Source organism: Monodelphis domestica, chromosome 1, assembly GCF_027887165.1.
Source record: "Monodelphis domestica isolate mMonDom1 chromosome 1, mMonDom1.pri, whole genome shotgun sequence".
NCBI classification, from domain to species: Eukaryota; Metazoa; Chordata; class Mammalia; order Didelphimorphia; family Didelphidae; genus Monodelphis; species Monodelphis domestica.
In genome coordinates, this window is record NC_077227.1 from 485936191 (window position 1) to 486224548 (window position 288358).

Consider the following 288358-nt stretch of genomic DNA (forward strand, 5'->3'; position numbering starts at 1 on the left):
TGTCCAAAGAGTATATGTATATGAGCATATGAGTAGAGAATAGTCAAGGAGCACAAATGGCCAGATACACAAATAGGAAACATGTATGGCCAGGGAACATGTACAGTGAAGAGCTACTCATAGCACCAGCATTCTAGAGTTGCTGGTGTACTTTATCATTGTACTAATGCAGTGGCACCTTTACTTAACTGCTATTATTTTACCATCTGTTGATCATCAGTTGTAATGCAGCTTTTTCACTGAGATGCTCCTGTTCTCTGCTTCTACCAGCTGGTCTTATGGAACTTCTTCCCTTAAGGACAAAGTTTTCCAAATTGTGGGGTGTTTGGGGGGAGGGTGAACAGTATGGTATTTAAAGCAGTGGACCAAATGACTGGATATTTTCAATAGCACTATCATGGCTGCTGAGGAGGAGCTGATGGCGGTAGGGCAAGAAGATGGTACGTTCCTCTTATAAAAGATCTTTATTTCACTGCTGAATCTGCTGGGAATTTTCCATCTGTCAGCTTTACAAGATCTCTGTGTTGAACAACGCTTGGCTGACATGGGGAAGGTGATGAGTCTCCTCTGTCACCTAAGCTAAAGTAGTAAAACTTCACCTTAGCCCAACTACTATACTTTTACAATATATCATTTCCTTATTCTCATGACCGGGGTGTATGGGGTCCTCAGGGAGGAGTAATATCTTTGGTATGGAGGGCTTGTCGTGCCCTCCTAGGGCAGCTCTCCAGCCTCTGACCCTCACCTGACACCCAGCTCTCACTTGTGGCTCCTAGTAGCTGCTAGCATGCAGCAGCTGCCACACCTCAGGCAAAGGCTTCCAGAGGGTAGCCATCGGGTCGTCGTCGACCCCTGGTAAACCAGGGCTTTGCTCACCCGGCATGTGAAGACTGCTTCGGCAGAACAGGTGGAAGAAACCAACAAGAAGGTTCAATGGCTGAGAGGGCGACGCAGCAAAGCACTGTGGAGTGCTTAGGGCGTGTTGGAGCACAAAAGACAACACGACCATCCAATGCAGCTGAGGAAGTCTCCAGGTGTAACGACTTTTCATGCCAATGGACCCAGGCTTCCAACGCTGAGAGAGTGGGACTGTCTCTGTGCATCGACTTTTCCACTTAAATCTTCACGCACAAGTATCTTTGTACACACTCATCTATCATAGATGAAAACGCACAAAGACAATCGTCATCCTCGGTTACTGAGAGACTACTACAAAATTCTCATGATCATAAATGGAGAGGCTATCAAGTGTGACCAAAGACTAAAAGTTCTGTGGCCTTGAGACAAGGAATTCCCAGAGACTATGGGGATTGGGATGGACCTACAAACATGGTACATCTGGATATAGTGTGGGTAGACATGTAAATAGGTTGGTGAATTGGTCATAGGGAAATCAAGTTAAAGAAACATTGAAGGAATCCAAAGACAGAAGGGGATGGTCTAGAAGGTAAAGATTCCAAGCAAGCCAAAAAAGAAAGGAACTAGGTAGACTGGAGTTCATCAGGGAGTGAAAATAAAGGGTTGGGTGAGAGGAAGATGTAGGAAGTTATAGGAGGTTAAGAGGGGATCTTGAAGGGAGGGCTAATGGAAAGTATATACTGTATGGGTTTCAAGGGACACTTTTAGGAGGTATCCATGGAGGTAAAGCCTCTGTGTGTGTGTGTGTGTGTGTGTGTGTGTGTGTGTGTAAGTAAAGAAAAAGGAGAAAGAGGAAGAAGAGGAAATTAGGGGCATGGAATAATGTTGATATGAATTGAAAAAAGGTTTAAAAAGGGATGAGGTGGCATAAAACAGTGGAAAGAGGTGGGGCTCTGAAGTTAAGAGGATCTGAGTTTGTATATTGCTTCAGGTATTTATCATGATATAATTATATTCTACAGAAAAAGTCTATGCTATTGACATACACTTTGACTTTCTTATGCCAACATACTTTGATGAGTATTTGAATTAAAAGAAGAAATTGCTATTTTTCTTCATGATTATTGTAAAGATGAAGCTAATTCATCTTATGACAAGAATTTCCTTCTAAATATTCATATTTTGTGGCTATTTTAAAAACAGACTAAACAAAATAAATCAATGTAAATTCTCAAAATTTATACTCTAATCCAGAAGAATAAAGTTATTGCATTTGTGAAGAAGTTAGAGCTATGTATAAAAGTATATTTTTGATATACCTTGCAATTTAAAATTAGGCTGCTCTGCAAATGAAATAGAAGAAACTTAAGAACTGTTTATTAGTCACTTGACTACAGAATCATTTCTCCCTCCATTTTAAGGAAATATATATTTCTGAATATGAATGGGCAAGAAAACTGTTTATTTTGGATAAACATGATGCATTTGTATTTACTTAAGAATGGTTAATGGATATGTGACAGTCTATTGGCAAACACTTGAACACTTATGTTTTGTATGTGGGTAAATAAATATTTCTTTGCTTTATCTTCTCCAACCTTTCTTGACTCCTTTTGTGTGTTATCTACACCCCCCCCCCCCATGAAATTATAAGTCCCTTGTGGCAGGAACTGTCTTTCTTTTTATTAGTTGTATCCCCAGTGTTTAGTACCATGCCTGGCACATAGATGCTTTGCTTTATCAAAGTTTTACAAATTTTACTGACATTCATGATATTTGTATGAAATGGAGGTTTTCTGCTGTAGCTGTTATAAAGACAAAATATTGACTTCAGTGGTTGAAGAATTTTGAAGAGCATAGCATCAATAATAACATATTTTGAGAAATATTAGACCTAAAAATAAATCATTGATAATATTATTATGGTTGTTTTGTAAGTCAAAATGGGAAAATTATAAAGAATGCTATCAATCAAATAACTATATATTGTGATTTTTATTGTATCTTAAGCTGTTATAAAATTGAAATAAACTCCTACTTTCACTTGATTAAAATATGAGCTAAGAAAAATGTTTATATAGATTATTTCATATAAAAAGAGGTGTGAGGCTACATGGTTTGGAAACCATTGTCTTGGAAGCAAGCTCATTAGTTTATAACAAGTGTTATTTTTAATTTTCTGATATAGACCCTGTCCAGCTTCACTTACCCATCCATCCAGCTAATTGGAGAAGCCTTTAGACATTTAAAGGCTTTTGAATTCCTTTCTCCCTACTGGTCCTCAGGGTGTCTTAGTCCAAACTCTTATTTAAGCTAAGATCTAAAATCCTTTTAATTCTTATCATACCTCTGGATAATTAACCTAGGGTCCTTTCAAATAATTTTGTAGACCTTGTAAAGGAGCTAAGGAGAGGAGATTCTTTTTCAACTTTCAGATGCTTCAGTTGCCATTCAAATCAACTCAGGAACAAGGCTGAAAAGGAATGGGTGGAGCTGGTGACCTTTGCCCTGCTTTCCCCTAGCTACCAAAACCATTACATTTCCTATACTCTAAATGTGAGAGCCCTCTTCAGCAGTAACCAGTGGGTGGTCATTACTACTGTAAGAACTGAATCATCTCATCTTGACATTCTTGATATAAATGAATCCAGAAGAAAATAAGTTATAACAAAAGATGAAAGCATATGATTTTTCACTTGTTTACTTAAGTATATATTTTGGGGTTTTGGTTTTATAAGATTATTCACTTATAAAAATGAACAATATGGAAATGTTTTGTGTGAAAATATAGGTATAACCCAGATTGAATTTCCTGCCAGCTCCAGGAGGTGGAAGAGAAGAAAGGAGGTAAACAATTTAGATCATATAACTTTGGAAAACTTATGTGGAAATTTGTTATTACATGTAATTGGTAAAAAAAAAAATTAAATTATTTAAAAAGTTGTAGCAAAATGGGAAGATGGCTCATAGATCTTAGAGCCAAAAAAAAAGTCAATAGAGTTGGTTTCAAAAAATATTTTATTGTACACTGGGCCATCTCATAGTAAGTATAAATAAAAAAGGCTACTGTGAAGATAATTGCTGCTTATACATTAACATTTATTGAAGATAATGAGATAAAAAATTTGATCAACTTCCCTGATAAAAGTTAATATATACTTTAATACTTAATAACTTCAATAATGAGAAATATTTTGAAAAAAGCTTTAGTAACATGAAATGAAAGAAGCCATAGGTTTATTGATTATACAAAAATTGCACATTAACATGTAAACTTTATTTTTTAAATAATCATGTCATTTAAAAATACATTGTCTTTTTCTTACATCATTATAGTTTTCTCTAGTATCCCTTGTTCTCCTTCTCCCCTCCCAGAGAATCATCTCATATAACAAACATTTTTCTTAAAGACAAAAAAAGAGAAAGAAAAATAATCAGTACAATTAATCAATATATTGGAAAAGTCTGAAAACCTGTGCAATGTGTAACACCTGATGACCTTTCACCCCCATGAAGGGATGAATTTTAGGGTGTCCTATTAACTATTCAAGTCAATCTTTATCTTTATAATTTTATTATGTTCACTTTTTATTTTTTTTGCATGTGATTCTTTTCTAGTTATATTGTTATAGTTATTGTGCATATTGTTTTCGTTACTACATCAATTCATATAAATCTTTCCATGCTTCTCTGTATTCACTGAATAATAATTTCTTATTGCACAGCAGTAATCCATTACATGAATGTACCACAATTTGCTTAGCTTTTCCCTAGTTGATGGGCATCATCTTTGTTTCTAATTCTTTTTTATCACAAACACTGCTGTTCTAAATATTTTGGTGTATATGAAGTCTTCCTCATGAAAATCTTTTTCAAGAAGTAAGTCATTTCATAGGAAATCAAAATAGCTTTCAAAGTAATATTGGAGTTATCATATACTTAAAAAATAACTAATAGAGATTCTCATTTTCACATATAATATTTTTTTCTGTTTTCACTTTGTATATAAAAATATAGTCTTGATCCTTTCTGTCCCCTCCCCTCTTTGTGTTCACTAAGCTCAGAATAAAAAAAATTAAATAAAAAAGTTGATCAAGAGGTACTGTGCCCAAGTGGAATCCGCGTTGGCTATGGGAGGGGTGGCAGGAGGGGGAGGAAAAGAAAATGATCTTTGTTTACAATGAATAATGTTTGAAAATGACCAAATAAAATAATGTTTAAAAGTAAAAATTAATTAATTAATTAAAAAAAGAGGTACTGTGCCCAAAATAACACCACAAAAATAAATTTGATTATATTTTAATGTACAGGCAGAAGACGACTAGTTGTTGATTTAGGAATTGTTCTGTCAGTTATCTATATATCATCAATTATCAACTTATTAGAGCAACACTAATTTCAAAATGGGAGAAAGTAAAAAAATGAGATTAACATGGCATATAGCTGAGGCAACTCTTCTTGACATTTTTAAACAATTGACACAAAAAATGGGAGATTGATAAAAGTACAGATATCTATACTGTATATATTCCAAAGAAGTTTAACTGAAATAAATTGCCACAATGAGAAAACCAAAACAACCTTCTATAACAGAAAACAATCTCTGCCAAGAAAGATATATGGTAGATAAAAACATTACTACTTAAAACAGAATAATTTATTTGTAAAATCACATGGAGGACAATGGTAGAAGATTATGATCAATATTACCCCCATACAATGGAATGTACGAAGAAATACAAAGTTGTAGACAACTTCCTGAGAGATTCAATTCAGTACAATTCATCAAGCATTGGTAAAGCATTTTCTAAACATACTAAGTGCTAAAAAACAACAAAATCTCTGACCTCAAGGAATTTACATTAAGTCATCCTGTCCCAGGGACGTTTAAGGATGAAATTGTAAAGTCAAAAAATGAAAAAAAAAAAGAAGAACTATAAAGATCTCTAAAAGTATTTTTCTTCCATTGATAACAATGGAGCTAATACTTTTGGACTAAATATCAATCTCCATTGTGATACTCGAGGAGAAGAAATGGCATTAAAGAAAATAAAAGATATATGAAGTAGCTGAACTAGACCAAGTATACAAAGAAGAGCTTGGAAATGAAGAATATATAATTTGAGTTTGTAAAGGTATTAATTCTCAAGTTAATTTGAAAAAGAAAATGCCATGGACTTTAATATCAGTAATTACTAGTCCTTAGTTTCTCATCTCTACAAAATCATTTTAAGAATAATCATACATTAAGGGCTTTCTTGAGAAAGAAACAGGTAGGCTTTCACAAATTATATTCTGTAGAAGACCATGCCTTTATGGTTACATGTTGGACAAAGAGGTACAGATAATATCAGAACTTGCTGAATTATTTTTACATTTTGAAAAAAAATTTGTTTCGATAGCACAAAATGATGCACTTTGAAGAATCTCCTATAATAAAGCAACTATATATTAGAAATATATAGATTTAAAAGAAATGGCAGCAATAATTCTTCCATTACCCTCTAATTATTAATACCAAGTAAAGCATAAAAAGGTGGTCAAAATTGTTTGCTATTATCAGGGAGTGTGTCCAGTGCGTAATACAGGTACTTTTTATTGACATCTTGCACATTGCATCAAAACCCAGAATATTTTAGAGACTCCTATGTAAGCCATTCAAAAGAATTTAACTGAACTATCTACCCAGAAAAAAATAAGTAAATGAAAGAATATCTGTTATTGGGGTGGAGGTAGGGAAGTTCTGATATGTAGTTTTATTAAACAACAAAAACAAGTGGATGAAAAAATACATACTGTTAAGACTATGCATGCCTTCCAAAATGGCAGAAATTGAAATTTTGGCTCACTCCACTCAGCATTTGCTTCCCGGCTTACTTTTAACTCTAGGAAACAAGACGTTGGGTACTCCCTGATCTTCTCCAGCCTTTCTTGACTCCTTTTGTGTGTTATCCACCCCTCCCACATTAGATTATAAGTCCCTTGTGACAGGAACTATCTTTCTTTTTATTAGTTGTATCCTCAGTATTTAGTACCATGTCTGGCACATAGTAGATGCTTATTAAATGCCTATTGAATTAGATTGGAACTTTAGACAGATTCTGTAGATGGATAATAATCTAGGCCAAGCATTGAATAAGAGGAGAGGTAACTGGATGGCCATAGGGAAGTTGCACAATGCTTTTAATCATCTCCAGCTTCTCTGAAAAAAAAGGGGGCTATCTTTTTAATTTTTAATTTTAAAGTTTTCTGGATGCTTTTGATCTTTTACATTATATTCATTTCCCAATATATTCCTCCCCTTCTTTGAACTCTTCCTTGTGACAAAGGGAAGTAATTAAGCAAAACACCCACAGAATGACCCAAGTCCTCAGGGTAGTTCCATATTCATAGCCTTCCTGAATTTAGAAGAGGAGAATGTTCTCTGGTATCATATTTGGTTTTTACAATTCAAAGTTTGTCTTCCTTTTAATGTTGTTTTTATTTATGTTGCTGCAGGCACTGTAAATATGGTTCTTATTACTATGATTTATATCAGTTTGTACAAATTTTTATGTTTCTCTAAATCATATCTGACCCATGTATTTGAGATTCTTTCAAATAAATCACAATAACTCTTCTATGATCCTCTACTTATTCATATCAATTGAAGAATAAAACAGGTGGTCAAAACGATTTGCCATTATCAGGAAGTATGGCTAGTACAGAGTCCAGGTCCTCCTGCTTTCAGTCAACATCTTCCCAATTGCTTCAGATAAGCTCCATAGGTAATCAAAATAGTTCAGCTGAACTATCCACCCAGGAAAAAACAAGTAGATGAAAGAATATCTATTGCCATGCTGTAATATTCTATCACATTCATGTACTGAAATGTGTTTAGTTATTCCCCAATTGATGGATATATATTTTGTTTCTAGCATTTTGCTACAACAAAGAGAAAGGCCCATCATTTTGACAACATTCTTCATGTCATATGGTATGACTATGAATTATGAAATTCCATAATTCTTTTTTTTTTTTAAACCCTTACCTTCTGTCTTGGAGTCAATACTGTGGGGTAAGGGCTAGGCAATGGGGGTCAAGTGACTTGCCCAGGGTCACACAGCTGGGAAGTGTCTGAGGCCAGATTTGAACCTAGGACCTCCCGTCTCTAGGGCTAGCTCTCAATCCACTGAGCTACCCAGCTGCCCCCCCCCATAATTCTTAAAGAGTGAAAGTTGTAGGTTACCCAGTGGGAAATGGTAAAGCATATGGTGAGCATGAGTAGGATGTAATCTATTCCAAAGAGAAAATTGCTCAAAAAAGGTGGCATGGAAGGCATCAGAAAGATGGAAAAGAAAGTAGATTGGTTATGTATCAAAAATTAGGATAGCTTGTGTTCTTCATTTGCATCCACAAAATTATTGTAAAGGGTTCTAGAGAAAAGCTCTCACTTCAGGGAATCCACTGTGAAGGATTTACAGGAAGGCCCAGGAAAGATTTATACTAGATGAGAAGGCAGAGCCAAGTTGCCAGGATACAATAAGGATTATTAGATGGAATCATCCTGAGGGGGCCCCAAGCAGGGAGCTACTCAGTACAACACATATCACTGTAGAACATCTGACCAACAGACCCCTGTCAGGGAACCTAAATGTGCCGACACCCAAAACGTAGAGTCCAGGAGAAACTTGTGGGCCACGTATGGTGGCTAGTGATATGCTGTCAGGCTTCAGGCATAAAAGACTCTGCACTCACAACTGCAGGCAGAACTCTTGTGCTGAGCTTCCTCTGGTGTATACCAGAATAAAGGACCCTCCTGCTTGATTGCATTGTCTGTGGGTTTTCCTTGGTGGTGGGCGAAGCACTGGACCCTAACATTTGGGGGCTTGTCCGTCTGCCTCGTCCCCACCTTGGAACCCCTGGACAAAAGGGCAAAAGTCACTGCCTTGGACCGGACCTTCAGGTGAGCAGCGTGGGGTGTGAGAGTGTGTGTGAGTGTGGTGACCGGATGTGTATGGGGGAGAAGAGGACCCTCACTGAGCATATGGCTTAGTGAATGACACGTGCCTGCGATTTAAACAGGACATTCTATGCCAAGCTCTGAGGCCCATCCAGTTCTAGAGTGAGGGGGCTTGCCCCCGCGGCATAGGTCCGACCCTCCCACCTGTTTCTGAGTGTGGACTTGGGAGTACCGCAGTTCTGTGTTCTTCGCAAGAAGGCCAGTCGGGAAACTAAGGAAGTGTCTGTGATCAGCAGGGAGGGAAACGATACGGTCCAGGACAGGTGCCGACATTGGAACTTCCAGGTGGTTAGAGGCCCCTGAGGACAGAAGTCTGACTCTGCCATATGGAGTTAAAGTCTCCGTCAGGTTGAGAGAGCCCTGGGTGCGGAGCTCTGTGTCTCCGCTAGGTGGCCACTGCTCTCAACTGGTTTGAAGGGAAAGGGGTTCGAGTCCCCTTTTGGGAAGATACTGCACCCCTAAGGGAGACCGGGGATGCCCCGCAATCTCTAGGTGATTTTTTTACAGCCCCTCATACAGGTCTCATTACAGGAGACCCTCATACACACACTGGGTCTTTTTGGCCGCACGGGAGAGACTGAGCAGCCAGCCTCTGATGAGCGGTCACCGGTATCGGAATTCTTTTCCCTTTCTGGTATCAACCCCTCCTAATCCTAGTCTCCTTAACCTATCTCCTCATCCTCTCCTTAACCGCAGGACCCAATATGGGTCAGAGCCAGTCCACCCCCCTGGACCTGGTCCTCCAACATTATGATGACTTTTGGTCATGAGCCAAAAACCTAAGCCTTATAGTTCATAGGAGAAGGTTGCAGACTCTCTGTAACATAGAGTGGCACATTTTTGGGTGCGGGTAGCCCCAAGGAGGTACTTGGCAGAACAGTATCATCTCTGCCATCTGGGGGCAGATCCTCCTCCCTGGACCAGAAGGGCACCCAGATCAGGTTCCTTATATTTTGACCTGGCAAGACTTAGCCCTAGATCCCCCACCTTGGCTGAAACCTTATACGGAGGCTGTCCACGTCCTAGTGGCTTCACTAGACGATAAGAGCAAGTCCAGGGAACAGCCTGAGAAACCTAATCTTGGAAAGCCCTGTCCACCTCCAATCCTCCCGCCACCCAAGGAATCCCTCCCTGACCCACCTCTACCTCCCCCTCCCTATAACCCCCAGTTATACCCTCCCCTCCTGCTTGAGGGAAACGAGGCAGCAGCAGTACAGGGAGCAGGCTTACCCAGCCCTCCCCCAGCCCATCACACCAGAGGTCGAGTACCTACAATGCAACTGCTGCCTCCCATTCCAGCGGAAGCCCCCTCCTCTACCACCGTCCTACCAGTTCGCACCGTCGGACCTATGGTGGAAGGAGGTCCCCTTGTTTTTCAATATTGGCCTTTCACTTCTTCTGACTTGTATAATTGGAAACATCAAAACCCCCCTTTCTCTGAGCAGCCCCAGAAACTAATAGACCTGGTTGAGTCCATTTTTCTCACCCACAGTCCCACTTGGGACGACTGCCAGCAATTACTCCATACGCTTTTCACTAGCAAAGAGTGAGATAGGATCATTGCGGAAGGGAAAAAGCTGGTCCTGGGGGACGATGGGAGACCCACCACCGATCCTGTGCGCCTCGCCGCGGCGTTCCCCACTGAGAGGCCTGACTGGAACTTCGCCACTGATCAAGGTAGGGAGAGTCTTCAGTCCTACAGCCAGACTCTCCTTGCTGGGCTTCGGGCAGCAGCCCGTAAACCCACCAATTTGGCTAAAATTGATTCTGTTAGGCAGGGCCCCGAGGAGACCCCCACCGCATTTCTTGAACGGCTGCAGGAAGCTTTTCGTATCTATTCCCCAGTGGACCCAACAGCACCCAAAAGCCAGACAGCTGTTTTCCTCGCTTTTGTCAATCAGTCAGCCCCTGATATTCGCAGGAAGCTCCAGAGGGCCGATGCATTTACAGCCCAATCTCTAACCGAATTACTTAAAGTAGCTGAGAAAGTTTTTAACTCCTGCAAAACCCCTGAGGAAGGAGCTGATAGATTAAGACAGGAGGACATTGCTAGACAGGAACGGAGACAGAAAGAGACCGAAGAACGGGAACTCAAGCATTTGCAGGACCTCCAGTCCAGGGAAGAGAGGGCTAGAAAGCAGCTAATGTGGACCCAACAACATACAGCCCGGGTCCTCAAGGCAGCTCTAACCCAATCCCAACCCCCTCCCCTCGGTGAGCAACTGCCTGACCGGTGCCCACGGGGCCCTTGTTTCCTCTGTGGGAAAATTTGGCCATTGGCAGCGTAACTGCCCCCAGAAGATGCAAGGCGGAATGAGGCAAGGCCGGCAGGGACCCCCTCCCTCAAAGAGCTGGGATGGCCCCTCCAACATAGACAGGGGATGGCCCAATAGGAATGTTATCGCCTTTGCTGAGGATGACTGAAGGGGACGGGTCTCAGGTCCCCTCCCTGAGTCCTGGGTAACGGCTTATATTGAGGGGAAACCCCTTCCCATGCTTGTGGATACTGGAGCCGAACATTTGGTCCTCCTGTCACCCTTGGGGAAGACCAGCTCCAAAACCTCCTTGGTCCAAGGGGTGACGGGGTCTAGCCCATACCCCTGGACCACGGCACGGACCTTCAACCTAGGAACCCGCCAAGTTTCCCATTCCTTCCTCGTCATCCCTGAGAGCCCGGCTCCCCTTATCGGGCAGGACCTCCTCCACAAGATCGGAGCCCACATTCACTTTTCTCGCGGGACCGTGTCCCTTACGGATGATTCAGGGGCCCCCCTCACGGTCCTTACCCTAGCCCTCCAAGATGAACACCTTTTATATTCTGACCCAGCCCCCCTGGATATTCCCCCCCCCCCCCCATGTGCGACCGTGGGTGGAATCCATTCCTAAGGTCTGGGCGGAACTTTCCAGAGTTGGGCTGGCCATAAACCAACCACCCATTATCATCCTCCTCAAGAGTGGGGCCACCCCTATACGGGTTAAACAATACCTGATGTCAGCCGAGGCCAGAAACGGCATTCAACCTCACATTAAGCGCCTTCTGGCCTCCCGGATCCTTACACCTTGCAAATCTCCATGGAACACCCCACTCCTCCCCGTCCGTAAACCAGGCACAGGGGATTACAGACCCGTTCAAGACCTACGGGAAGTCAACAAGCGTATTGAGGACGTCCACCCCACCGTCCCAAACCCGTATACTCTCCTTAGCAATCTACACCCTTCCCTGACCTGGTATACTACTTTAGACTTGAAGGATGCCTTCTTCACCCTCCCACTGGCCACTGTTAGTCAGTCCATCTTTGCCTTTGAGTGGTTCTCCCCTGAAACCCACTCGACTATTCAACTCACCCAGACTCGACTTCCCCAAGGGTTAAAACTGAGCCCAACCATCTTTAGCAACTCTTTGGCGGAAGATTTGAAACCTTTTCGCCAGCTACACCCCACTGTGACTCTTTTGTAGTATGTAGACGACTTGCTGATCACCTCTCCTACAGAGGAATCCTGCAAGGAGGCTACAAGGGACCTCTTGCTCTGCCTCGAGGCCGCTGGCTACCGTGTCAGTGCCAAGAAAGCACACATAGCCCGCCAAGAGGTCACCTTCCTTGGCTATTGCCTGCACGATGGCCTCTGCTGGCTCAACCCAGCCATGACCCAGGCCATCTTTTCCATCCCCACCCCCTCTTCGCCTTGGCAGGTACGGGAATTCCTGGGATCTGTGTGATACTGTCGCCTTTGGGTGCCCAACTTTGCAGAAACAGCAAAACCCCTCTATGCTGCCGCCCGAGAAACCTCAAACTGGGTCTGGATGGAGGCCATGGAAATAGCCTTCCAAGACCTCCGAAAGGCTATGCTGCAAGCGCCGGCCCTAGCCCTTCCTGACCCAGAGAAACCCTATCAACTGTTCGTTGACGAACGTCAGGGGATGGTGAAAGGGGTCCTTACTCAGAAACTGGGACCCTGGGACCGGCCGGTGGCCTACCTTTCCAAACGGCTCGACCCAGTCTCGGCGGGATGGCCTTCCTGTCTCTGCATTATCGCAGCAGTGGCCCTCCTGGTCAAGGATGCTGACAAACTCACACATGGCCAGCCGCTTCTCATCGCCACCTCACAAGCCATTGAGAGTGTCCTCCGTCAACCTCCGGTGCGCTGGCTGTCCCACGCTCGGCTGACCCACTACCAGTCACTCCTCCTGAATGAGGCTCGGCTGTCCTTCCGGGTAGTGTCCACCCTGAATCCTGCCACGCTTCTCCCCACCGGGGATGAAGACACCGAGACGCACTCCTGCCAAGAGATCCTTGTGGAATCGATATCTGCATGACCTGACCTCAAGGACGTCCCTCTGGCCAATCCGGACCTCCTCTTCTTCACTGACAGCAGCAGTTTCATGTCCCCGCAAGGTAGGAGAGCCGGAGCCATGGTAGTAGATCTTACTGGCCAGGTCATTTGGGACGCCTCCCTAAAGCTGAACTGGTTGCTTTGGCAGTAGCCTTGCGGGCAGCAAAGGACAAGTGAGTCACTATATACACAGACAGTCGCTACGCCTTCGCGACCCTGCATGTGCATGCACCGATATACCGGGAAAGGGGGTTTGTCATTTCAGCTGGGAAGTCGGTGGCCCACCTCGAGGACATCCAAGATCTCCTCGCAGCTGTCTGGGAGCCCCATGCAGTTGCCGTTGTCCACACTCCTGGACACTAAAGTGGCTCTTCTCTTCCCGCCGTGGGAAACCGCTGGGCAGACGAGGCGGCTAAGGCAGCGGCAACACGGGATCGGGCCCATACCCTAGAGCTGCCCATCCAGACCGACCCAGAGCCACTACGCCCCCCATCCCTCATCCCCAACCCCCCACTGGACCCTCCACAATATTCGGACAGTGACCACCCATGGATAAAAGGGAAGGAAGGACGGCCGGTTGGGTCCTTCTTCCAGGACCCTGCAGGTAACCTGCTTCTACCTAGAATCGCTGGCCAACTTTTGACCACCCACCTCCACCATCTCACGCACCTGGGTGCTAACAAACTCCATGAACTACTCCGGAAAGGATGGATTCGCTTCCAAGGCTCTCGGTCCTTCCTAACAGAATTGGTCGACAAGTGCACCGCCTGCCAGCTGACCCAGCCGGCAAACCCGAATTCACACTTCAGAACCGCCTCCGCGGCACCCGACCCTGTGAACACTGGGAACTCGATTTCACTGAAGTACGGCCTGGCAAATTTGGGTTCCGGTACCTCCTAGTTCTTGTAGACACCTTTACAGGGTGGCCTGAAACCTTTGCAACAAAGACTGAGACCACCCAGGCAGTCGCTAAAATCTTGCTGGAAGAAATAATCCCTCGGTTTGGGGTGCCCTCCTCTCTAGGCTTGGACAATAGCCCTGCATTTGTGGCCAAGACTTTACAGGCACTGGCAGGGGGTCTCGGGGTCAAATGGAAATTACACTGTGAGTATAACCCCCAGAGTTCAGGGCAGGTAGAAAGATTGAATCAGACCCTAAAAGAGACCCTTACTAAACTCTCTTTGGAGACTGGCCGGGACTGGGTGATGCTCCTTCCCCTAGCCCTTTTAAAAGCCTGCAATACCCCTGGGCCCCTCTCCCTCACCCCTTATGAAATCCTTTATGGTTCCATTCCCCCTGTCTTCTCTGCCTTCCCGGATGCGACCCCCAGTAGCCCCCCACTGCGGGACTTTGTCTTCTCTCTCTCCCAGATTCAGTCTGACCTCTGGCCGAGGCTCCAGGCACGGTTCCAACCTCCTCCCCATGACCCTCACCCCTTCAAACCTGGAGACTGGGTCTGGGTTAAGCGATACAGCAAGGCCAACCTTCAGCCGCGGTGGAAGGGGCCCTATGTAACCCTCTTTGTCACCCCTTCAGCCCTTAAGGTCGACGGAATTGGCCCTTGGATCCACCACTCGCACACGAGAGCCGCAGAACCGCCAAAGACCACCGAAGTCTGAACAGCCACATCCCATCCTGACACTCCTCTGAAGCTTAAACTTCACCAAACAGCATAACCCCCCCATCTGCGAGATTTTGTTTTTTCTCTTTCCCAGGTGCATGCCGAATTGTGGCCACGTCTTTGAGCCCGGTTTCAACCACCACCCCACGAACCCCACCCATTCAAGCCAGGTGACTGGGTCTGGGCTAAGAGACCCCGAAAGGAAACCTTGCAACCCAGGTGGAAAGGACCATACGTCGTCCTGCTGACCACCCCATCGGTGGTAAAGGTGGACGGCATTGGGCCCTGGATCCATCATTCCCACGTCAGGCTAGCCACAGCACCAAACCCAGGGTGGGAAGTCAAGGCCCATCCGAACAACCCCCTGAAGTTGACATTAAGCAAACCCTAATGGCTAGCCACTTCCAGCCCCTGTTCCCCATCCTTTTGGCAATAGTGGTACTGAACAGCGGTCCGTGCGCTGGGACTCAGATTCCCGGGTTTCCCGGGTTGTGGTGTGCGAGAGGTAATACTCTTGTACTCATCCGTGACTCTTCAACTTGTCCCCTGCCCACGACGACCCTGAGCACACCAACGACGCCCACTCCAGTAGACCAGGTAACCAGCACCAGCGACAGCGCCATCTCAACCACCACGACTGCTGCCAACGCGGCCTTGACCCCTGAGGTTTCTACCTCAGCCAAAACCCTTTCCCCAGCTAATGCCCCTTCACTGCCCGGATTCCGCGAAGCTTATCCGCGCCACTTGCCGGTAGCCCGCACCGGCCATGGAAGTGGATATTAACCAGTGGACAGTCCACACAACCTGTGGAAGAGATAAGCACCGCAGGGTCTCCCTCCTTTATCGTGTATCCCTGCGACCTGGCCGATACTTCCCCCTGTCGCTGTGACACGGCTCAACGCGCCAGGGCAGACGGCTATACTCGAAAAGGGACTGACCATGACCCCAGGACCCGACAATACTATGCCTGCCCGGCTTCGAACCCCGGGAAGCCGTACTGCCACTCACCAGGCCAGTACTATTGTTCTTGGGGTTGTGAAACCCTGGCCACTAACTGGCAGACACAGGAACCCAACTGATATTTGCAAATGAAAAGACATACTGATGGCCAGAATCTCAACCTCACAGTACTACAGCCCGAGGATGTCGGATGGCTGTCCGGTAGGACTTGGGGGATTAGGCAGTACATGTCAGGAGCAGATGAAGGAGACCTCTTTCGCATCCAAAAGTTACCTATGGTGACCGCCCCCATATTCTTGGGACCTAACCAAGCCCTAAGGCCCCGACCCCAGCTGCCGCCCAGACCCGAGACCATGACAATGCTTGCTCCGGCTGTCAACAACGCAGCTAGTGCCCCAACCCCCATTGCAACCGCTGGAGCTCTGACAGCTGCAGCCCCTGGACCTGCAGCTCCCAGACCAAGCATTCCAACACCTAAATACTTATACCTGCTACAGGCGGCCTTCGCAACACTCAATTCCTCCACCCCTAATCTGACCACCAGCTGCTGGCTGTGCCTCGTGGCATCACCCCCTTACCTTGAAGCTTTTGCCATCAATGGCACCCCCCTTACCACCTACAGCACCCAACAATTGCCTTGCAATTGGACCGAGACAGGCACAGGTTTGACTGTTCCCCTAGTGGGAGGGAAGGGTACTTGCATCCTCGGGAATTCCTCTGCAATCTCGACTGCCGAAGTTGAGGCATGGGCAAAACAAGCCCCAAACTGCCATACCATCGCCACCTTCAATGGCACTACAGGCACTCAGTATATGACCCCTCCTAACCGGACCCAGTTCTTGTGCTCAGTGACAGGGTTACAACCTTGCATATCCTCGGCAGGGCCCAGGAAGATTTGCCACTTGGTAGTGGTCACCCCGCGAGTCACTGTATGGTCACATCAGGCCTTCATGGTCTTGTGGGAAAGACCTCAGATCCTTAGGGAAAAGAGGGCACCTGGAGCCATTGCACTAACCATTGCCACCCTTCTAGGGGCGGCAGGGGTGGGGACTGGAATAGCCGCCCTCACCACTCAAGAGCAGGGCCTGAGACACCTTATGGCTGCAGTGAACGAGGACCTCGCGAAACTTGAAAGCACTCTGAGGTACTTAGAGAAATCCCACGACTCCCTAGTGTAAACCTTAAAATTTCTTAGACTTATAAATGTTGGAAATTTCACCATTGGGAAATTTCATACTTGAAAAATTTCCTATTGATAGTGGGAACTCTATTGGAATGTGAACCCCATTGGCATGGGAGGTTCCTCCTCCTCCCTTCTTAAGATTACTTTAGGACAGAAACCTTTTGCTGAACAATGGAAAGGGCTTTGACCTATGCTTAAGTATAGAACAGGAATTTCTTTGAGTCATGATTGATTTTAGAATTGATACAATAGAGATACTTGGAATGACAGAACCAGGTCTTGGAAAATACAATTTCCACCCCACTCAGTCCTAACAGGATTTAGGAATGGCTGCAGCAAAGGATCAAGATTTAATTATTGAGAATATGACCTTCAACAGACATGTGCAAAGCCACAGACCTCTGGGCGGTCCTGGGTTAAGCTAGAGCCACCATTGGCACAGGGAAGACATGGACAGTGATTGGTAGATGTGAGAACTGAGGGGAGGGAACTTGGATGGTTTCCTTAAAGATAGCGGGGTCTGAGGACTGAGGGTGGTGGGGTTGGAGAGGTTTTTGGTCTGAGAGGTGGGGCTTTGAGAGTTGGCTCTGAAGGAAGCTGGAGGTGGAGGCCCCTGAGACTGTTTCTCCATTTTGGTCACGTGAGTAATAGGGACTGATCTCCTTTCTTTGCCTCAGCTATCTAAGGGCTTGGGCCTTTTGGCCCAGCCTAAACAGAGGGGGTATTTAAGCCCTATTCCCTTCTCTCCCCTTTCTCTCTCCCTCTCTCTCTCTATCTCTAATTCCTTTCTTCCTCCTGTCTGTAATTAAACTCTATAAAAGGTTGACGGCTGACTTGAGTTTTCATTTAGGAATTACATAGCTGAATTCCTTGGCGACCTTAAATTAATATATATCAGTCTTTTAAAGTGATTTCCTTGTCACACTAGCCGAAGTAGTCCTACAGAATAGGAGGGGCTTAGACTTGCTCTTCCTTAAAGAGGGGGGACTCTGTGCAGCCCTAGGAGAAGAATGTTGCTTTTATGCCAACCATTCCGGTATCATTAGGGACACCCTCAACCAGCTCCGAAAGAATCTTGAACAAAGGAAGAGAGCAGCTATTGGCCCCTGGTATGCCAACCTTTTTAACACCTCCCCCTGGCTCACTACCCTGGTCTCGTCCCTCATAGGACCCTTCACTATCCTAATCCTACTCTTAACATTTGGCCCCTGTATTCTCAACTGCCTTGTCCGGTTCGTGAAGGATCTTCTGGATGCGGTCCAGGTACTGGCCCTCCGACAACAGTACCAACCCCTAGCCACTATCGAGCCCCAAGCCGAGGGCTACGAGATGCCCCCACAGACAGGCCTTCCCTCTGACCCTTGAGAGAAAAAGAGTAGGGAATGAGGGGGCCCAAGCAGGGAGCTACTCAGTACAACACATATCACTGTAGAACATCTGATCAACAGACCCCTGTCAGGGAACCTAAATGTGCCGATGCCCAAAACGTAGAGTCTAGGAGAAACTTGTACTGACGCCCAAAACATAGATTCCAGGAGAAACTTGTGGGCCACGTATGGTGGCTAGTGATATGCTGTCAGGCTTCGGGTATAAAAGACTCTGCACTCACAACTGCAGGCGGAACTCTTGTGCTGAGCTTCCTCTGGTGTATACCAGAATAAAGGACCCTCCTGCTTGATTGCATTGTCTGTGGGTTTTCCTTGGTGGTGGGCGATGCACTGGACCCTAACAATCCATCTAGGTGAGATCACACCTGCCCAAGTGTCTCAGTTAACATTTATAAAGTATATTATGAAGGTTATTTCATATGAGCTGTAAAACATCTCTCTGGAACTGCAGAATTTTTTGTCATCATATTACTAAGAACTAAATGAAAATCAGAAAGATTAAATTGGTCAATAAATATTTATTTTGTTTTATTTTAAATCCTTACCTTCTGTCTTAAAATTGATACTGTCAGTCCCAAGACATATGATTGGTAAGGGCTAGGCAACTGGGGTGAAGTGATTTTTCTGAAGTCCCATAGCTAGGATTGGTTGAAGTCAAGATTTAAATCCAGAAAATCCTTTTCCCAGATCTAACTCTCTGTCCACTGAGTCTCCTTAGTGCCCCCTAATGAGCATATATTAAGAACTTCCTATGTGCTAAGTACTGATATGTCCATGGTTATAGACTAGTAAGGATCAGAGGTAGTCCAGGTCTTTATAATTCCAAATCTAGTATTTAGCTTATTCTGCCAAGCTACCTCTTAAAATAGTGTGTCTCAGAAAATAGGCCTGAGAGAGAATAAAATAGTCATGGGCAGAACCAGTCATCTTTTGATGGGGGAAAAAGAGGAGAAGAATGACTTCACTTGGGTGCTATGGTTGATAAGGGACAAAGAGACAAAATTAATTATTGTCTTGTGTAATGCCCCCAGGGCTATTGATGTATATAGTGTACGCTTTTATATTAAATTTTACTATGTAGGTTGCCATGCTTTTGGAGTTATAGATGTTATAGATTCCTGCTGGTGGAAATGTGCCTGATTCTAGGTGTTTCTCTTCCATTTTTTACTTACCTGCTTTAATATTCTTTGGTATAATAAACTAGATAACACAATTTGTTGAAACAAGAGTAATAACTTTTGCATGAAGGTCTAAGGGGAACTCCCATGAGGAAAACACATGAGCTTTAGTATTAGCAATTTGTGACATTTTAGCCACTCAGGACCTTTTGTGCATCTTTCCTATTTCTTAGCAGAATTTTTGTAATTAAGGTTGATGAAATGTGGATATAGTCTAGATATAATATTTTATATTTTTGGCAATCTTAAGTATCCATAATATCTAAGAATTCAAGTTAAGCAAACAGTGCATCTGAGTAACCACAACTTTGCTCTTAATTTTCCAATTAGTCTGTTTTGCAGCCAAGATAAGCAAAATATAGTAATTTCACTCAAATTTATAAAAACGTGTAATTACCTTTGAAAAATGAAAATGGCATCAGACCTACCTAGAATACAATGTTTTGCTATCAAAATGTTTTTTCTCTATAGTGTAGATTTAAAATGGTTGAAGGCCTTAAACTGTAACAGTTAAAAGAGTGATGTTGTAAACTGTAGTGAGTTAAAATGGTGGAAGATATAAATTGTGATAGATATAAGAGAGGGTGAGTAAATTTGACCACAAAAAATATGTTTCACTACAGTGTCTTGGTTTTTAAATCAAATATAAGGTGGTCGCCAGGGAAATATTCCCAATTATTCAAATACCCAAGTCAACTGGGTATTATAGAGATTTTAATTAATACAAATGTGGAATTAAAGAAAAGAGAGAAAGAGAGAAAAAGGAAATAAGTATGAAGGGCCTTAAGCCAACATGGCCTAGACCTGAGTCTTAAGAGAGAGAGATCAGTCAGTCTTTTAACACTCACCACAAGGTCTGTCTAAGCAAGGATTCTAGTGACACCAGGCCAGCTCCATCTCAGCTGACTTCACCAGAGAGAGTTCTAGCCAGAGTCCTCCTTAAAGAGCCTTTCAGCCAGAGACTGTTCCAAAGGGCCTCTCTCCAGAGCCTCCAGAGGGACAGAGTCCCCTCAGAGGAGCTCCAGAGAGACCTCCTTAGAGATTGTCCTCCAAGATCTTCCCTTCTCCAGAGCCTCTCTCAAGAGATTCTTCCCAAGCGATCCTCATCAGAGATCCTCCAAAAGGATCTTTTTTTTCAAGAGATTCTGCTTTTTCTTATATAGGGGTTTTTATCCTATGTCACCTCCCCTAAGTCCTTACATCTACCAATCACTGTAGATGTTTTCCAAAGGACTGCCCATCTGAATTCCTGCTAAGTCGACTAATCTCCTCAGTAAGTCTGAACCAGAAAAGATGCTGCTGTGTCGACTAATGTCCTCAGTAAGTCTGAACCAGTGAAAACACAGCTGAGTCAACTAATCTCATTAAGAGAAAACTTGCCCGACCCTTTTAGATACCTAGCATCTCATTGTATCAATTCTAAAAAACAGGCATGGCTCAAAGAACTCCTTGCCTTATTATAAGCATGGGTCCAAGTACTTTCATTGTTTAGCAAGGAGTTTTCTCCCCTAAAGCAGTCTTAAGTACAGGTGGAGTAGAGGTCCTCCCATAGCAAGGATTTTTCTCCCCTAAAGCAGTCTTAAGTACGGGTGGAGTAGAGGTCCTCCCATTTCTGATCCTGGCGAATTCTCACATCAAAATGGGGAATGTTTCCCAGTAGGGAATTTGTTCCAATGGAGGATTCCTCAGTGTGGAAATGTTTAACATTCACAAGTTTGAGAAATTTCAAGATTTACAATAGTATGTAGGCCTTGGAGTGAGTGATTGTTATCACTCCCAGACTGAGGGGAACATCCCTTTCTTCATCTTCTATGATGTGCTATTTTTCTAGTAAAAAACTCTGACTAACTGAATGAGTGACAAATTCTCCTTAAATCAAGGGAAATTTTGATCACAAAATATACTTTAAAGATTTCTCTAGGTAAAACCAGTTGATTTTTTCCTAGTGCTTTCAGTAAATTGCAAAGAGGATACCATTGGAAAATCTGGATCCTTTTCATATATGAGTAGATTATTCCCACGAGTATGTTGATGAATTTTTAACATTAGGTATAGGTGACTTTGTATTTAACTCCTTTTCATGAATTGTTATAGTCTGCAGAGAAAAGAAGTATAGCTAATGTAGTCAGAAATGTAGATAACATTAATCACCTTGAACCTATTTTCTAAAAGAACAAGCCTGAAAGCAGGGGTAAGGGAAGGAAAGTGAGAAGAAATGGGTGACTGATGAAGGAAAGAGATGGTTACTGGAAGATAAAAGATTGGGGAGCAAAATGAGTTAAATTAAACTAGGGAAAAAGGATAGAGATAAGGGAAAGAATAAATGAGGGAGAATATAATTTATTAGTGTTTCTATTGGTTTCCCCTCCCTAGGCAGAAATAACTGTCTGTTTTTGGACATCTAACCTCTCAGTGACAAAAAGGTTTCCTTTCTGGGGTGGGGAGAGGGGCCAGGAATAGGTGAAGGAACCAGACAGTTGTGAAGATTTATGGTGCAGACCCATTGAAAGAGGGAAGTTGATTACTAACAATTTTACCTTTCTAGTTAGAAATTCTTCTATAAATTTTCTCTCACCATTCCCCTCTACCATGTAAACGTATTTAAATTTTATTTATACACAGTGGCTATATCTGAGATTTTGTTGATGAGGAGCTCCCTCTACCAGTGTATGTCAACACCTTCTGAAGAATGTAAAAGTTAGAGGTATGTTCACACCACTGAGGGGTTAAATGACTTTTCCCAGGATCTTACAACCAATATAGAGTAGAGACAGGACCTTAAGTCTGCTTCCCTGGCCAGTTCTCTAAATATGACATCACACTGCCTCCTAGCTTCTGCTTCTCTGCCATGTAAATCTATTAATGGTATTTTTCTTATGTATTTTGTTAATATTTTATTTTACTAGTTTCTCAGGGCTTGCTTTTTCCTTTGTAAATGTAAGCCATTTGAACTAGATGCTGTCTGAATTCTGTTCTGGCCCTGAAATGCATTTAGTTGAGACTTTGATGGATTAGTTATTTTATTGGTAGGATCATTGGGCAGTGAGAGTCCATCCTTGAAAAGTGCCTTTGATATGAAAAATAGAAGCATTGGAAGGGATTTCCAAGTATTTGTTGAATTGAAAGGAAGCAGGTAGGAGAAAAAAAATACTTTGGCCATATCCCATAAATATTGGTATGTTGTCTCCTCATTGTCATTCTTCTTTAAGGAAATTGGTTTTATAATGTATTCTTTCATTCGCTGATTCTTTAGAATAAATTATTTAGCTTCCAATTAATATTTCTTTCTGTTGCCCTGTGATGAATATAATTTTTATTGCATGATGGTCTGAAAAGGATGCATTTAATATTTCTGCTTTTCTACATTTTTGTACTCTATTAGATGGTCGATTTTTGTGAAGTTTCTGCTGAGAAAAGGTATATTCCTTTCTTTTACCATTCAGTTTTCTCTAGAGGTCTACCATATCAAACTTTTCTAAAGTTTTATTTACCTCTCTAACTTATTTCTTGTTTGGATTTTTCTAGTTCTGAGAGGGGTTATATTAAGTATAGTTTTACCGTTTCTCCCTGTAACTCATATAATTTCTCCTTTAAGAATTTGGGTGCTATTTAGTGTACATATGTTTAGTATTGATAATATTTTGTTTTCTATGATACAATTTATCAAGATGTAATTTCCTTCTGTATCCCTTCTAATGAGATCAGCTTTTAATTATGCTTTGTGATTGTTACTTCTGTTTTTTTTTACTCTAGCTGAAGCACAATAAATTCTTCTCTAACCCCTTACTTTTACTGTTTCTCCCTGCTTTGAATATGTTTCTTGTAGACAGCACATTGTGAGCTTCTGATTTTTTATTCCCTTCTACTGTCCTCTTGCATTTTATGAGTTCATTCCATTTTCATTCACAGTTATGATTACTAATTGCATGTCCTTCTTTTCTCCATTTATCTTCACTTTTCATCATTTTACTGATCACGGATGTTTTGCTTCTGACCACTGACTCCCTCAATTCACTCTCCCTCTTGTCTATCTCTGCCCCCCTTCACTTATTACCCCTCTCCCTCCTAGTTCCCTGTTGGGTAAGACAGGTTTCTGTAGCCAATTGTGTATTTTATTCCCTCTGTGAACATTTAGATGAGAGTAAGCCTACCAATCCCCTCATCATCTTCTACATGATATTAACCCTTACATGCCTCTTTGTGTAAGATCATTTACCCCTTTCTATCTTTCCTTTTCTCCCAGTGTGCTCCTCTTTCTGGTCCATTATTTATTTATTTTTTAATATCATCCCTTCCTTTTCGACTTGGTTCCTTCCTTCTATGTATACTCCTTCCCTCTGTCCTAATAAAGTTCTTGTATCTCTAGTTTCATAGATATATTAAGTACCTTAATTATCACTTTCCTATGCAAGAATGTAACCAGTTTAACCTTACTGAGTCTCTTAAGTTTTTACTTTTCTGTTTACTTTTTTACACTTCTCTAATGTTGAATTTTATCCTCAAATTTTCTTTTTGTCAGGAATGTCTGAAAGTTCTTTCATTAAATATATTTTTTTCCCCTTGGAAGATTATGCTGTTTCACAGAGCATATGATTTTTGGTTATAATCCTAGATTCTTTGCCTTTCAGAATATCATATTCCATGCTTTCTAGTCCTTTAATGTAGAAGCTGCTAGATCCTGTGTAATCATAGCTTTAGTGCCATGACATTTGAAATGTTTCCTTCTGGCTGCTTGCAGTACTTTTCCCTTGGCCTGGGTGTTCCAGAATTTGGCTATAATACTGGTATGTTTTATTAGGGGGTTTCTCTCAAGGTGATTGTGGATTCTTTCAATTTCTATTTTCTCTTCTTACTCAAAGATATCTGGACAGATTTCCTTGACGATTTCTTATATGGTGTGTAGACTTTTTAAAAAAATCATGGCTTTTAGATCTTCTGATTCCTAGATGATCTCTCCTGTATATTTTCCAATGTTGTGAAATTAACATAAATTGTACTCTTTTTTTCCTTTTGGATAGAAAAGTTTTGAAAAGCTTCACTCCTTGATTTGGCTGTACATTTGTATTGTGGGAGGTTGCCAGAGGCCTCATGGCTCCTTGACATAACAGATGATGCTTGCCTTTTGAGCCCTATGACTCCTAGCATCCAGAAGACTGGCCTCTGAGGTCAAGTCTATTCAATGGGGAGATTCAGGAGTGACATTACTGGCCTCATGAGAAGGAATTGAGGAACCAACAGGCTCTCTTTTTGGCTCTCAGGACTTGGTGTGGGGATTTGGCTGGTATGCTTAGGTTTTAGCTAGGAATCAGGATGTGGCCCTTTTGACTTTCCTGGCATGGCTGCTTTTGGCTAGCAAACAGAGACATGAGGGGAGTATGGCAAATTCAGATTATGTTAGGCCAGATGATCATGTGACTATCTCTCCAACTCCAACCTTTACTATCTAATAATTATAAATTAATATACAGTCTTCAGAGAATTTTAATTCTAATGCCAGGTCAGCTTTTTTCCAGTGAGATCATTCAGATTTTCTATTTTTTCATTCTTTTGATTTTGTGGTTTTTTTTTTTGAACCCTTACCTTCCAAGTTGGAATCAATACTATGTATTGGTTCCAAGGCAGAAGAGTGGTAAGGGCTAGGCAATGGGGGTCAAGTGACTTGCCCAGGGTCACAGAGCTGGGAAGTGTCTGAGGCCAGATTTGAACCTAGGACCTTCCATCTCTAGGCCTGGCTCTCAATCCACTGAGCTACCCAGCTGCCCCTCTTTTTTGATTTCTTATGAAGTCATTTGCTTCCATTTGTCTCAATTATCATTTTAAAGAGGTTTTCTTTCTTACGATTTAGTATTCTCTTTTCCATTTGACTAATTCTGCTCTTTAAATTTTCTTCCTTGTGTTTCTGAGCCTTTTCTGATTGATCCAATCTCATCTTTAGGGACTTTTCTTTAGTATTTTTAAGCTTTGGCCAATTCTAGTTTATAGGGAGGTGTTTTCTAAATTAAATTTTTTCCCAACCTATTAAATTATTTGATTTCTTGACTTCTTTTTCAGGTTCTTTCAGGGGTTCTTTAGAGCCCTGACATTCTTTTTTAGCTTTGCCTTTGAGGCTTCACTTGTTTCTGATTTGGCATTTTAAGTTTGCATTCTTATCTTCCCAGTTACTAAAGCAAGTCTCTCATGTCAAGTTTTTCCTTTATCTTTTATTAATTTTGCCAGTTTTCCTTTTTTTCATTACCATGTCTTTATGTTGAAATTCTTTTTTGCTCCTGGAATAAAGGGTACTATTTTGAGGCTGCAGAATAGTCTGCTCTCATTTTTGGGGTAGGTCTGCTTGCCTTTGAGTCCCACAGTGTACACTTGGATGTGGGTGCTCTGGTTGGTTGCTATGGAGATGTTTACAGATGTTATGTCTAGCTGAATTCTGCTTTCCCTGTTGCCAGTTTCCCTGGTGTCTGGAGGTCCTCATTCTGACTGTATTTTCCACTCTAGGCTGCACTACGTAGATTGGTAACACCAGTACCCCTCCTGGCTATCACTTGTAGGCTGGTCCCATCAGTACTCTTCCATTGTTGGGTGAGTTGGCCTGGGCCTGAACCTTTTCCTAGGCCACATGTAGTAGGCTGGTCCCCACTCTGGTGGTTCTTCAATGTTGCAGTGGCTGGTCTACTCTCCTAGCACCCCTAGGAGCTGGTTTTCTCCTGCTTTTCTTCATTTTGAGGTGTGTGTGTGTGTATGTGTGTGTATGTGTGTGTGTGTTTGTAGATGGTTTGTGTGGGTAGGCTGGGAACATTCCATACTCTTCCATCTTAGTTCCTGGAAGTAGAAGTCATTTATTCAGGGAGGGAGACAATTGACTACATATATTTTACATGTTAGATATAGAGGATATATAGTTGAGATATTCAATGCACAGAAAACAAAATTCAAGAAAGAGCCATTACAAGAAAAACCATGGCCACAAATGTCTTTACTCAAATGAACAAAATATAGGCAAAAATAAGATACATATCCTAATATCAATAAGGCTTGGTAGGATAAGACATGTATATATCTAGATGGATACACACATATGCTATTCAAGAAGAAATAGTATCTATTTAAAAGGATCATTCTTATGAACTGGAAGATTTCCATGTGAACTAGAAAGACCTCCAGAAATTGATGCAGAGGGAAATTAGCAGAACCAGGAGAACATTGTACCCAGAAACTGAAACACTGAGGCACAATCAAATGTAATGGACTTCTCTACTAGCAGCACTGCAAAGACCCAGGATAATCCAGAGGGACTTATAAGAAAGAACTGTGGGAGTAGAAATGCAGAAGAAAAACATATGATTGATTTCGTGGTTCAATGGATATATGACTGGGATGTTGGCTTTAGAAGAATACTATTACAAATATGAATAATATGGAAATAGGTTTTGAACAATGACATATGTATAACCCAGTGGAATTGCTTGTCAGCTCAGGGAGGGGGGAGGGAAGAGGAAAGGGAAAGAACATGAATCTTGTAACCATGGAAAAATATTCTAAATAAATTTTTTTTAAAAAAAAGATCATTCTTCATACCTGGAATAAATGCTTTCCTTACCTTTTATGATCTCTAGCTCCCTTTAAGGTTAAATTCAAGTGCCATTTCCTATATATGGCTTTTCTTGCTATCAAGTTGTTAGTGTCTCCTCCCTTGAAATTACTTTGTATTTACACATGCATTCTCCTGTCATTAGAATATAAGATTTTTGAGGGCAAGGCTGTTTTGTTTTTATCTTGTATCTCTAATGCTTTGCCCAGGGCCTGGTACATAGTAGACACTAATAAATCCTGCTGCCTTGTGAGATCACTTAATTCTAGTTGTTGTATTCTGGTTCTTAAAAACTGAATTTCATCCCTGGATTTTTGGTCATCCTTCTCTTTCTGGTCTGATTTTCTATGGAGGTCATCTTTCATCCTCTTTACCTCATCTTTCATCTCCTTTGCCTCATCTTTCATCTTCTTTGCCTCTCTCTCTCTCTAAAACCCTTACCTTCCATCTTGGAGTCAATACCGTGTATTGGCTCCAACGCAAAAGAGTGGTAAGGGCTAGGCAATGGGGGTCAAGTGACTTGCCCAGGGTCACACAGCTGGGAAGTGTCTGATGCCAGATTTGAACCTAGGACCTCCTGTCTCTAGGCCTGGCTCTCAATCCACTAAGCTACCCAGTTGCCCCCTTCAGCCTCTCTTAATTGTGTTTTGAATTGCATTTTGAGTTCTTCTAAAGCCTATATCCAATTTGCTGGGATTTCTGATTTATCATTTGCTGATCCCTCCCCCTCTGTTCTGTTCACTGTATAGAAGCTATCTATTGTAATTGTTTTCTTCTTTTTCTGTTGTTTGCTCATATCCACCCCTTCTTTGCTCTCCGTATTTGTCTGTGATCTTGCTTCTCTCATTTTTTTGGTTTTGGGGGCTTCTGTCAGTCTCCCCTCTTGGAGCAGAAGATCTCTCAGTGTAGTCTCTGGGAGAGGGTTGTTAGGGGTTTGAGCTTCCCTGTCCTCTGGAGGCTTTTGATTGGATTAAAGTCCAGCAGTCAATGAGGGAGGGGTGTGGAGCCTGGACTTCCCTGAGTTCTGAAGACTTTTGATGGGATTAAGTTCAGCTTGGTTGGGCTGGATGTGCTCTGAGGCCAACACCTCCTGTAAGGCTGGAGCAAATATGGAGGATCTCCACAGCTCTAGCCAGGCTGCCAGCTCTATGTTCCCTCTCTAGCTCCTTCCCTGCAATCTGTGTTCAATGCTCTGAGCTTGGTACAGCCCTGCCTTCAAGGTACACTTTCTAGACCAGCACTTTTGCCCGCCCAGAAGTTCCCGCTGCCACTGGAGTCTCAGAGCTCTAGGTGGGCAGGGGGAGGGGCCCTGAGACCTTCCTTCTTCCTTCCTCTGAGTGTCCTCGGATTCTGGCTTTTCAGGGGGCGTACCTTTTGAATTGAGTCCAGCAGGAGGGTTCCTTTGCTCTGTCTTGTTGTTAGGTTTGATTTTTAGTCCCCTAGGAGCATTCAGTTTGTGATTGGTAAGGAAGGGTATTCAGAGATCTGAACTTCTGCTCCTGCTAGGCCACCATCTTGACTCCACCTCCAAAAGGGAGTTGACACTAATAAATACTTAGTGAATCAATCAATCAATTACCTGGACATCCGTTAAGGAAATAAACAATTATGTAGTATGTCTACTACAAGCCAAATACTATAATAAGCAGCTTTTTATGAATATTATCTCATTTGATCTTCACAACAACCCTAGGAAGACTCAGTTGATTAAACTGAGGCAAATAGAAATTAAGTGATTTGTCCATGTTCACATAGCCTGAACCTGAATTTAAATTCAGTTCTTGCTGACTTGAAAGCCCAACATTGCCTTTAAGTCTTTCTGCCAAAAGCACAACTAATAATTCCTTAACTTGCCCTAATAATTTCATCCTTTAAAAGGTAGAGCATTTCACAAAATGTAGTTTAAGAACTCTTGCATGGTCTCTAGAGACCCTTTCAGGGAGTCCACAAGGTCAAAATAGGTCATAATTATACAAAGGCATTTTAATTTCTTATATGGTATCAGTAGAGATACCCTACCTAATATCTTTTGGAGATCCTCAGTAATTTTTAAGTGTGAAAATGAGTCCTATGGTCAAAATGTTTGTGAAGCACTGAGGTTGTATAGCTAACAAGAAAAATTCTATTTAGATTTAGATTTATCAATAGGGACTAGTTGCTGGAGTGGAAATGATAGGAACCTTGTGAGGACGAGATTATCCCATTCAAAGAGTACATGATAGAGGAAAGCCAGAATGAAGATGTTCTGACCTCTACCTTAGATTTCAGAAGAACAGATTTTAAAGCATTCATCAGAAGGATAGTTAAGATCTGTTGGATTAAAATTCTACAGAGAAAGTTAGTCCAAGAGATAACAGAAGATTTCAAGAATGAAATTCTAAAGAAACAAAGACAAACAAGTTGAAAGAAAAGGAAAAATGGACATTGTCTGAAAAAAACAATGTAGATTTATCAGGAGCTTATGAAGCAACTTTTATTTTTAAGAAGACATATAGAAAATGAATACAAGGAGCAGCTAGGTAACAAAGTGGATAAAGGGCCAGGCAAGTAGTCAGGAGCCCTGGATTAAAATTTGACTTCATATATTCCCTCACTGTGTGCCTCTGGGCAAGCCAAATAATGTCAATTGCTTTTGGGTTCATGTCAACTGGCCCAGATGAACTACATATATCCTTAGTTACTAAAAGATGTAACTAATCTAATTGCCAAGTCATTGTTAGTAATATTTGAAAAATCATGGGAAAATCATGTTGCAAGCCAGAAGAAAAGCAAATGTTACCCAGTTTTTATGAAATGAGAGATTGTGATTAATCTTCATTTGTAAAGTATATTAAGGTAAGGGTCTATTTGTTAAGGAGAAAAGTATCCCAAAATATTGACTAGGCCCTTTAATAAGGCACTGATCCCATCAAATTAGGTTGTTTAAGGTTTGGCCTATTATCTCATTATGTAAAGTCATCCTCATGTAATATTTCCTTTATCACAAATTTGGTTTATTAGTTTTGTCTTTACATGGAATTTATTTACTCCAGGAAAATCTCCAAATATATATCATATTTCTCAAAAAAAATTATGTTCTTTTCCACCAAAATGCAAAAAAGAAATCATACTTATAGCTTAAAATACAGTTGGAATAGATAATACAACAATATTGCAGTTCTGAAAGCAGCTGCCCTTGATAGGGTAAATGGGTCATTATCATTATTAGTAATGCCAATATATGCTTCGTGGCCTGCTGAACCCTTATCCTCACATCCTTTATTAAGTGTGTATACCTGCAACTAGGAGATTCTAAATTCTTTAGAATTAGCTAAAGTTTCAAGAAGAGACCAATAGCTTTAGAGACCAAAAGACTCTAGCTTTTTCTTCCCAAAGTCTCACAAATTCTTATTGCATATAGTTGTCCCTTTTATGCCCTAGATGGGGATTCCTATGCATAATGGCACAGTAACCTCTCTAGTTACTTCCACATGTTCCTTCCACTCTCAAATAAGAGGAAGGATGCTCCTATTGTTTATTGAATATAGAACAGACAGGTCATATACTCTCCTCTCTGTCTCTGAACATGGCTAGAACTACAATCTTTTCCATTATTTAAAAAGAGCAGCTTAGCACTAACTATAATTCAAAGTAGAGTTTAAAAGTGTAAGACACATTATACTACAGAGGTTTTAATAGAAGGAACGGATCACTTTTAGCTGGAGCAATTAGGATTACTTGAGGAGGTGAACATGTGTGGAAATCGAAGGGACATATATGTAGGAATTTTTTTTTATGGGGGTGGGAGAGGTAGGGGGAAGGGTGAATGGCCTCCCAATTATAAGCAGCAGTGTGCAAAGTCAAAGAACCAGGAAAGTAAATGACAGTGTGAGATAAGACTGGAAAAGTAGATTGGAGTCCATGTGGAGGGCCTGGAATGTCAAATTAAAGACTTTATACTTTATTCGATAGATAATATTCTATATAGCTATCAGTCAGGAGTGACTTGAACACACATGTGCTTAGGAAAATTAAAATGGTAGCAGTTTGCTTAATCAACTTGAGATGAAGAGACTTGAACTGAGATACCCAGTTAAAAGGTGGTTTGTAAGTTTGGGAGAGAAGCAGAGGGTATGGACTAGACTCAGGACTGTCACTAAGAGTGGTGTCACTTGGAATGGAAAGGAGATGGATTCAAGATAGGTTATAGAAAGCAACAGTCCTTACCAAATACTTTTCTTGGATGATAGCTTCATTAAAATTATCTACAAATCTGAAAAGACCTCTTGGGAGATGGCACAGTGCAGTGACAGTTTTCATATGTTTAGGTCTTTTAATCTTTCTGTGCCTCCATTACCTCATGTTGTAGAATGAGGGAACTGGACTCTTAAGATTCCTTATGGTTCTAAATCTTTGTTTTGATTTGTTCCTAGATTGCCTAATGATGTCAAATGTTTATAGCTGCTCATGAATAATGGCAATGATCCTTTATATTTTCCCCCTGTTGCTTTAGCTAATTTTTTTCCTCATTAAATTTAGGAATATGATTAAAGACACTATGTTGATAAACTATCTCTTTCCTTTGCAAATCAATGTATTTAAAAATTTTTGCATCACATTTTTTAGAAATATTTGGTGTTTGTGTGCATGTACACACATATACATGTGCATATAATTTTAATTCTTTTTGCCTGTTCACCTGAGACTGATTTAGAAAATGTGAACAAATCACAATGTCAAAGAAAAGTAGATTCAGGAAATTTCCAAATAGTAGGAATTGAAGTCTAGAATACTGGTATTTATTGGGGAAAAAAAGTGCTAAGTCCCATTAAGAATATCAATTTATAATAATTCCCTGTCTTCAATTTATTGTGTAGACAACTTTCCTTCCCTCCCCATAAGCATCTCTTTTGAGGTCCAGTTATTAGAATATATTGGAATTAATTCAATTTGCCTTGTGAGTACATACTTATGAGTCCGATGTTCTTTTCCTCACATATGAATGATTTTATTTCTTGCCTGACAAAATATCCAAATGTACAATATTTGCCATTTGGTATAGGTCGACTGGTGATGCCACAATTGGAACATGGTAAAGAAAGCTTGATAACACTATCAATTAGGATCAAATGCTATATAAAGTTCATTATATCAATTTTATTAACTGAACAGCTAAGAAAGGATAAAGATATACTGAAATTCCTATTTTATCAGGCAGATGACAACTATTAGACATAATTAGTATGTATAACAGGCCTGTATCTGGGCAGGATCAGAGTATCAAGCATTCCTGATATTGAATGGTTTAGCCTTTAAATTGAGTCTAGTGCTCAAGAGAAATTCTTCCATAAAAAACAAAAAAAAAGCCAACCAATAAAAACACCTCTGAAACTTCAGAGCTAACTCTCTCTGTCCAGAGAAGGCCTTTAAAAACCCATTTCCATGGGGGCTGCTAGGTAGCTCAGAGGATTAAGAGCCAAGCCTAGAGATAGGAGGTCTTAGGTTCAAATATGACCTCAGACACTTCCTACCTGTGTGACCCTGGGCAAGTCACTTAACCCCCATTGCCTAGTCCTTACCACTCTTCTGCCTTGGAACCAATACATAGTATTGATTCCAAGATGGAAGATAAGGGTTTATAAAAACAAACAAACACACACATTTCCAATTCCCACCAATAATCTTTCAATTAAGTTTGCTCATATTTATTAAAGAACAGTGCTATGCACAAGGAAGGTATTGGAGGAGAAAAAATTTAAATAGGAAATTTCTGCCCAAATGGAGCTTATAGTTCAGAACAAAAACCAAATAAAAATCTCGGTAATATACAATATTACACAAGTGTATTTATGAAATGCAAAATAAAATGTAAGGTAGGTTACAAGGGTTGTTACAAATCCAGAATCTTTAAGGTGGTAGTATTTTAGTTGGATTTTAAAGAACAGATAAGTAATTCAATAAATGAAGGGCCTCTTAGGCAAAATGATAGGAAGGCTAGCAACAAGTCTTCGGGGATTTAGAGAAGTCCATTTTATTCAAGTACATACACGTGTAGATGAGGTAGATAAATCACAATGATGGCAATAGAGGGGGAAATATAATTTCAATCTTCATGAACACATGGATGGAGATATTTGAAAATTTAAGTAGGTGTTTTTGTGAGTGAACATGATGCAGTAATATGTCTACATGCAGAACAGAACTCTGCATACAAGTTAGAAAAGTAATATTCAGTTATTTATCACTGACAATTGTTTATTTCAAATCACAGCTTTTAGTAATGAAAAAAACATTTTTTTTTTTGGCTGGGGTAAGGTGGGAACTGCCACATTTTAAACAAAGGAAATAACATTTTGACCAACTCTTCTCCACCCCCAACAAAGCATTAAAATATTGATTTACAGTTCTAGTTCTGAGAAACTATATTACAGTTAACACCGGGCAAGGAACAACAAATGCACAGGAAACTTTAAAGCTACCAATATTCATTTAAAAACTGAGGTTCTTCAATAAGAAGTGTGTAGCAACAATTTGACCTACCATCTTGAGCTAAAAAGAAACTACCACCCACACAGCTTGCCTCCTCACAACCCCTCTTTAGCCCCAGAAGCAGGACACATTCCTCCTATTGTAGTCTAATAAAACTAGAAGTTACCATGTAATTACCATTGTTTCCCTGTAAGCTACTTTGTCATTCTTCTAAGACATACAACTGAAGATGTGATGCTTTTGGAGTTTGTTATAATCACGACCTTTTAAAATGGAATAATCAAGGTGATTATTTAAGGTTAGATTATCCACTATATATATATGACTTTTCCAGCTCCGGCTTCTCCTCTGCATTTCCGGTTGCTAGTCGCATCTCCACCAAGAGGTAAGGGAATAAAGTACAACTCAGTCTGTTTAGCAGCTTGTTCACAGGTCTGTGGTAGGGGGAGATGGCAAGCCAAGGTTAATAAGGTTTTTTTCACCCCTTTATTAAGTGTCTCTATTAATTCAGATACGTATAAGCTGGTGTGTAAAGTCACATAATATAGGTGGTAGGTTGATTACACTACTCACTAATACATACGTTTTTAAATGGGGAAATTACTCTGAATTACCCCATGGGCATGGGTATGCATGTGGGACAATGCTCATAAACCTGTGTTTAGTCATCAAGTGTACTGAGAGGTTAAAAAAAATGATTTAAAACCAACCTACAGTAACCCCGCTGGGGATCGAGTAGTCAAGCTTTCAGATGTCACTTCCTATTAAGTTAACCCAAAGATAGTTCAAGTTTGGCCTGCTCCGAAGTCAGGAACACTAATTTCCCTTTGCAGCCGTGGGAGCAATCACATTGCCTTCTCTAAGCCTCATTCCGCATCCTTCCCGATCCAAGGATGCGCAACTGTAGTGACAATTATAGAACTGGGATCCCCGGCTGGCCGTGAACCACATCTCTCCTGGGGTGGGGAGGAAGAACCCACCCCATCCCCTTTTCCCAGGAATGGGGGAGGAAAAGCATTCTTGCCGGTCTAGTCTTCTCCCAGTCGTAGCAAAGCCTGCCACAGTCGCCAAGGCTCGGGTCTCCACCCCCCTTCCCAATCTCTCCCTCCCTTTCCTCCTCCCGCCTTCCTTCAACCTGCTCCAGGCAGAGGCTCCTCCTCAGCCCGGCGCGGGGGAGCCCCACACAAACAAGCCGGGAGGCGGTGCAGCCGGGATGACTCTTCCGAAAAGGACTCCCCCCGCCTTCCCCCAAATCTCTCCACCTCTTGAGGGTGTTTCCCCTTCCGAGGAAGGGAAGGGGGTGTGTGTGCTTGGGGGGCGGGCGAGGAGGAGCGGGTTGGGGGGGGGTTGCAGACTCCGTGGGGGTCAGTGACGAGAAGGGGGTGGGGAGTAGTCGGCAGCGCCGAGGGGGGCGAGGACACCCGTGAGTGGAGGGGAGAGAGTAAGAGACACCCCCTTCTCGCCTCCACGCCGGCCGCTCCGAGGCCCCGAGCTAGCGGCGGCGCTTCCCCCCTCCCGCCTTAACCCCCCCCACCAACAACAACCTCCTTTTCCGACACGAGTGACGAGGCCGAGGTGCAGCCCACAGCCTCCCCCGCCCTGCTTTCTTCTCTCCTCCCCCAGACGTTTCTTCCCACAGCGCAGCCTAGTTTGTTCAAGAGGGCGTCCCGTCCGCGACCAGAGCAGGGGCCCTGGGGGTGGCGGCACGGAGAGGCGAGAGAAGCCGCGCCAAGCGCGCGGGGTGAAATGGCGGTTGGCTTCGGGGTGTGCGGCCTCAACCGCCGTTCTCGTCCCCCATCCCCCCCATCTCCGTCTCCGCTCCCCCGCCTTCCTTTCCTCCCTCCTCCTTGAGCTCGGGCTGGGCGGGGGTGTCTCAGTTACACGCAGCTGGCAAGCGGCGGCGACGGCACAGGTGCGGGGCGGTGGCGCCCTTCACCCCTTGCTCGCTCCAGCCACACTCAACCCGCAGCCATTTTGGAGCAAGCAAAGACAAAGAGCTAACCACCGCCTGTCGCCGCCGCCGCCGCCCCACAACAACCTCTCTACCCCGCCCCATCTCTTCTCCCTCCCCTGCCAGGCCCCGCTGCGGCGTTTCCACTCCGACCCCTTCGCAGCCAAGCCCCGGGACCACCTTCCTCGCTCCCCGGTTATCAAGCAACCGCCGCCGCAAGCGGCGAAGGCTCCGCATCCGCCCCTCCCCCCCCCAGCCGCCACCATAGCCTAGGTCGTCGCCGCCTCCCTCCCCACCCACCTTCCACACTCTTTCCCCTCCCCCCGCCCTTCGGTCTCCCGACTGCTTCCCCTCTCCACTCTTCAATAACGCTCGCAGCCATTTGCCGTCGCTTTTAAGCGCGTCGGGCAGCCAATCAGGACGGGCTGGAATCCCGGGGCTGCGGTGACGCGCCGCCGTGGCGCGCTTGCGCGGCGGCCGCGGAGGAACCTCCCCGCCTCCCTCCTCCCCGGCGGCCCTCCTCCCCTCCCCGTCCCCGGCTCCCCTCCCCCTCCCCCCCCCCTCCCTTCCCCACACAGCCCTCCTCCTCACCCAGTCGCTATTAGCCAAAGCGGCGGAGTAAAAAAAGATGGCGGCGGGTTCGGATCTGCTGGATGAGGTTTTCTTCAACAGCGAGGTGGACGAGAAAGTGGTGAGCGACCTGGTGGGCTCTCTGGAGTCCCAGCTGGCGGCCAGCACGGCCCATCACCACCATCACCCTCACAAGACGCCCGAGATCCGGGCCGGAGGCGCTGGGGGGCTGGGGAACCATGTTGTGAGCGGCAGCCCTGGAGGAGCCGGAGTAGTAGGAGCCGCCGCCGCCGCCGCCGCCGCCGGTGCTAATGTCCAGACGGAGAGCAGCAAAATGGGACTGGCCCAGGAGATCACAAAAGCAGGTAGAGCGGCGGCGGCGGGGGGCGGCGGGGGCGGCGGGTCCCGACCGGGAGAGAGCCGAGAGGGAGAGAGAGAGGGGAGCCAGGGCCGATCCCCCTCAGCTCTGCCGACCCCCCTCCCCAGAAGGGGGCCTGACACCCTCTCGGGGGCACCTGGTGTGAGGGGGCTGCCCGGGCCTTGGGGAGCCCCGGACCCTCCGTGGGCGGGTGCACAGGGTAGAGGGAGGCAGAGGGGAAAGGGGTGGGGGTCCAAGACCCCTCCCTGGCTACAGCGAAGGGACTCTGATGGAGTAAAGGGAAGGTAAGGGGGGCCCCCTTTTCCCAGGGTGGTCCAGCCATCCCAGGGGGCGAACAGGGATGGAGTCTGGAGGAGCTGACATCCCGAGTACAAGGGTCTGACACCTCAGGTGTGGGGGGTGTCAAGAACTGACACCCCCTAACGGGGGACAGGGATAGCGCTCAGTTCTGAAGGGGGACCCTTCCAGAACTGATCTTTTGCTTCCTTGATTTTTCCCATTCCCCAATTTTTGTCTCCTGTTAATATCTTAGCACGTCTTGGCTGAAGTAATGCTCCAGACCTCCTCCCCCTTCCCCTCCCCCTCTTTATTTTATTTTATTTTCTTTTATTTTCTTTTATTTTTTATTCTCTCCTCCTTCTTGTTGTTGTTGTTGTTGCAGGGGCCGGAGGAGTGCAAGGGGGTGTTATTAATCACAACACGACCAGGTCCCAGGGTTCAGCTCTGCTGGATGGAACCTCCTCATCCACCTCCACCAGCAGCAGCAGCACCAGCACTAGCAGCACCACAGCAGGATCCGAAGCTGCTGCTGCTGCTGCTGCTGCTCCAGGGGCTGCTGCCATCAGTCAGGGCAAATCGGTGGTCATCAGCAGCACCATGGCAACCGCCTTGTCCTCCAGAAATGGCAAAATCGGTACCACCACCACGGTGCAAACTTTGAATGGGAGTAACGTCGTGATGAACTCTCACCATTCAGGAAGTGCTGTTGCTTTTGCTGGGACTCCGGCTGCTGCTGCTGCTGCTGCTGCACCTGCTGTCACCCTAGTCAACAACGGACCAGGATCTGTGGTGTTGCCGCTGGGAAAGGGAAATGCTGTCAATGCTGTTTTGCCTTCAGCTTCTTCAAACACTGTCATCCAGACTTCTTCTTTCCTCAGCACTGCTGTATCCTCCTCTTCCTCACCCACCGTTATCTCCTCCTCCAGCATTGGAAGTGCCGGACCTACTGTGGCACTAGTGAGGCCACCAATTCACACAGCAGGACCTGCTGCAGCTTCTGTTGCTGCAGCCACCCAGAATGGGAGCAATACTGTGATCAATTCAACTATCAGTGTGGGGAGTTTGCCTGCTACTGCTGCTGCTTCTGTAGCTACTGTGGGTTCTGGAGTTTCCCTTCAGGCATCCCTTGTGAACAGCCAACCTGGCTCTAGCATGCCAGCCACAGCCACCACACAGGTCATCAAATCAGAGTCTCCTAAAACTATAGTACAGGCAGTGCCTCAGCAGCAAACATTGACAACCAGTGGCCAGTCCACCACAGGGGGTAACATGATCATTGGGCAAACTATGCAAGGTGGTATCCCCAATCCTAGTGGGATACCACCTCCTCCTCCAGCTCCTGGGACCCCTACAGGGATGGCTAAAGGCACTGCCAATACAGTGGCACAAAGTCTGCCAAGGACTCCAACAGCTACTACAGGTGGTATCCGAGCAACGTTGACTCCTACAGTTTTAGCACCCCGTCTGCCTCAACCACCTCAGAATCCCACAAATATTCAAAATTTTCAACTACCCCCAGGTAAGAAAAGCATTGCAGTATTTATTGTGATAGAAGGCAAATGATCCACATACCTGATTTTAGTTGTAAGTCATAGGAAGTTCTTGTTCTCATTTAAAATAGTATATGGTCATTTACCTTTTTTACCATACCATAAGTGTTATGCTGGTTCAAGTACCTGGGATGTGCTAGGGTAGATTTGCTTTGCAGACTTTTCTACTGCTTAAATCTTTGTATTTGCATTTTAAGTCTGTGTGCAGATTTTTCTACCCATAACATGATGGTGTTATGCTGATAATATTTCTATTTAATCTTCTTTATGCCTTGAATTTTAAAGTAATTTTGTGGTTGTATGAATAAATCAAACATGCTGCTTAACCTCTGTCCCTGTATGCCCCTGCTGCCATAGAAGGCAGACTGCTAGCTCTGTAGCAGCACAGGTATATGTCACAGGAGACATTGCTTCACTATGCAAATGTACATTAAAATAATCTTAGATTATTTTTTTAAAATTAGAGTTCAAGATATATAGCTTTGTTCATTAATAGTTTCCATAGTCAGATAATGTGTCTTTATCTCACCAAATACCTTTGTATTTGTTGTGACTTCCTGAGATAGAGGACTATCTGGACCTGGTTTCTAAAGGTGACAGAATGACACACCCCCTGATTTCAGGACTGCTTAATTAAGTCTTTGAAAACTTTTATTCTTTTCAGGGTCTACCTTAAAAACTTCTCAGATATCAGTACTGTTTTACAGTTTTTAAGTGAACACAAAAATGAGCCTACAAGGATCACAGCATTCATGGCCAACATTCTAATCTCCAAGTTGTATTTTAGGCATTTTTCCAATATTCTCAGTATTTATGATATTTTTCAGTGTAGTATTGTTACTACACAAAGAACACCTAATTACATTTTACTATTACTACCTAATGAAATCAATGGTGTGCATATGCTATTCACTTCAGTGGGTCTTAGGACAGTAAAAGTAATATATTATGAAACTACTATGCAGGATATTAATAGAAGGATGCTTTTATTTCAGAAATGCTTTAATAGTTCTTTCTGATTGCCGTATTATTTTATGAATCTTAAAGACAAAAATACTGTGAATAGTATATAACATTTTGATATTTTTTCAGAACACTCAGGCATAAAAAAGAGCTTATTCTGAAATACTTATTTTTGATTGTGCTCAGAGGTAGTATTTTAAAATCTAATCTAAGTAGTTTTTTTATGGTTTAAAAATATTTCTCCTTAAAGTCAACCTCTTAGCATGTAGTAAGTAATTGCATGTGTAGCAGTAGTAAAATCAGTCATGAAAATTTGGTGTTTCACATGTCCCATAGTATTTTCTAAAAATAATGAGTGGTTACTTCAAAACCATTTCTTTATCAATGAAATGAAAAGTTTTTCCTTTCTAATCATTTAGAGGTTAAGAACCAATGGTTTGTAAAACTTCATACTTGGGTCTTTTTTTATAGGTGAAATCCTAGGGGGGGGTAAGTTCCAAATCCATAAAACAACTTCCCCCTCTGCCCCTTTCTTTGCACTTAGTTTAGACTTAATTAAAAACCTCAAAGAAAGGGGATTGACATTTTGTGCTTGTGATTAAAATATACATTTGGGGGTATTCCAGAGTGATTAGCTTGAGTTTTTCTACATCCTGGTCTAATAGCAAGCTTGTATTTGTTTAATCTTAATCCATGGCACATAACATAATTTGTAAAATTTGCCATAGCCTTTTCTGTATACCCATTTTCCTAAAAGATTCCCACGTAAAAGTCCTGCTTATTTAAGTATTTTTCCCATATCAGTAGGGTTCTTCCCTATGGTTTGTAGTTTAGTGCTTTAATTAAAATGGGTATTGTTTGACGAAGAAGGTGCTGCATAGGACTGTCAAATATCTTTAGTATCTTGTTGAGGGGCCATACTCTGAAAGCAGTTTAATTGAGTTCCACTTGTTAAGAAACTCCTAGTTACTGTATCAGTTAGGATACAGTTTACCCCTGAATATGTCACATTCCTCAGGTGAGATTTCTTTTAAAGAAAAACTTAGAAATAACACTGATTATAGGCTACCTGATGGTTTTATCTAATCTAGACTTGGGGGTGGGGGGTGGGAAATAGCCCTATCTTCTGACATACATGGTATGCTAGTTTTTATCAGTTTTATTAAGTAGTTGAATCAACACCTTGGAAATATGGAACTAATTGGATCACTTTTAGTGAGAACTTCCCCTTTTATTCCTATGAATATATTGCTATCAGGGAGGGAAATGTGATTAGAGAAGGGCATGCCCTTTTGTTACTTCATTATTAGTGGTTTTGAGAGGGATGTTTATGATTAATTTTCAATCTTATACCAGCTCTTTCTGGTGCAGATTTGACAAGTAGATATCACTATTTGTTACAATCCTAGGGATAAGTGTTAATTTTTTTATTCTTGTAGTCTTGCAATATTCCTAATATGTTGCACCAGAGAATAGCCTCAAGTCTGATATCTGAGTCAACAAACCTTATTTTCTTGATATTTCTCTTAGTTATCTCAGATATATTGTCATATCTATCAAAATGTTCAGATCATTTTACAGCTATTATTCTATTCATTTTTCAGTAAAGTAATAGACTTGCAGAAGCCAGTATGAACTTTATGAAATTAAGCAGTTTTTTTTTGTGTTCAAGGAAGTAAAAGCAAATGAGAATTAGTTAAAACTATTATTCTTTTTCTTTTAACAGAACAATTGTCCTAATTTAAATTAGTACATTTTAGTTTGATAAATCAAAATTACACATTTGTGAGAATACCATTTATACGCTGTGAATAAATTGCCAGAAAATATCCTTAAGAATATTTATGAATTGGTATCATTTTCTCAAATGGAATCTTACATCTTTTATTGTGAATTAATGGTTTATTTTGTAATGTTTTATTTAACTTTATTACTAAGGTGATAGGTAGCCATAGTCTGAAGAAATTGATCATCTGGGTATCTTTAGCAAATAGAAAGTTGACACTTTTTATAGTTTACCGATACAATTGTTATACCTTCAGATTTTAGGGGAGAAGGAGAGGCTTGTAAAACTGTATGCAAGTATACAGTAAACATCCATCTATGCAAAATTTAAGTTTCATATTAAAGATGACATTTACCTTTCAGTCATTTATATAAATAAGAGATAAATGGGAGACTCAAACCACTGAAAGATAATAATATAAATGTTTACTATGTAATTATACAACAAACTCTTGTACAGAATCCTTATCTTACTGGTAGGATTTTGTTAATGAAGTTCTTAAAGAATTAAATTTTAGATTTGAATTTTATATTACTGTAAATGTGTGTTTTTTTTTGAAAGCTGCCTTTTTACTTGGTGATATGGGTGTAACATTGAAAAAAAAAGACACTTAAAAAAAAAGTAGCAGGAAATCTTAATTGTCCCAAGTACACTGAAAAGTATGCTTTGATCCTACAAATCTTATGACTAATTTTTGCAAAGTTGAAGGTGATAGGATATAATCAGCTTGTGTAGTCATTGTTTCTAAAATGACCACTTAAAAAGATTAAAAAATATTCTTCAATCTTACCTACTTGGCTTAGTAAAATAATGTTGTGTCATTCCATATATATATATATATATGTACCACTTTCATTGAATTGGCTGCTCTGTTGCTTTAAAGGGTTTGCCAGATAAAAATTCTCAGGCTAAGGCTGAAACTTCCCTAATTTCTAAGTAATTAATTTGTTTAGTGGTTTTTACCCATCAAGTTTTCTGTGACACTTGATATTTAAAAATGAATGTTTCCAAGATTAGTGTGTTCAAAAGTTCAGGTGCCTTAAATAGAGGCTTCTATCCTTGGTGGGTGGTCTCCCCTCTCCCGCCTTCCTCTCGCTCCATTCACAAAAAAAGGTCTTTGGAATTTGACTGTGTTCTCTGCATACTGTTTGATTTTTGTAAAGCACAGGCAGCCAAAGACATTAAGGTTTCTTCATGTAAGTTTTAAGGGAACTTTGGAATTTTGAGAGTTAACTTTAGGAGCAAGGATCCTAGATTGTTTCCCAATTTGCTATAGGCTTGCTCTGTGATCTTAAAAAAGTTGAAACATTCCTTGGTACCTCAGTTTCTATTACTGTAAAATGGGGTTAACAGCTATTTTGTTTAAGTGCCATGAGATTCTTGGATAAAAGGTATTGTATATGTGAGAAGTATTATTTGTTATTCATACTTTGCATTCAGTCTCATAAAATTTTTACTGCCTTGAAACAAAAATGCATTATAGAACTGCAGGTTCTTAGGATAGTCCAGTACTAACCCAGAGCATGATGTAATTTCTGGAGTACTGTATGATCCATTTTCTCTTAACTTTTGCCTCTTTAGAAGGTAGCCAAAATATTGGGGCACAAGCTTCTAGGTTAGTACTATGCCTATTAATTAGGAAGAGACTATGTGACATGCATATATAAGTCTATCTTCAGATATAATGAGTTGGTGGATCTAATTTTAGGCCTAAGGCTTTAACCAAGTTTTTCCTCTTGATGCTAGGTAACAGTGAAATTTGAAAAGAAAAAAAGATACTTTTGGGGAGAAGGCACATGGACAGCACTGGACAGCTCTACTTAGCATAGAACACAAGTAGCTTCCCCAAGTATTCCTGGTCCAACTTGCCCTTCTCTTTGGGAGGAACTATATTTAAAGGGTGAGCAGGGAGCTCATTCTTTGTTGTAGTATGTTCTCGACTTCTTTTCTGACATTACTGCTGTTGTTATTATTAAAAGTTAATTATCTCCTTGATTGGGATTGAGGAGTGGGGTTCATGAGTACCTAGTCAGGCATTTTCTGGAACTGGGGGATCCATCATGTTTTGGCAACAATCAGCAATCATGACTTCTGCATACTTGTTTCATCTGAGGAGATTATGCAGCAGAACATAATGGAGAGATGGACTTGGGGGCAGGAGGACAACTGGGTCGGGTCTGAATCTTGCCTCTGACACTAGATTTGTGATGATGGGCAAGCCACTTAACCTCTCAGAGCCTCAATTTCCTCATTCATAAAATGGGATTAAATAGTACCTACCTCACAGGGTTGTTGTGAGGGCCAAATGACACTATGTATGTAAAGAGCTTTGGAAACCTTAAAGCACCTTATTAACAATGTCAGTGGTTACAAACAATAAGCTATTGAAATGTCTAAGGTCTCTCTCTTTCTGTGGTTTATAGGAGATTTATCTGAGTTATAAGAGGAAACTTTTAAAAAGTTCTTCATACTTGCTATGTGGTATATAAAAATAAGTATACATTGTTTATTAGCTAAGTCTTCACAACAAATCTTTAAGGAAGCTGAATGAGAAAATGTTACCCCTGTTTACAGAGAAACTGAGGTACCAAGAAGTTAGTTAAACTTCTTGTCCACAAGCAAGTAGTGAGCCTGTGCTTATCTCTAATGATACTTAAGATTGCATTACCACAGCTTTCAGAAACTCAGATAGCAGTTGGGTAGGGAGAGTTGCCCATGTAAAGACTCCCATCAACCATTGAATCAACCTGCTAGCTCTGGTCTTGATTAGTACAATATCAATTCAGTTTACACCTGTGGTCTGGAAGTGAAAAGGCCCAGATTCATCTTGTTCCTTATTCAGTGAAATACTTTTGTTTTTAAAAAACAAACTTGGGTTTCCTTGAAATAATATTAAAAGAAAGGTGGTTGTTGGCATAGTCTATAAAGCCATTTCAGTATTTCAATAAGCCTCTTCCCATATGAAGTAAAAAGTTGAATAAAACAAGTATTTTTATAAGGAGCTACATGAACTTATTGAAATACAGTTAACTGATTTAAAAAATGTTGGACTTTCTGAAGCAGTGTTTTAAAAGGAGCCAGATAGAGTGCATAGAGGTAAGACAGACAGAAAGAGACAGAGACAGTCAAAGAGAGACAGAGAGATTTTGTAACTTTCTTAAAAGAATTACTTTTCTTCATTGTCTTCATTGCAATGATAATGAGGAGTCTTAGGGGTACTTTTTTCCTCAGAACTTAAGACCTGATTTCCCTGGAAGTAGTTCGAGTTTAGGGCCCTTCTCAAACTTGAGTCTTGTGATTATATGTTGGAAACTGGAAGCCTTTCAAATGTATTAAGAGGGATTTATTTAATCAAGCCTCTATTGAAGTAAAGTTGTTAGATTAATAAAAGAAAGGAGACTTATACAATTAGGACCTTATATTGTGATTCTTTAGTTACCTGTCAGGTGTTTTTTTAAAAATAATTTTGTCATATAAGGAACTTCATTTTCTTTTGCAATAATCAACAAATAAGCATGCATATAATGGTTATTTTAAAGACTTTTACTTGATGGTCATTAATCCTTAACACCACTGTAAGGTAGATAAGTTATAGTCAAATTGAATTTTGAAGTTAGGAACGTTGTCTAATATTGTATTTTTTGAATTTGAAATTTTGATTTCTACATTTCCCTGATTCTGACTTTAAAAGGCAAAGAGATGTAAAAGTTGTTATCAAGTGAAGAAGTCCTCAAAGATTACTTACCTTAACTGGCATAGACTTTAGTATCTTTTGTGGTTTAATTAATATCCAATTTCATTAAATCTACAATCTTCCCTGTGTTTGCAGATTTTCCTTGTTATACTTATAACTGTTGTGTAGAATGAAAAGATTATAAATTTATTGAAAGCATTGTACACTTAACATATCGTAAATATTTTGTGTTAAGACTATTGAGAAAAAATAATATTCTGGTCCTCTCCCTTCCCTATCCTTTATTCTCTGTTTTAAAAATTGTGGTTTTGCTTTTTCATTCTGAGCTTTTATTTCTAATGGAAACTTAGATCTTTTATTCTTTTAATTAAAAAAAAACATAGATGATGTGAAAAATAGGTGGTTTCCTCTTTTGAAATCCAAATTGGTGGTATCAGAGCTTTAACTTAAATGAGCCCTTCCTTTTGTTGTTATTTTGCATGTACCAATGATTTCTCTTTCTCATTTAGACTCATTTTATTTTATAGTTATTCAACTAGAGTGACTGGGAAAGTACTGATAAATTAGTCTTCTTTTGATATTTTGTTCTTGTTTAAAAGAAAAATCTGCTTTATAAAATTTTAGAGCTAGAAGAAATTTTACAGATCATCTTTTTCAGCCACTTTGTTTTTATATATGAAGAAATGAGTCTTCAAAACGAGAAAGCCATTTCCTTAAGATCACCTCACTAGTAAATGGCAGAATTATGACTAGATCTTCTAAATCTTGGTTTCAGTGCTCCCCACCCTAACATCCTAAGTAAAAACCCAAACAGAAGAATTAAGTTGAAAGTATTGAAAAGTTAATTTAATTATTAAAGAACTTAAAAAATATATTTTGTAGTAGTAATAGAATATCTTAAAACAAAAATTGGACTAGAAGTTAAGAAATTGTTGTTCTGGCACTACTTTTGCCGTATACATAAACAGCCTTGAATAAATCATTTAACCTATTCAATCTTTTTCCTCATCAGATGGGAATAATATTTGTTCTTCCTACCTCAGAGAGCTGTTGTAAATGAACTATTGTGAAAAAGCTTTGAAGAATATAAAGTGCTATGGAAATATAAATTATCATTATTTTAATGTCATAGATAACATTCTAGCTTAATTAGTTAATTATGAGGTATTTTTATATAATTAAAGTAGGAAATAGTCGTTCTGTAGAAATTTTATACTTCATGCTTTTTTTAAAAAAGTGTTTTATTATTCTTGATTTTTATTAGTTATACAAGAATTCTTTGCAGTTAGATTCCTGAATGTTTGTGAAACACATCTTCACTAATTGTCTTACATTTGTATATTTCTTTGCCATTAACAAATGGCTTTCACATACATTGTCTCATTTGATTCTGTAATAATTCTATGAAGCAGAATGGGCAGGCACTATTGTCACTTTTTTACAGATAAGGAAGTTGAGGCTTTGTAAATCATAGAGCTGAGATTTGAAATCTAGTCTTCTGATAAAAATCTATTACTCTTCTAGGATATCATGCTCTAAGACAATATTCTGAAACATTAAATTTAGATTATGTGAGATCTATGCACTCCTAAAATGCTCTTCATGTGACACTGAACAACTACTTTATAAGGATTAGTCACATTATGTTAAATGCTGTGACTTTATTATTTCAAAGAACCTTCTGAAGTTTAGGAACAAGCCATACTATATTGTTATTCATTTGAAAATGACTTCAATGTGCCCTCCCAATCCACTTCCCTTAACCATTTACTTTTATGATGGACAAAAATGGTTCTATGGAGTTATAATTTTAGGGTGCTGGATTTGAAACCACCACTGACTATGGTTTCAAATCATGGCTCTACCAATTCATGATCAAATTTGGGCAAACCATTTCAGTTCCCTGGACTTCAGTTTCCTTATTTACAAAATAAGGTGTTTGGACTAGATGACTTCTAAGTTACCATTCAGCTCTAAGTCGAAATTCATTAAATCTAGTATTGGTAAAACAGATGCCAAGATGGAAATGTGAATTTTTTAATCCCAGGGCAAAGAAATCATATTATACATATAGCATATCCACTCAGATAGGGACCATGCCCTTTATTGTAAAAGGACACACAACTTAAGTTTTGAATGTGTGAAATGTTAGAATGTTACTAATATTTATTAAAATGTAAATAAGTACATGGTAGAGGCTTGAGTTTAGAACCTAATAGGTAGAATATATCATCTCAGTTTAGTATTTTGATTTTTTTTTAATCCTTACATTCCATCTTAGAATCAATACTGTGTATCTGCTGAGCCACCTTCCTGCCTCCTACTTTTTTTTTTTTTAATTCTTACCTTCTGCTTTAGAATTGATACTGAATATTGGTTCCAAGGCAAAAGAGAAGTAAGAGCTAGGCAATGGGGATTAAGTGACTTGCTCAGGATCACCCACCTAGGAAATATCTGAAGTAATATTTGAACCCAGGATCTCCTCTCTCCCTTGAGCCATTTAGCTTCCCCTGATTTGTTTTCATGACCATTGATTTGTATTTTTTTAAAAATATATTTAGTTTATAGCAATTTGAAAAAAATTCTAAAAAAATTTTTGTGAATCCAAATGTGACTCAGCTATGAAAATCAAAATCAATTACAAGCAGGACTTTTGAATTTGGTTTGAATATGTAGTATGCATGTAGTTTTTTGAGAGGCAGCATGATATAGGAGATAGAATTTTGCTGTCAGGAAAATCCTGTTTCAGACAGTCTGATGTATGACCCTGGGCAAGTTATTTAACCACATAGCCTCAGTTTCTTCATCTGCAAAATAGGAATAATAATATTACCTACCTCATAGGGTCTTTATGAGAACCAAAGGAGATAATAGTGCAGGTAATGTGCTTTGCAAATCTTAAAGCATCATATAAATGTCTGTCATCATTATCATCATCATCATCATCATCATCATCATCATCATCATCATCATCATCAACAACACAATAGCTGTGTAATGGTAGGGTAAGTTATTTAACCACTTGGTTACCTCCAGGCAACTATCTGTGATTTTATATTATAGATGATTTGCCAGTCTTTGTCAGAGCAGCAAATTTCTATCCTAGGAGTTTCCTAACAAATGAAATAAAAGAAATATTGTTTTTAAGGGAATGCCTTTTAGTGATTTTTGTGAGATGGAGTTAAAATGTTACCATAGTCATAGGATCTTAGAGATGGAAAGGACTACAAAGGTCATCTAATCCACTATGTATAGGAATCTCCTCCAAGATCTTCCTGTTTAATAGTCATTCAGGCTCTTCCCGGAGACTTCCAGTGATAGGGTACTCCCAACCTTATGAGGCAGCATATTCTGATTTTGGACAGCTCAGATTGTTAGGAGGAGTTTCCTTATATGGAGTTAAACTTTATTCTCATTGTTCTTAGCTTTGCCTCCTGGGACCAAGTAAAACAAGTCCAGTTCCTCTCCTATATGACAGTCCTTCAAATACTTGAAGATAGCCATCATGCTGCCCTAGTCCCCAAGTATTTTCTTCCCTAAATCCAAACCTCCACTTCATTCAACTGACTCAGAATGTAACACAGTTTTAACCCCTTTATTACCCTGGTCCATTTTTCCTTGTATATACTTAATTAATCAGTCAGTGCTAAATGCCTGTAATGTGCCAGGGTCTAGGTACTGAGAATAAAAGCACAAAGCATTAAACAGTCCCTATTCACCCAATATGAACTCACTATGCCACATAAATTCTGACCAGGGAGTTACCTCCCTGATTCTGGACATAATATGAAAAAGCATCCTAACTGATTTAATTTGTTAATACATTACATTTATGTACTACAGTTTGTTTAATCATGCTTTGGTTGGTACTTCGTTTTCAGCTTTTTTCTGCTATAAAGAATTCAGTAATAAGTGAGTTTGACTTTCTTGGGGGTCATATGTTTAGTAATGATATCTCTGGGTCAAAGGATAATTTTAGTTGCTTTTTAAAAAAAGAGTATAATTTCAAATTGCTTTTTATCAGATTGTTGAACCAATTTACAGCTCCATCAACAACTTCTCTCTTCTCACAATCTCTCTAATATTGACCATTCTAGCTTTTGTCATTTTTGCCAATTTATTCACCCAATTCTTTTTTTTATTCAAACTGATTTTTAGTTACACCTCTCTCATCCTGTACTTGTGTACTTGCTTTTTCTAACCACTCCTTCATTAAATGTGTTTTCATTTTTAAAAAATTACATTTTGACTTTCATTTATTGGTGAAAAGAGAATCACAGAATTTCAGATTTGGAAGGAACGTCAGGGACCATTTAGGTACTACACATTCCTGAAAAAGGATCTCTTTCCCATCCTGGTTGCTTTCTTCTGGGCAATAAGTTAGGGCATTGACTTTAAGTTAAGGGTTTGTGACTTTATCTTGGAGAAGAGAGTGTGTGTGTGTGTGTGTGTGTGTGTGTGTGTGTGTGTGTGTGTGTGTGTGTATAGATGGGTGCTTTCAAATATCCAAAGGATCTTCATGTGTAAGAGGGATTAGGCTTATTTTATTTGATTTAAGAGCAGAACTTGGACAAATGGGTAGAAGTAATAGGAAAGCATATTTTGGCTCAATAAAAGGAAAATCTCCCCAATAATTAGAAATCTCTAAAGGTGAAATGGATTGTATTGGAAGGGGGTGAGCCCTTTACCACTTGAGGTCTTAAAGCACAATATATGACTACTGTTGGAAATATTGAATAGGGAGTTTATTCTTCAGGTAGTGCTTAGACTACATAATAATAGCAACTCACATTTCGTGATATTTTACATTTTACAAAGCTCTTCCCCAGTACCAGTCCTCTGAAGTTACAGATCAAAGGATCATAGATGTAGAGCTATATAGGGGACCTCAGAGGCCTTCTAGACCAGACCTTTCATTTTATAGATGAAGTGACTTGCCCAACCTAAGTCCTCTGAGTATAGCAGAAGTATTAACATTCTCATTTTGTTGTTGCTTAGTTGTTTTCCATTTAAGTCCTACTCTTTGTGACCCCTTATGGGATTTTCTTGGCAAAGATACTGGAGCATTTTGTCATTTCTTTCTCCAGCTTATTTTCCAGATGAGGAAACTGAGGTAAACAAGATAAAGTGACTTGTTCAGTGTCACACAGCTAGTTAGTGTCTGAGGCCAAATTTGAACAGGAAATCACCAGACCTGGTATTCTATCCACTGTACTTACCTAGCCAATCATTTTGTGAAACAGGAAATAGGTTCACTGAAGATAACTGATTTGCCCAGTGGAAAGAGCAAATCCTTTGAAAACAGGTCTCTTGGTTTCTACTCTCTATATTCCAATGTCCTTTGCATACTTTAGTGTATTTATTGATTCTTGGTTCTCAGTAAATTTTTAGTGGTCTGTAAAATATTGCTACCAAAATAATTATTTCTCAAAATCAGTTAACTTAAATTGACTCCTTTCTTTCTTCCTTTAACTCTTCCTCTTCTTATTTCCTACTTTTTCCTTCTCCTATCCCATTTCCTAGTCCTTGTCCTTTGAAGTGCTGAGAACCTCTAGCACTTAGGGTAAAATGGTACACATTAGAGAATTTAACTTCTAGCTGCCTCAGTTTCCTCAACTGTAAAATTAGCATAATAATAGCATCTACATGGCAGGGCTATTGTGAAAATCAAATGAGATAATATTTGTAAAAGTGTTTACTTTGCACAATGTCTAGTACATAGTAGGTGCTATATAAATGTTATCACCTTTGTATTGGTAAATACTGAACTATATGAAATCTTAGGACTCTTTCCATTCTAAAATTCTTATGATGTAGACCAGGGGTGTCAAACTCATTGGCTGCAAGCCCATAAAATTCCCAACTGTGACCAGCACCAGATTAAAATGTAATTGGAAAATGTTTAATTAGAAAACAGTGATACAATATAGATAATGTTATTTTGTGGTTTTCAAAGTCATGTAGCTCAGGGATCATTTCTATTTGAGTTTCACATCACTGGGATAGTGGTAGGGTGTAGGACTTTTATTTAGGAAATCCTAGGTTTGAATACTACCTTAGATACCATCTATGCAATTCTGGGAAATTTACTAAATGTCTCTAAGCCTCAGTTTCCTAATTTGTTAAATTTTTGACATAATAACAGCACCTACCTCATAGAGTTATTGTGAGAATCAAACGAGATAAATGTACGTAGCTCTATAAACCTCTGTGTAAATGTGAGTTATTATTGCTTATAGTGGATCAAATTCTTTTCCTAGAGAACATACATGTAATTTTCATTTAAGTCAGCTTCCAAATAAAGACAGCTTAAGGATCATTGAACAGAAATAAGTCCTTTTGCCCACTGTCATCATTAACAAATTTTTATTGTTTTCAGTGTGTTATTCTAAATGCTAAAAATGCGGAAATAAAAGACAACTCTTGCCCTCAGTGAACTTACATTTTGGTGGGGTAGTTGGGAATGTATATAGAAAAGGTATCTAAATACTAAAAAAAAAACTTTACAAGATAAATGCCAAGTAAGTATAGATAACACAGTATGGTTCAGTGGAAGGAAAGATCACCAGACTGGAAATGGTTCCTGGATGAGGTGAGAGTTGAGTAGTATCTTGAAGAATACTAGAAATATAGTGAGGGTTGGGTGATTTGAAGCAGTGTAAATTGTCATTTTAGAGAAGGGAGAGTAAGTTTAATTGGAGCAGAGGGCTTGTATAACAGATATTTGATATGTAAAGTAATTAATGGCATCATTAAAAACACTATTATTAGTTATTCTCTCCATTAATTTGCATAATGTGTTAACAGCTATCCTTAGTTTTAGTCAGTTTTTCTTTGTGTATTTGATTAAATTAAAAAAGATGTTAAAGATGATAGTGAAGGAGCTTAGTTAAGAATGTTTAATTTAAAAAATAACATGATGTAAAGATGCTAACATATCTATGTCAGTGATCATTAAAGCAGATATTGTGGTATAGGGGAAAGAATACTTACTTAGAGGATGAGGTACCTAGTTTTTAGTCCATTATCCATGTGTATAACTTAGAAACCTCTCTGGGCCTCAGTTTCCTTATCTCTATAAAGAGGGAGTTATAGATTTATTGAAGTGGAACGGAAGTTCTTTTCAGAGGCAATAGCATGAGTTAGTAATACAAGATACCAATTTGCCTGGAGTACAAGGATTTTAGGGGAGTTGAGGAAGATAAAATGGAAGAAGAAGGTAGGGTCAGATTGTGAAGGATTCAAATGCCCTGCTAATGTGTTTGGAAGTGTGGCATAGTGGAGGGAGCTCAGGAGTTGAGTCAGGAAACTTGGATTGGCATCTCAGCTAGAACACTTATTTGACCATGTGACATGGAACAACTCTTCACCTTTCTGAGTTTTAGTTGCCTCATTTGCAAAATGAGGGAGTTGGATTAGATAATCTCTGACATCACTTCTATCTCTTAACATGCATGGGGGCAGCTGGGTATCTCAGTGGATTGAGAGCCAGGCCTAGAGATGGGAGGTCCTGGGTTCAAATGTGGCCTCAGACACTTCCCAGCTGTGGGACTTTGGACAAGTCACTTGACCCCCATTACCTAGCCCTTACCACTCTTCTGCCTTGAAATCAATACACAGTAGTGATTCTAAGATGATAGGTAAGGGTTTTAAAAAAAACCAGTCTGTAGTTCTGTGTGACTTTATCCTATAGACAGTGAAAAAGTAGGGAAGGTTTTGGAGCAGCACAGCATTTGCAAAGTGTTGTCTTTAGCATAGATTAAAGTGGGGTAAGCTTAGAGGGAAGAATACAAGTTAGTTTATTAGTCTAGTTGAGATTAGTGTTATAATAATTGGATCCATTAAAAGAGTAATATGATAATTTAGGTATGATGTGAGACTGGTGACATTTAATTTTATTTAACAAATATTTAAGGTGATATTTATATATGTAAGATATTTTCCTAGGTGTGGAAATAAGATGATCAACCACAACAACAGAAACAACTCCCCCCCTCCCCTAACAAAAATTGCTCACATCTGTTGTCTTCCAGGAGCTTATAATCATAGAATTTTAGAGCTAGAATGGACCAAGGTCTAGAGTGGTTAAGTGATTTGCTCATTATTACAGAGGTAGTAGGTGGCTTGACTGGGTTATATAAACCAGGTTTTCTGCTAAATTGAAAACATCTACTATAATTCAGGCAGCTAGGTGTTACATTAGATAGAGTGCTGGATCTGCAGTCAAAAAGACATATTCAGATTCACTCTCAGATACTTTTTGTGTGACTCTAGTCAAATCACTTAATCTGTCTGCTTCAGTTTCTTCAATTTTAATATGAGGATGACAATAGTACTTTCCTCCCAGGGTAGTTTTGAGGCTTTTTGAACTATTTAATAAATAACTAATTTCTTTCCTTCTTAATGTGTTATTTCCTCTTGAAGATGATAAAATGTGCACAAATAAGTATAAAATGAGGAAGGGCAAGGGAAAGGTTCATACAAAGTATTATAAGAAATTTGAGGATCACAGAGCTGGGAGGATCAAAGAAACTTCATGGGGTGGGGGTGGTTAACACCTGAACTGGGCTTTGAAGGAATAGAAGAATTTCAACAGGTAAAAATGTAAAAGCAGTACATGCCAGTAGGAGGAGGGATTTTGTGCAGATTCATCTAGGCAGGAAAGAATAGGATGAGCTCTGGGAAAAATCAGTAGTGTACTTTGGAGGAAAAGTGAAATAAGGTCAGAAAGGTGAATTGTAACAGATTGTTGGATTGTCTTAAATGCCAAAATAAGGAATTTATGTGTATTTTATCCTGTGTGAATTAGGGAGCCATTGAAGATTTTTGGGCATAGAACATGGTCAGACTTGTGTATTAGAAGAATTATTTTGGCAGCTGTTTGAAGTACAATTTGAAGAATGGTGGGGATTGGTGATGGGAGATCAATTAGAAGGATATTTGGACATTATAGAGGAGATAAATGCAAGTGATACCATCAATGTAGGATCAACAGGATTTGGCAACTAATTAGATGTGAAGAAAAGGAAAAAGTCAAAGATAACTTCAGGAACTCAAACCTGAGTCATTGACTCTGACAGTACCATCAACAACAAAAAAAGGGGAAGTTGAGAGGAAAGAAGGAAAGATAAGAATTCAGTTTTAGACATCTTGTTTTGGCTAAACAGTAAGCAGATGGAAATGTGAGACTAGAGTTCAGGGAAGAGATTGGAAATATGGATATTTGTATACTCTGAAACTTAAATGGATCCGTGATCCCACAAGAGATCATATACATCTTATTGTGCAAATTGAAACCCTTTCATTACCTTTTTATTCTTTGTGATATTTGTGCTTTCCCATATACTTTCAATAGGAAGTTAATATTCTGAAGGCCTTCTTCTGAGCCTTTTGACATAAGAATGATGATAGAGTACTCAGGTTGTCCAGTGGTTATTTTTCTTACTCCATGACCATTCTACCTCCTTTTCTGGTACATATATTGGTTATATCTTTATATCCCTTCCTGGCCTGAATTCTTAATTGGTAATATATTGTAGCCATTTGTGCCCAACATTTGTCTTGACCTTTTCTTTTTTAAGTAATTCACAATTTTGTTTCTTTGGAGACTGGTAATCACAGCTTTGTAGCCATATGGCATCAGTGGAAGAATATTGGTCTTAAAAAGGTGTTTTCATTTCAGGGAGAAGCTTTCAGTCATTAAAAAACCTGCATAACTTTCCAAATGTAATAAAGTCCTCTCTCTATTCATTTCTTGACTCAGGTGAATATAAACTTCTCAAGTACAGGAATTATGATGATCTTTAAATAATGTTGCCTTTGTATCTGTAGCACCTAGCATAGCATATTACACATAGTTTAACAAATTGTGACCTTCCTAGAAACTTATTCTTTAGGTTCATGAAATAGAATCGAAAATAACAGTAGTAGTTTGCATTCATAGAGTACTTTGTTTACTGTAAGAGTTAAAATTAGTTGGTTGCCATAAAGTGTAATAATTAAAATAGTGGAAGATATAAATTGTAGTAGATATAAGAGTGGATGAGTAAGTTGTGACCGCAAAGATATGTTTTCAAGACAGTGTCTTGTTTTTAAATCAATTATAAGGTGGTTGCCTGGGAAAAATTCCCAATTATGAAATATACCCAAGTCAACTGGGTTTTATAGAGATTTTAATTAATACAATGAGGAATTAAAGAAAGAGAAAAAGGGTAAGAAAGGAATAAGTATGAAGGGCCTTAAGCCAACATGGCCTAGACCTGAGTCTTAAGATAGAGATATCAGTCAGTCCTTAAACACTCACCACAAGATCTGTCCAAGCAAGAATATAGACACCAGTTCAGTCAGCCATCCTTCTCCAGAGAGGGATTCTTCTGACTGCCTTCAACAGACTGTCCTTAACAGACTGTCTTTCAACAGACTGTCCTCAAGAACCTCTCCCAAGAGACGTCTTAGAGACTGTTCTTTCTTAGGAGACTGTCATCTCCTTATATAGGGAATTTTCTCCTATGTCACCTCCCCTAAGTTCTTCCATCTACCAATCACAGTAGACGTTTTTCAAAGGACAGACCATTCTTAGTTCACACCTGAGTAGACTTGAGTAATTTACACCAGGAAAGCTCTGAGTAAGTTTCTCACCTCTTTATTCCTTGTAAATTCACAAGTTGCTTGACCTTTATAGTTACTTAGCACCCTTTTGTATTAGTCCTAAAATAGGCATGGCTTAAAGAACTTTTTGTCTTACTATAAGAATGGGTTTAAGTACTTTTCATTGTTCAGCAAAGAGTTTACAACTTTAACTTCCCCTAGGGCAGACTTAAGTAGGGGTGGAGTAGAGGTCTCACATTCCTGATCTAAGTAGAGTTCTCACATTCCTGATCTAAGTAGCTTCACTGCCCAAATGGGGAATGGTCCCAATGGGGAATGGTCTTAACCCAACCTTATGAAGTAGGGTCTGGGAAATTTTTTTAAGGTTCACAATCCTAACCTTATGAAGTAGGGTCTGAGAATTTTTAAGGTTCACAATCCCCCCTGATGATCATTGGGAGACTAGTCTCCCCATTGATCATTTAACAATCATCTTGTAATCCTAAATGCATTTCTAACTATAGATATACACAATATTCAATTTTCTAAGAGAAATTAGAATAGTGAGGGAGGAATAGAAAAGAAAGAAAGCAAAATCAATGTTTTGCTAGGCGCATTGACAGAAAGCCAACTTAGGGGCAGTCCCTTTTGGCATAAATGTGTACATTTACAATAAATATTCAATCAATGTTCAGTTCAATCAACCATATCCAGTAGTGTAGGGTTTCTGGCATCTTTCTGCAACAGTTCATTCTCTGGATTTAGGAGTTTTCAAGCTTCTTCCTTGAAGATCTTTTCTCGAACAAAAATAAAAATCTTGGATTTTTATAAAAATACAATCTTAAACAAAAAAATCAAAATTCTTGGATTTTAAATTAAAATACATTACAAAGCACTTCAAACATTATTTTATTGACCCTCTCAACAACCCTGGAGGTATTTATTCCCCTTTTACAGATGAGACCTAGAAAGTAAATGTTTAATAAATGTTAGTTGGGTTATATTCATGCACATGTACATGGAATTAATATTTGGAATTCATTTTGTATAGAAGTGGTCTCTAGAAGCATAGATGAGAGCCAAACAGAAATTGTAGAGAAGAGAGAGAGAGAGAGAGAGAGAGAGAGAGAGAGAGAGAGAGAGAGAGAGAGAGAGAGAGAGAGAGAGAGAAAGCCTAAGCAAAGTAGGTTGATATGAGAGACATTCCAAAAGAAAAATGAACAGTTTATGGTGATTCTAGATATGGAGAGGAATGAAGAGGGGAAAGGATAGGATAACTTTTGGATCCAATAACTTTCCAGAGGTTTTGTGATTACAAATATGAAAACCCATTGGGGGAATGAATTTTGCAGTAAAAAACAATTCCATTTTGACTATGTAGAATTTGAGGTGACAGGATAGCATTGATTAGAGAATGAGAGTCATCCACATAAAGAAGTCAATTGAACTCATGAGGGTGGATGAGATTTCAAAGGGGTGGTGGAATCAAGTGAGAAGATAAGTAGTTTCAAATAAGTCTTGTTATATGAGAGTGAGAGAGTAGAGGATGTGTAGAAAGAAAGAATAGCCCAGGAGGTAGAAGAGAAACTGTATAATAATAGTTTTGTGAAAGCCAAGAGATGAATGAATATAAGGAGTGGAGTTTAGCAGTGCCGTCTGTCAAGAGAGACAGAGGATAAGGAATATTGAAAAAGGACTTTGGATTTGGAGATCTGGAAGTCTGGTGAATTTTCAGTTACATAGTCAGAATTTAGAACTCAATAGTGGTGAGGAAGAGGAGGCAGTGAGTGCATACTACTTTCTGGAGAAGTTTGTTAGTGAATTCTGTCAGAGCTAAAGTTGAAAAGTCTAGAGTGTATAATGGAACACAGTGCTTTGGGATGGATGCAGGAGAACAAAAAAGTCTAGATGAATATGCAAAGGGACTCAGAGTCAGATGTGAGAAGATACTTTAGTGGTAAAACAAATTTGATGTGCTTTGTGTTATTTAAAGTTTTTTTTTTTCTGTATTGTTAGATTATAAGTCATATGCATACACAAAAACATACTTGATAGGTATGGAAAATATCTTCCAGTGTTGAGGAAATGAAATAGTTTTAAAACTTCTTTATTCTCAAGAAAATGGTTTGTAGCAAAGTAATGTTGCCAGAATGCTGGATACATATGACTTCATGTCAGTGTAACAGTTTTACGTACACTAAAATGTCTGAAGTTATATCATTCTGTGTAGAAACAGCTCTCTACTTTATGAACAAATCATATTTTAGTTAATTTGTAAATTGGTTGCTGGAACTTATATATTCTCAGAGAAATAATATATTAATGATGGCTAGAGTTTTTTTATTTTAATTAAAAAATATTTTTCCATGTTTACATGATATATTTCCCCCCTCGATTCTTCCCTCCACCCTCCCAGAGCTGACAAGCAATTCCACTGGATTATACCAATGTTATCACTTGATATCTATTTCCATATTATTCATTTTTGCAATAAAGCAATCTTTTAAAACCAAAATCCCAAATCATATATCCATATAAACAAATGATAAGTCACATTTTTTTTCCTGCATTTTTACTCCCACAGTTCTTTCTATGTGGATAGCATTTTTTTCTCATAAATCCCTTGGGATTGTTCTGGATCATTGCTACCAGTAGTAAAGTCCATTACATTAAATTATTCCTCAGTGTTTTACTTTCTGTGTACAATGTTCTCTTGGTTCTGCTTATTTCACTTTGTATCAGTTCATGGAGGTTCTTTCAGTTTATGTAGAAATCCTACAATTTGATGGCTAGATTCTTAGACTAGCCCATGAAAATAATGTAGTCTAGTTAATGGCTCTTAGGGTGGGGATTCATCAAGACCTGAGTATGAGGGATCACCGCTTTGAACTAGGTAGCCAACCCCCCCCCCCCCAATAAAAACCAAACCCAACTAGGTAGTGCATTGAAGAAAGATTAAGAGAACAGACTGGGGAATGTGGGAATTCAATTTAGAAATGTAGATTCTAGAGGCAAAGAGAAGATGGAATTTTTGGTGACAGGAGTTTTTATGATGGGAGAAGGAACTTGAGGGTATCAATTCCTAATGTTAATAAGTTTGAAACTGCCAAAATTTCAATGCTTTGGCAATTTAAGTTCTTAATATTTCTAAGTTAAACTTTACTCACATCCTTCAATATGAATTTGTAGTTGATTTTGTTCTCTATGTGACTGAAAGTTGATTTTGTACATTTAGATTTTATAATCTTCTTAAGGCAGAAGCTGCAAATAAAATTTGCTTCTTAAAAAAATGGGTACAAACTGCTCCTTAACATGAAAACTTCTTAGGGACTCATTGACAAAATTTAAATATATTGTACTTCTCTGGAAAGTTGGCTGTTGTGTTTACAAAATCAAAGGTTAAGAAGAAAAAGAACTAGCTAGCTTTTGAAAACCCCTTGATAGTTTAGTAAGATAGGGAAAGAAATCTTTTAGTTCTCTCTCCCATTTTGATTGCCATACGTGATTTGTATTTATTATCTTTACTGGAATATGAATGAGAGGGTATTTATTATTCATATTTTTTTTCTCTTCCTGAGGTAGGGTTCCCATTTACAGATGAAGCAAGGTAGACATATAAAAAATGTTCATCCTATTGTTATGCAGTGAGGCTATAATGTGATAGATTCTTGTGAGAGTTTCTTGTTCTGTCTCTTCTATTAGGACCTGATTTTGTATAACTCAGAAATGCTTATTAACTTTAAAAAGCTCATATCCTTTCAGTGTTTGCTTAAACTGAGCTTTGACTTAGTGGATAGGGTGCTGTGCTAGGAGTCAGGCAGATCTGTGTTTGAGTCCTGCTTGAGATATTCTTAATCTCTGGGCTTCAGTTTCCTCATCTGTAAAATGGGGATAATAATAGCATTTACTTTTACAGTGTGGTTGGGAAAGATGAGATGTTTAAGTGCTTTTTATAAACATTAAAGAATATTATAAATGCAAATCTTTATTATTTTAAATTTTCATGAAGGTAGAGAGGTCACATTTTGTAAAATTTTAGACAAAAGCCTCTAACTTCATTTTAATATTTGATACTGACTGCCTTTCTTTGTATATAGTTAATTCATATCTATGGCAATTAGTAACAGCTATTGGAAGAGAGATTAAAAATGAATTTTCTTCATAAAAGTCAACTCAATCATCATATTAGATAAAAAGATATTTTGTTTACCTTTTATGTAACTGATATAAACAGAGTAAATTATAGAGGAATGAATGTAAAAGTTTGGTGACTATTTTTCTTTCTTCCCTGCATAGTTCTTCAGGAGAAAGAAGTTGGTAATGAAATTATTATTTACGTTTTCATTAACTCAGCATAGAATAATTCATATTTTGATTGGGCATCTGAATAGAGGTCTAGTTTTAGAGTTCTGAAGGCTGGGCTGAAGTCCTTCTGATATTCTTCTTTTTTGGTGAATGTTAGTAAATCATTTAACCTTTGAATTCCCTGGGCAATTCTATATTACTATAAATTAAAGATAGTTTATTGGTCTGTATTGGTGAAAGGACTTTCCACACTTGAAGTTTCCTCCTGACACAAGTAAGGCCAGTTTCAATTCCAAAACTTATTTATTGAAGTAGTGCCAAAACTGAGCTGTTTGTTCTTATGTGTTTCATGGTTGCAAATTTTATATTTAAATATATAAATTTAATTTATATGGTAAATTTATAAATTCAATTTATTATAGTAAATGGAAAGAATGCTGAGTTTGGAGTTAGTGGACCTGAATTCAGATGTTAGCTCTTTGCTAAGCTACCTTTGTATCATAGGACTTTTCTGAGACTTTTCTCATCTGTACAGTGCCTAGCATATAGTAGGTGCTGTACAAATGCTTATTTGCTTCCCTTCTACCAGATGACTTCCAAAGATCCTTCTAGTTAAAAAAAAAAGGTATGCTTTGAAAAGTGTCAACAATATGTTCTCACATAGTTCCTACATACATCATTTCCTCCAGTATTGCCAATCTTGACACAAATATGTTTGCCCATCCATGGGACCTTTGTCTATGTATTTCTATAACTTTGCTACAGTAGCTTTTTCCAACTTGCAAGGCATCTTTTTCCTTTCATCTTCTTTACATTCCAGTTATCATAGGTTTAGAACTGGAAGACACCTTAAACACCATTTAGTTCAGTCTCCTAATTTTTCAGGTTTAGAGAAGTGACTTACCAAGGTATTAATTGGCATAGCTGAGATTTGAGGGTCCTAATGGAGAATGTAGGCTCAGTTATCCCTTGTGTTCTGGGTTGGATCTGACTCAGGTTGAATTCCCTGATAGTTTATCATTGATATTGGTATGAAATGACATTTAGGGCCTTTAGTGGTTAACAAAAGATTTACTTAGCCATATAAGGATATTAAAAAAGTATATGTATTAGGTTACCCTGAGTGGATTCAGCTGAGTGAAACTTCTTTTCATCATTTTCCCACAGCCATGAATCAGAGCCTATTTGGAATTCCTTGTAGCTGTGTGAATTCAGGTGACCAGGAAATGATGGAAAAAAAATTGCCTTTAATTTCCCAAGACAATCAAATCCAAAGGATGGTTTCAATGTCTTTTAGGGAAATGTTAACCTAATTTATATGGGGGGAAGGGTTAGGATATTGTTCCCACTCTCTTGTATTCCTTGGTGATAAGATCTGTTTGTTCCAGTCTTATGGTGGCAGTCCAGTTTTTGCAGAATGGTCAACCACAGCAAGAGAATGCTAGACCTAGTACTTAATTTATCTTCTCTAGCAGTGGTTTCCAACACCACCCTGAGCTAAGTGCTTTAAGTTTGGTAGGAATCTGCTCTTGGTTTCATTGAGAGAGCTCTCCTGAAGGGCTCTTGCCTCAGGGTGCTGTATTGCCATACTGGTACATCTTATTCTCTAAATTACATCCCACTTCCTACTTCAGCCTTGATGCAAGCCATTCTGTCACCATGGTCCACTTACCGACCATGCTTATGTGAGCTAGGCCTGATTCAGGTAAGTCTCCTGGTAGTTTATGTTACATTTTGGAACAAGATAAGTTACCTGTAGGTCATCCATAGTTAACAAAAGATTTACTAAACCATAGCAGGAGAAGGCTATCTAATAAAAAGGTCCTTTGAAGTCACCAAGTGGATTCAGCTGAGTCTATCTTCTTTGCCTTAGTTGCTCATTATTTTCCAATAGCTAATTATCCAAGCCCACCTAGAATTTATTGTGGCTGTTGAATAATTAGGTTATCAAGAAGTGATGTTAACAGTCTAAGCCTTTAGTCTTCTGACCCAGTCAGGTCTCTAGGATGATTTTAATGCCTTTTAAAAAGCCTAATTTTTATTTGGAAGGAGGTTAGGATATTTTTCTCATCACTCCTTGCTTTGTCATATGATGAAACAGTTGTAGATAGAGTACTTATTAAGCCCTTGCTATGTGTTAGGCACACGTCCATCTTCTTTCTGGATTATACATTTTTTTGAGACATCCTTTTATAATTCCAAGGTCTACTTATGCTCACCATGTACCTCTCTGGTGCCTTCTATTGTTGTTATCGTTCAGACAGTTTACAGTAGTGTCTGAACCCCATTTGGGGTTTCATGGCAAAGATATGGGAATGGTCTGCCATTTTTCCAACTAGATTATTTTTCAGATGAGGAAACTGAGGCAAACAGGGTTAAATTTAAATGATTTGCCCTGGATCACACAGTAAATATCTGATGCCATATTTGAACTTAGGAAGATGAATCTTCTTGACTCCAGGCCCTGTATTCTATCCACTGTGCCACCTAGCTGCCCCATTACCTTCTGGATGAGCCTCTTGTTTCAATTCTTTGTTCTTTGATTTTCATATAGCAGCACTGGATGAATATTGATGTTTAAAAAATGGACCTTTTATTTCAGAAAGAAGCTTGGGGCCATTAAAGTAATTTTGCAGTTTCCCAAAGGCAGTCTAGTCTGCTGAAGCAGCAAGGCACCCTGAGAGAAAGACAGGAGGCACCTTATGCCAGGCAAGTCAAACCACTACCACCACTTTGACCACTATCTGCCCTCAGTCCCTAATGACAGCCTAAGATCTTGAACACAAGTGCCTTGGAATAGCAATGCCCTCCCAAACCAATAGACCTACTTATAGCTTAGCCCTCACAATTATTTAGAGGGGATGTCATTTTGGAAACAGGACCTACCTTCCTTAACACCACAAGCAACAACTTCTGATCAATTGTCACTAACAAGTAGAGAGAAAAGGATCCCTAGGAGAGTCAGTATCCCTAGACTACCATTCTTGTTGTTAGCCCATCTCTTATACATATGTCAGCCAGGGAAGCAATTCCCATGAATAAAATGTCTGCCATCTCTACTAGGTGTCAACTAACTGTCACACACAGGGCAGGCAAGCCAATCTAGTTAAAGTAGCAAAGCACTCGGGAAGAGACAGGAGGCATCTTGTACTAGACAAAGTCAAACTATCACCTTGACCACTATCTCCTCCTCTTTGACCATAATGGAGACAGCCCAGGACCCTGAACCCAACACAATGGAGAATAGTGAAATTTAATAATATTAAAGGAGAGGCATTAACAAATGCTATTGTTGCACTCTAAGGATTATGAGACTCTTCCATCTGATTTGCAGCTGAAATCATCCATATATGTTATCTCCTCAATAGAATGTGAGTGACTTAAGAGCAGTGAATGCCTTACTTTTATATTTATATCCCTAACACTTTGCACTGTGCGTTGCACATTTCAGACACTTAAAAATGACTATTCAGGCATCCATTCTATTCAATTCTGTGCCCATCATAGTGACTGTCTGTATTGTCTGTACAAATAAATAATACTAATGATGAATTCCATAGGGTTTTCCATTAATCTGAGTATCAAAGTCAGTGGAATTCTTCTTCCACTTGGTTTTTCCTGTGTGGCTAGTTAGACTAAATTGTTAATGAGTAATTATGTATCTCATTTAGGAGACTCTGCAATGTTCTGGGACTTGGTGCAATCAGTACAATGTCACCCAAAGTTAGGAGCATATTGTGCACTTTAAGCCTTTGGATTTTGATGACTAGATCTACATTCTGGCAGGAGTACACATTTTCTTGTTGATATTAGTAATAATATGTGAATCCTAAAAATTAGCATATTTTAAAAGGCTTTTATAGGTAATACAGTGGGACTGCTAGATGGTACAGTAGGTGTTCACAATCATGGACACATTTGAAATAATTTTATTAGTTGATTATCTAGAGACATTAGTGCAAATCTCATATCTGACTCTTAACCCTCTGGATCTTTGTCTTTATGTCTTGAGTGGGCACAAAAATACCTGTAAAACCAACCACCCAACACACTGTTTTATAAGAGTTAAGTGATATATTTATACCTGGCTTTTCAGTTATTAAAGAGTTATAGAAATACCAGCTATTAATGTTATAAAATAGGGCAATTCTTTAGATAAAAGGAAGTACAAGTAGTATATATGTATGCAAATCAAGTCTTCAAATATCTGTAATTTCTTCAATGAGGGAATATCCTATACTGATTATATATCACCTCTTTGCCTTAAGGAGGTACTCACAAATTGACATGGCTAAAAAAATTCCGAATCTAGTATCCATCCAGCCTTTTGGTATTAATGACCTCTTCTCTAACCTTAACCAGGCCAGTTCTTAGACAAAAAAACTATCTCCATGCATGTAATTAAAGCCTTTATTACTACATAAACCTTTTGGGAGCTTTCTCTTTCGGGTCACTATTGTGTCACTCACAGGAAGCATTTTTATGGTTAAAAATCAAATAAGTTAGCAATATTCTTATAGGTAAGAAAAATAAGCACACCAAATCAGTTAGGGGGCTCATTTGCATTTTTTTTTGGAATGATCAACTTTAATCACTGGTTTGTTTGAATTAAGGTCTCCTTCTTTGATTATGATTAGTGGCTGTTAGTAATAACTTGAATTTCACAAGTACTTGAGAGTTTTATCTTTTTAATTCAGTATTTTCTCCTCATGACAGTTGTAATCAAAGTCTTAGGCTAAGATCAATAATGGAATTATAAGCAGTTTAAATAAGTCTGTTGAATAGGACGGGAGTCAGCATAAAATTTTTTTCAGAAGTAGGATCTCTGCAAGAGATAAAAGCTATTAAAAAGCAAAATTGAGGAGATTTAACTAATGCCTTTTTTTTTGTGGAAAATGAGGGGAAAAGTTAAGAGTTTTAAAAACATGATTATTATAATAAAACCTCAGCTTTCTGAGACCATCAGAGATTGAGTCATTTTGTGTTAATTGTTTTGGATGAAATCTTTCTAAAATATAATATACTTTGTTGCTTTCTTAAATAGACCATAATCCAGATAGTTTAACCTTTTCTTAATGATTCAGCTAATCACTATTAACATGAATTATTACATTGTAACAGTGGTCTTTCTTATTGGCCTGTTCTCATTGGATTATAGGTTTTGATGAATGCTGCTTCATAATATAATTTGAGGTCTACTGCTTTCCATCATTTTCTTTGATGTTTTAGACTTTTTGTTTTCCCAAATGAATTTTGTTATTATTTTATCAAGATCTATAAAGTATGTCATTGAAAATTTGATTAGTATAAAATTTAAAGTATAAATGTAATTTTTCAGTATTGTCATTTTTGTTATATTGGCATGGTCTAACCATGAACATTGAATATTCCTTCAGCTATTTAAGTTGTTTATTTTTGTAAGCAGCACTTTGTAATTGAATGTATAGAAGACTTTCATGTGCTTTAGAAGGTTGATTCCCAGATATGTTATGCATTTTTATAGTTAATTTAGAATGAGATTTCCCTTTCTATTATTGCTTCCTGTGGTTTTTTTCTTATTCTATAAAAATGTTGTTGATAAAATTAAAAAAAATTTTTTTTGTCTTTTTGTCTTTTTTTGGTCTTTGTAACAATTCTTAAGACATAAGGGCAGCTCAGGTTAAGTAACTCGCCCAGGATCACATAGCTAGGAAATATGTGAGGCCAGATTTGGACCCATGTTCTTGACTCCAGGCCTGATACTTTTTAAAATGTATCCCCATTACCCATAAAGCTTGTTTATGCTTTTAGATCATTTTTTATTATGTAAAAAGGATTTCTGTGGCTATACTTTGTAGGGTTTTTAGCATAAGAGTGTTGTACTTGGTCAAAATCTTTTTGTTGGGATGGTCATGTGGCTTTAGATGTTTTGGTTTTTAATGGGATTAATTTTGTTAAATGAATTTTTAGATAAATTATTGTGGTCTGATAGAATTTTGTTTCAGATTTTTGAGTCAGTATATATATATTAATGGTAGCCATGTTTTCTTACTGTATTTTTTCTTTCCCTGGTTTAGGTATCAGGACTATATTTGTCTGCTTTCTTTCTAATTTTTGAGATTAATTTATGAAATTTGCACGCTAACTATTCTTTTAAAGTTACATAATTCTGTAAATCCATTAGGATCAGAACTTTTTTCTTTGATATTTCCTTTACAAATAGTTCTGTTTTCTTTTCCAAGGTTGGGTTATTAAGATTTTCACCTTATATTCCAATTATGTTTTTATTCTTCCTTTTATTCTAGTTTTGTTATGATTTCACCATATTTGTTTGCTATCTTATTGATTTTTTTAATCTTTTAGCCAAAGGTTTTAAATAAATATAGCCGAAGGTTTATCAATTTCATTAGTCTTTACAAAGAACTAGCATTTAGTTTTATTTGTCATTTTTATTTTCTTAATTTCTAATTTATCTATTTCATCTCTATTTTTAGTATCTCATGCTTATTTTAGGTTGTTTTCTAACTTTTAAGTTGCATGTTCAGTTTATTAATACTCTCTTTTTAAAAAAAAATAACAAACCCTTACCTTTCATCTTGGAATCAATATACTGTGTATTGGTTCCAAGGCAGAGGAGTGGTAAGGGCTAGGCAATGGGGGTCAAGTGACTTGTCCAGGGTCACATACCTCGGAAGTGTCTGAGGTCATATTTGAACCCAGGACCTCCTATCTCTGGGCCTGACTCCCAATCCACTGAGCCACCCAGCTGCCCCAATACTCTCTTTTTCTGTTTTGTTAATGTATGTTTGTAAGGATATGATTTTACCTTGAAGACTATTTTAGATGCATCCTAGAAATTTTGGTATGTCATTATAATTTTCTCTTGCACAGTTCTTAATTGTTTCTATGATTTGTTTTTTGACCCACATATTATTTATGATTTCATTGTTAAGTTGAGAAGCAAACAATCTCTTTAGTTCTAGTTATATTTCTTTTTTTCTTTTTTTATTTTAAACATTATTTTATTTGGTCATTTCCAAACATTATTCACTGGAAACAAAGATCATTTTCTTTTCCTCCCCGCCCCCCCTCCCACCACCTTTCCCTCTCCCATAGCTGATGCACGATTCCACTGGTTATCACATGTGTTCTTGACTCGAACCTATTTCCCTGTTGTTGGTATTTGCATTAGAGTGTTCATTTAGAGTCTCTCCTCAGTCATATCCCCTCAACCCATGTAGTCAAGCAGTTGCTTTTCATCAGTGTTTTTACTCCCACAGTTTATATCCTCTGCTTGTGGATAGTATTTTTTATATCCCTGCAGATTGTTCAGGGACATTGCATTGACACTAATGGAGAAGTACATTACCTTCGATTGTACCACAGTGTATCAGTCTCTGTGTACAATGTTTTCCTGGTTCTGCTCCTTTCGCTCTGCATCACTTCCTGGAGGTTGTTCCAGTCTCCATGGAATTCCTCTACTTTATTATTTCTTTTAGCACAATAGTATTCCACCACCAACATATACCACAATTTGTTCAGCCATTCCCCAATTGATGGGCATCCCCTCGTTTTCCAATTTTTGGCCACCACAAAGAGAGCAGCTATGAATATTCTTGTACAAGTCTTTTTCCTTATTATCTCTTTGGGGTACAAACCCAGCAGTGCTATAGCTGGATCAAAGGGCAGACAGTCTTTTATCACCCTTTGAGCATAGTTCCAAATTGCCCTCCAGAATGGCTGGATCAATTCACAACTCCACCAGCAATGAATTAGTGTCCCCACTTTGCCACATCCCCTCCAGCATTCATTACTTTCCTTTGCTGTCATGTTAGCCAATCTGCTAGTTGTGAGGTGATACCTCAGAGTTGTTTTGATTTGCATCTCTCTGATTATAAGAGATGTAGAGCACTTTTTCATGTGCTTATTAATAGTTTTGATTTCTTTGGCTGAGAACTGCCTGTTCATGTCCCTTGCCCATTTATCAATTGGAGAATGGCTTGATTTTTTGTACAATTGATTTAGTTCTTTGTAAATTTGAGTAATTAAACCTTTGTCAGAGGTTTTTATGAAGATTGTTTCCCAATTTGTTGCTACCCTTCTGATTTTGGTTACATCGGTTTTGTTTTCTAGTTATATTTCTAAAAAATGTTTTAAATATTTATTATTGAATGCCTTTCTTTTTTAAGCTCAGATTTGCAGGATATATCATCCGGGGCTGCAATTTGAGCTTCTTTGTTTGTTCTTTGGAACACATTATTTTGTCCATTCTGATATTCTTTACTGTGTACAATATTTAAATTTCTTTTCTTGTATTTAAAGGTCTTTCTCATGAGGGCTTACAGAACTTGTTTCTGAATAGAATTGAACTACTATATGTCTTGGAGTATCAGTCTTGTTCTTTTTTTTTCCCTGGATATAATTTGAATTCTTTCTATTATCCTTTTATTTTCATGGTACTGAAATCCTGGACAATTCTCTTCTGTTATATTTCCTTTGTTATGGAGTTAGCTATAGTGTTCTGGTTGATCTGCGTTTCTTAGGTTGTCTCTATGTATTCTGTCTTCAACATTAATATGTTTTGCTTGCACAGAAAACATTTTCATTTAATATTATTTTTTTCGGGGGCAGTTGGGTGGCTAAGTGGATTGAGAGCTAGGCCTAGAGACGGGAGGTCCTAGGTTCAAATGTGGCCTCAGACACTTCCCAGCTGTGTGACCCTGGGCAAGTCACTTGACCCCCATTGCCTAGCCCTTACCACTCTTCTGCCTTAGAGCCAGTAGCTCCAAGACAGAAGGTAAAGGTTTTTTAAAAAAACAAACAAACAAATAAATAAATACTCCTTGTTCATATTCCAGATCCAGTAGACAAAACTGCCTTCTCCCCCATCTCTTTCCCATGACCTATTTCCTTTTCTTCCTTTACTTCAATGTATTTGCATTCCTAATATATTGTTTTGGTTTGTTCCTTTGATCTGGTTTGCCATTGCAAATTCCAGCTTTTCTATTCTGCTAATTATTTTTTCTATACAAGTTAATTCTGCTTTCATAATTCTTTATTTCTCCTTTTGGACTACTCAGGAACAGTGTGTTGTGGTTCCATGTTCTCAAATTCCACAGAGTCCTCTGTCTCATCAAATGTACCATTTTCCTTTGTTTTGAAATATTTTTGAAGACATTTTTCTAATGACTTTTTGGGGAGCAAAGATGGTTGAAGAGAAGGAAATACTATAGTGTTTCTTCCATTAGTAATACTCAAAAGATTGAGTAAGAACATCAAACTGAGTAATGATTGGGAAATCTAAGGAGAAACCACAGTGGGCCATTTATCCCATCTAAATCAACCTGGGGAGGCAGCCAGAGGCCAGCAAGCCACAAGGGAGGTGGTTCAGATTCTGAGTTGCTATGTATTGGCTAAGGAAGAGGAAGAATAAGAATCTGACAGTGTGTCCTTTTGACTTAAGAAAGGGTTATTATCTTGGGGCATGCTGCTGAGTAGGAGTGATCCTGCAGTTCTGTCAGTTTCACTCTTGAAAAGCAAATTTAATGCACATATGTATGCTAGGGTCTGTAACTGAGGGGTGAGGCTACACCAGTATAGCTTTTAACTTGCAGAACTTTCCAACTAGCTGATAGGGATAGATCAATAACAATCTCCTGGAGCTCTAAGCAGAGACAAATCATAGGCATTTACATTGCCTGTATTCACTAGATTGAGTGCAGATAAAGCTCAGACCATGCCTTAGATCTGTGTTGGTGAACCTATGGTGTGTGTGCCAGAGCACACAGAAGGGGGCAACTCCCTTCCCCCTTTCCACAATTGCCTGAGGACATTTCTCATGTCACCTGCCCCACTGCTCAGCTCCCCAATGGGAGCACTTCCTATCTCCCTAGTCTGGGGTAATGCAGGGGGTTCACATGCAGCGTGAGGGTTGTGGTTTGGGCACTTGGTCTCTAAAAGGTTTGCCATCACTGCCCTAGATCAAACCTCATTGGGCCCACTGAAAATTTGCAGCTTCTTGGTTTGCCATCTCTGAGATCCTTGAACCTCAGACTCAGTACCTAAATAAAGTAGTCAGGACTACAGATAATATAGATCAAGAGCCTACAAGGTCCCAACATTTCTTTCAGAAGATTGTAGAGCTTGGTCTTAACATGGATTTACTGAATGTAAAACTTGAAGAACGAGTAAACAAAAAAGACAATGATAATAAAGTAGCATTATGGAGCCAGGGATGCCAAAGATATACACTCAAAAGAAGAGAATAACTCCCAAATTCCTGCAAGTAAATTATCAGAGAAAGACACAGTTTGGACATAAGGTCAATCAGAATTCCTAGAAGAAACAAAAAAGGAATTGGAAATGATAAATGAAAATTCTGGAGGAAAGATAAGGAAGTAGAATTAATAATTTAATATAGGAAGCACAAATTTTACTCAAATAAAGTCTCAAAATTAGAATGGAGGAAATAGAAGTTAATGACTGAAACAACAAAAGATAATGAAACAAAATCAAAAGACTTAAGAAGTAGGAAATATAAGATATCTGATTTAAAAAAAATATCTGACCTAGAAAACAGGGATTAAAAAATATTTGAATCATTGGATTCATTTGGAAGCTATAATGCAATAGAGTTTGAATATCATATTTCAAAAAATCATGACTGCCCAAATCATTTCAAGTCAGAAGGCAAAATGGAAATAGAAAAAATACTTGTCGCCTCTTAAAAGAAACTCTAAAAAGAAGACTCCTGTGAATTTTACAGCCAAAATATAGCTCTCTTAGGCCAAAGAAAAAATATTTAAAGTAACCAGAAGGAAAGCCTTCAAGTGCCAAGGAACTATCCTCAGAATTACATAGATGGAAGCTACAAACACAAAAGAAAGGAGAGCTTGGAATATATACCAGAAGGCAAAAGACAAAGGTTTAACAGCCAAGTGTAACTGAGAGTTGAGAATTATCTTGTTAAAAAATGGATTTTTAACAAAATAGAACTCTTCCAAGAATTTCTGATGAAAAGATCAGAACTGAGTAGGTACCTCAAAATGCAAACATAGAAATAAATAGAAGCAAAAAATGTTAACTTTGTTTGGACTAATTTTCTTCATCTTGTTCTGGCTGGGAATGCAGGACCTATTTAAAAGCCAATCCCATGACTGATCAACACAGCAACTTTGACCTACTTCATTTCTGATCTGACCTATCCTTTGGCAGCCTATTGACCCCTGGATCCATGATGCTTTATCACATTAATGCTGAACTTATTGCAGTATCTAATTTACATAGATCATTGAAGCTCTTAACTCCCAAGAGTTCCAGCAGCCTTAGCCTCTCTGGTACCTGGAATTAATGACATATGCCACCACACCTGGTTGTATTTACATCCCAAAAGAGGAAGAAAAAAACACATTTCCCATAAACCCATATGCTGTCTATCAGCTTCATAGGAGTTAAATAAGAGAGACATCTTGGAATGATTTTATTATATTTTTATGATCTTAAGTGAAGAAAGGAAAGGAAAAAAGGGACCCATTGGTTTAGTAAGGGGGAAAAAGTATAAGGGAACTTTATTATCACGTAATTGGATTATAAGATGATAAAAACAAAGAACAAGGATTGGGGATAGAGTGCAAGCATCATTTGAACCATTCATGCATTTAGGTGGTCACAGGAGGATAGAACATACATATATGTACACACATCCCTACACCCACACTCATAGAGTTTTTTTAAGAAATACATTCACCTCAGTAAGGAATTGGGAGAGGTGGAAGAAAGGAGAAGGGGAATAAAAGGGAGAAGAGATTTGGGAAAGAATTAGTTGTAAGCAAAACTAATCCTAACTTTTCAGTATAGATTGTGAATAGATTTTTCAAGACAGAAAGAAAGTATAAGAGCTTAAATATATGGTCTGTATGAAAAAAAAATAGAAAAGGAGCAGGATATGGAAAGCAGATTTCATCAAGTATAGAGCCCTGGTGCTGAGCTCTCATTAACTTCTTCTTTGTAAAAGTGGGATCAACCAAAGAGAAAAACACAAAGTGTGTAGGATAGTTAGAAACACAATTAATAATCATAAATGGGTTAAACTCACCCATCAAATGGAAAAGATAGCAGACTGGAATAGTTGCAGAACTCAAAAACTTTATTATAAACATATTTGAAACATAAAGTTGTACACAAAGGATGATATTTTAGGAAAATCATGTTATCAGCAGAACTAAAAAAAGTAATAATAGCAATTATGGTCTTAAGGCAACAGCATTAATGGATTTGATTAAAAGAGATAAACTGGAAACTACACTATACCAAAAGGTACTGTAAACAGCGAATTAATATCAGCATTTGACATGTGGGCAATAAATGATATACTATTGAAATAATTGTAAGAAAATTTTAATGAATTACTTGGAAAAATAGCAATATTATAATAGTTGAAGACTTTAGTGCAACCTTAACAAGATAGACAAAACTAACAAAAATTACCAAGAAAAAATTTAGGATGTGAATATAATTTTAGAAAAGTTAGTGATGTTTGATCTCTGGCAATTGCTAAATAATAATAGAAGAAATTTTTTTATAGTTCTTAGTACTATAGCACTGTTATAGAAATAGATATTATATTAGGATGAAAATGCCTTGGAAACAAATACAGCAATATTACATTTATCTTTTACTAATCAAAATGCAATAAAATAAACTCATCAAATGCCATCGAAGAAAGAATTAAAGTCAATAATAGACTAAATTGCTTAAGCGTAAAGAACTGATAGGTCAAAGAAAAAATCAGAAACGAGATATTTTCATTAAAAGTAATGACAAAAAACGAGACAATATACCAGTGTTCTGGGATACAGTCAAAGCAGTATTTATGGGAACATTTTTTTCTTAAACATTTTTTTTAAAACAGAAATGAGAAACAACAAATTGGGTATTCATTTGGGAAAAAAAATTGAAAAAACTCAAATTAAAAAATAAAATTAAAACTGAAAATCAAAGAAAAGATTAATACATTTTAAAGCAAAACTCATGGAATCTATAAATAAAATTAAAAACTTTTTTTGGGAAAAAGAATAAAATAGACAAACCATTATTAGATAGTTAGATTTAAAATAAGAAAATAAAATTAATATTCTCAGAAATGAAAAAAAAGGTGAATTCAACAAATGAAATAATAGAATTTATTAGCAACTATTTTGCCTGATTCTATGCCAGCAAAACTGACAAATGAAGTGAACGAATATAAAAAAATAAAATGACTAATAGAACAAAAATAGATAATTTAAATATCTCTGTCCCAGAAGAAAAATTGAACAACCACCAATAAACTCCCAAATTACCCCACTGATAAGCTAATTCTATCAGACATTCATGAATAATTATATAAACTATTTGCAAAAGTAGGAAAAGATGGAACTCTACAACTATGATCTTGATACCTAAACCTCTGTTTTGAATCAGAGAAAGGAAATTATTGACAAATATCCCCAATGAATATTGAAACATTTTAGGTAAAATGTTTTAAAAATGGGTACTTTTTATATATAATATTATATAATTTATATACATATATAATGTAAAAATGGAGATTTGAACCCTAGATTTCAATCTCCAGAAGTCCTTGGTATTTCCCAGAATTCCCTATAATCTCACCTGAGTCTCCACCTGGGCGAGATCACAATTAGTATTTAAACTGGCAGTAACGCCTACCTCTCCCTCTTCTATGCTCTCGCTCTCTCTGCTCCGCCATTGCAATAATGTAGTTAAGGTAAGCTTTGAATGGGCTAATCGGCCCTAGGCACTTGGTTTTCTTATTTTGTATTATCTTTAATCCTTGATTTCTAATAATCCTTAATAAACCTCAGAAAATACAATAATTTTATTACTAGAGACTAATTTAATTTTTATAATAATAAGATATAACATATCAGAAAGATTATAATTTATGACAGGATTGGATTTATGTTAGGAATGCAGAGTTGGTTCAATATTGAAAAATTAAAAATGTAATTGACCGTATTAGCAACAATAGTGATGGAATGATGTGCTTATATTAATACAGGGGGAAAAGCTTTTGACATAATATAATACCCATTTTTCCACTAAAGGCACTAAAAAACATAGAAATGAATGAACCTTTCATTAAACATGCTAAGTATTATCTTATCTAAAATCCAAACCAGCATTATACTTACTGGGGAATAAACTAACTGCCTTTCTAGTTATATCATAGGTAAATCCAGGATGTCCTTTATTACCATTATTTTTTTTAATTACACTTTTAGAAATGCTAACTATAATAATATGAGAAAAAAGTAACAGAGAGAAAGAACAATTTCTTTCTTTCTTCAGAGGATTTTGATGGTTGACTTACAGAATCCTAGAGAGTCAACTAAAAATTAGTTGAAACAATATCTTCATCAAAATGTAAAGATATAAAATAAACCTATATAAATCATCAGCATTCTTTAACATTACTAACAAAACTAGCAGGAAGAGATAGTCTTTCCATTAAAAATAACTCCAGAACATGTAATATACTTTGGAATCTACCTACCAATATATAAGAACTATATTATAAGTACAATTACAAAACAACTTTTACACTAATTCAAGAAATATTAACCATGCATAAGTAATCTGAGCCAAAATGATAAAAATCACCATATTACTTAAGTTAACTTATTTATCCAAAACATTAGTTTATAGAACTTGGAAAAATAACAGAATTCATCTGGACAAAGAAAATGAAGGAATCCTAATAAAGAAAAAAGTATGAAGGAAAGTTCCTAGCAATACTAGATGCTAAATTTACTACAAAGCATAAATCATCAAAAATATTTGGTATTGGTAAAAAAAAAATTGATCACTGGAACCAATTAGGTATACAACATATAAAAGTATCTGAATATAGTAACAAGAGTTTGATGAACCCAAAGACCTTATTTAGCCACCGGAAAAAGGACTTACTCTTTGTTAAAAACTGCTGAATAAACTAGAAAGCAAGGCGGTAGATATTATGGAGAGATCAATAGCTCATACCATATCACAAGATAATCTTCAAATGGACACATGACTTAGAGAAAAGAGATCATATAATAAATAAATTAGATGTATAAAGAAGAAATTATCTTTCAGATAGAGGGAGATTTTATAACCAAAAGATAAGAGAGCATCACAGAAGAGAAAGTGGACAATTTTGATTATGTAATAAAAATTAAATTTTTTGCACACACAAAACCAAATGTAGTTAAAGGTAGACGAGAAACCATTAAATAGGGAAAAAATCTTTATAGTTTCTCTGATAAAAGTCTTTTCTCCAAATTATATGAGAAATTATTTTACATTTATAAGACTAAGATCCATTCCCCAGTAGTATATGGTAAAAGTATATGAACAAGCAGATTCAAAGGAAAGGAGTCCAACATGTCAAAAGCCATGTGTTTAGAATGGTGGCTTGCATATAGTAGACTAGATGTTTAATAAATGTTTGTTGATGAATTGATAACTACAGAAATGCAAATTAAGGCAACCTGAATGGCAAAGATGACAGGAAAGGAAAATGACAAATATTGGAAGAGCTCTGGGAAAACAAGCACATTGCTTTACTGTTGATGGAGCTGGGAACTGAACTAGCCAGTTTTGAAAGAAATTTGGAACTATGCCCTAAAAAGTTACTAAATTCTACTCTTTGGTCCTTCAGTACCACCACTATATCTATATACCAAACAGATAAAAGAAAGAGGAAAAAACACATATGTACAAAAATATTTATAGCAGTTCTTTTTGTGGTGGATGGTGGTAAAGAATTGGAAATGGAGGGTATGCCTTTCAATTGGGTTATGGCTGTACAAATTATTATATATAAATGTGAGAGAATATTATGCTGTAAAAACTAATCAATGGGATAGTTTCAGAGAAACCTGGGAAGACTTGTATAAACTCCTGCAGAGTGAAGAAGAACTATGAAAACAATTTGTACAGTAACATTTTAAATACCAATAGATTTGACATCTCTTTTAACATCTATATTGACATCACACAAGGTTGATCAAAGCAATGATCAACCACAGTTCTAGAGGTCTGATCTATTTCCTCACTAAGAAATCACCAACTCAAGAAGCAGAAAGATTCATATATTTCTGGACTGACCATTGTGGGATTTTTTTTTTATTGGACTATATGTATTTGTTTAGGTTTGTTTGATTTTTCCCTGAGGGATCTGGGAAGAAGAGATCAAATGTGGATAGGGTTGTGATCCTTTTCCTCCTCCTCAAAGTAAGGAAGAATAGAAGGAAAGCAAGAAGGAATCACAGATAGGGAGAGTTGGAAATGTTTCATGTTGATTTCATTATACCTTAAAAAAGCTTAGCCTCTCTGTAGTAGACATTTGCAGTTTTATGTATTGTACTCTTCTATTCCCACAGCATTTATGGAAATGCTCATTCTACGTAGTGTTCAATTTCACATTTTTCTGCTTACTATGGTTGTCTAAATGTGTTGACCATTGGCTTTTTCTATTCAAATTTTGGTGATAACACAACATAGATTAGCAGCTTTCCACTTTTGTTTTGAGTCCAAGAGTACCAGGGAAGATCATAAATTAATTAACATTAAATATATGACAAATAAACCATGAATTTGGGATATAGTGAATATTTTCTTCAGCTAGCATTTATCAAATACTTTTAGATATTCAAAACATCGTGGGTAGTAAGATGAAAAATAAAAGTCCTTGACTTCAGACTACATTAGTGTGTGTGTGTGTGTGTGTGTGTGTGTGTGTGTGTGTGTGTGTGTGTGTGTGTGTGTGTGTGTGTTTTAGGGGGAAGGGAGAGAGAATGAAAAGAGTATAAGTTAGGAAATAGTTGTGTATAGGAAATGTTAAAGAGAATGGCCAGAGAGATTTAAGGAAGGGAAGGATCATTTTTACTTGGTTACTTCATTGATCAGGGAAGACATCAGGATAAAGTCTGGGAAGACCTAATAGTTTAAATCTACGGGCTATGCTCAGTGGTAGAGAAGAGTAATTTAAAATGGTTTGGGAAAGATAGTTGGTGCCAGATAATGGAAGACCTTGAATAATAGACTAGATTTCTATATTTTAAATTATAGGCATTGGGGAGCCACTGAAGGTTTTTTTGGCAGGGAGATTACATTTTTAGACCTGTGCATTAGAAAGATTTCTTTGGCAGCTGTATGATAGATGTATTAGAGTGGAGAAAGAAGGCTGGCACAGGAGAGGAGACTAGTGTCTGGCATGTAGTAGGCACTATATAAATGCTTTTTCTTTCCCTTTTCCTAGAGTCAGGGAGACTTGTGAGGAGGCTATTAAAGTAATCAAATCAAGAGGTGAGCTCAGGAGGGCACAATATGAATTAGAAAGATTCAAATGTGAGATATTGCTTGATAGTAGTAATAAAAAAGAATAACTAGCATTTAGCACTTTAAAGTTTTCATAGCATTTTTACATATATGCTAACTAATTTAATCCTCATAATACTCTGTAGGTTAGTTTGTTATTTATATACTTGTTTAGTTAATCAAAGCATACATTAAGTACCAGCTATGTGCCCAGGTTTTGTGCAAAGCAATGAGGATACAAAGAAAGGCAAAAGCAGTTCCCTTCTCCTGAGGAGCTCACAGTCTAGTAAGGAAGGCAGTATTCACACGGATAAGCTGTAAACAGATGAAATGGGAAATAATGAACAGAGGGAAGGCACTAGAATCAAGAGTGATTGAGAAAAGCTTTCTGTAGGATATGAGAATTTAGCTGGAATTTGAAGGAAGCCAAGATGTAGAGGTGAGGAAGGAGAGCATTTTAGACCTGGGGGACAACTTCTACGGTATAAGTATGAGGAGATGAAAACCTATATGTATCAGGTTTGTGGCAGTTTCAGAGGAGAAAAGGGCTCTCTATTCAAGAGCTATTGCAAAGGTGAAATTGACAAACTTTGGCAACAGATTAGATATAAAGTTTGCAAAGAAGTTTATGTACATTGTCAAGTGAGTGCATATTGTGTGATTGAGTGAAAGGCAAAAGTCAAAGATGACTCTGATGTCTGAGCAAGAATAGTGCCAGTTACAGAAATAAGAGAATTTAGAAAGCATGGTGAAATTAGAATTCAATATTTTACTAATCCAATGAATTGGCATTCTCCTCAATTTTGGTGTTTCCTCTAATGTTGCAGATTGCAACCAATCCATGCCTGCTATTCTTATGCTTCTCTTATCTATATTATTCCATAAGTTTTATCATAACACCCAACATCCAAGGAAACTTTCTCTAGTCCCTCTGGCATTTTTGAGGAAACCAATGGAGCACATAGGTGATTTATCCATCTTTTTTTTTTTTTTAGATGTACATTTCTTTACTGACATCTTTTGGACTATTTCTCTTTTATAATTGTTTTTAAAAAAATATTTTTCAGCCCATTTATGACCACAATTTAACCTTTCCAGTGCTCTTTGAGTGTTCCTGAATTTAAATTCTTTAGCAAATAGTGTTCTATGACTTGAAGTCATACCATAATTTGAAGAGTTATTGGTGTTAAAAAGATGGGCCTTTTGTTTCAGGAAGAAGCTTGGTGTCATTTAAAAAAACACTTGAAATTTCCTAAAAGCAATGGGGTGGGGGGTGCAGCTGGGTGGCTCAGTGGATTGAGAGCCAGGCCTAGAGATGGGAGGTCCTAGGTTCCAATATGGCTCAGATACTTCCCAGTTGTGTGACTCTAGGCAAGTCACTTAACCCCCATCACCTAGCCCCTACTGCTCTTCTGCTCTAGAACCAATACACAGTATTGATTCTAAGATGGAAGGTAAAGGCTTAAAAAGACAACTAACTAACTAACTAAATAACTAAATAAATAAATGAATGAATGAATTAAAAAAAAAAGCAATCTGGACAATTTTTTATCTACTGCCCAATTCTGGGCCTAAATCATTATACATTTGCTTGCCTTTTCAATGTAAATCTTGATGAATTATTTCTACAGTTTGTCCATCTGTTGTAGTCTGGACAGCATACATTTTTCATTTACTTGTTTTTTCCTTTGTGGATAGTTTCTTAGACAAAACAGGAACATTTTGAAGACTTTAGGGAATTCTTTTTTGACATGTAATCTGTACTAGATCTTCTTCCATGATCTTTTCCCATGATAACCATCTTTAGTGAACATACATTTCTTTGTTTCCTTCCACTGCTTCATGTTACACAAAACAGCAAAAAGCTAAAAAGGGAAAAACAACAGAAAGCTTAGCAAGAAGTCTCCCAAAAAGTAAAGTCATCTCTCAGTAGTATTTAAGGATGAAACTGTATAAAGGACAGCAAATAGACAAAAGAGGAATCTCTTTAAGATTTTTGTAAAAAATAAGGAACCAATAAGGAACACAAAGATACTGAATTTAGCGTCAAATATCACTGTTTCTGATATTATTATGGAATGAGTAGAAATGGCACTGGAAAAAAAAACAAAATAAGAAGAGCAGTAGCTGAACTAGGAAAAAACAAAATAAGAAAAGCAGCGGAATTGGACAAATTAGGTATAGTGGAGGTCTTTGCTGAAGGAGATACAGTTTTGATCATAGGAGTTATTTAGTACAATACCCTCATTTCACATGAGGAACTGAGGCCTAGAGAGACTAAGTAATAAATACAGGACCATAAAGGGATTATTAGGCAGCAGTATTAGGATTTGAACCTAGGTCCTCTGATTCCAAATCTATTGCTCTTTTCCAGTCTTCCATACTAAGGGAGTTGATGGATTGATAGATATAAGAAGAAGGGAAGGATTCCAAAGGCATGGAAAAATTATTGCACCTTCTTAACCAAAAACAGGTGGCCAAGAAAAATTCATTGACTACTGAGTTCATGTAACTACTTTTCCATTTATGTAAAATTTGAATGAGAATAGCCTATACACACTTTGAGGACATATGTATCGGGTGAGAATTAAATCTATAGCACTTGCTCTGTTCCAGGCACTGTGCTAAGTATTCTCTGAGTCTGAATAATATTTTTTCCCAATTACATGTAAAAACAATTTTTAAAAATACTGAGTTCCAAATTATCTCCTTTCTTTTCTCTCTCCTGTACCCTTCCTTGAGACAGTAAACAATTTGCTATAGGTTATACTTGTGCAGTCATGCAAAACACATTTCCATATTAGTCGTGCTGTGAAAGAAAATACAGACCCCCCAAAATACCCACAAAAAATAAAGTGAGAAATAGTATGCTTCAATTTGCATTCAGACTCCTTTGGTTCTTTCATTGGAGGTTGATAATATTTTTCATCATGAGTCCTTTGGAATTGTCTTGGATCATTATATTGCAAAGAATATTAAACCATTCACAGTTGATTATTGTACAATGTTGCTGCTACTATATATAATGTCCTCCTAGTTCTGCTCACTTCGTTTTGTCTCCATTTGTACAAGTCTTTCCAGGTTTTTCTGAAAGCATCCTGCTTATTATTTCTCATAGGTACTTTAGAAATGTTTTCTCAGTTGATCCTCACTGTAAGGTGCTGTTATTATCTTGTTTTATGATTGAGAAAACAAAGGCAAACATGGGTTAAGTGATTTGCTTAGGGTCACACACCTAGTACATGTCTGAGTTTGGAATTGAAATTGAACTGATACCTTTCTGACTTCAGCACCAGCACAATATCTACCGTACTACTTAGCTGCCTTTGAGAGTATTAGAAGGCAGGAGGCAGGTTTTCATCAGCAATACTCAATCATAGACCATATCTTAATCACCTAATTGATTGAAAAGTATACCGAATATAAGATTCCACTGCCCCCCCCCCCATTTTTAAAATTAATAGAATTTTACAAGTATCTTAGCCCCTTCCTTACCTCCCTGTATCATAGAAGGTACCATTTGGCAAACAGATATGTATAGATTGTGTATTTCCATTTTTCAATTCATTCTTTGGAGGTGACATTCACAAGACATTCTTCAAGTATTAAATCTGTAGCTGTATATAATGTTCTCTTGGTTCAACTAATTTGCTGTTGATTATCCCATGTAAGTTCTTTCCAAGTTTTTAAAAAAAATTAGCCTTTACATTCTTTTTGTGGTGGCAAAGAATTGGAAATTGAGACAATGTCTATCAATTAGAAAATGGCTGAACAAATTGTGGTACATGTTGGTGATAGAATACTATTGTACTATAAGAGATGATAAGCAAGATGATTTCAGAAAAGCTGAAAAGATCTACTTGAACTGATGCAGAGCAAAATAAGCAGAATAAGGAGAACATTGTTCACAGTAGCAGCAGTATTGATGATCAGCTGTGGAAACTTGGCTATCTCAGGAATGCAATATGGGACAATCCTGAAAGACTTAAGATGGGGAATGCTATCTACCTCCAGAGAAAGAACTATTAGAGATGGATTTGAAGCAAAGCATACTATCTTTCACATCAGCATATTTGTGGTTTTGGTTTTTTTGAGTGTGTTCTTAAAATAATGATGAATATGGAGTTGTGTTTTGCATGATAATAAAAAGAAAAGAAAATAAAGGAAAAGCAAAGAAGAGAAAAGAAAAAATGCTCATATACTGACAAAAAAATTTAGCCTGTTCATTGTTTTTTAGGCATAGTTGTATTCCATAATAATCATATACCACAATTCGTTTTTCCATTTCCCAGTTGATGGGCAACCCCTCAATTTCCAGTTCTTTGCCATCACAAAGAACTGCTGTAAATATTTTGTAATATATAGATTCTTTTCCTTCCCCCCTCCCCAAATCTCCTGGGGAAACAAATGGGTCTAAGGATATACACAGTTTTATAACTCTTGGGTTGGATCAATTCATAGTTTCACCAGCAGTATATTAGTTTCCCCATTTTTCCACACCCCCTCCAACTTTTGTCATTTTGCCCATTTCTCATTTTAACCAATATGGTGATATCTCAGAATTATTTGGGTAACATTTCTATAAACAATAGTGATTTAGAGTACTTTTTCATATTGGTTTTGATTTCATTTCCCACTACTCGTATAAACTGTTGAATATTCTTAAAAATATTTAATTTCATTAAGTAAGATGCTATTTTAAGGCTCTTCTTGGAATAATGTTTCCTATGCATTTGTCAAAATTATATAAGATTCTTTAAAAGATATACAGCAGAAAGAACCTTGTTCAACCTTCTGATTGTCAATATCAAACGAGGCATAAAACAAGGAGCATAGAATTCAAAATAGTATGTTCAGTACTAAAGGAAGAAAAAAGTATCAAGTTCTATTCATATCTCTCCTTTGCTAAAAATATCGAATAGCTCCTTATTGCCTACTCATGAAGCAGTCTTCTTAGCTTGACATTCAAGGCCTTCCACAATCTTTTCAGCATTTTATCCAATTATTCTACTTATCATATTTACCTAAATTCAATAACTAGTTTTTTTTTTATCACATTCTATGTTTTCTGCTTCCATGATTTATTCATGGTTTTCCCTCTTCTCTCATTATCTTCTATTCTTCAGATCCTATTTCAGATGCTGGCTCCTTCATGGGGCCTTTCCTATTGTGCTCCTCTTTCAGTAGTGAGATTTCTACCATCACTTGACACCTGTAACACTTTTTTTCCTACCTAGAATACCCTACCTTGTATTCTAGTAATTTTTGTATATGCTTTGTTTCCTCTACTAGACTACAAGCTTTTTAAGGGCAGGGATTATACTTTATTCATCTTTGTAACCTTCACAGCAGTGAGATTAATGGCTTGTATTCAGTATGTGCTCAATTAAAATATTTGAATGTTTAAAATTACATTCTATTTAATTATCTTATTTAAACACATTTCATTGTTATCTTCTTTGTTGTAACAAGCTTTCTTTTCCCAATGTATCCCTTCTCTTGCCTATCCAGAGGAAGAACACCATTCTTTATAGACTGAAATGGAAAGAGGGAAAAAAATCAGTTTCACAAAATGAATCAACATTTGAGGCAGTTTTTGGACAATGTTCTGCATCCACAGTTTTTGATATCTACAAAGGAGGGAGAAAGTTGAATATTTATATCTCTTTTTTGGGGCCAGACTTCATCATTAAAAGCAGTGTTCAGTTTCATTTTTTGTCTTTCTTTTGTTGTTTATATTATTATAGAGGTTGTGTATATTATTTTCTTGGTTTTTGCTTACTTTATTTTTCATCATTTCATATAATTAATACTCAGTCAACAGTGACTAAATACCTACTGTTTGCCAGAGGAGTAGTTAAGTGGTGCAGTGGATAGAGTGCCAGGCCTAGAATTAGGAATACTCATCTTCTAAGTTCAAATCTAGTCTCAGACATGTACTGTGTGATCCTGGGCAAATCACTTAACTTTGTTTGCCTCAGTTTCTTCAGATGTAAAATGAATTGGACAAGAAAATGGTTAGCCATTCCATTATCTTGCAAAAAACAAACAAACCCCAAAACAAACCCAAATGGGTTCATAAAGAATTAAACATGACTGAAAAACAACTGAATAACAAAATTATTTGCCAGACATTGTGCTAAGGACTGGGATGCAGGTATATGGAATGAATTAATAATTCCTGTTTTCAGTCAACTTTTATTATTTTAATGAGGGAGATAATATGCACACATAAAATATATATAGCACAAATAGAAAATCAGTAAATACAAATACATACAAAGTTCTTAAGTACAGGGTAGTTTGGGAGGCAGGGCATTTACATTTGGAGAGATCAGGAAAGGTTTCTTATAGAAGATGGTTCTTTAGATCCATCATACAAAAGGAAAGGAACTCATTAGATGAGGAGGAATTGCATTCCAAGCATGAGGGAAGCTTGCACAGAGTACTAGAAGTGGGAGATGGAGTATTGTGTGGAACAGAGAGAAGACCAATTTGGGAGAAGGCGAGTAATTTCCAGTGATGTTGGAAAGGGAGGATTGGGCAATGTTGTGTAGGAGTTTAAAAAGTGGAGTTTATATTTTTATCCTAAAGGCAAGGGGAAGTTACTAGATTGATTTCGTAGGGGAGTTAACATGGTCAAATCAATTCTTAAGGAAAATGACTGGCAGCTGAGGAGGGAGGGACCTAGGCAGGGAGATATTTGAGGTAGGGAGACTCAATTAAGAGGCTGGTAAAAATGGTCCTCATATGAGATGATGAAGGCCTGAATTAAGGTGGTAGCTTTGAAGTAGAGACAAGGGATTAGATATAAGATATATTATGAGGAGAAAAGTAGTAAGAATTCATCTCCCCCATTCCTGCTATAATTACGAAAGAAATTGTCATTTCTCTTGATATTTTTGTGGTATGATGGTTAATTTTCAGAATATATATTGATTTTGAGTTGTGATATGTTATAAGATATTGGCTTAAACCTAATTTCTGTGAGACTGGTTTTCAGTTTTTCCAGCAATTCTTGTAAAGTATTGAGTTCTTTTTTAGGAAATTTATTTTTTCAAGTTTTTTGAACCTTGGATTTTTTTGAAGTCATTTATTTGTGATTCTTCCTTGTCTAGTCTGTTTCACTCATCTACTCTTTAATAGTAGATTTTTAACCTATACAAGTAGATTTGATGACTACTACCTTATAATATAGTAAGAGATCTAGAAGTGTATTTCTTCATTCCTAGTTTTTCCATTATTATTTTTTTTTAATTTTAAACATTATTTTATTTGGTCATTTCCAAACATTATTCACTGGAAACAAAGATCATTTTTCCTCCCCACCCCCCCTCCCACCACCTTTCCCTCTCCCATAGCTGATGCACGATTCCACTGGTTATCACATGTGTTCTTGACTCGAACCCATTTCCCTGTTGTTGGTATTTGCATTAGAGTGTTCATTTAGAGTCTCTCCTCAGTCATATCCCCTCAACCCATGTAGTCAAGCAGTTGCTTTTCATCGGTGCTTTTACTCCCACAGTTTATCCTCTGCTTGTGGATAGTGTTTTTTAGATCCCTGCAGATTGTTCAGGGACATTGCATTGACCCTAATGGAGAAGTCCATCACCTTCGATTGTACCACAGTGTATCAGTCTCTGTGTACAATGTTTTCCTGGTTCTGCTCCTTTCGCTCTGCATCACTTCCTGGAGGTTGTTCCAGTCTCCATGGAATTCCTCTACTTTATTATTTCTTTTAGCACAATAGTATTCCACCACCAACATATACCACAATTTGTTCAGCCATTCCCCAATTGATGGGCATCCCCTCGTTTTCCAATTTTTGGCCACCACAAAGAGAGCAGCTATGAATATTCTTGTACAAGTCTTTTTCCTTATTATCTCTTTGGGGTACAAACCCAGCAGTGCTATAGCTGGATCAAAGGGCAGACAGTCTTTTATCACCCTTTGAGCATAGTTCCAAATTGCCCTCCAGAATGGCTGGATCAATTCACAACTCCACCAGCAATGAATTAGTGTCCCCACTTTGCCACATCCCCTCCAGCATTCATTACTTTCCTTTGCTGTCATGTTAGCCAATCTGCTAGTTGTGAGGTGATACCTCAGAGTTGTTTTGATTTGCATCTCTCTGATTATAAGAGATGTAGAGCATTTTTTCATGTGCTTATTTATAATAGTTTTGATTTCTTTGGCTGAGAACTGCCTGTTCATGTCCCTTGCCCATTTATCAATTGGAGAATGGCTTGATTTTTTGTACAATTGATTTAGTTCTTTGTAAATTTGAGTAATTAAACCTTTGTCAGAGGTTTTCATTATTTTTTTTTTTATATTCTAGATTTTTTCCCCAATGTATTTTGTTAACATTTTATTTGTCTGTATAATTTCTTCTTGGAAGTTTGATTATCACACCAAATCTGAAAACTAATTTCATTTTTATTGTTATTTTCATTATATTAGGTCAGTCAAGTCATAGGCATTGAATATTTTAAAAATTTCTTAGTTGTTTGTTTTTTTTTAAATTGGAGGTAAGGTAAATCAAAGGCAAGGCACAAATATTAGGATGGACTAGACCTTTTTTTAAATATTATCTATAGATATAGATTTATTTTTAATTTTTTCCATGATTTGTTTTTCTTTCTGAACTCCTTGTTAAATTGTTAACTATCTCAGTTTGTCTGTCTTTTGATTATACTCCCTCTATTGATGAACATTTTTATTGCATTATTGTCTCTAAAGGATGTATTGAATTTTTCTGCTTTTTTTCACGTTTATATACATATCTGTGTTCTCTTTTAGAAGATATACATTTTTTAGCTCTACATTCTTCAATTTAAATTTTTCCTTTTTGTTTATCTTTCTGATAGATTTTTTTTCAGCTCTTAGAATAATAAATCTTTAAGTAACTGCTCTGTGCCAGGCACTATGCTAAATGCTGAGGATTAAAAAAAAAAAAGGAAAATATAGCCTCTGCCCTCAAGGAACTCCTTAGAGGGGTAGTCATCAAATAAATATATGTAAATAAGCTATATGTAAGATAAATTGGAAATAATTACCAGAGGGAAGGCACTAGAATTAAGAATTGTTGGGAAAGACTTCTTGTAGAAGGTGGGATTTGTTTGGAACTTTAAAGAAGCTGGTAGATGGAGATATTCCAGACAGGACACAGAGAAAATGCCCTGCGTGGAGATGGAGTATCTTATTTGTGGGACAGCAAGGAGGCAAATGTTATTGGATGGAAGAGTATGTGGGAGGGAGAAAGATATGAGTACTTGAAAGGTAGGAGAAGGCTGGTTTTTAAGGGCTTTGAATGCCAAGTAGAAATTTTTTATTTGTTTCTGGAATTGACAGGTAGCAGGTAGAATTTATTGAATAGGGAAGTCACTTGGTCAGATCTTTGCTTTAGGAAAATTACTTTGCTTTAGGATAATTTCTGACTGATTGGAGGATGAAATGGAGTAAGGAGAGATTTGAGGCAAGCAAAGTGTAACTTTATCCATGTCTTTTTGCAATTCATTTAACTTTTCCTTTATGAATTTGATACATATAATTTAACATGTATTATTGATTCATTGTGTATGTTTCCTTTAAGCATAAGGTATTTCCCTTATTTCTATAAAATGATAAATTTTTATTTTTGCTTAGGCTGATATGATTGTGATGTCTGCTTTAAAAAAAAATCACCCAATGCATCCTAAATATTTTATTTTAGTTTCTCATTTGATTCTGTGTATGTCTTTTCCTTTTAAATGTTTCTTTTAAACAACAGATTATGGGGTTTGTTTTCTTATTCTGCCACTCCTTCATTTTGTTGGATTATTTAATCAATTCACATTTCAAGTTGTGAGAGTTAGATTTGTTTTTTTCTTCATTAATTTTTAAGGGTTTTAAAAAGATTATTTTTGTCCTCTTTCTTTTTTGAGTCAAGATATTGCCATTGTGATTGTTTTTCTTCAACAGCAGACACTTTTCCATTAATCTGTTTCCCTTCCCTCTCCCCTACTTAGCAAAGAAACAAAAAATTCCCACAAACCACCTTCCTCCCTGCCCCAAAATCCTTCAGGACATATCCACATATAACACACATGGCCAAACAGTCTCCAACTCTAGCCACATCTGAAAATCCATGACTCTACACTCTTAAGTTCATAATTTCTCTTTGAAGGGGTAAGTTGATATACTTCATCTTCATTCTTTTGTACTTGTGGTTTATCATTGTGTTGATACAACTCCTAAAGTGTTTCCAAGGCAGTTTTTCTTAATGAAGTTGTTATAGTATAAATTGTTCTCCTAGTTCTCGTCAATCTTGACCTTCTGAGGCAATTGGTGGCACAGTGGATAGAGTACTGAATCTGGAGTCAGGAACACCAGAATTTAAATCAGATCTCAGATACTTAGTAGTTGTGTGACCCTGACCAAATTTTTTAAATTAATATGATTGATCACCCTCTTCTTAATACTCTTGTTTTTCTATTTTTTTTTGACACTATTTTTTCCTTGTTGTATTCCTTATCTATTTGACCTTTGCTGGATCTTCATCTCTGCTAACCATAGGTTTCTCCTAAATTCTGTTTATTACCTCTTTTAGCCTTTTGTAATATTTCACTTGATGATCTCCTCGACTCTATCATTTCAATGATCATCTCCATGCAGATTACTCTTAGTTCTTCTTGTCCATCCTTAAGTTCTTTTCCAGACTTCAGTCTCACCTCTCCAGCTGTCTATTACCTCAAAATGGATCACAGACATCTTAAATTCAACATGTCCAAAACTGAAATAATTATCTTTCTCTCCAAAACCTCTCCTCTTCCTAACTTTCCAATTGCTGTCAAAGATACTATTATCCTTGAAGTAACCCAGGCTTAAAACCTAGGCGTCATCTGTGACCCCCCACCTCAATATAAATTTCCTTTAGTCTTCTTTAGAGTCTCTACCCTAGTATCAGTCCCCAGTCAGAAGGTAGCACTTTTAGTTTTTACTTTTTCTCTCAATCTACTTTGTATCCTTGCTGGGGAACATGGAAGCTTGATGGGGGACTGATGAGTGAATGCTTTAAAGTTTAGGGTTGGACACTTTTGGAAAATTTTAATATTAAGCAGTAAATCAACTCATACTAGTTAGAGGAATTTAGTAACATATATTTCTTCTAAATTTAAGTGAATTGTTTTCTATTTTAGATGAGATTTAAAAATAATTTGTAGGACCTTAATTTAATTTTATATGGTTATGTACTTAAGATTATTTTACCAAAATGGGGGTTGTAAATAACAGAAATTTAGTAATTATGCTTGGGGACATGCAAAGTACCTAAATGAATATATAAAAGAAGCTTGGTATGATCTTTAGGTTTTATTGTATTATTCATGTTTTTTAATCTTTAGTATTAATTTTGCAGTATTGGTAGAGCAGACAAAACTATTTCTAAGATTTGATTGTTAATTAGCATTAGGCTTACCACCTTTTAAAATTCATCTTGTTTCCCTGCCCTTTACTCATTAATTTTCTCTGACTGTATAGTTTAAAATTAATTTTTTTTCTTTATTCTTTTGAATATCAATCAAAAGAAGGCAATGCATTCATTCATGCCTCTGGAAAAAATCTTGTTATTCCATATGAAGTGATACTGATTTACAGAGTCAATAGCAGAATGTTATATAAACATCTTTCATCAATACAGTGTTCACAGTGTTCTGGATCAATTTCAGTTGAAAGAGAACTTGGGATAACCATTTTGAATTTTGAAAATGTTATTTTTTACTTTTTTGTTGCTGATTAAATTGTATCCAATTTTTTTTAAATTGGAAAAAATTTTGAGTCATTAACATGGCCTCCTTAAAAATTTTTCTAAACTTAAAAAATAATGTTCGATTAAGTCATGTTAAACTTTCCTCATACAACTTTTTTAATTAACAAAAATATTCTTTCATCCTCTCATTAATTAAAAGGAAATCAAAACTGTCAAAACAAATATGCATAGTCAAACAAAAAAATTCTCACATTGACTATTTTCAAAGAGTATGTATTTCATTCTACACCCCGAGATTGAATACATTTCTGTCAGGAAGTGTGTCCCCTATCTTAAAACATAAACAACAAAATACTATCATCAGATCTCATGAATACAGGAATTTTAAAATATCTCAATGTTTTATGTGGTTAATGAAATTTCATTACTTCTAGGATCTGTGATTTTCATTAGTCTGGGTAACTCTTCAAAGACCAGTTGTAATCCTTCAGTACCTTAGTACATGGTCTTTATGAGGTGCTATAATAATAATAATACGTATAGTAACTGTCTGGCAGGGTTCTTTTGGAGATCATGTGAGAAAAATGTATTTAAAGAATTTTGCAAATTTTGCTATGTAAAAGTGTCATCGATTTCTGGTTAGAAAAAAACGATCACTTTATAGCCAGTGCTTTCTGTTGATAAATCTCTTGGGTCTTAGCTATGCTTTTCCTTGAATAAATGACACATACTCACTAAACTTATCCTTGGATTAATCAACAAACATCTATTAAGTGGGTATTATGTACCAGTCATTGTGCTCATTACTGGTAAGCCAAAACAAAGAACCTGAAATAGTTTCTACTCAAGGAGCTTGTAGTTTAACAGGGGAGACAACATGCACATGAAAACAGACACAAAGTAATCTGTGAAACCAGGAAAGACCACATGTAGAAGGTAGCACTTGAACCGAATCTTAAGGGCAATTGAGGATTATTAGAGGGATAAGTAGGGGGAGAACTGAGAGAACAGTCATGAAAACCCAGAGGAGCAGAAATTGGTGGTCGTCTGTTTTTACAAGGCCAAGAAGTTTGAGGATTGAGAAAAGGCCATTAGATTTGGTGGTTACGAAAAAACACTCAATTGAATGACAGTTTCAAACCATTGTAGAGTGTGAAGATAGAATTAATTCTCCCTTTGACTGCTTCCAAGAATCTTCCTCCAGCCCAGTCACTAACACAGAATGAATGAATCCATCCTTGGTCTTGGCCTTTTATCCCCCCTTTTCTAATTCACTTCCTGTCTCTCCCCCTCTTCACAGGAACTAGTTGCAGTCTCCCAATTTGCCTAACTTTGCCCAGGGGAGGGTAGTGGTTGTGGCTTTTTGAGGTGTGAGGTAGTAAGTGATTTGTGAACTCTCCTACCTACTGACCTACCAGTGCTAAGTAAGGGGCACGTTAAGTTCTTGATTTGATTAGCTAAAAATAGACAAAAGGAGAGTTAATTCTGTCTTCACAATAGTTTAGAAGAGAGTTGAGGAAGGGGATCCATAAAATGTAGAGAACTTTTTAGAAGGGAAATTAGGCAGCAGTTTATGAGAAAGTTAGAAGTTAATGAGGATTTTTAAGAATGGAGGGCATTTGAGGGTATTTGTAGATAATAGAGAAGAAATTAATAAAGAGGGACAGATGAAAGCTTAGCAGTAGAGAGGATGATGATCAGGACAAATAAATAATTGTTGATTTATTGATGCCTTTCTAGCATGGAAGAATGAATGTACTTATATTCCATTGGAGTAGCCTTTGAGAACCAGGTTCATCTTCATGCCATGATGAGTCATTGGAGGATAACTTGAGGGGAGGATGGTCTGTGATATATATACACACATCCCTTTCCTTTCTGTTTCAGAATCGATACTAAATATTGGTTTCAAGGCAGAAGAGCAGTATGGGTTAGGTAATGGGGGTTATGTGCCTTGTCCAGAGTCCCACAGCTAGGAAGTGTCTGAGGACAGATTTGAAGCCAAGAACTCCTATCTTCAGGTTTGGCTCTCTATCAATTAAGCTCTATATCTACACTCACACACACACTCTCCCTCTCCCTTTCCCTCCCTCCATTAAGATAACTTAGTGTATGTAAAACCTTTACCTTCCATCTTAGAATCAATACTGTGGATTGGTTCCAAGGCAAAAGAATGGTAAGGGCTAGTCAATGGGGGTTAAGTGACTTGCCCAGGGTCACACAGCTAGGGAGTGTCTGAGGTTAGATTTGAACCCAGGACCTCCCATCTCTGGGCCTGACTCTCAATCCATTGAACTAATCAGCTGCCCCCAGTGACATTATATATATACACACATATATGTATATATATATATATTTTTTTTTTTTAATTTTGAATATTTTCCCATGGTTACATGATTCATGACCTCCCCCCCTTCCTGAAGCCAACAAGCAATTCCACTGCATGTATCTACATGTATCATTGTTCAAAGTCTATTTCCATGTTATTCATATTTTCAATTGAGTAAATCTACTGAGATCAGGGGGTCCCAAAACTACAGCCCTTGGGCCATATGTGGCCCCCTGAGGCCATTTATCCGGCCCCCACCGCACTTCCGGAAGGGGCACTTCTTTCATTGGTGGTCAGTAAGAGGAGCACTGTATGTGGCGGCACTGCAAAGCATGGCATCGCTCACGTAAGGTACTATTTCTAGTGACATAATCCTTTGCATGGTGCCTTGTTCTAAGAGTAACTGAAGGAGAACAAGGTGCCGCACAAAGGATTATGTGGCTGCACAATGGAAGACATCAGCATGGTGAGCAGCGATCTAGGGGAGGGGATTCCGCACTGTGTGTACTGCTGCCCAGTTAGGATTAGGTTTTTATCATCCGGCCCTCTAATGGTCTGAGGGACAGGGAACTTGCCCCCTGTGTAAAAAAGTCACATCCCTATTGCACTATGTGATCGATCATATCTTTTTCTAATGCATTTCTAGTTTCACAGTTTTTTCTCAGGATGTGGATAGCATTCTTTCTCAAACTATGTTTCTCTGGATTGTCCTGAGTCATTGCACTGCTGCTGGTGGAGTCCATTACCTTCGATTGTACCACAGTGTATCAATCTCTATGTACAATGTTCTCCTGGTTCTGCTCCTTTCACTCTGCATCAGTTCCTGGAGGTTGTTCCAGTTCACATGGAATTCCTCCAGTTCATTATTCCTTTGAGCACAATAGTATTCCATCACCAACATATACCACAATTTATTGAGCCTTTCCCCAATTGATAGACACCCCCTCATTTTCCAATTTTTTTGCCATCACAAAGAGCGCAGTTATAAATATTTTTGTACAATTACTTGGAACCAATCCACAGTATTGATTCTAAGATGGAAGGTAAAGGTTTTACATACTCTTAAGTTTTTCCTTATTATCTCTTTGGGGTACAAACCCAGCAGTGGTATTGCTAGCAGTGATATATATATATATATATATTTTTTTTTTAAACCCTTACCTTCCATCTTGGAGTCAATACTGTGTATTGGCTCTAAGGCAGAAGAGTGGTAAGGGCTAGGCAATGGGGGTCACGTGACTTGCCCAGGGTCACACAGCTGGAACGTGTCTGAGGTCAGATTTGAACCTAGGACCTCCCATCTCTAGGCCTGGCTCTCAATCCATTGATCCACCCAGCTCTATGTGTCTATCCATTTGTACCTTCTCGTATTATATTTGACCAAGTCTTCTGTGAAGGTTTCCAGAATGTGCTACAGGCCTTCATTGCTTTCTTCCAGTGTTTTTAGAGTACCCGTAGATCACTTTCATTGATATGCCTATTAATCTCTTATCATGTGAACACCTTATCTTCTTTTTCTGTCATACATTTACTGATGACATCCTTTATTATGATTCTTTACAGTTTCTTATTGGTTATACATTGCAGCCTACTCAAACCCATTTCAAGTCTCAATATGGTCCTCTACATAAATGATATTAATTTAAATTTTTTCATAATAGTAGTATTGCATTTCTTGTTTCCCTGTACACTTAAGTATTGAAAAGATAAATCATTGCTTTCATGAGAAAAAAATTTAAAAAGACTAAAGAGATCTACAACTTTCTAAAAGCATTTTAGATTGTTCTTATTCTAATTTGAGCCCAATTTTTTCCTCTGTATTGACTCTAAGCCTATAGCTCTGTCCACTGTGCTATGTAGATAACTCATAGGGAGACCAACTAGAATGCTGTCAAAATAATCAATGTGAGATGTTATATGGATTTGAACTAGAGTGATGGCTATGAAGAAAAGGGAACAAGCATTTGTTAAATACCTATTATATGTCAGGTTCTAGGCCAAGTGTTTTACAAATATCCCATTTAAGATGTGAGTGAAGGAAAAGAGATTCTAATCTAGGCAATTAGAACAGTAGTGCCCTTGACAGGTCTTCTCATATCTCTTCTGTTGGGCCATACATGAACTTTTGATTTTTTTGGGGTGGTGGAGAATTTTTGTTTACATTGTTGTAGTCATGGCAGATTTGTTTTCTTGACTCTGCTTACTTCACTCTCTGTCATTTCATGTAGCTTTTTCCATGATTCTCCATATTCGTCACATTTGTCATTTCTTACAGGACTGTGATAATCCATTATATTAGTATGCCACCATTTGTTTATCCATTCCCCAAATCTAAGAGCATTTACTTCTTATCCAATTTGTGAGTATTATAAAAAGAATTACTATAAATATTTAGTTTATATGAGGCCAGGTAGGTGGTATGGTGAATAGAATGCTGGATCTGGAGTCAGGAAAACCATGGTTCAGATATGGTTCAGACACTAGTTGTTACCCTAGGTTGTGTGATCCTAACTCGTCTGCTTCAGTTTGCTCATCTGTAAGACAGAGATAATAATAGGGCTACCACTTAGGGTTGATGTGAGGATCAAATGAAATGATATTGGTAAAGCTCTTGTAAATCTTAAAGAGCTCTAACTGTAATGATGATGAGTCTGATCATAACTTCTTATTTGTGGCCTTGGCATATAAATAATTGAATCTTTGAGTGAAAAGGTATAGACAGTTTAGACACTTTATTTGCCTAGTTCCATATGGTTTTCCAAAATGATTATACTCATTTCTAGCTCTACCACCAATGCATTACTGTGTATCTTCCCACAGCCCCTTCAGCATTGAATATTCCCATCCTTTGTCACTTGATATTTTTCAGAGTATGAGGTTAGACCTCAGCATTGTTTTGATTTGCATTTATCTTATTATTATTGTATTATTTGGAGCATTGTTTCAAATTATTGTTTGCAGTTGTTCTTTTAAAAATTGCTTATTCGACATCCTTTGATTACACATAGATTAGGAAATGACTTTTGTCCTAATATGTATCTGTTATTTTTTATATGTCTTAGACACCAAATATTTATCAGAAAAATATGAAATGCCTTCTGCTTCTATTCTTACCCTAGGTACATTAATTTTGTCTGTATAGAAGCTTTTCAGTTTCATTTAAACAAAGTTATCTGTTTAATCTTTTGTAATTGCCTTTACCCTTTGATGAAGAATATATTTCCCATATAATTTTTAATGGTCAGGTCACATCCACTTAGAATGCATTATAGAATATGACATAAAATATTTGATTGAGCCTAATTTCTGCCAGACTATTTTTCAGTTTGTTTTAGCAGTTTTTTAAAAATCAATTATAAAGTTCTTTCTTAAGTAATTTACATTTTCTGATGTATTGAATACTTGGTTGAATAATATTGCTTATAATTCTTGTGTGCCTGGAGTGTTCTGTTGAGTTGCCTCTCACAGTCAATACAGAATTTTTTGATGATTTCTGCTTTAAAATATAGTTTAAGGTCTAGAATTATTATTTTCCCTTCCTCTTTGCCTTTTTTTTTACAATTTCCATTGATATTCTAGTTGTTTTTCATTTTTCTCTCTTTGATCAAACTATAGGACTTATAGGGTTTTATTTTTTATAGCACAAATTTTTCTGTTCTTTTTTCTCTTTAATTCCAAGTTCTCTCCCTCCCTTCATCTCATCCCCTAGTCTATGAGAAGGCAAGAAAAACAAAAGTTATTATAAATAAATATAGTCATGGAAAATAAATTCATGCATTAGCCAATGTTTCATATAATTTCTGTGTTTGTCTTGGCAAGTAGATTCCCAGATATTTTATATTGTCTAAGAGTTATTTTAATTGGAATTCCTCTTTCTATCTCTTGCTGCTAGATTTTGTATCCTGCAATTTTACTAAAGATATAAATTATTTAACTAGTTTTTTAGTGGACTCTTTAGGATTCTCTTAAGTATAGCATTATATCATCTTCATGGAGTGATAGTTTAGTTTCTTCAGTGTCTACTTTAATTTCTTGAATTTCATTTTCTTTTCTTATTGCTAAAGCTAGCATTTCTGGTACAATATTAGATAATAATGGTGATAATGGGCATTATTGCTTCACCCCTGATCTAATTGGGAAAGCTTCTAAGTTATCCCCATTTCAGATACTACTTGCTGATAGTTTTAGGTAGATAGTGCTTATCGTTTAAAGGACTGACTCATTTGTTCCTATGCTTTCTAGTTTTTTTTTTTAAATAAGAGTGGATGTTCTCAAAGGGGTCTTTTTTGCATCTATTGAAATAATCATGTGATTTCTGTTAGTTATTGATATGGTCAATTATCCTGATAAGTTTTCCTAATATTACAGCAGCCCTGTATTCCTGATATAAATCCTACCTGTGATTAGGTACAAATTCTACCTAGGATCATATTGAATTATCCTTGTGATAGATTACTGATCTCTTTGCTAGTATTTTATTTAAAATTTTTGCATCTAGATTCACTAATGAAACTGGCCTGTACTTTTATTTCTTTGTTTTTTCATTTCTTGACTTAGGTATCAACATTAAATTCATATCATAAAAAGAATTTGGCAGACTCCTTTTTTTGCCTGTTACAAGGGAATCACTTTAAAAGACTGATATATATTAATTTAAGGTCGCCAAGGAATCAGCTATGTAATTCCTAAATGAAAACTTAAGTCAGCCGTCAATCTTTTATGGAGTTTGATTACAATAGGAGGAAGTAATTATAGATAGAGAGAGAGAAAAGGGAGAGAAGGAAATAGGGCTTAAATACCCCTTCTGTTTAGGCTGGGCCAAAGGGCCCAAGCCCTTAGATAGCTGGGGCAAAGAAAAGAGACCAGTCCCTATTACTCACGTGACCAAAATGGAGAAACAGTCTCAGAGGCCCCACCTTCAGCTTCCTTCAGAGCAAGCTTCTCAGAGCCCACACGAACCACACCGACCAACTCCTCAACCCCCCCTCCCTGGACTCTTCAGACCCCCTATCTTTAAGGAAACCCTCCAAGTTGCCTCCCCTCAGTCCTCACATCTACCAATCACCTGTCCATCAATTTCCCTGTGCCAATGGAGGCTCTAGCTTAACCCAGGACCGCCCAGAGGCTTTGCACATGTCTGTTGAAGGTCATATTTTCAAATGATTAAATCTTTGCTCCTTTGCTACAGCCCTTTCTAAATCCTGTTAACCTGAGTAGGGTAGAGATTGGAATAATTAAATTTTGATCTAGGCTGCAGCCCTTACTCAATCCTGTTAGGACTGAATAGGTTGGAGATTGATTCCAAGTATCTCCATTGTATCAATTCTAAAATCAATCATGATTCAAAGAAATTCCTGTTCTATGCTTAAGCATAGGTCAAAGTCCTTTCCATTGTTCAGCAAAAGGTTTCTGTCCTAAAGTAATCTTAAGAAGGGAAGAGAAGGAACCTCCCATGCCAATGGGGTTCCCATTCCAATAGACTATCAGTAAGAAATTTTCCAAGTATGAAATATCCCAATGGTGAAATTTCCAACATTTATAAGTCTAAGGAATTTTAAGGTTTACATGCCTATTTTCCCAAAGAGTTTATACTGTATGACATCCCAAGATTAATTGTTCTTTAAATATTTGATAGAATTCACTTGAGAGTCCATCTGGCACTAGGAATTTTTTTTTAAGGAGTTCATTGATGGCTTGCTCAATTTTCTTTTCTGAGATGGGATTATTTAAGTGTTCTATTTTTTCTTTTGTCAATCTGGGCAATTTATATTTTTTAAAATAATCATCCATTCACTTAGATTACTAGATTTATTGGCTCTTAATGATTGCTTTAATTTCCTCTTTGTTGGCAGGGAATTTACCTTTTTCATTTTTGATACTGGTAATTTGATTTTATTCTTTCCTTTTTAAAAAAAATCAAATTAACCAATGCTTGATTCCCCCCCCCCCCATAAAAATAACTCTTACTTTTATTTATTAGTTCAATGGTTCTCTTAGTTTCAATTTTATTAATTTCTCCTTTGATTTTTAGGATTTCTAATTTAGTTTTCAATTGGAGATTTTTAATTGTTCTTTTTCTAGTTTCTGTTTGCTTGTTTGTTTGTTTGTTTGTTTGATGCCTATTCATTGATTGGCTAATTTTCCCCTAAGCACTGCTTTGGCTGTATCCCATAAATTTCGGTACTTTGTCTCCTCATTGTTCTCTTTAATAAAATTACTGTTTCTATAATTTGTACTTGGACCCTCTCCTTTTTTTGAATTATTTAGTTTCCAATTAATTTTTTACTTTTTTCAATGGACCCTTAGTGATTATAATTTTTGTTGCATTATGAGCTGACACATCTGCTTTTTTGCATTTAGATGTGAAGTTTTTAATACATTAATACATGGCTAATTTTTGTGTTGATGTCATATACTGCTGAAAAGAAGGTATATTCCTTTATATTCCCATTTAATTTCCTCCAGAGATCTATTAGTTCTTTCACTTCTTGTTTATTTTTTTATTTGACTTATCTAGATCTGAGAGGAGAAAGTTGAGGCCTCCACTAGTATAGTTTTACTGTCTATTTCCCCCTGATGTTCATTTAATTTCTTCTTTAAAAATATGGAGGCTATACCATTTAGTGCAATATATATTAGTATTGACATGTATAGTGTATATATGTTTATATTGATATTACTTGATTCTGGCTCCTTTTATCAAGGTATAATTTCCCTCCTTATCTCTTTTAATTAGATTTAATTTTGCTTTAGCTTTAGCTTTGTATAAGATCTTGATTGCGACTCCTGTTTTTTTTTTTTAATTTTAGTTGAAGCACAATAAATTCTGTTTTAAAAACTTTAGACTGTGGGTGTCTCCCTGTCTTAAATGTGTTTCTTATAAAACAACATATCATAGAATTTTGGTTTTTAAAATACTCTTGTCTGCTTCCCTTTTATGGGTGAGTTTATCCTGTTCACATTCAGAGTTATGATTATCAACTGTGTATTTTCTTCCAGCTTATCTGCCCCTTTGGTCCTGCTCTTTCTCCTTTTACTCTGTCCCTCCGTAACAGTTGTTTTGCTTTTAATCCTCCCCCTTCCTCTTTCTTCTCCCTTCTAGTATTAGCCTCCTCTTTCCCTCTTGTCTTTTTCTCCTCCTACTTCTCTACAGGGCAAGATAGGATTTTATACCCAAATGAATATGGTTGTTATTTTCTTTCTGAGCCATTTCTGATGAGAGTAAAGTTAAAATCATTGCTCATCACCATCCTTATCTTCCCCTCCTCTGTAATAGTTTTTTTGTATCTTTTTAGATGAAATGATTTACCTCATTCTACCTCTCCATTGCTATTTCTCTCAGTGAAATCCTCTTTTTCACCCTTTAAATGTGTGGGTTTTTTTTTTTGCATATCATGTCATTCTTATCAGCTTACTTCCATACCATATGTCTATATTTACTCCTTCTAATTGCTCTAATACCAATAAAAATTTTAGGAGTTATAAATATTATCTTTTTCATGTAGGAATATAAACAATTTGATCTTATTGAATCCCTTATATTTTTCTTTTTCTTAGTTGCCTTTTTATGCTTCTTTTGAGTTTTGTATTTCAATGTAAAATTTTATGTTTAGATCTGGTGTTTTCCTTAGGGATGCTTGGAAATCTATTTTATTAAATGACCATTTTTCCCCCTGTAAAAATATATTTAGTTTTGCTGGGTTGGTGATTCTGGGTTATAAGCCTAATTCCTTTTTCTTCTGTAATATCATATTCCAAGCCTTTTGATCCTTTAACATGGAGATGGAAAAGTCCTGTGTAATCCTGACTTTGGCTCCATGATATTTGAGTTATTTCTTTCTTGCTGTTTGTAGTATTTTCTCCTTGGTCTGAGATCTCTTGAATTTGCCTGTACTATTCCTGGGAGTTTTCATTTGGGGATTCTTTTCAGAAGATTATCCTTGGATTCTTTCAATTTCCATTTTACTCTCTTGTTCAAGAATATTATGGCACTTTTTTTGCTAATTTCTTATAATATGACTTCTAAGCTCCACCCCTCTCCCCTCTACACCTTGTAGTCCAACAATTCTTAAGTTGTCTCTTCTGGATCTATTTTTCAGGTCAGTTGTTTTTTTAATGAGACATTTCAATGTTTTCTTTTGATTTTGTTTTATTGTTTCTTGATTTCTCATGAAGTTATTAGCTTCTATTTGCCCAAGTCTAATTTTATGGGATTATTTTTTTCCATGAGCTTTTAAGCTTCCTTTTCCATTTGGTCATTTATGCTTTTTATGAAACTTCTATTCATTGGACTTTTGTACCTCTTTTTCCATTTGTTCAGTTCTGCTTTGCATTGCTTTCATTTCTTTTCCCCATTTTTTCCTTTGAGTCTCTTAATTGATTTTTGAAATTCTTTTTGAGCTTTTCCAGAGCCTAAGACCAATTCACATTTTTCTTTGAGATTTTCCATGTAGTTGCTTTGATCTCACTGTTCCTTTCTGAGTCTCTGCTTTTCTTTGTCTCCATAATAATTTTCCATGGTTATGTGTTTTTGGTGTTTGCACATTTTCCCAGACTTTAACTTTTTTATTAAAGGTGGGCTCTTTTCTTGAGGTAGAGAGGGCATATTCTTAAACTTTAGTTTTTCCTTGCTGCTACCCTTAGATCTGGATTTCTGCAAGTTTAAATTCTTCCAAGGTAGAATGGTGGCCTATAGTCTGTGAGCTCTGAAAGCCACTTCCCACTGTTGAGTCAGTCTCTATTGGGGACTGCTGTTGGCTTATAGAGTTCAGAGCACTATGAGCTACTTTGTGCTGGGGCCCAGGGCCTAACCTCAGGCTTGGGCAGGGGTTTTTTACCTCACTTTGGACTTATACCAGAAAGGAACAATGCAGAGTGCCATGTACTGGGGCTAAGGGCCTTGGTTTGGGCTTGGGAAGATGACCTGGACCTCCCCCTAGGTTTACACAGGTCAGGAATGCTGTGGACTGCCTTGTGCTAGGACTTTGGGTCTCACTTCAAGCTTGTCCTAGGCTTTTTACTAAAAGGGGTGTGTGCATGGTGCTCTTCTGTTGTGTTGGCTTAGGCAGGGTCTCGGGATCTCAAAGTTCTTGGACCCATGTTCAGAACCTGGAGCAATAGATGCTGGTTGGCAGGATTTGCTGTTGGCTTGTGCTAAACTTCTTTATGGGGTTTTGCTGTGGCTTTTATTCCCCTTTTATCTCTGGGATCCAGACCCTTTTTGCCCACTTTTCAAGTTGTTTTGTGTTGGATAATTGCTTTACTCCATCCTATGTTGGATCTGTCACTCTGGCATTCATTTTTGAAGCATTTTAAGATTGTTGAATTGGATTCCCAGAGTGGTTTGAGGTTTCCTTGCCTCTACTCCTTCATTTTGGCTCCTCCCCCTTACTGCATTTTTTAGGTGAGATTTTTATTCCCTAATACGTAATAAATGTTTTTTTATAAGATGCCACACGAATTGAAAAATAGGTATACTTTTTTCTATTCCTATTCAGTATTCTCCAGAGGTCTATTATGTCTGACTTTTAAAAATATTATTCATCTCTTTTTCTTGTTTATTTTATGGAAGATTTATCTTTGTCTGAGAGAGACAAATTAAGGTCCTGCACTGGTATAATTTTATTGCATATCTCATCCTGTAACTCATTTAACTCTTCTTATACACATTTCAATGCTGGAAAAAATGATTTACTGGGAACTTTATCTTGGCTTTCCTCATCAGAGTGTGGCATAGTACATTTTTAAGGTTGTTGTGGAGCAGGTGTTTTGGGTTACCTGGATAAAAAATGTTGACTTTCCCTCTACTCATGAATTTTTAAATTAGTTTGACTAACTCAATAAAATTTAAATTTAATTTGGTAGTTATGTCATTTTTGGTATATTGGCATAACCTAGTTAAGAGCACTAAATATTCTTCTAGCTATTTGAGTTGGTCTTTATATTTTATTTTATTTTATTTTTTAAACTCTTGCCTTCCATCTTGGAGTCAATACTGTTTATTGGCTCCAGGGCAGAAGAGTCGTAAGGGGTAGGCAATGGGGGTTAAGTGACTTGCCCAAGGTCACACAGCTAGGAAGTATCTGAGGTCAGATTTGAACCCAGGACCTCTTGTCTCTAGGCTTGTCTCTCTCAATTCACTGAGCTATCCAACTGCCCCCTGGTCTTTATATTTTAAAAAATCACTTTGTAATTGAATCTATATATGTATACACACACACACACACACACACACACACACACACACACAAGTTTTGAATCTATAGAAGTATGTGTGTTTTGGGAAATTGAACACCTGCATTCACTATGCATTTTATAATTATTTGGAAGAGGATTTTCTCTTCTGAGATTGTCTTTTGGTTTTTGTTATGTGAAAGTGCTGTTGTTTTTTGAAGGTTTATTTTATAGCCTACAACTTTGCTGAATCTATTGTGTCAGTTATTTTTATTGATTCTCTAGAATTTTCTAAGTAAATCATATCACCAGCATTTTATAGTTTTATCTTTATGCTTTCATTTGTCTTGTCTTTTTGTTATTGCTATATTTTCCAGAATTACATAAGATAATGAGTAGGCTTCTTTCCTTTATTTTGCATTTATTGGGAAAAGCTTTTATGCATCCCCATTCCTTATGATGCTTGCTTTGGGTTTTAGATAATGACTTTTTTATGACATTAAAAATGGTTCCTCTCTGCATATACTTTGTTGGGTTTTTTTAGGAAAATAAGTTTGTATTTTGCCAAAGATTTTTTCCTACATCTATGCTAATGATCATTTGGTTTTGGATGTGGTTGTTTCTAATATGATCCATTATATTTATTGTTTTCTTAATGTTGAATTTTTTTGTGTGCCTCATAAATCTAACTTGGTCATGATAAATGTTTTCTTGGGTAATTTGCTATAGTAAATTTGGCAGGATTCTCCTGTGAATCCATTAGGATCAGAAATTTTTTCCTTTGTAGCTACTTAGAGAGTCTTTTCTGAAGTTGGATTATTTAAATCTCTATTTGATCTTCAGTCTTTTATATTTTTGAATGTATTCTTTTGGGTTCTCATTTTTGTTAGCATATGTATATGTGTAAATTCTGAAAATTGTTTTTATTTTTTCAGTTTTGTGTGTTTGATTTCACCATATTTGTTTGCTCTTTTGTTGGCTTGATTTTCTGCCTTCTTTTTAAAAAAAAAAACTCTTACCTTCGGTTTTAGAATCAATACTGCATATTGGTTCCAAGGTAGAAGAGTGGCAAAACTGTAATGGTGGTTAAGTACTTGCTCAAGGCCACACAGCTAGGAAGTGTCTGAGTTGAACCCAGAACTTCCTGTCTCCAGGTCTGGCTTTCAATCCACCAGGACACTTAGTTGCCCCTTCCTTCTTCTTTTTAATCAGATTAGTAAAATGTTTAATAATTTTATTAATCTTTTTGAGAAACTAATTTTTTTGTTCAATTTATCTTTCACATAGTGTTTTTTGGTTTCCAACTTATTTCTTTCCTAATTTTTAATGTATCCTCTCATGTGATCATTTTAAGTATGTTTTTGTTGGCTTTCTAATTTCTTAAAATGAATATTCAATTCATTAATCTTTTCTTTTTCTATTTTGTTAATGTATGTTTGTAGGGACATAATTTTTTCCCTGAGGACAGCTTTAGATTCATCCCAGAAATTCTGGTATGTTTTTTAATCATTATCATTTTCTTTCAATAATTATTTGTTATTCCTGTGTTTTGTTCTCTTACTCATTTCAGATTTCATGATTAATTTTCAATTTGGGTCTATATCTATATTTTTTTAATCCTTCTTGAATTACTGTTTTCATTTAATTATGTTTTCTAAAGAATTTGTTATTTCTACCTTTTTTCATTTTTAAGTATCTCTATGCTTAAGTGATTTTTAAATAAGTTCCACGTAGGGCTAAGAAGTATGTATATTTTTTGTAGGCCCACTAAGAATAGACCATAAGTATTTTTGCCCTAATTCCTACAGCAGTTTGTTCAGTTCTTTATTTTCTGTTTTGTCTTTTATATTTATCTAGAACCAAGAGAAGGGCATTAAAATCACCTGCATTTTCCCCTTTAGTCATCTCACTTTAGTCTCCCAGAAAGCCATTCCTTATGACATTCCACACTTCTGGATTCCTATCTTACAAATGAGTATGGTACTGATGAGACACTGTAGAAATAGAGAAGTCTTCTCATATCTCTTCTTTGGGGAGTAGACTTGGTCATTATAATTTTGCAACGTTCCCTTTCAGTTGTTTTTTGCTCCTTGTAATTTCCATATCTACCCATGTAGTCGTGTATATTGTTCTATTTGTTCCCACAGTTTGTTTAGCTATTACTCAATTGGTGGATCTATACTTTGTCTCCATTTCTTTGCTACTATAAAAAGATATGCAGCTCTAATTATTGGGAATAAAAAGCCACTATGACAAACCTTAATGAAATCTCAGTGTAAGATTTCTTCATCTGTAGGCCTAGAGTACTTTTGCTCCTTACCTTCAAAGCCTTATAATCTCTCTTCCACATGATAGCCTTTTAGATACTCAAAGATAACTTATCTTTTTCTCTTTGAGTCTCCTCCAGGATGTATATTCTTAGGTTCTTCAACCACTCAGCCATTCCAGATCTATGACTTGGACTTCATCCAAGTTGTCCTTCTCTGAATGTTTTCTGTCTTATTAATGTTCCTTTTGGGGCAATTAGGTGACTTAATGGATAGAGTGCTATGTCATAGAGTTCAGAGGATCTGACTCTGACACTTCTTGGTTGTGTGACCCTGGGCAAGTCACTTAGCCCCAATTGCTGTAGCACTTACCATTCTTTTGCCTTGGAACCAATATTTATATTAATTACAAAATTTAAGGTAAGAGTTTAAAAAACTGTTCTTCTTAAATAGTGGTGATCTGAATTGAGCATAATACTACAGATGTAGTTTGATAAGAATGGATTATGGAGGGACTATTACTTTTTTATTCTTGGATCCTTTTGATGAAGCATATCATTTCATTAGAGTAATAAGTACATAATATAGGCATAGTGTTATATCAGAATGTCAGGGACTAGGGATGGGCAGATTAGAGAAAGCTTCATAGAGGAGGGATATTTAAGTGAACTTTAAGTGATGAATAAGTTTCAATCTGTCATGATTAGGAGGAAGGTAGTTTAGATGAAAGAGAACAATCTGAGCAAAGTCACTGAGGTAGAAAAACATGAAGTATCCGAGAGAATTGGAAATAGTTCTAGTTGACTGGAGTATAGAGTATTTGGATGGAACTAAGTATAAGGCAAGGCAGGAAAGGTAGGGTTATATCAGACTCTAGCAGACCTTTAAGGTTTGGGCTAAGGTATTTGAATTTCTTTGGGTAATAATAGCTTGCATTTATGCATATTGTTTGCAAAGCACTATACATGTATTATCTCATTTTATATCATTTAGGTATCATGAGATATCATTATATCATTTGGGTAGACTTTGGGAAATCATTGCTATATTAGGTAATCTTTAAGCTCACTTGCAATGTAGTCTTATGATTTTAGAAATAGGAATAAGATTATATCTTTGAATAAGGAAGATTAATCTAGAAGTTTTGTGAAGATGAGGGAAAGAATAAAGGAAGAAAGACCTATCAAGGAGACTGGCAATAATCCAGACAAGTAGTAATGAGAAAATACAGAGTAGTTTTGTGTGGTGAATGCTTTCGTATCTTAATTTCCTATTCATGTTTTTTAGTTGGACAGTTTTATAGAAGTGTATACAAAAGGAAGACCTATTTTGACTGCACAGTAGAGTGAAGAAAGAGAAGTGATGAGGCTTGAAAGGTAGTTTGGGGTGGCCAGGTTGTAAACAGGTAAATGTCAAAGAGAGTAGTTAACATTTAAAAAAACAAACAACCCTTACCTTTCATCTTGGAATCAATACTATGTATTAATTTCAGATAGAAGAGTGATGAGTGCTAGGCAATGGAAGTTAAGTGACTTGCCCAGGGTCACACAGTTAGGAAGTGTCTGAGACTTCTGTCTTTTGACCTGGCTCTCAATCCACTGAGCCACCTGTAATTTCCATTTAGGAGTCCCTGGAGTTTGAGTGGGGAGGTGATATTGTCAGATCAGCAATTTAAGAAAATCACTTTAGAGGTCAGCTGGGTGGTTCAGTGGATTGAGAACCAGGCCCAGAGATGGGAAGTCCTGGGTTCAAATGTGGCCTCAGACACTTCCTAGCTGTGTGACCCTGGGCAAGTCACTTGACCCCCATTGCCTAATTAAAAAAAAAAAAAAGAAAATCACTTTGGCAGATGTGTGTAGGAAGAACTGGGGTTGGTAGAGGCTTTAGGCTGCAAATCCAACTAAGAGACCATTGTAGTAGATTTGGCCAGAGCTGATGAGGGTCTGAAGTAGGTCATTAAATGGAGGAAAAGAAGGGGACAGATGTGAGACATATAGAAATAGAAAGGAAAAGATTCGGCAACTATCTGGATAAAGGAGTGAATTAAAAAGGGGTTATTAAGGGCTTATTATTAGCCAAGTGTGCATATTGGTGGAATTTAGAAAATACAGACAAGAAAAGTGAAACAGTCTCTTGCTATCAAGGGACTTGTACTAATTGGTGAAAGTAATATAAGAGGGTGGAAGGAACTAGGAATACTTCAGCAGGGAAGATGCCAAGGCTCAGGAGGCCAGGAGGATGCTCCAGTATGTTAGGTGGCAAGTGTGTATATGGGGTATCTGAAGGGCATGGAAGCAAGGCAATTGGTGAGAATCTTCAAGTGTAATGGCATGGAAAATATTAAGACATGGAGATCCTCTTATCTTACCAGAAAGATTGTAGATGGTGACTTTCTGTTCAAACATCTGTTTTACTAGCAGGAGAGGAGGCCTTAATAAGCCCTTGCTCTCTACATTGAGATAGGAAGTGTAGGCTTGAGGATCTGAGTATAATAGGGTTGAGGATGGAGAAGAAGGTTCAGTCAAGAGAGAAGAAAGGGAAGTGAGACTTAGGGGGAGGGTGATAGCATTGACAGGAAGATTAGGGGAGAAAGGGATCATGTAGCATTTGCTTTGGTAGGCTTTTCCCCCCACCCCCATAGGTTCTAGGTGATATGTGGTAGGGGTGGGCAATCCCAATTGGTGGCCTGACTGGGACCTGTGGGGAGAGAGAGTGACAACCCTTCTGGTGGTCAGTGGATGACTTGGAGGGAGTGCATGTGGAAGAAGTGCCCTTACTGGCTATATGAGACTGTATGATGAGATGATACTGAGGTTGTGAATATGGGTGATTAAAAGGATGATGGTATGTTCTACAGAAATATTGAAATTTGGAAGAGGGTTTTGTTTTGGAAAAAAGATAACGTAATGAAATTTGTGATTCAGATTGCAACCCATCCATTCCTGTTCATTTTATTCTCACTGTCCTATACAAAATGAAAGTTCTAGGATGCCCATACAGGTCACTGATAGAGAGTGCAGATCCCATCCCTTTAGGCACATCTGTAGCAGCTAGGAGGTAATCTGATGTAGTGATATATCATAATCTGGTGTAGTGATATAGAAATAGGGCCCACTAAACCATACAACCCTATAGGTTTCATATTGTCTTACTTTAAAATTTTAATGTTATCCATGTTTTATTGGATTTTTATTTGTTAAATATTTCCCAATTACATTTTATCTGGTTTGGGTTGTACCTCAGAGTGTTGCACATGGGCTGCATATTTGACATGCCTGATCTGGAGGACAAGGAGTGGATATATTCTGCCTGTAGTATAGTCAGACAGTGGTGACTGTACAACTGCTGTTGTGGATATGTGGGCCATGGTTAGATTGTTAATTTTTAATTTTCATTTTTAAATATTTTTCCTTGTTTCCATGATTCATTTTCTTTCCCTCTCTTCTTCCCTCCCCACTTCCAGAGCCAACAAGGAATTCTACTGGTTGTACAAATATTATCACTTGATACCTATTCATTTTTGCTATAGAGTGATTTTTTAAAAGCTTAAACCCCAAATTACATACTCATATATATATATATATGTGATAAGTGATGTCATATGTTTTGCTTTTATGTTTCTACTCCCATAGTTCTTTCTCTCAGTGTGGTTAGCATTCTTTCCCATAAGTCCTTCGGGAGTGTCCTGGCTTGTTGCATTGCTACTAGTAGCAAAGCCATGGTTAGATTATGAATGTTCTAAAGTTCTATGCCTGGCACAAGGTGGGCAGAAGCTGGAAGCTTGCTCAGTTTGTGTGCGTGCGTGTGTGTGTGTGTGTGTGTGTGTGTGTGTGTGTGTGTGTGTGTGTGTGTGTGTTTCTATCTGTCTGTCTGCCCTGAACTAGGTAGTGTTGGATGATAATGGGTGAATGGAGATGAACTCCCAAATTGGCTTTTGTGGACAAAGTGTGATGTGATCTGTCTTTCCACCAGCTAAACTATTGAGATAATTTAAACTATTGACCATGAATCTCCTTTCCTTTAGTTTTTCGTGTTGCTTCTTTTTTTTTTAACATTATTTTATTTGGTCGTTTTCATACATTATTCATTGGAAACAAAGATCGTTTTCTTTTCCTCCCCCCCCCCCCCTTCCCTCTCCCATAGCTGACGCATGATTCCACTGGTTATCACATGTGTTCTTGACTCGAACCCATTTCCCTGTTGTTGGAATTTGCATTATAGTGTTCATTTAGAGTCTCTCCTCAGTCTTATCTCCTCCAACCCTGTAGTCAAGTAGTTGCTTTTCATCGGTGTTTTTACTTTCGTGTTGCTTCTAACTGCCTATACAGTGCTGTCAAATTAATCTTTCTAAAATATATTTTCTTGATCAAAAACATTTTAATGACTCTCCTTTCTCTTTAGTATTAGATTCTAACTTGGTCTGCCATTAAGAGCTATTCACAACATGACTTTGGACTATTTTTCTAGGTTTTTTTTTTTAACTCATTTCTTCCCTATCAATTTCCTGTGCCTTCATTGGGCAAATTGAACTATGTATACTTCTTTGAAAACAGTATTCACCATTGCTGAACCCAGCTTCCTCCTATAATATCATTCCTTTTCATTTTTACTTTTCACAGTTTTGGGTATCTCTCTAAACTTAGGTCAAATGGTAGCTCCTTCATGAAGCCTTCTTTTGTCTCTCTTATCAGAAGTAAACTTTCCTGTGAGCCCCTGGAACTAGGGGCTTTGCTTATACTGCTATAGTACACTTTTATTTATGTTATTGTCTTATTCTTCCCTATTAACTTTTAATCTCTTTGAGGGAAAGATGGCTTTATTTTGCTCTTGTATCCCCTGCAGTGCCTAGCCCAAAAGTGTCTCCTTACTCAGTGAACACTTGTTGAATTTAAATGAATCTGTCAAAATTTAAATATTTTTATATCATTTACTTAATTCTTTCTCATTGTTCAGTGAAGAGAAACTTTAAATGTATCATAGCAACTCTAGAAAAATTTGATGATGCCCAATTTTCCTTTTGATGACAAGCTTCTCTAATGTGAAAGCATGCTGTATGATGATGACGACATCATTATATCCAGGAAGTTTATTGAAACAAATGTTATATGCTTGTGGGGATTCAAGTTAAAAAGAACTCTTTAGGGCTGTCATAAGCATTGTTGATAATTTAAGATTTATTTGCTTGGTTTTTTGAGATCCAAAAAGATAATTTCTCAGAGCAGTTAACTTATTATAGTACTATCAACTAAGTAGGTTTTATAGTAATGGTCTTATTAACCTACTGACTAAAAATAAAATGAATGAATGAAAAAAATTTATTAAATACTTACTATCTGCCAAGCACTGTTCTGAGTACTGGGGTTACAAATAGAAAAGACAGATAATCTCTGCTCAAATGGTACTTATATAGCACATATGATGTTGTAGTGGGAGTAAGATTAAAAGGATTAATCTTAATGGTGTGTATGATAAGGAAGGCTGTTGAAACATGTGGCCATTTGAAGGCTAGAGGAATGAAGATAATATTATGAAGAAAATACTCCTTTACTTATACAAGACTATAAAGGCTTGACAATACTAGAGTATAAAATGGAGAGGTCATAAGGGCAAACAAATGTACTCTATGCTATTTTCATGGTGTAAGCTCATGTTTCTAAAGGGCTTTTTTTTTTATTGCCTTAAGTTTTAGGATTCTGTGATGGAAAAAAATTTGGAATGTTTATAGTGCCCTCAATAAGATTATTTGAAAAACAAGTCCATTGAACAAGGCGGGGAATAATACCTACATGAAGCATCTATTTTTTCTTTTTAGTCTACTTTAGGGTAAATGCTGCTGAATAAAATGCTTATAAAAGTGAAGCAAATATGTAAAAGTACAAAAGTTTAAAGTATACTTTGTTAGAGAATTATGTTTAACTGTTGTAATTAAGAGCTCAGTTCCCTAGGTAGATTATTCATGTTTGTTTTTGATCATCAACGTCAATAAATATTGAATGTCTGTTGAACTAGGCTTCCTTTTGATTTTCACTTTTGGCAGCTACCTTACTTGGTGTCTTCTTCACTAGAAGACATATGAGGCAAGGAAGTGAAATTTTTAAAAAGCATCATTTCTAATAATTTGGTACTGACATCTATAGCATTTTAACTTCCTATTTATGTATTTGTCATTTTCAGTGTGATTTTAATTGTTTAATAGTGATTAATGTTGAAATGTAGTATAGTTGGAATGTAGCAATTAATTTACTTGTAAACTCTTTTTACAACATATATAGTATTATATTTGAGAACTTTCTATGTATAGTAATTTAAAATGTTCACCTTAGTAATGTCCATAGATGTAATGAGAAACAAATATAATAGAGTAAGAGTATTGAGAAAAATATAAAATTTGAATAGTCTTTCAATTGTCTATGGAACTCTGTAATGTGGGAAAACTCCTGGGTTTAAAAAAAATCAAGTAAGGTTTAGTTCTTCACTCAAGTAAAGAAAGAACAATTAATAATCAATATACTTAAATTTTTTTAGCTAAAGTTGATACTCAATAATCAACAACCATCATTATTATGTTTAACCATCACTATTATGTACTGTGCTGGATTCTAGGGATATAAAGAAAAACCCCTGAAATAGTCCCTGTTCTCAGTGGGCTTATAATGTCTTGCAGGAGATGAGTACATATATAAGTTTATCCAAAATAAATGAAAAGTAATTTTGGGGTGAGGTAACAGGTAAATTTGCTGGGAGGAGGGCATGAACAACAGGGGGATGACATAGCAGATCCTACTTGAGCTAAATACTTAAGGAAATAATCATTTGGTGCTATCATGTATTGGATAGTAAAGTCTCATCTATCACACATTTTCATTGTGATTAAAAGACCATTTCATGAAATTTAATTTTTCATGAATTAGAGTATAATGAAATTCTTAGAAGACTATTGGAGTTATACTTTTAAAGTAAAGGAGTATTTGAAAACAGAGGACAGATCTTTGGTAAGTTCCATGAGGGAATGGGAATTTGAAAAAATCAAGAAACAAAAAAAGGGGAAAATAGGTGAATTCTCATATTTTTGGAGTTGCTACACCTTTTCTTCATTCTCCTTATGGTGATATATAGTTATTTTTTATAATTAGAATTTATAACTCTTATATTTGGAAGGGACTTAGAAGTTTGTCTTTTTTTAGATCTCTGTAATATCTCCAAGTGGTTGTCCAATCTGATCAAATAAATCCAATGACAGGGAATTTACTATCTCATAAGACAGCCCTACCCATTTTCAGACAATTGTGTTCTTAGAAAGTTCTTTCATATAGTAGTGGAATTCTGCCTCTCTAATTTCCACCTATTGGTCTTCATCCATCTATCTTCTCCTCCACCAGCTACATAAGAATAACTCTTCATTTATTCTTTTTTCTTTCATTTGTCAGCCCTTTAGATATTTAAAGATAGAATTGTTTTCTTTACCATAGCAGGTCTTCTTTTCTTCAGGCTAAATATAGTTTTTTAAAGTGAACTTAAGATGACATGGTTTTGAGATCCCTCACCGTTCTATCCTGGTCTCCATCATTTAGTTATACAATGTTTTTCTTAAAACGTATTTAGTTCTAAGAACTAAAATAATATCCTAGTTGTGGCCTTACCAATGCAGAGTATGGAGGGACTAATTTCTTCTCTTGTTCTGTCCATCAGTTTTGTTTTGAAATTAAAACAAATTTCAAAATTTTTCAAAATAACTGTCAGTTTACATGCTGTACTAGGAATCATTGGTCAAAAACTTCATCTAAAATGCTAAAAATTACAACAATGTTCAATGTTTTAGCAGTGTATTTGGAAACAGTATTACTCATTCTTTCAGTTGAGTTTATTAGTATGCCATAGTTGTCGAAAACTTCAAATAACAATCCTTTAATGGCAGAAAAGAAAATATTTCATTTAACAGTAATCTGCCTTAAAAGAAATATGATTAATGCTTTAATTACACATTGGAATCAATTATCTTATAACACCAGCTCTCTAGCTTATTTCCAAGGTTACAAAGACAATAATGGAACAATTCTGATGTGAAATTAGGTCTTCTGACATATTTATAAGTAAAACATGGTTGAGAGTAACTGATAGCCTTAAACCTATTGGTGAATTAGGGAATGTCAATCCCATGTGAAGAATCCACCCTGTTGAATGGGTGAATGAGAACAATTTATTACAAGTCATGAAGTCAGATGAAGCAAGCAGTTGTGGAGTACTTAGAGCCTGGTCAGACATCAAAGATGCCAAGATCACCTTCTGCATCTTGGGCCATCACCAGTTATCCTGACTTTTGTCTTGCTACTGGACTTGGATGACTTTGGAAGAGAGTGAGGCTTTGCCTCACTTAAATCCAATTTACACTCAAGACCTCCCATGATGCCATTTTGGCCTCTATAAATTAATGTTAAATATTCCATAAAACATAAATCATGCTTTTTTGAATTTTGGACCAGAAGTGAGGGTCTTGACAGTAGTGTGATGGACTCTAGAGGTGTATATTCAGGTCAGAATGGGATCTGAAAACTTTTGGAATGAAGAGACAGGCCAGGTGACTTGTGCTAGAACAAAGATGACTCATGTGCTGAAAAAAGCCCTTGATGGGGCATATTGTTAATTGATACTGGGATTCATGCTCTTTCCTCCCTAAGTACAAAAAAAAATAGGCCTTTAAGTACAGATGCCTTTATTCTTAACCCTTGTGAATTGGTGGCATGTGAGGATAGAGAGAAACATGAAATATAGATGAGTACTTTCTTTTTTTCTTTTCCTTTTCCTCACCTCTATTTACTCTAAAGGTAATAAATTGGGTTGATCATCTGAGTGTCTTATGAGTAAACTGTGACTTTAGGAGTCTTCCATCCAATTTAAAATATTTCCTTATCTGCTTGCTGATGTTTGAAATTGTTTTTTAATGAGACATTGCCTTTCATTTCATGATTAGAGATATAAAGCAAATGCTTGGGTGAGCTAACTTAATACATTCTTACTCACATTAATTATAATCAGGCAATTAACTAATCAACATAACTGACTGATACTATTATGTTTTTCTGTTTGGATGAGAACAAATCACAGAATCTCAAAGTTGGAAGAGATCAACCCATACTTGAACAAGAATCCAAGTTTCATCCTGCCTTAGATTGAAATTTGTTCTTACTGGTGAGAGGGAACTCATTACATGAAGGGGGAATTCATTCCACTTTTGTATAGGTCTACATGTTAGGAAGTTTTTCTTTAAATCAAATCTAAACTTGCTTCTTTGTTGTTTCTATGTGTGTCCTTTGTGGCTAAGTAGAATAAGTCTAATCCTTCTGTCAGTATGACAGCCCTTCAAATGCTTATAGCTATCCACTCAACCTGCTAATCTCTTCTCCAGGCTAACCTTCTCCAGTATCTTTGAACATCTTCGAGTGGCTTAATCTTGAGATCCTTTGTCATTCTGATTGCCCTTTTCTGGATGTTATTCAGGTTATCCTTATCTTTCCAAAAACATGATAGCGAGTAGTAGTGAAAGCTATATTCCATATGTGGTATAAATATAGGATATTAGCTTTTAGGTTTCCTATGATATATTGTTGATTCATAATGAGCTTGCATTTCCCTAAAACTCCCTACTCTTTTACAGTCTATTACCTGGTTTCTCAGTCAGGTCACTTATCCTTTGTTTGCCTTAGTTTCCTCAGTTTTAAATTGGGAATAATAATAATATCTGCTTCATAGGGTTGTTGTGAAAGTCAAATGTAATAATATCTATAGTGCAATTGGCATGTTGCTTGGCATATAGTAAGCTCTTCCCTTTGTTCTTCCTTTCCCTTTCTATGAAATGTTAATGCCAAGCACACATTACCTAGTATAGACCAATAGAGGTAGCCTTTCATGTTGAAATTGAACTATTACTGAATATTCTTCAACCATTCCTGAATTTACTTAACCATACTCTTCTACTACTTTGTACCTCTCCATCTTTTCCTCAATATTGGTGAAGGGCTTTGTCAAATATTTTGCCAAAATCTAGGTAAGATGTCTATAGTAGCCTTCTAACCTACCTAATACCATCTAAAAAGGAAGTACAGTTAATCTGGAATGACCTATTCTTAATAAAGTCATCCTGACTCTTTGTGATTACTACTTTCTTTGTTTATATTCTTAACCAATCCTATAATCATTTCATTCTAGAAGTTTGTTAGGAATTAAAGGTGAGCTCATTGATTTATAGCTTGTAAATTTCATTCTCTTTCATCGTCATCATTTTTCTTCTCCAGTTCTGTAGCATATCTTCAATTTTCTATGATTTTTTAAAAAGATTTTTAATATTGGTTCAGCAATCACATCTGGCAGGTTTTTTTTTTCCTTTTTGCTACTTCAGGATATAGTTGATCTGAATCAGTTGAATGTATCTAACTATCTCTTTACTTATTTTTGGAATCAACTTTCTATTAACCATTTTCATTCTCTTTCTAGTAAAAAAGATTAGTCTTATTGGTAGAAAGAACAGAAATACAATAAAAGGCTCTACAGCTCTGCCTTCCCTCTGGCATCTGCTATCATCATCCTTTTTACCCCAAGAAGCTGTCCTACCTCTTATTTGATGATTCTCTTTTCCTTATTACAGTTTTTTAAAAAAAATTCATTTTGTTCTCAGTAGCTTTCTTTGCCAGTGTAAAATCATTTAGGACTTTTAAAAAAATTCCTTATCTTCTATTAGAATCAATATTATGTATTGGTTCTAAGGCAGAAGAACAGTAAGGACTGTGCAGTGGGAGTTAAGTGACTTGCCCAGGGTCACACAGGAAGTGTCTGAGGCCAGACTTGAATGTAAGACTTCCTGTCTCTAGGCCTGGTTCTCAATCCACTGAGGTACCCATTTGCCCCTTTGAACTTTAGTCTTTTTGACAATTTTCTTATAGGCCTGAACCATGTTTTAAAAAAGAGTTATACTATTTCCTTTGTAAGAATACAATAATAATTTCCCAATATACTGCTCTCCATTCATAGAACTCTTCCTTGTAATAAAGAAAAAGTTGTACAAAATTGAATCAAAGAATAGTTCGACACTGTATGCATTATTCTGCTGCTATAGACCCCAACTCATCTCTCTACTAGAGAAGTGTGTTTCATCATATAGGTTCTTTGGAACCATGACTAGTCATGAAATTAATATGATTTTGATTACTTTGGGAAAGTCCCCACTTTTTTCAATTAGCAAAAACACATCTTCTCATCTCCTCTTTTAATTGAGAAGCAAAAGAAAAACAAAACTCATTACAAATATGTATGGTTAATCAAACCAAATGTCTACATTGTCTTTGTCTCATTATGTACTTTGTACATTTCTCTATCAAGTGGTAGATAGCATGTTTCATCCTTAGTTTTCCAGGCTGTGGTTGGTTATATGCTACTAAGAGTTCCTAATTCTTTCAAAGCTGTTTGCCTTTATAACATTGTTGTCTTTGTATAAATTGTTATTCTGGTTCTGTATACTTGTATCAGCATCAGTTCCTAAAAGTCTTTCCAGGTTTCTCTGAGACTTTTCCTTTGATTTTCTTCTTACAGCACGGCTGTATTCCATTACATTTATATAACTTGTTCAACCATTCTCAAGTTAAGAGATACTGCATCAGATTCCTATTCTTTGCCACCTCAAAGAGGGCTATAAATATTTTTGTATACCCTTGGTTTGTTTTGTTTAGGACTAATTCCTTTTTTAATCTACTTTCCTTCTTAATTCTTCCTCCCTCCTTCCCCTTTTGCTATTTCCTTATTGAATAAAATGTATTTCTTTATCCAACTCTGTATGTATATTTTACCTTCATTTCACCCTTTCTGATGAGAATTAGTTTCATTCTACTCTTTGTGTGGATATCTTACTTGCAAACCTGATCATGTGGAGTAATTTTTTCTGCCCTTCCTTTCTATTCTCTCACCTCTCCTATTCTTCTCCCTTTCCTTTCTTCTATTAAGATCATCAAGACATAATGGAATTACTTCCAGGCATAGCCCAAGTAGATTCTTTGGGCTGCTGCTGCTGCTGATAGAGTTCATATAGGAAATGTAGCACATCCCATATTTGAATGCAAACAGTTTATCTTTCTTTAATCCTTTATCATTGGTATATATTTTGAGGTAAAAATGAAGGTATAGTGACTTTAATTTAAGTTCCTGCTATGTACAAGACTTTGTATCTGTGATATAGTGTAATATAAAAAGAATTAAAAAAATAATTGGGAGTAATATTGTAGAAAGATTTAAATGTTGCACTGAGGAATTTACATTGTTTTCCAGGGACAGTAGGGGGCCACTGAAGATTTTCCAGCATGAAAATGGTTATATATTTTTCCTGGGAATATTAATTTAGCAGCAGTATGAACAATGAATTGGAGAAGGGAGAGACTGAAAGACTGGAAAGAAAGACACGAATTAGGAGGCATTAGTCCAGACATGTGGTAATAAGGATCTGAACAAGGATGGAGGCAGTAGGAATTGAAAGACTAGTATAAGAGATGTTAAGGATGGGGAATAGATCTATGATTTCATTAGTATAATGAACTCCCAGATAAGGAGACTTACACTAGTGTAAGTCAGCATCTTCTCTGTAACTTAAAGTCTTAGAGAGTTGCCTAGAGCACTGAAGAGTTGGGATAATGTGCCCAGGATCATATAGCTAGTGTATTTTGAAGGTGGGACTTGAATTCAGGTTTTTATGGCTTCAAATCCATCTTTCTCCTCTATGCCTTTGCCTCTGAAACATGAAGGATGTTATGGAAATATAATTGGTAAGACTTACAGTTGACTAAGTAAGCAATGAGTGAGTTGAGAATGATTCTAATTTGTGAAACTGGATGACTGGAACAATGGCTTGGAGGAAAGGTGAAAGATGATTTGTTTTAGATTGGTAACAACAAAGAGCAATGTAAAAGTGTGTTTCTGGTAATTTCTGGTAGATTCTGGTAGATTTTTATAGAAGCATCTCTGTGTTGCTAGCTTTCGATTACAGCGTTTTGTGAATAGTTTTCTACTTTGTCGTTTCCTTCAGATTCTCTTCTTTTCCCCTGGGTTTTCCTATAGGTTTCCTAAATTTTAATCATTTTCCTGCTTGTCGGGACTAATCTCATGCCTCATGACAAAGGGATACAGAAGAGATGAACTGAGGCAGGCAAATATAGTGTGACTTAACAATGATTAGATTTACGTTTTTAGTATGTCAGATAAGAGAGAAGGTATTGTGTCTATTAAAATTAGATCTTTAAATTTATTGTTTATTTCAGTTATACAGACCAAATTTCCACTGTTTGCCATGCTTAGTGGATTTAATTGTAGTATATAGGCTGAAGTATTCTGAGAGCCTTGAAAGTTGCTAAATATTAAGGTATTTTGGAAAGAAAACAAATCTAGTAATTGACTGCTTGAGGGGAGATTAAATTTGTTTAATGGCCAAAATTTATCTGAATAAAACTAATTTTCATAATAGAAAAGAGTGATAATTAATTTAAAGGGTCTTTAATTGTACTTTGGTAACTATAGTAAATATTAGTATAAAGATTAAATAATTATTAAAAGAAGTGATACATTTTGTTTTTGTTTTATTACATGGTTTCTTTTGGATTTAGATGCTATGTATTAAAGATTATAACAATATGATTTCTCTGATGTCAGCATTTTTGTAACATGGTTTTTCATTAGTGTGTAGAACATTTAGTAGACAATCATTTTAAGGAGTTTCACTTGTTTACACTAATAATTTTTCTATCTTGAGACAGTAGTACCCATGTTATAGTGTTCACTGAGATAGAACATTAGAGTAAGAAAGAGCTCTGGCCTTGGTATAAAAGACCTGGGTTTGCATCTGGTTCTTACCAGTTAAGTAGAGGAGTTGTTTAAGCTTTTGGAGTTTTAGTTCACATGTAAAATGGTGACTAATATATACCCTTAAGAATATAAATGTTGTTTTAGTTTAAATTCAAGGAATATTTATTTTATTTAGTAAATGTAAGGCACTATAAATACAAAGATGAAATAAAGGCCCAGACCTTCTTTTGATCTAATAATAAAATGATAAAACTAAAGTCCTATTCCCATACTATATCATATTGTGGAGGTGATCTTGGCTTTTCAGAGGCTTTGTCAGTAGAGTATATTTATGAACTACCAGGCCCTATTAAGCAGAAATGGCTTTGAGTGTGAACCCAATGATGGACATTATGATTTTTATCCAAGGACCAGCTCAGCTGATTAGACCAGGAGATTAGATGCCATTAGAAAGAATCAGAACAAATTTTTTACAGCACTCATTTTTCTCCTGAATTGTTATTATATTATTAATATATAATATTATATAATTATATAATTATATATTATATAATATAATTATATAATATATAATTATATAATAATATAATATATAATAATAATATATTATTGTGAATAGGGCATATAATTTCTTTTTTTCTGTGAGAAGCTTTTAATGAATTGGGAAATACCTACCTTTACCTTACTTCATTAAATTAAGATGAAACCAAATAAATGACTGAATTTTGAACTACCTGCTCTATTGTCAGATACTTTATTATCAAATGTAGAAATAATATAGGAGAGAGTTGAGAGGCAGCCCAGTATTAGAGGAAAGAATACCAAATCTGGAATGAAAGGATCTGGGGTATGATCCCTCTGTAGGAGTTTAGTTTTTTCAGCTCTCTGGGCTTTGATTCCTTTGTTTTATAGACTCAGTCTATTATCCTGTGAAGGGCCATGATACAAAAAATTATCTTTTAATACTGAGCTAACATCAAATGTGCCAATCAGCATATGATAATATCATTTTTTTGGTCACAGTAGCTTATGAAGAATACATACTAAGGAACACAGGAGTTTTCATCTGAATTGGGGGAAGGAGTAGCTATATTCATGACATCATGGATTCTTGAAATATTGAAGTAATATTATTAGTTTATAATTTACTACTATATTTAACATTATGACTATAGTTATGATGCTAAATTAGTTGAAAACAACAGTTCATAGAATAAGAATAGAAGTGAGAGAATACCCATGATGATTTGGCATATATTTTTTAGCTGGAAGAGATATTGTTCTGGTCTTGGCCACCATGATCCAGAAAATAATTTCCTCAGGTAGACTATTTTTTGCTTTCTCATTCAGAGGGGATTCTCTGTTGGTTTAAGGGTAAAGAACATTTGAGGGGATACAAAGAGTGGTTAATGAGCTATTTAGCATTTTAAAGGACAATGATAAGTGAGGGATAACTCTTAAAAGCCTCCCAATTTACAGAACTGGTCATGTTCCAGAATTCTGTAAATCGATTGTTTGGAATCAGGAATCTGTTTTCCTAGAGAAAAAAAGTTATAAAGGTTGGTTATGTTTTTATTTATTAAAAAAAAAACCCACCTTATCTTCCGTCTTGGAACGTGTATTGGCTCCAAGGCAGAAGAGTGGTAAGGGCTAGGCAATGGGGGTCAAGCGACTTGCCCAGGGTCACACAGCTGCGAAGTGTCTGAGGTCAGATTTGAACCTAGGACCTCCCATCTCTAGGCCTGGCTCTCAATCCACTGAGCTATGGTTATGTTTTTAGATAACCTGTGAAAACCTGTTTCTTTCTAGTGATTGTTTCTCCATAGTAATTTAAATATTTTATTTTAAATAAAAAACTTATTACAGTAATGAAAACAAATACTATAACTGAATAAGAACTTTAATAGTTTGCTTGAATATTGGTGCTAAGGAAAAATAGACATAGTAATAATTATTACTGACATTTATGCAGTGCATTAAAGTTTGTAAAACACTCTGCATAGATTATCTCATTTGAGGTTTCTAGAATTATGAAACAGAAATGATGAAACCAAAGCAGAGATCTTTTAAGTGACTTGCCAATGCCCACACAGTTAGCAAATTCAGAAGGTGAAATTTAAACCCTCTTTTCCTGAGTCTTTGTCCAGCATGCTGCTTCTGTCAAAATCTTGTTTGGATTCACAAATGGTCAGTGTAGTGAAGTAAGGGACTTTTCTGAAGAAAATGAATTAGCTTTAGGAGAATAGGGAGTAGGGTATAATGTATTTACAGTGGGTACTCAAGGTGGTACCATGTATAGAGAGTGCCATGGATGAGCCTGAAGCTCATCTTTCTGAGTTCAAATCTGACCTTAGATACTAGCTGTATAACCCAGGGCAAGTCACTTAACCTAGTGGCTTCAGTTTCCTCATCTGTAAAATGAACTGGAGAAGGAAGTAGAAAACCACTGTAGTATCTTTGCTAAGAAAACTCCAAAAAATATTTTGTTAACTGTATTTTAGAATAATTGCTTTCCTTTGTAATCCTACATATTTTACTTATGCTGTTAAAAACATTCTGAGGAGTTCACAGGCATGACTTAATTGCCACTGGACTCCATGATACAAAAAAGGTTAAGAATTTCTGCTCTAAATTAGAAAGATAACTAATTACATACAATAGAGGTGGCTAGTAGAGACTTAAATGGGAAGAAAGTAAATAGGTAAAAGGCATTTAGTCTATATATATTGTTAAGTGATAGAATATATTTCACCTTAAATGGTTAAGGGAAATTATGTGATCTTAAAATTGTTATAATATTTAGAACAGTTATGTTTCATTTAATAGATTTATGATATAGTTTTAATTGACCGTATCAATATTAATATCTATTACTTGGTAGCTTAGGTGAGTTGCAAGGCACAAGTTGTGAATGGTTTATCCTTTAAGCATGGTTTATTACTGTTGGTCATTATTTTCTTAGCATGACATATGCTTGAATTTACTTTCTTTTCAAAGTTAATGATGGTAATATATTGCAGACACAAACAGGAGGAAAGATGTTGCTTAATATATTATTTAGTGTCATTTGTTTGGAACAGAACTTCTCAATTCTGTTTGAAGATACATGGAAATTAAAGTTCAATAGTGGTAAAAATATCACCACAAAATGAATATGTGGATTATCGTTTCTTGCTCATTTATATATCTGGTTAGAACTACTTTGTATTTGAGAAGTTGTTACCTGTGAAAATGTTCTTGACAGTCCACAATCTTTTCCTTCTAACCCATGGGCACATCTTTTTGTTGAAATTTCCTTGAACTTTGTCATTTTAATAGTGCTCATTACCTATTATGGATTTCCTATAATCTGGGAGATTTTAAATAATTATTTCTTTCAAAATGTAATTATAGTTTTTTCATGAATATACTGCTTACATGTTTTATTGAGTTTCTACGGTCATCACTTAAAGAAATCTTTTACTAAATTCAAGCTAAGGAAAATAGATTTAAGAATGAGAAATTAATGTATCATAAAAATTACCTAAAAAATTTAAAATGTTAAATAAAGCTTTTTTTTTTTTTAAACTCTTACCTTCTGAATGGAATCAATACTGTGTATTGGTTCTAAGGCAGAAGAGTTGTAAGGACTAGGCAATGGGGGTCAAGTGACTTGCCCAGGGTCACACAGCTGCGAAGTGTCTGAGGCCAGATTTGAACGTAAGACTTCTTGTCTCTAGGCCTGGCTCTCAATCCACTGGGCCACCCAGCTTCCCCCTAAATAAAACTTTAATTACAAATAGCAGGTCATTTAATCATAAAGAAGATGAGAATAGTGACTTTGTCCTTTTTGGTGTGCATATGAGGGCAATTAAGAGTAACTTGACTTTACTTTTTTCTTTTATTTTGTGAATCAAGATGCAAAAATATATATAGTGCCTTTGGTTGAATGGCCAACTTTTTTCTTGGTAAAAGATCATGTATAAATTCTAACATAATCACATACAGTGAAAAGGATCATTGGAGGTTATTCAGTGAATTCCTTTAAATTTACATTATTTCTTTTTTTTTATTTGAAAAACTTTTTTTGAGCATATCTTTGTTCATGATGTTTTTAAAAGAGATGAAAATCTCTAATAGAACATAAATTTGGTGGGAAGAGAGGATGCGAGTAATTATCATGCCATTTCAATTTTTGTTTTCTGGATGAATGAGTATATCTTTTATTTTATTAAAAAAAAACAAAACAACCAACAAACCCTTACTTTCTATCTCAGAATCAATACTATGTATTTAGAGTGAGGTTACTTGCCCAGGGTCATATAAGATAAGAAGAATCTGAGACCAAATTTAAACTTTTTTTCTAGGCCTGGCTTTCTAACCATTAAGCCACTTCGCTGCCCCTTTTTATTTTAATACATCTTGTATTCTCATATGTTGGAGAGATATTGTAAGAAGGGAAACAGTTTTAATGAGAGATCATATTAATTTTTGGAATATGACTTTTTAATACTAGAATGATATCTATTATTTGTACTAGAAATGTTTAGGTAGAGAAATAGAATTTTGTTGTGAGACCTTAAAAAACTAGATTTCTTCAACTTTTGACTGAAGATGCAAACTGTATAATCTTTAAAGAAGTTTTCAAGGTTTGTTTTTGCCCTGTGGAGCAGCTTCCATTCTTGGTTAAAATGAGGAGAAAGTTGGAGAGCTTGTCTTAAGGGACTATTTTTTTTTTCTCTTAGTTTGTACAGTTAGTTTGGATTTGAGTGATCTGTTTCACTGAATTGGAGATGCCTCATTTCCCTGCCAATTTTATTTTTCAGTTGGGATGTAGCATAGTACTGAGCCATCTGTTGTAGATTCACTTGAGAAAGATTATGACTTTTATAGTCTTCTTCTTGTGGTTTCATTACTAATTTTGTTATGGGAAATTAAGTTTAAAAGTTAGACAATTTTGTTATTGTTTCTAATGGAACTTATGATTTAAATGTCAAATCTAATGGATGTGATTTTTTCCCCTATATTTTAGCTAAAGAAATGAGAAATGACACATAAGAATTCTTCATTTTTTCCCAAACTCTCTTTTTCATCTAGTCTTTAAGCATCTTCAGTTTTAGATGTCTATACTCAACCACCTTCAACTATAAAGATAAGCATCAAACCACATGGTTTGTTCCTAAGAGAAATCATTGGCCTGGAGAGAGCTAGACAGTAGGCCCTAAAACAAATCTAATACACTGTAACTTTCCCTTCTGTTTTCATTTTGTTTGGATTTCATGGGGCTTTGTCTGTGAGAAAACTCCGAAATAAATTTGCTGCAGAGATTATATATATTTTTAGCTTACTGATAAAGTCAAAGCAGGTATGGATGACTAGAAAAGGAAATTCGAGTAAGTGCAAATTTTGTAGAATCATAAAAGCTTAAAATGGAAAAGAACTTGGAGTTTTTTAGTACAACCCATTTATGATAGAGATGAAAAAAAAACTGAGATTAGGAAAGACTAAGTGACTTGCTTAAGGTCTCTTCACTAGAGAGTATCAGAGTTAGGACTTGAGTCCAAGTGTCTTGATTGCTAATCTGGTATTTTTTCTATTATTGTATTGCTATTTAGTAGGTCAAAAAAGGATGTACTAAGTATAGCAAGCTTTTCACTTAATAAACAACAAGGAGGATATGCTCTTGTTTTACTTCTTGGATTATATAAGGAAGGTTTAATGGTTATTTAAATTCTGTAACTCTGAAAAAATAAAAAATAAAAGTAGAGTACAGAAAGATGAAATTTATATTAAAAACTATTTTAAAGAGTTCAGTGAATTTACTATTTTTAAACTTGTTCCCTCCTCCTTTTTTCCCTTTTCAGATTTGTTAGATTTTTCTTTGGTAGCTTTCTAATAAAGATATATTCATCATATCCTTGTGAGAAGCTGCTTTTCTTGATTACAGCTTGCTTTTTCCGTAGGTATGGTCCTCATTCGAAGTGAGAATGGACAGTTATTAATGCTTCCTCAACAGACCTTGGCACAGATGCAGGCACAGGCTCATGTTCAGACTCAGCCTCAAAATACCATGGCACCACGCCCTGCAACTCCCACAAGTGCCCCTCCTGTTCAGATATCAACTGTACAGGTGAGTGTACAAATTAGTACTTAGATATTTCATTGTATTCTTGATCTCCTCTTTGTGAGAATAATCATCTTGATCTCATGTTTCTAGCACTTCAAATCATGACTCTTTTGTGCCTTTTTATTCTGCATATATAGCTATATTTTTATAGCTTTCATAAAGGATCCATTCCAATAGACTGAAGCTGTTTCAATGCTGATATAGTCATTCTCGATCACCGAGAGACTACCACTATATAGTATTAGCAAGGCACTCAGGTTGTCTAGTTATTTACAAATGAGCTATATTCTTCCAAGAATACTTCTTTTAACAAGTCATTCTATTATTAGTTTAGGATATTAAGACATTTAACTCAAAACTTGTGACTGTTATATGGTGTTCTTGCATACACGTCATAGTACAATTGTTGGAGATAGACTACAAGTCTAGATCCTAGGGTAAGACCCAGAATAATATGTGAATTTTCTTTCCTTCTCTTTCTTTTTTTTTCTTTTCACCTTTTGACTTTGATTCTTAAAGCAATTCTTAAAGATAAAGAAACCATAAGCTTTAGAACTAGAAAGGACCTTAATGGTCCTCATGTCAAACACTTCATTTTACAAATGAGGAAACTGAGGTCTACAGAGTGACTTCTTCATGATCACAGAATTTCAAAGTTAGAAGGACTCAAGGAGGCCATCTAGTCAAATCTATACTTGCTTGGAGGACTTTCTCTATTTTTTTTAATGTCTTAGATATAGCAGTGTAGGTAAGTAGCAGAGTTGAGATTCAAACCCATTCTCTACTCAGAGTCTAGTACTTTTTCTATTACTCACAAACTGATTACTTCCAAAACCAGTGCAACCTACTATTTGTTTATAGGTCACTGCATATGCTTATGGCTCCTTTGCGAATTAAGTTGAGGTGGGACAAGAGGTTATTAGAGAATTTTAAAGTTAAAGTGTAGATTTCATTGCCAATTATACAGCAATCTGAACTAAAGACAAAACATCCCTAAAATTAAGTAAGTAAGTAAAAAAAAAGTAAGTAACAAAATAAGACTAACAATAATTTGATTTTTATGCAACTTTTCATTGGTAAACTTTGCTTTGGATAGATTCAGTGTAGCTTTCCATATGTAATCTGATGGTAATGACTGACATTGATAGAGTGGCAGCCATCACAGAAATTTATACCCAAGAACATCCAAGGAGACTTTTGCAGGTTTATTCAAATACTCTTCCTGGTAAAATGGAGCTGATACTAGTTATTTGTATACTCTAAGCAAGTTTTAAGAACTGCTTGTGTTACTGTCCTCTATAGGCTTTGAACCTTCATTGTGACACATTCAACTTGTATGAGATATGCACTTTTGTATTACAACCTAAAACAGTATTTTAATTGAACATCATTGTACCCTCTGGAATGCCATATCCTGGGCAGCTGCATGCTTTACCTATTTTGTTTCTGACTCAAGATGAGAGTTCTGGTAGAACATTTTAATTGTATTATTGACAATTAAATGGAGTTGTCTAGGTAAAGCAACAAATGTTTAAAGTGTTATAGCACTGTATTATTGCAAATCAGAAACTGGTCTGAATTATCTGGAAAAATGCATCTTTTAACTTTTTAAGTTAGAAATTTTGGTTATTAGGTAGTACTGGTATAGCCACTTATAGTTGCTTTAAATGTTAAAATCTCATGGAGTTAGCTAAGGATTCTCATTTTAATGGAAATTAACTGAGTAGTTCTATTTAATGTGTGCTTTTAAATAAGTATGCAAGATTTGTGTGGATTGATTATCTATTTGATTAACTTCTTGTAGGGTTTGTGTGGAAGAATTAAAAACATGTCTGTTAAACGTTGATAAGTGTAGAAGAATGTCAAAATATTGTAGTGGTCAATTATATATTGGGGGCCAAAGTTTTTTCTAATGGGACACTTTGTCCTAAGGGGAGATTATAATAAGACATTGTCTCCTACTATTATAATCTTAATTATAGTTATCTGCTTCTGTTCTGAGATTAATTGCTGGTGATTAAAATGGGGATTTCAACAGTACCTGAAAACAACTTTTCCTCACTTCTGAGCCATATCATTTCTGACAGTGAAAAGGGCCATATCCTATTTAAGGCAGTAGGGTATATATTAACTAACAAACTTATAAAGTATTTGCAATTTTTTAACCTTAAGTAATTTAAAATATAAATATGAAATATTTGGTAGTTGTATTTTAGCTGTTGGTTTTATAATTTTATAAATTTATCACATATGCTTTAGCTGCCAGCTTTCTTTCAGGAAAGCATGAAAACCGAGTTGATAGGGGGCACCTAGGTATCTTAGTGGATTGAGAACCAGGCCTAGAGATGGGAGATCAAACACTTTCTAGGTGTGTGACCCTGGTCAAGTCAAATTACCACCATTACCTAGCCCTTACCCCTTTTTAGCCTTAGAACCAACACACAGGATTGATTCTAAGACAAAAGGTAAGAGTTTAAAAAAAAAAAAGCTTTTCCCAGACAACCCCCACAACTGAGTTGATAGAGGCTTAAATATCTTCTGTTAATTTTGAGATAAGAAGGTATTTTTTTTTTAAACCCTTACCTTCCATCTTGGAATCAATACTATGTATTGGTTCCAAGGCAAAAGAACAGTAAGGGCTAGGCAATGGGAGTCAAGTGACTTGCCCAAGGTCACACAGCTAGGAAGTATCTGAGGTCAGAATTGAACCCAGGTCCTCCCATCTCTGACAAGCCATTGAGCCACTTAGCTGCCCCTTAAAAAGGTATTTTAAATGACCATTTTCTTTGTTTTACTTTAACCAATATAGAACACAACAAATAGTTTTATTATTTTAATGAAGTTCTGTAGTCTTTTTTTTTTTAAACCCATACCTTTCATCTTATAATCAGTACTGTGTATTGGTTCCAAGGCAGAAGAATGGTTGGTAAGGGCTAGGCAATGGGGGTTAAGTGACTTGCCCAGGGTCACAGCTAGGAAGTGTCTGAATCCAGATTTGAACCCAGGACCTCCTGTTTCTAGGTCTGGCTCTCAGTTCACTGAGCCACCCAGCTCAGTGCTGGGTGCCCCCTGTAGCCTTTACTGACACAGATTTAATCCGTAGTAAAACTCTCATGTGGCAGTTTTTCAGATATTTTACATTTCTAAAAATATTCTCTTCACTTTAGGCAAAATAATTTAAGTTGTACATTTGTTAGAGTTTATGAGATGACATATATCATGTAGACTTCTATGTTTTTAGCAAAACAGGTTTTTGATTGCCCCTAGAATGTTATTGAAATCTTTGAAATAGCTGTGTTAGGTATGTTTAATTTTATAAGGCCATTATTTTAAATGATGGCTTTATAATAAGTCCTTCCCAATATATTTGGTTCTGAATTTGTTATAAGATTGATTTTTTTTCATATGTTGGTCACAGTATCCCTACTTATATACACATATAAATACCACTGCTTGTTGATACAAACTTTATACAATTCTGGTTTCTTTTTCAGGCTCCTGGAACACCAATTATTGCACGGCAAGTGACACCAACTACCATAATTAAGCAAGTGTCTCAGGCGCAGACAACAGTACAGCCAACTACAACATTACAACGTTCTCCTGTAGTACAGGTGAATAGTTACTAAAAATGAAAATGTAATATTGAAATAATTTTAAGAATTCTGTTAAAGTAGTATATTTTGATAATGGGTGGGGATGTAACATAATATTTATAGTTCATAGCAGTGGTTAGATGCTGCTTTTGTTGCACAAGTCTATTATAATAATTGAATACAACTCTGTTGTAAGGACAAACTATTGTCTTCTTTTGACTTTGAAATCCCATATCTTCTATCTTAGCATCAATTCTAAATTTCAGTTCCAAGGCAGAAGAGCAATAAGGGCTAGGCATTTGGGGGCAAGTGACTTGCCCAGAGTCACCCAGCTAGGAAATGTGTGAGGTTAGATTTGAACCCAAGACCTCCTGTCTCCAGACCTTGTGCTATAACCATTGAGCCACCTAGCGGGACAAACTGTTGTTGAATACAATCTTTTTACTGCTAAAGATTAAAAGTAGTCAGTGAAATATTTTGTAAGTTTTAACCAATTCTGTGTGAAAGGAGTGATAGATATATCTAAAATCAGAAACTACAGAAGTTAAGTGAGTAAAGGATGAGAGTAGAATAAAAGTTTTTTGATTATTTAGAAGATCTGTTCTCAGATTACTGGATACACACCTTACTTTTTATTCTACCCTGCTTATCCTTTCTCCAGAAGGCACCCAAGGCTAAAATAAGTGATTTCATGCTGTATAAGGATAATTTTATTCTAATTAATGAGGGAATATATTGCAGATAGTCTTCATATGTTTTAACAATGTGAGAAAGGAATTATAGGTATTGTAATTTATTTGGTATTATTGGTTTCATTTTAATTGAAAATTAAGATACATTAATTAAAACATATAGTAAAAATTATTTAAAAAGTTTAGAGTAGATATTCTTTTAACATGTAGTATTTTTATAGTGAAGGATCTCCATCTAGTTAGGAAGTTGTTTTTCACCAAAATATTTATGTCAGGCAATATATTTATGAAAATTAACATTTATATTCAGAAAGTAAAATTTTAAGTTAAAAAAAAAAACAAACAAACCCCAAACCCCAAACCAAAAAATCCCTTACCTTCCATCTTAGAATCAACACTGTGTGTTGGTTCCAAGGCAGAAGAGTGGTAAGGGGTAGGCAATGGGGGTTAAGTAACTTGCCCAGAGTCACACAGCTAGGAAGTGTCTGAGAACAGATTTGAACTCAGAGCCTCCCATCTCTGGGCCTGACTCTCAGTGAGGCACCCACCTGCCCCCAAGAAAGTAATTTTTTAATAATATATTAGATAATCAAGTTTGATACTTTCCTAATATTTTGAAAAACCTTTTGAAAGACAGTTTGAAATGTGTCACCTAAAATTTTTATATAAAATCCTGGAGTTGGAAGGGAGAGAACATTTAGTTCAACTTACACTTGAGTAGGTACTCTACAATATTCGTGACTAGAATTCATTCAGCTTTACAACTTTTCTAATGAAAAGCCTCCAATGAAGGAGGACTCAGTATCTCTTACAGATTATTCTACTTTTTCAACAGTTCTAATTATTAGGATTGATTTCTTCAGATGAAATGGAAACCTGCCTTTCTGTATCTACCAAGTCTTTGTCTAAGTCTTCCCCCTAGGGCCAAGCAAGTGAGTCTAATCCTTTCATATGATAGCTCATCAAATACTTGAAGACTGCTAGCATATTCCCTCCCTTCCTCCACCAGCTCTTTCCTTTGGTCTTTATATGACATGATTTTAATTTTCTTCATCACCCTTCTTATCTTCTTCTGGAAGTATTCCTGTTTGTCCCTGTCCTTCTTAAAATATGCTCAGAACTTAATAAAATGTCAGATGTGACCTGACTAGAAAAGTACTTTAACTTATCTTGTTCTCTATATCCTATTTTCATTAATGTAGTCCAAAAGTGTATTAGCTTTTTTTTTTTTTTAAATTTAGAACCCTTACCTTCCATCTTAGAATCAGTACTGTGTATTAACTTTAAGGCATAAGAGCAATAAAGGCCAGGCAGTGGGAGTTAAGTGACTTGCCCAGGGTCACATTGCTAGAAGTGTGTGAGGAGCCATTTTGATTATCATATCATGCCATTGGCTTATGTTGAAGTTGAAGTACACTTAAGAGCCCACATTTCCCCTCCTTAATCATAATCATTAGACACACACTTCCCCCATATTATGCTTATGTAGTTGATTTTTAAAATCCCATTAAGATTTGAATTCACCAATATTAAACTTCAGCTTAGTAATTTGACCCATCATTAAAGCCTCATGATTTTTTTTTTATATTGGCTTCTAATTAGTGATTTTTCTCAGTAAGATTTTATATATACGTGTGTGTGTGTATATATATATATATATATATATATATATATATATATATATATATATATATATATACACACACCATCATCTAAATCATTGATAAAAAATGTTGAATGGAATAGAGCAAAAGTCAGATTCTTGGGGCTCTCCTTTAGGTCCTCTAGTTGCCATCACTTCTTTTTGGATTGGGTTGTTCAACCAATTTTTGAATTCACCTAACTGTAGTTCATATCTTTCAGTTGGCTTTATAATGGTGTTTTAAGAGATTTTTGTCATATGCCTACTGGAATCCAGGCATGTTATGTCTATGGTATTCTCATGTTTTAGTCTGCTATCAAAAAATAATTTAGTTTGGATTGATTTGTACATGATAAAGCCTTAGAAACTTCTAGTACTTCACTTTCTAAATGAAAAAAAAAAACAATTCCTTTAAAAAAATTTCTTAGGAATCAAAGTCAAACTCAGTCTATAGATTGAAAAATCACTTTTCCCCCATTTAAAAAATGGTGACAGTCTTGTATCATCTCTCCCATTACCATGCATTTTCAGAGATCAAATATAACTGAGCTGTCACAGCTAGAAGTTCTTTCAGTACCTTATAATCAGGATTGGTGACTTAAAATGATGGGGGGCTGGTAGGTGAGACTTTACAATCTTCTCAGCTTTTCTTGGATTTCATTTCCCTATTAGCCTTTTGACTTAGTCTTAAATCTTTCTACTTTGTAGAGAAAAAAAGAAGCAATATTATTGGTTTTTTAATTTCTTTATAGTTTATTATTTTTATCCCATGTACCTTAAAATAGTAACAGTGTTTCTTCTTTGGTCTTCCTCTTATCTTCTAAGAAGAATCCCTCTTTTTGTTAACCAATAGCATTTATTGGTTAAAAAAACATATATTTGATAAAATCTTTCTAAGAAGGTTGATGGGATATTATAAACAATATCACCTCATAAAACAATGAGAAATAGGGGAAGGAAAAACAAGTTTACATAAAACTTGGTGAGAGACTCAACTAAGCAAAATCATCCCATGGGCATTTAAAAGTGAAACTGAAAGGACAACAAAGACAAAAAATGGAAAAGATCTGTGAAGATTTCTATAACAAACTGTTTTCTCCATCAATGACAGTGGAGCCACCACATTTGGACTCTAACATCACAGTCCCTGATGTGCTATAGGAAGAAATGGAAATGGCACTAAAGAAAACAAAGATGGGAAGAGCATCTGGATTGGACCAAGTATACACAAAGGAGGTCTGTGCTGGAGGTGATTCAATTTTGAGTGCATTCAGGGAATAATTCTCAAGGTATCTGAAAAAGGGAAGGATACTAAATGCCTGGAAAAACTCACAGACCTTATTTTACCCCAAAAAGGCAACTGAGAGAATATCAGCAACCACTGACCCATATGACTACTTTCTCATCTCTACAAAATTTTTATGAGATTTTATATATTGAGGCCATCCTTGATGAAGGTATGAGAAGGGAATAGGCAGACGTTTTTACAAATGATAATCTCCAGTAGACTACGTCCTTGCAGTTATATAATTGACTGAAAGTATAGAGAATGCAATATACCACTCTGCTCATTGTTTGACTATAAAGCACTTGTTTTGGTTGAGCAAAACATCACTTTACAGGGTTTCCTTCAATAAGGTATATCCTTGCCATTTGTCAAAATCATGTAAAAGTTTTTGAAAGATAAAACAGCAGAACTTTTGATCTTATGATAGTGATGCATGTGAGGTGTCTCTTAAAACCAATTGATGTATGTTCATCAGAGGTATTTGCCACCATCACGGAAATAGTCCTGCTCAGTATACAGTTGGAAGAGGGATTCTCTATAAATGGGGAGGTCCTCCAGATGTTCCTGTTTGAGGATGACATTGTGCTGACTACATCAAGACCTGGAACATTGCCTCCTAAATAAGCTCTAAAATCACTCTAAAGAGGTCGGCATAATTATCCACATAGGAAAAACCAAGTGGACAAAGAATTTTGCTTGTTGTCCACACTATGATATGCATTTCAATGGACAACCCATAGAACTGGTTCACCAATACATATATCTCGGACATGCACAATGGATGGACAATAAGCTATGCTCAGAATTAAACAAAAAAAAGGAAAGCAGGTTGGATTGCTGTTAGGAGATATATATATATATGTGTGTGTATGTATATATATATATATATCACTTTTAGTGACCCCAAGTTTCCTCCTGAAACAAAGGGTTATCTTTTTAACAGCAGTATTCTTTTGGTGATGCTGTATTCTAGAAGCCAAGGAATACTACAATATTTGAAGAATTAAAGTTGAGGGCACCCAAAGGGTAATGGAGAGTTGCATTGTTGGTATGTATAGGCTACAATTATATAACCAAGGAAGAATTGCTTAGGAGGAGAGGTATAAAGATGTCAGCAGAGAGATGGATAACTGGAAAAGAAGGTGGGCTGGTCATATAGTAAGTACAAGGGATGAGTAAAGGACAGTGTTCAAATGATGCTAAAGAACTAGAGGAAGGCCCTAACATATTGGGTGGACCACTCTGGCCTGTCCCTGTGGAGGAAAACCATGGACAAAAGTACCATTGGATGAGAAGGCACGGATGGGTTCTGATCTGCACCACTGGAGGGAGAAATCACATCGATGAGCTGAAAGATCTGTCAGAGGAAAAACAAAATCATCACAAACCTCAGCTTTTTTTTTTTTAGCATTTCTCACATTCTTATCTGCTACTCTTGTATTCATTGCCAGTTCTCTACACTTGCTTCCCATCTTCTGTATATTAAAAAAAAGTCTGTTGGTTGATGAATTCCCTGTGCAGCCACATCATTATCTTCATGTAGCTTCTTTTATTCTTTAGCAGAATTGTTTGTGATCACAGTAGGACTTTAGGCTTTCAGGTACTATCTTTTATCAGATATCTTTTATCAGTTTCCCCCTTATTATTATTGAACATTATGTGGCATTGTCATTTACTTCCAGGATTCCTATAGTCTTTCATACAGAAAGTTCATCCCTATTTGTCAGAATTAGGTCCAGAGTAGCAGTTACCTTCACTGCTTCTTCTGCCTTTTGAAGAATGAAATTTATTGTGAAGGCAAGTCAAAATTTTCTTAGGTATTCTATTTGTATGAGAGAGCTCAAGAAAATGCTTATTTAGCTAAGGTCTGTCTGTATATAGTAGTTGAATTTTAGTTTTCTACTCAAGGTTCTACTTAAAGCCAGTGATTGAAGATTAAATAAGACTAGTGGGGATAATATAATAAAATATGGCAGTTGTATAGATGAACTAGATTGTTAACTTGCTTATTAAATGCAGTTCTTGATTTTGAAGCACTCAACTTCAAGAACCTGTACTTAAAAAAGACTGTTCCTATATCACATTTATTTGGGTTAGTTAGCATTCTCTTTTTCAAGTTCAAATATCATGATGAGTTATGCCTCATTGTGAATTAATTTAGTCAGTATTATTTACTTTTATTATCTGAGGCCATTTAGAACAAGGGAATTCAAGAAGGAAAAAGTACATAATTTGGAGTACAGAGCATTTAGGGGGATATTTAGATGGGGAGAAGAGGTACAGAACATAAGCTGGGATGATAACAAAGACAAACTTTGTCAATTAACAAATTTTTCCTGGAATTGGCTCTATACTTGGAAATAGGTAGAAAATGCTTTTATTTCTATACTATATGGCTGCCTGCTTCTAGGATTGGTGGTTTTTTGTTTTTATTTGTTTTAGTATTTTAGTCTACCTACATTAACACCTGAGGTTTTTGTGAGCTGACAGGAATCTACCTCCTATTTATAGTATTGCTTTTTTGGGCAAATGTGTTATGGGTTCCAAAAATTTTACTTATTAATGAACCTTTGTATGTCTGGAGAAAGAAAAAGAAATAGTTGAAGTCCAAGTTTGCAAATCAAAATAAGTGTATATTTAAAAACTTCAGTAAATATTAAGATATGTTCATGAAAATAGAGAAGAAATCTTAGAAATTTGTTTGAGAGCCTGCAGTTTGAGCTATAGGAGTTGTTTGTGTACCAGATTTGCTTGATAGATTTGTTAGCAAAGTAACAGTTCTCTTATTGCAGTGTTTTATTCTTATCTACAACGTATGTACATATTTTCTGTTTATCATATATCTTTTTGAAAATCCTCCTCTTCATGACTCTTGATGAAATTAGTTTTTGAAGTTTTTAAAAAAAAAAAAGAATGGGAGATAGGAAAGATGGATATTGTAGCAAACTGACCTACTATGTCTGAGATTTAGTCACCTTTTCAAGTGGCATATTTCATTGATGTCTTGTCTTTAATGTTAGCATGAATGTCCTTAGAGGAGGCATTTTAATAGTTCCCAAGTACTTTTCTAGTCAAATTAGCGAGTTAGAAAAATTTAAGATTAGGAGAACTGTTTTAGTGGAAAGAGCATCAACTTGGAATCAAAAGACTGTTCAAATCTAGGTGCCACTTACTCTTTGTGACCTTAAGCAAACCATATTCACCACATTAAGCCTCAGTTTTCTCTTCTGTAAAATGGATGGGACAAAGAAGTGGATTACATTTCTCTGGTCCATTTTAATTCTGAAAGTCTTTGAATTAAAAATTGATGAATTCAGATGAATTCAGGGATAAGGGGACAGTGGTTTCTGATTTCCACCTTTCCTGAATATCAGGAGACCCAGTTTAGTGATAAGATAAATATTATTAACCTTCCTAGTCATGACAGATTTTGACATAGATATCTAATTTTGAAAAGATCAAATTCTATCAATATTTACACAAGTAGTACTGAGAGTTTTTGTGTCAGTATAGTGCCATATGAAACTTTAGAGATACAAATGTTTAATATTTTACCATCTTATTCAAATTAGAAATTGTGAGACTTTCAGTTAATAAATTGTATTTTTAACTCACTTTTCATTTTAAACCTGAATAGTTTTGTGCCATCCAGTGGTCAGGTTTCAATATTGCAATGCCAGATGATTGGTTGTATCTCTGTGTTGTAGTACCAGTTTTGATATTTCTAGTAGCTGTAGGAAATTAAATTGACAAGCAATATCTGAAAACCGACTTTGAACTCATGATGTTAAATGAATTACCAACTATTTCATATTTGTTGTAGCCTCAGATTGTTCTGGGTGGTACTACACAGACAGCTGCATTAGGAACAGCCTCTGCTGTACAACCTGGAACTCCTCAGAGGACTGTACAAGGAGCCACAGCAACTTCTGCTGCTGCCACAGTAAGACCATACTTTCACACTCTTTATTCTAAAGTAGGGGTTCTTTATCTTTTTTTTATATCATGGATTCCTTTTTGACTGTCTGGTGAAGCCTTTGGACCTCTTTTCCAAACAGTGTTTTTAATGCATAAAATAAAATACATAAGAATCCCAAGAAAATAATTTTAGTGGAAATAAATATTAATCTTTTTTTCTGTCTAGGTTCATGGACCTCCTGATATCTAGCACTTAAGTATTTAGTGGTCCATGGACCCCAAGTTAGGACCACCTTCCCTAAAAAGATGTCCAAATACAAAATGATATGCTGGCCAAGCACAGTAAGGGTCCATTATGTGTAATTATCCAGTTAATAATGATAGTTTACATTTATATGTTCTGAGGTATGCAAAGTGCTTTCTGTTCATCTTCATGGTAGCCATGCAAAGCAGGGAGCAAACCTTCTCTAAATTACTAGCCTGATTTTGCATTGTGACATCGAATTGACCATGTTCATGAAAGCAATGCCAGCAGAACACATGAAAGGCTCTGTTCAGACTCAGTAATGGACTTTGTGTCTGTTGTCTAAGGACTAGCCTGTTTGAATTGGAGAGACTCGTCACTGTATTGTTGGTGCAGTAGCTCATTAAACAGTTTTCCAAAGGATGGAAGGATTGTCATCAGTATCTGTTCCAGGAATACCCATACCACTGAAATCACAGATATCTTAAGTATTTTTAGGAGAGCAAATCAAAATTTACAGTTTTTCTTGTGATAAAAATTTATGTTTAGTTTCATTCTCTTAATATATATGCACAGTGGAACATGAGTATATACTGTATTTTTACTCCAAGGCAAAGTTAATTTTTGAATAAGCCCCAGTTTTGGAGGGGATAAGTTTTTAAATTTTTATGCAGAAATTCTAGAGGTATGATTTTATTTTTATGAAAATAACATTAGAAATATAAAGTAAAAGAAATGTACATATTTCAGTGGGACTAGAAACCATTAGTGAAAAATTGCATCTTTAATACTTCTAGAGTCACTTACTTGTTTTTACATTTAACACAGGAAACAATGGAAAATGTGAAGAAATGCAAGAATTTTCTATCAACATTAATAAAACTGGCTTCATCTGGGAAACAGTCTACAGAGACAGCAGCAAATGTCAAAGAATTAGTACAGAACTTGCTGGTAAGAACATTTTTGAGCAAAAGTATTTTATCTTAGCATATACTTTTATGCAAAAAAATAACTGCTCTATGATATATAATTAAATAGGGCTGTTGTGAAAAGAAAATACATCTCAAAATCTAGTGAAATTAGATTTTTATGAGTCAAAATTATATTTTCAATTGGTTAATTTAGAAGGAGAAATTTAGATCTTATAAGAACAGCTTCTGGAGGAAATCTAAGTCCAATTTCACCTTCATCTTTGACCATTTCTAAAACTAATCTGTCTTCAGTCTGACCATTATCCTCATCCCCTCCCATCAGAACTCAGATTGTCTCTCTGGGACCTTGAGCTCTGAAGATTGAGCTTTCTCCTTATCGTCTTCAGAACTAGGCCTCTGTGTCATTTCCTGACCATTGTCAAACCTTGCCACATGTACTTTGGCTATGTTCCTCATCTGCATTCTAGACCTTGGGTTCTGATTAAGTGAGCTGTATTTTCCCTGAAACCAGGCCATCATGCCAGCTCATGCTGTCATCATCAGATAAGCTTGGACCCCTGGTCATTCTCTATATCCAGAGCATCCTTAAAGAGCTATACTTGGGCAAGTGGGACTGGTGCCATTATAGGACCAAAGGATCATGTCTGATTCTGTTGGGAGGTTTAGAGATTAAGTAAAATAAAAATAAAGTTCAGGTACCAGAGTTGAAGACATTTTAATGTGTTAACAAGGTGTTAGCACTCCGCTACCCTTTCAAGAAGTGCAAAAAAGTTTCTTAATTGAATTAGGATGGCAATCTGACTTGACTAGGTAAAAGAATGGCCATGGCCTTAATAGAAAGTTGAGTTAATCAGTTTTAGACTTGAGTTCATTCAACAGATAGTAAAGAAAAATTCTAGGGAAATGTAGAGCTCCAGTATTTTAGACATGAAACAGCTTCTAGAAGCAAGATAATTGACAATAGAAAGAGAGATGACTATGGATTGAAGCTGTGACTTTTGAAAATTTAGCTTCAGTGAGATGAACCAATTTGCCTGTTATGGGGAAACTGTCAGAACTAGATTATACTTTAGAAGACTAATTCTGAGAGTGGTGAAGTTGAGTGTAGATATAACTTACCAACAAGCCAGGAAATTCGGCTAAATGTATCTTAATAACAAGGGAACTGTTTTGCAGATAATGGGGAAGGGCTGAATACAGACACAATTCCTACCCAATTCAGTCCTCTGGTTTGTCTGTGTCATGGGCTGGCCCTAAGAGGAATATTGGGTAGCCTTTGAGGACTGTGATAGACTGATCCATCTGTAAACTCTGAAACAGGACTACTAGTCAATGTGAAATAGCTCTAGAGAGAATGTATGATCATAGTTTTAGAGCTGAAAAAGACTTTTTAGTTGGACTATTTGTTGGACTGTATTTAGTCCAACGCCAAATCCCTCTTTTTGTAAATGAGAGAACAGGGGCAATGGGAGGTTAAATGATTTGCTCAAGAATACTTGGGGAGTTAGTTGTAGAGAAAGAATTTGACTCGTTGACTACAAACCCAGAATTTTTTCCACTCTACCATGCTGTCTACATATTGTATTACTAAGCAGCAACCAAATTAACTTCCGAGAAAATCTAGAGAAAGTTTTTGACGTATTTTCCCATATATGCTTGAAAGTTGGGTAGAAAACGCAAATCAAATAAGAAACAGCAGTGCTATAAGTTACACTTAGATAATATCTTAGTAGCCAGATATTGCCACTTGAACCAAGTAGTATTGAGGATAAGAAAGGCAATAATCATTTCTAATAAATTTGAAAACTATGGAAATCAGAAATACCATTATGTTAGTACAGATAGGAGGAAGTTTGACATAACAATAGCTACTTTTAAATTGTTAGAAAAAGGTAATGCCACTGAATAAATAGATTTATGCATTAAACTTTCCATTCTACTCAGGTGGTAAATTTCAATATGAATGTTATTTTTTAGGATGGGAAAATTGAAGCAGAAGATTTTACCAGCAGGTTATATCGGGAACTTAATTCTTCACCTCAACCTTACCTCGTGCCTTTCCTGAAGGTAATTTATACTCCCTTAATCCTTTGATTCTTTTTCAGTATTTATTAGAATATGAGAAGAAGCAGGATTTTTTTTAAGGAATGAAAAGAGTACAGTAGTTACTAAAGTTGTGTGTGTATGCTTACATTAAGTTACCTGCCCATATTTTGAAAGTATTCTTTAAATCTAGCTTTGTAATAAAATTTAAATATGCTTTTTAAGGAAAGCCTCCTTGAAAATTATTAAATTTCCAAATGCCATGAAGGAGTACATATTTTGACCACCTTCTAAGAAAGTAAGGAAACAAAATGTTTCTGGATTTGCCATGTAAATATAACGGTCTGTTTCTTTGTGGACAATTTTGGCATGAATTCAGAGACTGAGTAGAAGAAGGAAAGAGAACTTTTCTTATTTTAAAAGGCAGTCCCTTATTTATGTTGGGGACTATGAACAAACAAAAGATTTTGTTGGCAATATTTTTCTAGAGAGAAATTAGGGAAATATAAGTAGTGCCCAGATTTGTATTTGGGATATTTTTGTTAATAGCAACAAATCAGAATATTTTCATAAATTTAGTGTTCTTTGTGTATTTGGGGAGGCTTGTAAAAATCTTGTGGGAGACATGGTTATTTAGTGGGGGCAACTTTAGCTAGGAAAAATGGTTTTCACATAGAATAATTGATGACCAAACTTTCTCCTTTGACTTGTTCCTTAGTATTTTGGGAGACAAGTATCTTTATATAATGTAAGATTTGATCCTATTATTTTTACACAATTATAATCCTGTTTGAAGTCACCAGGAGTTTTCAGGGGGAACTAAAACTGTGAGGTTGATATTTTGTATCCAGAGTGGGAGAACTTGCTCCCAACTGCCTTTAAAAATTACTTAAAAAAACAACAACCTGATGATTTGTCATGGTAAATTTGAAAATCTTACAAAAATGTTTATTTTTTAAAAGTACTATTAATATGAGATATGAACATCATCCCATTTTCTTGCCAATTTCAGAGGAGTTTACCTGCCTTGAGACAGTTAACCCCAGATTCGGCAGCTTTTATCCAGCAAAGTCAGCAGCAACAGCCCACAACACAGGCAACAACTGCCCTAACAGCAGTGGTACTAAGCAGCTCTGTTCAGCGCACAGCAGGGAAGACTGCTGCTACTGTCACAAGCACTCTTCAGCCTCCAGTAATCAGTCTGACACAGCCAACACCAGTCAGCGTTAGCAAACAAGGACAACCTACACCTCTGGTATGGAAAATGAATGGCATTTTCTATTAATTCACAGTTGGTAGAGTATAATGTTGCCTTTCACTCTTTTAAATTAAGAGTTTAGCTCAGCAGAAACCTTTTTAAGAACATTCAGAGAAAAGTCCTGCTAGGAAGAAAATCAACTATTATTTTAAATAGTTAAAATGTACGTAAGAGATTAAAGCCATATAATTTTTCTTTTTTATATCCTAGTAAAAAGAAATGAGAAAATTGTTCTTTAACTATTGACATATCCATATCATTAGTACATATTATTGGCTTAAATGACTAACAGAACTTTAATAAATCTTTAGTTTACTATCTTCGAAGCATATTGTTAGTTAAATTTTCTATCCTTTGAGAGATTACACTTTGTACTTGTGGGGAAAAATTGCCACTAGCAATAGTTGTATCAGTTCACTATTATTGACCTCATTGCATGTAAGAAAATTTTGAAGTACATATATCTATGTAGATATCTGCATTATATAGTACACATGCATAGCACCTTTAGGTATACCATGTGTTCCCCTTAACAATTATGTAATGTAGGGACATTTTACAAATGTAGAAACTGAGACACTTAGTGCATGAGAGTTGTTTACGGTCTTCTAACTAGTAAATATCAGAGTGAGGATTTAAACCCAGCTCTCCTGACTCTGAGTTCAGTGTTTTCTCCATTATACTGCTTCACACATAAACACTGAAATTTGTAAAGATTTTAAAGGTTACTGAAGTTTGTAGTTGTTCTCTTTCTACTACACTCTTTGCCCCTCATTCCTCCTTGAATTTCTCAGAATTGCTCTTTCTGTTACATCATGTTATCTCTTCATAACGTTAAAAAAATTAATCAGTGCATGGCATTAGATTGTTAGGACCTTATTAAACAAAATATATGATGCAATTCAGACTAAATTGAAGTAGGTAATAAGATTTTAGTAAGCCAGTTTCTTAAAGTAAGCTATTTTGTATGATCTTTTGGCTCAGGGCCACTTAATAATAATACAGTGGCAACTAGGAAAATTTTTAGAAAGTAAACAATAAATATTTCCTAACTATTTGTTACTGGCATGTGCAAAAAAATGAATGGGATACAGTCTTTGCCCTCAGATAGCTTACAATTTAGTAAGGACTATAAGAACACAAAAAGTCATAGTAAAAGACAAAATGTGGTAAACTGCTTATGAGAAGTACCAGCATAGGACTTGTGGACAGGGATTATTTCTTTGTATTTGTGTCCCAGTTTGCCAGCACAGTGCTGGCACATAGTTGGCACTTGTTTATTGATTGATACTTGGGAGTTTCTTAGAAGAGACATTTGAATTGCATTATCTTTAAGGAGGGGTTGAATTTCGGCAGGCAGAGGTGTGGAAGAGGATGATCAAGGCAAAGAGAACAAAATGGAATGGAGATTGTAAAGTTTATGTCATGGTTGTAGAGGATTCAATATCAAGTTTTTCTCGAGGTTAGGATCCTCATGTGCAATACTGTGAGAAGCAGTGTGGTATAGTGGAAGGTGCAAGCAGTAGAATCTAAGTCAGTAGACTTGGATTCAGTTCCTAGCTCTTATACTTATTAACTGTGGGACTCTGGACAAACCCCCTAACCTTGTTGTCTAAATTTCTTTATTGGTAAAGTGGGGATCATACTTTACAAACTCACAGGGTCCTTTTGAGCATTTAGAAAGTGCTATGTTAATGTAAATATATAAAGTGCTATTATTAACAGTTTTATAGGGGTACATTTGGATCAGATTTTATAAGGTGTTGAATGCCAACCTGAATAGTTTGTAGATCTGTAATAAAATAGTGGGCTGACATGTTTGTAATTAATTTTACTATGATCAAGATAGATTAATTTGTATTAATCAGTTCCATTTTGATACAAAGAAAAAAACCTAAATAAGTATGCAAAGTATATTTCCCTAAAACAAGTAAGCAAAATAGGAAGGGAAAAAAAGGCAACTGTTGCATACCACATCATGGTAATTTGGCACTTGTCAAAGTAAAAGAAGGTTTTATATATATATATATATATGCATATATATATTTTCAAATTATAAGGTTTTTTTTAATTTAAAAATATTTTTCCATGTTTACATATTTCATTTTCTTTCCCTCCCCTCCACCCTTCCCCCATCCAATAAATGCTTCTACTGGGTTATACAAATGTTATCACTTATACCTATTTCCATATTATTCATTTTTACAATAGAGCAATCTTTCAAAACCAAAACCCCAATTCATATGTCCATATAAACAAATGATAAGTCATTTGTTTTTCTTCTGTGTTTCTACTCCCATAGTTCTTTTGGTGTGGATAGCATTCTTTCTCTTAAGTCCCTTGGGCTTGTCTTGTAGTAGCAAAGGAAAGCTATATTCTTTCACAGATATACAAACACTTTTCTTTCTATTTGACCTGAGCTTTGTTGCTGTCTAATGCTATTTTCAATTATATAACTGTAGTTACCATGTATTTCTTTGGCTCCGCTTCATACAGCATTGCTTCATACAAATCTTGTGTTTCTATGAATTTTCAATATTCATCATTCTGTAGGAATATAAGTTAGGGATAGATAGGGATTCCTTTCTCCTTCCCAGAATCCTCTCCCAGGGCTTGTATCAAAATTCCCTTTTTTTAGCTAATCCCTGAAACCAGTCTATCCCTCATTTATAGTCCTACAATTCCTTATGGCAAATAATATTCCTTAACATTTTCCCACTAGTTTGTATGGCATCTCCCATTCATTAGGCACATAGTTTCTAGGTTTATTCTATTACTAAATAGAGTTGCTATGAATATTTTTGAACAGCTGGATCTTAAATAGATTTGAACAGCTTCCTAACTTTTCCCTTATACTTCCAAATTGCTTTCCAAATGGTTAGACTAATTCATAGCTCTGCCAACTAATGAATTAGCTTTCCTGTTTTCCCATGCCCCATCATTGTCGAATTTTTCAGTCTTTCATTATCTTTGCTGATGGTGATGGTGGTAAGAAAATTTGTTGAAGTTGTTTTAATTTGCATTTGAATGAGTTTGCATTTCTCTGAAAAGTAACAACTTTGAATATTTTTAAAATGATATTTGTTAGGTTTTTAAAAACTGCTTTTTCATGTTTTTGACCCTTTACTTATTGGGTACTGGCTCTTAATCTTAGTATTTGTGTCAGTTCCTTAAAGATTTTGTCACAGAAACTTAATGCATTTTTTCCTTCTAGAAAAGGAGTCTTTTAAAATAATCTTTGAGAATAGAAGTTCAAATTATTAAAAGATTTGCTCATTATACTTTGCTGTACCTGAATTTTTCTTATTTGATACTTATTTAATACTTTATTATAAAAATTCAGACATACACATATGTATTTATGTGTTTATATATAGATGTATGCATGTATTATATACATGTACAATATGTTATCTTTGTAGGAAATAAAAAATCAAGTGTTTTGGTAATATAAAGAAATAAAATACTATGGATTGGAAAGCATGGTATTGGCATTATGGGAATATATTCAGTGTTCTTTGACCTTTTTTCACTAGGTAATCCAACAACCACAGAAACCAGGGGCATTGATAAGATCTCCACAGGTAACATTGACACAGACGCCTATGGTAGCATTGCGACAGCCACACAATCGTATCATGCTCACTACTCCTCAGCAAATTCAACTAAATCAACTTCAGACAGGTAAGGCTACTTAATTCTGATTAGTTGTTAAAAATATAGTTGTCAGTGTCTATTAGAATCCAAGGAGGGTAAATTTCAGAATTTGCAGCCAGTATGACTCTTCAAGTTACTCTTGTTTAATTTCTAAATATTTCTAAATTCTTTATTCATTATATGCATAGTTATGATAGAAATCAGGGAGATTTGGGGCAGTTCCTTTTTTTTTTTAAACCCTTACCTTCCGTCTTGGAATCAATACTGTGTATCACTTCTAGGACAGAAGAGTGGTAAGGGCTAGGCAATGGGGGTTAAGTGACTTGCCCAGGGTCACCCAGCTGGGAAGTGTCTGAGGCCAGATTTTAACCTAGGACCTCCCATCTCTAGGCCTGGCTCTCAATCCACTGAGCTACTCAGCTGCCCCCTGGGCAGTTCCTTTGACAACAGTTATAAAATAAGCATTCTTTGTAACTTATCTCTTAAACTTGGTAATATTAGCTTCTAGTATTTCAACTGGTTTATGATATAAATGTGACCACTTGCTCCACGAGTACAGATTCTACCCCTTTTACAACTTTTCATATCATATGGTTTTTATCCATAGCTGTGTGAAGCTTCAGGAGAGGATCTAACTAACATGTTGAAGGTCTTCTGTGTTAAAAATTTTATTTTTTTAGTGATAGTAATGTAACACATAGTTTATCTCAAGTCATACTTCTCTTTTGTTCTGTGATCAACCTGATTCCTTTTATGGTCATAGGTGTTTTTGATAACATTACTTATATATAAGTCCTCATTGATAATATTCAGTAGCATGGATCTTTTTTATTGCTCTTTGATTATCAGCAATTTTGATTCTTTTGAGATGGTGGTGGTCCATTATTCACGGCCATATAGCATTACTGGAGTACTATTGCTATTAAAGAAGTAAACTGTAATTTATCTCTTTTTTCTTTATTTTTATATTTTCTCTTCCATTTTATATTTAGCTCACTAAACCTGTACTGTGCCCACCCAGAAAATACATACAAATGTACTGAATGAGCTTTCATTTCATAACCTAAGCAATATGTATTTTTCATCTATTTTCTTTTTTCAGTATAACTGGTTAGACTGATTTCTTTTGAATAATTCTAAATTTTATTCTAATCTTTTGAGGCACAATAACATTGATATTCTGCTTAGAAATAATATGCAAGTTCTTTCTTTTTTTTCTAAACCATTACCTTCCACCTTAGAATCAATACTATGTATTGGTTCTAAGGCAAAAGAGTGGTAAGGATTAGGCAATGGGGGTTAAGTGACTTACCCAGGGTAATACAGCTAGGAAGTGTCTGAGGCCAGATTTGAACCTAGGGCCTCCCATCTCTAGGCCTGAGTTACCCAGCTGTCCTCAATATGCAGTTTCTAAAGAAAAAAAAATATTAGTGCATTGTTGACACATTTCTAAATAATTGTCTGAGAGGAATATTTTCATTTATAGTTGGTTATAATCTAAAGTATATTAAGACAAATGTAAGTAGTTTAGCTTTTTAAGTTACCATTGACTTAAATATATAAGTTCAAAATAGATGATGTGTGATAGCAATTTCAGGTTGTTTTCAGTTATGTCTATTTTTTGTCTGTAGTTCCTGTGGTCAAACCTGCTGTATTACCTGGCGCCAAAGCTCTTTCTACTGTTTCAGCACAAGCGGCTGCTGCACAAAAGAATAAACTTAAAGAACCTGGAGGTGGTTCTTTCAGGTATGGATTATGCTTTGTCACACATGCTTTTTAAGAAACAGACTTTAAAAGCATTACTTATTTGAATTCTTAATCTTTTGGCAGATCTTGTCAGATCAATTGATTAATCAATCAACAAGTGTTCATTAAGTGTTTTTTGCTAAATCCTGGCGATCCAAAGACAAAGAATAAAACATTCCCTGCTCTCTAGAGCTCTGGGCACTATGGCAGATGAATGTAATGTCCTCAGAAGCTCTGAAGCCCTTAAAGTGTGGCTCCTTCTATACTCTTCCCTGTAGCTTCATTTTTTAAAAGGAGTTTAATTTTATAATCCATATTTTCCATGGTCAAGATAGGCCAAATAAGCATCATGGTGAAGAGAGGTGGAACTGTTTTTGGGATACAAGAGCTTACTGGCTTTTTAGAAAAAGTTATATGAAACCAGAGTAATATGTATTCATTTTGAACCTTTTTTAATGGGTTGACTTATAACTAAGTCGACAAGGTATAAATGTGAACTTTCAAAAATCAAACAGAAAAATAAACTCAAAGCCAGGAGTAGAAAATTTACCTAGCCTAGGAGCCACAAGGTCCTGTTCCTGCCTTACGATATCCTAATTCTTTTCTTTAAAAATTTGTTTATTATTTAAAAAATAAGAAAAGTTTGTCTCTTTTGAATTTTAGAATGTAGGGCTCATTTATTATAATGACTAAAGTCTTTCAAGGAGAAGAGGTTTTAGATAGTAGTTTGCCATTTTATTTTTTAAATTAAAGTTTCAATTTAATTTGTATTTTTCAAAAGGACTCTGTTTTTACTTCATCACTCTCTTTCCCCCCAAAAACAAAAACCTATCGGAAGAAATGTGTTTGTGCTTTTCCCCATAAAATATCATGTACAGCTATAGTGATCTTTTTTCTTTTGTCCTCAGGGATGATGATGACATTAATGATGTTGCATCAATGGCAGGAGTCAACTTATCAGAGGAGAGTGCAAGGATATTGGCAACAAATTCTGAATTAGTGGGCACATTAACAAGATCTTGTAAAGATGAAACCTTTCTCCTTTCAGCACCTTTACAAAGAAGGATATTAGAAATAGGTATGTGAATAGTCAAAAGAATTGAATTAGTATTACATATAAAGAGCAGCTACTCTGACCAATAATTAGAATTTTTTATAGGTATTAGTGGGTATAATGATTTTCATATGAATAAATTTGCGTATGTTGCATACATTGCTTAGAACCTGTGTGGTTCACAGAGATCATTATTGATAGTTAGAAAGTTTGCATTATTTTTTTCCTACTGTGAGCTGGAATACTTTTCTTCACATTTAGTATAATAAAACTTGGGTGATTAGGGAAGAAAGTCTGAAAAAGAAATCATGGAGTGAGGGGTTTAAACCATTATAAGAACTCTTATAATATAAACTTTGATCCTAGGTAAAAAGCATGGAATAACAGAACTGCATCCTGATGTAGTAAGTTATGTGTCACATGCAACACAGCAAAGGCTACAGAACCTTGTAGAAAAAGTATCAGAAACTGCCCAACAAAAGAATCTTTCTTATAAGGTAATGATACTTTACTATATTGGCAGTGGGGTTTAAGGTGGGACTGACTGACTCTGTGTTAGAGGTTATGTAAAAACATTTTTGATATTGCCTGTGGGGTTTTAAAAATTAATAATCAATAACTATTATATTTTAAAAGTTTTATTAATAATAACTAAAGTAAAAGAACTATCTGAACTCAGCATGGTCATGAGTAAAAGAGAGAGTAGGAGGAGTCACAGCCAACTTATATACAATCATGCAAATGGGAGGGCACTGGAAAAGGGAAAACCGATTCTAGGTAACACAGAAAGGAATTTTGGGTAATGTAGTTTTAGGGGTTCAAGAATTTCTAACTATACATACCAGAGGCAGCTAAAGTAACTCAGGTGTCATTTATATCTTTTTTGAGAATATTTTAAGTTTTTCAACATTAATAGATTTCAAGGAAATTTTCATTGCTTTCATTCATGGTGTTTGAAGTTGCTGGAAGAGACTTGGAGAACTGAATAACAATTATGTAGTAGTTGGAGGAGGATTATTAACAGACTTATTGTTTTGGAAATAAAAGGGTCATCTGTGCTGTTACTAAATATCTTTTTATTTTTTTGTTTTTAGAACATTTTAACTAAATATCTTTTTAAAGGAGTCATATCAACTTAGTCACCATATAGGATAAAAGGCTGGCTCTTTGTAAAAGGGCTTGACATACTGAGATGACTGGCTAGACACAATGATGCCTATAGACCTGTTAAAATTTCTTTTTCTTTATATATACTATGTCTTATTGTTTTCTTCTGTGTGCCATTCCCCAATTGGTGGAAGGTTGGAAGAGATTACTCATAACATTGCCCAGCGTCATCTACTCACTGAACCAAAGTATAACCTACATAAAATAATGAATTTGATCACCATAAAAACTCTCAAAATATCAAAACATAATTTCACATTCAGAAATAATGAATTTAATACCATTTAAATGCCAGCAATAGAGAACCATTATGAACTCGTTAGTATTCACAGCGTAAACATTCAGATTTTATTTGTTAGTTTAGTTTTGTAAGGAAGAAGAATTCTTAAACAATGATATTCAGTTTTTATTTTCTATTAGGTATTTCTTGATAATTTAATGTTAAAATTAAAAGTTATATCCTAGTGAGATTAGAGAATAGGTCATATTTACTTTGATAACTAAAATTGAACTCTAGAAAAAGGTCATGGAAGGGAATTACTATTAATCATATAGAGTTTTGTTCAGATGTGTTGTGCAAGTTTTACATATTATTTTCTCTTTTATAGGATGATGAAAGGTATGAACAGGCAAGTGATGTCCGGGCACAACTCAAATTCTTTGAACAGCTTGATCAAATTGAAAAACAGAGGAAAGATGAACAAGAGAGAGAAATTTTAATGCGAGCGGCAAAGGCAAGTTCTTGGGTTTCAGACTTAATGAGATTTGTAGAGCCAACAAGATTAAATAGTTCTCCTGGCTACCACTCAAGGGAAACATTCACTTTTCCTTCATAACAACTAGCATGGCAAGGTGGAAAGGTCACTTACCGACTTTGGGAAAAAAGGCTTGGATTCAAATTCTGCCTCTTTTACTTACAAACTGTGTGACCAATTGAATGTTTCATTTGAAAAGTTTAAGAATCTTATCTTCAAATAGAGGGACTTAAATTTAATGTTCTTTTTTTTAGTTTTTTAAGGTTTAATTTTGTGTTATTCAAAACAAAGGTACTATATAAAACTTTATAAGTAAAGTAAAACTTTATAAGCTATGTTGTGAATCACAGTTTTTCCCTTTCTTCACCCCTAGAAGAAACATAAAAAGAAACCTTCAAAATAGTAAGCTTTGGCCAGGACAAAATTCTGAATTTGGATTTCATCTGATGGTTTATTTATTTTTAAAGTGTTGATTTGTACCTCATCATCATCATTATCATCATGATCATCAATATTATTTAATTGCTTATTAAGTCTAAGATGTTTTTCTAGTTCCATAGAAGACGTGATTTAGCTGTTTAGTAATTTTTGCACTGATAGTTGCATTTTGTCCTAGAAAAAAGTGAGAATTCTCCCAAGTTGATTAAAAGTACATTTCATAAAACATTTTAATATTTAGTTAATTTGGATTTTATAAAATTTAAATCATATTCCCAAATTTTATTTATGGTAAAAATTTGTTTTAACATGGTTCTTATCCTTCATCACAATTTTGTGCTTAGTTCAAGGGACTCTGATTGAATTTTGTTTAATGTCTAAAAATGACCAGTAATAGAATTTAATTAAATTTAATTAGGCTAGGGATGATGTCTTCTCTTTTTTATCCCCCACCACCAAATAATGTTCATTTTAGTTGACTGTTTTCAGAGAGACTTCTTTCCCCCTCTCACTTGCAACCTACAATTCTAACTATTGATATATCAGACTTTGAAATTAGTCCAGAAATTAGGGTCATTTGATACTCTTTAAAAATGAACTTTGACTCCATTGGTGATAGTTTCATTATGAGAAATATAGAAAAGAAAATAACGTATTTTACTTAACTTAAAATATGAGCTTTGAAAATGGAAAAGTTTTGATCACAACTTAAATTCTTATTCTTTCTTCCTTCTCCTTTTTATTCTTTCAAAATATAGTCTCGGTCTAGGCAAGAAGATCCAGAACAACTTAGGTTGAAACAGAAGGCAAAGGAGGTATGTTTTGCTATGTTGTCGTATTGTATTTTTATGTAAAATGTATAATAAATAAGTATAGTTAACTTTTTTTTTTCAAAAACAGATGCAGCAACAAGAACTAGCACAGATGAGGCAAAGAGATGCCAACTTAACTGCATTAGCAGCAATTGGTCCTAGGAAGAAAAGGAAAGTGGATTCTCCAGGACCTGGATCAGGGACAGAGGTACAGTGGACTTACAGACTTTTAGAGCTGAAAAGATCATCTATCAAAAAGTTAATTTCTTGTAGATAGGTTATATAAATAGTGTCATTTTGCTAAGATGTTTGGTGACTACAAATTAGGATATAGGGATAATACTAATTTTAAAGCTTATAAGAGTTGAAAAGAAAGTAACATGAAAATATAATACATTAAAAAAATTATTAGAAACCCAATCTCGAGTATCAATCAAAACACCTGAACATAATGACTATGACTTTTTAGGTTCTAATTAATCAGTTTCAATTGAATAAAGTAATACATTTTTATTCTTACTCTTTAAGGTCCCTATTAGGATTAAGATTGCCTATAATTTTTAGGTAGATCACTTTAGCATTTCACAAATTTTCCTAAAGAAATAATTTACATTAATGTCTCAGACATTTGATATGATATTAATTGTTGAACCCTGGTGGCTCCTTTGGTACGCAGACCACTTACACATAGCCCCAAATTCATACATTTAAGATAATAAATATGTTCTATTTTGAAAGTGCTGTCACTTTATTTTTATCATCAATTGATATCTGAACATGCTTTGAGAACATGGGTCTAGGATATGACTTGAGAAGAATATAAAAAAGAACGTTTCTGTTTTATTCTTTAATAGATCTTTAATAGGTTGATGTGGATAATCTTTCAAGTGGTAGAAGTCACAGTCCAGATATATCTTCTCATCTTCTATGACTCCTGTACATATTTTCCATAGGGCTAACCACACTATGCTGGAGGCCTTTCTTTTAGGTCCTTCAACATTACATGGATACTAGTGTAGCACGTGTGCTGTTCATTTTGGTTTCTGTTGCTCACACTACATAGTCTGACTCCTTTTTTAGTTATAGATCATATTTGGTAATTTTCTGTAACCTGTTTATACATACCATATGTTTTTCCATTACTCTTAGGGTGATTACAGTTTTGACTCTGACATTGCAGTATTATAGGTACTATGTGGTAAAGTGGATAGAATGCTGAACTTGGAATCATGAAGACCTGAATTCAAATAATAGCTCTGGTTCTAATTAGCTGTGAGACCTGGGGCAAACCATTTAACTTCTGTTACCTCATTTTTCTCATTGCAAAATCTTGCTTTTCAGGATTGTTGTGAGGATCAGATGAGACCATATTTGTTAAGTGTTTTATCATATAACATTACTTAAAGAATACTTGTATTAAATGGATAGATTTTCACTTTAGGGAAAAACATGGGCTCATTGAGAATGATTTTCAATTTCCCAAATGCATTTCTATTTATTTTTTGCTCCTATTCAATTCTAAACCCAATTCATTGTCCATCTGTAGAATCTGTTCAAGCTATATGTACTGATGGACTAGGCTTTCCATCCAACTTTCTTATCATAGCACAATTGGTGTTCTTCATCCACTTGGCTTTTCCTCTGTGGATTATCAAGTTTAATTTCTCTTTGGGCTTAATAATATCTTCCTGGAGTAAATGTTACTTCATACATGGTTGACTTAAATGATATATTTGAATTCTTTTCTGGAAGGCTGAAATATGTTTCATTTGTCTTTTCAGAGTTTTAACTTGAAAACAAAAATTTTAGGATGCCTTAGCAAAACTGTCAAATCATGGTAGATAATAGCTATATTTCTCTAACAATCAAAAGAGGGGATTTAGCCTAGGTATAGGTTTATGTTCTAATATTAGAAGAAAACAACATTGATGCTGATCTGAAGGACTTGATTTCGTTATTATCATTAAGATTTTGGACCAATTTCCTTTAGATCACTTCATTTCCTTAACTTTCTCCACCATTAAGGCCAACTACAGTGCTTCACCTCATATCCCAGTCACTAGAGATAAGGTTTTCTTTAATAAATGGGCTTTGTTCTTATGCAGCAGGGAGAAAAGACCTTCTGATCTATCTATTCTTAGTAAATCTTTGATTCAGTTTATTCATTAAGCATGTTTTGAGCATGTGGTGGGGGTACAAAGACAAAAATAAATGTAGGTCTCCCAAAGGAGCTGACATTGTACTGGGGGAAAAACATGTTTTCTAATGAAATAGTTTCAAAATCTGAGTCACCATCACACCATGATGAAATATCATCAGATTGGGGTGTAGGCAAATGGTATGAATGAATGGAAGAACAATTATTAAGCACTTATGAGATCAATGTTGAGGATACTCCCAGAGAAAGAAGATAGTCCCTGCTCTCTAGGACCTCACAGACTAATTGAAGGAGATACCATATGCAGGAGGATTCACCTGCATGGAATATGGCAAGGCTTCTGTATGCATTGACAGTTTGGGAAAGGAGGAGGGTTTATAGTAAATGGAAAATACTTAGGTTATACTCTTTAGTGCAGGAAAACGAAAATGTTGCAAATTGTAAATATTAGCTACAAAATAAGATATACTTGTGTATGGGAATTTATTTTGCAAATTTCTGAAGTGGATTTTTTTGTCCCCGTAGTTTAAGGGGAAAAAAATGAAACCTGTAACTCTAAGAATTAAAATCTGAGGAAGTATAAGAATTCCTTGGTTTGATATAAAGTTAGAGTAATATTCCAAATTGACATTAATAATATTAGCAACAATCTTTAGGAACTGTGTGGTATTATGACTTTGATAATGAGAAGGCACTTTTTAAAAATTTTGTTTTTTTAAACCCCTACCTTCCATTTTGGAATCAATACTTTGTATTGGTTCCAAGGCAGAAGAATGGTAAGGGCTAGGCAATGGGGGTCAGGTGACTTGCCCAGGGTCACACAGCTGCGAAGTGTCTGAGGCCAGATTTGACCTAGGACCTCCCATCTCTAGGCCTGGCTCTCAATCCACTGAGTCACCCAGCTGCTCCAGAAGGCACTTAAAAAAAAAACACACACCCCAAAACCCCTTACTTTCTGTCTTAGAATTGAAACTGTGTATTGATTCTAGGGCAGGAGAGTGGTATGGGCTAGGCAATGGGTATTAAGTGACCAGGGTCACATAGCTAGGAAGTGTCTGAGGCCTAATTTGAACTGTTCCTAGGCCTGACTCTAAATCTACTGAGCCCCTGACTTCCCCCCTCCCTTTTTTTTAAACAAAGAATATACTTTTTGGTGACTTAAAAGTTACTTAAGCTCATTATTAAATTTTATTGAAGCTTTTTTTTTTAACTCCATGGTCATTTCCCAATATATAAGCCTTCTCCCTAGGATAAAATTACATGCTTTGTAGCAGAGGAAAAGAATTACATCCAACCAACTTTTTTCACATTCTATCTACTACTCTCCACCCCTTTCTCAAACTTTTTTATTTCTTTTAATGGCTTTATTCCCTATGTCTAGTCTGCTTTGATGTCTTGTTTATTCTATCTAGAAAATATCTTGCATATGTCCCTCTAGGTCAAGCTTTTATTGTCTTTTGTCTGGATTATTGAAGTCTCCTGACTTATGTGCCTCCTTCTACTATATTTCCCTTCTTATTAATTTCATCCTGAAAATGCTACTTTCATTTCATTCATCCATTTATTTATTTGTTTGTTTGTTTATTTTTTTGTCATGCAAAACACACTTCCATATTGGTCATTGTTTTAAGAGCACATTCCTACATAACCAAAACACTAGGCTAAAACCATAAATACACTGATGTGAAAGACAACTCCAACAGTTCCTTCTCTGGAGGTGGATAGCATTCCCAGTCATAAGTCTTTCATTGCATTGCTTAAAGTAGCCAAATTTTTCCTGATAGTCATTGTACAATATTGCTGTTATTGTGTACAATGTTCTCCCAATTCTGCTTATTTCACTCTGCATCAGTCAGTTCCTACAGATTTTTCTGAAATCATCTTGTTTATCATTACTTATATATAGCACAATAATATTCTATCACCAACATGTACCACAATTTGTTCAGCCAGTCCACAGTTGAAAAATGTTACTTTTTTAATGCATAGCTTTGAATGTAAATTCCACTCCTCAAAAGCTTTATGTTATGTTCTCATTGCTTATTGAATAAATTATGAATTTAGTAGCCTGGAATTAAAAGCCTTTTATAGTCTGCCTTCAGCCTACCTTACCATTTTTTTCCCACCACTCCTTTCTATCTCCATGATGCCCCAAACTGGATGACTCAGTTTTCTCTTAACACACGCTGTGTTCATCCCCATGCCTTTGTTTATGACATTCTTTTTTCATTGAATGCCTTTCCCTCATTTCTGCTTGTTTAAATCCATCTCAGCTTAAATGGTAGATCCCAGCAATTAGATGTTACTTTTCTTTGCTCCAACCTTTCCTAGCATGTTGTTGCTATTTCTTAAGCACTTTCTGTTATATTTGAAAGCTCCTCAAGGAGGAGGGAGAGAATAAGCATTTATTAAGATTCTACTAAGTGCTAGTGCTTACAATTTTTTTTATTTGAGAGCAGACATTTTACCATTTATTGTAATCTCTACCCAGTGGCTAGCATAAGGCCTTACACATTATTTTTGTTGAGAATATTTCTTGAATAAGCATATGCTGCCAAATTATTATTTAACTAAGTAATCTTAAAGTTTGCTAAATATAATATTTTAAGAACCACTTGGCTTTTAACTCATTAATCAAGATGTTATAACCAATTATAACTTGATAGTCTTCATTTTGAACTTGTTTTGCCATTATTTGCAGGCAGCTTAAAAAGGTTTAGTATGGAATATATGGTTTTCTGTATGAGATACAGATTTGTAAATGGATCTCCTGGTATTAAAGGGATTTTGAAACCTAATTAGGTAAAAGTCACAACTTTACAGTGCTTTCTTGATTCAGGAGGATGGGTTAGGGGTATTTCATAGGTATTTAATTATTTTAATTAGTTTAAAGGCCTCTTGGTATTACATATGACAATGAACAATAATGGTCATGGTCTTCCTAGGAATTAAAAAAAAAGCTGCTTTGCTTTCAATATCCTCATTTAATCTACTTAGTCATTATGTTTCTATCCATTCTCACTACACAGAAATGGATCCTGGCTATCTAGACACATTGTAGGTAACTAATTTTGGTATGGCTTTCATTTAAGTCAAGAAATTTTTATTAAGCATTTACTGTCTGCCAGGCACAGTACTAAATACTTGTGCTACCAAAAAGAAAAATTAGAAATATTTCCTGTCCTTAAGGAGTTTATATTCTTATGAAGGAGACAATCTATTCATACCTAGACAAAGTATCTGTATTCCTTTGTATGTGCTTGTGGAAAACCAGAAGTACATGGGAAAACCCTTTGCCCTATTTAAACACCAGCAGTATCTTCAATCAAATAAGCAGCCTGGATTTCCACAAGTAACTTAGAATAATTCTACAAGCAATATAATTCCCAGAAAAAAAGAATCTACTCTTCAGAAACTGGTTCCAGAATTTTATCTTTCTCACAAAGTTATTTCCATTCATGCCTTAACAGCTCTGGGTATGATGGATCTCTGAATTTTTCTGACCTTAGTACTCTTGTGTTGCATCTTTCTTAAGATGCAGACTGTGAACCTTCTTCTTATATCATTATAGCTAATTAGCTCTATTTGTGAAACAACTAACAGTTTAGGGATAGAGTACAGTTTCAGTAAAGCAAGATAAAAGCCTATTTTTTTCACACTACTTTTAAAAAATTGATTTCTCACACTACTGATTTAAAGGCTTCTCACTGGGCAGCTTCAGGGAATGTGATCGGGGCAGGATACTTATGGTGTACCTCATTATCCATGAGCATGTGTCCCAGCCCCCTTTGTTGAAGTAATATATTCATTCACTTGAATGAAATTTCAAGACTTAATAAGACAGTAACATAGGAGGGATTACAGTAACAGGAAGAATGTATCATTCTGAACAAATGGCTTTTTTTAAACCCTTACCTTACATTTTAAAATCAATACTAAGTATCTGTTTTAGACAGATTAACGAGTAACTATTAATCCATTGGTATCCAAAATAGGCTTTATTTTAATCTGCTTTATTTGAATCTCATTAATTTTTTAGAATTTCAAGTTTGTAAAGATATTAAATGTGGTAACATTTACATTCGTAACATATGTAACAGACATTCAAGTATTTAATAAAATTCAACGTACTTTCTTCAAATATATTTTTATCAGTGTGGTTCATTCTTTTACCAGTGAAGTTTACAACCTTTCCATTCCTTTTCATAATGAATGATGCTTTCCAAATCTTTTGATAGATCCACCCAATGACCTGGAGACTTTTCTATGGTTCTTTTTTTTTTTTTAATATTTGAGGGTTATTATTATGGTCCTTCAACTTTCCTCCTGTTCCCTCTCATTCTCACTTATATCAACAGACTTCTTGTACATGCCATCATTAGCGATGTGCATTAGTCTATTTGTATCTATGTCTTTCCATTGCCCTTTGAGCTTTGTTTAACTTTAATTCTAAAGTCATGGTATTCTGTGACTTAGATACATATCAGAAGAATATTGTTGTTAAAGAGGTAGACTTTTGGGGGAAGGGAGAAAATGTTCTCTAAATTTCTAATTAAAAGCCATAGTATCTTAATTTAATATTGTGGCTTAGGTAGTTTTTATGAGCTCTGCATGCCATCTGCTGGCCATAAGCTTTTACTGCTTTTATGGACATAGTTTAATAATAAAGCTGTACTTCATACGCCACATTCTTTAGTATATTGTAAATATTCATAATTAATACTGTTATATTGTAAAAATTTAAAAATATTATTAAAATTTTATTTATTCCAAATATTACATTAGTATTTGAGCTTCACTCTAGAATTCTTCATTATGTTCCATCAACATTCCTTTACTCATGGGAATATATTAATTTTCTTTGTAAAAGGAGAGGATTGGACTAAATAACCTCTAAGTTCCTTCTCTACTTATGTTTCTAAATTTCTAAATATGTTCTAGGTTTTATTCTATTCAGTATTATGTGAGGTCAGTCCACTACTATGCTAAATGTTGGGGATACAAACAAAGACAAAAGCGTAGTTTTTGCCCTTAAAAGGTTCATATTCAAATTAATACAACCTTCAAAAAATTATATGTACAATCAGTTGTGCATTCAACACCAATGATCTCTGAAGTACTGAATTAATTCAGGGTATATGTATATCTCATTCTCAGGTTTGAACAGCACCATTAACAATAAATTTTTCTGATCTGCCAAAGAAAAACAAGTGGACAAAATAGATAAAAATAGTAGTAGTAAAATAGCAATAAATTAAAGATCTACTCAAATAGGGAAATCCAGTAACCCAAATGGGGTGGTGATTGAGCCATGGTGTAGAGTACTAGAGCGAAGTTTAGCAGAAAGTAAAAAAGAAGTAATATTATCATTGGAGTATACTAGAGATCACTTACACAAAAATAGGAATTTAACAGTGTTATTGGGAAAAAACATCACAAATCTGTCATGGAAACTTGTTTTTTCTGTCTTTCTATGTATGTCTATTGATCTGTCTGTCTGTCTGTCTGTCTGTCTGTCTGTCTGTCTGTCTATCTATCTATCTGTCTATCTATCTATCTACCTATCTATCTATCTACCTATCTATCTATTCAGCCATCCATAATGGAGAACTTCAACTTTCAAACTGTCTCTTTGCCAAAAGCAGAACAGCTGATAAATTCTTGACTTGCCATAGTAATAATTTCTTTTTTTTTTTTTAAGAGGTGGAGGAAATGACATGGGAAACTTCTGTTTTAGACCCAATTTTGACCAGTTGGTTGTTAAAGCAGAAATGATGTAACAGTTATTTATTCCCAAATTTCCCATCTTAGAATTTATGATAGTGAAATAGAGGAAAACTAGTCATAGTATAACCTGCACTCAAGATTTTGAGAGATTCTATTTCAAAGGATTATAAAAAAGGATAGCTAGGATCCCATAACCTTTTTTGAATATGTTAATGTGGCTGAGAATTCAGAGGAATGTTGAGACATAGTATGTCATGGTATCATTGTTCACAAGATAGGAAGATGTATGTTAGGTGGATTCAGAGATTATTCAATAATAATGTCCTAAGGAAAAGTTTTTGGCCACATGGGGGTGGTCTGTAGTAGAATGTCTCATGAATTTGTCCTTTGTCTTGTTCAGTGATTTTAGTGATGACTTGTCAAATTTGCAGACATACTGACAGGAATATTATATAATAGGATCAAACTCTAAGAAGATCTTTATAGACTAGAATGATAAATAAGCTGAATCTACCAAGATGAAATGTATCAAGTTCTTTACTTGAGTTCATATAAATCGTAAGTATAAGATGAGGGATACATAGTGAGGGACAATAGTTCATGGAAAAAGATTTGGGTTTTTTTATTGGATTGCAAGCTCAGAATGAGACAGTATTGTTACATTGGTTAAAAAAAGATCTTATGCTTTCCTAGGCTGCTAGAATGAATACTATATTCATTTATGAGTATAACATTTTATCAATGACAAGCTAGAACATGTCCAGAAAAGGGTAATGAGAATGGTAAGGATACTGGAAACCATGCCAGAGATGATTTTTGGTGGAATTTGATGGAATAATCACCTTTTCTTAGTCCTTATATTTATTTTTTTTCTCTCTTAAGCATTTGACACTGTTAATCATCCTCTCAGCTCTTGGGGGTTTTGTGACAATTCTTTCTTCTTGTTCTTATCCAAGTCTGGATTATTATCCTTGCCCTACTCTCTATGTGAGAATTTATGTCTTTTATATTTATACCTGGTCCCAGTTATTTCCTTAGCTTCCATGGGCATCACTTTTCACTAATAACATAGGTCAATTTGAAGCTGGTTCATGGGCTATACCCAAAGAAGTCTCAACTCTATATATCTAGCCAGAGCCTTTCTCTTGAATTCTAACCCCAGATCTGTAAACCTTAAAATTTCTTAGACTTATAAATGTTGGAAATTTCACCATTGGGAAATTTCATACTTGAAAAATTTCCTATTGAGAGTGGGAACTCTATTGGAATGTGAACCCCATTGGCATGGGAGTTTCCTCCTCCTCCCTTCTTAAGATTACTTTAGGACAGAAACCTTTTGCTGAACAATGGAAAGGGCTTTGACCTATGCTTAAGCATAGAACAGGAATTTCTTTGAGTCATGATTGATTTTAGAATTAATACAATGGAGATACTTGGAATGACAGAACCAGGTCTTGGAAATTGCAATCTCCACCCTACTCAGTCCTAACAGGATTTAGGAAGGGCTGCAGCATAGATCAAAATTTAATTATTCCAATCTCTACCCTACTCAGGGTAACAGGATTTAGGAAGGGCTGTAGCAAAAGCTCAAGATTTAATTATTCGAGAATATGACCTTCAACAGACATGTGCAAAGCCACAGACCTCTGGGCGGTCCTGGGTTAAGCTAGAGCCACCATTGGCACAGGGAAGACATGGACAGTGATTGGTAGATGTGAGAACTGAGGGGAGGGAACTTGGATGGTTTCCTTAAAGATAGCGGGGTCTGAGGACTGAGGGGTTGGTTGGAGAGTTTTGGCTCTGAGGGGTGGTTGGAGAGTTTTTTGGCTCTGAGAGGTTGTGCTGCTCTGAAGGAAGCTGGAGGTGGAGGCCGCTGAGACTGTTTCTCCATTTTGGTCACGTGAGTAATAGGGACTGATCTCCTTTCTTTGCCTCAGCTATCTAAGGGCTTGGGCCTTTTGGCCCAGCCTAAACAGAAGGGGTATTTAAGCCCTATTCCCTTCTCTCCCCTTTTCTCTCTCCCTCTCTCTCTATATCTCTAATTCCTTTCTTCCTCCTGTTTGTAATTAAACTCTATAAAAGGTTGACGGCTGACTTGAGTTTTCATTTAGGAATTACATAGCTGAATTCCTTGACGACCTTAAATTAATATATATCAGTCTTTTAAAGTGATTTCCTTGTCACAGATCACCACAAGCTTTTTGGAAATCTCATCTGAATGTCCCATAGTTGTTTCAAGCTCAATATATCTAAAACAGAACTCCTTCTCCTTCTCAGCCCAGTTATGTCCTCTTCTTAACTCTCTTCTTTTCTGTTGAGAGTATTGCTATCCTCCTATTTATCTAGGTTTGCCACCTAGGAGTCATCTTTGACAATTTCTTCTCTTCCAGATGATTGCCAAGTCAGTTCTGCCTCCATAGTATATCTTGCATCCATTCCCTTCCTTCTGTTTATATAGCAACCATCCTAGTTCAGGTACTCCTCACCTCTTCCCTTGGACTTTTACAATGTAGGCTCCTAATTGGTCACTTAAGACTCCAATCTATTTCCCACACAGCTGCCAGTTAATCTTAAAGGGGAGGTCACTCCCCAACTCAAGAATATCCACTGACATCTTGGCTTTATAATTAACCAATAATAGAGCTTTTAAAGCCCCTTACAGTCTTATTCCTATATACCTTCCTAGACTTATTGCCACTCTTCCTTTCTTTAACCTTCATGGACCCTGTGTTCCAACCAAACTGGCTTGCTTGCAATTCTCTGACATTCTATTCTGTCTCACAGCTTTGTACCTTTGCACAGACTAGATATCCCTATTATGCATCCTGTTCTTCACAGAATCTCAAAGCTGCCTTCTGCAGGAGTCCTGTCCTGACCTTTCTGTTGCTACCTTACTGTACTTTAAGACTATTTTGCATATATTTCTAATACTATTATGTATAAATGCTGAGGATTTTTCCTTAGATAGAATGCAAGGTGGGAAAGGACTTTTTTCTTTTTTGTCTTTGTGTCTTTAATGCCAAGTGCACAACTGGTACTTGTTTTATGTTGTTGAATGAGTGAGAAGATAAAAATTCCAAGGGGATACAATAATAACTATAATGATAACTCCTACTATTTAAAGGACTGACATGAAGAAGAGAGATTAGATCTATTTTGATTGGTGCTAGAGGGAAGCATTATTACTGTATGTGGGTGTTGCACAGAGTCAGATGTCAGCTTGAGATAAGGGAAAAAATTTCCAAGAATTAGAGTTCTCTAGAAATAGAATGGTTTATCTTGGGAGATCATTTATAGCATTTCTATGGGGACAATGCATTTATATTTTCCAATCGGGAATCCACCTCATCCCTAGCAGTGGGAATGAGGACTATGGTATCATCAATTCCAGTTCTCCAGTAGTGATTATTTGTTGGAGCCTGTCTATTCAACTACTTAGTTCACTAGGAAGAGTCCTTTTTTCATTCTGTGTCTTTAGAAATTGATTTGAATACATGCAAAAGAGAGCAAGGAAATAAACACCCAGGTTATATCCATCTTTTGTCATTTGAAAAACCTCTTACTGCCTTTGTGACCTACCTAACAAGTCTACTTGTAGCTCACATTTATCTAGTATTAAAAGACTTCATCAAAGTCTGGTTCTCACAATGACGCTGTGAGTCATCTTCTTTTCACAGAAAAAGAAACCAAATCTCAAAAGGTTGCATGTTTGCCCAAAGTGGTCACAAAGTTAGTAAGTGACAGAAATGACTAAATTTGAGTCTTGACTCTCAGCCCTATGTTATTTTTAGGCTTTTTTTCCCCAACATATTTAGTGAAAAATATTAACCTGGAACCTCTCTCGTCCACTTTCCTCTTCTCAATAGGGTTCTGGAACAAGTACAGCAGTCCCGGGCAGTTCTGGAGTTGGAACGACTAGACAGTTTACGCGACAAAGGATAACGCGGGTCAACCTCAGGGACCTCATATTTTGTTTAGAAAATGAGCGAGAGACAAGCCATTCACTATTGCTATACAAAGCATTCCTTAAGTAAAATGGAAAAGATCAAGGTATTTTTGATGGAGACGCCTGGGGACGTTTTTATATATTTGCAGATTACGCCTTTTTTGTAACAAGCAAATGGGATATTGTTTAAAAAACAGCAACCTCTTTACATGGAACAGTTTTATATTCCTGTTTATAAATCAACTCTTCAGTATGAGAGAAAGTCCATTTCTGTAACAGTGAGAATACTTATAAAGGCCTGTGGATATTATTAAAGGACAATTAAATCTTAACTCATCTTTGATTGAGTGGCCTTCTTGCCAAACAAAGCCATATATAAAGACTGATGGAATCGTTTAGCAAATAATTAGCTGCCCTTTGTCAGACTTGTAGCAGTTACAATATTATTTGTGCATTTTAGTTCAGTTTGACTTAATTACACTTATTACATAGGTATGTGTGTCTACAGCCGATGACCTCATTTCACTTTTTTATTTTTATTTTTAAAATAGTCAGTTGGCAAAGCAAACTGATTTTTAGACTATTTATCTTCCTCCCTTCCCCCAAACATTCAAAATTCAAGAGGAATATTCAATTAATTTTAAAAACATAACCTCAGTTTTTAATCACAATACTGCTTATTCGAGGCCCTGAGAGTCCGTAAAGGAGGGTTCCTTCTGAATGTGTTATTAGCATCTGTAAAAAGCATTTTATTTGCTATAGTTTGTAAAGCTGTAAAGTTAAAAGAAAAATGAAAACCTTTTCAGCATAAATATATTTTACTTGCACTGTGTTTTTTAGCTAAAAGTGAAAGCTTAGATTAAAAAAAATCAAAGTTGAGAAGAATCATCAAAAGACTGTTTCTCAGTGTGAATCAAGTGTTGAAAAATGGTTGGTGTATTTTGTCGGTAATTGTACATAATTTTTGGCACATAACATAAAAATGGCTATGTAAACTATAATTATTTTGCTAAAAGACTGTATGCAAGCTGTGGGCCAACTTTAAAGATGTCCAGAGCAAAGTCCCTTCTTTGTACCTATTTTTTTATTACAAATATACTAATTGGTTCTTTATATTTTCAGAGGTTATTGTATTAAATTGTCTATTGATAGTACTTTTATGACTGTAAATACTTTGGCTTTCTTTGTGTGAATTTCCATGTTAGGCTCTTTTTCCCTCTCCTACCCTTCGCGTGTAAACTGAATGCTGATCAGTATTTTTATCAACACCTGACAACTGTTACACCTTTTATTTTGTCTTTTAGGAAATCCTGTCTTTCCATTTTTTTCCTGTAAATTTTGCACAGTTACTTGTTCATATGTAAATATTTTACTTTCAAAAATGAAGTTTTTAATGGCTATTGTTTTATATAGGATTGAAAGAAAATTAACTCCTTTATTAAAAACAAATTTATCTGTATTTGTTCCATCTGTTTTTGCTCTCTTTCTCTCTAGCATTTATTTTACTGTTCTCCAGGCACAGAATCTATTGGAGGGTGGGGAAGAGGGTCTCAGCTCTGTTTCTACAAAAGTAATAGGACTTAAGAGAATTGGAGAGAAACCTCAAAATCAATGAGTACAACCTTCACATTTCTAGCACTTTGCACTTTAGTACAAATACTATTTATTAAGCTTGTTTTTCTAATGAGAAAAAACCTCATATAGAGGAAGAAATTTGCCAAAGTCATACAATTATTTTTAAAGGTGATAAGTTGCTATTAACTCACTCCACATCCCATATAAATAAGTGTGGATAAATGAATAGTTTTTTTTATCTATACTGCTAGTTAGATCTTTTTTTTTTTTAATGGCAGTAAGTATAGAGACAGGGCACTCCAGAGATACTAATAAAAATCATTTTACCTCAGAAATCATTTGGGAAGAATAAAATGATAATTACACAATACACTGATTACATATACTTTAAGGTTTGCAAAGAACTTTCCATACCTTCTCTCATTTGATTCTCACAGCCACCCTTTGAACAAAGCAGAACAATTTTTTTTCTTTCCCCGATTTTACAGATGAGGAAACAGGTCGAAAGAATTTAGCTAACTCTTGTAGAGTCACATAGATAGTGAGGGTCCAAGATGTAATTTGAATGTTGGCCTTTGATACCATGTTACCTTTTATTGGTATCTTCATGAGATTCATTTATTCCCAAACTACCTGATATTTACATAAATAAAGAGTGGGAAAAAACATGCTAATCCTGAGAGAGAAAGAAACCCAGAAATTTTATCCAGTCTTATCATCATTTTGGTTCATGGTTTAATTTCTATATTACTTTCTAACTCTTAATGTTAAAACAACTCTAATAAAAGAAGTGTGAATAGTATTGTCATTTTATCGATGAGGAAATAAACTCAGAAATATGTAGTGACTTGCTACTGTTATTAAATGTCAGAGACTCAGGTTTAGTTTTGAGATTTTAGGGGAATTTCTATGTGAAGGACCTATGTTATATCTTTATTTTGTAGCTAGTTAAATTCAACAACCATTTGTTAAGTGGCTACTATGTGCATGGAACTGTGTTAGGTACTGGGAATAGAAACAGTGACATTGCCTTTGCCCTCAAAGAGCTTATATTCTAAACTGAATGGATTGGACCTCCCAATTTCCCTATTTCTGTTGAAGGCACCATAATTCTTTCAGGTCACCTAGGTTTGTAGTCAGTTATCTTTGATACTTCCCTGTCTTTTCTCTCCCAGTCATTTGCCAAATCCTGTCAATTCTGCTACCATATTTACTCTATCTATCCCCATCTTTCCCTTTAACAATACCCTAATCTTCTGAATTAACTTTCTAGGTCTCTTCCTCCAGCTTCATCTCTTCCCAGTCCATCCTTCATAAAGCTTTGAAAATAATTTCCCTAAGAAATTGGTTTGATCATATCACTCCTTAACTCTATTGCCAGGATAAAATACAAATAACATGTCATATAATGCATTCCACAATCCAGCTTCTACCTACTTCTTCAACCTTTTCTCTTATCATTTTCTACATGCTCCAGCTAAGCAAGACAAGTAGCTACTAACTAAACTCCATGTGCTATCTCTTGCCTATTTGCATTTACATAGAGAAATGCCTCAAGCCTAGAATACATGTATTTCTGCCTCTCAGATTCCCTTTCTTTCAAGGTCTAGCCTTGGTACAAACTTCATCATGGGTCATTCTTTCATTTTCCAATTAAAAGTTTTCTCTCCTGCCTTAGGTTTTCTGAGAACACTTCAAAATTCTTCCTTTATCCACCAACAAACTACTTTTTGTAAGGTTTCTCTGTGTATTTGTTATACCTTCTCCAAAATATTCCTTCTATACCTCATAGAATATAAGCTCTCTACGGTCAGAGAATAGATAACATTTACAATTTTTTGCAACCTCAGATTCTAGCATACCTTGCATATAATAAGTGCTTAATATAGTTGTTGAATTAGTAAGAGAATCAGGGAATGTATACTCTTCCAAATAGAAGTAGGAAAGAGAATTTTCTTGTGGTTCTTTTTTCTCTAGCTATCAGCTACACTTTAGGTATAACTTTTATTGTAATAAAAACTGAAGTATGATAAAACCAGATGCCATGTGAAGGAAAGAATGCTTTAAAAAATCTTTTGTGGAAAAAACAAACAAACACTGAAATAGAAACCAGAAGACTACATATTATCTGTAGGACCTTTGGTCTATACCCTTGTATTTGTGACCTTCAATTTCTTTATCTGTAAAATGGGGATAACTGACATGTATATAGTGCTTTTTTTTTTTTAAACCCTTACCTTCCGTCTTGGAGTCAATACTGTGTATTGGCTCCAAGGCAGAAGAGTGGTAAGGGCTAGGCAATGGGGGTCAAGTGACTTGCCCAGGGTCACACAGCTGGGAAGTGGCTGAAGCCAGATTTGAACCTAGGACCTCCGGTCTCTAGGACTGCTTCTCAATCCACTGAGCTACCCAGCTGCCCCCTAAAGTGCTTTTTTAAAGCCTGCAAAGCACCTTACAGACATCTCATTTTTTCCCTTTACAACATTTGAGGTAAGTAATATAATTCTTACTATATTCCTTTTGCAAATGAAAAAACTAAGGCTTATAGTATGTCAACAAGCATTTATTTAGCATATATTATATCTGTATTAATATATGTTTGCATATAAAATACCATATTCAACATATACTATATTCATATAGCTATATCCATATGCATGTATATATTATATATTCATGTATGTATATATTTAGCATATACTACATGCAAGAAACTGTGCTAAGTACTAGGGACACAAAATCAGTAACTGTCTCTCTAAAGAGAGATACAATATGCAAACAATGATGTGAATACAATACACATCTGTTGTAAGTGAAAGGTAATTTTCTAGAGGGCTACAAGGAGATCTTGCAGATGAGAGGATTTGAGCTGAAACTTGTAGGAAGCCTGAGTAGTTTCTGTGGACATAGTGAAAAGGGAGAGCCTTCAAACATGGGCGATAGCCAGTAAAGATGCACAGACTTGGGAAATGGGGTTTCCTGTGCCAGCAATAGCTACAGAGTTTGTGTCGCTGTATCCTAGAGTATGGTGCATACAAAGTATAACAAAATTGGAAAGGTGGGAGGAGATCAGGTTACAAAGAACTTTAAAATCCAAACAATGGCATTTATATTTAATTGTGAAGGAAATAGGGACCTGCTTGAGTGTGAATTAGGGTAGGTGTATGTGACATAGACTTTAGGACAGTCACTTTGTTTTGTTTTTGTTTTGTTTTTTGTTTGTTTTTTGTTTGTTTTGTTTTAACCCTTCTGTGTATTGGATCTAAGGCAGAAGTGTGGTAAGGGTGAGGCAATGGAAGTGTCTGAGGCAGATTTGAACCTAAGACCTCTTATCTGTAGGCTTGACTCTCAGTCCACTAAGCCACCCAGCTGCCCCTGAAAGTCACTTTGAAAGGTTAATAATGGATGGGAGTTAGGAAAGATAAGGCAACCAGAAAAAAATTAAAATAGTCCAGGCATGAAATCATGAGGGAATGTACCAGGGTAACAGCTATGTGAGTGGAGAGAAGAGAATATATACAAGAAATATTGTGAAGAGAGAAGTTACAGGACTCGGCAACAGAGTGTTTAGATGAGTTGATTATAAGTGACAAGTCAAAGATGATAAAGGAATTGTGTACTGGTGACCTTGGTGGTAGCCTTGACATAAATAGGAAAGTTTAAAAGAGTGTTTGGAGGGAAAGATACTGAGTTCTCTTTTGGATGTGTTGAATTTGAGATGCTGAGAGTGTGAAATAGTTGAAGATACAACAAAAGAGTCTGAGTGATCATAGAGGTAGGAAAAGAACCAAGAAAAAGAATTGCCATGAAAAATTAAAGTGTCCAGGAGAAAAGGGTAATCAATAGCATTAAAGGTTGTAGAAAGGTCAAACAGGGAGGATGAAGATTGAGAATAGGCCATTAAATTTGGAGATAAATATAATATTGATAATTTTAAAATAATATTTGAAGATAGCAATTTCATTTGATAAGGTGAAAAATCAGATAATCTTCAATTGAGTGAGGGAAGTAGAGGTACTGAGTGCAAATACCTTTCTCATGGATTTTAGCCATGAAGGAGTGGAAAGAGGTAGGACAGCCTTTAGTCTAATGGAGCATGTGGTGTAGTGGAGCAAGTGAGGGTTTTTAAAAGCATGGTGGTGACATGGGCCTATCTGGAGGCAGTCAGGAAGCAATCAGTATAGAGGGAGAAATTGAAGATCAGTAAGAATGGGGATATATTGGAGAAGATGGGATGGAATAGGATCAAGGACATGTGTAGATGGGTTAACAGCAAGGAGAAGGGCCATCTTTTCACGTGAGATAAAAGTAAAAGGGGAATAGAGGGAAAAAATGTGAATCATGAAGGGGAGAAGAAAGAAGTCTTAATTAATTAATAATTAGAAGAAATGGTCTTAATTAGAGAAGTTAAGTGTCTTATCTAGGGGTTACAATGCTGATTAGTTTTTAATATACTCTTCAAAACTAGGTCTTCCTGAATCCAAGTCTAGCACTTTATTCATTATGTAACTGAATTATACTAGTCTTCCAGGGTTTTATCATGGCATAGAGGTGACCCTAGTTTCCCAGTGGTTATGCTTGTATAGTCTAAGCTTTGACAGGCTCCATCATGCTGGAGTGACTTCAAATATAAGCTATTCATGCATGTCTGCTGTCTGAGGATCCACCTAACTAAGCTCAGAGAGGTTCATCACCACATTGACCACAGGACAATGTATTTTTCAGAGCCAACAACTACAGAATGTGATCCAAATTACATATTACACTAATTTACATATAGCTAACTTAAATTACATTTAAGTTACATTTAGCTTTTAGATTAAAATTATCTCAATATCTAGTCATTAGAATAATGCAGTGGATTCCTACTTTTGGAACTGGTTGAAGGCAGAACTGATAAAAGGTAGATTTTAGAATTGATTGGATATAAATCCAATCTCCAGTGAGAGAGATTGAAGAGTCAAATTGCTAAAGTTGTGAACTTGGGAGACCGGAAAGATGGTGTTGCCTTGGATAAAAATAGGAATTTTGGTTTTTTCAGGGGAAAGATGATGAGTATAGTTTTGATTTTGTTGAATTTGAGATGTCTTGAGACATCCAATTTGAAATGTCTAACAGGCAATTAGTGATGTGAGCCTCAGGGGCAGGATGGGCTAGGTGTGTGTGTGTGTATAGATATATACTGATATCCATATCTATACTTAAATCATCCCTATCTATGTTAATATTGATAATTGCCTAGACTCTTCCTAACTCTTCTTCACATTCAACACTCCAACTTCCATCTCTATGCCTTTCCATTGTTCATCCCATATGTCTAGAATGCACTTTGTCATTTAGATTATGTAGAGAACTTTTCTTTTTTTAAGATACACCTTAAACACTATTTTCTACATAAAGCCTTTACTGACCTCCCCTCCCCCTACTACTAATTCTCAAATGATTTTGCATTTAACTACTTTGTATATATTTGTATTTATATACTTTATATTGTATTTATTTATAGATGTACTCATTGTCTCTCATGTTACAATGTCATTTACTTAAGAGTAGGGATTGTTTCATTCTTTGTACTTGTAACCTCAGCACCTAGCCCAAATGCTTGCAACACAAACACAAAAATCTTTATCTATATCATCCAAATCTTTATCTATATTTCTATACCTATATAAACAGAGAGGTAGCGAGATAGATAGATAAACAAACAGACAGATAGATAGACATAGGGAAGTAATCTGAATAGGTTGGTTAGTTAAACCCATAGGAGCAAATGATATTTTTGAGAGAAAATATAGAGGAAGAATAAAGGGCCTAGGAAAGAACCTTGAGAGAATACCCAGAGTTAGGGAGCATAATATGGATCATCTAGAAAAGGAAACTGAATAGAATCATTCAGACATGTAGGAGGAAAACAAGGAGAAAATTGTCTCATGAAAACCCAAAGAGGGGAGCATATCTAAGAGGAGAGGTTGGACGGTAGTGTCAAAAGCAGCAAAGTCATGAAGGATGAAGATTGAGAAAAGACTTAGATTTGGCTTTTATAAAAATAATAATGGTGAGTTATAAAAATAGATGGGAAAACTATGCCAATAGAGGCTCAAAACTGTTTAGATACTTTTGATAGATGTAATCAAAAGTATTTTCAGTGACAAAGTAAAGTGAAGCTCAAATGTGAACTTCAGAGCCAGGCACAAGGATGCTAAAGACTCTTATAAAAAATAAAATATTTATTGAAATATATAAGGATAACAAGGATTTCTCATTCTAAGGGATTCTAAATCCACCCAAATAAACTCCCTGGTTCTGCAAGGAACTGCTTCTCCTGTGTTTCACAGGCTTCACTAATCCTCCCTGATCTGACTAACCCAAATTTATTACTCTTCTAAGTAAAACTACCACTATTATCCTTATAATTCTTAACTTCGCCTTCAAATTATAAAATAACAAAGGCTAGCTGGTTAAGTCTCAACAAGAATCATGTTAGGACTCTGAGCCTTAACAGACTCAAAGTCCAAACCAAAGACCAGATTTTTCTTTGGTCTTCTCAGATATAAACCAATTTATGAAGACAGAAATAGATAGTCAGTAGTGTTTCTGAAGTTGGAAAAAGATAACACTAAGCTTTTTCAGGTCTTTTCCCTCAGACACAGAGAGAAGCGAAGATGTTACCCCCTCTAGCCCTGAGAGTCTCTTTGTGTGTGATTCTGCCAATTGCCAGAGACCAATTACCACTCCCAGAGAGAGTAACTGACACAGAAAAATGGCTATAATTGTCAACATTTGAAATTGACATGTTCTCTCAGCTCTGCTTCAAACTCCAAAAATCTTTCTCAAGCCAATTTCTCTACCTCCAGAAATACAAATTCATATTCAGAGAAATAGTTAACCACCATGATTTCCCTGTTCTTTCTCTAACTTCACCAGCTCCTTGATATTTGCTTCTTCCTCTGAAACTTTACAATTAAAAAAAAAACCCAATTATAACAATAGAAGTGATGATCATGATTCTGACATTACACTTAATGTTGGTACAGCAAGTTTTGAAACTGGGTCTCAATTTATTTATCTGTAAAATGAGGGGATAGGCCTGGATGCCACCTAAGGTCCCTTTCCCAGGCCTGGATGCCACCTAAGGTCCCTTTCCAGTTTTAAAGCTATTGTTTTCTTCACTTCATATGCCCATGTCCTCTTTCCCTGACAAAAGACTTTGCTTCAGGCCTTGAATCTCCAAAGTAGAGCACCTGCCCTCTCATGCTAGAAAAATGTTTATTAATTATAATAATTCCATTCAACTAAGTATTTACTAAGTGCCTAGAAATGTAAAAAAAATTGCCATATAGGATCTTTAAGGTAAAAATGGATGCTAGGATCATACATTATAAGACCTACCAGTAGTTTCTTCAATACACATTTATTAAAAACACCTCCTATAGACAATTCAACCTGTAAAGTGCTGGATTTGAGCACTTTCCCAAATTTCTTTAACACAGAATTAATAATTTGACCTGAATTGATGTTGATCACTAACTTATAAAGTAAGGCTTGATGATGTGTACTTAAATGTAGATTTACTTTTACAAATGTATTTTGGTTGTTTATGAAAACAAGTCTTGCCAGACCAAATATCTAAGTTGGAATTATAGGTGCATGCATAAGTAATATGCAACAGGTCCAGATGGATTTACAAATGAGTTCTATAAAACATTTGAAGAACAACTTATTTTAGGATTCCACAAACTATTTGAAAAAAGTAAGAGAAGAAGGGATGATACCAAATTTCTTTTATGAAATAAGGATGTTCATGATACCTAAACCAGGGAGATTCAAAGCAGAGAAATAAAACAATAGATCTATATTCCTGGTGAATATCGATGCAAAAATTTTAAATAGAATTATAGGTAGGAGACTATAGCAATGTATCACAAAGATTATACCCTATGATCAGGCAAGATTTATATCAAGAATCCAATATAAGGAAAACTATAAATATAAATAATTTGTTATAGCAATAACAAGTACAACAAAACCATATGAGTGTATCAATAGTTGTACATCTACTTTGTGGCAAAATATGGCACCCATTCTTAATTTTAAAAAATAGCAGAAATCATAGGAACAAATGAGTCTTTGCTTTTTATGATAAGTATTAAAAACAAGAGTCAGATTTTCTGTAATTGAAATAAACTATAGGTCTTTTACATAAGATGAGGGATAAAACAAGGATATCCATTCATCACTGTTATGATTCAATATAGTCCTAGAAATGCTAGTTATAGCAAGTTATAGCAAGAAAAAGGATTTCTTTATAAAGTTAGAAATCTAGAAGAACAAAAAGTTAGGAATCTAAAGGGAATTAAAGTATAAAGGGAGGGGACCTAGCAGTGTCACATCTTAAACTATACTCCTAAGCGATGATTATTATGACAATTGGATACTGGTTAAGAAATAGATTGATCAGTAGGACAGATTAGGTACACTATACAGAAGCAAATCAGTACAGGAGCCTAGAGTTTTATAAACTAAAAAATCCCAGGTATTAGGGCAAGAAGTTACTATTTGACAAAAACTGTTGGGAAAATTGAAAAGCAGTCTGGTAGAACCTAGGCAAAGACCAACATCTCACATCATATATCAAGATAAGCTCCAAATGGGTACATGATTTAGATCTAAAGGGTGCTATCATAAACAAATTAAAGGAGCAAGGAGGAAATTATTTGTCAGATCTATGGTTCATGACAAAACATGAAATACAAACTGTCATAGGATATAAAATAGACCTTTTTTGTTAGGAAAAAATTTTAAAAGTTTTTATAACCAATAAAATCAGCACAGTTAAAACAAGAAGAGAAACAGATAAATGAAATCTTTGTAGCAAATTTCTCTAATAAAGGTCTTATTTCTGAGATATATAGGGAATGAATTAGAATTTATAAGAAAAGTAATTCCTCAATTTAAAAAAATTATCAAGGAATATTAAGAGGTAGTTTTCAGAGGATGAAATCTAAGCTACTAATGACCATATAGAAGAATATTCTAAAACATTAATAGTTAGAGAAATACAGATAAAAGTTACTTTCAGGTTCCTTTTTATGTACCTCAGAGTAGAAAAGCTGACAAAAAAAAAGGAAAATGGTAAATACAGGAGGCAGTAAGAGAAAAAAGTAAATTGATATGCTATTAGTGGAACTGCAAACCAGACATTCTGGAAAGCACTATGATTCCAAAGCTATTAAACATTATTGTATACATACCTATTTAACCTATGATGTCACTACTATGACTATACACCTAAAAAACTCAAAGAGAAGAAGAAAGCTACCTAAATGGACAAAAATAATTATAGCAGCTTGTTTTCGTGGTGGGTGGGAAATAATTGGAAATCAAGGGAGTCCCTATCAACTAGGTAATGACTGAACACATTTTGTATAATTTGATAGAATAGTATTATGCTATAAGATGATGAAGGGAATGGTTTTGGAGAAACTTGGGAAGTTTTTATGAATGGATACAGAGTAAAATGAAGAGATTAAGCCCAAAAGTTTATGTAAATAACTATTATAAAAACAATCCATTTTGAAAAACTTGGGAATTCTGATAAAAACAAGTAAACAAACAGGACTCGTGATGGAATAGGTTATTCAATTCCTGATAGAGAGATGCTGGACTAAATCTCTGATTTGACTAATATAGAGAATTCCTTGGTGAAGAAATTCCATATGCCAGTTCAGATCTTTGTCCTTAGCATGAACCCCAATACCTTCAGCTCTTATATCTCCTACATTGGATATACTCTACAAAATTTCTTATCTTGACCCTTTGGTGAATCACTTTAACCCTATAAAATACTCTACAATTGAGTCTCTTGTACCCTTGCCATATCATCAACAATGCCTTGCCCCATCACAATCTTCATTATTTGTAACATCTGCCACATTTACCCCTTTTCATATGCTACTGAATGGATCTGGAAAAATTCAGGTAAAAGCTAATTGGGTCTACTACAAATTTGTGACATAACCTCAATTGGATCCTCACCACAGCAAAGCAAAAATCCAAAATAATTTTGGATTCCAGTTGTTTCAACTGTTCTTTATATAGCATGACTGAGTCCCCTGACTATCCTAGGTCATCCTAGGCCACAAACTTTGATTTGTCAATGTCCACCTGAAAATGTAGCATTTAGATCAGAACATATCATAGATATCATCTGACTAGGTTAGAGGACAAGATATTACCCTCCTATTCTGGATCATCCACAGATAATGATTAAAATAGCTTCTTTTGGGCTAATACTATATAGGGTCATGCTATTAAAACATACTGAGCTTGTAGACCTTTAAAATTCCTGATGAGGATATAGTGACAGGATGAAAAGGAAAGCACAAACATAAAGGGACTTTTAACAAGGGACAAAATCTTACCAAATTTGATTACTCATAGGAGAGGAATGAGCAAGGAAAACACTAAGGAAAAAACATAAAAGCAGGAAATCTCAGCCATCTAAATTATATAACAATTGAAACATTTAAAAACCTGCTTTTCAATCCCAGTTATTCCAGAAAAGTTACTATTTTTATAGTTCATTCAGGATTAAATAAAAAATGCTCAGAAAGCATCAGAAGGCCCCTCTTAAATTACTAACAATAAACCATTGGCTTTTTCAGGCAATTGCTAACTTTTACCCAGGAAAGGGGGAAGAACAAGACTGGAGACACAAATGTGATTTGTTCTGGGATGGAGAGGATGAATTTCTGCAAAAGGTCAGTAGATGGCAGACAAGTTATGACAACAAGAACCTCCCCAAAGGACATGAAAAATGGAGAGAATTGGAGGTTAGAGGGAAATAACCAGTGAGGAAACTATTGTCATGAACTCCATGAATCTTGATAAGTCATTTAAGCTGTATGAATCTTAAGGAACTACCTAAGACTCGGTTATAGAATGGTTATCTGATCTGAATTGGTAGAAAGATGCCCTTATGTTAAAGAAATCAGATATTTCCCATGTTCATGTTTAGTAAAATAGATTTGTTCTTAGCATACATCCTCTACATACACTGCTAAATGAAATAAAATTCACAGTAAAGTGCATTTTTTTGGTAGGATATAGTAAACAGGGCAGCTTAGTAGTCCAGTGGATAGAGTGCATAGTCTAAAGTCAGTAAGACTTATCTTTCAGCCTCAGATACTTACTAGCTATGTGACCATGGGCAAGTCATTTAACCCTGTTTGCCTCAATTCCTCATGTCTCAAATGATCTGGAGAAGAAAATGGCAAACCATTACAATATCTTTGCCAAGAAAACCCTAAATGGGTTCAGGAAGATTCAGACAACTGAAATGACTTAACAACATAATAAACAGGAGTGATTTCCTTTACAAGAAGCACCAAATTGCTGCCATTTCTTAAACTTAACATGTCCAAAACAATTCATTATATTTTTTCCCCAAACCCTCCCTTCTTCCTAACTTCCTTATTACCAACATCCTCCCAGTCATCCAGGCTCAAAATAGAGGTGCTGTACTAATGAAAACAAATTAATATGTAGAAATTGGTTTGGAAATATTATATTAGTTAAAAAAGATATTGTTGTGGTTGCCATTTATAAAATAATTAACCCTTAAGTCATTAGAATGATAGTAGCTTTTAACAATTTGTTTTAAATACAAATATAGTCTAAGAAAGAAATAAGGAGGAAAGGAAATAGAAAAATATTTCCTAGCCTACCACCCTAATCTTACCAGCCCAGGAGAGTGTCTTCTGCCCAAACCACCAATGCCGAATTGCAGAAAGACCTTCAGCCCAAAGACCTCCAGAGAAGAAAGCTGATCTCCTCTAGCTTCTTATTTTTTATAGTTCTCTTTCTCCACATCACTTTCTTCCCCTGTGCACTGATCTATCACATCTCAGGAACCAATCAAAGTCTCTCTGACCTGTACCCATAACCCTTAGTTCTGGGTCATGTTCCTAGTGTTCTTAACTTGTGACCTCTTTTTGGAGTGTTCCAGCCATGCTAATGGGCTAGTTCAGATGAGCAGAAAGTTCATGATCCTGGGAGGAAGGGGTTCCCTTTACCCATTTCCTCCCCCTACCCCCCGTGATTCTTCTGGGAGATGAGCATGTTGAAATCTCCCAGATTTACATGCCTTCTCTCCCCCAATGAATCATTTCACATAATCAGCTTATATCTCTAAAGATCTCTTACTCAAAGTGCATACAATATTGCACCTTTTAAGAAGAAATTATAATAATTTGGAAATAAGAGAGAAATAAAAGAGAAAGAGAGCAAAACCAATGATTGGTAGATACATTGACAAAAAGCCAATTAGAGGGCAATCTCCTTTGACATAAGGGTTTACATTCAGAGTAAATGTATTCAAACCCCTTCAGTTCAATTCACCACATCCCAAAGTTCATTCTGGATCTTCTAATGCAGTGTGTGGTTTCTGTAGGCTTCTTTATGGCACCTTCTCCAAATAGTTCACTGTCTTGATTTGAGGAGTTAGAGAGTTTCTTTTCCTGAAATTTCTCTCAAAAAATTTTTTTTCTAAATATAGAATTTTATGAAAATTATACAATCCCCCCCACCCCCGAGGAGGGTGTTAACCAACACCCAGATCAACTCAGGATACATGGTCGAGTTATGGGGGTATATGAATCAATTCTCAAAAGAAAAATAAAAAACATTAAAAGTTCTAAGTAAGTAAGAATAAGTCCATAACAGGTCCTTGAATCAGGGACCAATTAAAGTGATTTGTGTCCCACAGGCCTATAGGACAATTGTAACAATAAAGCACTTACTCATTGTTAGCCAGGACTACAGAAAATTGCCATACTATAAAGAGAAAAAAGGAACTATATTTTGAAGTAAAGGGAAGTATGGTTCCCTGGTCTGATTTACCTTCACTACCAAATTCCATGTACTATATCATCCCCAGAGTTCAGACCAAGTTGAGAGAATTAATAGAGATCTTAAGACTGATTGGAAAATTGTGTACTGAGACTCACTTAAAATGGTCTTAATTTCTCCCTCTAGCTCTCTTTTATCTTTGAAGCAGACCCAGCGGAGATCTACACATTTCACCATTTGAGACGCTTTTTGGACATTCCCCTAAACAGGCTAAGTCTTTTTCTTCTTTTTCTCCTGCATACACATCATTACTGGGGGGGAGTGGGGAGGGAGGAGACACTTCTATTCCTTAATATATACAGGACTTACAGACCAAATTGTGAGAACTCCATGAATCCAGACCTGTTGTACAAGCAAGACCTATAGATATCTTCTTGCTCCATGACCTACATCCAGAAGACAAGGTATATATAAAGAACTTCCAGTGCCCTGGAGGAACGCAGCCTTCCTGGGAAGGTCTATTGCAAGTCCTGCTAACCACTCCAACAGCTATCAAACTTTGAGAAAAGGACTCTTGGATTCATTGCTCACATGTAAAATGGGCATTTTCTATCAACACTGATTAATTGTATCCTGTAATGCAATTAAAAAATGTTTTACTCCTCCTATTGTATAATTAGAATCTGTTACTCTAAAAACTATGTTTCCCAGCAAAACTACAATCTCTCGCAAAACTATGATTCCCAGAACCCTAACCCAACTCACTTCCTGTTGTTACGTGCTGATGTAGACAGGATATACATTGAGTGGAGGTTCTTCTCTCTCTCTTTCCTTCCTGTCACAGCTTTGGTGGAGTGGGGACTTTTTGAGTAGGTAGAAAAACTTAGTCATGTGGTTCTATTTTGTTAGCTAATAAATTTTATAAAATACAATATTTGAAGTATTACATATTAATTTAAAGCTTACACTATGATTCAATCAGAGAGAATACCATCATAAAAGTCTATAGACAAGTTGGACACAATTTTGTCATGGAATGTGAACTATGAATTTTTGATTTTTTAAAAAATTGTATTAATAATTTCCCTTTTATTTGCAATAGGATATTTGAATTTTCTTAATGGAGGAGGTACTCAATTTCTGAATCTCTTCAATACACTTAGGGGAAATGGAGCAGGTACCAGCAGTTAAAATAAATCCTAAATATTCTATTATGGGGAGATACTACTAAACCTTTGCCTTTGAGACCTTGTGGCCTCTCTTATGTAGTTTAAAAAGAAGATGTTTTCTGTCTTCCTGGCATACTGTGGCATTTGGTGAGGCCAAGAGCAAATCATCTACAAATGATATCAAACAGCTCTCCTGAAAACGAATGTTTTCTAAATCCTGTTTTAAAATTTGTGAGAACAACATAGGACTGTCCACTAACCTTTGTGGTAGCTAGGACCATGTCTATTAGAGCATTTCCAGGTGAAGGCAAATATATTCCTGGAATTTTCATGAATAGAGATTGAAAAAAGTGCTGAGCACAGATCTACCACAGGAAACTATGTGGTTGTTCCAGGAATAGAGGAGATAATTGTGACTGAGTTGGGAACCACAGGGTGTCTTTTTATGACATTATTTACAGCCCTGTACAAATCGGTATACTGGTTTTCCATCTGTGCCTAATTTTGGCATTTTTTTTAAAAGGGAGAATAGGTGTATTATACTCTGATTTGCATGGGATTATTGTGCCTTGCTCAATTAATGAATCTATCACTGGGGTAATCCCCTCAATTTCCTCTTTTGATAGGAGATACTGAGGGATGGAAGGAAGTGGATTATTTTTTGTCTGAATTTGAACAAGAGCAGCTGATTTGAGTAGGCCCCCATTGGAAGAAGATATGGCCCAGAGAGACTCAGATATATCAGCTGGGATTTCAAATGTGGGAGGTTCCTTCATCTCCTGACTGTCTAAAAGAAATACAGGAATCGGATTTACGGATTCCTCAGGGAATTCAAGCATTATAGAGCCATCTTGAGAGCATGTTATTGTGGCTCTAAGTGTTCATAAAAGATCTCTCCCTAACAAATTTATAGGGGAACCCAGAATTAAAAGGAAAGAATGTTCCACTGAGAGGGGTCCCACAGACATCATTCAAGGGGAAAGCTTTGGGACCTTTAGAGGTGCCCCTAATACACCTACTGCATTTAAAGAGCCAATAGAATTGCATTGAGAATAAGGTTTATTCACCAATACTGATCTGAATGCTCCAGGGTCTAAAAGAGGCAATCATAATACTTATTCCCAACCTTCAGGGTTAAATGATGTTCATTATTATGGAGGGGAGAATGGACCGGTATAACTGGTGTTAAAACATCAGGGTCTGGGAAATAAAAAGTTTTGCTCTCTTATTCCAGAGCCCTTTACACACTACCCTCACACCTTCATAAAGATCCCTGGCTATTTTTTCTGGGGTCCCCCACACCGAGGAGGATTTTCACCCTGATTATAGTGTGGATGAGCCCCATTTTGGGTATTTTGGTTTGAGTTATCATTTGCCTCATTATTATTTCTAAATGCATTTCTATTATTAGTATTATTTCTATAATTGTTATTATTTCTATTTGTCGGATTCCACTTTCTACAGTTCATCATTATATGACCCCTTTTCCCTCAGAAGTAAAACATTAATGGTTGATTTGTGGATTTTTGCAAAGGAGCTATGGCCACTCCTTGATATGCATTTCCTTTTTCAAAATTTTTTCCATTAGTACTTTTATTTTCTTCCTTAACGCCTTCACTAAGTCACTGTTCTCTTCATCTTTCTTTTCATTGCCATTAAAGACATAAACTGCTATTCTTCTTAATTCCTTGAGATCCATATTAGCTCAGTTTGGGCAGTTAGTCTTAAAATAGTCTTTGACTACTTTACAACAGTTTTTTACAAACTGTCTTCTTAATTGTCTGACATCCCTTTCTCTGGAAAGTTTCAGATTTATGTATCTACCTCTCAGCTCAGTAAGTCTATCCATAAACTGGAAGGAATTTTCACCATTTTTCTGCTGGAAATTTTCAAAATTTGTCCATGTACCAGACCTATCAGAATAAGCTCTCATTGCTTTTAGTAATTCCTCTCTAGCTTGGCATAATTTCAAGTAATCTTCCTCCATTCAAATTCCATTTTGGGTCTTCCTGTGGCCAATGACTCACCCTTCTTCCCTGGGCCTGACTAATAAGAGAAACAATTTTTTTCCTCTTTCTGTTAAAAAGACTTGGAGCAAATTTTCCACATCAATCCATGTAGTATCATAAGTGTGGTAAATACTTTCTAGCTTTTTTATAACCACAGTGGGCTCATCTTCAAGGAAGGGGTATTTTCCTTGAATCTCTCAATATTTTGTAGAGTAAAAGGTGTATGGTACCTAATGGTCACTAAATATCCATTTTTATTGTAAGTGGGTACTTTTCTTAAGGGGAATAGAACTTTAACTGAATTACTCTCAATATCTGCTGCTTGGATTGTTGTTTGAGTTGCAGTGGAATAGATAAGGGGAGGAGGCAGAGTGGGTGAGCTAAGAGGGAGGGATTCATCTGGGAGTGGGAAGTTGGGGCTAGAAGGATGGGAGTTGGGTTAGGGGTGGGGCAGAGATGATTGGTGGTGGGTTTATGCGCAGAGAGGAAGGGCAGGTGGGGAGGTGGATTGAGTAGGGGACGGAGGGGCTGGATCAGGGGAGAAAGAAGAGGCAGAGTGAAGGGAGACTGAGTAGGAGTAGAGGTGGGTAGGAGGATGGGGGGGATGAAGGGGCGGGGACAAGGAGAGAAGTTGAGCAAGGGGGAGGAAAGGTTTGGGCAGTGGGCGGGGAAAAGCTGAACAAGATAAGAGAGAAGGTGGCCACAGCAAGAGCAAGGGTGGTCAGGGTGAGGCAGAGGCTGGGTAGGCTTAGATGGTAAAGGGATATAGGAAGATTAATTTACTTTCTGAATCTTGAGATTACTCAAACTTTTCTCAAAGTTTCCTATCTGAGTTGGAAGATTAATCAAGCTTTCTGTTGTTTTTTTCTTGAGGAGAAATAAATAAACTGTAAGGTATCCTATTAGTATAAGGGTACCTAGGAAGAGTACTAAAAAGCCATTCTGAAACTATGAGCCATTCAAACTCAGTAAAGTTCTCCAGGAACAGGAGCTTTTTCAGATAGGAAGGAAACCTTTCTTTCAGAGTATGGGTCATGCTTTTCAGCACCATACTCAGTCACCTATTTATTTTTAAATTTAATTATTAAATTTCTTGCAATTCTACTTCCTGTAAGTAGGTTTTGGTATCCGAGTATATACTGGCTAGGGGTTAGAGCCTCACAAGACTAGTAGGTGGAATTGTTCTAAAGACTTTAGAGGGAAAAAAATTGGTATAAATACAGACATGCCCTACTTAACTAGCTTTAGAATGGATATCAATTAAAAGGCTTAGCCAGAGGCAAAATTTGGGAGGGAAATCAAGAAAAAGCAAAAGCTTTCTATTTTAGGTAAAATAAAAACACTTTCTTGAAGACAAAAAACAAACAAACAAAAAACCCTTGGGGTATAGCCTGAGTTTAGCTAATAGGTTTGGAAGAGTTTTCTTCCTTCCCCTCCCCCCAGGGGTAAAAATACCAGAAGCCACGTACTTCTACCATCATGTTGGCAGGGAGCCTCTTTGCTGAGTTGGCCTGGGAGGGCAAAGAGGATTTGGGTATAGAGTACAGGCTGTGGACTGTTGTGATTTTTCCTTTAGTAGGCTCTGAAAGCTTTTCAGCGTTAAAGGAGCAGTTGTAGTTTTCTTTACTGCTGCTTTCCCTGACTGCACTCCCTAGTGTTCTGCCTCCTACTTAAATTAATACTAGGGCCATGTGGGGGTTCAGGAAAAGCTTTAAAGAAAGAGTAGTCTTCTAGGAGTAAGAAGGCTAAACTTTCTTAATTTAGCTCCCATACTCCAGGATTCTGGAGTGCAAGATAGTAGTTTGTGGGGACAGGATTGCTTCCCCAAATGCAAGGAGTCATGAGGGTAAAAGCATTCCCCCAGGTGAAAGCCCTGAGGGAGGCTAATTGATGCTAAAAAAAAAAACAAAAAAACAAACAAATACCCGGTTTATCAGGACACAATAAGCAATGGCTATCCTGTTGTTTTCATTTTAAGGGAAAATGGGATTTAGATACCCTTCCACATAGGAAAAACAAAGTGCTTCCAAATGGTTCTTGGACTCAGGCAATCTGCAGTGGTTGGGAGGCAGCAGTCGGAGAAGAGGTGGGAGAGAAGCTTGTAGGTGGGCAGACAGGCAGTATCAGACCAATGACTATTATCATGAGACTAATTTGTCCTTTTGTCTATTTCAAAAACTGTTCTACCAACTTAGTGGAGTAAAGACTCTGAGCTCCAGAATTAGTTACTAACAAACTGACTTAAGGAGAGTAAAAAGTGAAGACAATCAAAGAATATTGAGGGTAACTGTCAAAACCTTTGTGGTCTGCCAAATGTAATAATGAAAATAATATTATGCCAAATGTAATATGCTAAATATAATATTTAGAAATTGGTTTGTAAATACAATATTAGTTAAAAAAAGATTGTTGTGGTTGCCATTTATAAAATAATTAACCCTTAACTCACGAGGATGATAGTAGCTTTTAAATTTTTTTTTTAACCCTTACCTTCCATCTTGGAATCAATACTGTGTATTGGTTCCAAGGCAGAAGAGTGGTAAGGGCTAGTCAATGGGGGTCAAGTGACTTGCCCAGGGTCACAGCTGGGAAGTGCCTGAGGTCAGATTTGAACCTAGGACCTCCCATCTCTAGGCCTGGCTCTCAATCCACTGAGCTACCCAGCTGCCCCCATGATGTGTAGCTTTTAACAATTTAATTTTAATATAAATATAGACTATGAAAGAAATAAGAAGGGAAGGAAATAGAAAAATATTTCCTAGCCTACCATCTTAATCTTACCAGACTAGGGGAGAATCTTTCTCCCAAGCCACTGTCAACATGGAATTTAGGAATCCCAAACTTGTGGCCTAGTGGGATCTGATGAACCCCAATTTTAGATTTAGCTTGTAGATTAGAGACCCCAAAAGCTTGTTCTTGTTCCCTGTTCCCATGAGAAATCTACCCTGAAGGGAAATGATGACCCTGGGTGAGATAAGCATATGCTAAGGACAGTCTTTATTTTAGGTAGCGTCCCCTATTGTATTAGAACCTTTCTCAGGAAGGTCAGACCGGGGCATGAACCATCCTTTAGTAACTATTGTAAGCAGCCCCCTTCTCTTGCACCCTAGCGTCTAGCTATGATTCTCTTCCCTAGCTTGATTGTATCTTGTCAGTGTAGTTTGGACACTCCCATTTTCCTTGTAGCCATAGTAATGTCAATCATCTTTCCCTGCTCCTGGATTTCCCAAAGGGTATATAGGTTCCCCAAGTTCTTTTGTTCCCCGGAGTCCATCCTGAGTTGGTGGCACTCCCAGGGGCTGGTGACCAGGGCGTCTTGACTCTGTGCAGTCTTGGGAAGCAGCTCTGTTGTTGTATTTAGTAGTGCTAACCCCTTTCCCCTTGATTAAAGAGTGATTTTGACTATTTAATAGTTCTGCATTTTTTTCTAGTTGACACCACCAACCCCAAATTTCAGAAAGACCCCCAGCCCAAAGACCTCCAAAGAAGAAGCCTGATCTCCTCTATGGTCTCATTTTTTGATAGTCCTCTTTCTCCACATCACTTCCTTTCCCTGTGCACTGGTTATCACATCTCAGGAACCAATCAAAGTCTCTCTGACCTGGACCTGTAACCCTTAGTTCTGGGTCATGTTCCTAGGGTTCTTAACCTGTGACCTCTGTTTGGAGTGATCCAGTCATGGATTGGCTCAGATGAGTAGAAAGTTCACAACCCTGGGAGGAAGGGGTTCCCTTTACACAGTGTCATCCTTGATTCCTTAGGTCCAATTTGTTGCCAAATCCTATTGATTTAATCTTTGTAATGTCTCTTGCATACATTCCCTTCTTTTCCTTGATGTTGGAGCATTTTGGAGCAGTCTCTTATCATCCTGTGCTTGGACTATTGCAAGTCCAATTGTTAGTCTCATGGAAACAAATCTGATCCCACTCTATCTTCCTCTCCACTCAGCTGTCATGTTGACATTTCTAAAACATAGGTCTAACTATGTTACCCCTACCCCACTCAATTCAATAAACTCTAGTGACTGCCTATTGCCATTAGGATTAGGATTAAACCTAAAAAACTCTCTATTTAATCTTCAAAGCCCTTCATGTGTTGTACCCCTACATTTTCAGTCATATTACACATTACACTCTTTCCCTCTCCCATATACTCTGATTTAGTGATGCGAGGCCTCCTTGCTATTCTTTGAAAAAGAAACTCTTTCTTCAGACTCTGGGCTATCTTCCATGCCTGGAATTCTCTTCTTCCTGATCTTTGACTTCCTTCAATTCTTATCTAAAATTCCACTTGCTTTTAGAAGCCTTTCCTTATCCCCCTTAATTCTAATATCTTTTCTTTGTGGTATATTTTCAATCTATTCTGTATATAGCTTATTTGTATAGAGTTATTTGCATGTTGTTTTCCTCCATTAGATGATGAGTGCCTTGATAACAGGGATTGTCTTTTGCCTTTCTTTGTATTCTAGAGTTTAGCACAATGCCTGCCACTTGGTAGGCACTCAGTAAATTGACTTTCTATGACTGAGGTACAACTGAAAAAGTAGAACTTCAAAAAAATAAATAGCTACAAATAATGACATTGAACCTCTTTAAAAGAGCAATGCCAGAATAATTACCTTAGAAAACTTATATTCCATGTGAAATAAAGGTACTAAAAAAGAACTAAATAAGTATAAAAGGCCATGTACAAATGGGTAAAGGTCAAGAATAAAACAGAAAGGGAAGAGAGAGAATGAGGAAAATAAATTGTTAGAATTAAAATTTAAAAACCTAACAAATCAAGTTGAAGAGGATAGGAAAGGAAATTTTACTTGACTAATTGAGAGGGAGAAAAAGAAAAGAATTAAATATCTTTATAAAAGGGAGAAAGAAAAATAAGCTATATTTAAGGAAATAAACAAAAAGCAGAAGGGCTTGAGAGTGAAGGGAAAAGAGCTCATGGGAATGGTGTTGCTTTAAAATAAATTAAACTAAAATATCTGAAGAGACAAAATATTGTATTTATATTAGAATAGGGAAATGCTAATTAAAAAAAACAAAACATGCCACGGGCAGCTAGGTGGCTCTGTGGATTGGGAGTCAGGCCCAGAGATGGGAGGTCCTAGATTCAAATCTGGCCTCAGACACTTCATAGCTGTGTGACCCTGGGCAAGTCACTTAACCCCTGTTGCCTAGCCCTGACTGCTTTTCTGCCTTAGAACCAAAACCCAGTATTGAATTTAAGACAGCAGGTAAGGGTTGAAAAAAAATGTGCCCCCCCCCCCCAATTTTAGAGCCAAATGGAGGAAAAAGCACAAGAGACTGGATAAAAATGTAAAACTAGATAATTTTTATTTACATGAAACAAATTAAAAAAACAGAAATAACATATAGTATAAAAATGAATGTTTGGAAATTTTTGTTTTAGTATACATCAGGTGACTCTATAAAAGCAGGAGTTTTATTCATGTTATCAAACAGAGCAAACAAAAATTTATAAAAAGAAATTAAGAACCATAGAAAACAAATCAATATTAATGTTCAATTAACATCTTTTAATTGTAAACACCTATATTCACAAAAGAAAAATTAAGTGAACTACAAGAAAACACAAATCTCATGTGCAATTGATTTCAATATCCCTTTCCTGGTTTTAGATATGACTAAGAGAAAAATAAACAAAGGGGAAGATACAAAATTAAAACAAAAATTCTGGAGAAACCCAAGCTAAAAGAGTTATGACATCTCCTGAATATTTATGGAATAAAAGGAGGAAAAATCTTTGCATCAAATTTCTTTCATAAGGATTTGATATTCAAGATATATAATAGTTATCAGATATGCAAAAACCCACATTCTTAACTATTCCCCAATAAACACATTATCAAATTGTCATATAAACATTTCTCAAAAGAAGAATTCTAAACTCTTTTGAGCAGATTTTAAAACTGTGCTAAGGCTTTTGGGTCACCCAACGTAACCATTAACAGGTCCTATCAAACAGAAAAGGCTTTTTGAACTTTATATGAACTACATGCCTAGCATCTAAGGCAAACCGAAGTTAAGTTCTGAGATGTATTACAGGAAGCTGACCCCTAGATAATAAATGCTTTTGGCTTATAGCAAGCAGTTCATTAGACTCAAGTGTCTAAATGGTTTAGAAGTGTCCACACTGATGAAATTCTGAATACTTGTATTCTGTTCAACAAACATTTATTAAATAATTATGTGAAATAATAAAAAAAACTTCCTAGAGGTGAAATGACTTGCCAAGGATCACGATAGCAGAAAAAAAAAGAGGGGGAGATATTGAAATATGAATATACAATATTTATGTGTGTTGGTTATGTAGTTGTAGTATGGAATCAATCAATTAACAAATATTTATTAGGTACCTACTATATGCTAGTCTTTGGGAACATAATAACAAAATAAAACACTTCTTTTTGCTCTCAAGGACCTTGCCTTATTTTGGGGAAGACAACAACATTGTGTCCCATCTCCCCAACTAGAATGTGAGTTACTTGAGGACATGGACCACATCCTATTTGTTTTTTGACTTCTCCATAGGGCCCAGAATATAGAGTGTTGTTCAATACATGTTTGTTAAATGAATAAATGAATGACACTTTACATAGAGTACCATAATAAGAGGTGCATCCCTCTAACTACAGTCAACCAACAACTTTCCAATTGCAAAAGTCTTTTGGTGACGACTTCCTAATTAAGTGCTATCACTATTGGTGAAGATATCTTCTATGACCAAGGTCTCTTACTTCCTCCAAACAAGGAAGTAAATACAAATTCATTTCCCTATTGACACTGTTAACCTGAACACTCCCTCCAGCAGTCCCTACTGCCTGTCCTAGCAAATCTGATGCCTTCTACCTGATCTTTATGTCCCCCAACACCTGAATTTCCTCTTTTGTTACTTGTACAGTTTAGACTCTGTGCTCAGTTAAATCCATTTTACAAACGATTATCAGACATCTGTCCTATGTAAAGCATTATGCTTTGTTCTGGGAGAGGTTCAAATTTTAGATGAGACTTTGTCTCTGGCCTCTTGGAACTTATAGTCTAGTAGCAAAAATCTGCTTTATTCTCCGTTTCTCAAACTTGAATCCCTCTGTGAGCCTTTGCCCAGATGGCACTTCCACATCACTCTTATTAAACCATTCCCAGCATGACTTTTAAAGCCTGGTGTAATAGCAATACCACCTGAAATGTACAGTGGCTTATGCTTTAAAGAATCTATTCATGTCCATTAACTTGTTTAAGGCTTAGAGAGTCCTTCTCTGACTGGCATTTAAAACTACTCTTACACATCACTCTCTCCCCACACACTTTTTGATTTATCCATACTAGGCCATCTGCTGTTCTTCACACATGACATCTCAGAGATTTTGTACTGGTTTTCCTTTGAGCCTGTGATTCTTTCCCTTTATACTTTTGCTTTTAGGAATCCCTGGCTTCCATCGCCTCCCGTTCCTTCCTTAGCTATCTTCTGTGGGATTCTTTTCTTGCTCTCCTCCAGTTGCCAATGCCTTCCCAGCCTAGGTTACTTTGTAGTTCTGTTTTGTGTAGATTGACAGGTATACATGCTATCATTTGCAAGAGAAGGGAAACGGATTTCCTTTTATGTTTGTATTGGAAATTTAGCTCATGTAGGTTGTACAGGAAGTACCTAATAAATGTTTATTGTGAAGGAGCCCATCTCATTGTTCCCTTATCTTTAAAATGGAAATGATGAAGCCTACAGAGATGTATGAAGCTAATCATAGTAGTGTGGTCACATCCAAATAGGAGGATTTCTACCCTCTCCACACTGTCAAGTTGGGAGATCTTGGGAGATCTTGGGAGATCAAGCAGAAACACCCCAGTGATTCTTGTAAGAACCTAATAATTATTATTATAATAAAAACTCTGTTGCTAGGCATTATACTAAGCACTTTATAATTATTATTTCATTTGGTCTTCATAACAACCCTGGGAAAGAGGTGCTATTATTTTATAGAGAAGGATTTTATAGAAAAGGAACCTAAGGCAAACAGAAGTTAAAAGTGACTTGGCAAGGTTACAGATCTGGTAAAGGTTTGAAGCTGGATTTGCAGTTGGGTCTTCCTGATTCCAGGTGCACCATTCTATCTACTGTATTACCTAGCTGTCTGTACCATTCCCCAAAGTGATAGAGTCAAAGGATGGTTGACAGCCAGCTGTTTTATTTTATTTTGGTTTTTAATTTTATTTCATTTTTATTTTCATGCAAGGCATACTTCCATATTGGTCACTGTTGCAAGAGCACAGTCATACATAACCAAAACCCCCAAATAAAAGTGTAAATACACTGATGTGAAAGTATGCTTTGATTTGTATCCATCTGATTCTAACAGTTCTCTCCCTGGAGGTGAATAGTATTCTTTGTCATAAGTCTTTTAGGACTATCCCAGATCATTGTATTGTTGAGAGAAGCCAATTTTCACAGTTGATCATCCATCCTACAGTATTGCTGATACTGTATAAAATGTCCTCCAGGTTCTGCTTATTTCACTCTGCATCAGTTCATGTAGGCCTTTCCAGCTTTTTCTGAAATCATCTTGCTTTTCATTTCTTATAGCACAACGAGTCAGCTGTTTTAAAGCACCTGAGAGGTGCACAATGAGGTTAGTAAATATTCCAGTGTGACCTCTTGTGTTGGATGGTACTTATTACATAATAGTTGTAACATATAACAATTATAGACTGATCACTCATTAATTTATTTATTTTTGTTTTGTATATATATTTGATTATTATAAAGATATTTTAGTTTACTATTATATGCAATAACAAATTTTCACATAAGTTTTCCAAAGCTCTGTGATCCAAATTGTCTTACCTCCTTCCTTCCCTCCCACCTGCCAGAGATGATAAGCAATTTGATCTGTTATTCATGTATTATCATGCAAAAAATATTTTCATATTATTCATTTTTGTAAGAGAATACTCATATAAAACCAAAACCACAAAATAACAGCCCCCCCCCCCAATTAAAGTGGAAAACCACATGTTTTGAGCTACATTCTGACTCCAACAGTGTTTTCTCTAGAGGTGGATAGCATTTTTTGTCATAAGTCTCAGAATTGCCCTGGATCATTACATTCTTGAAAGTAGCTAAGTCTTTTACAGTCTATCATTCCACATTAGTATATTTCTGTGTACAATATTCTCCTGGTTCTGCTTATTTCATTCTACATCAACACATTTAGGTCTTTCCAACTCTTTTTTTTTTTTAAACCCTTACCTTCTGTCTTGAAGTCAATACTGTGTATTGGCTCCAAGGCAGAAGGGTGGTAAGGGCTACGCAATGGGGGTCAAGTGACTTGCCCAGGGTCACACAGCTGAGAAGTGTCTGAGGCCAGATTTGAACCTAGGACCTCCCATCTCTAGGCCTGACTCTCAATCTACTGAGCTACCCAGCTGCCCCCTTTCCAACTCTTTCTGAACTCATGCTTTTAATCATTTCTTACAGCACAATAGAATTCCATCACCATCATATATCACAATTTATTCATCCATTCTCCAATTGATGGTCAACCCTTCAATTTCCAATGAATTTATCTCTTCTTAAGTCATTTCTATGTAACCCAGGGGTCAAGGCCATTAATGCCTTTCAACTAATCAATCCATAAGCTTTCACTGAATACTTACTATGCACCAGGCAACAAGGATACAAAGGGAAAACAACCCAAATAGTTCTTGTCCACAAAAAGTTTACATTTTATTGAGGGAAAAGAACACATACACATATAAGTAGATAAAAATCTATCTAAAACAAAAGCAAGGAAATTTTGAGAGCAAGGCAGTGGATATTGGGGATTTTTAAGGCCAGCCTTATGTAGAAGATCTAGACTTGTGCACAGAGGGAATACATTCCAAACATGGGGGATTGTCTAAGAAGCAAAGGCATGGAGGTAGAAGATAGAATGTCACTTATAAGGGACAGCTGGTAGGCTCCTTTCACTGGATTATAGAGTGTGTGAAAGGGGAGTAAAATGTAGTAAGTCTGGAAAGGCAGGCTGTATCCAGAGAGCGGGATGATTTTTAAGTACCACACAGAGAAACAAATGGTGTAAACACCCTAGAGAAGTCAATCAATCAATCAATGTTTATTAAGTACCTAGTATGTGCCAAGCATTGCATTTAGTGATGGAAGGTCACCATCCCTCTCTGGGGTTCAGTTCTTATGAATGCAAAATGAGGGGTGGGGTTTCATATTGATCCTCTTTTCAGTTCCTAAGGTTTCTATTGGTATGGAAAATGAATTTGCATTAGTAATTTTGTTATTGGAAAGCTTCTTTATTTTCTTTTCAAATGTGTCTCCCCAGCTTGGTGGTAAGCAGGGGCTATATCTGGCTTCTTTTATAGCTGCTTCTCCTCTCCTCAGGGACTCCTCAAACCTTGGGAGTTCAATAAATATCATGGAGAGACTTACCAAAGCCTCGATTTCTTTCCTTCCCATTCCTGAGGAGGTTTCCTAACACATTTATTCTGCAGTCAATCCCACTAGAAGTCAAAAAGTCTCCCTGCCATCCCCCTCTCCTGATTTCTTTCTTGGGGGCTGTACTTTTTGGAGAAAAGCTACCTTAATGAAACACATAAGGAAAAAGCCTTCCTAAGGCTCACCCCATTGACATATTTATTGTATTTGTAGGTTTTGTGTTTCCCACCAGGCTGTAGCCATTTAATGCTGATCATACCTTAGAAGGGAAAATTGAAGACCTAATAAGGGCCAGAGGCAGGTGAAGCAAGGAAGTAGGGGATGCTTTGCTTTCAGTAATGACAGACACATTGCTGGGTAGATTGCTATTCTAACATAACTGGCTTGTGGGTCTCGACAATAAACCCAGAACACAATCAATCCTGGAGCACACTGGCCTGATGCTTCCCTGGGGCCCAGGCTAGAATAAATACCTTCAATATTTTAAAAATAGTCCAGGATCTCCTGGCTTAAGAATACGTGCACTTCTAGGCTCATGCTTAACTAAAAAAGGGGATGGAGGATTTGGGACAGTGTAGTTGGGTAAGACATAGAATCCTCTGCAAAAATCTGAATGAGGCTTCAGAAATTACGGGGCTCATGACAAGGTAAATGAAGATCCAGCTTTTTACAATGGAAAACAACAACAACAACAACAACAACATTAGATTTGGAGTCAGAGGACCTCAGTTAAATTCTGGCTCTGCTACTTCCCACATATATGATCTTGGCAGTCTCTTAATCTTTATGGACTTTGATTGCTTTATCACAAAATGAGAGTATTCTCTAGTGCCCCTTCTACTCTGTATCTATGATCCTTAGTATACATCCATGATAATGACAGCCATAATAATAGTATTTATGTAGCACTTTAAGGTTTGCAAAAGACTTCAAATATATTATTTCATTTGATCCTCCTGGTAAGCCCAAGAGTTAGGTAGTATTCTTTTACAAATGTGGAAACTGAAGCACAGAGAAAGTAACTTCTGTGTGAGTCAAATAGTTAGTAAATATCTGAGGCAGGATTTAAACTCAGATCTTCCTGACTCCATGTCTGTTACTTTATACCCTATACTATTCAGAGTGTTTAGAAGTGGGGTAAAAAGACTCCAAAATGGAGTGGAGTTCCCATGCTAAGCACCTACAGATGGCAGAGCCTGCCATCTGTGGGGGTGAGTTGAGAAGGCACTAAACCTCATCACACAGCACTCAATCACAGATTGATTTAGACAAACAGGAAAACAGAAGTTGGGAAGTAGGAAGGGCAGAGTCCTAGAGTTTTAAGGTAGAAGGGACCTTAAAGATTAATTAGCCAACTCCATTTTAGAGAGGAGGAAAGTGAGATTCAGAGGTAATCTCTAGATAACTTGTCCAAGTTCACACAGCTAGCATGTGACAAACCTATGATATGAAGCTAGATCTTCTGACTTTTAAACTCAGTGATCTTTCCTTTCCATCCCACTTGGAACCAGCATGTAGAAGGTCTTAATTGCTAGGTTAAGGTGTTTGAACTTTATGCTTTAGGAAATGGGAGGCATGGAAGATTTTTGAGCAGATGAGTGACATCTAACTAAGAGCAGTGTATTAGGAAATTTGTCTAAAAACAATTTCACTCTGGTGGATTGGTAGAAGAGCTGTAGGATTCCCATTTTTGAGTCTTTAAGACCTCCCCTTCTGCTCTCCTCCCAAAATCCCTATGGCCTCCCATTGTCCAGGATAGTCTTTGTGTCTAGGATAAGGTTCAGATCCATTTCTGATAGAATGATGAGCTCATAGGATTAGAAACTAAAAAGTCACCATTACCTGTTCCCTTATATTTATATCCATGTCAACTCTGTCTTTCCTATATCCTTATTTCTCTCTTCCCTTTCTATTATGCCATGGGATACCGTGTGTGTGTGTGTGTGTGTGTGTGTGTGTGTGCAATTTTCCTTAGATCTGGAATGCTCTCCCTCTTCATTTCTATCTCTGAAAATCCATGAATCCCTTCAAGATTCAGATCATGTCACCTCTTTCAAGAAGCCTTTCCCAGGGGGCAGCTGGGTAGCTTAGTGGATTGAGAGCCAGGCCTAGAGACAGGAAGTCCTAGGGTCAAATCTGACCGCAGACACTTCCCAGTTGGGTGACCCTGGACAAGTCACTTAACCCCCATTGCCTTTAAAAAAAAAAAAGAAGCTTCTCCTGATTCCTCCAGGTGTTGGTGGCCCTTTTTTTCATAATCACTACATATTGTATGTATGTGTGCATGCATATGTGTGTGTATATTGTGTTCACTTTTTGATGGATGTTCTTTTTCCTTTTTATTTTTTTCTAATTACATGTAAAAAACAAATTTTAAACATCTATTTTTTAAAATTTAAAGTTCCAAATTCTCTCTTTCCCTTTCTTCCTTCCTCCTTGAGAAAGCAAGCAATTTGATATAGATTATACAAGTGCAGTCATGGAAAACACATTTCCATATTAGTTGTATTGAAAGAGAAAACACAGACCAAACCAAAAAACTGAAAGAAAAAACATAATCCCAAGAAAAAATTTTAACAGTTAGGGGCAGCTGGGTGGTTCAATGTATTGAGAGCCAGGTCTAGAGATGGGAAGGCCTGAGTTCAAATCTGACCTCAAATACTTCCTAGCTCTGTGACCCTGGGCAAGACCCTAACTCCCATTGCCAAGCCCTTATTGCTCTTCAGTCTTAGAATCAATTGATTCTAGGATGGAAGGTAAGAGTTTAAAAAAAGAAAAAAGAAAAATTTAAAAAATTGAAAAAGTTTGCTTTGATCTGCATTCAGATTCCATCAGTTCTTCCTCTGGTGGTAGATAGCATTTTTTATCATATGTCCTGTGGAATTAGCTTGAGTCATTGCCCTGCTGAGATATTTTTGTCTTTTTAATAGCTTTCTCTAGCACAGAGCCTTGAATACAGGAAACACTTAATAAATGCTCACTGATGAATCAACTAAGATAGACAAAAGCATTGAAAAAATCATCAAGAAGCATCTTGATCAAAGGTTGGGAATTAACAGGATATGTTTCATGGATAGTGTATGTAAAAGGCATCTATGATAGAAACAATATAAAATATGCTGGTATTTGCATGCATGAAATACAAATAGGGCATGCACACATGTATATTCCATACACACATGCCTAGGAGTATCCATCTATGTCTTTAAATGTGGAGGTAGTTCGACTGGTGCAGAGTCATTTTTGTAACAACAACAACAACAAAAAGGGTAGGGGGACAGGGAAGGAGGTACATTTTCTAAGCTCCAATGGAGGCATGAAGAGTTAAAGCTATTGGAAATCTTGTTTTGCCATAGACTCCATTCTCTAGGTTCAGTTTGCTGACAGACACCAGATGGTAGTATCAGCTCATGGAAAGATGCTAGATGCAGCCGAGCATCAGAAAACAGGAGAATCATTGACTTCCCAGCAGAATGCGATTCTTATCTATCAGAACCACAATTACCTCAAGGATGGTGGCTTTGACTCAGGGGTTACCATTGGTGCAGGCTGCCTTTAGCCTTAAAGATCTTTTAAAAAACAATAATTTTGATTGGAAATGGAAAAAAAAAACCACACAGCATTAATTTCTAACCACATCCCTCTCTTCTACTCAGTGTACCTTCTCTTGTTGCAAATGTAACAGGGGCACTGGTCATGGCAATGTCCCAATCCTGAGTGCATATGCCCAATATGCCCTGCCTGGCATCAATTCACATGAAGGCTTGCTTGGTTTGCCTATTTCAGGGGGATGGGAATACGTGTTTAATAACTGGGTTTCCATGAAAAAATGTACACAGAACACATTTTGAAGTTTAACTTGAAATATTAATTTTTTTTATCATTTTGTTAAGTCTAGATAATTGACAAAACAATAAGTTGAACCCTGACTTTTAGCTTTGCTGATTCCCAAGATATAAATTCTCCCACTGAAAATATAACAATTGTCTTTGCTGGTCCACAAGTATGTGATGGAAGAGCCCTTCCCCTCTCTATTTCAAAGTGTGCACAGGTCTCCTGACTATTTCCTGTTGGCTTAATGTAGGGCGATTAAAGACTCTGTCTGTCTGTCTGTCTCTGTCTCTGTCTCTGTCTGTCTCTCTGTCTGTCTGTCTGTCTGTCTGTCTGTCTGTCTGTCTCTCACACACACACACACAGAGCCCAACAACAATGATGATGATGACAACTTCTAATTGAGCCTAAACTGAATGTATACAAAAAACTTGAACATAAAAAAAATCTCTTTCTCTCACTTAGCAGCTTTCAAGGAAGAAGGAAGAAGAAATGGTATAAACCTCTGGGTGGAGAGAGAGCTAGTAGCAATAGTTAAAGTTAAGAACATTATAGACCCTTCCTTCCAGTCCTTTAATCTAGCACATAACTGCTCTGATGTTAAGATGAAGCTTGGCTCTCCCTCTGAATTTACAACATCTCTCACATCTATCTCCTTCTCTTTACTCACTCAGCTACCACCTAATTCAGCCATTCATCACCTCTTGCCTTGGCTACTGTTAAATAGTCTCTTTTTTGGCATCTCTTTCAGTCTCTTTTCTCTCCAGTCCAACTCCTGCACAGCTGCCAAAATAATTTTCCAAAGGCAAAGGTCATTCTAATGCTCAAAAAACATCAGTGGCTTCCTATTGTTTCTAAGATGAGACAAATTTCTCAGCCTAGCATTTAAAATCCTTTACAATCTGGCTCAAGTGTACATTTCCAGCAATATTTCACATTAATCCCTTTTGTGGATTCTATGTTCTAGCCAGTTTGAACAACTAACTGTTTCCTGGAACTTACCATGCCAGCTCCCATCTCTGTACCCTTGTCTCTTAAGAAACGTACTCCCGTCTCACTTTGGCCTCTCAGAAACCTTAGTTTCCTTCAAGACTCAGCTCCAGTGCCATTTCCTTTTTAAAGCCTCTTTTGATTCTCCCATTTGTTGGTGCTCTCTTCTGCCTCAAATGATCTTATATTTGTTCTCCTGTAAACATATTATATACCCCCCAGGAGAAGGTCAACTCTGAAATCAGGGATGCTTTTTCCTTTTGTCTCTGTATTCCTAGAACTTAGTATAAAGATTCCCTGTCAATAGTTGGAAGGGATCACAATGCTCTACATACAGATTACAATACATTAATTGCTGTGAAACAAATTTTGTGCTGGAGCACAAAAGAACATGAAGAATTAGAAAAGTTTGGCCAGTCATGTAGCAAGAGGGAGAGCCAAGTGGTGTAGAGCCCCACTGATGTGTGGTAGCCTAAGAGATTATAAGAACCAGATGAAGGTCTCAGATTTATTGGATTGAGTTTTTACGGAGGGTGGTTATGGAAAGAGGTGGAGAAGAATGGCATAGGATGACAACAGTGATAGTAATCCACATTATAACCAAGGAACTTTCTTTACAACCACCTCGTATGAGAGGTTGGTAATGCAAATAATAAATAAATAAATAAAATTTTTAAAAAGATGCTCATTACTTCCAAGGGAGTAGTGGACAGAGTTTTGTATTTAAATGTGCAGATCTGGATTCAAATCTCAGGCCTAGCTCTTACTAGCTGTGATCCATGGGAAAGTCACAGTCGGTTAGCTTCGATTTCTTCATCCATTAAAAATAGAAAATAAATCAGAAGTTTTGTGACTTGCTTTGTTGGAAGGGGTAATTGCAACAATGAATTGACAAGTTTATCACAGTATCATAACCTCTCTGTCTTTTTCTCTCTAGACTAAATATTCCAAGTTGCTTCAATCTATTCTTGTTCGGCACAGTCTCTAATAACTCTTGCCATTTAGACTCCTTCTCCTCTCCAGGGCATGCCTTAACTTGTTAGTATCCTTCCTAAAATGTGCTATCAGAACTGAACACAAGTCCCCCAAACAAATAAATTATTTTTGCCACCCCATAGAACAGAAGCTCCTTGAGAGCAGACACCTCTAACACAATTCCTGCCAATTCAAGGAAAAAAAAAAAACCCAACATATTCTGTTTGGAGTTAGAGAAACTAGGCTTAAATCTTGCCTCTGTCACCAACCACGTGGCCATTGGCAAGTCTCTCAACCTCTGTGGGTCTTAGTTTCCTCATCTGAAAAATGAGGGGTTGGACCAGATAGTCTCAAAGTTCTCTTCTACCTCTAAAGCTATAATCTAGGAGGATTGAGAATTTAACTGGGGTAGCCTGCACCTTAGTAACAAGCCTCCTTAGTATCCACCTCCTTTCCACAAAGACTGCTGGGTTTGCTCAAGAGAATCTTAGCAAGATCTACTCTGGGAATACAAAGAGTCCCGGATCTTCTCATGGAGGATGTCTGGTTGATGGTGGGCATGCTCTCCCTGTTTAAGTGAGCAGAAGGGGGCTCCTGCTTGGCAGCATTAACTTGCAGGAAAAAACACAGGAGGAAACATATGTCAAGGAGAAAACTCCTTTTGTCATTTTAATTGAATTATGTCATATTGCTTTACTTTGCTAAAAATCATAATGGAGAGTTAATTAGCAGTTCCTGGTGGCTGTGGAACAAGAGTGGTTTGCCAGTGAAACAGAAAGATGTCTTGTAGATTGCATTAATGTAGGAACAGCAGGTACCCTTTGGTTATCTAAAACAGTGACTTCCAAAAAATAAAAGGAGCATAATTTGATGATATTATCAGGAGAAGATGGAGAAATAATGATTGGGCCCCATTGTCACCTATAAGATACGTTTTTCTTTTAAAGTAGTTGGAACTGATAATGTCTATAGTGGAAGAGGTATTTAAACACACACACACACACACACACACACACACACACACACACACACACTGCCAACCAAAGCAACACCAGAGGCACCTGCTGACCTGGGATGCAGAAGCCAGTTGATTAAAACCATGGAGGCATTTTAGAACTCTTTTTGAGTCAGCCACACACATCTTTAGGACTTGATTGTGTGTAAGTATGTCATTCATTCAAACTCTTAATTCTGAGTTGAATAAATAATGTGGACACGGGATAGGCTAATTTCTCATTACTTAGCCAAAAATCTCTAGATTGCACACATTCAAGAATTAAATGTGGAAGCTTAACTTCCACATTTCTAAGCATTTTAAACATCTATTATCATAATAACAAAGCAGGTAGGTGGTATAGTTGAGTCCAGGGCCTAGAGTCAGGAGGACTCATCTTCCTGAATTCAAATCTAGGCTCAGATACTTACTTACTGTGGGACCTTGGGCAAGGCACTTAACCTTGATTACCTCAGTTTCCTCATCTGTAAAATAATCTGGAGAAGAAAATGGCAAACCACTTCAGTGTCTTTGCCAAGAAAACCCCAAATGGAGGCATGAAGAGTTGGATGTGATCGAAATGACTGAAAATCATAAACACAAATGCTATTCTGAATCATTCTTTTCTTTTTCAATCCTGTCTCCCTAGGATCTGTTCTTGGTAAATGCTTGATTAACAATTTCATTTTCTGAATGTAGTTGAAAATAATGCAATTGCTTTTTTTTTTTAACATGCTTCTTCTAATTCAAATCTGTCAGTGGTTCCAACTTGCTAAGACTAGTGAAATTTGCCAATTGAGGCAGCTTCTCATTTTTAGAGTCAGCCTAGAGGAAGGATGGGAGGAGGGGACGAGAAAGTTCTGGCTGGTTGGGAGGAATAGAGTCAAATATTAGCTGTAATACTCAAGGTAGGAATTCAGGTCTGGGCTCTAACATACTCTTTTTTCCATCATGAATAAGGACAGGTAACAGTGAGGTGGAAGGAAAGTTGGAACTTGAGTTAAGAGAACTAAATCAAAACTAACTTTGTGCTTACTAGTTGTAAAACCATGTGTCCATTGCTTAACCTCTGAGCCTTGGTTTCTTCTTTTGTAAAATGGGCTATTAACATTTGTATTACTTACCTCACAGGAGACTGCTGTGAGGAAAGCACTTTACTAAACCATAAATGTTATAAAGTGATGTTTATTAATATTAAAGATAATAAACACAAACATTTATTGAGCATAAGTGATATGAAGCAGACATAATAGTGATCTCCCAGTATTAGAAGAACTGCCTTATGGAGGAAGAATTTAACTTATTCTGCTCAGCTCCAAAAGGCAGAACTAGAAGCTACTGGTGGACACTGTAGAAATTTAAGCACGAAGTAAAGAAAACTTCCTTAACAATTATCGCCCTCCAGAGTGGAATGAGTTGCCTTAGGAGGCAATAGTTTCTTCTTCATTTGATGTCTTTAAGTAAAGGCTGGGAGACCACTTGCTGGCTCTCTTGAAAGAGGGGATTAAAAAAAATTTTTAAAGTAATTTTTTATTGCTATCTTTCTTATGTTACACAGGAAATTTGTATCTCTTATTGCATCCTTTTTCCTTTTCTGGAGAACAATCCTTTGTAATGAAGGGGAGGGGGGGAAGAAAAAAATTTAGTAAAATGAAGCCATCGAGTAAAAAAAAGCCAGAAAAATAATGACATTTCCTTGTTCCAGATCTACTCAAAGAAGCAGGAGAAATGCTTTTGTATAGGTGAGGTTTTTATTCAGGCATTATTACATTGAACTAGATGGCTGCTAGGGTTCCAGCCAGCTCTGAGTGGCCGATTCTCTATATCAAGAGTGGTGCAGCTTGATATCATTACAGGTGGTTGGTAATCTCTAATTCCCAAAATTTTATAAGCCTTTCATAAGTATTCCCTCTCTTGAGCCTCAGAAGAATCTTTGGGTTAGGTCAGAGTATTATTAACCCCATTTGTGGCTTTAATTGGAGGCTGAGAAAATGGCAGACAGGATATGGTGTCAGAGCAGGTCTAGAATACACATCTTATAGCTCAAGATGCCTGTCATTAGAGTATTACTCAGAGAGCCTCTCTAACCTCTTTTTCTTTTTCTTTCTTTTTTTTAAAGCAATGCTTAACTTCTGTCTTAATATCAATTCTAAGAAAGAAGAGCTGCAAGGGATAGGTGATTGGGGTTAAGTGACTTGCTCAGGATCACATAGCTGGGAAGTGTCTGAGACCAGATTTGAATTCATTTCCTCCTGACTTTAAGACTAGAGCTCTATCCACTGTGCTACTTAGCTGTTCCTCCAATAATCCCACAGGGGCAATGGTGCCTATTCCTGTGGTACCCCTTCTTTGTGAACTCTTTGCCCATGGAGGATCCGTCATTATTTGATTCATTGGATACATTACCTTGTGGCCCCGCCATCAGAAGCAGATAATAAAAACTCTGCCCTCTGCGGGTCCAGTGTTAAATTCTTTACATTCAGGAGCCTGAATTCTCACCTCTGGGAAAGCCACCAGATCTCTCTGGGCATCTTTGACTGAGCTCTCTCCAGCAACCTAGTGACTCAGCCCACACTGGGAATTGAACATTTGCAGAAACATCTGTATTTTTATTCTGCCCCATCTAAGAAAGGCAGCATTTTATATAATAGCTCCACAAGCCCTGAACTGCGCCAATCAAAAGATATCCTCCAATTCCATGTGAACTGGAACGACCTCCAAGAATTGATGCAGAGTGAAAGGAGCAGAACCAGGAGAACATTATACACAGAGATGGACACATTGTGGTACAATTGAATGTAATGGACTTCTCTACTAGCAGCAATGCAATGATCTAGGACAATCCAGAGGTACCTATGAGAATGATTGTTATCCACATCCAGAGAAAGAACTGTGGGAATAGAAACACAGAAGAAAAGCAACTGCTTGATCACATGGGTCAATGGGGATATGATTGGGGATGTAGACTCTAAGCGATCACCCTGGTGCAAATATCAATAATATGGAAATAGGTCTTGATCAATGACACATGTTAAACCCAGTGGAATTGCACATCAGATACGGGGGTGGGGAGGTGGGGAGGGAAGAACATGAATCATGTAACTATGAAAAAATATTCTAAATTAATTAATTAAATGAAAAAATTTCAATTAAAAAACAAAATAAAAGATATCCTCCAACCCTTAGGATCTTCGTCTTCCTCCAAGGCTCAGTTCAGGTGCCATCTCCTTGAAGCCTTACCTTGCCTCCCCATCCCCACGAGTTGTCAGTGTCGTCTTCCCCCTCATAATACATGGTGTTGTGACAAGGAAATCACTTTAAAAGACTGATATATATTAATTTAAGGTCACCAAGGAATTCAGCTATGTAATTCCTTAATGAAAACTCAAGTCAGCAGTCAACCTTTTATGGAGTTTAATTACAAACAGGAGGAAGAAAGGTATTAGAGAGAGAGAGAGAGAGAGAGAGAGAGAGAGAGAGAGAGAGAGAGAGAGAGAGAAGGGAATAGGGAATAGGGCTTAAATACCCCTTCTGTTTAGGCTGGGCCAAAAGGCCCAAGCCCTTAGATAGCTGAGGCAAAGAAAAGAGATCAGTCCCTATCACTCACGTGACCAAAATGGAGAAACAGTCTCAGGGGCCTCCACCTCCAGCTTCCTTCAGAGCAAGCTTCTCAGAGCACAACCTCTCAGAGAAAAACTCTCCAACCTCCCTCAGTCCTCAGACCCCGCTATCTTTAAGGAAACCATCCAAGTTCCCTCCCCTCAGTTCTCACATCTACCAATCACTGTCCATGTCTTCCCTGTGCCAATGGTGGCTCTAGCTTAACCCAGGACTGCCCAGAGGTCTGTGGCTTTGCACATGTCTGTTGAAGGTCATATTCTCAAATAATTAAATCTTGATCCTTTGCTGCAGCCCTTCCTAAATCCTGTTACCCTGAGCAGGGTAGAGATTGGAAGTTCCAAGACCTGGTTCTGTCATTCCAAGTATCTCTATTGTATCAATTCTAAAATCAATCATGACTCAAAGAACTTCCTGTTCTATGCTTAAGCATAGGTCAAAGCCCTTTCCATTGTTCAGCAAAAGGTTTCTGTCCTAAAGTAATCTTAAGTAGGGAGGAGAAAGATCCTCCCATGCCAAGGGGGTTCCAATAGACTATCAGTAGGAAATTTTTCAAGTATGAAATTTCCCAATGGTGAAATTTCCAACATTTATAAGTCTAAGAAATTTTAAGGTTTACAGTGTTCAGTTAAATTTGTACAATTTGTATCATCCCGATATCATGTAAACTTCCTTTTTCTATCTGTGGGAAAGAATTCCTCAGTTCAGGGACCATATTTCACTCTGTTTGGAATCCATGGTGCCATCCATATAATAGATGCTTAATAGATATATCTTAAAATGACTTATTTTAACCCACCTCCTGACAAGGAAGTAACGAGCCAAAAGTATTGACTGAGATATAATTTAGGATGTGGTCAATGTGTGAATTTTTTCTTGAAAGAAGGAAAAAAGCATTTATTAAGCAGTTACTTTGTGCCAAGTGCTGTGCTAAGTGCTTTCCAAATATTTTTTCATTTGATTTTCACAGTAACTTGAGAAGCTTTTGTTGTTTAGTTGTGATAGTCATGTCTTACTTATGACTCTGTGGACCATGCTCTCCATGGGATTTTCTTGGCATAGATACTGGAGTAATCTTCCATTTCCTTCTTTAGTGGATTAAGGCAATCAGAGCTTAAGTGGCTTGTACAGGGTTCCACAGCTAGTGCCGAGGGTCAGATTTGAACTCAGGTTTTTCCTGACTCCAGGACCAGTATTCTAGTCACTGAACCATTTACTAGGGTCTATTACTATTCTTATTTTACAGTTGAGGAAACCAAGGCAAACAGAAATTAAGTGACATGCTCTGAGTCACATAGCTAGTGAGTTTTTGAGACTGGATTTGTACTTACATCTTCATGACTTCATTTCCAGAGCTCTATCCATGGTGCCATCTCACTGCCCCTTGACTGTGCATATTTTATATAAAGGTCTTGTTTTTCTTTAATTTTTTTTGAGAGAAGGTGTTAGGGATGGAGGGAGAGAAAGTAACCTCATAACTTAACTGAAATTAATCTCTTCAAAGTTGCTAATCATCTCCCAATCACCAAACACAATGGTCTTTTCTCAGTGTTCATCTATCTTGATTTCTCTGAAGTACTCAACACTTGAGCATCATCTCCTGAATATCCTTTCCTCCCTGGGTTTATTAAATGCTACTTGATTTTCTTTGCTACTTGTCTCATTACTCATTCCCAGTCTCTTTTGCTGGTTCCTTTATCATATTAGACCCTTAATTAGCTTTTTCCAAAGGCTATGTCCTGGACTGCCTTCTACTACTCACACTTGGTGATCTCAGCAACTTCTATGGATCTAATTATTGTCTCTGTGTAGATGATTATCAAATCTTTTTGTTCACTCTTGTTTCCCACTCAAGGGTTAGTTATATAGCTCCAACTGTCTATTAGGCATTTCAAACTGGATGTTCAATAGATATCTCAAACACATGTCTAAAACTGAACTCATTATTTCCCCTTCAAAATCCTTTCCTCTTCTTCATTTCCCTGGTTCTGTTAAAGATACTTCCATTCTGGTTACCCAGATTTGCAAACATAATATTATTCTTGATTGCTTATCCTCACTCACCCCTCATATCCAATCAGTTGCCAAATCTTGTTAACAATAACAAAAAAAAACAAACCCTAGCATTTATATGGTGCTTACTATGTGTCGAGCACCATGCTAAGCATTTTGCAAACATTTCACAACTCTGCAAGGTAGGTGCCATTATTATCCTCATTTTAACTGAAGTAGTCAGAGGCTAAAGTGACTTTGGCCAGTGCCACACAGCTTGTAAGTGTCTGAGGTAAAATTTGAACTCATCTTGCTGATTCTAGGTTTAGCACTCTTATCTATTGTACCATCTAGATGCTCCAAAACATTTCCAAAATATCTCTTTTATTTGCTCCTTTTTCTTATACATTTAACGGCCATTCCAGATCAGACTCTTATCACCTTTTGTCTTGACCATTACAATGACTTCCTAATTAGTATCTCTGGTTCAAGTGTCTCCTCTCTCCAGTCTATCCCTCATATAGCTGACAAAGTGATTTTCTTAGACATTGATCTGACCATGTTCCTTCCCCCTCATCTCCACAATAAACTGCACAGTTTCCTATGGGTTTCAAGACCAAGAGAAATAAGCAAGACATAATTATATCTATCTATAGATATCTTTTTGTCAAATGATGCCTTTTCTTTTTTTTTAAATTAAAACCCTTACCGTCCATCTTGGAGTATTGGCTCCAAGGCAGAAGAGTGGTAAGGGCTAGGCAATGGGGGTTAAGTGACTTGCCCAGGGTCACACAGCTGGGAAATGTCTGAGGCCAGATTTGAACCTAGGACCTCCCATTTCTAGGCCTAGCTCTCAGTCCACTGAGCTACCCAGCTGCCCCCTCAAATGATGCCTTTTCTAATGAGAGGGGAGGGAGGGAGTTATCTGAGAATTTTTACATAAAATTTTTATATAAAAAACAAATAAATAAATATATAAATAAATACATTTAAATAAAAAAAAGGATCAAGTACAAACTCCTCTGTTTAGCATTTAAAGCCCTTGTCCCCACTTACCATTGAAATTTTATTATATATTGTTCTCTTAGTACCTTCCTTGATCTCCCAAATGCTGGGTTTCCCCTTTCAATGTAGTTATTTATTATGATTATTATCATTACTATTATGTACATATTGTCTCTCCTACAAGAATGTAAGCTTCATCAGGGCAGATACTCATTTTTGTTTTTGTATCCTCAGTGCCTAACACAGACAAGACACTTCAGAAATACTTGATTGACTGATTTTTGCTAGCAAGCTTGCTTTTAAGATGGTGGGGCCAGGAATTTGCCTCGTTTCCAGGAATTCAGGCCAGAGAGTTAGGTCCTTGCTTGTTCTGCCCAGGGGAAAGGGGAAAGGACCCATTGAGCAGAGGTCTGCTTCCCTGTGAAGGATCTCATCCAAAAGAATCTAAATAGCTTCTGATGACTTCAGCTCTGACTTATTGAATTGTATAGCTAAATTATACCCTCTAGGCTGATTTGGGCAATATGATCACATGACACCACACTGTATTTCAGGAGGATGCTTCTATTGTTCCTACCCTCTTATTGTGGAAAGGAAAACTGAGACTGAGAAATCATCCTTTAGAATGTGCTGGGAGGGGAAGCAGCTATTGGAGCAGGAGAAGAGGCTTGTGGGAGAAACTGGTGAAAAGAAAGGTCTTTGCCTTCTGAACTTTGGTGAGACCGGGGCTGGAACCAGAGCTCAAGATCTTAACCTGTGGTGACAGAGCCTTGCCTCCATTTCCCTTGCCTTAAAGAGAGAAGAAGCCTGACATCTTTAGATGATCAATACAAGAAAGCAAAAGAACAACTGCTGCTGAAGGGTGTTTAGTCTTTGAACTTCCTGGGGTCACCTCAAAGATCCTTCCCATCCCTTGACCTTCTCAAGAAGGACACTTGATATCTGTTTAGTTTAGGATAGTCACAGTGATTAGAGAAGAAGGAGAAAGAGAAGCTGAGGCTAAGCCATTTTGGCTCAGCTGAAAGAGGACAGACAATCTAGGGTCTCCTAGTCCTGTAAATCTTGAAATTTCTCAGACTTGTGAATGTTAAACATTTCCACATTGAGGAATCCTCCATTGGAACAAATTCCCTACTGAGAAACATTCCCCATTTTGATGTGAGAACTCGCCAGGATCAGAAATGGGAGGACCTCTACTCCACCTGTACTTAAGACTGCTTTAGGGGAGAAAACTCCTTGCTAAACAATGAAAGTACTTGGACCCATGCTTATAATAAGGCAAGGAGTTCTTTGAGCCATGCCTGTTTTTTAGAATTGATACAATGAGATGCTAGGTACCTAAAAGAGTTGGGCAAGTTTTCTCTTAATGAGATTAGTTGACTCATCTGTGTTTTCACTGGTTCAGACTTACTGAGGAGATTAGTTGACACAGCAGCATTTTTTTCTGGTTCAGATTTACTGAGGAGATTTGTTGACTTAGCAGGAATTCAGATGGGCAGTCCTTTGGAAAATGTCTACAGTGATTGGTAGATGTAAGGACTTAGGGGAGGTGACATAGGAGAAAAACCCCTATATAAGAAAAAGCAGAATCTCTTGAGAATCCAATCCTTTTGGAGGATCTCTGATGAGGATCACTTGGGAAGAATCTCTTGAGAGGCTCTGGAGAAGGGAAGCTCTTGGAGGACAATCTCTAAGGAGGTCTCTCTGGAGCTCCTCTGAGGGGACTCTGTCCCTCTGGAGGCTCTGGAGAGAGGCCCTTTGGAACAGTCTCTGGCTGGAAGGCTCTGTAAGGAGGACTCTGGCTGGAACTCTCTCTGGTGAGGTCAGCTGAGATGGAGCTGGCCTGGTGTCACTAGAATCCTTGCTTAGACAGACCTTGTGGTGAGTGTTAAAAGACTGACTGACTGATCTCTCTCTCTTAAGACTCAGGTCTAGGCCATGTTGGCTTAAGGCCCTTCATACTTATTTCCTTTTTCTCTCTTTCTCTCTTTTCTTTAATTCCACATTTGTATTAATTAAAATCTCTATAAAACCCAGTTGACTTGGGTATTTGAATAATTGGGAATATTTCCCTGGTGACCACCTTATATTTGATTTAAAAACCAAGACACTGTAGTGAAACATATTTCTGCGGTCAAATTTACTCACCCTCTCTTATATCTATCACAATTTATATCTTCCACCATTTTAACTCACTACAGTTTACAACATCACTCTTTTAACTGTTACAGTTTAAGGACATCAACCATTTAAATTATTATAGTTCCACAAACCTATCTCCTTCCTTTTATTACCTGAACTATTAAACAACTTTATATTGAAGAAACCTGAGGTCAGATTCAAATCATAGAAGAACAAAGAAAGAGAAGGTGGTGGGCTTGGCTAGTCATTAACCTTGGCTAAAAACAAAAGCCAACAGGACTGTCAGCCTGCCGTTCAAGTGGGACTTCTGGGTTTCAAATACCAGCCAAGCCTTAATAGAAGCAAACTCCGTTACTCCTCAGAAGCCTACTCATTGAGACACTGCCCCTGGTCATCCTTGCTTTAATATCAGCTCAAGGGTACCTCTCTTGTGGGTTGAGTGTGAAGGAAAGGAAGAAAACAAAGATCATCTCTCAGTACCAGAGGTTATCTCTCCCTTTACCTCATCATCCCTCCATGTTCCCTCTGTCTCTTCACCTCCTCCATTCCCTGCTACAACCCTTCCTTATTTCCTTTTCCCAAAATCCTTACATTGTACACCTCCACTAGCAAAGTAAATCAATAATGAAACATATTAAGCAAAAATACTAACATAAACTTAGTTTAAAGCAAAAGAGGTAAGCAATAATCTTGCTTTAGTCTTTGCTGGTCTGCTTTGGAGTTGTGTGTTCAGTTTGGGACACAATATTGCATATTGCAAAAGTGGAACAAATCCAAACCTGGCTAAGTAGAAAGGTACTCCAAACTGTTACACAAGGATCATTGGAGATATGGGCCATGCTATCCATATTGCAACTGACTCAAAGGACCACTGGGTTTTGCCATCTGCCCTGAAGCTACATCCTCCTATACAGTTTGTCTTCTCCTATTACAATGTCAGGCCCCTGAGGGCAAGTACTATCTCACTTTGGCATTTATATCCCCTGTCTAAATATAGTGCTTTGCACATAGTAAATGTTTTTCAAATACTCATCCTTCTTTCCCTCTCTCTTTTCCTTCCTTCCTTCCTTCCTTCCTTCCTTCCTTCCTTCCTTCCTTCCTTCCTTCCTTCCTTCCTTCCTTCCTTCCTTCCTTCCCTCCCTCCTAAGTGCTTGGATATTTAACTTGGAAAAGTGAATTCTCACAAGAGATATGATAACTATGTCCAGAATTTAAAGCATTCTTTAAGTTATGTGCTATAGAAGGTGAAACTAGTTCCAGGAGGCAGGAGTTAAAGGGAAGTAGATTTCAGATCAATAAAAGAAAGTATTTCCTAGCACTTAGCCTCTTCAACAAAGGAATAGGCTATCTCAGAAAATAGTGAGTTCCATGTTGCTGTATTCAGGGAGAGACCAGATGGCACCTCTATCAGAGACTCTGTAGAAAGGATTCTTGCACTGGAAGAGAGCTTGGCTTAGGTCCCATCTCTCCCAGATTCTGTTTCAAACTTTTCAGGAAATACTCTGTGAATGACTCTAAGGATCTACCTCCCACATGCTCATTACAGTCTTAATGGCAATTGTTAATATTATTGGAATGTTCTTGAGATTATCATTACCTTTCCTTACTCAAATTTCAGCTGGGCTGATGACAAATCATTATCACAAAACTATAAACAGGGATAAATAAACTTTGGTCAATGTGTGGCTTTCCTCCCTCATGCTTTAATCATTCAACAGAAGAGGCAATCTGGGGAGAAGGGTTGGATTGAATAAGTAGTAACTGATCCTAATGCAAAGCAGGATTATGCAAGAAGCCTTTGTTTGCCAACAGTTTAATTTTAATGCAAGCACAGCTACCTGTATTATGATGATTCGATTATGGTTTATTAGCAACAAAAATTATAGTAACAAAGACACTTTAGAGTCCTAGAGGTCTACTCTAGAGCTCCATTCACCGCAAACCTCCACACACAAACCTGTAGGTGTGAATTATACACAGATTCCAAACCTGCCAGGAGAGGAGCAACTCATTTAAGTAGAATTTCTGTAATTCTCAGCAGAGAGATAGGAGAATTGGGGGAGGGGGGGATGGACTGGGTGGGGGTTGGGGGAGGGGGCAGGGAGAGACTGCCAAGTGAAATGAATGTGGAATTCCAGGCTACTGGCTTGAAACCCTTCCACTGGATTCTGCTAGTGGAATCCATTCCACATCTGACTAATTCATGATCAAACGCATGGCAGGGTGGAACTAGGAGTACTTCTGGACTAGAGCTACCCCTCTCAATTGTTAACTTTTCATTAGCAATTCCCAGGTTTCTGATCCTCTGAAGATACCTTGTCAGACATGCCCAGTGTGTTGATTTGTTTTGCTTGACTGTTCTTGTTTTCTTAAAAGGGAGAATTACTGTATGAGTGGAGGGTAGGAGTGAATTTATTGAGGAAATGATAGTGATGCAAAAAAGAAGGGAAGGGAAGAAGGAAAAGACAACAAAATGTCCAGAAAAGAATAAAAAAGTTCAGAAGGGGCTACAAATAGCATTAAAAAAAAAACCTCTTTATTACACTTAATATATACTTCAAAGGATCAAAATGAAACAGTAGTTCATGGCATCATACACTATATACTCTTTTTTTTCTTTGAAATTGCCATATTGATAACTAGGTTAATACTTAAAAAAAAAAAACAACAAAAAACCCCCTTACTTTCTGTCCTAGAATCAATTCTACATAGCAGATCCAATTGATACTGAAAAAGAGCAGTAAGGACTAGGCAATTGGGATTAAGTGACTTGCCCAGGGTCATACAGCTAGAAAGTGTCTGAGGGAAGATTTGAATCTAGGACCTTCCATCTCTAGCCTTGGTTCTTTGTCTACTGAGCCACCTACCTGCCCTACTAGGTTGATAATTTAAGAAAAGACCCCCCCCCCCCCCAAGGCAGAACCTCTAAGAATTATTTGTCTCTATCCAGATAAAAAGACAAGAGATGCACAACGGTTAAATAAGTTCAGCAGTTATATAGCAGTGTAAAAATGGATTATGGAAAAGACCTAATATTCCCCATTTCCAAAGACCTTTCCCACCCATCTCTAACAACATAGCATGCAGATGGGAATGTAAGTCCATCAAAACCACTCCAGAGAGGCAGCTGAGTGGCTCAGTGGATTGAGAGCCAGGCCTAGAAATGGGAGATCCTGGGTTCACATTTGACCTCAGACATTTCCTAGCTATGTGACCCTGGGCAAGTCACTTAACCCCCATTGTCTAGCCCTTACCATTCTTCTGCCTTGGAACCAATACACAGTGTTGATTCTAAGATGGAAGGTAAGGGTTTTAAAAAACAAAAAAACAAACCAAAAACAAAATGTACTCCAGACAGAAGATCATCTGACTTCCAAATTATCAGGTGTATAACCCTCTGCTGCCAAGTCTTTGCTTACTCAGAGATATTCAGTATAATGCATTGCTGTTATAAACTGAGACCTAATTAAAATAACTCCAAAAAGGGCTTTTCTGAAATTAGGAGAAATATGGAGAGACAATGCTAGAGAGGGGCTATATATTTTTAAAAGCCATTTCTTTAACCTCCCCAATTGTACTTTACTCATTTTCCCACTTCATTACAAGAACCTTTTAAGGGGACCATAAATATATATAATAATTACACTTGATGTCAGCTGAAATGCACACGCTCGTCTTTTTTGACATTTTTATTCCATATGGCACATGGTAACAGGATGCTGACATTAAAATCTGGTTAAATTAGAACATATATTAAATAATCATGATAAGCATATGCTGTGTTAGGATGGGTTTTGAGCAAGTGCCTGGATACTCACATTTTTGCAGATCTTGTCAATAAGCAACTTTGGGGAAAAAAACAACAACCCAGAAAGAGCCATAACTGACACATAGAGAATATGTTCAAAATTGAGGGGAGAGTTGTTTGCAATAAGTGAAAAACTTAAGCTACATATTGAATAACTTTAAAAAGAAATAAAGTTTCATTTTTTTTCTAAAAGTATGCATGGTGGGGCAGCTAGGTGACTCAGTGGTTAGGGAGCCAGGCCTGAAGATGGGACCTAGGTTCAAATTGGACCTCAGATGCATTCTATCTGAATGACCCTAGGTAAGTCATTTAACCCCAGTTGTCTAGCCTTCACTGCTCTTCTGTCTTGGAACTGATACTTGTTATCAATCCTAAGAAGATCGGGGTTTTAAAAAATAAGAAAATAAAATTCTTATTGATATTTTTTGTTTTTACATCATGTTTTTACATTTCCCTAATGTAGAACTCTCAATCCCAAAGAACTAGCCCTTCTAACAAAAAAGAAAAAAAGAAGGAAAAACAAATAGTTCAGCAATGAGAAGCAATATAGCAAAAAAATCTCACTTTAATAGCAGTGGTTTACACCTGCAGCAATGTACCTTTGCAAAGAGAGAAGGGAGGTGCCTTCTCCTATCTCTTCTTTGTGGCCAAACTTGTCCTTACAATTTTATGGCAGGACCTCCCATCTCTAGGCTTAGCTCTCTTTCCCTGAGCCACTTAGCTGCCTCTGGTGTATATAGTTTTATTCAATTCATAACCTAAAAGTCAATCATTCTTGATTTCTCTTTCTCCCTTAGCAGTGTAAAATGGAGATTTGAACCCTAGACTTCAATCCCCAGTAGTCCTTGGTATTTCCCAGAATTCCCTATAATCTCACCTGAGTCTCCACCTGGGCAAGATCACAATGAGTATTTAACTGGCTCTCTGCCTCACATGTGGGTTCTCCGCCATTGCAATGATGTAGTAAGTAAGCTAAGCGTGGGCACTCTGAATGGGCTAATCAGCCCTAGGCACGTGGTTTTCTTATTTTGTATTTATTCCTTGATTTCTAATAATCTTTAATAAGCCTCATAAAATATAATATTTCTATTACTACAGACTAAAATTTAATTTTTACAGCAGTTAGATGGAAGCGTGGATAGAGCTGGTCTTGGAGCCAGGAAGCCCTGAGCTCAAAACAAGCCACAGCCAGTTAATAGCTGTATGCCCCTGGGCAAGTTGCTTAATTTTAGTTTGTCTCATTTTCCTCATCTGTAAAATGAGGGTAATACAACACCTACCTTCCGGTAGGTGGTTGTGAGGGGAAAAAGATGTAATATTTTTAAAGCACTTTGCACAGAGCGAAGGCAAATAGTAGGCACCAAATAAATACTCGTTTTTCTTCTCTCTCTCTCTCTCTCTCTCTCTCTCTCTCTCTCTCTCTCTCTCTCAATCTCTCCCTTTCTTTCTTCCTCCTTTCCTTCCTTCCTTCTACTATTCACTCAGTTGTTAAATTTTGTTGATTATATGTCCCGAACACCTCTTGCATATATTCCCTTTCCCTCTGTTCACATGGCCGCTACCCTAATTTGGTACCTTATGACTTCTTGCCTAGACTGACTTGTTTGAGTGCCTTTCAGTGTCCTTCAATCTATCCTCCGCATGCTTTAAGATGACATTCTAAAAACACAGGTTTGACTGTTACTCTCATGCTCAGTCCTGTTACCTCTAAGAGGAAACAAATTCCTCTGTTTGCTACTTAAAGCCCTTTAGATTTTGGATCTCCAACATACTTTAAAGGGTCATAATGCATGATTCTCTTTCATGTATTCGCCTGACTATTCAAACTAGCCTTCTTGTTATTTCTTACATGTGATATTCCATCTCCCATATCTCTATGACTTGGCACAGGATGTCCTTATTTCCTCACTATTACCTTTTTTGTTACCATTTATTTTTAAAAATATATAACATAATATAATATGTAACAACAATAATACAATACATATGATTTGTTATAAATATGTAATAAATCATAATATGCTTTTCCAAGAGAAACAAACTCATATTAGTTCTGTTCAAAAATCTGTCATTCTTTTTCCCCTTCTCCCAACTCTCCTCCGGAAGAAGACAGGTAGTATAATAGAGGTGGTATTTATCACATAATACGTATTTCCCTGTTTGTCATATTATGAAAAAAGTCACATTGTCTTTTAAAATCTCTTTCTTTCAAAGGTAAAATATAACACACAAAATCTTCCCTGATCCCATCGTACCCTCAGTTGTCTTCTCCCTGAAATTAAATTCTATTTATTTGTATAGTTTTGTATATATTTATGTGTATATGTCATTTCCCCTGACAGAATGGAGGCTTTCTGAAGACAGGGATTGTTTCATTTTTTCCTTGTATTTCTATCACTTAGACCATATTATAATTAATGTGATTAATCAAATGGTTTATTGATTGAATAGTTGAGAATTATTGATAATTAACACATTTATGGAATATTAACAGATGTTTCTATAATGTTTGAGTTTCCCTAAAATTGTATTCACTTGTTTAGAGATCCCCTTGCCCCAATAAAACCTTGTTCATACTCATAATTTGCATTATCAGTGAAGAAAGAACTTGCTAACTGTAGGGTAAATTTCAGTTCAAATGATTACTTTCTATTTTAGGGGTCTAATCAGCCAGTCAACAAACATTTCTTAAACACTTACTTTGTGCCAAGCACTGTCTTAAGAGTTAGGCTTATCCCCCAGTTGACAAATGGTCAAAGGATATAAATAGGCAGTTTTTAGATGAAGAAATCAAAATTATCAATAATCACATGAAAAAGTGTTCTAAATCTCTCCTGATTGGAGACATGTGAATCAAAACAACTCCGAGGTATCACCTCACATCTAGCAGATTGGCCAATATGACAGTAAAGGAAATAATGAATGCTGGAGGGGATGTGGCAAAATTGGGACATTAATACACTGCTGGTGGAGTTTTGAATTGATCCAGACATTCTGGAAGACAATTTGTAATTATGCCCAAGTGTTTTAAAAGACTGTCTGCCCTTTGATCCAGTCACACCACTGCTGGGTTTGTACCTTAAAGAGATCATAAGGGAAAAGACTTGTACATGAATATTCACAGCTGCACTCTTTGTGGTGGCAAAAAATTGGAAAATGAGGGGATGCCCTTCAATTGGAGAATGGCTGAACAAATTGTGGCATATATTGGTGACGGAATACTATTATGCTCAAAGGAATAATAAAATAAACTGGAGAAATTCCATGTGAACTGGAACGACCTCCAGGAATTGATGCAGAGTGAAAGGAGCAGAACCAGGAGAACATTGTACACAGAGACTGATATAATGTGGTACAATCGAGTGTAATGGACATCTCTGCTAGCAGCAATGCAATGATCCAGGACAATTGTGAGGGACTTATGAGAAAGAACACTGTCCACATTCAGAGGAAGAACTGTGGGAGTAGAAACAGAAGAAAAACAACTGCTTGATCACATGAGTTGATGGGGTTATTAATGGGGATGTAGACTCTAAAGAAACACCCTAGTGCAAATATCAATAATATGGAAATAGGTCTTTTTTTTAATTTAAAAAATGAGTTGGACTTAAAAAACAAGGCAAAAACATTGTCCCTGCCCTCAATGAGCTTATATTCTAATAGTGAAGGCAAGGGTATTAAGTAACAAGATACATACAAAGTAGATATAAGATAACCTTAGAGGCAGAAGGCACTGGCAGCTAAAGGGGCTGGAAGGATTCTTAGAGAAGATGGCCCTTGAATTGAGTCATAAAAGGAGCCATAGAAGTTAATAGGTGGAGGTGTAGAGGAAGAACATTCCAGCCATGTACAAGAGCCAAAGAAAAAGTCCAGAGGTAGAGATGGAATGTTGTTTTTAAGAAACAGATCATTGTAATTAGATCATAGAGTATTTGAATAAAACAAAACATAAGAATAATATTTAAGGAAGGAAAGGTTTTGGTGCCAAGTAGAGGACTTTACACTTCATCTTGGAAATACTAGAAAGCCACTGATATAGTGGCAATTCATAAGATATATCTAGAGGCTCTTCTACACTGAACTCCATGTAATGAGATGAAAGCAATTTCATGGGGATCCTTATCCTCTGTAAAGATGTCTTCTGCCCACACATATAGACATTTTCTTCTATTTAGTGGGCATCCTTATTGGAAAGTTTGGCTATTGAAACCACAAAATTAAAGATGAAAAACCACCATTCATCTGTTGGCAGATGTCCAAATTACAGACAAGAAGTAAAATAAAATAAAACAGTGACAAAATTGATATTCTAGGAGCTGTGGAATTGACATAAGGCTGATGCAGATTCCTCTAACATAGGAAAATTGAGTTCCTCCTTGTTAGATAAAGCCTCTCGGCCAGCGAGAAGCTTTATGGTAGGAAAATAGAAACAGGATAGAAGTTTTTGAATCCCACAAAGGGTGTGAAAGAGCCGACCTTTGAGATATGAGTAATGAGTCAGTAATCAATTATTATTAATATTTGGGAGCCACAGCCATGCTCCGACCACTGGACGTTACTTTTAAGGCTATTCCCATCCAGTGATCCCAATTCAACACTGCACTGGTCAGAGGATAATACTAGCTCAGTAGGGAGAGAGATTAGAGACTGAAAGAGTTAGACAATGCTAGGTATTAGCATAGGAAAAGAGAGAGACAGAGAGAGAGACCTGACCGAAGGGCCAGGCCTCAGGAAAGGAAAAGAGGAGAGAGAAAGGGGAGAAGTTAGTCTGTTGGGCAAACCTGTCAATGTCCTCGACAGGACAAGTGGGCGGAGCTGGCTGTGTTTCTACGTTTTTTATTCTCTTTGATATGCAAATGAACTCAATACATATTGATCAGTTACATGATGCCTCAATACATATAGATGAGTTACAATGTGTGTTGCCATTGGATAATTGCAAATTATGACAAGGTGAAGGTGGGGTTATTATCCTCAGGTGAGTGAGACAAAGGGAAGCAAGGTTTCACGCCCTAACTTCAGCCATGCTAGGAATAGAGTTCATTGCCATGCGCAGAATGGCCATGTGCTCACTCATAATCCTTGCTCTCCACAATACCTTTGGGCTGTACTGCTACATTAGAAAATAAGCCCAACATTATTTGCTGAATGCCATGGGTAAGGATGTGTCCTGGGTACTGAGGAAGGCTACAAAGATAAATGAATCATAATTCTGGCTATCAAATTGCTTGCAATCTAGTAGACCTCAGAAGAATCTGTCTATTCATTCAGCAGCAGCATTTGCTAAATTAGTTGGATGGTAACATTGGGAGTGAACGGGGTCTTATTCAAGGTTTATCACCAGTTACTTTTCATCATGGATTTTTCTTCAAGTGAATAGTTTCCAACTAGCTCCTTGAAGATCAATACCTTTGATTCAACACCGGAGCCTTGTCATCCTTCCTTATTAGTGTTTTCCATTTTCCATTCTAATTAAGGTCACCTGATGAGCAGACTGCTACTCACAGATGGAGTTTTGACCAGCCCAGCAGATAACTTAGCAAGCAGATCATCAATGATCCTTGGATTATAAAGGCCCCTGTGGCTTCATATCATGCATGAGCCAGAAAGCACCATCCAACCATCTCTACCTGATCCAGGAAAGAGGGGGTGTGCTGGGCACATTAACCATGTCAAGCAGCAAGGGTAGAAACCCTCTAGGCATCCACCCCTCCTTTTCCCCTCTCCACTCCACAGATATGATTAAACCTCTGCAAAAGCTGCTTGCTTTCACTTCACAATATGGTTCCCTTCTGCCTGCATTGAGCCTGGAATACAGAAAAAGTACAGAACCAACCTTGAGGTGACATCAGTTTTCAGGGGTCAATGGGAGCTTTTCTGGCTGGGCAACTTCCTGCCCCTCTCCTTCTGTCTGTCTTTTAAGCTAATATCAGTTTAGTTTCAACTCATAATTCAGGCTGTTTCTTTAAAAAAAAACTCTTTCCTTCTGTCTGAGAATTAATACTGTGTATTGGTTCCAAGGTAGAAGAGCAGGCAGTGAGGGTTAAGTGACTTGCCCAGGGTGACCCATCTAGGAATCTGAGGTCAAATTTGAATTCAGGACCTCCTGCCTCCCAGGCAACTTCAGACTATCTTAGTGAACCACATGCTCCAAATCTCTCCTAATTTTGCCAAAGATTTTGTGCTGCAGAGGAATATGTACCATTGCCTCCTTCCTGAGTGTGCACCTTATTTCATGGAACAATAGGCTCTACCAGTCATGTGGATGTTGTCGAGCAAGATCAATGGGTTGCCACATTGCATGGCGGGAGGACCATTTTTTAAGGGGCTGCTGAGGACTGTCAGGATAACTACAAGAAACTGGATGCATATTGTGATTAAATACTTCATTCAATCCATATTGCACCTTCCACTCAGAAGTCTGGCCAATCCAGACATTTCTTTCTTTTTTTTTTTTAACCCTTACCGTCCATCTTAGAATCATACTGTGTATTGGCTCCAAGGCAGAAGAGTGGTAAGGACTAGGCAATGGGGGTTAAGTGACTTGCCCAGGGTCTCACAGCTAGGAAGTGTCTGAGATCAGATTTGAACCCAGGACCTCCTGTCACTAGGCCTGGCTCTCAATCCACCTAGTTGCCTCCTCACATCTAAACATTTCTATGGGCACCAGAAGCACCACAGGTAGATTGGGGAATTGAGTGACCACTGGAGTGACATTAGCTATCTCAGGACTCAGCTGCTTCATGCCTACTTTTCCTTTAGTTTCTATAGCAACCACCAAAGGGGAAAAAATATATGGCCCCAGAAGCACTGAAGCAACAAATAGAAATTTATCTGCTATATTTAGCAAAAAAAACCTCAAAAGGTAATAAAAGCAGAGTTACGTCTCAAAAATGGTTTGTCCTTATCTTCTCATCTTGAGCTACCCCTATGGACCACTTTCTGGGGGCTTAAGTTGAAGGAAACTTTTCATGCAACATCTTCTCCGTATAACCCTCTCTCTGTACCCTCCCCCCACCACATTGGGTTTGTGCATAGGAGAATGTTAAGGAGTAAATAACAAAGATATGGCATGAGGTCAGAGAAGATAGAGGACATCCACATTGCAGGTCACTTTCAAGAACTGGCCAGCCCCATGTAGACAATGGGCTTCAGAATATTTTGTTTGAGTTCTTCCCGTTTTCTTCTCTTTCCCTGAAGAATGTTTACAGTTGCTCTCGAGAAAAAGAGATTTCCTTTTGGAGACACAAAAACAAGGCCAGATTCAAATGGGACACTGGATTCAGGGCTATTTTTGAGAACACTTTGACCAAACACTATCCTGGAAGATCCATCTTGGGTTGTGCCTGGTGGGGATGCTGGTTTCCCAAACAGTCCTGTTCCCCACAAGACAATTCATAGGGTAGCAGATGAGGGGGATCAAGGCCAAGATTACCATTTGGCCTCCCTTCTTACCAGCACTGAACTCCATAATGTTTCAGTCACTTATGAATTAGATTAGAATGCTCAGAACACCTCTGGGATGGTATGTTCACTTCTTGGTGTCACTCTGGAAGAAAAGAGAGAACATTGTTTTCCAAGTACAAATGTGAAAACTCAGTAAGATGAGTTAATTAAAAATTCAGATGCTCCTTCATCTATATTTGCCCCACTTCTCTGGTCCCAGGCAAAACTCTTTGGGCTATTATTGTGGAATTTATTCCTTATTACATACTGTTTTTCTTACTATTTGTGTAACAATTTGCATTGATAGAAACAGAATTTTATAACTGGAAGGCAATTGAGAGATGCTCTAGTTCAGTTTACCCATTTTTCAGATGAAGAAATGGTAATTGAGAAAGTAGAAGTCCCTTGCCCAAGGTCACATAGCAGGAAATGTGGCACAATCTCCCAGTCTATTGCTCTTCTCACTATGCCAGGCTATCTCTGCTGTTTTAATCAGTGTATAATGTTGGTATCTATAATGCCACCTTGCTTACTAATATCTAATTGGCAAGAATCTTGTTTCCTTAAATACACTACACCTCTGAAGGTAAGACCAAGCCATAAAATCCTTTATCTCATGAAGAAAGAATGAATGCTTAAATGTCAAGTTCCACACTTGGGTTCAAAAAATCAACAGTACAAATACAAGATTGAAGGGCATGAAAAACTGCTAGAAAACAGGTGATATGAAGCAGGGATAGGTGCTTTACTAACTCAATAGGAAGTCACAATGAGTCAACAGTAAAACATGGGAGCCAAAAAAAGTTAATTCAGTCTCTCATTACTTCCAACAGTGTCCATCATGAGGGAATTGATAGTTCTGTGCTAGGTAAACCCTCATTTAACCTCCAAGTGCCTTAAGCACTTCTCTGTGACTATAAATTATAGGTAAGGGACACTGGGATTCCCTATACCAATACAAGCATGGGTTCCCTATCTGACCCAAGTTTTATTCTGCTGCCTTGTGGCATAGAAAGGGTTTTAGGTTCTCAATGTTCTGTTAAAAGAACACATGTTTTCAGGATACAATCAACTGAAAAGACTTTATTTAAAGAAAGGCATATCTGTATATAGAATAGTAGCAAGAACGTCAAATGCTAGGTTTGGAAAGCATTCTTTTCAACAAAGAATTTTGCAGAGTGCACAGAGACATAATAAAGTAATGATGGGATTTCAATTATTCAGATAGTTGCTGGAGTTCACTCTCTGCTTCAAGCAGAGAGGCTAATAGTTTATTTTCCTTAACCATAATTTCACTGGGCAACTAGGTGGCACAATGGGTGAGTGCTGGACCTAGAGTTAGGAAGACTCATTTCCCTGAGTTTATACTTGGCCTCAGACAATTATTAGCTGTGTAACCCTGGGCAAGTCCCTTAACCCTATTTGCCTCAGTTTTCTTATCTATAAAATGATCTGGTGAAGGAAATAGCAAACCACTCTGGTATCTTTGTCAAGAAAATCCCAAATAGGGTCATAAATGAGAATAGGACATGACTGAAAACAAATGGACAATAAATAGCTCCATCATTAAGAAGGTAGAGGACTCACTAAAGAAAGTAGCAATGCTGAATCTGATTCTTACCAAATGAGAAAGAACTGGTGGTTAGGATAGCAATGATGTGAACTTTAGGGGGAGGTGATAAATCCACCTTGGAATTTATGGTAGAGGAGAGGAAGAAATCCAAGTATATATAATCTGATATGTACTCTAGGTTCCAATGGATCAGATTTCAGTTCAGAGAAATGGCAGACAGAATCACACAGCCTGAAATCATGAGGGATGGGTGCAAGAGAACTGGGAAATACTCAAGAATAAAATTCTAAAAAGACAAAGGAAAACGATTCTGATGAAGAAGCAAAGGGAGAAATTGTCTAAAGGGACCAATGTGGTTGATCATTGGCTAACTTAGATTTTATATTGGCAGCTGGATGGTGCAGTGGATAAAGCAAGGGGCCTAGACTAAAGAAGACTTAAGTTCAGATATAGCCTCTGACATTTACTACCTATGTGACTTTTGGGCCAGTCACTTAATTTCTGATTGCCTTGATTTCCTCCTCTGTAAATTGGAGATATTAATAGAATCTATCTTGTAGCATTATTGCGATCAACTGAGATAATAATTGTAAAGCACTTAGAACAGTGTCTAGCATATAGTAGATGCTATATAAATGTTAACTATCATTATTTTAAAAATACAAACACAGGAGATAGAAGCAAGGACAGGTAATGGAGTATGAAGACAAAAGCATTTTATAATGTTGAAAAGGAGTGCCAAATCTTCGAATGAGCTGAGGTTGTAAAAGGAAAGCTAAGGACAAAAAATGTTGGGTTTTTTTTTTTAGCTTTACTGTAGAAGAGGAGCATAAAAGAAGGAATAAGTCTGCTGCCTGACCTCATTTCAACACTGTACCTGGAACAGAAAAGGGTATTTACTTCAGGTACAGAGCCGGGGACCACCCTGGGGTTGGGCTTTATAATTGAATTGAATTTTCCTAGTGTTCCCCAATGGACCGCAGACCCCATACCTGGAGCCAGAAAAACTCAGACATCAGGTAAATTCAATTCAATTCACCTGGAAAAGATCTAATGTTGTTCTAACTGGTTCTCCAATCTGTTGTTTATAGCTGGAAAGATTGGGAACTCAGGCAAAAACCTAGTGATTTTCCAGTCAGACCTTAGTGGCTCCCTGAGGTTGGGCTTCCTAACCTATGACTGGAGCTGGTAAAGGTTCAGACTCAAGAAAAGGCCCAGTGCTGCACTTCTGGGAGTCTCAGACACTAGCCTGGATTTTGAAAGGGTGAGATACCAGGCTTGACACAGAAGCAAGCGAAAGCTTTCCATGTGGAAAATTTTATGGGTGTTCCTCATCCGACTCTAGACATACTACTAAAGGAAATGAGCCACATCTCTATTGATGTTCTCCTTATAAAAATGAAGCCAAAGACAAAGAGGTTGCAGTTAAAGGGAAGGATGGTTCACTGGTTCTCTTAGGAAATAAGAATAAAGGAGTTGGGTTATTGTTGCTAAGCTGGTATCCTGTTCCTGGGGCCCCAGACATCTGGTATCAACTCCCTGTTCCCACTATCCCCAGCTCTCCAGTCTTTGGAGAGGGAAGGGATATTGTGTTCATGCTTCTGAGTTACTGAATACCACTGGAGCAAGTCACAACATGGTGCCAACTTGTTCCCCTAGAAATTCATGTTCTAAAAATCTCTACTGGGCCATCACTGCTGCAGAACAAATCTTTTTGTTCTTTTTAAAAATTCTGTCTCACTCCTTTAACCAGCTGGTCCAAACACTTTCTGTCCTCAATCCTCAGTGCCTCTTACTCCCTTCTTCCTCTCAGCACATATCTGTGCTGCTCTCTTTCCTGAAAAAGCAGAAATTAACTACCACAAGATTTTGCTTAATTCCTACTTCATGAGGCAAACCCCTTCTACATCCTCATCCATTCTCTCCTTTCCTTCTGTTGCTGAGGTAGAGATATGCATGCCTATGTCCTTGATCCCTTCTTCTCTACAAGTCCACTCTGCTGGTTATTCAGTCAACAATAACTGATCAACAAAAACTGATTAAGAACCCACTATGTGTGAGGCACTGAGTTGAGTGCTAAAAATTCAAATATAAAAATGAAAATTCATATTCACAATAAGTTTACAATTAAATGGGGAAGATAACAAATATATATTCAATATATGTAGTATAAATACAAAGTGAATAAATGGAAACATATACAAAGCCGTTAAATACAAGGTAGTTTGGGAGAGAGATCACTAGCAGTTGAGGGGAGGCAGCAATGAGAAAAGGCTTCATCCAGAAGACAGTGTCTGAAAGGTGTCTCAAAGGAGGAGAGAGATTGTATGAGAGGTGGAGGTAGGAGCAAGTGCATTCTAGGCATGGGGCATGGCATGGCATGGCCAGTGGGAAAGCACAGGGATAGGAGATGGAGGATCAAGAGGGAGAAACAAAGAGAAGGTTTCCATGGCCCAGTGTGGGGAGGGGAAATAATGATCAGTGAAGCTGGGAAGAGAAATTGGGGGCAAGTGGTATAGGGCTTTATGAATTAAACAGAGGAGTTTCTGTTTTATTCTATAGGCAGTAGGAAGTCATTAGAATTGGTTGAATATAGGAATCACATGGTTAAATCAACACTTAGGGAAATCACTTTGGCAGCTAGGAGTGAGGAGAGACTTTTGGCAGGGAGTCCCATTAGGAGGCCATTGCAGTCTTCTAGATGAGAGGTGATGAAGGCCTGGACTAAGATGTTGGCAGCATGATCAGAGTTAAGGGATCAGATGCAAGAGATATCATAGTGATAGAAATGGCAAAATTTGACAAGTGATTAAATATGTTGGTCAGGGAATGTGAGGAATGGAGCACAATGCTGGGATTATGAACTTGAGACCCTGGAAGAATAGTGTCATCTTGGATAGAAATAGGGAAGTTTGGAAGGTGGGAGAATTTAGAGAGAAAGATAATAAGTTTGGGTTTAGACATGCTGAATTTAGGATGTTTTCAGGACATTGTTTTAAATGTGCAGTAATCAACTGGGGGCTGAAGTTCAAGAGATCTGGAAATCATCCATGTGAAAACTATAGTTAAACACGTGGGAGCAGATTGAGTTACTGAGACTGAAGCTGAGTATAGAGGAAGAAGGGAAGAGGTCCCAGGATAGAATTTAGGGAACACCTATCAGAGCTCAGTGGCTCCCTGAGGTTGGGCCTCCTTGAGAAGCAAGCAGTGATCTTTGGGAGTTATTCTCACTGTCACCAGACAATCACACTGCATCTAGACATGAACTTTTTGGAACATGCTGTAGAGGATCAGAGTTAAGTTTTGAGCCTCAGAGACCAGTACGGTGTAGGAAAGTGTATACCCCTGAGTTACTGAGGGGAAATGTTTGTGCATTGAGTCTTGCTATATCTCAGAAATAAATATTTCTTTGAAAAAGCTACTCATTGTTAGGTCATTAGATGGAACTGAGGTGCTAGTTGCTGGCTTGCTAACAATGGGAAGGATAACACAGTCATCAGAACTTAAGTTGATTGCAGACAGGAGTCACTCTACAAATCCTTTAGGGTATCCTGGAATCTTTGGGTGATGTGGCAGGTCTGGCCCTCACAGAGTAGGGACAGAGCATGTACATTATATAGAGATGTGGTCTAGACAATAGGTATCAAACAGAAAGCCCATGGTATACTCATGGCACTCCTGAGTGTGGCCTGGCCCATATTAAAATACAATGGAGAAATATTTTACAAAATAAATAAAAATGCAATAAAACAGGCATATTGTTAACATATGGCTAAATCAATGTACAGTCTTATGGTTTAATTGTCCTTATTTCTTTTTGATGTTGACAAGATTCGTCTAGGCAATAGTATAGTTGGATGTGGAATTGGTTGATTGGCCGAACTCAAAGAGGAATCTTTAACGGTTTGATTTTAACTTGGAAAGAAAATTCTAGTGGAATGTGGCAGGGAGTTATGAAATCAAAGCTATACAAAAGTGGATGGGCTACCTTAGAAGATGATTCCATTCAGACAAAGGCAGGAGCACCTGATGTTATCATAAAGGGGATTCTTCTTTAGATATAGGATGGATTAGATGGCCTTGGATGTATCTTCTAACACAGATTCTATGATTTGGTGAAATCTTGTCTCTGACATTAGTTGAGTAACCGGGGGCAAATCATTAAAACCTGTGGATCTCATTTTCCTCTTCTGTAAAATGGGAATAAAAATAACAGGAGTTCCTGTCTCAGAGAGTTTGTAATAAGGATCAACTGAGAAAATACATATCAGCTGAACAGATAAATGGGGCAGCTAGGTGGTGCCCTGGATAGAGTACTGGGCTTGGAGTGAGGAAGACTAATTTCTCTGAATTCAAATCTGGCTTCAAACACTTACTAGCTGTGTGACCTTGGGTGAGTCTCTTAACCCTGTTTGCTTCAGTTTCCTCCTCTGTAAAATGAGCCAGAGAAGACAATGGCAAACCACTCCAGTATCTTTGCCTCGAAAAGCCCAAATGGGACTACAAAGAGTAGGGAACAACTGAAACTACTGAACAATAATAACAAAATAGATAATCATTTACTGAGTACCTACTATATGCTAAGTACCATGCTAAACACTGGGGATGCAAATATAAATACAAATTAAAAAGCTTAAAAATTGGCTTGTAATAATAAATAATAATAACAATCGGGTAAAACTGGAGATGGATTTTGTATTGACTGTCCAAGGACTAAGTTCAAATAAGGCTTATCACCAGAAAGTTGGTCACAAGGGGATGAATTACATTGACCTTCAGGAACCACAGCATGGGCAAAACCCAAAACAAACAAACAAAACATCCTCTGAGTTCTATGTAGCTCTCTTTTACTTCTATAGTTCAGTGCTGAGATTCAAGGAAAGAGCTACAAATTCTAAGCAAGATCCTAGATCATTTACCACTATTAATGGTTTATGCTCAGTATAGTATTTGGTCTAGTGGTTGAGTTGACACACTAGTAGAGGAAATCAGCCACATCTCTATTGATATTTTTTTCTGTAAAATGAAACCAAAAGACACAAAGTATTTTCAATTAAAAGGGAGGATAGTTCACAGGTTTTCTTAGAAAAGGAGAATAAAGGAGTTGGTAGAGCAGGTTTCATCAGTTCCCAAGGGTAACAAATGTTATTTCAGAGGTTACTGGCAATCTTCTCCTGTAGTACTTACATTGAATGTATACAAACAGACCACTCAGAAGATAACCACGGCTCAAGTACCACTATTTGTGGCTGAGGATGAAGTCAGAAAGTTGCATGAACATATTGGCAAGACCCTCCAAACAATGTCAACAGATACCTGGATTGATTCTGAGTGATCCATGGAAAAAACTGGTTGAGAAAACAATTTATCATCAAGAAATAAATGATGAGTGAAGAAAGCAGAACAAAAAGACACAATACATACTTACTGCAACCTGTAATTAAAAAAAACAGCATCAACAACGAATCCATGCCACACACACAGAAAAGAAATCAACAGGGGTGACAGAAACAAGCAGGAGGAGTTGGTTACTATGACCTTAAAGTCAATACTTGCATCTTTTATTTTCGGGCTAACAACAAATAAATAATAGGTTTATAAACACATGTGTAATCACTTGCAGCCTTTTGCTTGTTTTTCGTATTTCCCCCTCTTACTGAGTTGGTAGAAAACTGTGTTCAAATCTAGAAATGCCTAGATTCAAGTTTCACCTGGGTCACATACTGTCTGTGTGATCCTGGGCTTTGAACCTCTATAAGCTGCAGAGAAGATGAATATTATATTATAGTGAACTGAGTACTTTATTTGGAGTTGGAAGAACTGGCTTAAATTACACCCCTCCTGCTTATTTCTTGAGGTGTCCTAGACAAATCACCTAACCTTTCTTGGCCACAGATTCCTCATCTGTAGAGTCAGGGAGTGGCACTAGACCAGCAGTTCTTAAAGTGTGGTCTGGGGACCCCTAGGGATCCCCAAGATCCTGCCAGGAGATCCATGAGGTAAAATTATGTTTGTAATAACACCAAGATATTATTTGCTTCTTTTCCCAACTAACTATATATCTGAGTGAGGCTATTGTCCTCATATACTTCAGCCCAAACAACCTGTCCTAATAGATTGAATGCAAAAGCAGATATGAGAAGTCACTCTCTTCTATTTAAGACTTTAAGAAGATTTGGAAAAGTATCTAAAAGAATGCTATTCTTCTCAGTAAGTTTTTTATTGTTTTGAAAATATAGCCCCCCCCCATAAGATGCTATTTGTATTTAGATGTAATGTTTTATTATAGTTATTTTAAAATGAAGTAATAAATATTTTAAATGTTTCTAAATTTTAATTTCTCATATGGTGAATATCAATTGATATAACCCACACAAACAAAAGCTCTTTAGGGGGAATCATTAATGATTTTGAAGAGTATAAAGGGGTCCTGAGACCAAAAGGTTTGAGAACTATCACGCTAGAGCAGAATCAGTAAACCTTTAAATAAGTACAATACACTAGGCACCTTGCTAGGGACTGAGTATACAAAGACAAAAATGAGAAAGTCTTTTGCCTTATGGAGCTTACTTTCTAACATGGGAGACCATATTATATAAATGTATAGAAATTAAATACTTGGTGATTTTGGAAGGAGGCAGTAGCAGATGGGGAGAAGTCAAGAAACTCTATAAGGAGGAGGTAGACTGAAGTAGTTGAGGGATTCTAAGAATCACAGAAGTGGGTAATGAATTGTGTTGTTGGAAGAGCAGAAAGTAAACCAGTTGTATTATACAGTATGTGAAGGGGAGTAATAGATAATTAGACTAGAAAGGTAGGTTAGTTGGGCTTTAAATGACAAACAGAGCAGTTTGAATTTTTTACTAAAGGTACTGGGGAGCCACATTAGTTTATTGAGCAAAGGAGTGACAGTGTCCAGTCTATGTTTTAGGTGTGCCACCTTGCTAGATGTGTGTTGGAGAAACCCAAGGCAGGGAGATCATTTTGGAGATTACTGCAATAATTCAGATAAGAGGCCTTGATGTATCATGGTCTTCATATAAGTGGAGCTGATGTGAGACAGGGCTTGGTAACTGAATACTTGGAGTGAGCTAGAGTGAGTAAGAGAGGGTGGGGTGGAGTCAAGATGGCAGCTTAGTAACAGTGAAAGCCCAAAAGTCTCTGATAATTCTTCCAAACCAATTTCTTAAAAGTGCCTCAAAACAATAGGAGTAAAAAACCAACAGCATGACAGAGTGAGGGGACTCTCCCACTGAATACAACTTGAAAGATAGACAGTGAGAATTGATTTTTGTGGAATAAAGGGAAGCTGGAAGCAAAACTGCACACAGAGGAGTGCTGGCCAACCATTCTCCCCCCCTTCCCACTTCGCCCAGATTCTGAACCTGGATATAGGCCAACTTTGGGATCCTAGAACCCAGGGGTGGGGTAGGGTGGGGAACATCAACAAAGAGCACCTCAGACCCACCTCTTGAAGTCCCAGGCCCTGACAATAGCCCTCAGTGAGGCCCAGAAGAAGTCCATAGCACTGGGTCCTTTCAAGCTTGCACTGCTGTGGCAAAGACCTAGTCCAAGGCAAAATAGCTCACAATTCTAAGCCCTGTAAGCCAGCAGCAGAGGAGACAGAATCAGCAGCTTTTAGAATTCCCAGACCATAGACAAATATAGGTTGGGAAAATGAGCAAAAAAAAAAAAACCTCCTAACTCTCAAAAATTTCCAAGATGACAAAAAGCAAAGCACAGAATCACCAGGGGATGGTGAGACCCAAGGAACTACATGCAAAACTTTGAAGAAAAATGGAAATTAGTTTCAAGCACTGGAAGAACTCAAAAGGAATTTAAAAAATCAAATAATACAGTTTGAAGAAAAATGGGAAAAAATGAAATGAAAATAATACAAAAAGAAAACAATAGCTTAAAAAGCAAAATTGTTCAAATGGGGTAAGAGGCATACAATCCAATGGAAAAAGAAGTTTCTTAAAAAACAGAATTGACCTACTGAGAAAAAGAGGCAAAAAAATCCAGTGAAGAAAAGAATTCCATGAAAAGTACAATGGACCAAAAGGAGGATCAAAAAGTCATGGAAGAAATTCAGTTTTTAAAAATTAAGGCAAATTATTGGGCAAATAAATAGAAGGTAATGACTTCTTAGGACATTAGAAACAATAAAACAAAATCAAAAGAATAAAAAAAGGAGAAAATATGAAATATCTTACTGAAAAAAAAAACTGACCAGAAAATCCAGGAGAGACAATTTGAGATTATTCACCTAGGACCTATCAGGGTGGGGGTGTACTTGACAAAGAAAGTGAGTTCTGGAGAAGGGTTTAGTTTCCAGAGAAAGATATTAAGGTGGGAGAGAGAGAGAGAGAGAGAGAGAGAGAGAGAGAGAGAGAGAGAGAGAGAGAGAGAGAGAGAGCGCGATTTGAACCCCAGACTTCAATTCCCGGAAGTCCTTGGTAGTTCCCAGAATTCCCTATAATATCACCCTGAGTCCTCACCTGCAAGAACACAATTTGTATTTAAACTGACTCTCCACCTACTTAGTCCGTCTCTTGGCTTCCGCTTCCAGCCTCACAGGGCTCTCTACCTAGCAGGCAAGATGTAGGTTGCACATGCTTTCCTTATTTTGTATTTCTTTATTTCTTAATTCTAATAATCTTTAATAAACCTCATAAAATATAATACTTTTAGCAGAGAAACTAAACTTTAACTGCTATAAGAGAGAGAGGAAGAATGAAAAAACTATTTTAGAAAAGTTTTTATTTTTACACAATTGGAATTTAAGACCAGGAAAGAATGCTGAGTACCCGAACAGCAAAAAACAAACAAAAAAAAAGGTTGGTTGTTCGTTAGATCATAAAACTTCAAATTTTTTATTTTCAGCTGTTTATTTGTAGTGGAGAGGCTTTGAAGGGCCAGTGATTTTTTGTTGTTGTTGTTAAAAAGTAACCATTGTTATTCCAAACCGGATATTAGAGTCTAGTTTTAGTTTCTGATACTAGAAGTAATTCTGAAAACTAAGCTAAATGGAAGCTTTTCTATGAATGGTGTTTTTTTTTTTTTAATGTTGCTGAAATAAAGGGATGGGCATATAGATGCAGGAAAATGTAAATGAAGGAAAAGGAGGATGTTTACAACAAATTAATAGGAAATCTGCCCTGAGATGCATTATGACCTTTTAAATTGGGAAGAAAGGTTAATGAACAAGTAAGGTATTACCAATAAAGGTGGTGGTCATGCTATGTATGTTCTTTCTTTCACCTCTACTTAGGGCAGTGAATAGGGTACTCTTAGCCAGCGGCTTTATTTTATTTAACTTGATTTGGGCCTATAGATTGCTAGTATTGCCTCCATAAATCCTACAGAGAAATTTCCTTGTATTGCTAAATAAGAATTGTTCTCTCAGCAATCACTCCCGTGTTTGTTGTGGAAGGATAATTATATTTGTAATATGAATATATAAATATATTGGATAAGTTATAATGTAACAGTTTGCTTTAATAAAGAAAATTAAAATGAGAGAGAGAGAGATAGAGAGAGAGAGAGAGAGAGAGAGAGAGAGAGAGAGAGAGAGAGAGAGAGAGAGAGAGAGGAGGGGACCTTGAGAGGATGGATAACACAGTTTGGGGGAGATATGGGTGAAGATTCAGCAAAAAAAAAAAATAGAAACAGAGGTCAGACACATAAGAGGGAATCAGTATTACAAAAATCCAGAGAGAAGAGATTATCTAGAGGAAGAAGGTGGTCAACAATGACAAATGCTGAGGATATAAAAAGGCCATAGTGATTGGCAATTAAGAGATAACTGGCAATTTTGTAGAGAGCAGTTTTACTTGAGTGATGAGGATGGAAGAAAGGCAGATGATCTCTAAGGTCTTCAGCTCTAAATGTATAATCTGATGAAAACTGTACTAGCTCTGCTGTGATCTAAGTAACTGATAAAAATTCATACTAGCAAAAAAATGCCCCAGGAAAGATCCCTGGGGAACTCCATTAGAGACTGTCCTTTAAGGCTTTGGTGTGCAAAAGTAAATGAATCAACAGTGGGGCTGTTGAAATTGCTGATATGATAATAGGCGTTTTCACTGGTTCTCCCTCATGCTTGGAATTCTTTCCCTCTTGGCTTCCTTTAAAGTCTCAGGTAAAAATACCAACTCCTGGGAGAAGCATTTTCCAGTCCCTTTTCATACTAGTGCCTTCCCTCTGAGACTAACTCCAATTTATCTTGAATGTACTTATTTGTACATAGTTGTTTGCATGTTGTCTCAGGGGCCTGTTTTTCCTTTTATTTGTAGCCCCCGTACTTAATAAACACTTGTAGCCTGACTGACTAACTAGGCATTTACAGTATCCACAATGATTGAGATGTTAGTCCCGCTGTGTCTTGTTTTTGTCCAAACCTGGAATTTAATTCTGCCCATCACACTTCATGAAAGATCTTATAACTAGGGGGAGTGTGTATGCCTTAGAGGAAGAAACCTGGGATAGTGAACGTACTCCAAACTACATTATAACAACAATTATTTGAAGCCTGGAGAGGAAAAGAGATAGTCCTAGGCAAGGTCAGGGGAGGGGACATGATTGATGTCTTCAAGGAAATGAAAAGCAGAATTTTGCTTGTTTGGTTTGAGCTCAAGAGCAGAGAACTAGGAGCAACTGGAGAAAGTTTCAGAGGGGCAGATAAGAGGTTCCACACAAGAAAAAACTTCCTAATAATGAGAGTTGTCCAAGGATGAAATTGACTTCCTTTGAAGGCAGAGAGTTCTCCATCACTGCAGGTCTTCAAGTGGAGGCTGGTTGACCACTTTTAGGGATTTTGTAGGGAGGGTTTCTGCTTGGGTGTAGACTAAAGCCCCTTTTAGTTCCCCTGAAAATCTAAGATTTGAATCCCTCTTTGAAAGTGACCAAGGCCCATCAATTGGGGAATGGCTGAACAAATTGTGGTATATGTTGGTGCTGGAATACTATTGTGCTAAAAGGAATAATAAACTGGAGGAATTCCATGGGAACTGGAACAACCTCCAGGAAGTGATGCAGAGCGAGAGGACAGAACCAGGAGAACATTGTACACACAGACTAATACACTGTGGTATAATCTAACGTAAATGACTTCTCCATTAGTGGCGGTGTAATGTTCCTGAACAATCTGCAGGGATCTAGGAGAAAAAAAACACTATTCATAAGCAGAGGATAAACTGTGGGAGTAGAAACACCGAGGAAAAGCAACTGCTTGACTACAACGGTTGAGGGGATATGACTGAGGAGAGACTCTAAATGAACACTCTAATACAAATACCAACAACAGGGAAATGGGTTTGAATCAAGAACACATGTGATACCCAGTGGAATCACGCGTCGGCTATGGGGGGTGGGGGGAAGGAAAAGAAAATTATCTTTGTCTTTAATGAATAATGCTTGGAAATGATCAAATAAAATATTATAAAATTAAAAAAAAACTAAAAAAAAAAGTGACCAAGGTTGGAATAAACCCGTTGGGTCATAACCTGCCTCCCCCACCTGTTTAAGTAGTTTCAGCAAAGTTAGATGAAAAATATTGGGAAATAGGAAGATTTCAGAACCAGGAAATCATTGTACAGAGTAGCTATGTTATTGTAAGGAGGATCACCTGTGAAAGACTTAGCTACTCTGATCAGCACAATGCTCCAAGACAATTCCAAAGGATCCGTGATGAAAAATACAATCCACCTCTAGAGAGAGAACTGATGCACTCTCAATCCAGACTGAAGCATATTTTTCCCACTTTCTCTATTTTTCTCCTTTTTGGGGGTCTGTGTTTTCTTTTGCAACATGGCTAATATGGAAATAGGTTTTGCATGACTTCACACATATTTTCAATATCAAATTGCCTGCCTTCTCAGGGAGAGGGGAATGGCAGGAGGGATGGAGAGACTTAGAACTCAAATTTTTAAAAATTGAATGATAAGAATTTTTTACAAAAAAATTGGAAAAATATTATTAAAAAAGTCTCTAAGAAACAACATAAAATTCTGTCCACTTAGAGAAAGCTTCCTTTGAACTACCCCCAGATAGTCTCAATTTCAGAGGCAGAGGCCTTGTCTCAGGCCCCCTGCTAGGTTTGTTGATCTGAAAAAGGAAACTTCCATAGAAACCATTAGGCTATAATGCCACAGTGTTCTAGTCAGATGCCTTTTCTCATAAGGGAAACTCATTTTACAAGAGGAACTGAAGCTCTTTAATATTTAAATTCTAATTGGAAGAAGGTGGGGGCTTCAATTCTGTGCAACTCAGCCAAATGAGCTAATAAAGTTGGTGGGACCATCTGCTTCCAATGCTACAATCTCCTGAGGCTGAGGACACCTAAAATAAAACTAAAAAAGAAAAAGGTGTTCTGAATGGAAGGATCCTCAAGACCTCATTCTTTCTTGAAGGAGGGAACCATCAGTGAATCAACAGAAGGTCTATGAACCCAATGGGAAGAGTGAGCAAAGGCCAGCCTCTGTCTTCCAGTTCTTACACTATCCAAAAAATGCCTGAGGAAGAACTGTACCTCACCTGGAGATAGATAGAAGGCTCTTTAGTAATCATCTTGTTCAATTCCCTCATTTTATATATAAGGAAATTGAGGCTCAGAGAGGAGAACTGACTTGTCCAAGGTCACACAAGGGTGTAAGGGGTTCTGGCTATATATACCCCAGGTCTCCTGACTCTTAGATTCCTTTACAATGCTACTCCAATTAGACTCAGAATTCTTCTTGAGTCTTGAAGGAGAGATTGTTTTAGAAGAGCAGATCTCAAAGTACAGTCTCTGAAACCCTTTCAGGCATCCCATGAAATCAAAGCTATTTTCATAATAATACTAAGGTGTTATTTGCATATTAAAATACTTCTCCCTTTTTAACCACTGGATGATCTTCATATACTTCAATCAAAACAACAAATTGAAACATATTGAATGTCAAAGCAGATAGGAGAAGCTACTCTCTTCTATTAAGTCAGACATTAGGAAGATTTGCTCTCTATATATATTTAAAAAAACAATGTTGCTCTTCTCACTAAAATTTTATGTTTTGGAAAATATAGTTATTTTCCACAAAGTATTATTATCTTAAGGGCTTATTTCAAAATGAATAAATATTTTACTATCCGTTTTAATTCTAATGTAGTAAATAGTAATTGACTGATATAACCTATATAAACAAAAGCTCCTTGGAGTTCTCAATAATTTTAAAGAATATATAGGACTCTTGAGACCAAAAGTTTGGGAATTGCTGTTTTAGAACAAACTAAAGCAAGTTCTATTTTATGCAGCAGGGATTAAATTTATGGAACTTGTTACTCTGAAACATGGTAGAGGCTAAAAACATAAACGAATTTCTGCAGGGTTTAGATAAATCCACAGACGACAGATCTATAACAGGTTATTAAAGGAAGTGAGTATTGTTAGGGGACATCTTTAACCTTTCAAGTTCAACATCAAGAAGGACAGCCTTGGCATCCAGAAACTAACCTAGTACCTTCTAACAGAGAAGACTCCTGGTCTGGAGGGAGCCAATGGGACTGGCCCAGGATTGCAATTCTCATGACCTAGATTTTGAAGTTTAGAATCTAGCGGCTACCCTAAGTATTAAAAACAAACCAAGAGAAGTTATTTGATTTCATTTCAAATGTCTTAATGGTTCTGAGGGACAGGCCACACAAAGGTGGTCTGGGGTTCAAAACTGTCCAAAGAGATGAGGAATCAGTTTTTAAGCTCTTCTAAAAAAAAAAAGGCACATGAAAATAAACACACAGAACATTGAGATTATGAATCTTAAAAATTATAGTTAGCATGTTTTTCTAACCTCTTTCCTTGTGAAAATATACAATTAAAGAGAAAAATAAGCAAATTTCATGCAATGTCTCAGACCATTAGGTCTGCCAAAACGTATCACTGGCTCTTGTCTTGTAACTGAATGGGAACAATTCTTTATCTTTAATTTGGGCTTAAAACTCATGAGCCCAATGGTTCTCCAGGCCTTGAACTGATTGGCCCTGAGGTGTCGTGATGTGTACTCTTATTTGGAGGACCTTGAGACCATCTACAATTGTCTGGCTTTGCAGATCATCTGTGCTATTCATTTGATCCAGTTTTCCTTTTGAAACTGTTCTTGCCTAGAGGCAACAGCATAGATTTTTCCAGAAACTGGTGTGTGTGTGGAGAGAGGGGAGGAGAAGACTCAAGCAACCAAAATATAAGCTAACAGGCTTTGGGCTTAATTATTTTTTAATTAGGAGAGCAAAACAGCTTTAGGAATGTCATTCCAGGCAACAGAAAAGACAGAGTAGCTCCCTGCCCCATTGCTCCATTTCTAGGAATCCACATCCACAGATAAAACATTCCTTTCCCTGGTCAGAAGAATCCTTGAAAGCAAGTGAGTGGGAACAAGTAGAGATGGCATTAATTTCCCATGTAGGATTGAGGAAGACAGCCAGGGGATATAAAGGTATATAGGTATACCCCACTTTGAGTAAACCTCATCTAGGAGAATCCAGATTTACTGGCCAGCTTTATTAGTAGCTGTTCATTCTCTTTACACAGGGCTTTGCCTCAGGCTTCCTTTAAATAACAAACTCCCTTAGTACACTTAAAACAGAATTTAGTTTACTTGCAACTTCAGGAATTCATCCAATTCTGTCAAGTGGAGGCTCACCTGAATTTCTAAGACACTTACATTAAGTAGGAGGAGGATCTTACATCTGGAATCAAACAAAAGTCCACCTGCAGCTAAGAAATAATGGGGCCTTGTTGGTTTTTTTTTTCCTTTCTTTCAAAACTGACTATGGAGAGAGGTCAAAGTGCGCTTACATTGGGATAGTGTGTAATGGTTGGGAAAGGTTATTGTTGAGTGAAAAAGGCAGGATTTTAAATTCTTGTTATTATGCTTTTATATGATGGTCCATTAAGGCTCCATTTTTAGACACTGAAAAGAGAAAAACCTGGTGGTAAATATCTGTGTTTAGAGAAGAACCAAAGCAGTTTTTATCTAAATTCACTTTACTGTTAGTTCCTCTACTTTCCTCATTTGCATGTCACTATATCAAAATCTGCCTTTAGTTCCATGCCTGTATCTAGAACTTTGGACTTCTAGACCTCCGGCCAGCAAGAACAACTAACCTAAGATGAGAGGGGAAATATGAATTAGTCTCTCTGGGAGCTCATGCTCCCCGCCACCCCCATCTCCCTCAGGAAGCGCATTTGGAAATGGGGTTTGCGACTCAGAGCTGGGCTCTCTCCAATTTCCAGTCTAATTTCAGTTCTAATCAATTTATTGGATGTCTGCACTATGTGAGGACTTGGGGGAACAGAGGTGAATGTGATATGGCTTCTTTTCTCAAGGAGCTTAGTCTATCAGGAGAGGTAAGAAACACCAGGAAGGATGGGAGTAAGGGTGTTGAGAGAGTAACAGAATGCTATGAGAGTTTAGACAAGGAAGAGTTCTTAGCCTTTTAGAATGAGTGGAAAAGGGTTTGAAAAAGAAAAAGGAGAGAGTTTGTGAATAAGGGAGGAAGCAGAAATAAGGGAGGGATTGCTGAAAAGGGCATTCTACATACAAAGAAACACCAAGTATACCTCTGAAGGTGGGAATCCTGTTACCCCCACCCCAAACGCAGTGCATTATTGGATAGCTTTGAAGGCCTGATGGAGAGGCAGAATGTTGTAGTGAACAGAGCTCACTGGACAGGATACCTGAGCATGAAGTCAGCCTCACTTACCTGCTGGCTGTAGATTTTTTGGACAAGTCTCAATCTCTTATAGTCTCAGTTTCCTCATCTATAGAATAGAAAGAATTCATTACTGGCCCTGCAGGATTTCTGTGAGGAAAGGACTTTACAAACCTTAAAGCCCTGTACACACATGAGTTACTGTTATTATTAGGAAGTTCGTCCTTTTTGAGCTGAATTCTACTTCTGTGTAACTCCCATGACTTATTCTTTGGCCCTTTATGCTACATTGGAAAAATCATGATGTTAGTCTTTGAAATGAATATCCCTAAAATGAAGATATGATTAACTGGACTCTTCTTCTACTGAAAAATCTCCTGTGTCTTCCTCTTGCCTCTAGGATACAATGCCAGCTCCCCAGCCTGGCATTTAAAGCTTTCCACAACACAAGTCCTTTCCTAGACTTATTTCATATGACGTCCCTTCCTGTACTCATGTTCCAACCAAACCAGTCTACTGGATGTTCTCTGAACTCAATTCTGCCTTCACCCATGCTTGGCAGGCACTCCTTCTTCATCTCTCCTTAGAATCTCTGGCTTCCTTCCAGGCTCCTCTCAGGGGCTGGAACAAGAAACCTTTGCTTATCATCTCAGTTGTTAGCAATCTCTTCCCCTTATAATTACTTTGCATTTAGTCATCTGTACCAATGTTACATTCTACCTGGCTCCCCATGCTGGCAAAAACCATTTTGCTTTTTCTTTTTATTGCCAGGACCAAGTATGGCCACTTGCATATTATAAGTGCTCTATCAAATTTTGTTGAATTAAAATATTTTAAGATAGAAATAGTCCTTCCTTTATGTTTTCCTTTCTGAAGACTAAACATTCCCATTTCTCCAAATCATTCAAATAGGCCCTTCATTACAAATTGAGGGCCACAGTGAAAGCTAATGTATATGGAGAAGGGAGGAGAGAAAAGAGCTGTGATGGGTGAGGAAAAACATTCTCCACAAATAGAATGGGTTCGTGTTTACTTGGGTGATGAGAGAAATGGTTCATACAAGTCAGTTTGTCGACATGGAAATCTAGAAGTCCCCCGTTTATTTAGTTTGGAGGTAGAAACCCCAGGTTTTACCTTGTCACAGGAAAGTTTTCTCCCAGAGGGAAGGTCCTACTTCACTGTTCTCAGGCTAACAAAAGATCTTGAGTTATAGCGCAGTAGGTAGTGTGTTAGTCTCATAAACTGAAGTTTGAGGAGGATGTGGTACAATGGGAGAGACTTATAAGGCAAAAGGAGGTGTCTGATGGGATTAGCCAATCCCCACTCAGAACTAACTCAAGGTCTATTTTCTCTCAAGAGAGAGAAAACTCTCTTGTGACCAGGTCTCAAAACCATGTTGACACCCTAAAAAATAAAATAGTTTTGTGTTTTTTTAAAAAATCCTTACTTTCTGTCTTAGAATGAATGCTGGTAAGGGCTAGGCAGTAGGTAGTACATCAGTCTTTTATTTTTATCTTCTTTTTTTTAAAAATATATTTTATTTGATCATTTCCAAGCATTATTCATTAAAGACATAGATCATTTTCTTTTTCTCCCCCCCCCACCCCCCATAGCCAATGCGTAAATCCACTGGGCATTACATGTTTTCTTGATTTGAACCCATTGCTATGTTGATAATATTTGCATTAGAGTGTTCATTTAGAGTCTCTCCTCTGTCATGTCCCCTCAACCTCTGTATTCAGGCAGTTGCTTTTCCTCGGTATTTCCACTCCCATAGTTTATCCTTTGCTTATGTATAGTGTTTTTTTCTCCTAGATCCCTGCAAATTGTTCAGGGACATTACACCGCCACTAATGGAAAAGTCCATTACGTTCGATTATACCACAGTGTATTAGTCTCTGTGTACAATATTCTCCTGGTTCGGTTCCTCTAGCTCTGCATCACTTCCTGGAGGTTGTTCCAGTCTCCATGGAACTCCTCCACTTTATTATTCCTTTTAGCACAATAGTATTCCATCACCAACGTATACCACAATTTGCTCAGCCATTCCCTAATTGATGGGCATCCCCTCGTTTTCCAGTTTTTGGCCACCACAAAGAGCGCAGCTATGAATATTTTTGTATAAGTCTTTTTGTCCATTATCTCTTTGGGGTACAGACCCAGCAGTGCTATGGCTGGATCAAAGGGTAGATATTCTTTTGTCGCCATTTGGGCATAGTTCCAAATTGCCCTCCAGAATGGTTGGATGAGTTCACAACTCCACCAGCAATGAATTAATGTCCCTACTTTGCCACATCCCCTCCAGCATTCATTACTTTCCTTTGCTGTTATGTTAGCCAATCTGCTAGGTGTGAGGTGATACCTCAGAGTTGTTTTTATTTGCATCTCTCTGATTATAAGAGATTTAGAACACTTCTTCATGTGCTTGTTAATAGTTTTGATTTCTTTATCTGAGAACTGCCTATCCATGTCCCTTGCCCATTTATCAATTGGAGAATGGCTTGATTTTTTGTACAATTGATTTAGCTCTTTATAAATTTGAGTAATTAAACCTTTGTCAGAGGTTTCTATGAAGATTTTTTCCCAATTTGTTGTTTCCCTTCTGGTTTTACTTACATTGGTTTTGTTTGTACAAAAGCTTTTTAGTTTGATGTAGTCAAAATTATTTATTTTACATTTTGTGATTCTTTCTATGTCTTGCTTGGTTTTAAAGCCTTTCCCCTCCCAAAGGTCTGACATGTATACTATTCTGTGTTTACCCAATTTACTTATGGTTTCCTTCTTTATGTTTAAGTCACTCACCCATTTTGAATTTATCTTGGTGTAGGGTGTGAGGTGTTGATCTAGTCCTAGTCTCTCCCACACTGTCTTCCAATTTTCCCAGCAGTTTTTATCGAATAGTGGATTTTTGTCCCAAATGCTGGGATCTTTGGGTTTATCGTATACTGTCTTGCTGAGGTCGCTTTCCCCCAGTCTATTCCACTGATCTTCCTTTCTGTTTCTTAGCCAGTACCAAATTGTTTTGATGACTGCTGCTTTGTAATATAGTTTAAGGTCAGGGACTGCAAGGCCCCCATCATATGTGTTTTTTTTTCATTATTTCCCTGGATATCCTTGATCTTTTGTTGTTCCAAATGAATTTTGTTATGTTTTTTTCTAAATCAGTGAAGAAGTATTTTGGTAGTTCATTTGGTAGTTCAATGGGTATGGCACTAAATAGATAAATAAGTTTGGGTAGGATGGTCATTTTTATTATATTGGCTCGTCCTATCCATAAGCAGTTAATGTTTTTCCAATTGCTCAAGTCTAGTTTTAGTTATGTGGAGAGTGTTTTGTAGTTGTGTTCATATAGTTCCTGTGTTTCTCTCGGGAGGTAGATTCCTAGGTATTTTATTTTGTCTAAGGTGATTTTGAATGGGATTTCTCTTTCTAGTTCTTGCTGCTGAGCTGTGTTGGAGATATATAGAAAAGCTGATGATTTATGTGGGTTTATTTTGTATCCTGCAACTTTGCTAAAGTTGTTGATTATTTCAATTAGCTTTTTGGTTGAATCTCTAGGATTCTTTAAGTAGACCATCATGTCATCTGCAAAGAGTGATAACTTGGTCTCCTCCTTGCCTATTTTGATGCCTTCAATTTCTTTTTCTTCTCTAATTGCTACTGCTAGTGTTTCTAGTACAATGTCAAATAGTAGAGGTGATAATGGGCATCCTTGTTTCACTCCTGATCTTATTGGGAATGCATCTAGTTTATCCCCATTGCAGATGATATTAGCTGATGGTTTTAGATATATACTGTTTATTATTTTTAGGAATGACCCTTCTATTCCTATGCTTTCTAGTGTTTTTAATAGGAATGGGTGTTGTATTTTATCAAATGCTTTTTCTGCATCTATTGAGATAATCATGTGGTTCTTGTTGGTTTGCTTGTTGATGTGGTCAATTATGTGGATGGTTTTCCTAATGTTGAACCAGCCCTGCATCCCTGGTATGAATCCTACTTGATCATGGTGAATGATCCTTCTGATCACTTGCTGGAGTCTTTTTGCTAGTATCCTATTTAAGATTTTTGCATCTATATTCATTAGGGAGATTGGTCTATAGTTTTCTTTCTCTGTTTTTGACCTGCCTGGTTTTGGAATCAGTACCATGTTTGTGTCGTAAAAGGAGTTTGGTAGAACTCCCTCTTTGCTTATTATGTCAAATAGTTTGTATAGTATTGGGATTAACTCTTCTCTGAATGTTTGATAGAATTCACTGGTGAATCCATCAGGCCCTGGGGATTTTTTCTTAGGAAGTTCTTTGATGGCTTGTTGGATTTAATTTTTTGATATGGGATTATTTAAGAATTCTATTTCCTCTTCTGTTAGTCTAGGCAGTTTGTATTTTTGTATATATTCATCCATATCTCCTAAATTGGTGTATTTATTGCCATATAATTGGGCAAAGTAATTTCTAATGATTGCCTTAATTTCCTCTTCATCGGAGGTGCTGTCCCCCTTTTCAATCTTTAATGCTGTTAATTTGCTTTTCTTCCTTCCTTTTTTTAATTAGATTGACCAGTACTTTGTCTATTTTGTTTGTTTTTTCAAAGTACCAGCTTCTTGTCTTATTTATTAAATCAATAGTTCTATCACTTTCGATTTTATTAATTTCTCCCTTAATTTTTAGGATTTCTAGTTTGGTTTTCTGCTGGGGGGGTTAATTTGATTGCTTTCGAGTTTTTTCATTTGCATTTCCAATTGATTGATCTCTGCTCTCCCTAGTTTGTTAATATAAGCATTCAGGGATATGAATTTACCTCTGATTACCACTTTGGCTGCATCCCAAAAGATTTGAAAGGATGTCTTGCCATTGTCATTTTCCTCGATGAAATTATTAATTGTTTCTATGATTTCTTCTTTAACTAAATGGTTTTGGAGTACCATATTGTTTAATTTCCAATTGGTTTTAGATTTGGTTTTCCATGTACCATTACTGATCATTATTTTTATTGCCTTGTGATCTGAGAAGGCTGCATTCATTATTTCTGCTTTTCTGCATTTGTGTGCTATGTTTCTGTGACCTAATGTATGGTCAATTTTTGTGAATGTGCCATGTGGTGCTGAGAAGAAGGTGTATTCCTTTTTATCCCTATTTATTTTTCTCCATATGTCTATTAATTCTAATTTTTCTAAGATTTCATTCACTTCTTTTACCTCTTTCTTATTTATTTTTTGATTTGATTTATCTAAATTTGATAATGGTTGGTTTAAGTCTCCCACTAATATGGTTTTACTGTCTATTTCTTCCTTCAATTCTCCTAGTTTCTCCATTAGAAATTTGCGTGCTATATTATTTGGTGCATACATGTTGATTAATGATATTTCCTCATTGTCTAAAGTCCCTTTTAACAAAATATAATTACCTTCCCTATCCCTTTTGATCAGGTCTATTTTTGCTTTGGCTTTATCAGATATCATGATTACCACTCCTGCCTTCTTTCTGTCAGTTGAGGCCCAGAAGGTCTTACTCCATCCTTTAATTCTGACCTTGTGTGTGTCAACCCACCTCATGTGTGTTTCTTGAAGACAACATATGGTAGGGTTTTGGATTCTAATCCATTCTGCTATTCGTCTACATTTTATGGGTGAGTTCATCCCATTCACGTTCAAAGTTATGATTGTCATTGGTGGACTCCCTGGCATTTTGATAGCCTTCCCTAATTCTAACCTTTTCTTCTTCGGCTCTACCTTTTAGTCCAGTGATTTACTTTGAATCAGTCCCCCTTGTCCCCTCCCTTGATGTTTCCCTTTTTAGTCCCTCCCTTTTTGTTCCCTCCCCCTCCCCCCTCTCTTTCCCTCCCTTTTTGTTCTCCCTCTCCCCCTCCCCCCCTTGGTTTTCCCTTTTTCTGGCTTCCTGTAGGATTTTTTCTTTTGTTTGATAGCTTTGGAATTTGGCAATTACATTCCTGGGAGTTGTCTTTTGGGGGTTTAGTGTAGAAGGTGTTCTGTGAGCTCTGTCAGTGGCTGTATTGCCCCCTTGTTCTAGAATCTCTGGGCAATTTTCTTTGATTATATCTTGTATCACGATGTCGAGTTTGGTGTTTATTTCTGGCTTTTTTGGAAGTCCAATTATTCTTAAATGATCTCTTCTCCCTCTATTTTCCAGATCTGTCACCTTGTTGGTGAGATATTTTATGTTCTCTTCTAATTTCTTGGTATTTTGGCTTTGCTTTATTAATTCTTTCTCTTTTACATGATCATTGTCTTCGAGTTGCCTGATTCTGACTTTTAAAGCCTGGTTTTCCTTTTCACTTTGGTCAAACTGGTTTTGTAGATGCGTGAATTTCTTTTGCATTATTTCCCACTTTTCCTCCCAGAAGGCTTCCATCTTTTTGGTCATTTCTGATTCAAATTCTTCATGGGTTTGTGGAGAGTTTCCATTTCCTTTGGAAGGTTTCCGAGCATTTGCTTGTGTATCGTCTTCTATCTCCTCCGTATTTTGTATTTTGGCTCCGTAGAATGTGTCCAAAGTCACCCCTTTCTTCTTATTTTTCTTGGGATTTTGGGGCTTCTGTGCTTCTGTGGAGTTTGCCATCTCTGAATGGGGAGGATTAGCTTTTCTTATCTCTATCTGGTGTTCAGAGGCTTTAGTCCTGGGCAGATTGTTGGTTCTATGAGCTTTCCCTGGGTTAAACTGAGTATGTCTTCAGGCAATGACTTTCACTGGAACTGGAATGGAAGGGTCGGACCAGGGGGCCATACTCTCCCCCAGTTCTCTCTGTTTCCCTGCTGCGAAGGTGCCCCCTCGACTGGGTCAGGTTGCTTTCCGGAAGTTGCCTTCAGAATAGCTGGCTGTGAGGCTGTTTTGTCGGCCCTGAGGGTTGCTGTTGTTTCAGAGGACCCTGCTCTCTGTGGGGGGCGGGGCTGCGGCTTTCCGGAGCCTTGGACTCTGCGCTCCTACCCCTTAGGTCCGAGTGATCTTGGGTTCTGGCTTTTGAGGGGGGCCGTACCTTTTGATCCAGGTCCAGGTTCAGGAGGAGGGTTCCCAGGGTCTGTGCTGTTGATCGTTTTGAATTTCGGCGCCTTAGGAGCTTATAGTTTGAGATTGGTCGGGAAGGGTTTTCCGGAGATCTGAACTTTAGCTTTCTCTAAGCCGCCATCTTGACCAGAAGTCCGATAGTACATCAGTCTTACAAGCTGAAGGTCCCGAGTTGGATCCTTGGAAGGAGGGTGTGATATACTAGGAGAAGCTTCTGGAGACAAAAGAGCTACTTGACTTCGGATGGGATTTACCTCCCCACCTGAAGTGGATGTCTATTATCTGGTGAAATGGGACCTTCCCTCAGAGGGAAACCTCTCCTGTGACAAGGTCAAAACCTGGGGTTTCTACCTCCCAACTAAATAAACTGGGGATCTCTAGATTTCATGTTGAGAGAACACACACACTCACTCATTAACTTCAAGGAGCCATGATTTTATTCCATTTGGATCCACCATAGCTTAGGGGGTGATCTTTATGAATTTTTATAGCTGAAAAACTTTACCACCTGGTGTCCTACCTTCTAATAATAAGCCTTTCTTGTCTTTTAACAAAATACATACATGCATAGTTCTGGAATTGTAATTTTTTTCTTTCTAGCTTGATTAATCAATGAACAAGTAGTTATTTAAATTTCTACTATGTGCTAGGCACTGGGGCTAAAAGCATGAAGAATGAAATAATCCCTAGTCATATGGAATTTACATATGAATGAGACAGACAAAAAGGGTTAAATATATGCAGCATAATGATATGGATTATAAGTATATACAAAGTAAACACAAGGTACTTTGGGAGGGAAGTTGGGAGAAAAGAAAAGGCTTCTTGTAGTAGAGGGTGTGTTAGATGCATCTTAAAGGAAGATAAGAACTGTAAAAGCCAAGGTAAAGAGAGAGTTCATTCCAGGCATAAAAGAATTTGCATTTTAGTAGAGAATCCCCAAGAACTCTGCACAGTCACTATTCCACAAGGAGGAATTAGAGGACACTTTAAATTGGGGTATAAGATTTTAAACTTTCCCAACTACACTTACTGTGTCTCTGTGTGGGTGTAAGCATACATGTACTTGTCTTTTCACATTTACTTTACATCTCTTTTATGGAAAGTAGGTTTCAAGAGTTGGAGCTATTCATCAAAATGGGTGATCCTTTGTTATAAAATTCCTGCCAATGTGGCTGTGTGATCTGAATCCAGCTCGAAGAGGCCCACTTTGCTTTATGATGCATTTTCTTAGCCCAAATCAAATCTTCAGATGACTAGCAATTGAGCATTTCTGCTTTTTAAAATAAAATGGATATTTTGGCTAAAAAAAAAGGTAAGTAGGAAAGCATGTTCCTTTCTCAGTTAATCTGGTCCATGGTATAAGGTAGATCAGTAAGTTGTAACTGAGGTGCTGCTGCCACAAACTTGTGATCATATACTAATTCTAGACCTGGCTCCTTAGAAGACTAGGGTCAGGTATTTGAACCTGGGAGCCATGATTTCTCGAAGAGAACTGCGAACTTAAAGTCAAGATCACATCTTATATTTCTTGTCTCCTTAATGACACAGTTAAACAGAGTTAGAGGCATATAGTAGTTGCCCAATAAATATGTGTTTCAGGAACCTGGCTTCCTTTATGACTCAGTTCAAACCTCACCTTCTGCAGGAAGTTTTTTCTGGTCCCTTCCCCCATCCCTTCCCTTCACATTGTATATATCTTGCATATTCATTGTTTCCATCTTGTTTCCCACATTAGAATATGAGCTCCTTGAGGACATGGATAGACACAGTAAACACCGAGTAAGTGCTTTTAAATGGACTAGAAATGGCCAATAAATAAAACAGTAGCTGCGATAGACACCAAGGCCTTCACAAATTTTAAGAGTTCAAAGCCCATGAAATTTATTCTCCAAGAATATGAAAAGGTGTGTGTGTGTGTGTGTGTGTGTGTGTGTGTGTGTGTGTGTGTTGGGGGGCCAGCAAGGAAAGAAAATTGCCCAAATGGGAATTATACTAGTATCCCAGGTCCACAATGACTGGGATGGTAAGAGGAACAGAGAGAGTTACAGAAGAATCAGCTGAAGAAGAAGCCAGGTATCCTCCATCTGGCATGAAAAGATGGAGGGGATATGTTATAGTTGTCTTCAATCCCTATTATAACATAGGAATTAGACTTGTTATCTTTGGCCCTAGAAAGCAACACTAGAAGCAATAGGTGCAAGATGCAGGGAAAAAAAAATGAAAGCAACTCTCAAATGGATTGAGCTGCCTTAGGATTCCACTTTTACTGCAGGGCTTCCACTAGAGCAGTGGTTCTCAATCTTTCTAATGCCGTGATCCCGCAATACAGTTCCTCATGTTGTGGTGACCCCAAACCAAAAAATTATTTTGGTGGCTACTTCAAAACTGTAATTTTGCTACAGTTATGATTCGGAATGTAAATACCCGATATGCAGTATGTATTCTCATTGCTACAAATCAAACATAATTTAAACATAGTGATTAATCGCAAAAACAATATTTAATTTTATGTTAAGAAATATTAATCCAGCAGGAGGCAGCCTGAGCGCTGGGGCAGGAGGTAAGTCCTGCCTGGGGAGGGGGTCCGCAGACACTGCCTTTTTCTTCCTGTCATCTCCCTCCAGCTCAAGCTGAGGCTTCACTTTGCTGGGGTTACTCAGCTCCGTTATCTGCTCCAGAAGTATCCGCTCCAGGACTCCTTCTTAACCCCTCTGGAGCCAGCGCCCGGATGCTCTCTCTGGGTCTCTATTTGAGTCCGGTCTCCAGGCAACAGGGTAAATCCATCGCCCCTCATAGTGTGAATCTTAAAAATTCTCAGACCCTACTTCAGAACACTTGATTAAGACCATTCCCCATTTTAAACAATGAAGGGACTTAGTCAGGAATGTGAGAACTCTACTCCACACATACTTAAGCATACTTTAGGGGAAGATAAAGTTGTAAACTCTTTACTGAACAATGAAAAAGTACTTAACTCATACTTATAGTGAAGCAAAAGCCTTAAGATAAGTCTATTTTTAGGAAGGTGCTAAGTACCTATGAAGGTCAGGCAACTTGCAAACTTGTAAGGGATAAGCCTTAACAAAAGAGATGTGAGGTTTTAGTCTACTCAGGTGTGAATTACTCAAAAGTTTAGTCTACTCAGGTGTGAATTAAGAATGGTCTGTCCTTTGGAAAACGTCTACTGTGATTGGCAGATGTGAGAACTTAGGGGAGGTGACATAGGAGAAAATTCTCTTTAAAAGGAGCGGTCTGAACCAGTTCAGGGGGGTTCAGGAGAAATTCAGCCTTGGAAGCTGAAGTGGAGCTCAGGAGCTGAACTGGTGGGTTTCTCTGAACACTAAAATTTTGCTTGGGATAAATCTTGTGGTGAGTGGATTAAAGACTGACTGATCTCTCTCTTAGGGCTTGGGCCTAGGCTAGCCTAGGCTGGCTTGGGCTGGCCTAGCCCTTTTCTCATTGTTTCCTCTTATGCTCTCTCTTTCATTAATTCCTTATTTGTATTAATTAAAATCTCCCAGCTGACTTAGGTATATTTGATCTTTGGGAATTTTTCCCTGGTGACCACTTTATATTTGATTTAACTCAAGACAATGTCTTGAAACCATATTTCTGCGGTCACAGTTTTAAGGCAACACTCTTTTATCTGTAACAGTTTATGCCATCCACTACTTTAATTGTTACAATAGAGGGAAGGATGCTGTGCTGATAGGTAACTAATATTAGTACAATGTGCAGGCAGCAGGGTCCCCGTTCTTTCCGAGATCTTGCTGTAAAGATTTCTCAGTGGCTTTAGGTGACCCCTGTGTTTTGGTTTTTTGACCCCCCCCCCCGGGGTTGTGACCCACAGGTTAAGAACCACTGCACTAGAGGCTCAATGATTACTTATCAGGAATGACATAGAGGAACTTCTGTTCAGGGACAAGCTAGATTAGATCACCTCTTGGGGCTCTTAGATTCTGTGAACAATGGAGATATTGCCATGAAGTTGGAAATTAGGGAAATCAAGAGACCTGGGTTCTAATCCAGACCCTGAAATTAGTTCTTTGAGCAAATAATTTTTCTGGGTTTTAATCTCATCATTTATAAAAGTGATGTTTGGTCACATGATGTCCAAGGTCTCTTCATATTCTATACTTCAGAGGGATGGGTAGTTTGTTTTATGTTAACATGGCCACTTCTCTTCCTTCACTCAAACACTGATTCTTAGTATGGAATACCTCAGAGGTTAACACTCCTGGGATGACACTTGTACTGTAAACTAGTTTCTCATAGATTGATTTTGGGAAGAGAGTGAGGACACCTGGGAAAGATGGAGACTTTACAGCAGGTCACTCAAGATTCTGCATTCCTCTGACACTCACCATAGCTCTAGTACTTAAACTCTTCTTTCCCTTATTCTGGGGGCTGGGATGAGAAAGGACATTTAAAAAACCATTTTCAGTTGAATGTGGAAAGAAATGAGGCAGCTAGGTGGCACAGTGGATAGAGCACTGGGTTTGGAATTGGGAAGACTACTCTTTCTGAGTTCAAATCTAGCCTCAGACACTTACTGGCTGTGTAACTCTGGGCAAGTTACTTAACCTTATTTGCCTCAGTTCTTCATCTGAAAAATGAGCTAGAGAAGAACATGGCAAATCACTTAGTTTTGCCAAGAAAATCCCAGATGGGGTCATGAAGAGTTAGACACAACTGAAACAACTCAACAGCATTAACTGGAAGAAATAGGAACAGATATTTTTGTAAGTGGCTGCCACAGGCAAGAACCAGTGATGTTCATTTGACCCAGCACTTCGGACAGCACCAGGGACCAAAGCAGAATGTGTACGGCTAACCCAAGGTTGCTAATATCTCTCCTCAGATTTTTTTCAGGAGTATAGGAAACAGATTGAGTTAAAATTCAAGTGTTTCTGTTCTTCCTGTCTCCTTCTTTCCCCCCTCTCTCCCCATTTCCCCCTTTTCTCTCTTCCTTCTGTCTCTTTTCTCTCATCTCTTTTCTACTATTGTTACCTCATTTCCTACTCATTCTCTTCTCTCTCTCTTCCTCCCCACTATCTGTTTTTGCTGATGCCAGAGTGCAGGATATGTTTTATTCATAGAGAAAACCAAGAGCCTTCAGACTTCTGACTGATGTAGAAGATGCAATGACAGGTTTGAGGCAGCTCAGCCTTCTAAGAATGAGGTTGAAGTGACTAATGCCTTCATGCAGTTCTAGGGAAATGTCCCCCAATTACCAGTTGCAAAGGTAATAAGAACCAAGAATTATAATGGCCTTAAGGCAAGGGAGTATATGCAGAAAGAATCACACAGGCCATCAGAGCTGAAAGGGACCTTAGTAACTGAGTCCAGGGACCTCATTTTATACATGAGGAGACTGAGGACCATAGGGGGAAGTGATCTGCTCATGGTAGTTAGTAGTAGGGTAAGAGATTAGAACCCAGGTCTTCTGACTGCCAACTGAGGACATTTTCTGCAACAACAAGGGATATCCTTTGACACTAAAGCTTTTATATGTTTTCTCCAGCAATGACCTGGTGCACAGTTTATGTACAAACATTACTTGATGATTTAATAATACATGTACCATTCTCCCCCCTCCCTCCTAGCATAAAACTGTGTGCATATGTGAGGGGCAGGGAAGTCCCCTTTTATGGGCTATGTATGCTTGCTTGCCCATGTGGCAATCCCATAAATCTCCAACTCTCTTGCTCATTCATTCTCACTTATAATTGCTACAAGAGTTCCACAGCATCTGCAAATCTCATAGATCATGCAACCTCCCTCAGCCAACCTTTGAGATTGTATCTTTGATGTATGTTTCAAAGGCAGCCTGTGACACAGCCCAAACACTTATCAGGCCATCATCTGCAAATTACAAGCTGCCCATTAATCTTGTGATGGCACTTGGGGAGTGGGGAGGATGCAAAACTTTGAAAGGGACACCCACCTTCATTGGCTCCACCCCTGACTTGGTCCCCTTCCTACAATCCCCTCCCTCCAGTTCCAAACACCAGAAAGAAAAGACGGGGGCAAAATTATTGCTAATGAGGGTTTTAAGAGCTTGAGGTATGGAAAGCAGCCAGGATAAGTGTTTTTCCAAGGTAGCAGCCGTAGGGGAAAGGGGTGGGGGGAGGAAGGTAAGGATGTGGCCCAGGTTCTGTTAAGTAATTAAGGCATGTGGGCTCTCTGTGAAGCCCCAAAGCTCTCTATCTGATCTGGAGTGTTTGTTTACAGGGAGTCAGTCAACAGATTGCAGTTCCCAGGCCCTGAAGCAGGCTGCATAAAGGCAGAACAGCGTGTGAAGTCTTTCTGAAGGAGACAAGAGTGGAGGACTTAACATGCAGCTTGCCTGCGTTTTCTCAGGATGCTGCTTAAATAAATGATTAGGGTCCAGGTTGGGAACTGTGATTTAGCCCATTCTGGGGGATGGGTAAGGTTGAACAAATTCTACCTTCTTTCAGAAGATGCTCATTAGGCATCCTGGTCTTACACCTAATGATAGGTTTGACCTCTCAGGGGCATGCAGAGGCAATGGGTGGGAAATTGAGAAATAGTCTTTGGGCTTGTGCCTCATAATTCCTTCTTGCCAGGCTAAGGATCACACATAAAGGATCAACCCCTGGTAGTTTCCACCCAACCCCAGATAAGATGACCATTTCAGGAGCCTACTCTCTTCCACTCCTTGACAAATCAGGCAGAGCAAATGTTCTCTTAAGGAGATAGATAGAATAGAATAATTCTACATAATATGATCTGGTGGCACAAAACTGTTTCCCCTGCAAACCACAAGCTCAAGATTTTCTCTGCTCATATTGTACGATGATCAACTCAATGTCTTAGCTATTCTCAGCAATACAATAATACAATATTACAAGACATTCTGAAATTCTGAGGGTCTTATGATGAGAAATGCTATCTACCTCCAGAGGAGGAACTGATGGAGTCTGAATGCAGATCTGAAGCATACTTGAAAAACTTTCTTTATTTTAGTTTTCTTTCCTTTTCCTTTTTTTGGTCTGGGTTCTCCTTTGCAACATGGCTAATATGGAAACACATTCTGTGTGACCACATAGATATAATCTATGTTAAAGTATCTGCTTTCTTAAGGAAGGGGGAAAGGAGAGATGGAATTTGGAACTCAAGAATTATAAAAAGTGAATTTTGAAAACTATTTCACATGTAATTGAGAAAAATAATCTAAAAGCATACTCTTTTACAAAAAAATCTCCTCTACTCCACAATATTGCATGAAACCCTTCCATTGAGAGTACATTCTTTTTTGGTTAAAGAATTACTTTCCAGATATCCTCTTTAAAAATTAAAGTACCACCTACGAGGATAGCACTAATATAGTAAATTAAATTCAACAAGCATTTATTTATTTATGAATTTATAAAATACCTATTATATGCAAGGCACTATGCTTGGCACTGATATTAAACAAAACAAAAATGAGACTACCCTTGTCCTCAAGGAGTTTACAATGTAATGATGATGTAAGGAAACAGCCTGTGCTTGAGCACAGGCTCAAGAGTTGGACTGTTATGCCCTAGGAACAACAAATAGGTTGGATTATCAGGAACATAGAGTACATAAGGGAGAGAAATACAAAATTAGTATAGAAAGGTAAGTTGGATCCAGATTGTGAAGGTCTTTAAATACCAACCAGAGATATTTGTATTTTGTTCCAGAAGCAATATGGAGCCAATGGAGCTTTTTGAGCAAGAGAATGACATTGTTGGACCTGTTATTGAGGAATATCAACTTGGCAACTGTGTAAAAGACTGATTGGAAAGGAGGGATATTCAAAGCAAGGAGAATAGGTGGTCAGTCAATCAGCAAGGCGTGCACTGTACTAAGTGAAATATGTCAGGACCCGTGCTAAGCTCCAGACATACAGACAAAAAGAAAGGGAGTCCTCACTCTTGAGAAGTTTTATTTTGGGGGAAAGATAAGACAGAAAAGGGAGATGAAAAGGGTGGGAGAGAGATACATAAGGGAAGCCATGGTGGTGAGGTCCGGAGAGTCAGAAACACAGAAAGAAAAAGAATGTAGGATGGTTTCATTGTGAGGCTGTTGTAATAGTTTAGTTTAGAACCAGTAAGGATATGAAGGCAATGGTTATATGAATAAAGAGAAAGGGGTGACAAACATAAAAGATGGTATCCTGATAAAACTGACAATCCTTGACAAATAGTTGGATATGGGAGTGAGTGAAAGTGAAGGATGCATGATGAATAATTAGGTTGTGAATCTGGTTTCCTAATTGAAAGAATGGTGGCAATCCCAAAGGACATAAATAAGTTAGGAAGACAGATACAGTTTTGGGTGTGTGTGTGTGTATGTGAAGATAATTCATTCTGTTTTGAACATGTTGAATTGGAGATGCCCATGGGAAATCTAGGCAAAAATATCCAGCAGGCAGTTGATGAGGTACCACTGAAGCTTGGGAGAGAGATGAGGACTGGATATTTAGATCTGGTAGTTTTCTGAATAGATGATAATTGAATCCATGGGACCTGATGATGAATTTACCAAGAGACAGGTGAATAGATGGCAGAGGATAAAGCATTGAAGTGCATCCATACAGAGGGGGTAGAACATGGATTATGGTCCCACAAAGAAGATTGAAAAGGACAGTCAATCAATTGCTCAAGCATTTACAAAGCAACCATAATGTGCTCAGTACTTTAGGAGGAGAATTATGAAAGAGCAGTGCCATGAAAACCCAGGAAACAGGAGGAAGGGATGGATAACAGTGTCAAATGCTTCAGAAGTCAAGAAGGACAAAGCTTCAGAAAAAAACAATGGGCTTGGAAATTAAGAGATCATTGGCAACCTTGGATAGAGCAGTTTTGGTCAAGTGGTGGGATCAGAAGTCAGATTGGAAGGGGTTGAGGAAGGAATGGATTGTAAGGATGTCAAACATTAAGACTAATCATTAATTTCTCAGTGTGAATTGGTTGGATACTGCCCAAGCACTGAGAACAGAACAACAGAATATTGGGGCTAGAAAGGACATTCATGAACATGTAGCCTATTCTCTCAATTTTAGTTCATGAAATGGAAGATCACAGAGGTTAAGTGATGTCCATAGCCACATGGTGATAGAAAACAGAGGCCACAGAGAGAAAAAGACTTTCTTGAGTTTTAGGGTAACAAGAGAAAGGCAGGACTGAGGTGGGATAAGACAGAAAGAGATTATGAATATATGTGGGGGACCTTGGAATATCTGGAAGACTAAGGGTAAAGTGAAACAGGAGATGGAAAAAAAGAAATAGGGAGTGAAAAAATGCCAAAAGACCAACTAAGTAACCTGAGGTAGAGGACAGGACATTGGATGAGATTCAGAAAATCTTGCCTCTTGTGTCAGTGCCATTACCTACTATTATATGATCTTGAACAAGTTACTCGCACTTGCTGTACCTCAATTTCCATCTTATGAAGAATGAGAGGATTGTAATAGGTGATCTCTAAGGTCCTCTACAAGTCTGATATTGCCTATTGAGAAAAGATGTTTGAATTTATCATAGTAGAAGAGACTGGGATCTCGGTGTGAAGTGCTAGACAGAAGAGAAATGAACAAAGTTCTGTTTAAGCAGTTTAGTGGGTCAAACACTTTCTCTTTTTTAAATCCTTACTTTCTGTTTTAGGAGCAATACTAACTACTGGTTAGTATTGTGGTAAGGGCTAGGTAATTAAGGTTAATTAAGGGTCATACAGCTAGGTAGGTGATTTGAGGACAGGTTTGAACCCAGGACCTCCCATATCCAGCCCTGGTTCTCTCTTCACTGAACTACCTAGCTTCCCTGCATCAGACACTTTTAGCAGGTGGCATTATCCTCCTCAAAATTCTGCTATCATAGAATATCAGAGTTTGAAGGAATCAGATATGCTATTTAGTCCAACTTGTACCTGAATGATGCCTTAGGCAATTCCCTTGCCCTCTCTGGACTAGCATCTCATCCCTAGAATACCACATTATTCTTCAAAGTGAGCCTTGGGCAGAAATCAAGTAAATAGGCAGAAAAAGCATCCAGAGGATTTTGACCTTAGCCATTACGAACAAGTCAGTAAATGGCAGATTACTTCTGGGAAAATATGGTGTGTTTTTGCACTACAGCATTGAAAAAGAACGTCCAGTTCTCAGGTCCTCCATGGCAGAGGATGAGATGGAGGAATAATTCCTTGAGTTCAGATTAATTCTCTATAAACAGTCTCTCCCCATTAGTTCTATGAATAACTGCTCCCACAGAGTACTTGCTGTTTCAGTACTGTTTCCTTGCTGGGGGTAGGAGAGGTCAAGAAAAAGCGTCATTTTTAGCCAGTGAGGTGTCATTGGTTTGGGCCAGCAAGACCATGCAGGCTTGAAATCTGGTCAAGGATCAGCAGAGCTTCATTTGCTAATGACAAAGCTGATTTAAATCTAAGAAAATGAGTAACCTGTCACTCTTGTGGTATGAATTCCAACATTAGTGCTCAATTTGGGGGCCTTGAATAATCACTAAGAGTTTCCTGCTTTATCACACATACTCACATGTTTACATGTCAGTTAGTATAAACTAGGGGATTAAGATCACTCTAAGGCCAAGGCCATGGGAGAAAGTAGGACCATGGGAATTAGGATAGAATTCCTAGAAAGTTCATTAATTTTCATATTTCCCAGGATTCAACTCAAAATTAGACATACTTTTGTACTCCTTTCTACTTTCTAAATTAAGATTCCATGGATAAGTAGAAGCTCCAGAGAACTAGGAATCTTGAGTCTTGAGAAGACTTAAAGGGGTCACAAGAGGTATTTATTTTTATTTTTTTCCACACCAAGTATCTTAGAAGTATTTGAAAGGCTGTCTCATGGGAGAGACATTCAACCTATATGATCTCAGAGGACAGAACTATGGTGGAAGTTGCCAAGAGTCAAACAAAGGAAGGAACAACTTGACATGTGAATATCTTCAAAACAACCTGGGTGGTACTTGCTATTCTTATCTCTATTTTACTGCTAAGAAAAACTGAAGTAGGCAGAGGTTAGGTGGTTGGCTAGTGTCTGAAGCTGGATTTTAATGCAGGTATTCTTACTTCAGGCTCAGGATTCTAGTCATGGTACCCGCTACCTGCTTAACCCAAGGTAAGTAAAAACTAATGATTAGAACTGCTCCAAAGTAGAGTGGGTAACCTAAGGAGTTAAAAGGGTTTGCAAGTATTCAAGTATCTTTAGGGATGATTCCAAAAATTATAATTCTTTAGTTGATTTTCTCTCCAAATAGAATTGCTTCTAGATCTTCCAAATCAGGGTTGATAAAATCATTGCAGTCTGAAACATTTCTGAGTACAGGGCAATTAGATTAAAATGTAATAGGTGGGGGGCAGCTGGGTGGCCCAGTGGATAGAGAGTCAGGCCAAGAGATGTGAGGTCCTGGGTCCAAATCTGGCCTCACTTTCTACTGGGGTAACCTTGGCCAAGTCACTTAACCCTAATTGCCAAGCCCTTATTACTCTTCTGACTTGGAGCTAAAACACAGTATTGATTCTTAGATGGAATAAAGGCTTAAAAATTGTAATAAGAGAACTTCCATGTTATATGAGCAACAAGATGGAGGGGATTTCTTTGATCTGTACGACTTTTTAAACCTCTCCAAAACATGAATTATGTATTAAAGATCAAGCCACTTCAGCTGTGTCCATGGTTTAGGATACCCAAAAGAAGGATAATCCCCCTCCCCTAAAGCCCACCCTTGAGCACCATTTAAATAACTCATTGTAATAGTGGAAAACAAAGTTAAATATTTTTTGTCTCCCCAGGTCACGGCCATAGTCCTTGCTGATTGATACTCTAGCTTCTAGGGCTATGTAAATAATATTCTTCTCAAGAATCTGGTATGTCAAAAACACCTTTCTCTCTGTAAAGATATTTTATCAATTACATGTAATAACAATTTTCCATCTAAGTTTTCTGAAGTTCTATGATCCAAAGTGTCTCCCTTCCTCCTTTCCCTCCCCTTTCCTATACCTGGTAAGCAATTTGATCTGAGATATACATGTATTATCATGCAAAACATTTCCAAATTGTTCATTTTTGTAAAAGAATAATCTTGTAAAACCAAAACCCCAAAATAAAACCCCAGGTAAACTAAAGTGAAAAAATTGTGTGCTTTGATTTGCATTCTCCAGCGATTCTTTCTGCTATTAGATGGATAGCATTCTTTGTCCTAAGTCTCTCAGAATTGTCTTGGATCATTGTATTGCTGAGAGTAGCTAAGTCAGTTACAGTTGATCATCCCACAGTATTGTTGTTACCATGTTTTTTCTGGTCCTGTTTATTTTACTCTGTATCAGTTCATGTAGGTCTTTCTAGCTCTTTCTGAAATCATCTTGTTCATCATTCCTTACAGCACAATAGTATTCCATCACCATCACATACCACAATTTGCTCAGCCATTGCCCATTTTATGGGCATCCCCTCAATTTCCAATTCTTTGCCATCACAAAGAGAGTTGCTATAAATATTTTTGTATAGGTGGGTCCTTCCACCCCACTTTTCTTTTATTTCTTTGGGATACAAACCTAGTATTATTATTGGATCAAAAGATATGCACAATTTTAAGTCCTTTAAATATAGTTTCAAATTGCCCTCTAAAATGGTTGGATCCAACTCCATCAATAATGCATTAGTGTCCCAATTTTGCCAACATTTATCATTTTCCTTTACTGTCATATTGGCCAATCTGATAGGTGGTACCTCAAAGTTTTACTTTGCATTTCTCTAATCAAGAGTGATTTAGAATATTTTTTCATATGATTATCGATATCTTTGATTTCTTCATGTGAAAACTACTTATTTATATCCTTTGGGCATTTTTCAATTGGAGAATGGCTGTATTATTATTAATTTGACTTAGGTCTTTATAAATGTGAGAAATGAGACCTTTATCAGAGAAATTTGTTATAACATTTTCCTCCAGTTTGTTGAAGAAAAAACACTTTCTCTGGCTGGATTCTAGGATCCTCTTCTCTCTCTAAGAGCCTAGACCTCAGAAACGTCTTTCTACTCCTTGTCAGGCAAGAATTTAGAAACTCACCATTCTTATCTACAAGGTTTCCCTTTTTTGGGAGTCGTGTGATTGAAAACACATATGAAATGACTGGGCAGCTAAGTGGTGCAATGAATAAAGTATAGGGCTTGAGGATAAGAAGATTCATCTTCCCCAGTTAAATATGGTCTCAGATACTTATTAGCTGTGAGATTCTAGAAAAGTCACTTAACTCTGTGTCTCAGTTTCCTTGTCTATAAAATGAGTTAGAGAAGGAAATGGCAAACTACTCCACTCTCTTTGTCAGGAAAAGCCCAATGGGGTCATGAAGAATTAGACACGACTTAATAGTAAAAACAAGGACTGGATTCTGGCATTCAGAGTTCAGGAACTCTCCAAATTGGTGAAAGAAAATGTAGATTCCATATGCCTTTTGTAAAGATTAAAATTTAGGGGAGAGACTGAGGTAAGATAGAAATTAGTTTCTCTCTGCAAGGAGTATTATATTTTTATGAGGTTTATTAAAGATTAAGGATTAAAGAAAATACAGGATAAGAAAGCATGTGACTAGGCCAGAGAGAGACCTAGACACAACCTCCTCACCTACATTATGAAAAGAGCCACATCTGCTTGCAAGCAGAAAACAGGGAAGAAAAAAAAGGCACAAAAGCCTTTGCAATCAGGTTAAATATCCCATCTCGTTCTCTGCCCAGGTGAGATTTCAAGGCATTTTGGGGAAGTGGAGCAAGGAATTCTGGGGATTGAAGTCCAGAGTTCAAAATCCATTTTTTACATTTCACCGTGTGATCATTTTTGGAAAAAAATAATTTTTCCCCCCAAAGGATCATAAAAACATAATCAACTTAAAGATTATGATAATGTGAGGATAAAAGGAAAAAAACAAAACCAAACCAATAATTGCTGGTCTCATTGACAAAAAGTCAGTTAGGGGGCAGTCCCCTTTGGCATGAAAGTATACATAGAAATAAATGTTCAATCAACCACACCCAAAGTTCATTTTTGTGCACTTGTGGTCTGGAGGCTTCTTCATGGTATCTTCAACAGTTCAGTTTCTGGATTCAGAGAGGTATCATCTTTCTTTACCTAAAATTCTTCTCAAAAAGAATTTAAACTTTGCAATTTAAATAATAATATTTTTTACACTTTGTGCTAGTGTCTGGTACATAGTAAAGGGCTTAATAAATGTTTGTTGACTGACTGATTGACTCTAACCTAAGGCAGTCATTAATAGCTCATGGAGTATGGTGGAATTTGAATCCTGATTCTTCTATTTACTACTGGTGGGACCTTGAATAACACTTTTCTCTTTTGGGACTTAGTTTTCCATCTGCAAAATAAAGTTTCACTAGAAGATGTTCAGAGGCCCTTTTCTAGTTCTAAATCCTACCATCATTTGCAAAGGCTCTGAGAAATGACCTGTCAGCTTAACTTTGGCATAAGCAAGGGTGCTGTCACTCACACAGGGACTAGGCAGTGACCTTAGACAAAAAGTGACTGAAGGGAACAACTGTAAAGAGAGCTAGAGACTTTGGCTCAGTTAAACAGACCCTTAATGTTTGCCTAGTTTAACATGCTGGCTTTAAAGGATCAGGAAAGTAAGACCAAGAGAAGGGAAATGACTTACCCAAGGTCATATGTAATAAGTTACTGGAAGAGTCAGGATCAGAACCAGGTCTTCTTTCTCCCGGGGAAAAGTAAATAGTTTGGGGGATGGAAGGCAAGGAAAGGGAACACCATGTGTGTTAAACAAAGGAGACAGCTAAATTATCCCCTTCTGACTTTTTAAATCACTAAATACAGAGGGCAGAGATACTAATAAGAATGGTTTTGAGAGAGTATGTTAAGGAAATGCCTTCCCTGAGAGCCCCTCCATGGGTGCCCACCTCTCTGCCAATTGTTTATCAGTGAGTAGCTGACACTGTGATACTCTGAAGAAATGAGCTGCATTTGCCTTCAAGCACTCTTGGCAGGGCCCGAGTGGGAAGCAAGTGGAGAATTATGTGACTGAACACCCACTGTTCAGAGCTTTTAGCATCCCTGTCTCCACTCCAGAGAGAAAAGGAACAGAAAATCAGCCTAACCCTCCTGCCACTTGAAAGCTTGACAGTGATAACTTTCTTTTTTAAAAATTAAAATTTTATTGACATATTTTATTTTCATATCCCCTTTATTCTCCAATATCCTCCTCTTCTTCCTCACCTTAGAGCTGTTCCTTTTATTAGTTCTTTGACAGCTGGGATGGTTTCATTCTTGTTGGTGTATCCCCAGCACCTAGCGCAGTGCTAGGAGATACAGTCAAGTGCTTCATAAATGTTTGCTGATTGATGAGAGAGAAGGGAGGGGGGAGAGCCTGGGAGGGAGAGAGAGGAAGTGAGAGAGAAAGAGAGAGATGAGAGAGGAGTGGGAGAGAGAGAGAAAGAAAGAAAAAGATAGAGAGAGGGGAAGTGAGAGAGAGGAGTGGGAGAGAGAAAGAGAGAGAGAGAGGAGAGGAAGTGAGAGAGAAAGAAAGAAGGAGAGAGAGAGAGAGAGAGAGAGAGAGAGAGAGAGAGAGAGAGAGAGAGAGAGAGAGAGAGAGAGAGAGAGAGAGAGAGAGAGAGAGAGAGAGGTCAAATTAACCAGTATGTTAATCAAGAATGACTGTATAGGCAGAGATGCATCTACATTTATAGTCTCCGGTCTCCCCCACTCCACCTCTATGAAGAAGGAATATGGATTCTCAAGTCTCTTTTTTCAAGGTCAAGCATGTCACAATTAAACAGCATTCAGGTTTCTTTTGTTGTTCTTTTCATTTACATTGTTGTAGTCACTGTTCAGGTTGCTTTCTTGGTTCTGTTTACTTCACTTTGTACCAGTGAAGTACAAGCTTCCTCTGCCTCCTTATAGTCTTCATTTTATGATTTGATATTTCATTACATTCATGGACCAGAATTTGTTTAGTCATATGCCATTAGGGCATTTGTTTCTAGTTCTTTGCTACTACAAAGTACTGTGCTATAAATATTTTGGTACATCTTTGGTTGTTCTTTCTATCTTTGACCTCACTGGGATATATGCCTAGTAATGGGATTTCTGGGTCAAAGTGTGTGGACATTTGAATGAATGGGGATGACGACTTTCAAAAAGAATGCTAGTCTGGGGGCAGCTGGGTAGCTCAGTGGATTGAGAGTCAGGCCTAGAGATGGGAGGTCCTAGGTTCAAATCCGGCTTCAGACACTTCCCAGCTGTGTGACCCTGAGCAAGCCACTTGGCCCCCATTGCCTAGCCCTTACCCTCTTCTGCCTTGGAACCAATACACAAGACGGAAGGTAAGGGTTAAAAAAAAAAAAAGAATGTTAGTCTCTAACTTCCCTGATTGCTTAGAGGAAGAACTGTCTTTATAAGGGTCTACTTACTATACAGAGACATCTATCCTTACTTAAGATTTTTGGATTTTAACAAATGCAAACTTAGTTTTCTAAAATTTGAAAGAAAAAATATGGATCTTCTATTTCTTTATCCCCTAAACCCATTGTTGTGAAGTGTTAATTCATTTTCTAATAATAACTTATACCAGCCTTTCTGTTCTATGGGAGAATCTAGCTGCTCAAAGTTCGTTTTAAATAGGGTCTCAGATTATGTAACATGACATTTCTGAAGAATGTAAAGAGTTTAAACTAAAGACCACAACTAAGCTGCTTTTGTTGTAAAAAAAAAAGGAAAGGCAATGTATTTATGTAGCTACTAGACATCTTGGGTGCCTGCTCTGGAAGCACTTCAAGGTAAACAGGAGACATGAGGTATATAGGAAAATCAGAGGACATGTGACTGAGAAAACTACATGGTTTGCAACATAGGTAATATGGAAACATGTTTTACATGACCTCGTATGTATAATCTATATCATATTGCTTCTTTTAAAAAATTTTAGTTAATTAATTTGTTTGTTGTATTAAAATTACTATGTAACTCCCTCTCTTTTTCCATTATTTGAATGAAAAAAATATATATATACTATGTCTTGCTTGTTTCTATTTATCAGTTCTTTCTCTGAAGGACATACACAAGTCATTCTTCAAACAATATTTCTCTTCCTGTACATAATGTCTTCTTGGCTCTGCTCTTTTCACTCTTAATTTCATGTAGGTATTTCCATGTTTTTATTTAAAAAATTAACCTGCTTTTAATTTCTTACAACACAGTTGTAATGTATCATAACTATTTTCCCACCACTTGTTTAGCCATTTCCCAACTGATGGGAATCCCCTCAGTTTCTTGTTCTTTGCCACCAGAAAGAGAGCTGCCACAAATATTTTATAACATAAAATTTCTTTTCCTTTTCTCCCAATCACCTTAGGAAATAGTACTAATAAAGGTATTGCTGGGTCAAAAGGTATAAACAATTTTATGATTCTTTGGGCATAGTTCTAGATTTTTCTTCAAAATGGTTGGCTTCCATTTTCAAAGGGTAGGAGAGAGGCAGGAGGAAGAGAATTTGGAACTCACAATTTTTAAAATTAAAAACCAATGTTAAAAATATTTTACATGTAGTTGAGAAATATGTAATGAACTAAATAAAATACATAATTAAAAATTTTTTAAAACTACACAAGGTGGTATATTGTCAACTGTTGGATTGTTTTAGAAGCAGTGGTATTATGGAAATAAATTTGCACTTTAATTCAGAAGACTTGGATTCAAGGCCTGGGATTGATTTCTTTGTAGTTATGTGACCTTGGACAGATTAATCTCTTGGAGCTAGACTTTATCAACCATAAAATTGCTATGGTAGTTGCCTTCATAAGTTATATGGTGTTATACAAATGTGAACTATTATTAGGAGTTTGAAGAAGGAAGAAATTGAGGAGTTTTCTTGGAAGAGGTGATATGAATCAGGCCTTGACTCCACAAGCAGATGATTTTAGTTTACTAAAAGTCATTGGTAATCCAAGTAGATGGTTAGGCTATTTTAATAAACATTACTGTTATGATTGCCAGGATTGCTAATTCATATTTATATAGTGCTTTGAAGTTCACAAAGTAGCTCTTTCCTTAAAACAACCTTATGAGAGATAGATTAGGAGATCCTGATATTATAGAAGAGGAGACTAAGGCTTGGGGCTCAGAGAGGTTAAGGGACTTGTCCAAGGTCACACAATTCCCAAGGGGCAGATCCTAGATTTGAATTCAGGTCTTTTCTCCTCTAAGTTTGGTACCCTTTCTGCTACATCAAACTATCTCCATTATAAAGAACATATTTTTTAAAAGTATAAATTGAGGAGAAAAGCTGGCTAAATGATTTGTTAAATATGCCTGTGGGATACCTGGATGCTGAGACCATGAGATCAAAATCAGGTCATAATTGCTCACTTGGTGGCAACATATGCTATCTAGAGGCAAAAGACCTAGAAGGGAAAAGATATTCCTGTCCTTTGATCTTACAAGTTTGATTTTATTTTTAAAATAACCATTTTTGGGGGCAGCTAGGTGGCATAGTGGATTGAGAGTCAGGCCCAGAAACAGGAGGTCCTGGGTCCAGGAGGTATCTAGCCTCAGATACATCCTAGCTGTGTGACTCTGCGCAAGTCACTTAACCTTCATTGTCTAGCCTTTACCACTCTTCTGCCTAGGAACCAATACACTGATTCTAGGATGAAAGGCAAGTTTTTTTAAATTATTTAGAATATTTTTTCATGATTATATGATTCATGATTCTCCCCTATCTTTTCCCTCCCCCATCCTGAAGCTGAGAAGCAGTTCCACTGGGTTATACATGTATCATTGTTTAAAACCTATTTCCATGTTATTCATATTTGCAGTAGAGTGATCTTTTAACATCAAAACCCTAATAATATCCCCATTGAATCACATGATTGATCATATGTTTTTCTAATGCATTTCTTCTCCCACAGTTCTTTCTCTGGATGAGGATAGCATTCTTTTCCATAAATTCCTCTGGATTATCCTGGGTCATTGCATAGTAGAAAAGTCTGTTACATTCGATTGTGCCATAATGTATCAGTCTCTGTGTATAATGTTCTCCTGGTTCTGCTCCTTTCACTCTGCATCAATTCCTGGAGGTCATTCCAGTTCACATGGAATTCCTCCAGTTCATTATTCCTTTCAGCACAATAGTATTCCATCACCATCAGATACCACTTATTTGTTCAGCCATTCCCCATTTGGAGGGCATCCCCTCATTTTCCAATTTTTTTGCCACCAAAAAGAGTGCAGCTATAAATATTTTTGTACATGTCTTTTTCCTTATTATCTCTTTGGGGTACAAACCCAGCAGTGGTATGGCTGGATCAAAGGGCAGACAGTCTTTTTGCGCCCTTTGGGCATAGTTCCAAATTGCCCTCCAGAATGGTTGGACAATTTACCACTCAAAGTGTATTAGTGTCCCAATTTTGCCATATCCCCTACTAACATTTATCACTTTCCTTTGCTGTCACATTGGTCAGTTTTCTAGGTGTGAGGTGGTATCTCAATATTATTTTTATTTGCATTTCTCTAGTCAGGAGGGATTTAGAACACTTTTTCATATGCTTATTGATAGTTTTGATTTCTTCATGTGAAAACTGCCTATTCATGTCCCTTGTCAGTTAGGGAATGACTTGATTTTTTGTAAATTTAACTTAATTTTTTTATATGTTTGGGAAATATGAATCTTAAAAACTACTCAGACTCTACTTTAGAAGATTTGATTTAAGCTATTCCCTTATTGTAACAATGGAGATACTTGGTCTAACAAGAATTAGGAATGTTGTGGGAACTTTACATTACTCCACCAATACTTAGACATATCTTAGGGGAAGATAAAGTTGTAAACTCCTGATTGAACAATGAAAGTCCCTAACTTATACCTTATAGTAAAGCTAGAACCTTAAGATAGGTCTATTTTTAGATCTAACACAAAAAGGTGTTAAGTACCTGTTGTAAAAAATAGACTCGAATACAGGACTACAATCCCCATGAGCCTTTGCTCCACTTCCCCAGAATGCCTTGTAATCTCACCTGGGCCGAGATCGAGAAGATATTTAAGCAAAGGTTTTGAAGTCTTGGGGCCCTTTTGGACTTCCGTTTTTGGAGCAGAGGCGTCTCTTCCATGATGTGAGGTTATTTTGTCTAGGCCTCTGGCCTAGGCACATGTTTCTTACTTGTATATTCTTAATCTTTAACCTTTAATAAACCTCTAAAAAATATATATTCCTTGCAGAGAGAAACTAATTTCTACCTGCCTCAGTCTCCCCCTCTCCCCTAAATTTTAATCTTTACAGTTGGCGACCACTAGATTGGATGAGAACTTCTCAAAAAATTTTTAGCCTAGAGAATTTTTTTTTAAAGCCAAGGTTCTCCGAGATGCTCTTTAGAAAACCATCTTGATCAGCTCCTGCCTGCGGCCCTCTCCAGCTCCTGCTTCTGCTCCTGGCCTCTCACCTGGTGCCTGAGTTGTGCTCCAGCTCCCAGCCCGACCCACCCCGGCAGTCTGTCTCTCACCCATCTGGCTTCCGACCCAGCCGGCTCATCACCCAGATCCTTGGAGCAGATCGCTCAGGACTCATTGCGAACAGCTGGTAACAGTATTGGCCACGTGGGCGGAGGGGAGAGACGAGAGGGAAAGGAGACCGGGTAATTTTCCCTTAGGCTAAGCCTCCACGTGGCTGGGGGTATTGGCCACTGCGGGATCAGAGAGGGGAAAGAGAGAAAAGACTAGAGAGAAGAAACAGACTTTTCAAACAGAAACTTAATAGCAATGGGCTGTTTAAAAGGATTTTTGACTCTTCTGGCAGTTTCATTGATTTTACCTGCCTGTCTGGGAGCAGACTCAGCCCAAAGATTCAACTTTAACTTTGGGGAGGAAAATGGGTGGCCCAGCGAACTGGAAGCCAGGCCCAGAGCCGGGAGGTCTCTAGTTAAAATCTGGCCTCCGATGCTTCCCAGCTATGGGGCCCTGGACCGATCCCTTGAACCCCATAGCCTAGCCGTTACTACTCTACCTTCGGACAATAGACATTTAAATGGATAATTAAAAACAAAAAAACAAACAAACAAAAAAACCCCAAGGAACTTTGAAGAGACTAAAGGCTATATTCTAAGGCATTTCAGATTCTAATGGTTTATAAAATTATCTGTATTCTATTGCATTTTTTGTTTAAGATATAACTTTGTGATTTTAAGTTCATATATTACTGGATTCAATATTATTCTGCTTGAACTGAAGGTTGATTGAATTTATTTTGAATGTACTGAGTTTTAAAATTCTGTTGTTTTTCCCCTATAACTATTGAAAAAATATTGTTGTGAATAAGCCCATATATGAAAAAACAGCTTTTTTCTATTTTGCTGAGGATAGATGGACTTCAGAACTGGTTATAATTGTATTAACAACCTTTGGAATTTTAATGTGCCAAATACCTCAAATGATTTGATTTTAAGGGTTTTTTAAATATGATTTTTGGAATTTTTTTAACAGTCTGGTTATTTTTGCCTGCCCCTACCACGAGGTAAGGCCCATTCCATTAGCTGAAGTGAAATGTATTTTATAAACCCCAACCTTCCCACATGTGAATGGAAGTTGGGCAGTTAATTTCAGGGCATTTGTACCCTTGGGAAAAGCCTCCAAAAGGAGCACCTCTTTATTTATGCTCTTTAGCTCACTATTTTACTTCTACCAGAATGATATATAGATTTCTTGATTATGTTCTTAACCCAAGATGAGTTTTACTTTGTTTTAAAAATATGTTTAAATACCAAGGTTGAAAGATTGCTACATTTGTAAAAATTGTGACAAATGTCCATCAATTCATAGGTTTTAAAAATGTCATATAGCAACTTATGTGAAATATGAAAGTGTGTTTGTTTGCTATTGTAATTAATTGGGCTATTGAGAATTTTGGGGATTTTGATTTCTACATATTCGTATTACTGTATTTTTAAAGATGAAAAAATTGTTAACCTTGTTCAATTCATTTGCCTTCTACTCACAGTGATCATGGCCAGATACAAAGAGGAAATGGATCTCATTTTTGGTGAGAAAGCCTTGTAATCTTTATTTTCTTAGCTGACACAGAGTGTCAATGGTTATAAGCTATATTTTTGAATTTTTTAAAGCTCTTTTATTGTTATATTTTTCTTGCATGTGCAATATACTTTTTCAGTTTTTTTAAATTATTTTTTCTCTCCTTTTTATATTTGAAGCACATATCACCAGCATTAAGATTTTCTTTAACCTTTTGATTTTTAAGTTTAAGATACATTTTCTAATGCATGCCCTAAAAAGCTTGTGACTATGAAAATGATTCCACTAATTATTTAAATAAATTATGGGACTTTGCTTAATGATTCTGTCTGATTCCAGGACAAGAGATACACACAAGAGCCATTTCATAGGGCCAAAGAAAGGCCAATCTAGGATGGATTGATGCACTTCTAAGCCAATACAAAGGTCTTGAACCTAGTGTGAAGACTCAAGGTTACTATGTTTAACATGTGTTAAGACATAGGCTTTCCTTGTGTCCACACTCACTCTGAAGATACTCACAGACGAGTATCCCCAAACTTGGCTCCTATAATCTGGTCCCCTTTTCTGCCTCTCATAGTGTGGTACCTTTCTGTAGTCCTGGCACTGACTGGGTAAATGCATCATTACTTAGATCATTTTGATTGGGCCCTGATTGAAGGACCTGTTATAGATTTATTTTTCTTCTACTTGGAATTTTTACACATAAGACTTTGATAGTCTATATTTTCATCCAGAAATTTTTCTTTTCTTTTGGATTTTCTGGTGTCTTTTTAATATCTCTTGCCAATTGATTCATATACCTCATACCTCAGCCATGCATCCCTAACTGATTCTGAATCTTTCAATCACCCACAACACAGGGGAATGTAAAAAATATCATTATTTAAATTGCAAAGTTTAAATTCCTTTTGAGAAGAATTTTAGGTGAAGAAGATGCTACCTCTCTGAATCCAGAACTGAACTGTTGGAGAAGCCACCATGAAGAAGCCTCCAGACCACAAGTTGCATAAAATTGAACTTTGGGTGTGGTTGATTGAACATTTATTTGTATGTATACTTTTATGCCAAAGGGGACTGCCCCCTAACGGCTTTTTGTCAATGTGTCCAGAAATTATTGGTTTTATTCTTTTTTCTCTTATCCTCACACTATTGTAATCTTTTAAGTTTATTATGTTTTTATGATCCTTTTGGGGAAAAATTAATTTTTCCACAAATGATCACACAGGGGGATGTAAAAAATAGACTCGAATACAGGACTACAATCCCCATGAGCCTTTGCTCCACTTCCCCAGAATGCCTTGTAATCTCACCTGGGCCGAGATCGAGAAGATATTTAAGCAAAGGTTTTGAAGTCTTGGGGCCCTTTTGGACTTCCGTTTTTGGAGCAGAGGCGTCTCTTCCATGATGTGAGGTTATTTTGTCTAGGCCTCTGGCCTAGGCACATGTTTCTTACTTGTATATTCTTAATCTTTAACCTTTAATAAACCTCTAAAAAATATATATTCCTTGCAGAGAGAAACTAATTTCTACCTGCCTCAGTCTCCCCCTCTCCCCTAAATTTTAATCTTTACACTGTAAAGGTTAAATTAGTACCTAAAAAGGTCAAGTAACTTACAAAAGGCAAGTTTAACAAAGAGGTGTGAAGTACTCAGAAGATATAATCTAACCAGAGAAGGTGAGAACCAAAGGAGGTGAAAACTAAGAATGGGCAGTTCTGGAAAAAAGTGTCTACTGTGATTGGTAGATGTGAAAATTTAGGGGAGGTGACATAAGAGAAAATGTCTTTAAAAGGAAGGGGTAAAAAGTCAGTTGAGGCAGTTGAGTTCGGTATTGAGTTTGGAGTTCAGTTGAACTGAATTAGATACTGAACTAAGTTCAGGAGATTCAGTGAAGGACTGGTGCTTGCTTGGAGATGGTCTTGTGGTGAGTAATAAGACTGACTTCCTCTCCCTTAGGCTCAGGGAGGCCACTTTGGCCAAGGCCTTTAACTACTACTTGGCTCAGCCTGAGCCAGAGCAGTTTAAATTAATTCTCTCTCTCTCTCTCTCTCTCTCTCTCTCTCTCTCTCTCTCTCTCTCTCTCTCTCTCTCTCTCTCTCTCTCTCTCTCTCCTACCTTCCCTTAATTCCATCTCTCTTTATTAATTAAAATCTCCATAAATCCCCAGCTGACTTGGGTATTTTCATATTTGGGAATTTTCCCATGGTGACCACTTATTTAGAATTTAAGTCAAAACACTAAAATTATCCTTACAGCTTTGGTGTTTATAGAAATTAAACATTTGTCAGAGAGTTTTGTTACAAAAATGTTTTCCTAGTGTGTTGCTTTTCTTCTAATTTTGATTGCATTGGCTTTGTTTGTACAAAACATTTTAAATTTGATATAATCACAGTAATTCATTCTACATTTTGTAATGTTCTCTATCTCTTGCTTGGTCTTAAATTCCTTTATTTCTCACAGATTTGACAGGTATACTAATTTATGTTCACATAATTTATTTATGATTTCACTCTTTATATATGTCATTTACCCATTTTGAATTTATCTTGGTGTAGGGTGTGAAATGTTGATCTAAACCTAATCTCTCCCATACTGGTTTCCAATTTTCCCAGAAGTTTTTGTCATATATTGAGTCCTTGTCCCAAAAACTGGGATCTTTGGGCTTATCAAATACTAGTTTGCTGAGGTCACTTACCCCAAGTCTATTCCACTGATCCTCCTTTCTGTCTCTTAGCCAGTACCAAATTGTTTTGATGACCACTACTTTATAGTATAGTTTGACATCTGGGACTGCTAGGCCTCCATGGAAGGTAAGGGTTTTAACAAAACAAAACATTTTCCTACAATGTACAAAGTACTGTAACTAGGTGTTGAGGTTACAAAGATTAAATAAGAAATAGTCTCTGTTTGTTTTAAAGAACATACAACCTAGGAGAAAAAGGGATATAAGCAAGTATAATTTTGAGGCATAATATAAGAAATGAAAAACAGATGCCTAAATAAAGTACTAGGGAAATCTGAGGAGAGAGGGATCATTTTTGACTGGAAGGAATCAGAGAAGGAGGAAGCACCTGAGCTGGACCTGGAAGAAAAAGGATTTCAACAGGTGTAGAGATGGAGAAATAATAGGTCTGGGGGCCAGTGTGAATAAACGTATGGAGATAAAAGAGAGACGGAAGATGATAGATGGAAAAGTTAGTCTACCTTTATTCGTATACAAAATAACTGGAGGAACTCAGAGTGGGAATTAAGGAAGAGCAAATGAGAAATGGTGGCTGAGAAATGGAGAGAAGTTTAGGTTGATAATGTGAAGAGAAAGGCTTCTTTTTGCCAGGGAAAAAGAACCTCGGAATAAAGAAGATCAGGGCTAGAATAAACCTTAGATTAGTAGCATGTTATAGCTCAAATGGACCTTTAAGATAGATTCATTCCCGCTTCCTTTTTTCAAACATAAAGCACTTAAATTTTGTTGAATCTTCTTCCTGCATTTAAAAAATTTCATTTTATTTTCAGCTAGAATTCTGTCTCCCCACCTTCCCTTTCCTCCCACCAAGAAATCAAGAAAAATAAAACATGTTTATAAACATTTATAGTCAAGTAAAACAAATGATTGCATTAGCCACCTGCTCCCCAAACTTGTGAGTCTCAGCCTGCGTCCTGAGTCGCTCTCCTCTCCATCCAGAGGTGGCAGCATATTTCATCATGAGTCATTTGGAAGTGGGGTTAGTCATTGTGTTCCCAAGTCTTTCAAAGTTGTTTGTCTTTGCAATATTGTTGCTACTGTATACATTCTTTCCCTGCTTCTGTTCTCTGTTTCACAACAGCTTCATTCCTTTTTTTTTTTTAAACCCCTTACCTTCTGTCTTGGAGCCAATACTGTGTATTGGCTCCAAGGCAGAAGAGTGGTAAAGGCTAGGCAATGGGGGTCAAGTGACTTGCCCAGGGTCACACAGCTGGGAAGTGTCTGAGGCCAGATTTGAACCTAGGACCTCCCGTCTCTAGGTCTGGTTCTCAATCCACTGAGCTACCCAGCTGCCCCCTAGCTTCATTCCTTTTGCTTTACAGATAGGAAAATAGTTCCAGGGAATGGAAAGGAAGTGTCTTTTTTAAGTTCATACAACCAGGGTAGTGGCAGGAGCAGGACTGGTTTTCTGTTTTGTTTTGTTTTGTTTTTAACCTTACTGCAGTCAACTAAAGGGATCAATTTTGCCTAAGAGAAAAAAAGACAAAAAAAGATCTCATTCCTGAGGGCTTCCCCAATGGGAGCTAGTCACATCCAAAGTACATTCCTGAGAACTGATTGGAATTTAAATTTCTTGACTCTCTTGCATTCTAAGCAATTCTGGAAACTGATGGCTAATTTTGTGTCCCTGGTATTGACAAAATCTCCAGTTCCATCAGCTTGTAGCAAAAAGGAAGAGAGTCTTATCCACTAGGGAAGGAGATTAAGGTTAAACTGAGTCTCCACTTGAATAAAGGAGACTTGGCAACTTGACAGTTTATTCTGGGGTCCATGGCAATAACCTCATTTGATTAAAGGAACATTTAGAAGTTAGCTCTGTGACTTGCCTAGGCTCTCATGGAAAGGGACGAAATGACTCCTGCTCCTTGGGTAGGTAGTTCACATAATCCAAGACTGGAAGGCAGACAGGATATATCCCAACAAAAACACTTTGTCCCCTGAGAAAGTCAGATAATTTGTGAGGCACTATCATGAAAATGTCTCCTGTTGGACATCAGAATTCATTGCCAAAGCTGAACAACTTGACATGTAATGCCCTCCAAAATCACATGAGAGTACTCCCATTGCCCATTCTCTGAGATCTCAAAGCACACTATGAAGAGAATGTCAGAGCTAGAAGGAGCCTTCAAAATCATCTAATCTAACTTTTCAATTTATAGATGAAGGACCTTGGGCTCAGAGAAATGAAATGGCTGGCCTAAGGTCACATGGTAAATTTCAGATTGCCTATCTTTGTCGTTTTAGTTCAGTCTTTTCAGTCATGCCTGACTCTTTTTTTAAAAATTAAAAAAATATATATTTTTTCATGCCTGATTCTTTGTGATTCTCTTTGGGGTTTTCTTGGCAAAGATATTGGGGTAGTTGGCCATTTCCTTTTCCAGCTCATTTTACACATGAGGAAACTGAGGCAAACAGGGTTAATTATCTTGCCCAAGGTCACTCAGATAGTAAGTGTCTGAGACCAGATTTGAATTCAGGGAAATGAGTCTTCTTGACTGGAGGCCCAACACTCACTCTGACTTGCAGCCCCTAGCTGCCTTCCATCTACAATGTATGGATATTGCAGGCACCTACTTGTTTATATGTTGTCTCCTCAGTTAGAATGCAAGCTCCTCGAGGGCAAGGAATATGCTTTTCCTTTCTTTGAATCTGTGGTCTTTAGCACAGAGCCTGAAACATGATGAGTGCTCAAGTGATGGATGAGTGCCAGGGCAGACCATAGGAATCTATCCCTTAGTCCTCAAAGCTTTCTTCTACTTTCTTTTCTTTTTGCCAAAGGACACAGTAAAGAGAAGCTACAAAAATTCAAATTAAAGCTTGACATAAGGAAACATTTTCTACTTGTTAGAATTGTTCCAAAGTGGAATAAACTCCCACGGGAGGTAGTGTGTTTCCTGTGACTGGTCAATCATCTGTAAGCAAAGGCTGGATGGCCATTTGTTAGGCATGGTATACTGGGGATTCTGTTTCCAGTATAGGCTGAACTAGATGGTTGCTCTCATATTCTGTGATTCTGCAATTTGCTACTTTGGGGTGTTTGAGAAGCAGGAAGATACTACGAATTTAGCAGAGCTACTTATTTGTCATGGGCACTGGTACAATTTCTATTGACAAAAATGGACATTTCAAAGGAGCTAGGAGGGTTAATGGGAGTAAGCAGGTATCTTCTGCAAACTTAAAAATTCTCTAGGTCATCTAGTAGAGTCTAGAATCTTAGACTCTTTCTAGAACCCCTCCTAGTGGAGAGAGAAGAAAAGCATCCAGAGTTCTGATATGTCCAGGAGATGGCTGCTAGAAGAGGATGACTCAATTAGATAAAGCAGCATGGCAAAACTCAGTAGGCATTCCACCAAATTCAACAAACATTTAGTAAGGATTATCATAGAGAGATAATAGGGAAACAGACAAAAATGAGGGCATTTTCTGCTTTCAAGGAACTTGGCATTCTATTAGAGGTTATTTTAGGCAGGAATGAATATTAACCTCCAAGGAAAATCAGAACAAGCTTTCATAAGAGGGGTCAAGGAGGTGGGAGATAGAATGTCAAATTTAAGAAATAGCTAAGAAGTCAATTTGTTTGGCATGAAGATTTTGTGAAGGGAAGGAATATGAAATTAGATTGCAAATGTAGTTGGGCTCCTTCATTCAGTAGATGGGGAAGGCTTTCAGTACCAGGCTGAGGAGTGTGATTTTATAGGTAATGAGGAGCCATTGAGATGGTACAGTGAGGAGAGTGCCCAGCCTGGAGTCAGTAAGACCTGAGTTCAAATATGACCTCCAATACTTACTAATCGTATAACCCATAGTAAGTCACTTAACCCTATTTGTCTCAGTTTCCTCATTTGTAAAATGAGTTGGAGTAGGAGATGGCAAACCCCTCCAGTATCTTTGCCAAGAAAACTCCAAATGAGGTCACAAAGAGTTGGACACAACTGAAATGACTGAACAACAATGAAGTTTTTTGAGCTGACGAGTGACAGAGAGTTCTGAGCAGTAGATTTTTAACCTGGTAGTTGTATGAAAGAAGGATTGGAAGGGGATGGTCATTGGAAGTAGGAACAAGTAGGAGGTTTTTGGAATACTACACATCAAGGGTGATGAGTGCTCCCAAATCTAACTATCTAGTCGTAGTCTCTCGCCTGACCCTCACTTCTGCATCACCAACTTCCTATTGGATGTTTCATGAATAAATGAATTAATAATAATCATAAGAGCTAGTGTTAATAATAGAACTCTTAGGTTTGTGAAGCACTTTATGTATATTATGTTACTTGATATTTCTAAAAACCCTGAGGTCATATTCTTACGTCCATTTTACAGATGAGCACATTAAGTCTGAGAGCAGTTAATTAACTTGAAATAGGACGGTGCTGTGTGAATGGAAAGAATGTTGCACATGCTAGCTACTCACTCATTCATTGAATGAGCAAATGAATTGATGATAATAAAAATAGCTTCCATTTATTTGGACCTCTTGGGTTTGTGAAGCATTTTACATATATTAATGCAACAACCCTGTGAACAAGGTGCTATCATTACGGCCATTTTATAGTGAGTTAGTCAATAAATATTTATTAAGTACCTACTATGTGCCAGCCAATTTGCTACATCTGGGGTTACAAAGAAAGGGAATCTTGCGGATGTCACATGGCTAAGAACAAAGTAAAAGAGGGAATTTGTGACTTGGAAATATATGGGGGAACAAAGAAGGTCTCTTTATGTTTGTGTCTCTGTTTCTCCTTCTAAAACTTGTGCCTTTCACCTGAACCCTGCCAAGGCAGTTATATTAACCCCTGCTTGGGCAGTTTAGCATATGTAATACTGCTCTATAGTCTGCAAGAAAGGGGCTGCCCTGTTTGGCCCCTTGAAGCCTCCATCTAGATCAAATCAGTGAAATGCTAGAAGGTTCTATTACAAGCGTCTGCTTCCCAGGGTATGTGTTTCCCTGGGCTTTCCCCTCTGTTGCTCCGAGTGTGAACTCCCCCACTGAATGTTTTTGTATTAAAAGTTGTTTCTACAATCATGTCATGGTTCTTGTTGTCTTGGTGCTCTCAGAGATTGAACCCAGACCCTCCCTGAGAAATAGGTCTGAATTACATAACACAGCCCAGGAAAGCAAGGTCAGGAGGTTTCCCATGAACCTGATTCTTCAGCGACTCCTTGATGATGAAAGACAGTTAGGGGGAAGCGTACTCGAAGGAACACTCACAAGGGAGATGCCATAGGATCATTTGTGGTTGTCACGTTAATGACAAATGTAATAACCTGCAAGACTGTATATATGGAGGGACTGATGGGCTAGAAAAAGTCTTTTTAATATCCCCTCTTTGCAGCTCTCCACCTCATCAACTTTCTATCGCTTTTTAAAACCTCAGTTGGAAAAAAGTCCTATTTTCTTCTTTGCTCCTCTGTATCTTTTAATTTCTCTTTCTGTGCCATTATGTGCAATTTAACTCTGAAGAGCACTTTGGGATACAGCTGCAATGAAAAACCCTTGGTACAATAAGTATGGTGCAAAGACAGTGGCCTCACTGGTGTTTGAAAAGCAGATTCTTAGGCAGGGCTCCAAAGAGGGGTAGTAAAGCCTTCCCTGGGCTGTAGGGGAAGAAATCTGATTCTCATCTTTCTGCCATGCTTGGGAGCATCTGGCCTCTTGGTCAGGTTACCCATCAGGAGAATGCTGAGTAGATAGTAAACTCTCCAGGTGTCATCTCAGGAGAGCTTTTCCCCCCAAAGAGTCTAGATTTAAAAAACAAACAAACAAACAACCTTTACCTTCTGTCTTAGAACCAATATTGGTTCTAAGGCAGAAGAGCAGTAAGGGCTAGGCAGTGAGGGTCAAGTGATATAGGGTCATACAGCTAGGAAGTGTCTGAGGTCAGATTTGAACCTAGGACCTCCTTTTTCTAGGCTTGGCTCTCAATTGTGAAGATTGGATTTAACTATTTCCTGATTGTAACAATGAAGTTACTTAGCTCTTCCTTTATTGGGAAGATTGAATTGTAATCCAGTCTATTTTTAGATTTTAATCCACAAAAAGGTGGTAACTCAGGATTTGAAGTATATCTACCCATTTTAACTACAAACAGTTGTTAAGTAACTACAAAAGGTGAACTAACAAAAAAAAAAGGTGTTAAGTAACCAAAAAAGGTATAATCTAACCAAAGAAGATGTGAACTAAAGAGTGGGCAGTCCTGGAGAGGAGCATCTGCTGTGATTGGTAGATGTGAAATTTTGGGGAGGTGACACAAGAGAAAAAGATCTTTAAAAAGAGGACCAGAGGAAAGAAGAAGGGATATTCGTTTCGAGCTAGATTGAAGAACTCTCACTCGGAGAAGAGACTGGAAGATGGACACTTGGACATAGCTGTGGAACTGGACCCCTGGAGGAGCTCGTGCAGGAGACCTCAGGCTGCTTTCTTTTTAGACATTCACCATTAGTGAGTGAAAGGCTGACTGAGTAACCCTGCCTTTCTCAGGGGACTTTTTTCCCTGATTAGGGCCTTAGAATTTCTACCTGGCTCAGAGGAAGCCAGAGTTGTCTTTTTCTCTCTCTCATTCCTTAATATCTTCCCTCTATTATAAATAAAATTGCCATTTTACTTTAGTAATTGATTTTGGGATTTAGAAATTAAATCCCTGGCGACCACCAGTTTAAATTACCAATATAATATTTCAGTCCAACCACATAAAAATTTTAACACAATCCACTGAGCCACCCAACTGCCCCCAGAAGTATACAATTTTATTTAATTTGGGCCTGGGTTACATGGACAAACTTCCACCACACAATTCAATACCAGATTTAGAGATGTAGGTTTTGAATCTAGCTTCTGATACTGAGGAACTGAGGAAATCCATCTGTGCCTTTAAGCCTCAGTTTCTTCATGTGTAAAATGCAGACAGTTGTTGTGTATGTGTGAGATGTAATAGCAATAATAGTTAACATCTAGCACTTTAATAAGGTTTGCAGAGCATTTTAATAATAACTGTCATTTGATCCTTACAACAGACCTGGGAGAGAGGTGGGAATAATTATTAGCTCCATTTGATGGACATGGTAACTGAAGCAGACAGAGGAGTGGTGACTTGCCCAGGGTTCCACAGCCAGCAAATGTCTGAGGCTAGATTTGAACTTGGGTCTTCTTGACTCCAGGCCCAGAGTTCTTTCCACTGAACCCCTTAGCTGCCTCTAAGTACCTTTGGATTCCTTCTAGGGGTTGTTCTGAAGCTTGAGTGAGATTATGTATATAAAGGACTTTGCATCTTTTAAAGTGCTAACTGCTGCTGCTGCTGATGATGCTGAAGGAAATTCTTATCATCATTATCTTGTTTTTTTCTTATTGTTTAATGAAATTTGGATGGAAAAGGTTCTGAGACAAGTTGCTATCCAGTTCTTATTATTTTTGTACTTAATATACTGCAGACTATTGCACAGGTAGACAAAACAACAACTTTTTGTAGTTGAATAAACATGTCAAGATGTCAGCTTAGCTTCTGTGGGCTCACTGAAAGCATCTTTTCAATGTCAGTAACAAACAAGTTGATGGGGAAGATATTTTACCTTATTTTGTTTCCACAAAGTGCTGATTTCTTACCACAGATCTCTGGAGTCAGGAAGACCTGAATTCAAAACCAGACTCACACTAGCTGTGTGACCCTGGGTAAGTTACTTCACCTCTGCTTGTCTCAGTTTTCTCAACTGATAGTAATAGCATCTATCTCCCAGAGATGTTGTAAGGATCACATGATATATCTATAAAGTACTTCCTGTCATTCCTGGCACAGAGTAGTAGGCTCTACTTGTCCCTCTTCCCCTTTATCTGGCAAACTTTCTATTCCATGTAGCTTGCAGATTAAGAGTATTTGGAATGATAACAGCTATTAAAATTATTTTTTACTTTTTGTGTATCAATGTTATGTTGAGGCCAAGTTTGGGCAATAGTTGTGTCTATGAATATGGTCCAGTTCTAGTACAATTGATTCTCATTGAATTCTTTCATCTCATGTATATAAGCAATTGTGTGTACTTAATGTCACTTTAGTGGTTAAGGGACAATCTAATTTAAGAATGCACCTCTACTTCCACCAGTCCATCCTTTACACCATGATCAGAATGGAATTTCTTCTTCTTAGCCCTAGTAATGCTGCTTCTCTGATCGAAACCATTTAGTGAACTCCTGATTGCCTACCGAGTCAAGTTCAAACACCCTTGCATGGCATTCAGAGTCTTCTATTGCTTGACACTGCACTAATTACCCCCCAATTACCTTCTGGCAGCTAGGTAGTACAGTGGATATAGTATCAGGCTTGGAGTCAGGAGACTCATCTTCCTGAGTTCAAATCTGACCTCAGACACTTAATAGCTGTATGACCCTGGACAAGTCACTTAACAACATTTGCCTCAGTTTCCTCATCTATCAAATGAGCTGAAGAAGGAAATGGCAAACCACTCCAGTATATTTGTCAAATAGGGTTACAAAGAGTCAACTATGACTGAAATGACTAAACAACCACAAATTCCCCTCTACTGGACTCTGACCAGAGTGCTCTGAATTTTTTGTTCTCATTGTTAGCCTATTCCTGTATGCAGTGCCTCATTCTCTTTTTTCATTGTTGGTTCCTTACTCATCCTTCAAAGCCCAATAGAAGTGTCGCCTCCACTACATGGTCTTCTGTGATTGCCCATTTCGTGACAACTTTCCCTCTGAAAACTCACACTTGGTTTTATATCTTTCTACTGCATTTATTATAATATATATAACAGTTATTTATGTTCATGTCTTATCTCCCTGTTGGACTATGAACTCTCTGAGAACAGATACCATGTTTAATGTCAATCAATCAATTGAAATTTGAATGCATACTTTGTGCCAGGTACTATGTTTAGGGGCTAGCAATACAAATAAAACTAGCTCTGCTCTCATGGAGCTTTTATGCCCTATAAAAACAATTATTGATGCCTTTTCTTTTTACATTGCCTAAATTTCCTCCTATTCCTATGGAGCATTTGTCCTTTAAATTTTTTTTGTGGTGGCCTTTGTTTTACATTGCCAAAATGTCCTGCTTTATCCTTTGCCATGTAGCAAAGAAAGGAGCTTATTATATTCTAAAGTGGGAGAAAAAAGTCTGCATATAATTAATTAAATAAATCATACAGATATGAATAAATACTAAATAGGTAAATACGAGGTAGCCAGAGAAGAACAGTACTGGCAATAGAGTGCAGAGAACTGAAAAAGCTTCATGATTAATCCAGTGCATTTTGTCCAGTTTTGTGTATCCTTTTGTCTAGCAATGCTACGGTTGCTGAGTCAGTGTGTATTTAATGAACATCTAAATATTGTACTTTTGAACTTTGTTGAATAGACTGGTCAAAAAAAAAGGAAGAAGAAAAAAAAGGAAGGAATCCTGTTTCTTCTTCTGGAATGCTTTCGAATGATCCCTAGGCTTATTTTAGAATACTCTAGTCAGGGCTCCGAGAATGCTACCTAGAATTTAACAGATTTGGAGAAATCTGGCTGAAAAGAGCATAATTCTGATCTGGGCCTAACTCTAAGTTCAGAACTCCCCGGGAGCTGAGTCAATGGTTTGCAGTCACAAATGTCTGGCCAGTTTCTTAGTGGGGATGTGACACCAGTCACAGAACACTGGCTGCCTAATGAACTGAGGAATCCCCAGGTAGCATGAGCAGCCTTCAGTTGGAAAGTCCCAGATGCCCCTGGAGCCCAGGCAAGTGGAGAGAGCCAGTGGAGATCCCTTTTCCCAAATGAGAGAGCAACACTCAGGTTATTCCACAGACTGGAGCTGCTCTGCTTTTTTTTCCTAGCCAGGAAAAAGGAGGCTTTGGGGACCCATCTGGTGTTCAGTTTTGCCCTGCTGGGACTCTTCAACAAATGGGAAATTGGGTCATGAAGTTATAGAGAGAGCAGTGATGGAAGGGAAATGACAGCCTCTTAGTTCTTTCTCTTCAACTCTTCCCTAACATCTCCAGGATCCATCAGCAGCATATATGCCGATTAACCCTGGGGCTTGATTCACCAGGGAGGCGTCTAAACACACACACACACACACACACACACACACACACACACACACACACACACACACACATCCTTTGCTGCCTTTGGATCCAGGCATGCTTCAGCAGGCTTGGAAAGAAACCGAGAGGATGCTGGTAATTTTGTTCTGGAGACTGCAACCTCGAGGATGGAGACAACTGCCATGTGAAGGGGATCCTGACAATCAAAATGTTAATGCAGAGACAGAAATGATAATGTAACAATGCCCCGGGAGCTTCTCCAGGAATATCTGATTGACTACTGCTGTCTCCCAGAATGGAGATGAAGGCTCCTATAGAAATAACCCTGACAGGGCAGATCAGAAATCTTCCCTGGGGAAAGATCCCAGCCAAAATGGGAAAGGGGAGGAGAGTGCCGAATGGAGAGGTGTGGTAGAGGGAGGGCTTCAGAAACCAACTATTCTAGGACAATGCATGGGGGGACGAGGGGGACACAAATCTGAACCTTCTTGCTTTCTAGATAGCTGAGCAAAATGGGAAGTTGCCCCTGACCATTTGCAGCAGGCATCTTGGATATGGCTGTTCACACTTGTACAAAGGCAAAACTCTCTTTAATTCAGCTCAGTGAGTACTAGACACTTCCTTTGTGCCCACGGGCACTTGTACCAGTACAAGGAAAGCGTGAGACATTGTTTCTGCCTTCAAAGAACTCATCATGGTCTAATTGAAGAAATCAGGCTTACACACGTTGATCAATTCACAATCATTTCTTAGACATCCATCGGGTACCAGGCACCAAGCAACTCTGTGAAGAGGCAGGGATACAGTTTAACACTGCCGTCTCCATGCTGAGGGAAATTCCTGTATGGAGAAACACCTTCTCTCATTGCAGATTGGAGCTTTCTCTTCAATTTCCTAGAATATGAGAAAAATGTTAAATGCCTTGCTCAAGATTGCATGCCTAGTATGTATCAGAGGCAAGACTTGAATCCAGATTATTTTAATTTAAAGACCAGATCTTTATTTATTATGTCATGCTAAAAACAAATGAACAAAATAGCCTCTGTCCTCAATGAGTTTTCATTCTATTGAGGGAAACAACACACATGCAAATATAATAATAATGAGAGCTAGAAGTTAAATAGTGATTTAATGTTCATATAACACTTTATGTATGTTATCAGGTTTGGTCCTTTTAACAACCCTTTGAAACAGGTGATATTTTTATCTTAATTTTAATGAGGAAACTGAAGTTAAGTGACTTCTCCAGGGTCAAACAGCCAGGAAGTATCTGAGCCAGGATTGGAATTTGAATTTTTGACACGAAAAATAGTATTGGACCCATTATGCCAACTAGCTTCCATTTTGTGTATAATATGTATAAAAGATGAAGACAAAATAACATATCTTTTTATTTTTGGAAGGAGCAGGATAGGCTGGGGAGAGGAGGGTACTAGAAGCATTGTCAAACTGGAGTACCATAAAAGACAGTACCTGATGGATGGCATAGGCTTGAGAGAGACTCAGAGATAGGAGAGAACAACATAGTTTTGAGTAAGCAGTCAGGGAAGGCTCTATGGAGGAGGTGAGATTTCAGCTGACCCTGATAAAAGTGATCTGGTTCTTTTTTTTTTTGAACATTATTTTATTTGGTCATTTTAAAACATTATTCATTGGAAACAAAGATCATTTTCTCCCTCCTTCCCCCCACTGCAAAGTGATCTGGTTCTAAAAATCATGAAATGCTCCCATATTCTAAATTTAACTACAAGATTTATTGGTAATATATAGCACTCAAACCACTAGTAGTAAAAATTTTTAAAAATGCATGCTAAATTCATTGTTTAATTTTAGAGAAGCAGCAAACTGGCACAGTGATAGTGCAAGGAATGCCATTTCTGTCCAAAACTGAAGGTTAATTATGAGTAATGATAGAAATTTTGAGTAGGAGTCTTTTTTTTTTAATGCTTACCTTCTGTCTTAGAATCAATTGATTCTAAGGCAGAAGAATGCTAAGGGCTAGGCAATGGGGTTAAGTGACTAGCCCAGGGTCACACAGCTAGGAAGTGTCTGTGGTTAAATTTGAACCCAGGACCTCCTATCTCTAGGCCTGACTCTCAATCCACTGGGCCACCCAGCTGCCACCAGTAGTTTTATATTGAGGAAGGCAAAAGTAGCTAGACACCTTTAAAAAAAATTAGATCTCCCTATCTCTTTCAGATGGCTTCCAAGGGGTAGCTAGGTAGTGTACTTCACAGTGTTTATCTGTTTTCTTGTCTTTAAAATGAGAATGAAATGGCAAACCATTCAGTATCTTTGTCAAGAAAACCCCAATGGGGTCACAAAGAGGTAGACATGACTGAAAAATGATACCACAACATCTCTCTCAGGCTGGAAGTATGGGGGACAATTTACAATGATTGTCACTGAAGTTTTGACATGATCTGGTTCTGAACTGGGTTGGTTCATCAGTTCTTAGGCAGCCTGGTGGCTTCTGCTTCTGGGGCTGGCCATACTGGTGCTGACCTCCATGTAGACCAATGATTGACTTTAGCCAACTGTAACTCAGAATCTCCAAACTATTTTTTACATTTTTATTTAGAATATTTTTCCATGGTTACATGATTCATGATTCCCTGTTTCCCCCCACCCCCACCCTAGTTTCTTCTTCCCCTTCCCAAAGCCGACAAGCAGTTCCACTGGATTATACATGTATCATTGTTCAAAATCCATTTCCATGTTATTCCTATTTGCGGTAGAGTGATTCTTTAACATCAAAACCCTAATCACTATTGCACTACATGGTCAATCATATGTTTTTCTAATGCATTTCTGCTCCCACAGTTCTTCCTCTGGATGTGGATAGTGTTCTTTCTACTAAGTCCCTCAGAATTGTACTGAATCATTGCATTGCTGCTAACAGAGATGTCCATTACATTTGATTGTACCACAGTGTATCAGTCTCTGTGTACAACATTCTCCTGGTTCTGCTCCTTTCACTCTGCATCAATTCCTGGAGGTTATTCCAGTTCACATGGAATTCCTCCACTTTATTATTCCTTTGAGCACAATAGTATTCCATCACCAACATATACTACAATTTCAGGATCTCCAAACTCAAGAGTTCTGCCTGCATCCGTCTCTTTAGTAGCAGAGATTATAGGAATGCATTCATGTAGGGCAGGGACTCCTAACTTTTTGGTGTGAACTCCTCCACCAGTGTGGAAAAATCTTTGAAGCTATTCTCAGAATGATGTTTTTAAGTGCACAAAATAAAACACACAACAAGACTTACAAAGGAAACCAAAGGTTAGTGAAAATAAAGGCAGAAGGAGCAGCTGGGTGGCTCAATGAATAGAGAGCCAGACCTGGAGACAGGAGGTCTTGAGTTCCAATATGATCTCAGAAACTTCCTAGCTGTGTGACCCTGGGCAAGTCACTTAACCCCCAGTGCCTTGCCCTTACCATTCTTCTGACTTGGAACTGATACATAGTATTGATTCTCAAATAGAAGGTAAAGATTAAAAAAAAGAAAAATGGTGGAATTTCCCTAACCATTTTGAATTACAAACCTCATGAGGTCCATCCATAGACCCATTTCAAGAATTCCTGATTTAGGGTAAGTAGAGCCTACATACCTTCCAAATATTCCAGTAATGAGTAAGTGAGATCAGGAGACATATGGGAATTGGCAGAATTTCTTTCAGTTAGGGGCTTATATGAGTATATTCATCAATTATTGTAGCAGAGCTTATCTACTTGTTTAACATCCTCCATCTGGGGTAATGGGTATGGTCTATCCAGCCAGACTACACTAAACATACAGTATAGGATTGAATTCAGTCAAAAGAATGGGCAAGTACATTCTAAGCAAGAGACAAACATGAGCATGGGTACCAAGGCTCATATCCTGTCTACCCGTGTGTCTTCTTTACAGGGGCAGTCTCTCTTTACCAGTTCAGAAATGTCTCCCATTTGGCCCTGAACTTCAACTTCCTTCAGTCAGATTTTCCAAATCAATCAAGGTCTGTCCTCCGGACATGAAATTCCTACAGATCAAAGCAGAATCAACCAAGTGATACTTATTTAGTTTGACAAACAAAATAAGGGCTTTCCGGAAACATTAAAAAAATTTAATCTAATTTTTTCAATTAAAATCTATTTTCTCTCTCTCCCACTCCTTCCATTATTAAAAAAAAATCCTTTCTAAGAAGCATGGACAGTCAAGCAAAACAAATTTCTCGAGACATTCTAACAAGGACCTTCTGGAGAAAAGGAATAATTCTTTGGTATGGTACATCACTTTGTAGAAAAATAAAACTAGGTCAGAGAATGTTAGTGTCAAACCTCTTTGATCTCAAGTATATATATATATATGTGTGTGTGTGTATATATATGTACATATATATGTACAGACATATACAAATGTACACACACACACATATAATAGGATATGGACTGGAAAGAATTCATGACTTAAATGGAGTTGGAAAACTGAGGTTCAAGTCCCGAATCTGCTGCTTGATTGGTAAGTGATCTTGACCAAGTCATTCCCCTTCTCTTAGCCTCAGTTTCCCCATATGTGAAAGGAGGGTTTGAAAAATGAGAATTCAGATTTCATGGAATATTCATAACCCTGATTCATAGGTAACTGTAGGGATCCCAGATCTTTGGTTTTCAGTTTCCTTTGTGCATTTTCTTCCTCTATTAGATTGTAAGCTCCTTGAGGGCAGGGACTGACTTTCTTTTATCTAATTTGTATCCTCAAGTCTTTGCTGAATTTATTTAATTGTGTGTTTGGGGGAGTGTTGAACCAGCTCTGATTCTTTATGAATAAAACTTCCATGGCTATAGTCAGACATGATTGGCTACTCACACTCTGGTTTAGGGTTCCAGTTTTGTTGTCTGTGTAACAGGGCCCCAGCTGTCGGCCCTGGCTCATAGCTCCCAACTCCTACAACAGGTTAATGGCAGAGGCAGGATCAGATTCCAGTTCTCTCTCATGCTTTCTGCAGACTGTGCTCATGAGTGAGACAGGCACTCTCCATAGCTGTAACCTGGCAGGGCAAAGAAGTGTGTGGAGGGTCATCATTTCCTGTGGAGCAAGCCCCAAGCTCTGAACCATGCTTTTTCCCATCTAGCCCGAGCCCATCCCCAAACCTCGAGCAATCTGTGTCTGCTCCCAGGGGGGGCTGTCAGGAGAGCTCAGTGGCAAGTTCTCCTACTGCCTTCTCCCCAGTAGGGCTGGCTGATAAGCACCAGAGGCAAGGAGGAGGAGTGAATTGGAGGGAAGGCAGCTTATTAACAAGCCTGCTTCATGGGAGCCGGGAGGAAGAAGAGTGACAAAACAGCATGTGAAGGAGCAAAGGGGAGCACGTCTGTCTGAGGGAGGTTGCAATTAAGCACCATTTCAAACATGCTGGCTTGCTTGTTTCTTTATTCCACCAAATCAAGACAAGCAGGAAAAGGGGAGAAAATGAGTCTCTATGCCAGGTCAAAGGGTTTTGCAGTTAAATGATAGATAATGATTAGAAGGAAAGACCAGGGCAGCTGGGTGTCTGCAGTGGAAAGAGTGCCAGGCCTAGAGTCAAGGAAAACCTGAGTTCAAATCCAACTTCAGCCACTTACTAGCTGTGTGATTCTGGGTAAATCACTCAATCCTGTTTGCCTCTGTTTCCTTATATGCAACATGAGCTGGAGAAGGAAATGGCAAACTGTTCCAGTATCTTTGCCAAGAAAACCCCAAATGAGGTCACAAAGAATTGGACATGGCTGAATAACAACAAAAGAAGACTAGATTAGAGGTCAGGTAAAATTGCTCTGATTGCTGCTGTCTGGAGCAAAGATTTCAAAGGGACTAGCTAAGTCAGACTTAGGCTAGAAAAGACCAAGGAGAGGGACCATCTAGTCCATTCCCCTGTCTCTAGGCTGATTACTTTTCAATCATTCCAGAAAGATAGGTCATTGGATATATGGTACTCCCAGGGGAAAGCTTACCATCTGCCCCACACTGAGGGCATCTGCTTCTAGGGAGTTTGCCCTCACTAGACTAGCAAGCAGTTGCCTAATTGTGAATGTAATTAGCCGCTTGCACCCTCAAAATTAGCAAGTGGCTAATTGTGCCTGTAATTATCAACTGCACCCATAATTAGCTGTGTGAGCAATTTTTTGTTATGCAAGTAATTGTGGATGCAAATTTGCACCTAAGAAAAGGGAAAAAAAACTTTTCAGAGGAAGAATAGAATCTGGCATGTTCCTTTCTGTGGCTTAAATATAATTCCAGGTCTTTAAAAAACTTTGTCTCTGATATCCTCAACACAGGCTGAGCAGTGCCCACAGGGCTGTTGGTGGACCAGGGACAAAGTGGAACAGAAAAAAGGAGGGAACAGAAGAGAAAAAGAAAAGATAAACTGATCATTGCCTCATCCTCCTTCTCAAATTGTGTATTGCATTTTGCCTCATCTATATATCAACTTTTGTATGCCCAGAACATGGCTCAATATTTTGCACATAGTGGGTAGAGTGCCAGGACTGTAGTCAGATATATCTGATTTAAAAATCTGACCTCAGACACTTACTAGTTATGTAACCTTGGTTATGCCTTTTGACCCCGTTTGCCTCAGTTTTCTCATCTATAAAATGAGCTGGAGAAAAAAATAGCAAGCTACTCCAGTGTCTTTGCCAAGAAACCCCTAAATGGGGTCAGGAAGAGTTGGACAAGTCTGAAACAACTGAACAACCACAACGAACAACAAAAGTATTTCATAACCATTTGGTGACTGTCTCTTGTTGGGTTGACTGTCTCTTTTTTAAATCTCATTTTTATTGCTACCTTTTGTTCTGCTCCAAATATGTCCCTTTCTCCTATTCTATCCAACAAGCCATTCTTTGTTTCAAAAAATTTTAAAAAGAGTAGGGGCAGGGGGGTGACCCTTTTTGGCCTCAGATACTTCCTAGCTGTGACCCCAGGCAAGTCACTTAATTCTACCTCACTTCCTCATCTGTCAAATGAGCTGGAGAAGAAATAGCAGACCCTCCAGTATCTTTGCCAAAAAACCCTCAATGGGGTCACAGAGAGTAGGACAATCTGAACAACAATCTCAATGAGACTCTGGTTTAATGAATAGGTAGAAAGCACTAACAAATTCCTCAGCATAATAATAGCCAACATGCAACATTCTCACAACTCTAGGGAGTTAGGTACTATTATTATCTCTGTTTTATAGATGAGGAAATAGGTTGAGAGAGAAGTGACTTGCCCAGGACTTCAAAGTTAGTAACTAGAGTCTAATAAAGAATCTGAACTCCAGGCAGAAGGTTACTAGCAGGTAAAACAGTACTGTCTGAGTTTAGGCAGTGGGTTAGTCTGGCACTGTCTCTAGTTCACTAAGGCCACACCCCAACCCTAAATAAATTCCTGATCTTAGTAGGAGCATGCTTATTACAAAGTCTCCTTAGAATCAGGAGAGCTGCCTGTATCTCAAATGTTGAAAAATGGCATTTTGGGCTTCAAATGAAATGAACCACCCACAACAAATACCAAATACCCCCAAAGCTTTCCTTGCCTGGCCTAACCATGGGAGGAATGAAGTCAAGGCTTACCTGGGTTAGGGGCAGGTTTAAGGAGGTGGTTTTGGCTAGAAGTACTTCTAGGTGTCTGATCTGGGATACACAAGAACACAAAAACCTACAGCCTCAGTCTTTCTGCATTTAGGGTCTTCAGAGGAAGAGAATCCATCAGGCTGGGATGCCTCATTTTCTGAGTGAATTATCTCATCAGTACAGACTCCATATCCCATGTGGTGGGGAGAGAGAAAGAATGAGACATGTTCAGCTGTTCCTTATTCTGGGATTCCTGATCCACTTAAATTCACAGCTTCTCTTCCTCTGCTTTCACCCCATCAGCAAGCCTAGGCTCCCCAGAGAGCCTCCCAGAGAACACAGGGAGAGATAACAGAATTACAGATATAAGGCTAAAAGGGTCCTTAGAGGCCATCAATTCTAATCTCATTTTATAGAGGAGGAAACTGAGGCACAAAGAAGTGAAGAGACCTGCCCAGAGTCACATAGCTAGTAACTGAGGTAGGATTTGAACTCAATTCTTCTTAGGTCCAAGTAAAGTGTGTCCAATGTCACTCAGTGTTTTTGTCCTCAGACAAGAACTCTGAGGTTTACAGAATTTTCTACCCTATGCTTTTTCTGGTGTCCTGGCTGGGGAGTGCTCAAGATGCCAGGTCTGGCCCGGTTTCCTTTCCCAGTTTTTAGCTCCTGGCCAGTTAGCTTCCCTTCTCCCTTTATCCTCCAAGCTAAAAGGGAGATAATAAGAGCTTCCAAAAATAAATCCTGTGACTCTTGGTCCTCCAGCTGGGGGTAGGGTGGGGTTGGGTGGGGTTGGTGGTTGGGGTAGGATTCTGTTAACCAAATGTACTCAGAGTTACTCAGAGGCAGAGTTTCAGAGTTTAAGTTCAAGCCCTCAAAACTGGGCAACAAAGGAACCACTTGGCCTGGGGAAAAGGAACTTTGTAGATCTGGGGATCAGGGGCTGGATTTTACATAAGAAAAGGGACTATAGTTTTGGCACAGGCAGCTTGTGGCCCCCTGAGCAAATGTAGAGAGGATCTTCTGACCTAGATTGCCAAAAAAATGTTTGTAATATACTAAATGTAAGCATTAACTAGCTAGGCACTAAAAAATTAGGGATTTAGGCTAATTCAAGGAGGCCAAGTCTACTGAGCATCTTCCTTCCCTTCCCTTAAAAATCATAGAATTAAGGCAGAAGCTCTTAACCTTTTTTCATGGACTGCTTTGGCAGTAAATAATGGAAAGAAATACTCTTTCAATTAGAGGTGAGAGGAGATGAAGATGTATTTTTTTCCCTTTCAAGTTCAGGGACCCCATCAAACTTTATCCATGAACCCCAAATTAAGAACCTCTGGATTAAGGATTTGAAAGGAGAGTGTAGCCAAGAACTTTCATTTTATAAATGAAGTGCCATGAGTAAAGTGATGTATCTGGTCTTCTGACTCTGTCTAATGTTGTTTATTACTATTATTTTTCCCAATAACATAATCAATTATGCAAACCTGATTTGATCTCTTTTATTTTTTTATCTCCAATTCCCCTGCCTCAGTAGAGTAAATTCCCCCAACCTGTTCTGTAATCTTTCTACTCTGTAAACTTCCTGGTATTTTCTCTGTTATAACAGTTTATACTTACACACAATTTGAGGTTTTACAAAGTTTATTCTCCGGTTATTTGTATTTCATACATCTAATCTCCCGTACCAAACAATAAACTTCCCAAAGGCAAAGGGTGAGTCTTAATATATTTTTTCTCCTTAGCACCTACCACAGTACCCAACAAATAGTGATTGCTCCATTAATATTTGTTGGAGTAAACTTTTTAAAAAATAGATCTTTATGGATGTTTTTTATTTTTACTTTTTGTTTTTCCACATAGCCCTCTCCTTCCCTGCTCTCAGAAAACTATTCTTTATACTAAGGGTTTTTTTTTAATAAAAAAAGAAGAAATAAAAGAAGAAAAATTAGAACAACCAATTAATGCACTGAAAAATATCTGCCAGTATATGAAATATTCCACACCTGGCAAGCCCCACTTATGTCAAAGGGGAGGGGGAATATTTCTTTTGTAACCCTTCTTTGGGGACAATAAAGATTTATTGAATGAAGGAATGAATGGTTATTTATTTTTAGGAAATAAAATAGGCTCATTTCTAAGCATACTATGTATAGCTGTTGGCAGAGGTCCTCTAGCCACCAGGCACAGCAGCTTCTTTCCCAACAATAGATTCTGCCTGGGCAGCTAGTGATTTGATGCCTAGATTGGAAGGAGGAGTGCTAGGAGGGCAAGAAGAGGCAGTAGGAGGCTCTAGGATGGAAAAGAAGATTCTACTGGTTATCTCATCTTCCTCAAAGGGAAGAAAGAGGGCCATAGACCAAGTAGGGGGACAATTAAACATTTTCTTTTTTTCTAAAAGAGGATTCTCTAAATTTGAAGTTCAACATGTCATATACAAGTGGAGTACAGAATTCATGTGAAATTTGAGTCTTATTCTAATTTTTTTAGTTTGACACTAAATCAGAGGTTCTTAACCTGGTGTACATAGACCTCTAATGTATACTCAGTCAGGTTTGGGGAAAGAGGGGGTCTGTAAATTTGGATGGGAAAAATTATATATATATATATATTATGTGTGTATGTATATATGTATTCAGTACAATTCAATGTAATTGGTTTCTTTTGCAATTATAATTTGACAAATTTAAAAACATTATTCTAAGAAGGACCCTACTGACTTTACCAGACTGCCAAAAAGACCCATGACACAAAACTAATTAAGAACCCATGCTCTCAATGAAATCAGAAGCATAAGGAAAGAAATAGAAGGACGGCTTAGAGGTTTTTCTTGGTAAGATAAATAAAGAATGGGGGAGCACTGTCATTGAGTCACACATTTAGAGCTAGGCAGAATCTTCAAGATCATGTAGCACAACTGCCTCATTTGGTAAGTGAGAAAACTGAAAGGGGCTACCCCAAGTCATGCAAGTAACTAATTGACAGAGCCTGGGGAGCTTACTTTATTTTGGCAATGAGAAATTCATGTCATTCATTGGACTCTTGGTCATCTTGCCTTTGGTCATAATGAGTACAAGCAAAAAGAACATTCTAAAGATGATTATGGCTTATACTCCCACATTAGTTACAGAGGATAAGAGGTAGAGATCTTTTCCCCACAACTGAGAAGATACAGCAAATCCAATTAACACATACTTTAATACTCAGTGACTTCAGTTTAAAGGCAGGAACAGGGGATGATGGAGAAAATATGTTGGAAAATATGTCTCAGGACCAAAAAATTAAAGAAGATAAAAACTTGTAGATTATACAAACTCCTAAACCTAAATATGATGAATAAGTTCTTTAAGAAGACTAAGAAGGGAGACTAGTTAGCAGCAAATAATATAAGAAAAAGTAGAATTGATCACATCAAAATAGTCAATAAACAATTGATTAGTGCTGCAGGAAACATTTTTGAACAAATATTAAAATCAATACCAAAGTAAAAGGACAAAGATGATAAGATATATTTTGCAACCTGACCCATTTAAAATGAGCTAATAATGTAGGAAAATATATAATGGACAAAGGAGCAGAAATTGACAAATACTAGCTTCACTTCCTAGGGATAATGAACTAAATAAAGCAAGTACTACAATGAGTTGATCAAAAGCATCCAGAAACCAATTTAGCCAATAAATGTTCTCTTGGTTAAGTTGAGAGAGATGGCAACTCAGAGTATACCTTTATTTGCATGTCCAATTCATTGACCTCTGCCCTCCCTAATTTGTTAATATATGAACTCAAGGATATAAATTTTCTCCTGAGTACTGCTTTGGTTGCATCCCATAGATTTTGAAAGGATGTCTCAACATTGTCATTTTCTTCAATGAAATTATTAGTTGTTTCTATGATTTGCTCTCTAACCAATTTTGGAGAATCATTTTATTTAATTTCCAATTAATTTTTGATTTGTCTCTCCATGTGCCCTTACTGATCATTATTTTTATTGCATTATGATCCGAAAAGATTGCATTTATTATTTATGCTTTTCTGCATTTGTTTGCCATTTTTTTATGACCTAGTACATGGTCAATCTTTGTGAATGTACCATGTGCTGCTGAAAAGAAGGTGTATTCCTTTTTGTCCCTATTTATTTTTCTCCATATATCTATTAACTCTAATTTTTATAAGATTTCATTCACCTCTTTTACCTCTTTCTTATTTATTTTTTGATTTGAATTATCTAAATTTGATAGTGGTAGGTTCAGGTCTCCTACTAGTATAGTTTTTCTATCTCTTTCCTCCTTCAATTCCACTAGTTTCTCCTTTAGAAATTTGGATGCTATACCATTTGGTGCATACATGTTGATTACTGATATTTCCTCATTATCTATACTCTCTTTTATCAGGGTGTATTTACCTTCCCTATCCCTTTTAATCAGATTGATTTGTACTTTGGTTTTGTCAGATATCATGATTGCAACTTCTGCATTCTTTCTATCAGTTGAGGCCCAATAGGTTTTGCTCCAACATTTAATTCTAACCTTGTGGGTATCTATCCACTTCAGGTATGTTTCTTGTAGACAACATATGGTAGGATTTTGGATTCTAATCCACTCTCCTATTTGTTTCCGTTTTATGGGTGAGTTCATCCCATTCACGTTCAAAGTTATGATTGTCACTTGTGTATTCCCTAGCATTTTGATATCATCTCCTAGTTATGTCCTTTCTTCTTTTGCTATATTGTTTTAAACCAGTGGTTTACTTTTAATCAATCCCCCTAACCCTCTCCCTTAATATACTTCCCTTTCTGGTCCCCTCTCTTTTTGTTCCCTTCTTGTTTTTTTAGGATCTGTTAAGTTTCCTCCCCCCTCTCTTTCCCTCCTTTTTTGTACTCCTTCCCCCCTCTCCCCTTAGTTTTCCCTTCTCAATTACCCTGTAGGATAAGATAGAATTCAAGACCCCAATGGATTAGATGCTCTTCTGTCTCAGAACTGATTTCACTGAGAGTAAGGTTTTAAGTATTACCTATTAGCACTCTCTTCCTCTTCTTCTTATAAGAGAATTCTTCCCCTCCCCTTCCCATGTTTTTCTTTGTGTGATAAAGATTATCCTATTTATTTTATTTCTTCAAGTATCTCTTGGTGCCATCTTTGATACCCCCCTCCCTTTTTCTTTTTTAAAATATCATCTTATAGCCCTTAATGCCCCATTCTCTTCTTGTGAATGATTCTTCTAATTACTATAATAATGAATACAATTTTTGAGAGTTACAAATAACATTTTCTCCATATATATATGTATATATACATATATATACATATATATATATATATATATATAATTTGATCTAATTGTAGCCCTTAAAGAAGAGAGTTGGAATAAAAAAAACATTTCTCCCCTTTTCCCTCTCTTTCTTATTTACCTTTTCATGTTTCTCTTGATATTTGTGTTTGGATATCAAACTTTCCACTTAGTTCTGGTCTTTTCTTTACAAATACTTGGAAATCTTCTATTTTGTTGAATGCCCATACTTTTCCCTGGAAGTATATAGTCAGTTTTGATGGATAGGTGATTCTTAGTTGAAAACCCAATTCTCTTGCCTTACTGAATATTATGTTCCAGGTCTTGCAGTTCTTTAGTGTGGAAGCTGCCAGCTCTTGTGTGATTGTGTGATTGGTGCTCCTTGGTATCTGAATTGTCTCTTTTTGGCTTCTTGTAGAATTTTCTCCTTAGCTTGAAAGGTCTGGAATTTGGCAATTACATTCCTGGGAGTGTCTTTTGAGGATTTAGTGTAGAGGGTGTTCTATGAACTTTTTAAATGTCTATTTTGCCCCCTTGCTCAAGAACATCAGGGCAGTTTTCTTGGATGATTTCTTGTAGTATGATGTCAAGATTTCTGTTTATTTCTGGCTTTTTAGGTAGACCATTGATTCTCAAATTGTCTTGTCATGGTCTGTTTTCCTGATCTGTCATCTTGTCAGTGAGATAGTTTATGTTTTCTTCTATTTTGTCAGTCTTTTGACTTTGCTTTATTAATTCTTGCTGTTTTGAAAGATCATTGGTTTCTAGCTGCCCAATTCTGGTCCTTAAGGCCTGGTTTTCTGTTATAATCTTTTGGTGTTCTGCTATAATCTTTTGAATTTCCTTTTTGGTTTGGTCTATACTGCTTTTCATGGCTTCCAGATTTTTCTCCAATTGGGAGTTCTTGTCCTTTAAACTGTTATTTTCTCTTTGAACTATTTTCCACTTTTCTTGCCAGAAGGCTTACATCTTTTTGATAAACTTCAATTTAAATTCTTCCTTAGCT

At 37.3% G+C, this 288358-nt stretch overlaps 2 protein-coding genes across 2 annotated transcripts; both read left to right on the top strand.

The window, feature by feature from the left end:
- Positions 1 to 34572: 34572 nt before the first annotated feature.
- Positions 34573 to 35796, top strand: LOC130457256 (basic salivary proline-rich protein 2-like). The gene is made up of 2 exons (XM_056817243.1): positions 34573 to 34872; positions 34966 to 35796. Exons 1-2 carry the CDS (start codon positions 34573 to 34575, stop codon positions 35794 to 35796), a joined length of 1131 nt encoding a protein of 376 aa, XP_056673221.1.
- Positions 35797 to 36101: 305 nt separating this feature from the next.
- Positions 36102 to 161965, top strand: TAF4 (TATA-box binding protein associated factor 4). The gene is made up of 16 exons (XM_007475617.2): positions 36102 to 36458; positions 37134 to 38270; positions 123270 to 123436; positions 126928 to 127047; positions 134475 to 134594; positions 135642 to 135764; positions 137723 to 137812; positions 138801 to 139043; positions 142583 to 142730; positions 144335 to 144449; positions 145358 to 145527; positions 145870 to 146000; positions 147279 to 147404; positions 148622 to 148678; positions 148764 to 148883; positions 160427 to 161965. The coding sequence occupies exons 1-16, from the start codon at positions 36152 to 36154 to the stop codon at positions 160592 to 160594; spliced, it is 3342 nt and encodes a 1113-aa protein (XP_007475679.2). The 5' UTR covers positions 36102 to 36151; the 3' UTR covers positions 160595 to 161965.
- The last annotated feature ends 126393 nt before the right edge of the window (positions 161966 to 288358 follow it).

What these genes read in the sequence shown, in the direction of transcription:
- TAF4 (XM_007475617.2), top strand. Translation starts at nt 36,152, where the DNA reads ATGGCGGCGGGTTCGGATCTGCTGGATGAGGTTTTCTTCAACAGCGAG. An exon ending in CCAGGAGATCACAAAAGCAG is followed by an intron (nt 36,459 to 37,133) that starts GTAGAGCGGCGG and finishes TTGTTGTTGCAG; the next exon opens with GGGCCGGAGGAGTGCAAGGG. An exon ending in ACTAAATCAACTTCAGACAG is followed by an intron (nt 142,731 to 144,334) that starts GTAAGGCTACTT and finishes TTTTGTCTGTAG; the next exon opens with TTCCTGTGGTCAAACCTGCT.
- LOC130457256 (XM_056817243.1), top strand. Translation starts at nt 34,573, where the DNA reads ATGGGGGAGGAAAAGCATTCTTGCCGGTCTAGTCTTCTCCCAGTCGTA. An exon ending in CTTCCGAGGAAGGGAAGGGG is followed by an intron (nt 34,873 to 34,965) that starts GTGTGTGTGCTT and finishes GGTGGGGAGTAG; the next exon opens with TCGGCAGCGCCGAGGGGGGC.